The 282019-nt window shown below is 39.6% G+C and overlaps 2 protein-coding genes, 5 long non-coding RNA genes and 4 pseudogenes across 10 annotated transcripts, besides 7 other annotated features; 4 read left to right on the forward strand and 7 right to left on the reverse strand.

Moving 5' to 3' along the window:
• Positions 1-58885: 58885 nt before the first annotated feature.
• On the reverse strand, positions 58886-59942 carry LOC124903155 (uncharacterized). Its single transcript, XR_007063756.1, has 2 exons — positions 59815-59942; positions 58886-59679 (listed from the first exon to the last, which is right to left on the reverse strand). It is a non-coding gene; the product is annotated as an uncharacterized LOC124903155 (long non-coding RNA).
• Positions 59943-110723: 50781 nt separating this feature from the next.
• LOC124903157 (uncharacterized) lies at positions 110724-113144 on the reverse strand. Its single transcript, XR_007063759.1, has 2 exons — positions 111550-113144; positions 110724-111414 (listed from the first exon to the last, which is right to left on the reverse strand). It is a non-coding gene; the product is annotated as an uncharacterized LOC124903157 (long non-coding RNA).
• A 7011-nt stretch (positions 113145-120155) lies between these two features.
• On the forward strand, positions 120156-143975 carry SERTM1 (serine rich and transmembrane domain containing 1). The gene is made up of 2 exons (NM_203451.3): positions 120156-120320; positions 141042-143975. Exon 2 carries the CDS (start codon positions 141215-141217, stop codon positions 141536-141538), a length of 324 nt encoding a protein of 107 aa, NP_982276.2. The 5' UTR covers positions 120156-120320; positions 141042-141214; the 3' UTR covers positions 141539-143975.
• LOC102723490 (uncharacterized) lies at positions 121481-235358 on the reverse strand. Of its 4 annotated transcripts, XR_007063757.1 has the most exons (9): positions 235117-235358; positions 201292-201523; positions 199236-199355; positions 151367-152845; positions 148067-149166; positions 147596-147727; positions 146060-146156; positions 144423-144578; positions 128331-128422 (listed from the first exon to the last, which is right to left on the reverse strand). It is a non-coding gene; the product is annotated as an uncharacterized LOC102723490 (long non-coding RNA). The 4 variants fall into 4 exon arrangements; XR_001749824.2 differs by having other exon boundaries at positions 128341-128422; positions 147596-149166; XR_001749825.2 differs by lacking the exons at positions 128331-128422; positions 144423-144578 and adding an exon at positions 121481-121563 and having other exon boundaries at positions 147596-149166.
• Positions 173577-176259, reverse strand: LOC124903156 (uncharacterized). The gene is made up of 2 exons (XR_007063758.1): positions 175421-176259; positions 173577-173799 (listed from the first exon to the last, which is right to left on the reverse strand). It is a non-coding gene; the product is annotated as an uncharacterized LOC124903156 (long non-coding RNA).
• Positions 186177-187059, forward strand: GAPDHP34 (glyceraldehyde 3 phosphate dehydrogenase pseudogene 34; annotated as a pseudogene).
• Positions 188009-188562, reverse strand: TCEAL4P1 (transcription elongation factor A like 4 pseudogene 1; annotated as a pseudogene).
• Positions 207853-208358: an enhancer, noted in NCBI's record as "OCT4-NANOG-H3K27ac hESC enhancer chr13:37335854-37336359 (GRCh37/hg19 assembly coordinates)". NCBI's record gives its function as "activates a minimal SCP1, AML or CMV promoter by ChIP-STARR-seq in primed H9 embryonic stem cells {active_cell/tissue: H9 hESC(primed)}" and the evidence as "EXISTENCE:reporter gene assay evidence [ECO:0000049][PMID:30033119]".
• Positions 208359-208863: an enhancer, noted in NCBI's record as "OCT4-NANOG-H3K27ac hESC enhancer chr13:37336360-37336864 (GRCh37/hg19 assembly coordinates)". NCBI's record gives its function as "activates a minimal SCP1, AML or CMV promoter by ChIP-STARR-seq in primed H9 embryonic stem cells {active_cell/tissue: H9 hESC(primed)}" and the evidence as "EXISTENCE:reporter gene assay evidence [ECO:0000049][PMID:30033119]".
• Positions 235191-236390: an enhancer, noted in NCBI's record as "MED14-independent group 3 enhancer chr13:37363192-37364391 (GRCh37/hg19 assembly coordinates)". NCBI's record gives its function as "activates an origin of replication core promoter dependent on BRD2, BRD4, P300/CBP and CDK7 cofactors, and independent of MED14, by STARR-seq in HCT116 cells {active_cell/tissue: HCT116}" and the evidence as "EXISTENCE:reporter gene assay evidence [ECO:0000049][PMID:35650434]".
• On the forward strand, positions 240923-241384 carry ARL2BPP3 (ARF like GTPase 2 binding protein pseudogene 3; annotated as a pseudogene).
• On the reverse strand, positions 250334-251438 carry NDE1P2 (nudE neurodevelopment protein 1 pseudogene 2; annotated as a pseudogene).
• Positions 261807-265207, reverse strand: LOC124903158 (uncharacterized). Its single transcript, XR_007063760.1, has 2 exons — positions 264303-265207; positions 261807-262277 (listed from the first exon to the last, which is right to left on the reverse strand). It is a non-coding gene; the product is annotated as an uncharacterized LOC124903158 (long non-coding RNA).
• Positions 265276-265645: a silencer, noted in NCBI's record as "silent region_5267". NCBI's record gives its function as "represses an Ori minimal core promoter by ATAC-STARR-seq in GM12878 lymphoblastoid cells {active_cell/tissue: GM12878}" and the evidence as "EXISTENCE:reporter gene assay evidence [ECO:0000049][PMID:35858748]".
• On the forward strand, positions 265358-275240 carry RFXAP (regulatory factor X associated protein). The gene is made up of 3 exons (NM_000538.4): positions 265358-266093; positions 271564-271671; positions 273779-275240. The coding sequence occupies exons 1-3, from the start codon at positions 265494-265496 to the stop codon at positions 273887-273889; spliced, it is 819 nt and encodes a 272-aa protein (NP_000529.1). The 5' UTR covers positions 265358-265493; the 3' UTR covers positions 273890-275240.
• Positions 265876-265925: an enhancer, noted in NCBI's record as "active region_7589". NCBI's record gives its function as "activates an Ori minimal core promoter by ATAC-STARR-seq in GM12878 lymphoblastoid cells {active_cell/tissue: GM12878}" and the evidence as "EXISTENCE:reporter gene assay evidence [ECO:0000049][PMID:35858748]".
• Positions 265936-266165: an enhancer, noted in NCBI's record as "active region_7590". NCBI's record gives its function as "activates an Ori minimal core promoter by ATAC-STARR-seq in GM12878 lymphoblastoid cells {active_cell/tissue: GM12878}" and the evidence as "EXISTENCE:reporter gene assay evidence [ECO:0000049][PMID:35858748]".
• Positions 268222-268436: a silencer, noted in NCBI's record as "fragment chr13:37396223-37396437 (GRCh37/hg19 assembly coordinates)". NCBI's record gives its function as "represses an EF-1alpha promoter that drives an FKBP-Casp9 reporter gene in an ReSE screen in HepG2 liver carcinoma cells {active_cell/tissue: HepG2}" and the evidence as "EXISTENCE:reporter gene assay evidence [ECO:0000049][PMID:32094911]".

A 282019-nucleotide genomic window follows, 5' to 3' on the forward strand; every position in this document is an offset into this window, starting at 1 on the left:
ACAGCAACAAGAAGCCAGAGAATTAAGTGTCTCAAGGTCAAGGAAGCAGGGCCTTCTTGGATCAGCTATGGAGCATTACCTTAGCCTTGTTGGCTTGGGCCTAGGGAGAGCTATACATCACATCCTAATGAGCAAATATGAAAGGATCAGAGAATGATGAAATGACTTCTGCTCAGAAGGTCACAGAGTAATGGCTCTCCTGATGTTGTCTTGAGCCAAGTTACAACAGGACAGAATCTGCTAATCTTGAAAGAAAAGGCTTTGTCATATGTCAGTGTTCATCTTTTTTTCTCTCACATTCTCTTCCTCACCAAAATCAGGATCTCCTCTTCCTCCCCTTTCTCCTCCTCTGCCATTTCCTTCTTTATTTAATGTATAGACCTCTTTTCATTTAGGCTGTTCATCTTATACAATATAGTGTGATGGCTCTGGCCACAGGTTATAGATTTCTGAGATTTTTCATGCTGCCATGAATATATACTAATGTTTGGACATTGGGCATATTATTTTTTTAACTTCTATTTTAGATTCAGGAGGCACAAGTGCAAGTTTGTTACCTGGATATATTGCATGACGTTGAGGTTTGGGGTATGAATGATCCCATCATCCAAGTACTGAACATGGTACGCAATAGTTAGTTTGTCAACCCTGTCCCCTTCTCTTCATCCCTCCCCCATGTGGCAGTCCCCAATTTCTATTGTTGTCATCTTTATGTCCATGAGCACCCAATATTTAGCTCTCACTTATAAATTAGAGCATGTGGTATTTGGTTTTCTGTTATGGCATTAATTTGCTTAGGATATTGGCCTTCAGCTGCATCCATGTTGCTGCAAAGGACATGATTTTGTTCTTTTTTATGGCTGTGTAGTATCCCATGGTGTATATGTACCACATTTTAAAAAATCCAATCCACCATTGATGGGCACCTAGGTTGATTCCATGTCATTGCTATTGACAATAGTACTGCTATGAATACACACATGCATGTGTCCTTTTGGTAGCATGATTTGCTTTCTTTTGGATATATACCCAGTAATGGGATTGTTAGATCAAATGGTAATTATGTTTTAAGTTTTTTGAGAAATGTTCACACTGCTTTCCACAGTGCCTGAACTAATTTATATTCCCACCAACAGCGTATAAGCATTCCACTCCCTTTTTTTTTTTTGACATGAGGCCTTGCTCTATCACCAAGACTGGAGTGCAGTGGCACAATCATGGCTCACTGCAGCCTTAACCTCCCAGGCTTATGTCATCCTCCCACCTCAGCCTCCTGAGTAGCTGGGACCACAGGTGCAAACCACCACTCTTGGCTAATTTTTAATTTTTTAAAAATGGAGACAAGGTCTCATTACATTGCCTAGGCTGGCCTTGAACTCCTATGCTCAAGCAATCCTCCCTCAGCCTCCCAAAGCATTAGAATTACAGACATAAGTCACCACACTCGGCCCACTTTTCTCTGCAGCCTCACCAACATCTGCTGTTTTTTGACTTTTTAATAATAGCCATCTGACTGACGTGAGATGGTATCTCATTGTGGTTTTGATTTGCATTTCTGTGACGATTAGTGATGTAGACAATTTTTCGTGTTTCTTGGTCAAGTGTATGTCTTCTTTTGAGAATTGTCTGTTCATGCAACAATAGCATTCCCCTTTCTAGTGTTGTTGGAGGATTAAATTTTAAAAAATGCCTATAAAGCTCCGGAAGTGCTGACCACAGAATAAGCATGCAATTAATGTTATCTCTTATAATTATCTGTAAAATGTACAGAATATGCAGGGAATGGGTTTAGAGACTCATGCTAACAAGCATTTATAAACACATACAATTATCTTGGTGTTAAGGGAAGGTATCACAGAATGACATCTTTGTCATCTAGTGCCATTGGTTTTGGTCATTATTTAAGGTATGACTGAATCACCTGCCCCCTGAGAGTTCTTCCTGGGGAGTCCCTCCTGAAAGTCTTTCTTAGAGATTGTCCCCAGTTGTGAGACAATCTCTAGATGACTGTCTCCTTTTGCTTTACTATGTTAACCCCTAGTCAGAAACATAATTTCAATGAGACAGATTCCTAGTTTTAGTAGAAAATTAGGGCTTTTTGAAAACCACTTTAAATACCCAAAGTGAAAAATATCCAAGTGACCTGAAAAAGAAGTCAACATACTTTTCAAAAATCTCAGTTTTTCTCTGTTTACAGAAATGGGAAATCTGGCTGCAGAAGATACCTTTTTTCTAAAATGCATAAGCCTATCTTGTAGAATAATTGGATTCATAGCTTAGACCTAGCAGCATTGTTTCCCTTGGAACAGAAATGGGTGTACTTAAAAGGAAAGTTATATTTGCTAAAAAATAAAGGCTGCTCTAACTCTAGTGGCCCATGAGGACTGAAACACTAGAGCACATTTATCATGCTGGTTCTGTGAGGTTGTTCAAGGGCTGAGATGAAATACATTTGGAAAGTTTTGGTGTGTTAGGTGAGCCAGAGCAGGAACTGCATCCCTAATGCATGTTCTCATTAGGAGAATTGCTTTCTAATTTAAAAACTCACCAGACCATCGCTTCAGTTTCATCCTACAAATTCTACTAGGAGAGTGCATGTTGCACTAAAGAAGTAGTTTTTCTTTCACTGATTTGAAAACATAATATTTGTTCACTAATGCAAAATGAATCGAGACTTTACCTTTGAATGCTCAGGAGCATGTCCATCTTTGAATAAACTGATTTTAACTTTGTTTTAAAGCAAGATGATTTGGGCTCTCATAAAATCATTGGCGATGTGGGGCCGAAGAAATGCTTTCACTCCAAAGAAAGTACAACAGCTTCACTTCAGTGAAATTCCAGTAAAACGACCCTTCCAAATGATACAAACTTTAGACTTGTTCTTTGCTTTGAAAAATTTTTGCAAGAAAAGAAAACCAAGTGAAAAAATTAAGTAAACAGAACTTCAAACACTTTATCTTACATTTTGCTACATGGTTAAGGAGATGGTTGTGTTTGTAATGCACAGGGAAGAAAACAGGGCATTTTGATCAACCATGAAAATAATATTCAACAAACCATGTGTTCTTTTAGAGTTTAAAAATTCTGAGACATCTTTTAAAAGTGAGAATATTTTATTTTAATCATAGTATGCAAAAAGTTCCTAGGTTTTGTAAATTTGGTACTGTGTATTTTTATTTATATCAGAATTAATATAGCCTAAATTTTATAAGTTCTCTTAATTTTTGCTCTCTCTGGACAAGGATTAGCACTTCTCATCCTCCAAAAATGCACAGGCTTCCTAGACAAGTATCTCTTTGAGGAGTTGGGTTGCAAAAATACGAAGAATGTTCTAGAATTCGATAGTACACTAGGGAAAATATAGTTAACAATTTATTCTATATTTCAAAATAGCAAGAAAATAAAAATTAAGGTGTTCCCACCACAAAGAAAAGATGATGTATGAGGTGATGGATATTCTAATTACCCTAAGTTGGTCATTACACGTTGGATACAGGTATCAAAATATCACATGTTCCCTCAAAATATGTACAACTATTATATATCAATTAAAATGCCTTAAAATTATTTTTAGGCAGTAGCTCACACCTTTAATCCCAACATTTTGGAGGCCAAGGAGGGATGAACACTTGAGGCCAGGAGTTTGAGTCCAGCTTGGGCAACACAGTGAGACAGTGAGACCCTGTTTCTACAAAAAAATTAATAATTAAAAAATTACCTGTGTGTGGTGGTGCATGCCTGTAGTCACAGCTACTTGGGACTTTGAGGCAGGAGGATTGCTTGAGCCTAGGAGGTTAAGGCTGCAGTAAGCCCTGATTGCACCACTGCACTCCAGCCTGGGCAACAGAGTGAGACTCTGTCTCAAGAAAAAAAATTGGCTGGGCACAGTGATTTATGCCTGTCAGCCCAGCACTCTAGGAGGCCAAAGCAGGAGGATTGCTTGAGGCCAGAAGTTTGAGACCAGACTGGGCAACATTATGTAACCCTGTCACTACAAAAAAAAAAAAAAAAAAAGAATTTCAAAGTTTCATACAGTACCATTTACTCTTGTGGTTGGCATAGAGTTCTATGGGTTTTGAAAAATGAATGGAGTCATGTATCCAGCATAATACAAACCAGTTTCATCACCTCCAAAATTTCCTCTGCTGCCCCTTAGCAGTCAACTATGCCCTTCTCATACCCCCAAGTCTCTGGCAACAACTGATCTGTCCTCTGTTCGTATAGTTTTGCCTTTTCCAGAATCTCATAATAAAGGAATCATATAATACTACATAGCCCTTTGGGTCTGTACTCTTTCAACTGGCAAAATGCATTTGAGTCATCCATGTTGGTACATGTATCAGTATTTGGTATCTTATTATTGCCAAGTAGTATTCCATCATACGTATATACCACAGCTTGATGATGATCCTATCACCTGTTGATGGAAATTTGGGTTGTTTTTTAGTTTTTGACAACCATGAATAAGCTGATTATAAACATTCATGTACAGGCTATTATGGGAACATAAGCTTCCATTTTCTTTAGGTAAATTCCTAGGAGTGAGAATCGTTGGGTCCTTTGGTAAGGGTATGTTTAACTTTATAAGAGACTGCCCAACTATTTTCCAAGGTTGCTGTACCATTTTGCATTCCTTCTAGAAATTTACCAGAGTTTCAGTTGCTCTGTGTCCTCACCAGCACTTGGCATTGTGAGTTTCTTTTTATTTTAGCCATTCTAAGAGTACAGTGGCATCTCAACATGGTTTTACCTTGACTTACAATGTTGAACATCTTTCCATGTTCTTATTTTCCTTCTTTGTATTTTCTGTGGTGAAATATCTGTCCAAGTATTTTGCCCATTTTAATTGAATAATTTACTTCTTTCTGCTGAAGGAAAAGGTGGGGCATTCACAAAATGATTAAAGTCCTGGATTTACACATGGAAATGGGGGCTGAAACCAAGGAGGTTCTTTATATATTTTAGATACAAGTCCATTTTCAGTTATGTAATTAGAAAATATTTTTCTCTCAAGGTGTAGTTTACTTTTTTTCCATCCTATTAAAAGTGGCCTTTATAGGTAAAGAGGTTATTTATTTATTTATTTGAGACGCGGTCTTAGTCTATTGCCCATGCTGGAGTGCAGTGGTGCAATAACAGCTCATTGCAGCCTTGACCTCCCAGGCTCAAGCGATCCTCCCACCTCAGCCTCCTGAGTAGCTGGGACTACAGGTACCTGCCACCATGTCCAGCTAGTAGAATATCATATAACTACAGAACAGATAGGACTTTAGCTATTGTCTATGGGTATCTAATTTCTTTATGTTTCAGAAAGCAAAATTAAAACCCCGTCAGGTATAGTGACTCACTCAAAGTCACTTACAGTAATGATCCAAGGTCTGCTGTGGCCCCTGCAGAACTTTCCTCCTGTTTTCCAAGAAATTCCACAGTGGGCTATGCAGAACATTATTTCTGTGCATTAGCTGCAAAAACAGGGTCCTGTGGTTATGTATGTTGGGAAATGCTGTATACCCACTCTCCAGGGCATTTTAAGGAGGTTGCAGGTTTTAAGGAGTCCATGTAAAGGTATTTGTTGCGCTCTGTTTGACCCAGGTTTCCCATGTTTATTTGCCTTCTGGATTAGTTTGCCTGAAACCTACTGACATAAACATTACCTGCCTGATGGGCTGTGTCGCATGTCAGAATAGGCTGGGAGTCAATGAATCTGCAGACAAGAAACATGAGACCTGGGTGGTTACAGCTCCTGGGCAGGTTTGCAGGGAGAACAAAGCACTCGAAGGCTCACTTCACCAGGCTCTAAAAACCAGCAAAATTGTTTTCTCAAAATCCAAATAAATAAAAGATTAGTTTTTTTACTCTTATGAAACAGAGACAAAAGATAAGTTTTCTCTTAAGCTAATATTGAGTATATATGTACGAATTACTCAGGTCATAGCCTTATAATTTTGTTAGGTATAGGAAATTGGGGTTGAGTCTGTCCTAATTTCAGGCTATACTCCCTATATATATGTGCAGACATACATACAAACTTTATTCCCTCTCACTCCATGTCAGAGATGAGTATAAGCAAGATACAGTCCCAGACAGTAAGGAACTCAGAGTCCCATATGCCTTCTTCTTTTGGAGAAGGGGAGGTAAGAGGGAGTCATAGTTTTCTCGGTTCTAATTCCCACCTAAAAACCTGAGGAATCCAGCTTTTTGGAGAGCCCAGAGCTCTTCTTGCAAACTAGTCACTGAGTATGAAAGAAACATCTCATTATCAAGCAAGAAGCAATGACAGGATCTGACGCCTTTCTTTGAAGTTCCCAACTCCCCCCTGCTCTGGCTCAAATCCTGCTGCTGTCCTCCCTGGGTCTCTCATGTGGGTTCTGCTGCCCACTCCTCTGGCAGCAGCTTCTTTCAGGTGAGCCTCTGGATGGGTCTTCCTGCCAGCGTGCCTTCTGCCCCCTGCCTCCTTCACACTGTGCAGACAGCTGGAGCTCTTCCCAGGCATTGCCAGAAAGGACTGAAAGTCACCCCTGACTGACTGAAAGAGAGCCCCTGACAAGTTTGTCCTAGGAATAGACAGCTAGATCAATGGCCTTCTCTTCCTACATCTGTTTGGTTGAGTATCTGCCAGACACTGAGCTAGGTGACAGATACAAGGTAGCTATGAGGCTGTTCTTGTTTTTAAAAAGTTTATGACCTGTGAGGAAGCAGATCAGACTTACAGATAATTTAAGTGATCTGGCAAGTGCTACAACAGAGGTCTAAACCGAGTGCTACGGATGCTGGCCTTAGTCTAAGGGTTGTAGGAGGACACCTCCTGCCTCCTGTGCAGGTTACTCCGCTGGAACATGGCCCTGCACTGGGACACAGATGGTTTCCGGAAGGCAAGACTTGTTTCCTCAAAGAGAAATACATGTCTGATTTGGATTTCCTTTTTCCCTGACTGTCACAGACCCCATACCAATCAAGGATAACATTCTCCTCTCCTCAGGCCTAGTGTTCTTTCAAACCCTATAACAGGGCGAAATTCTGGCTTCAAAGGATCAATCCAGCTTGTGTCTGAGAGCGGGCAACACTCTGCAGGGGGTTAGCTGTTCCTTCCCTTGAGGCACTGGGACAAAAACAGCACTCACTTAGGTATTAACCCTTGCGTGCATTGGCTATTTTTCCTGGCGCACTTCCTTCCCCAGCACAACTCCCAAAAGACCCTAGTGTGGTTGTTCCCCTCCATCATTCACATTTCTTACTGATGCTGTCTTTGCTTTCTTCTTACTGACTCTAGAGAAGGATATAGTCTTGGATGACATTTTGAAAATAGAAGAGCCGAGGTTATTAAATGATCATTGCTATCATTCCCACCACCCCTGTCTTCAATATTTCTAAATGTAGAACATTTGAATACCTTGTTTTCTAACCCATGTGTCATCCATAACAAAAATATGTGTAAAACGGGCATAAACAGGAAGGCAATGGTGAGACTATAGTTTCTCAATGATCATTAAGGAAGATTTTCCTGCAGTCAAGTTTTAGAATTGTCCCTTTGTCTGACATCCTTTAAGTTTTTGAGTCTGCAGATTTGGGATGCGTGAGGGGTATGGCTTCCCACCACTTTTATAATTAAGGGGAAAGGCTGCTGTGAGCATAGGAGTGGGGAGGCTGAAGTGGCAAGTCAAGAACTGCATACATGTGGTAATTCAACATCTAGAGACTGATGCCTTTAAAACATCTGTATCCATGTATCCATCAACCCTTGGAAAGCCTTAGTTAGAACCTCTACTGAAGCCCATTCATAACATTCAGGGTGGACCAAACTCTCCTTCAATATCCTGTATCTCAGGGAACTCATCTTCTCCCTAAGAAGTTTGTTTCACTTTCAGGCTTTTTATTTTTCTTTAGGCTACTGTAATCAGTAGAAAATATCACAGGAGACCCTTGCCAAGTTAAAAATCAATCAACTGATAAGTCAAATTTGAGTGTTAAATTTTTTAAAAGTGTGGACTTTATATTTGCCATTAAATCTTAGCTTTGCTTCTTAAAAACAAAAACAAAAAACAGCACTCGCATTCTCAACCCCAGTCATTTATATTGCCAAGAAAGATTAAATATCATTCAGTGTAATTGCAAAGTAAAATTCAGTGCTTTTTTTTTTGTTTGTTTTTGTTTTTGTTTTTGAGATGGGGTCTCACTCTGTCGCCCAGGCCGGAGTGCAGTGATGCAATCTTGGCTCACTGCAACCTCCGCCTCCTGGGTTCACGCAATTCTCCTGCCTCAGCCTCCCAAGTAGCTGGGACTACAGGCGTGTGCCACCATGCCTGGCTAATTTTTTGTGCTTTTAGTAGAGACAGGATTTCACCGTGTTAGCCATGATGATCTCCATCTCCTGAACTTGTAATCCACCTGCTTTGGCCTCCCAAAGTGCTGGGATTACAGGCATGTGCCACCACACGTGCCCGGCCTCATCTGGCTAATATTAAATTTTTGTAGAAATGGGTCTTCCTATGTTGCCCAGGCTGGTCTCGAACTCCTGGGCTTATGTGATCCTCCCAACCTGGACTCCCAAAGTGCTAGAATTATAGGCATGAGTCACCTCCACATCCAGCTCCAGCTGTCTTTTGATTGTTTTTAAAAATAAAGTCTAATCTTAAGAGAGTGACATTAGGGCACCCTGGCTTACCATTGTTCTTCAAATAATGGTTACAATCCTCAGCCCTATATGGTAGATTGTACTATTGTTAGGAAATATCTGCTGTCCCACTCTACCCTGTTGACAGCAGGCTCAACTGCACAATTTACTTTGCCCACTGAAATGAGTGGAAGTTGCCATCAGCCAGCTCCTAACAGGTGATGTGAAAGCTGTGTGATGCTTCCAACAAGGCTCTTTTCTGTCTGCCTAGGCTGCCATACTCCAGTTAGCAGTTGCTTTTCAGCCCTTGGCCCTGAATGAAGATATGGGAGAAAGTCACAGTCATCCTCCTATGAACTTGTGACATGAGCGGATCATCCTTGGTTGGTGTGAAACACTGAGATTCAGGGGATTATTTGTTATCACAGAATAATATCACCTATGCCGATGGGGACAAAGGGCCTAAAAGGTTTTTCCTTCCTTCTTCCCAAGCATCTCTTCACCACTCCCCTGCTTTTCACCCCCTGCCCCACCCATTCTGATCTTCTCTCTACTTCTTGAAAACTTCAAACTCCTTCATACTTGAGGGCCCGTATACATGCTGTTCATTCCACCTGGAATCTGCTTTTACTTTATATTTTTGCTGTATTCTACCTCTCCTCCCACTCCCATCACATGGCAAATGCTTACTCATTCTTTAGGTCTCAAAGAAGAAGCTGGCTTTACTTTCTCCAAAGAAACCCCAAAAAGCAACAACAACAACCAAAAAAAGAAAACAGTTACTATAACTGAATTCCATATGTTCAAAGACAGAATTACAGACATAGAAAATATAGAAAAAAGGCCTACATAAAACTTTTAGAAATGTAAACAATTATGTCTGAAGTGAAAAATATACTGGACCAGGCGTGGTGGCTCAGCCTGTAATCCCGGCACTTTGGGAGGCCAAGGTAGGCAGATCACTTGAGGCCAGGAGTTCGAGACCAGCCTGGCCAACATAGTGAAACCCTGTCTCTACTAAAAATACAGAAGAATTAGCCAGGCCTGGTGGCACACACCTGTAATCCCAGCTACTCAGGAGGCTAGGGCAGGAGAATCACTTGAACCTAGGAGGCTGAAGTTGCAGTGAGCCGAGATCACGCCACTACACTCCAGCCTGAGCAACAGAGCCAGATTCTGTCTCAAAAAAGAAAAGTATACTACATAGCATTAACAAGAGATAACAAATTGCAGTGGAAGTGGTTATTGAACAAGAAAACAGCAAATTAGCAAGGATATAAAAGAATTAAACAATACTGTCAACAAATTTGGCCTAATTTTAGAACACTCTTTCCAATAACAGCAAAATACACATTTTTTTCCCAAGCACACACAGAGCATTTAGCAACATAAACCATATTCCAAGCCATAAAACAAGTCAATAAATTTAAAATAATTAAAGTCATAGAAAGTATGTTCTCTAACAATAATAGAATTAAGTTAGAAATCAAGAAAAATTCTGGGAAATTCCCAAATACTTGAAAACTAAAGGACACATCTCTAAATGTGTCAAAGAAGAAATCAAAATGGAAATGAAAAAGTATTTTGAACTGAATGAACATGAAAACACATTATATCAGATTTTTCTGGAGTGTCACTATAGCTGTAGAGTGGTACTATATAGCGTATATAGTATACTTAGAGTTTATGTATAGCAGTACTTAGGGGGAAATTTTAGTACTAAATACACATATTAAAAAAGAAAAAATGCCTCATATCGGCAATCTCATTTTTCACTTTAAGAAACAAGAAAAGTAAAAGCAAATGAAAACCAAAATAGAGAAAAGAAAGGGAATAATAAAGATAAGAAAGAAAATCAATGAAATAAAAAACAGAAAAACTACATAGAAAAGTAAACGGAACCTAATACAATTTTTACTGAGCAGACGAATAAAATTCATAAACCTCTAGCCAGCGTGATCAGGAAAAAGAGAGAGAAGACAGAAATTACAAGTATCAGAAATGAGAGCGATGATATCACCATAAATTTTGCAGATACTTATGCTGATGAATTTAACCACTTAAAAGAAATGAAAAAAATCATGGAAAGATAAAAACTAACAAAGCTCAATATTTCTTCAACAAGAAATATATAGCCTGAATAGCCCTATTATATATTGAAGACATTAAATTTTTAATTAAAAATCTACCTACAAAGAAAACTGCAGGTTCACAAAATAAATGATAAACTCTACCAAAACATTTAACAAAAAATAATATCGTCTATGCGACATCTTCAAAAAATTTAAGAAAATTGAATAATTTCCAACTGATTCTATGAGGCCAGCATTACTCTGATACAAAAACTATGTAAAGACATTACAAAAAAGAAAACAATAGACTAATATTCTTCGTGAACACAGACATAAAATTATTTAAAAGTTTTAAAAAGTCAAATTCAACAAAATATAAAAACAAACAACATAACCAAGTGGGGTATATGTCAGACACGCAAGGTTGACTTATCATCCAAAAACGATGTAATTCACCATATTAACACACTAAAAAAAAAAAAAAAAAACCTGCATGATCACCTAAATAAATACAGAGAAAGCATTTGATAAAATCCAACATCCATTTCTCTCAGCAAATTTGGAAGAGAAGTTAACTTCCTGGCCTGTAGAGAGGGGATCAACAGAAAATGTACAATAAACATCATATTTAAGGGTGACAGGTCAGGAACAATTAAAGAATGGCCACTCTTATCAGTTCTATTCAATATTGTACTGGCGGATCTGACAGTACAATAAGGCAAGAATTTTTAAAACGAAAAGCATCTCAATGGGAAAGGAGGAAGCAAAACTGTCTCTTTCCAGACAAAATGATTACCTGTATAAAAACAGCAATGGAATTAACAAAAAAGCTGCTAGAACTAGCAAATGAGTTTGGCAGTGTTTCAGGATATGAGATCAATAACATAAAAAAACCAACTGTGTTTTTACATGAGGAACCTCTATCCTATTTATCATAATGGCTGTACTAATTTACATTCCTACCAACAATGTCTAAGGGTTCTGTTTTCTCCACATCCTTGTCAACTCTTATCTTTTTTTCCTTTATGTAATAGCCATTCTAGCAGGAGAAAGTTAATATCTCATTGTGATTTTGACTTGCATTTCCCTGATGATTAGTGATGTTGAACCTTTTTTTTCATGTATCTGTAGATCATTTGTATATCTTCTTTTGATAAATATCTATTCAGAAGATCATTTGTCTATTTTTTAATAAGGTTTTTTTTTCTTGCTATTGAGTTGAGTTCTCTTTATATTTTGGATATTAACCCCTTATTGCAAATATTTTCCTTGATCCATCGATTGCCACTTCACTCATATTGTTTCCGTTGCTGTGCAGAAGCTTTTTAGTTTGCTGAAAACCCTTTGTTTGTTTGTTTGTTTGTTTTGTTTTTTGAGATGGAGTTTCACTCTTGTTGCCCAGGCTGGAGTGCAATGGCGTGACCTCGGCTCACTGCAATCTCGGCCTCCCGGGTTCAAATGATTCTCCTGCCTCAGCCTCCCTAGTAGCTGGGACTACAGGCAAGTGCCACCACAACCAGCTAATTTTTGTATTTTTAGTAGAGATGGGGTTTCTCCATGTTGGCAGGATGGTCTCGATCTCTTGACCTCATGATCTGCCCACCTCGGCCTCCCAAAGTGCTGGGATTACAGGCGTGAGCCACCGCGCCCAACCTCATTTCTTTATTTTTGCTTTTGTTGCCTGCACTTTTGGGGACACATCCAAAAACTGTGTGCCCACATCAATGTTGTGGACCTTTTCCCCTATGTTTTCTTATAGTAATTTTACAGTTTCAGATCTTACATTTAAGTCTTTAATCCATTTTGAATTTATTTTTGTATATAATGTCAGATAAGGGTACAATTTTTTCTTCTACATGTGGATATCCAGTTTTCCCAGCACCATTTATTAAAGAGACTGTGAGAAAGGACAGCTTTCAATAAATGGTACTAGAACAACTGGATTCATTCAGAAAAAAATAAAAATTTATACAAAAATAGTTCTATAGACAAAAATTAACCTAAAATGGATTATAAGCCTAAATGTCATAACCAAAACTTTAAAACTTACAGGTGAAAACTCGAGAGAAAAGGCCTTGTCATCTTAGATTAAGCAAGGATTTATCAGATATCATACCAAAAGCACAATATATAAAATTTTAAAAATCAAGAAGTTTGGCTTTACCAAAATTGAAATCCTCATTTATTAGTAGATATATTAAAAGAATGAAATTCCAAGTCACATAGTGGGATAAAAGATTTGTAAAGCATATACCTTAAATGGGTCTACCTTCAGAGTATATATCTTTTTTTGTTTGTTTGTTTTATTTGTTTAGACAGAGTCTCGCTCTGTCGCCAGGCTGGAGTGCTATGGTACGATCTCAGCTCACTGCAACCTCCGACTCCCTAGTTCAAGCGATTCTCCCTCCTCAGCCTCCCAAGTAGCTGGGATTATGGGATTACAGGCGAGTGCCACCACGACCAGCTAATTTTTCTATTTTTAGTAGAGACGGGCTTTCATCGTGTTGGCCAGGCTGGTCTCAAACTCCTGACCTCAGGCGATCCACCTGCCTCGGCCTACCAAAGTGCTGGGATTACAAGCATGAGCGACCGTGCCCAACCAAGAGTATATTTCTTAAAACTCTCAAAGCTTAGTAATTTGAAAACAGTCCAGTTTCTAAAATGAGCAAAAGTTTTGAACAAACACTTCACCAAAAGGACATACAGATGGTAAATAAGCACATGACAAGATACTTTTCATCTTCAAATCACTAATCATTAGGAAATGCAAATAAAAACCACAAGTTACTACTGCACACTTAGCAGAATGACTAAAAACAGAAAGACTGACCATAGCAAGTGGCGGCAAGAGTGTAGAGCAACTGGAACTCTCATATGCTGTTGATGGAAGTGCAAAATGGCACAGCAGCTTTTTATAACAGGTTGACAGCTTCTTATAAAATTAAATAAACACCTACCAAATGGCCCAGCTATCCTACTGGTAAGTATTATACAAACAAAATGAAAGCATACATTCACACGAAGACCTGTATACATGTTTCTAACAGTTTTATCGTAACCACCAAAAAACTGGAAATAATCCAAATGTCCTTCCACAGATGAATGGTAAACAAATTGTGATATACCCACAAAATAGACTACTAGTCAGCAAAAAGGAATTAGCCATTAATATATACAACGATATAAATAAATCTCAAAATAATTATCCCGAGTTAAAGAAGCCAAACAACAAACAAAACGTATATACTGTATAATTCCATTTATATAAAGCTTCAGAAAAATGCAAACTACTTTATAGTGACATAAAGCTGATGTGCAGTTTCTTGGAGAAGATGGGAACGGGGTCAGTGGGAGGGGAAAAATAGAGAGTCTATAAGCTCCATGAAGTGAGAATTCTGCTTATCTTTTTAATTTTTATATCAAAGTGCCCAGCATAGTGTCTGGCACAGAATAGACATAAAATAAATATTTGAGAGAATAAATGATGCATGTTGTAGACATTCACTGATTAGCATAATGAATAAAAGCATGGATTCTGGAGTCAGATGCATTATTCTGGCACACAAGCTGTGCAAAACTGGGAGAGTAACCTTAGCTGCAACATTAAAAGGGGGAAAATATTACTCACCTTTCACAAGTGGTTGTGAGGATTAAATGTGATAATTCACTCATAAGTGAATTACAGGGTGATTCAACATAAGAAACATAAGAAAATCATCCCTGTAATATATCACATTAATAGAACAAAGAAAGAAACCATAGGACCATCTCAATTGACATGGAAAAAGCATTTGACAAAATTCAACACATTTTTAAACAATAAAAACACTCAGAAAACTAGGAATGGAGAGGAGCTTTCTCAACATGGTAAAAACCTTATATGAAAAGCTAACAATTGGCCAGGTGCAGTGGCTCATGCCTGTAATCCCAGCACTTTGGGAGGCTGAGGTGGGTGGATCATCTGAGGTCAGGAGTTCGAGGCCAACCTGGCCAATGTGGTGAAACTCTGTCTCTACTAAAAATACAAAAGAAAAATAGCCAGGGATTGCAGCTACTCGGGAGGCTGAGGCAGGAGAATCACTTGAACCCGGGGGGCAGAGGTTGAGGTGAGCCGAGATCACGCCACTGCACTCCAGCCTGGGCAACAGAGCAAGAATCCATCTCCAAAAAAAAAAAAAAAGAAAAGAAAAGCTAATGGTTAACATCATATTCAATGGTGAAATCTTTTCCCCTAAGATGAGAAACAAGAAAAAAAATGCCTGGGTTCACCACTGATATTCAACATTGAACTGGAAATTCTAGTTAGAACAACTAGGCAAGAAAAAGAAATAACAGTCACCCAAATTAGAAAGGAAAAAGTAAAATTATCTCTATCACAGATGACATACCCCTATATATAGAAAATACCAAAAAAACCAGAGTTAAACAAGTTCTGAAATGCTACAAGGTATAAGATTAAAACACAATCAATTGCATTTCTATATATTGGCATGAATAATTTTAAAAGCTATTTAAAAAAAATCAATTTGCAATGGTATCCAAAAGAATGATGCCTAGGAATAAATTTAACCAAGGAGATAAAAGACTTGTAAAGTGAAAATTATAAAACATTGCTGAAAGAAAATAAAGGCCTTGGTAAATCAAGTCATCTCATATGCATGAATTGGAAGACAATATTATTAAGATGGCAACAAAAAATAAAAATGATCTACAGATTCGATGCAGTCTCTATCAAAATCCCAATTTTTTTTTGAAGAAATGAAAATGCTAGTCCTCAAATTTGCATAGATTTGAAAGGGGTCCTGAATAGCCAAAACAATTGTGAAAAAGAAGAATAAAGTTAGAAAACTTATATTTCCTGATTTCAAAACTTACTTCAAAGCTACAGTTATCCAAACAGGGTAGTACTAGCATAAGGATAGACACAGATTAATAGTACAGAATTGGGAGTCCAGAAATAACACATATATCTATGTCAAATTGATTTTTGACAAAGGTGCCAAGACCATTCAATGTAAAAACAATAGTCCCTTCAAAAACTGGTGGTGGGTATTCACATGCTAATGAATCCCTACCTCACACTATATACAAAAAAGTATTCAAAATGAATAAATAAACTAAATATAAGAACTGAACCATAAGATTTTTAGGAAAAACATAGGTGTAAATCTTCATGACTTTGAATTTGGCAATGGATACTTAGATATGCCACCAAATGTATAAGTGAACAATAAAGAAAAAATAGATTAATTAGACTTTGTCTAAATTGAACACTTTTGTGCATCAAAAGACATTGTGAAGAAAGTGAACAGATGATTTATAGAATTGAGATAATATTTGCAAATCATGTATCTGATAAGGGACTAGTATCCAGAATAAACAAATCATTCTTACAACTCAGTAATTAAAAAGATAAGTAACCCAATTTTAAAGTGTTCAGGGAACCTAAGTAGACATTTCTTCAAAGAAGATATGCACATGGCCAGTAAGCACATGAAAAAATATTCAATATCACTAGCTGTTTGGGTATGCAAATCAAGACCACAATGAGATACCACTTTACACCCACTATCATGGTGACAAAAAAAAAAAAAAAAGGAAAATAAGTAGTGTTAGCGAGGCTGTGGAGGAATTGAAACCCTAATACATTGCTGGTCAGAATGTAAAATGATTCCACTGCCGTGGAAAACACTTTGATAGTTCTTCAAAATGTCAAATGTAGAATTACCATATAATCCAGCAATTCTTCTCTTAGGTATACACCCAAAAGAATTAAAAACAGGTATTCGAACAAGTATATGTACATATACTTGTATATATACAAAAAAGTATATGTACATATGTTCATAGCAGTACTATTCACAATGGCCAATAGCTGGAAACAACCCCTATCCATCAATGAACCAATGGATAAACTAATTGTGGTGTATACACACAACAGAAAATTTTCAGCCATAAATAGGAATGAAGTACTGATACATGCTACAATATCAGTGAACTTTGAAACATTATACTGAGTGAAAGAAGCCAGACACAGAAGGCAGACAAAGAAGCCAGGGCTGTATTGTGTGATTTCATTTATACGAAAAATCCAGAATAGGTAAATCCATCAACAGAATGCAGATTAGTAGTTGCCAGGAGCGGGAGAGGGAGGAATGAGGAGCTTAATGGGCAAACAGCTTCCTTTGTGGGAGGATGAGAATGTTTAGGAATAGAGAGAGGTAGTGGGTGCATAACATTGTGAATGTACTAATGCCACTGAACTATTCACTTTACAAAGGTGAATTTTAAGTTATATAAATTTCACCTCATTTTTTTAAAAACAGCTTGATGCACTGCCTCATACCTTATAAGCACTTAAGAAAAATTAGCCATTAAAATTTTTATTGTAACTTTATTTATAATAGCTGGAAATTACAGCCAATCTAACCTAAACATGAAAAAAAAGGGAAACTAAACTTAAAAACTAAGGTGTATCCATGTGTTTAAATACTCTAGAATCTCATTCATAAACATGTAAAGGGGTATTTTGTGGTAGTGGAGAACAGTTAAGTTCAATGCTTGTAGTCAGAAAAACCACAATAAATAGTACGTTTAAAGCTCAATCACCATATTTTTCTTTCAAGTTTTATAACTCTCCAAAAGCCAAAATACTCAATTTCCCAAACAAGAACACTCCAAACTCACATCAATTCAGAATTACATGTATTTTCATATCTTAAATCGAATTCATGTCCAAAAGATGAGACTTGGAGTCTGATTCCCACAATTTGTACCTGACTATACCTCTCAAGCTTTATTTCCTGAGGTCTCTACTTCCCTTCTGTACTACAGTACGTCCTATACATGCTCAACTGCAACCCTTTACTCTTATTCTCCCTTACCAGAAATATCCTCACTTCTTACCCTTATAGCTTATCCACTGTTGGAGTCCTATGACTTCCTAGGGAAACCTCTTTAATTCCAGCCCCACGCTCTCCCTCTATGTCTACGGCTCTCTAGAGATCTCCCACACTTCTCATTCTGTCTGACACTGCAATTATTCCTGCATTGTCTTATTTCCCCTGTTGCCTCAGGGCTGTGACTTACTCATATTTCTAATCTCTAAGGCATCTGGCAAAGAACTCTGCTTTGATTGTAGTAGGTGTTCAATAAATGTTTATGAAAGTGAGTGGAATTTCTGAAACAGATGGGTAACCTATTCAGATGCCAGGACATAAATGCAAACTGTTTCCTGTAGCTTCTGTGTTTAAACAGACAGTACTCTGCTCTCTGCATTGTAGATATTGCCACATGCTTATTCAACGCAACATTCATCAAACTATAATGTCAGAGGGACACAAAATGGGCCAACTGGAGATGATTTACAATTTATGGACTAATCACCATTAGTATTTATGACTTTTCACTTCAAATCACCCTCAATATCCCCTTTTCTCTTTACACTTACACATTCAGAGAGCCCTTCTCATAGTCACATAATATGAGCATTAGATATTAAACACATTAATCAAGTTAACTTTCTATGTATGAAATATAAGGGTTATGACCCACAAATTTAAGATAAGAAAAGTTCCTTGGAAGATTGTCTTATTTTTCAGCTCCACAATTGAATAATGAGAGGTCCCATCAAGGATTAGAAAGCTGAATTTCTTCTCAGATATTACATTTTCATATAGCTGGATGCATACAGACAATATACATACATGACCAGTGGGTCAAGTTTGCTGGGATGCCAATTTAAAAGGGGTTCCAAAACATTGTATTTAAATGGTGCGGGTTAATTCATGTTTCTGGTGAGATATAAACCGTGTTATTCCCTTTAAACTAGATAGCATCTCATGGATGAAACAATAATAACAGAAATAACAGTAGTAGAAATAATAATACTCCTCGTTGGCTGACCTACTTCTGTGTAAGTTGCATTGTATAATACACTGATGATGTAAGCAACACCACCAGTCCTGAGACCAGCATGCTGAAATTGGCTCATGTATGTAGCTGCAATCAGCAAAATTCTGATACCAAATAGAACTTGTTACTGGAGATTAAGTATTTATTTTAACATCTAAAAGGAAAACTTTTAATATGCCTCTCAAGGTATTCTTTGATTTGGAAGCTAGCAAAAGAAAATGGAAGAGTTTTATTGGCAAAAGAGCCAGGACGAACTTGCAAACATAGTTTGAACAAGATTTTGTACCTATGGACATGTGATCTCCACACTCAGTGAACATGAGAGATTAGTGCTACAGAAGGGCATGGAGTTCTAGCGACGAAGGTCATGGGCTCTATAGTCAGACCTGCGGCATTCAAATCCCATTTCTACGGGTAGGAGCCATTTGTGTCCCTGGGCATGTTTATTAAACCTAAGTGTCAGTTTCATTATTTGGAAATTTGGGATAATAGTGGTGCTTACCACACAAGATTGTCATGAGCATGAGATTAGATAAGCAATATAAATAAATCAGTACCCAGCGTATAATAAGCACTCAAGAGATATTAGCCTTTTTTATTATTCAACTATGAGCAATAGGAAAATTATAAAATAAGAGATAACTTCAAATAAGTTAACATGTTATGTTCTGTGCATTTTATATATCTCTGTTTAGGAATGGAAAAGCAATTTCCCTCTGCCACCGTAAATAAGTGTTAACCAAATATTTAAAGGCTATAGGTTTTTAAAGGCACCCAATTGTTAGCCTTCTTAGGGTACACATTTGTCTCAGTCCAACCTTGCATGCACTAAATATGGTTCACTGAAAGAATAAATAAATATTAAAGAAAGCTTATCTACAAGGAAAATAACCTGCCAAGACAAAACATACTTCTGAACAACTTTGTACTTTAAATCAACTTGTCCTCTAGCCAGCAGGTCATGCCATTTTGTCCACCAGAAATAACTAAAACTCCCCCAAAACAGTTCCATGTTGTAGATAAATATTTTTTCACTTCGATTCTCACCTGTTTACGGTAAAGAATCTTTTTGGACCCAGGGTTCCCAGCCAAGGTAATCCAGAGACAGCTATTTATTTGTTCTGACCTCTTGAAAGATCAGTTGAGAGTTGAGGACAACGTTTATAAGACTCGAACAGAAAAAGAAACAAATTAGACCTGATTATTACATTTCCTGTAATATGATGCCCATGTCATCCTGGGGCTGATTCAAGGAAACCCAGGCTTGTTTTAAAAGACTGGAGGACCGGGATGGGTTAAAGCACACTTTGGCACCACTTGGCTGTGTGATCTTATACCAGTAACAAACTCTGAGTTTCAACAGTCCACCTGTCAATCCTGGATAGCAATTTTAACTTGCATGTTTAGTGTGAGGTTTAACTAAGATAATTATGCATGAAAGTGTTGCGGAAACTGTAAAGCTCTTGTAAGTGTCTGTTACTCTTGGAGAGAAAACAGTTCTCTGTTCCTTTTCTCTCATCTTCCAACTCCCATACTCACACATACACACAAACATACTTGCTCCAAACTTTGTCAAGGCCATAAACACCTTCATTACCACCCACTGGTGCACAAGTTGCATTGTATACCTATAGGCAACACCACCAGCCCTGAGACCTGCATGCCAACAATTGACTCATGCATGTAGTTATAGTCAGCAAAATTCTGATGGCAAATAGAACTTAATGCCGTTACTGAAGATAAGATATTTTAATTTCTAAAATGGAAAACTTTCAATATACCTCCCAGGGTTCTCTTTGATTCAGAAGCTAGCCAAGGAAATTGGAAGAGAGTTTTACTAGCAAAAGAACCAAAAATAACTTGTAAATATATTTTGAACAAGACTTTCAATCTATAATCATGTGATCTCTACACTTAGGGCTCCAGAAGACCTGATCTTCTGCCACCATTAGAGCAGCCAGAAGCCAAGACTGATACACACGAAGAAGGAACTGGGCCCAACCCCAGTTATCCTGATCAAAATTTCCAGTATAAAAAGAAATCTGGCTCTTGAATGTTTTGTTTTTGGTTTTGATTATTTTGAAAAGGATTGTGCCTGTCACCAGTCTTACTTCCAAGGCACTGCCCAATAATGTACAATCCAGAGAACTAATAATGGATTGGGTTCCAAAGTATCTATTTTATTAATCTGGGGAATATCCTCATAACCTCCAAAAGAAGACTTCTGAGAAAAACGTAGAAGACATGGCTTGAGACCTAGAGTTGCACTGGGGCTTCCTACTTTCTTCCATACCAAATGGAAAACCCCGATGCTCATAGGGCAGGCATGGTCTATCATCCAGGGACAATGGCTGCCAGCATAGTTGTATAAGGATCGCATGGACACACTGTGCTTTCCACATGGGGCAAGGCAACATGGGAGAACCCAACTTTCCCACCAGGAAGGTACATGCTTTGGGTTATTTTTCCAGAAAGGAATGAATATGAGTTATGGCTAATCCATCTCCACTCTCTTCCCTGACACCTCTATGGGCAAGGACATTGGCAGGATAAATGCTAGGACCATGGCTACAATCGATGATCATGGGACAAAAGCCCAGAGAAGCCCACTGCTTGATCACCTTGAATTACAGGAACAGCAATTACAGGTTTTGAGACTGTATTTAAGCCCCCTTTATTGCATGTAAATATTTGAAAACAAAATCTTTTCAGTTTTAAATTCAAATTTCCTCTTTTTGCTTGAAGGTGATGTATTGGTCAGGGTTTTCAGAGAAATAGAACCAATAGGATGTGACTGATTGATTATTTGTTATAAGGAATTGGTCCACAGGATGATTATAAATGTTGTTAAGTCTCAAGATCTGCAGAGTGAGTCAGCAAGCTGGAGATCTAGGAGAACTGATGGTTTAATTCCAATGTAAATCCAAAAGTCTAAGAGCTGCCAGCCAAGAGGAGTTCTCTCTTACTTGGGGGAGGGTCAGCCTTTTTGTTCTATTCAGGTCTTTAAATCATTGGATGAGACCCACCTCCATGAGGTAAGCCAATCTGCTTTACTGGCTCTACCAATTTAAACGTTAATCTCATCCAGAAACACCCTCACAGACACACCCTGAGTAGTGTTTGGCCAAATATCTGGGCACCCTCTGACCCAGTCAAGTTGACAAATAAAATTAACTCTCTCAGGTAATAATATTTACAAGTCAAATCTCTCATCTGAGAGTCATAAATACTATGGTTCCACTAGCCCTGCCAATTGCTTTCCATACCTCTTGAAAGGAGTTGCTTACTATTCATGTTTTCTTATTGCAAAATTGAGAAGAAACAACTTGATTACCTACCTCTTAAGTTATTAGATTATCAAAGTACTTTTTCCTATTTTAATTACAGAGGAAGTGTTACATTTACACTTTCTTACTTTTTCACTCTGCTAAGCCTCATTCTTTGAAAGAACACCTCTCGCAGGAACTGATGACTGAGTATTCAAGCTGTTCTTGTACTTGCAGCCCTGGATAATATTTTGATGAAAGAACCTGCAAGCACATCAAGTTACTTCCCAGAGCTTCATCAAAATTCTGGATATAATAATGCTATTTTCAATGGGCTCTCAAGAAGTGATAATTAGCTTTCATTAAACATAATAAATATTAATGCAAGTCAGAAACAAAGTACAGACAGAATTGGACTAAACACATTCATAATGCAAGCATTCAGTCTGTGGACTGTATGGAGCTTCCTGGGAATGATAAGTGCTCTAAGAAAACACCGAGACTCTCTGGTTTTCACAGCGAAGGTTGTGCTAGCACTAAAGACTGAAATAAAATTAATGTAAAAGTGCATTCTCAGATTTTCCCTGAGCTTTAAATTCAAAACGAATTGAGGTGTGACTGATGTAATTTTTAAAACTTCAACTTCTTTAGCACTATGCCCTATTTTTAAAATTGAATAAAAACAAATATTGTCTATAACATGGTATCAGAGATTCACATCAAAGAATACCAAATGTCTAGGGACTTAAATGGCATTTATTACACATTAGGATGGGGATAGGTGAATATTAGAATTAGATGACGGTTCAGCAAGACTCTCATTAAAGTTAAAAAGATTTTTTTTTTTTTTTTTTTTTTTTTGAGACGGAGTCTCGCTTTGTTGCCCAGGCTGGAGTGCAGTGGCACGATCTCGGCTCACGCAAGCTCCGCCTCCCGGGTTTACTTACGCCATTTTCCTGCTTCAGCGTCCCGAGTAGCTGGGACTACAGGTACCCGCCACCAAGCCCGGCTAATTTTTTGTATTTTTAGTAGAGACGGGGTTTCACTGTGTTAGCCAGGATGGTCTCCATCTCCTGACCTCGTGGTCCACCCTCCTTGGCCTCCTCTGGAATTAGAGGTGTGAGCCACGGCGCCCGGCCAAAAAGATTTTTTTTTTAAATTTAAACCGAAATTAGTTACAATTGCATACTAGAAAGGCTAAAATGAAAATAACTGACCACATCGAGTATTGGTGAGGAGTTCTGGGAGTGGAGCTCTCATATACTGCTCATTGGGATTTAAAATGTTATAACCACTTTTGAAAACAGCTTGGGGTTTCTTTAAAAAATTGAATACCTACCATATGACACTGTTTCAGCAATTTCACTCCTGGGTATTTACCTAAGAGGATTAAAAACATGTATATACAAAGAGATATCTACACAAATGCTCGTAACAGCTCTCTTTAGCTGTTATTCATAATGGCAAAAAATTGAAAACAACCTAAATATTTATCAACAGATGAATTGCTAAACGAATTGTGATACAGCCACACAATGGACTACTGCTCAGCAATAAAAAGGAATGAACTATTGATATGCCCAACAACGTAGATGAACCTCAAAACCGTTATGGTAAGTGACTGAATCCAGACACAGAAGAATGCATACTGTGTTATTATATTTATATAAAATTCTAGAATAAGCAAAACTAATCTATATTGCCAGAAAGAAGATCAGTGTTTGCTTGGAGCTATGGATATGGATGTTGGCTGCAAACAGAAGGGAATGTTTTAGGGTGATGGAAATGTTCTATATCTTTTGTGGTGGCAGTTACCTAAGTGTATATTTGTTAAAGCTTTGCACTTAAAATGAGTGGGTTTTATTATATGCAAATTATATCTCATTACTGTTGATTTGTTTTCTGTAAATGGGCTAATGACTTTAATAGCCACTTAACAAAAGGGAATATCCAAATGTCCAATACATATAAAAATATGTTCAATGCCATTATTCATCAGGGAAATGCAAACTAAAATTACAATGAGATGCCGCTATTCACCCACCAAAATGGCCAGAATTTAAGTGCCTGACAAGTTTTAGCAAGGATGTGGAACAACTGGTGGGACTCCTAAAATGGCACAACTACTTTGAAAATCTGTTTGAAATTTTCCATCAAGACTAAACATTGCCTGTCTTATAAACCAGCTATTTTACCACTAGGTATATACGCAGAGAAAAAAGGGTTGTGTTCACCAAAAGGCAGATACAAGAATGTTTACTGTAGTTTTATTTGTAATAACAAAAAACTGAAAATAATCCAACTGCAAGTCCACAGAAGAATGAATAAGTAAGTTGTGGTATATTCATACAATGAAATACTACATAGTAATACCAATGGGTAAAATGGATATGCATAGCAACAGGGATGAATCTCATAGATATTATGTTAAGCAGAAGAACCAGACACCAAAAATCCTGTATGATTCTCTTTAGTTTAAGAATTGGCAAAACTAACCAATAATAATAGAAATCAGAATAGTGGTTACCTTTGGAGGGCTATAGTCTGGAAAGAGACACAAAAAACCCTTCTGGGATGCTGGAAGAGTTCTGTATCTTTGCTCTGGGTACAGTTATATAACTGTATGCATATGTAAAAAATCATTGTACTGTACATTTAACATCAATGCATTTTACACACTACCATATGCATGTTATACATCAATTTTTAATAATCCACTGGGACATGTCTTCTGCTGAAACAAGAGTCAAGACACCATGGTGACTGCAGCAAAGATAAAACACCAGGTTTGTTAATACGGGACTCCTTTTTACTAAAAAAACACACAGTACACAAGAATGTACAAGTTCTTTCTTTTCTTTAATGAAACAAAAGTTTTATCTCAAATTTAGGTGGAAACATTCTGAAATAATATTTGGACTCCAGAAGTCCTTTGCAGTGACCAAAGTTGTTAGTGACTTTTTATTAAAACCATCTTGCCCCACTTATGTTCCTACAACATCCTTTCTTTCTCTGATTTCCTTGGTAGGTTGAAAATATTTTCTTCAAGGTGACTGGCACCTTGCCTTGAAATAACGGGCTTCTCTCAAGGGAGGTGAAAGATCATTTTGTAAGCAAAAGCTGACAGATGTGAATAGCAATTTTAACCTAGAAAAAGATCATGGATATCAGGGAATTCAATCTCCGGTCCTGCTAAAGAGCTGACAGAGCCTGGGGAAGGAATGCAGATTAAGAGAGAACAGATTTCTGCCCATCAAGAAACCAAAGCAAGGGAGCATGAATATTGATTCTGGCCCCACTTTCTCCCTACCGAGGGCAATGCAGACACAGTGCAACTCATAAAGCAGTGCTGGGATCCAGCCCAACCTCAAGCTGCTGCTGGATTATAAACAGCTCATCCAACCAAAATCTAGACATTTTCTTCACTTCCATATTTCATACTGTGTTTCCAAGGAGAGAACCCATTTCTCAAATTTGTTTATAGGCCCTATTCTAAGAACTCTTAAGTTGGAGCCCAAGCAAGTAAAGGTCTGCCACATACTAAGGGCTCAATAAAAGAAAAAAATGTAAACAGGGCAGAATCTGAGACACTCCGTTTTGTGAGTGGAGAATGGTGGGTGGAAGTGATCAGCGGAGAGATAAAGGGATAGGGGGCAGAGTAGAGTTGTGGGCTGCTGAGGAAATGCACTATGAGAACATTTTAAGAGCCTTTTGAGGAATATCTAATGTCCTTAAAGAAAATGGCAGATCTCATGAATTAGGATTTTGTTTTCTGCTTCTGAAGAAATGTACAATCTAATCACCTATTTGATTACCAATGACAGACATTCATTTTTAGAGATGCCTGCTGAATGAAAGCCGGGGCTCTAATAGCACATGGTGAGTGTTTCCAGTCATGATGATGAGTTATTAGCAAATTTTTTTTTTTTTAGGATGGCATCTTGCTCTGTTACCTAGGCTGGAGCACGGTGGCACAATCTCGGTTCATTGCAACCTCCACTTCCCGGGTTCAAGTGATTCTCCTGCCTCAGCCTCCCGAGTAGCTGGGATTAAAGGCACCTGCCACCACGCCCAGGTAATTTCTGTATTTTCAGTAGAGACGGGGTTTCACCATGTTGGCCAGGCTGGTCTTGAACTCCTGACCTCAGGTGATGCATCTACCTCTGCCTCCCAAAGTGCTGGAATTAGAGGTGTGAACCACCATATCAGGCCAGCAACTTGTGTTAAAAAATTCAATTGATTCTGCATCAAAAAGGAAGAAATCATAGTTGAAGATATTTACCATTAGAGAAATAAGTGGTCTCTTTGACTTCTTGCAAGAGATGAGCAAAAACTGCATTTGTTATTCCTCATATTTAAGCAGCCAGAGTTATTCAGAGAGTAAAAGGGCTATCTATGTGAGCAACCTGTTTCCTACCCTGGAGGAACTGATATTCACGAAGCAAGATTTGCTCTGTGCTAGTGATTTCAAGAGAAAAAAATATATATTTATCTAATACTTTTCATGACCATTTCTTTTAGCAGTCCTCACTCTTGGGAATAGTTTTAATTCTAAGAGTTTCTTTCTTTAATAAGAACATTATGAAGTGCAATACTTTGAATGAAGGGGGAACAGAATCTGGTTGTATTTATGTTAGATACAGGAATGAAATAGCCTTTTCCTCATGAAATAGATTTGTTTGTAGCTGAAAATAGGCAGCAAGAAGGAAGCTCTTGGTGGGTACAGAAATTACTGGTGGGCCAATGGGGAGGGCAAATGAGAACCACTGATGATTCTGCTCATTTGAAACCAGGTTCCTCTCTAGCCCAGAATCTGAGTGTAGAATAAAGTCTCCGAAGGGATATCTCGGGGATATTTCTGATTATCCTTGTTTTCTGTAAAGAAATCCCCTACCGGCAGTCATTTACACTAAAGTGAAAGCTTCAGAGCTTCCTCTGAAAGCCCATGATTTCCTTCCTTATAAGCTGAAATCTGCTTGCCCTTTGCTTTCTCTCTTTGGAACAGCACTGAGCAAATCTTGTCTTTTTTTGTATATCAATGATTACCCCTTAAACATTCAAAGACAGCTAATGTGTATCCCCTTCAAACTTCTACAGGCCAAAGTCCCCTGGTTCTTTAAATGGTCCCTTGAAATACAACTTCTTCCCTTCTTAGCCAACTTGCCTTGGAGGCTCTCAACTTGTTAGTCTCCGTCCTAACTAGGGTGTCCAAAGTTGCAAGCAGTATTTCAGGTGTGATCAGACCAGTGCAAAACTCAGTAAGATTATTATTTTCTGTGATTTGGACACCACCATCCTATTAATGCAATCAAGATTTTTTAATTTTAACAACTATATTAAATTGTTGGCTTAAGTTATGGCCAAGCAAAACCCTCATATCTTTTTTTGCATAAACTGCTGCCAAACCACATCTCCTCATTCTGTACTTAGGCTGTTGAGCTTTTAAAGGTAAATACAGAAAAGAATATTTGGTTTTTGCTTATCATTTCAACCTGTCAAGACTATTTTGAATCTTGATTTTATCATCAATCAGATTCACTTTTTCTTCCAGCTTTCTGTCATCTCCAAGCTTGCAAAACATGTTTTCTATGTCTTTATCAAGTCACTGAAAAAAATGTCTAATAGGACAGAGCTCTGTAGCTTGCCTCTAGAGATTGCCCTCCAACTTCATGAGCTTTTCCACCAAATGTTTCTAAGCAGCTACTATGTACCAGAACCATCTCAAGGAGGCCGGGCATGGAGGCACATGCCTATAATCCAGCACTTTGGGAGGCCAAGGCAGGAGGATTGCTTGAGCCCAGAATTTCAAGACCAGCCTGGGCAACATAGGGAGACCTCATCTCTACAAAAAATCAACAAATTAGCCAGGTGTGGTGGCACTTGCCTGTGGTCCCAGCTACTTGGGAGACTGAGGTGGGAGGATGGCTTGAGCCCAGGAGATTGAGGCTGCAGTGAGCCATGATTGCACCACTGCACTCCAGCCTGGGCGACAGAGTGAGACCCTCTCTCAAAAAACAAAACAAAGAAACAAAAACAAAAACAAAAAAAACAGAAAATGAAAAAATAAAGAAAAACCATGACAAGGAAAAAAGAAACAAACAAAAAATGTATAAAATATGGTCTCTGACTTTAGAGAACTTTTTTATTTAATAGATTCCACAGTGCTAGTAATATTTTTAGGGTGAAGATTTTTAAGCATAATTATATGAAACTTTGATGTCTTTCCATTACTTCATACATTAGAATATCCTGAGACTTGGTCAAACATCTAACCAATCCAGGGTGCACCAGGTCTCTCGCAGACTCCTATACTTAGAACATTACCAAAACAGAAAGTAAAGCTAGTTTGACCAAACTTATTATATCTTGGTAAAACTGCATCTACCATTGGTGATTGTGGAGACAAAAGTAACTCCATCTTGGATGCTAATCTACCATGTTGACTTCTGATTTACCCACTCCAGGAAATGCCTCCTAGTTCCTACTGTATTTACTGTCCTTAGTGTAAGAATATGTACTCACCATACATCCTGCCGTTAGACCAAAGCAACCCTGATGTTATTGTACAAATTACAGGGCTTGGCACACATAGCATTCTTTCCTTTTCTGGCAGGTTGTCTTTAATTGTCCTGCTGGAGCATGTGTACCCTTTCGCTATGGTATATAACCCTTGGGTCTGGGGTAGCAGTGCAGAGATCTACCTGTCTTGCAGCTGCCCAAAACCATGCTTCCATTGGTAAGTCCCCCCAGTGAGCCACTCTACACTTACAAACTAAATTTTTCTGACTTGTTCTTTGGTTTCTTGGCTCCTTTTGCATGTGAGGGTCTCTTTTCATGAAGGCCGTTTCACAGAACAGTGATGATTACATTCTTTTACGAATGGGGCAGCAAGTAAAGTCCAAGATTTAAATCCTGGTTCTAGCATCTATTAACTGTGTGACCTTGAACAAGTACTTATTTTTCTCTGACGCAGTTTTTGCATTGTGATAAGAAAAATGCATACATTACAGGATTATTATGAGGATCAAATTGGATAAATATGTAAATTATTATAAAATTAGTTTCCTTACTCCTGAAAGTCTATATGCCATTTGACCATCCCTTCAATAATTTTTCCAGACCTCAAGCTTGTTAGTCTGTATTCTGAATTCAACCTCTTCATCTTTTGCAAAGTAAGATAACATTTCTCCAGCTCCAGTGTCTAGGCCCTTGCCCATTCTCCTTGATTTCGCCATCAGGTCTTGGAATACTGACATCACATCTATGGTTCCTTCAGAGCCCTGGGATATTCTTTGTCTGACTATAGAAATGGGAAGGAATGCTTCTTTTAAGCAACCAAGTTCTTTTCTACAACCCTCACCCCTCCATTATGTTGAACTACAATTTTCTTATGGGATATGCTTCCAATCTGAATTCCCCTTTGCCCTCTGGAGACCATGAAGGTGAAAACAGGAAGTGAGTGTGTTTCTGCCTTCCTTTGGAAATTGACTAACTCAGATTAACCATGATAATTCTAAAAGCTTATGGATCCCTTTACCTTGTTTAATCTGAAAGCCAGTGGATCTATACTTGTGGATTTGATTTCCAGCTATTTGTCAGGGAGTAAAGCCCCACAGTTGGCCAAACCCAGTGCTTCTCAAAAGTATGGTTGAGAGAAACAGTATTTGTAATGGATTACCTGAATGGTATGCAATCCATCCATTCCTCTGTACTTCTTTCCATCTCCCTGCCCGTCTCCCAAATTTTGTTTCTATTGTATTTCACCTTGTTCAGGTTGATAATATTTACATTCTGCTTAGAAACATAATTCCCATAGTTGTTGAGTAATCATTCAATAATTAATCAAATTCAGTGCTCATCGCCAGCTCCTTCCCTCCATGGTCTCTCCATCCCTGAGTTCTTCATTTTGAGTCTTTTCATTGTGTGGATTTCTTAACAAGTTGTTTTTACAAGAAAAGCCTCTGTGTGCTAAGTTCTGAGCTCTTTGTCTCTGGGAAGGTATGCTTGGTTCTTTTATACTTAAATGACATATTCACTTGCTATCATACTCTTTGGTCACACCAGTTTCAACATGTCTTAATATAAACCATTTCACTGTCTTCCCTGTGACAAAGTCTAAGGCCAGCCTAAATAATCTCACCTTATAGGGTGATTTCTTCCTTCCCGAATCCAGATATTAAGAATCTTTTCTTTATCCTTGAAATTTAGTAGCTTGACTACAATATGTATCACTGTTGAACATTCTATATAAAAATTTTCCAGAACCTAGTAATCTTTCAGTCTGTAAATTTTTCATTTGGGAAAGTTATCTTGTATTTTATCTCTGAACACATTTTTGTTCCATTTTGGGTGCTCTCTAATTCAAGGTTACAACTGTCTTTATGTAAGATCCTTTTGTCTGTCTTCCATATCTACTAGCTTCTTTCTACTTATTTGACTCTGTATTTTTCATCTTAATTTACTGCGATAATCTCAAGCCTTCCTCTGTTGTTAGAATTTGACTTTAATGAAGTCTTTTCTCTTCTTTGCTGTTTTAATTTCATTTATTAGTCATTTTAATACTGTATATTTTTTCCTTAGTTTTACGATCTCTTCTTTTATCTCATTCAGTTGCTTTAACAATCTTATCTTTCAGAACAATCTTATCTTTCAGTTCTTATTTTATTAAATATGTTTTCATTAAGTTATTATACAGCATGAGGCAATTGGTTATATTTCCTTCTGTTTCTTGACTTAACATTTTCTTCTATAAGTCTTTTGGTTGTGTGTGTGTGTGTGTGTGTGTGTGTGTGTGTGTATACATACATTGTAGCAATTGACATGGCAATTTTGCATATTTGCTTTGCTGTTCCTTTTCATCCAGCTCCTTATAGAGTGATTCTGTCTAGGCATTTTATTGTTCTTGTCTCACTTTAAACTTAACCCAAGACTGGAATGTTTTCTATCTCCAGCCTAGTTGAGGGCTTAATACATTATGTTCTCATTATTTTCCTATAGCCTGAGGAGATGGTGGAAAGAGAAACTATGGTCTGTACTCTCCTTTGAAATTTATTTAGAAGTCCTATACCAGAGTTTGCTCCACCTGATCTGAGGATATATCTGATTTCCAAGGAGGATGTCCTCAGTCTTTTCATCCTCTGAGGCCCCAATGCCTTCCTTTCCATTAGAGTCAGCTTTATATACCTTTTTTCCTGTTTATCTTTAGCTAGTACTTCTATCATTCATCATTCAAGACACGGAAGAGAAAAGGATGTACCCTCATTTTGCATCTCTCCAGATTTGGGGGGATTCCTGTGTAATCTTAGAATTTTGTCAACCTTTCAACACAATCTGGAAAAAAGGGCAAGTTAGGAACTTAGCTGTGGTGGCTTTCCCCATTCTGCTCCAAAATCTTTTATATCTTTCCTAAGCTGCCAGATTTTAAAGTATATTACATTAGGTTTTCCCCTATTCCTTGGATATTGGAATTTTGTTGTTAGATTTTACTATATTTTGCTTATTTTGTTAGCTATTGGGGGAGTAAAAATTTGGGGTGTCATTTCAACCTTGTATTTACTTTGAAAGCTCTCAATGCTGTCTTTGTGAAGATGCACAGCAGAAATTTATCGCTAGTCTTAGGACACTGACAGTGGCACTTCCAAGCAAAGGGTCTGTCTTATCTCATGGGTTCTGAGAACCGAGTAATCGATTATGCTTGTCATTTAGAAACTAATTTGACGCCCATTTCTAGCAAAGTGAATAGGATCATAGCATAAGTATTTTGGTACTTTCTATATGCCTAGCTTCATCGTATATATCTTATCCTGATTTCCCTTTATTTTCTCACTTTTAAAAAGATCTTTCTTTACTATCTTCTTAAGTTATTTGAGATCTTTTATGGAAGAAGGTGAGGTACAAGTATATAAATAAACAGTTGCACCAACAATTCTTTCCCCTTCTCCCGCAAGGTGACAGATCCATTTCCCTGTTGTAGTTTTGACATGGCTTAAAAACAAATGCTTTGTTGCTAACATCAGCATCCTTTGAGAGCCAGGGCTGTGTTAGCTATCCTGACATTATTCTTAAGGTCGATGCCAAATTGTGTTTGTTCTTGGTTATGTGCCCTTCCTTCCATCTGCATTGAAATAGAATTTGCTTCTGCTTTTCTTGAAATATCTGGTTCTCTTTACATCCCAATATGGCTTAAAGATCCATGGCCAGCTCAGGCATAGAGTGGATAAGACACCTGGCTATTGATAAGCTATCTAAAACTAATCGGTAGCACAAAATTTTGAGACTTATAGTTATTGGGCTTGGAGAAGAAAAGCTGTTTGATATACCACTGAAACCTAATAAACAGGAGCAGGAAAAAAGTATTTTAAAATTATATTCCTTGCTTTGTCTTTTAAAAATAAAATAAAACATTGAATCAATAAGATCAAAGAGATTCTTCTTTTTAACCCCACCCCAATGCCAATCCTATCCTTGCTTCAGACTCCCATTATCATAAATTTTATGTATTTATTTGAGTCAATATTTAACAGTTTTATATAATTAAATGTGTCCCTAAATAATATCCAAACACATACTAGGCTTTCCCTTCGGTTACTATGGATGAATTACTGTGCTCTTATCTAAGGCCAGGCCTCATCTTGAGCACTGGATCCACCCATCTGTGCTGCATTAAGAATCCAGTAATGAATCCTTTGTCTTTCCTGTATCATCAAATTTTCCCTCTCTATTGGATTGTTCCCTATGGTATTCAAATGTGCTTACATTTCTATCTTAAAACACACTCCTCCACCCATCTCTCTTCCCTAGCTCTGACTACATTCCTCTGTTCTCATTTACAGCTCCTTAAGCTGGGTATACACGTTGGTCTCTGAGTCCTCTTCCACTTTCTCATGTACCCATTTTAGGTTTTCATCCTCACAATTCCACCAAACAGCTCTCATCAATGGCAGCTCTTTGTTGCCAGATCCAGTCATCAATTTCCAGTCTTCATTTTACTTACTTGATTTGAATAATTCACAATGTGAATCACTTTTTCCTTCCTGAATACCTTCTTCATTTGGCTTCCTAAATATCCCTCACTCTTGGTTCTGTTCTTGCTTAACTGTCTGCTCTTTCTGGGTCTCTCCAACCTCTAAAATTGGGATGCCTAGGGCTCATTTTCTTTTCTTCTTTCTCTACACTCATTCTCTAAGTGATCCCACAATTTCATGGCTTCACAGCCATTGGTATTAGTCCATTTTCATGCTGCTATGAAGAAATACCAAAGACTGGGCAATTTATAAAGAAAAAGAGATTTAATGGTCTCACAGTTCCACATGGCTGGGGAGGCCTCACAATTATGGCAGAAGGCAAAGGAGGAGAAAAGGCATGTCTTACATGGCAGCAGGCAAGTGAAAGTGTGCAGGGGAACTGCCCTTTATAAAACCATCAGATCTCCTGAGACTTATTCACTATCATGAGAAAAGCATAGGAAAAACCTGGCCCCATGATTCAATTACCTTTCACTGGGACCCTCCCATGATACGTAGGAATTATGGGAGCTACAGTTCAAGATGAGACTTGGGTGGAGACACAGCCAAACCGTCTATACCCAGACAACTCCCAAAATTTGTATGTAACTATCCATCTTCATTTTTTTTTCCTAGAAGCAAAAAAAAAAATCTCCTTTCGAAACATTGAAGCCCACCAGATATCTAACTAATTTCTTCTTCTGGAAGGTATTTATTTTTTCATTGTCTGTCTTTTTATTCTGATTGCATTTTTCCCTAAGTCAACCACATCTTTTCATCCCAAGATCTCCTTTCATCTCCCTCCTTGGTTGGATTTCTTGTTTCATAGGCCACAAAGATTTTACTTTCTTGTTTCATTCTCTCACTTCCACAGAGCATATTCCCCAAATGCATTCTTAGAAGCAGGCAAAGGAGATAAAGTGTTTGGTATTTCTGCATGTCTGAATATGCCTCCATTCTAACATTACCTTGTTTGAATGTTTGGCTTGGTATAGATTCTAATTTAAACATTGATTACCCCAGAATGTTTAAAAAATTTCTTATTTGTTAAAGTGTTCCAGTGTTGCTGTTTTCCTTTGTATATGACCTTTTTTTTTTCCTTTTGGAAGTTTCTCCTTAAGCCCAGGGCTGAAATTTTATGATGCTATGTCTTGGGGTGGATCTTCATTCTGCCATGCTGGGCTCTATCAGTCTGAGGACATCTAGATCTAGATCTTTTCTTTAATTATTTCTATAATAATTTCCTCCTCATCCATTTTTTCCTTCTATTTCTGGAATCACTGTTAAGCAGATGTTAGACTTTCTGGATTGGCCTTGACTTGTATTTTTCCATTTTTAAAATCTATTATTTATCTACTTTTGACCTTCTGTGAGATTTCCTCTTTTTTATCTTTCAAACCTTCTATTTAACTTCTCATTTCTGTTATCACAGTCTTAAGTTTTCAAGTGCTCTTTTTTGTTCCCCAAATATACTTTTATTAAAGCGTTTTGATTCTGCTTTGTGGTTTCAATAATTTTATTTAGTTGGTGATTTTTGTTTGTGGATTTCTTCTACAATCTTGCCTCTGTCTTCTTTAATTTCCTTTTCTAGTTTTTGTCAAGTACTGTGGTGAAGAGAGGAGAAAATAATTTCTGTTTTTCATGCTGGAAACTTTCTTTGGCTAGTGGTCATTGGCTCTCTGGTCATTTTTAAGATTGGGGTCTCAAAGCTGATTGGGACCTTTGAATAAATGGGTAAGTGTGCAGGTGATTTGGTGAGGCTATTTCACTCTGGGAAACACCAGAGTTGGTACCTTTAGATCTTTTTCTTAGCAAGTCAGAACCTCTAGGGAATAACTTTCCAGTTTCTGCTTTGAAGGTATAAACCTGGTTGCTAGAAGCAGAGGAGGGAAGGAACTGCTCACATTGCAGAGTGTCAACTTTTACTTATTCTCATTTCCAGTTTTGTATCTTTTCCTTCCATGTGTCTTGTGCCCCTTAGTTGGGAGACCTTTTGGTTCACCTTCTCTAGAGGGCTAAACCTCTAGTCTTCTGCCAGGATGAAGAAGAAACCTTCTCACGCTACTAACAGGAAATAAATTATGAGGATCTACTTGTTCCTGAAATAGAGTTTTAATCAGTACCATATTTTGGCTCTTAACTTTCCCTCTGCTTTTGGTATCTGGTACTACCAAATCCTGAGCCTTCCTGTGACATCAAAATATAGTTGCTGTGTTCTCTCCTTCTTTTTCTGAACTTGTGAGGTTTCTACATTTTTTTATTCTTAAAATGTTATTTTAGTGAGGTTTAGAGAGGTAGTGGAAGTAAACATGTACCTTTACTCTGTTGTCTTAGCTTATTGCTTAATTTTAATGATGGCCTCTCATATATAGGTGTCTGTAATTTTGATATTGAAAAAGGTTTAATATTTTTGTTTATGAATTGTCTTGCTGAAGAATTCCTCCCCATCTCAAATGTGTAAAGATTTTGCACACACACACACACACACACACGTGTGTGTTTTCTTTAATAGTTAAAATATTTTCACAGGTAGATTTTTTTTTAATCCTTCTTGAATTACTATTAATGTGGTATATTTAAGAGTATTTTTTCCTTATAGAATCTAGTTGTCCCGATACCATTAATTGAATGATTCGTCTTTCTGCAATTGAGTTTTTGCTTTGCTTTGTTTTGTTTTCTCGTGGAGTCTTGTTCTGTTGCCCAGGCTGGAGTGCAGTGGCATGATCATAGCTCACTGCAGCCTTGAACTCTTGGGCTCAAATGATCCACCTGCCTCGGCCTCCAAAGTAACTGGGACTACAGGCACATGCCACCATGCCCAGCTAATTAAAAAAAAAAAAAAAAAAAGAACTTTTTTAGAGATGGAGTTGTGCTATGCTGCCCAGGCTGGTCTTGAATTCCTGGCCTCAAGTGATCCTCCCACCTCAGCCTTCCAAATAGCTGGGATTACAGGTGCAAGCCACCACACCCAACGTTCTTTGAGGTTTAATGCCATCTCTATTACATTCAAAGTTTTCATACATAATTGAGTCTGTTTCTGACCTTTCTGATGGCTTATTTTGATCTGTTTGTTTCTGCATCTGTAGCACACTGTTTTAATTACTGTAGTTGTGCAATGAGTTTCATATCTGGCAGGGAAAATCCCGCTCCTCTTTTTCTTAATTTATCTTGTTTATTTTTGAATATTTAATAATATTTCACATGGATTTTAGAATCGGATATCAAATAATGTACCATACAATTTTCTGGAATGATATTGATTGGAATTAGCAAATCAATTTTTGGAGAGCTGACATCTTTATGATATTAAGTCTTTGTATCTATAAACAAATCATACTACCCCATTTATTTAGAATTTCTCTTATTTCCATCAATATGCTAGATTGAATCATATACAATTACCAATACTTGAAAATTTTTGATCTACAAAAGAGGAATTTCATATATTTCAATCTAATAGTTAAAAATATTTCAGAAAGTTCTTGTACATCTTTTAGTAGACACACTTCTGTTACTCTTTTTGTTATTGCAAATACAGCTTTTTATACTATGCATTCGAATCATGCACAATCATTTTCTTGCAGGCTTAACAAAATTCACACATAAAAATCACCTGACTTGAGTGTAATTTTATACAGGATATTTTCCAAATCAAAGAGTGTTTTATTTATTTAGGTTTTCTACTTCTTAAATAAATTTTAATTTATATTTTTATAATTTTTTAACGTTATTTAAGTTTACAAAGTCATTGGCATTCATTTATAATAATCTCTTATATTTTAAAGTCTATTGTATCTGTAATTCTGTTACTTTGTTGTCGTAAATTGTTTACATTAACTTTTCTCTGTCTTTCCTCATCAGTTTTGATAGAAGTTTGACTATTTTATATGTCTTTTCAAATAAATAGCTTTTCTTATGTTGAGTACTTTTATTTTCTTATTTCTTATTCTTTTTAATTAACTACATTTATGCTTCTAAATTTCTATTTCTTTTATTATAATTTACTTAAGTTTAATTCTTAATTTTCTTTAATTCCTTGAGTTGAAAGCGTAGCTCATTTCTTTTCAAGACTTCTTGTTTTCTAATAAATACATTTGTATACAGAGAAGATTTCCATTTAAGCACTGCATTGTCTGTATCCTGTGAATCATTAATACGCATTTTGGTTGTTTGTGCCTAAATATTTCATACCTAAGTCATGAATTAATAATTGGAGTTCTGAACATTCGCTTTAAAATTGATTTCTAATTTCACTGTATTGTTATCAGAGCATGTTGTCTGAATGATATTGTGTTTGTAATTTGTTGAATCTTCCTTTGGGACAGAGTTCTGGTCAATTTTTATAAATGTTTCATGTATTCTTGAGAAAAACGTACAAGCTCTATTTCTTGGGTAGAGAGTTCTATATATCTACTGTTAACAGTGCCATTCAAATCTAATCCATTCTGACTATATTTTTGTCTGCTTGGCCTTTCGTTTCCCAAAAAGTGTGTTAAAATATTCTACAATTATTATTGAATTATTCATTTCTCTGTGACTTTTTCAGTGTTTGCTTTACATATTTTGTGGCAAGGTTATTCAGAATTATAATGTGTTCTTGATGGATTCGTTATTTATTAGTACAAAATGTCTTTGATCCCATTTCCTTTCAGTTCTGTTTGGACAAGTATTAAGTTATTTACATGAGCTTCCTTTGATTAGTATTTCCCTGTTATATCTTTTTCTTCTTTTTATTTTCAGTTTGTTGAGAGGTTCGCTGTGGCTTGAACGTCTGTCCCTTGCCAAACTCATGTTGAAATGTAATTGCCATTGTAACAGTCTTAAGAGGTGAGACCTTTAAGAGGTGATGAGGCCATGAGGGTTCTACCCTCAAGGGTGGGATTGGTGTCATTAAAGAAGGATGAATCCAGCCCTCTCTTATTCTCTCTTGCCATCTAAGAAGGCCCTCGCCAGATGATGGAATCTTGATATTGGATTTCTCAGCCTCCAGAAAGTGAACCAATAAATTTCTCCTCACTGTACATTACATAGTCTCAGGTATTCTGTTACAGTAGCATAAAAATGACTAAGACAGTGTCTTTTTGCTTCATAAAGCTGGATTTTATTTATTTATCAATTTGAGAGTCTTTTAAGTTTAATGAGTTTGGCCCACTTGCATTCGCTATAATTACTAAAATGTTTGGACTCATTTTACCATTTTACCTTTACTTTCTTACTGACCATGATTTCTCCTTCTTTTTTTCTTATGTCCTGTAGTCAGTGACTCCTTATAATCTAACAACTTATATCCTTTTTCAATTATAGATAATCTTCAGCCTTTATCTCTTCAGATATTTCCTTTTGCCGTTTTCACTTTTATTGTTTTCCATTAAATATTAAACTTTTCAATCTCCCATTATATGTCTTAGTTTATATTCTATTTTTCTATCTCTTAACTTTTCGCTGCTATATTCTTCAATTCTGTTTTTTTGTTAGGTAGCTGTCTCTTCAATCCACTGTTCATGCTATATCTTCTCTTTTAAAAAAATTTATTAATATTTTTGGCCAGGCGCAGTAGTTTATGCTTGTAATCCCAGCACTTTGGGAGGCCAAGGATGGCGGATCACCTGAGGTCAGGAATTTGAGACCAGCCTGGCCAACATGGTGAAATCTCATCTCTACTAAAAATACAAAAATTAACCAGGTGTGGTGGCAGGTTCCTGTAATCCCAGCTACTTGGGAGGCTGAGGCAGGAGAATCACTTGGACCCAGGAGATGGAGGTTGCAGTGAGCCGAGATCACACCACTGCACTCTAGCCTGGGCGACAGAGCGAGTCTCTGTCAAAAACAAACAAACAAAAAATTTTAAGATTTCCAGTTTGTAAAAGTGTATCTGCTTGCTCTTGCTACATAACCTTTTCTTCTTATTGGAAGAATTCTATTAGCTTTTAAAAAATCTCTATGAGCAGTTTCAGCATATATTTTTATAAGCCTTATAGAATAAATGTTATTATTCTATCTCCTTTGGTATGAATTCTTCCATTTGTTATATGAGCTGGGTACCTCTCCTAATTAAGCATTTTCTCATGCATTTATCACTTTTGTCTGAAATCTTATCTTGCACTGGAGCTTTTCTCCCATGCAAACTCCTTATTTTGTATGGTTTTTCAGTTGCCTTACTAAGGCGCTCCGGGTTGAACAGAGACAAACCAAGCCTCTCAATTAGAGGCTTACAGGCTTTATCCATATGAGTGGAACTAGTTATAATGTCCTGCTCATATATCATCTCAGCTAAGGTATTCTCACAGCTGCCCTCTTTTCTTCCAAGATCACAGGAGAGTGGCACATTGTGGTTGTATCCTGAATTTTCAAATAAGGTTAATTCAGGTTTTTAACTGTTAGGAGAGCAATCTGGCACTCAGCTTTATTCTCATCTTTTGCAACAATAGTGTTATGTTCACCAGCCATTTCTGTGTGGGCCTTGGAACATCTGAATCCATTTTCTGCATCTACTCACTCTTTTCTGTGGGCCCCATGGCTTCAGCCTCCACTATGGCCTTTCCTATTATTCCTGAAACATGGAAATTCATCTAGTATCCCTTTTTAACAGAGCTATCTAAATACATTCCACATATTTAATATTTAATTTGTATATTAATGAAATATAAAGTATATTTTAAATATCTATTTCATTTAAATTCCCATTTTTTGAGAGCAAAAAAATAATAATTTTGCAGTTACTCACTTAGCCGTGTTAAATGATGTCCAAATTAACCTACCAAATATTTTTTTCTTTGAGGGTATAATCTATATTAAACAGTTCCTGTTTATGATGATAATAGGAAGCCAATATAGCAACTTTGCAATAAGAACCAAGCTCCTACAAAGCAAAAGCAAAACCGAAATAAAGATCTAAAGAATTATTATTATTATACTTTGTTTTATGAAATTTGAACTATCATGAGAATAAGGCCATTAGTGATTCATAAAAATAAAAATAATTTTTGTTACCTTGCCATGTTAGACAACTATTTTTGTGTTTTTTTCATGAATGTGTTGTAGACAACTATACCTATTAGACAACTGTTAGGTATAGATTTGTGTTTTTTCATGAATATTGTCATATGTCTTTCTTAACAGTACACTGACAGTATGTAGTATAGCACAAGTCAAAGCAATGGTTATAAGTCTAGTACTCTGTAATTTTTCTTCACTTAATAATAACCGCGTGCAGATTTATAGTATTATTTGATTGATTCTGTTTCCAGGATTTTTTCCCTTTGCATAAAACTTCACATTTATATATCTAGGAAAGTCTTGCTTGGAACATTATAACCCCTTCCTGCAATTAAGGTTTTGTTACAGAATGTGCTTAACGTGCACATGTACCACAGTTCTCCTGTGAACTCCCTTTTTTTTTTTTTTGAGATGGAGTCTCGCTCTGTCACCCAGGCTGGAATGCAGTGGCCCGATCTCGGCTCACTGCAAGCGCCACCTCCCAGGTTCATGCCATTCTCCTGCCTCAGCCTCCCGAGTAGCTGGGACTACAGGCACCCGCCACCACCCCCGGCTAATTTTTTTGTATTTTTAGTAGAGACAGGGTTTCACCGTGTTAGCCAGGATGGTCTCGATTTCCTGACCTTGTGATCTGCCCACCTCAGCCTCCCAAAGTGCTGTGAACTCCTTTTGAACTTTATAGTGAACCATAGTGCAGAAGGTAACCTATGTCTTAATGACTTTCCATGGACTACATAAGCTTAAAAGGAAGAAAAAGATTTTTATTTTCTTGCTTCATGATTTTCTCACCTAAAAGATAAAAAAGTAAAGATTTTTTTCTACTCTGGTAACCTCAATACTATGGTTCAAACATCTTTATAATTGAATTTCATGGCTTAAAGTTTAAGCGCATAGAATAATCACTTTGCTTGTGATTTAGCAAAAGATTTACAGAGTAATCCCTATTTGCTCTACTGAATATTACTAGATTTCTGTCTATTTATGAGTTCCCAAAGGCAAAATAAGATTTTGGGAACTGGTTTGGGGCCCTTCATTTATTATCTTATAATGTCTGTAGACTATGTAATGATAACTTGTTTTTTATTTCTGATATTGGTGATTAGGTGTTCTTTCTCTTTTCACTTGATCAGTCCAGCTAAGGGTTTACTGAAGTTAATCTTTTCAGAGAACTAGCACTTGCCTTTGTTAATTTTCTCTATTGTCTGTTTTCTACTTTTTTAAAATAAAGTTATGCTCCTATCTTTATTATTTCCTTCCTTTCATCTACAATTTATTTAACTTACTCTTCTTTCTGTAACTTCTCAAAGTGGAATGTAAGGTGACTGATTTTAGATTTTTTCTTTCTGAATATTGGCACTTAAAACTATGTTTCAGCCGAGCATGGTGGCTGACGCTGGTAATTCCACCACTTTGGAAGGCCAAGATGTGAGGATCACTTGAACCCGGGAGTTCCAGACCAGCCTGGACAGCATAGTGAGATTCTGTCTCTATGCAAAATAAAATAAAATAAAAAATTATCCAGGCACGGTGGCATGCGCCTGTAGTTCCAGCTACTTGGGAGGCTGAGGCAAGAGGATTGCTGGAACCCAGGAAGTTGAGGATGCAATAAGCTTGATCACGCCACCACACTCCAGTCTGGGCGACGGAGCGAGACCCTGCCTCAAGAGAACAAACAACAACAACAGAAACCTATGTTTCCCTCTATGCACTGCTTTAGCTCGTTCAATTTAAAATAGTCTCTAATTTCCCTCGTATGTCTTTTATGATCCATAAATAATTTATAAGGGTGCTGTTTAATTTCCAAATATTTGTGATTTCCTCTGAAATAGATTATTCCCACTGACTTATTTCTGATTTGTTTCACACAGTGTGCTTTGTATGATTTTAATACATTTAAATTCATTTAAAATTGTTTTATGGCCCAACATATGGTCAGTCTTGAAAAATGTACTTCTTTTCACTTGAAAAGAAGTGTGTTTTTCAGTTCTATAAATGGTGTCCTATGAATTTCAATTAGATCATGGGAGTTGATAATGTTAAAATCTTCTAAGTCTACTGATTTTTAAAAATCTAGCTGTTGTATTAATTGGTAAGAAGAGTCTTAAATATAATACTCTGACTGTAAAATAGTCTATTTTTTCTTTTCATTCTGTCGATTTTTGCCTGATGTATTTTGAAACTCTGTTCTTAGGTCTATACACATTTATAATTATGTCTACACACATTTATAATTATGTCTACCTGATCAATTGTTCTTTTTTCTCATAATAAAATATCCCTCATCTCTTCTAATATTCTGTGGCTTGAAGTTTATTTTATCTGGTATGAATATAACCACGCCAGCTTTCTTATGCTACTGTATGTATGGTATATCTTTTTTCATTTATCTATTTTCAATGTAGCAGTGTCTTTCTATTTAAAGTGCTTCTCTTGGGAGTAGCATATAATAGTCTTGCTTCTATGTTGATGATCTCTGCATTTTAATTATAGTGTTTTAGATCACTAATATTTAATGTAATTATTGACATGATTGTATTTCAGTCTATTACTTTATTATTTGTTTTCTGTTTGTCTCCTCTGTTTTGTTGTTGTTGTTGTTTTCACTTTTGTTTTTAGAGACAGGGTCTTGCTCTGTCACCCAGGCTAGAGCACGATGTTGTGATTATAGTTCACTGTAACCTTGAACTCCTGGGCCCAAGTGATTCCCCTGCTCCAGCCTCCTGAGTAGCTAGGGCTATAGAGCATACCACCAAACCTGGATAACTAAAAAACATTTTTTTTAGAGATGGAGTCTTGCTGTGTTGCTCAGGCTGGTCTCGAACTCCTGGCCTCAGGCAGTCCTCCCACCTCAACTTCCCAAAGTCCTGGGATTAGAGTTATGAGCCACTGCACCTGGCCAGTTGTATTTGTTGTTTTGTTGTTGTTCCCTATTCTCCTTTCCTTCTTTTTGATAATTTAAATGTTTTTTAGTATTTCATTTTATCTGTTGGATCTTTAACTGTACCTCTTTGACTAGTTTTTCTTTTAGTGGTTGCTCTAGGGGTTACAATTTTCATGCCTAGCCTTTCATAGTCTACTTAGAGTTAACATGGTTCAGCTTCTCATAATAGGTAGACTGAGAATAAAGAAAGAATACACATATATCCATACAAAGACTTGTACACACATGTTTATAGCAGCTTTATTTCTAATAACCAAAAACTGGAAATGACCCAGTTGTCATCAACAGGTGCATAGACAACATATTGTTGTATACATCTAATCTGTGGAATATTATTCAACAATGCACTTTAGTAACCAACTTTTATTTAGTCTTTCCAAAGCACTTAGTTCAGTTTTTAAAGAAAAAAAGTTGTCTTTTTATTCACCCTCATATTTAGTAGAGGTTTATATAATATTTAATTAAATCATGAGTCACCAATAACATCCTAATTAACAGATTTTTGGAATGAGAACAACCGACTCATGTAGGGTGCACAGTTCAACAGGTGGGAGTGAGAATGTTTAGACAGACGAGGGAATGGCCTCCTGGGTACTTTACAAGAAGTAGGCTTCTGTCAGTATATTCCCCAGTGGAGAGACAGAAGGTTGGCTAATCTGGCAAGTTGGTTAGTGGTAGTCAGTTAAGAGAGGCTTTGCTATATTATCAAATTGCCTTCAGAAGGTGGTATAGATTTATAGTTTCACACAGTAATTTTAAATGTCCCCATATCTTAAAAGCACTAACAAATTTTAAAATCTTTGCCTATTTTAAAATAGTTGTTTTGAGAGACCCCAGCATAATGGGTTATAGTACCACGGCAGGTAGCAACCCCAGTTTAATGGGAAATGAAGGGTAGCTGTAGCCCTCTTGGATGTTCACAGTGTGCCTTTCATGGGATACTTCATTTACCTGGCAGAGGGCCTAATGCCACATTGTCCAACTTGCAACCAGAGGGTCCCTTACATGAGAAACTTGTTTATACTGGCAGACACCCCTGTGGTTCTTATCTGACCTACGTCCAGTTTATGCCTACTTGACCAGTGCTCTGGGGCTGGAAGCTTGACTTTGTGTTCTCCTCAGGGCCAGGGGCCCAGGGAAAACCTGGCCTAGGGCAACCTCTACTTCTTCAGATGGAAGGTGCAAATTCAATATACCACCACAATAGGAAACACATTCAAAGGCTGCTCACTTATAGATCCTGGGCAGGGAGGACACAATGAGTTGGGAGGGCAGTCCTTCCTTCTCAGTCATGTGAGGCAGGAATGAAGAGTTAGGCAGAGAGAGAAAGAAAAAGAGGGAGGGAGATAGAGAGAGAGAGGTAACTACAAGTATATATAAGAGAATACAGGAGGGTCACTTTAAGTTCATGCATAAATGCCTGTATTAGCCAGTTTTCACACTGCTGATAAAGACATACCAAGACTGGGTAATTTATAAAGAAAACGAGATTTAATGGACTCACAGTTCCATGCGGCTGGGGTGGCCTCACAATCATGGCAGAAGGCGAAAGGCCTGTCTTACATGGTGGCAGACAAGAGAGAAAAGAGAACCAAGCAAAAGGGGTTTCCCCTTACAAAACCATCAGCTCTCGTGAGACTTATTGACTACAACGAGAACAGTATGGGGCAAACCGCCCCCATCGTTCAGTTATTTCCCATCAGGTCCCTCCCATAACATGTGGGAATTATGGGAGCTATAATTCAAGATGAGATTTGTGTGGGGGCACACCCGAACCATATCAATGCCTGAATGGTTCATTGAAAGGAAAGCAGCAAGCCCAGTGTGCTAGCCCAGAGAGATACCTCTAAGCTCTTATCTTTGGCCACTGGATTGAGCCATCTGGGTGGGTGCAGAACTGGAAACTGTGTCAAGGATACTGAGCCTTGCCTCTGGCACAAGAAAGCTAAGCCTGCCTTCAAAATAGATGCCTAGGCAACATAAAATTATAATAATTTGCTATAATTGCATCTCACTGTTCTTTCAATTTTTGTTGCCTAGACTCCTAGGGGTCAATTTTTGGTACATTTTTAGTACATTTAGTACAACATTTTTTAGACATTTTCTGTGCAATTGGCACACGTGATTGTTAACAACGAGGCAGCTGTACTAAAGAGAGATCCCCTCTTCTGCACCTCCTGGTGGGACTGGAGGCAGGAATGACCATAAGGAAGTAGGAATGGAAAGATGCCTCGGGGTCTTTGTGTCTGTAACTCAGGTAATGTAAAGCCTAGTAGTTGAACTCTGATCATAGTGGAATTGTATCATTTTCTTTCATTTCTAATTAAAGTGTTATCTCTATTTAGTACAGTTGATATAAAATTTATTGTTTTAAACTTAGAATATATTAATTTTTAAGTTCTGAAGTAAAAAATAAAACTTAGGCCCCTCTTATGTTCCAGTTTCTTATCCTGAAGCCTGTCATTATTCTATTATGAGTGTTTGCGGAGGAGAAAAGAAAAAAGTAGGTTAGAGTTATCTCACATTTTTTTTCCTTATAAACCTTAATTAGAAAGGTTTCATGGAAATACTTTCAGCTTACCCAATCCATTTCTTCCTTGTAAAGCTTTTAAACTTTGCACGGTCAGGAATGGCTTTTATCTTGTGCACAAATGAAATCAAAATAAAAATGCAGATTGAGCTATTAGGTACTTAATACCTGTAATTCTAGTATTGCTGAGCAGCAGGTGAATAATAATAAAAGCCCAAAACTGGCAGAAAAGAAGGAAAAAACAAGATATATTTGTTTTACTAAGCTTCCCTGGACTTTCACAATAAATCCATTCAATCAAATATTTTATTGTGGGCCCACTTTCTTCAAGTCATTGAAGGATTCAAGAAGTATACTGTTTATAAGTATATAAGTTAGACTTTTATATTATATATAAAGATTAATACAACAGAATCATCTAGCAGCATCTTAGAGGGACAATAACATGTTATCATCAAGTACATGGATAATCTGTGGGTGCTTGTAAATGTAGAGTATTAATTTAAAAATTCAAGGTATGATAAGGTCAACAGATCAGGAGATGATTGCCTTCGAAAAGATAGCTTGTTACTCATGGTTCCAAGAGGAGACAGCACACCATGCTACAGGGAGCCACCCAGGGAAGCACCAGGGTCAGTCAGGAATGAAGGGGAAAGAGAGGAACTGCGGGTTAGAGCCTTTATAGTGGTTTCCATGGGAAGGAACAGGATAGGCAGGTAAACAGGCTTAAGATTGGCTAGTTTGAATACTTTCAGTGGCTCTGGGCCATAGAGGCATTCCCCAGTTGTCTGGCATCCGGCTGGCCCTTAGGGGGATTGGGGCAGGTGGAATAATGGCCTGGAGTGTTAGATAAAGGAGGTAGTTGGGAGCGTGGCTTTGGATTGGTTGGTTGGCATTTCAAAGCACACTCTTGATCACCAAGGTGGTTCTCGCCTATAATCCCAACAGTTTGGGAGGCTGAGGAGGGAGGATTGCCTGAGCCCAGGAGTTCAAGACCAGCCTGGGCAACAGGTTGGGACCCCATGTCTATAAAAATTTTTAAAAATTAGCTGGGCATGGTAGCGTGTGCCTGTAGTCCCAGCTACTCAGAGGCGAGGCAGGTGGATCTCTTGAGCCCAAGAGTGCTGGACTGCAGTGGGCTATGATGGCGCCACTGCACTCCAGCATAGATGACAGAGCGAGATCCTGTCTCAAAAAAAAAAAAAAAAAAAAAAACACACCCTTGTGGGCACTTGTGCAGTTGTGTACTATTTCTAGGACTTTATTCACGTGGCAGGGGCAGTCTCTCCAGGGTCAGCAAGCCCCAGATGTCAAAGCATCAGAATGCAGAAAATAAAAGACACAGTTAAACAGTGGCTACTCAGTATTCATGATCTTACTCATCTCTGTGCCCATTTGGAATTCAGTCAGCTATTCCAAACACAAGCTGGGTTCCTACATTTTAGTGTGTACACAGTTTACTTAGCCTTCTGGGTCGTAGCGATGGCGATGCAAACAACAAAATCTTTCTGTTTACTTAAGGAATAGAATAAAACAATAGCAGCTCTGGAACACAAGTTAATTCTCCATATTTTAACGACAGCACATTTGCTTTTAAGAGTAGAAGATGCATAAAATAGAAATATTGCCATGAGCAACGTGAAAAGAATTCAGAAAACTAGTTACACACAGCAGAAAAAAGGGGAAATTTTCCACATTACCTATCATTTGTTTCCAATATCAAGATCAGCTACATCTTCTCACCACTCAAACCATGAGTATTTTGAGAATCACACAGAAATATTAACCTAACAATTTCTGTAGTAAACATACTAGACCAGAGAGAACCAGAACACCCAAGGGATAAATTTGACAGTTATCTTTCTCCTCAGACCCAAATACATCTCACTAAAGTCATAACCTAGCTTCAGGAGTGCTTGTCTGGAACGCGGACTTGTAAGGAAGGGAAAGAGAGTGGGCGTGGGGATGGGGTGGTCAGGGAGATCCTGCCCGGCCTGCAGGCCTGGAGACTCAACTCCATGATAAGCTCTGGTCTAAGGGCCAGGCTACAGGATTTGAAGTTTGTATCTTGCTATTTTGTTTTCTCTTTTACTTAACAAGAGGTAAAGAAGATGGGGAAAACCCTGGCCCAGAGGAATCAAGTACACTCTCTGACAGAGATGACAAGTGGCCAGTGGCTTTTGAAATCCATGACTCACAAGCTTATTAACACCAAACAGATCTAAACATGGCACCAGTAACTGTGGTTACACAACTGAGGAAAAAAAATGCCATGGCAAGACAAACTAGCCATCCTTACTCAAGTAAGAAAGCGAATTGTAAATTTCTTGTAAAGTGCAACATTTCAGTGGTGGGCTTTTCCCATACAACAAAAAGATAGAAAATCTGACATGTGGGGAGGCTGGGAATAAGGTTCTTCTCTAAGGATTCCCAGTGAAAACAAACAAACAAAAGTCTAATAAATAAAAAGCTGAGAGTTGCCTATTTCCCTCCTACATGCTAACTTAGCAAGGATCTGCAAAATGCTATCATCGCCATTGTGCAGTGGAGGAACAAAAGCTTATAGAGGATAATGACAGAATCAAAATCAGGTACCTAACAAGAAAGATAAACAGTTCCTATTTCATATTGTAGACTATTTTCTATTTTCTCTATACCTTCATTGTCTTCCTGGTCATCAATTAGCCTACTAAAAATGCCACTCAGCTAGAAAAACAAAGGAGTGTCAAGTGAGATCTTTAACACCAAACCAAGCATACTGAGAAAATATCTTAGAATTTATGGAATAATTTTTATACTGGTGAAGTGACAGGACTTAAGGAAGAAACATTTAACAAGTAATATGGAGGTTTGATAACCATTGTCAATAAAATACTTATGGAAGATTAAACCACGAAAGACTCTGAATAGCCAAAGTGATCTTTAGCAAACAGAACAAAGCAGAAAGCATTATACTTCCTGATTTGAAATACATTGCAAAGCTATAGAATCCAAACAGCATGATACTGGCATAAAAACAAACACATAGGCAAATGGAAGAGAATACAGAGCCCAGAAATAAATCCATGAATTTATGGTCAATTGACTTTTGACATAGGTGCCAACAATGCACAATGGGAGAAAGGACAATCTCTTCATAAATTTGTGCCGGGAAAACTGGATATTCACATGCAGAAGAATATAATTAGAACTTTATCTCTTACCATGCACAAAAATTACCTCAAAATGGATTAAATTCCTAACCATAAAACTTACCAATCTCTATGGCATTGGCTTGGGCAATATTTTTTTGATATGACCTCCCAAACATAGGTAACAAAAGTGAAAATAGACAAATGGGATTGTATTAAAGTAAGCTTTTGTACAGCAAAGAGAGTAATCAACAAAGTAAAGATACTGAATGAGATAAATATTTGTAAACCATACATCTAATAAGGGGTTAATATCCAAAATATATAAGGAACCCAAACAACTCAATAGCAAGAGAACAAATAACCTGATTTTAAAATGGGCAAAGGACTTAAAGAAACATTTATCAAAAGAAAGCATACAAATGGCCAACAGATATATGAAAAAATACTCAACATTACTAAATGCAAATTAAAACCACAATGAGATATTATCTCACAGCTTTTAGAATGACTACTATCAAAAAGACAAAAGATAGCAAGTTGTGGGGAGGATGTGGAGAAAGAAAACCCTTGAATACTCTTGGTAGGATAGCCATTATGGAAAACAGTATGGAGGTTCCTCAAAAAATTAACACTAGAACTCCCATATGCTCCCACAATCCCACTTCTGGGTATTTATCCAAAGGATATTTATTAGTCTATTCTCACACTACTATAAAGAGCTTCCTAAGACTGGGTAATCTGTAAAGGAAAGAGGTTTAGTTGACTCACTGTTCTGTATGGCTGAGGAGGCCTCAGGAAACTTACAATCACAGCAGAAGGCGAAGGGGAGGCAGGCACCTTCTTCACAAGGCGGCAGGAGAGAGAATAACTGAAGAAGGAACTTGCCAAACACTTATAAAGCTATCAGACCTCGTGAGAACCCACTCACTATCACGAGAACAGCATGGGGAAACCACCCCATGATTCAATTACCTCTACCTGGTCTCCCCCTTGACATGTGAGGATTATGGGGATTACAATTCAAGATGAGATTTTAGTGGGGACACAGCCAAACCATATCAGGATATGAAATCAACTTGTTGATGAGATACCTACATTCCCATGTTTATTTCGGCACTATTCACTATAGCCAACATATGGAAGCAAGTTAAATGTCCATCAATGGAGAAATGAATTTTTTTAATGTAGCGTACATATGCCATGGAATACTTTTTAGCCTTAAAAAAGGACATCCTTCTTTTTTGCAACAAACTTGATGGACCATTGTCCTAACTGAAATAAGCCAGGCACAAAAAGACAAATATTGCATGATCTCACTTACATGTGTAATCTAAAAAAGTCATATTCATAGAAGCAGAGAGTAGCATGATGTTTACCAGAATATTGGTCAAATGTCAGTTAGAGAGAAGAAATACATTTAAGAGATCTGTTGTACAACATAATGACTATAGTTAATAACAGTATATTATATTCTTGAAAATTACTATTTTAATTTTTCTCACAACAAAAAATGAAAAATATATGAGGTAATGCATATGTTAAAAAATAAGTCAAAATATTTATGGAGGATTAAAAATACATCAGGTAGAATGAAAACTCAGACAGCTATTTGAATAAAGGTTGTTTTATAATAATGTGACAATTATTTAGCTGTGTATTTTCACTGCAAGTCAATGTTCAATCCTCTTTACAGATTTTACAAAAAGCAAGAAAATTCCCAGTGAAGTCACTTATTGATCAGAACATTGATAGGCTCCTTATCTCTGGTCTTATGAAATAGTAAACAAAATGGCAAGATACACACTTCAGAATTAAGCCTGAGTTTACAAAATCTTTTTACATGTTTCCTTTCTTCTAATCTCTTCTTATATTTTAGCCATAGAGGTATTCTCTCCTGAGATACCTTCACTCTCCTTAAGAATCTATAAATTAAACTGTAGCTAAGGAAAATCCATGCAGTCCATTGTAATGGACACTAATGGAAGAGAGAGACAGTAGCCATTGGGTCAGAGAATAAATTCTAAACTATATGTTCCTTCGATACCTAGTTTGCTGAGGGTTTTCACCATGAAGGGATGTTGGATTTTATCAAAAGCCTTCTCTGCATCTATTGAGATGATCATATAGTCATTAAAACTCATGTCCTCACCCCACCCAGTCCCCTCCAGCCCCATCACAGGGAGGAGACAAGAGACACTGCTCTCTTAGGCCACAATTTGAGATCCTAATATAAAAAGTAAAATACAACTTCAAAATATTTTGTACATTTTCCCTTTTTCCCCACAATTTTTGAGGATTTAATTCTGACCAGGCAATATAATGAAAGAACTGACTGTGGTTGAACACATCCAAGAAATATCTTTTGCAGGATATAATCTCAGAGATTACACTGCTCAATTCTTTTTAGTCAATCATCTCATTTATTCTTTGAATTTTCTAAATTGGCATAGTTATTTGTCTTATTTTAACTCTAAAACTATTTTAAAATTTCTAAGTTTAAAACACTCATATTAACATTTCTGTTCTCATACTCAAAATACGAGATAGTTCTGGGATTTATTGGAGACAAAAACTGGTAAGAGCTAGACAGTAATAAACAAAGATACTAGCACAGAATGTAGACTCAAACCCAGAAAAAAATCTGTTATGATTCAAAAATACATTATTTAAGCTCCTTATTCTTAAAAAAATCTCTCGTTATTTGCATTCAGTCCTTAAGGGGTCCCGAAATCAAGAAAGAAAATTAGTTAATTAAGTCTATAAAAAAGAATCCTTCTGGAAGATGAGGTTAAAATTTGGAGGAGAAAGTACATACTCAATGTCAAGGAAAATGTCTCTTTAGATTATTATAGAGTCATTTAGGTGGATGGTTAGAAGCTTGTAGCTAGAATAGATCTCCAGAGAGTATATTGTAAGAAACCATATTCTTTTGGCAAATACAGGGACCAGATGCTCTGTGAAGTCTTTCCATCATTTACCTCCTCTAATACCATGATGTGCAGGTGTATGAAACCCTTATAAAAATTTCTGGGCATTGCAGGGTATTCTACAGGAAGAAAGAGAAGAGCTCTGTTGATCTTAAGGAAGCTCTTCATGTCTGCGCATATTTCAACACCAAAGCAATTCTAGCTTTATGCCAAAATGGATTAGGTTTTAGTTGCCTCTATAAATTCTCTTAAGAGGCTGGGGATTACAGTGGCTTAGATTCCTTTAAAATTACTGAGGGAAGATACAGATTGGAAAAAAAGGTAGAAGGCCCTGGAAAAAGGGTTCTTGGCCACCATGGTCCCTTGGGGTTCTGACTTGGTCCCTTTGGTCAGGCAGGTGATGAAAGTGGCCATAGTGGGTTGGCTGCAAATTAATTCTACATTATTCCATACGCGTCTTGGTCTCGTGTGCATTTGTTTTGCATCTATGAAAGAAAGATACCATTCCTGAAAAACTCTGTTTATAGCAAATCAAGAATATTCCAAATAGATTTTTTAATTACCATGAATAAAAGTAACCAGATTCACCCTGACACTTCAATTCACGTGGGGCTCTCTGAGACAACAAATGCCCTATCCATTTCAGGGCTGGACTTCAGCTTGCTCCCTTGTAAATCCTCCTGCAATCAAACATCCAGAAATCACTTTTGCATCTGAAAGCTCAGTACTTGGGTTTGTGCTTCTAAAGTCATCAGGCTGTTAGTAAATACTGCCTGGATTTTTAGCTTTGTGATTACATTGGGCCCACTGGGATATACTAAGATAATCCTTCCATCTGAACATCTTTAATGTAATCATATCCACAAAGTCTCTCTTCCTTATAAAATCACATAGTCACAGACTCTGGGGATTAGGATGTGGACTTCTTCAGGAAATCACTATTTAGCCTTCTATAGCTCTGAACTACCTACACTCCACTGCTCACCCCTGGGCTTGGGCTTGGGCTGGGGGATGGGATGGGGGGGGTCCTCCCTTGCCTGCCTGTGTTCCCATGGTGGCACTGCCTCTGGTCTACAGCATCTGAAGGCAATGGGGGTGGGGTACGTATCTTTTCCTCTCTTAGTCACTCTGAAGATAATAGCTCAGTCACCAACCTCCGCTCTCACTACTGCCATGAACTATGTGTATAGCTCTGATGCAGCAATATTGGGGCAACCCTGGGCTGATTCACCGAAGTAGGCTGTTTTGAAACCTACCAGACCTCCTCTCCTAAATACTAATTATAACAATTTATGATGGATTAAAGATCTATATGTGAAAAACAAAATTACAAAGCTTTTTAGAAGGGACTATAAGAAATGCCTTCATGACTTTGAAGGAAGAAAGGGGGAATTTCTTATATAAGATATAAAAATAACTCATCATAAAGGAAAAGGCTACTAACTTTCACAATACAACATTTCTTCATGGAAATATTATAAAAGGAGTGAAAAAGTAAACCAGAGTAGAAAATATTTGTAGCACACACGATAGACAAGGGATTTGTATCCAGAATATATAAAGAGCTCCTGTAATAAGAAAAAAAACAGACAACACAATTTTTTTTTTTTTTGAGACTGCGTCTTGCTCTGCCACCCAGGCTGGAATGCAGTGGCATGATCCCAGCTCACTGCAACCTCCATCTCCTGGGTTCAGGTGATTCTCCAGGATCCAAAGTAGCTGGACTACAGGCGCATGCCACTGTGCCTGGCTGATTTTTGTATTTTTAGTAGAGACAGGATTTCGCCATGTTGGCCAGGCTGGTCTTGAACTCCTGACCTCAAATGATCTGCCTGCCTCCGCCTCCCAAAGTGCTGGGATTACAAGCACCAGCCATCGCGACTGACCACAACACAAATTTTTAAGTATGCAAAATTCTTGAACTGGTTCTTCACATGGAAGGAAATCCAATAGCCATTATTTATGTGGGAGTAAACTCAACCTCATTAGTAATATGGGAAATGCAAATTAAAACGACAAGGAGATACAACAATATACTCATTAAAATTGGTATATATAAAAAATATGAAAATACTTGATGTTTGTGTTTGTGTGAATGTGAAACATCAGACACTCTTATACTCTGACACTGCTGGTGGGAAGGAAAATAGAAACTACCTCTTTGAAAAACAGAATAGTGTTATTTAGTAAATTGGAAGCTATATACACCATATCACCTAGTTATTCCACATTAGATTTCCTAGAGATTATGTGCTTTTATGTGTAAGCGAGTACATGTCTAAGTATGTCTATGGTTGTACAGCTTTTAGTTGCCCCAAACTGGAAACAACTTAAATGTCAAGAACAGACATATAATAGATATATAATAGTATACACAGTGGAATACTACACAACAATGAAAATTAATAAACTCAATGTTCAGTCACTCATTCTATTCAAACTTTATTGAACTCCTTTATTCTAAACACTAAGCTAGAAGTAAAAATAAATTAAAGCCAACCTTCTCCTAGAATAACTCCCAGGGGGAAAAAGCAGGTAAGCAAATAGTTATAATTAAGTGTGATAGGTTAATGAAAGACTATACTTACAAAGAGTGCTTTATGGATTTATCACACTGTACCTTCTCCCTCTCCTAGCTAAGGCAAAACAAAACATAACTTTTATCTCTTTCCTTCTCTCTTTGACATTAAAACAGAATTAAGCTGAGGCTATACATATAGTATTTTGGAAAAGAAAATCTTAAATTACAACCCCAAAAGCAAATTTTAACAGTTTAAATCCCATACGTTCTCAGAGTAATTTATATATTATGATGATCAGGCATAGCCATGCATCTCTGGAGCAATTCCTTTGCTTTTAATATTATGGGCACTGTGAATTGTGAAACTAATCAGGTCTCTTTTATGAACTGACTTCTACATGATTACAATCAAATTTGAGTCTACCCACAAGCATATATTATGCATTTTTCCTAAGTCGTATTCCTTGACCTCTGTTTTTCTCTTTCCCTTCTCATCTGCTTCTGATGTACCTTACTGTGTTTTATTACTTACATTCTATGTATTAAAGCCAGAATAAGTGCTTTCTGGGACAATCTAAGGAATGCATGAATAGAGTAGAATTATGGAATAGGATAAGATAGATATTGATTCATCCCCTTCAAGAACAGCAAGTGTTCTGAGGAAGGAGACAGTGTTACTCATCTTTGTCCCTGCAGTATAATGCCAGACGCAGAGTAGGTGTTATAGTCAGCTTTCCCTAGACTATGCTGCAAGGTAAACAAGCTCCAAATCTCAGTAGCTTACAACAATCAATATTTATTTCTTGGTCACATTACATGCGGTCTGCAGTTCAGCTGGACTCTGTTAGACTCGGCTCCATGTGTCTTCTCATTCTGGAATCTAGGTCAAAGGGGAAGCCACTATCTAAGATATGGTACTAGGGAACAGTGTCAGCCATACCATACAATACAATGGCATTTAAAGCTTCTGTTCAGTCACAGCAAAGGTCATGTCTGGTTACTCCCATTGGTTAAAGCAAGCGAAGGTGGGCAATTGTGAACTATCAGTATTTAATAAATGTTTGCTAAATAAGTGCTACAATAATTAGCATAGTAGTTGAGCTACAATACAAGGTAAGGTTCCTATGCCATGAGAGATTGCTCTCAGACAAGTAACCCACCTAGGTGTGCCTCATAGGAGACTGGATAATTAGAGCGAAATATTTCCTCTATTCCCTCATAATTCAATGAACAATACTAATAAAAAATGAGAGGAGAGTTCATAGGCTGATTCATTCTTCATCTCTTAGAACAAACTTTTGTGTGCCTAAGAATCACTTGGGGAGCCTGTTAAATATATATATATATATATATATATATATATATATATATATATATATATAAAATATGTATTTATATATATAAATAAATTGAATATATATTATGTATATATGTGTGTATATATATACACACATATATATACACACACATATGTATGTGTGTATATGTGTGTGTATGTATGTACGCGTGTGTATGTATGTACGTGTGTGTATTTACATGTATCCAGTGAAATAGTCTCTGGAACCAGCAGCTTATGTTTCTAAGCTCTCTCTGTGTTTCTGAAGACAGCTTGGTGTGGAACCTTGCTCTGCAATCAGGGGCAACTCTGGCCTTGGTAGAGGAAACTTCTTCTCAGTCCCTGCCACCCTAGAATCCCAAGAAGGGCAGCCTTCACTTTTTCAGCCTTCTCTTCCCTCCACCGCAAGGAGGTGTGTGGGCAAGAGCTGGCTCCTCTGGGCTTGCACCATACCTGAACATGCCTCATGTCACTGGTTGCATGATACTGTAATTATATATATTCCTGTCTGTGAGTACCCACCTGAGTGCTGGGAACTCATCTTGTTTGCCTTCACATCCTCAGTGCCAACCCATGACTCAGGTAGAATAAATGCTTATTGGATAAATTTAAATTAATTTATTGTGTTAGTAATCCCTATCTATCACAGCAGCAGTTCTCAAACCTTAGCATGCACAGGATCATTTGGAGGTCATATTAACAGACCGTTGGGCCTTTCCCCCAGAGTTTCTGATTCACTAGGACTGAGGAGGGGCTAAGAACTGGCACTTCTAACAAGCTCCCAGGTGACAGCCATACTGCCACTGCTGGTGCAGATCCACAGCTGGGGGACCCCTGCATGAGAGTACCTTATCTTAGCTTTTTTTTCTTGTCTATAGAATTCTGGGCAGGTTTTGTTTGTAAAAACTTGCCCAGAAAGATTAACAACAGCTTTCAAAATTGCAAATCAGTTTGCCACGGCTTTAAATGTCCAATCACATCAGTCCACAAACTTAGGTATGACAAAAATCTATCTTTGTGATGCCATTGCTGAATTCATTTTATCTCCAAAGGCTCCCAAGGGCTAGAATCCATAGTCCCTGTGGTATCCCAAGAACAGTTTTGACACGCAGTTAATTGCCATATAAATATTTGCTGAGTAGATGAACAAGTGATGCCAGAGTATCTTCTAGCCTTCACACTTCCTCTGCTTTCAGGGTCATTTTGTGCCCTGCTGTCACTGCTACCCATGACTCTAGCAGGTGTGATTTATGGTATATTCTTTCACCAAGGGTTGGGTGCTGGTTCTCCCTCTTCTCAGCCTGTGCATGACCTTCAGGGAAAGGATGCCAGCTCTGTGCTCTCAAGGATTGTGGTGGAAAATGTAATTCTCCAGCCTTTTCTCTTTGAAAAAAAACTGAAGTACAACTCTTATCAATCAAAAGACTTAGGCTTTTAAATTTACTGATTTGCTTTTGAATTTCATGCACCTTATTTGGAACTCAAAGCCAAAAATTTAACCCTTTATTCTGTCAACTGAAGAATGATAAAGTTCATAAATTTTGAAAGAGTGCTTTATTTCTCATAAAGCAGCCTGCAGAGTGGCCATTCTGACAGGCTGAAAAGTGTAGCCTCTGGTCAGAAGCTGAAAACAGACACTTCAAGGGAGGGGCAAATGGAATGGGAATTTAAGTTGAGTGAGGTGGCTGAATATAAGTATTCAATAAGCTATTTAAAAACTCCTCAAATATTTATGAGAGAAGAAACGTGCACATGTGCAAATGAGCTTCATACATGGGCCCCATGTACAAAAAATGGCAGTTTTAGCATGATCACAGGGTAGAGGTTTTGGCACATGACATCAAAGGGTAAAGCAGAGAACACACAAACCCTTACTGTTCATTCTCCATGGACTGGAACTCTCTTATCAGATTTCTGTGATTGATTGTCCCTTATCAGGCAAAAAGGAGGGATAGCATTAAGCAGTTGTTGATGTCAGTGGTGGGGTCTTTTGAAAAAGATGGCTTATGTTTAGCCCTTAGGGAAGGAATCTAATGGTGGTTAGCAAGGACAGGTATATAATGAAGTGTGTCTAACCTCCTATCCTGCCACGGCCGAGAACTCAGTTTTTTTCATGGTTACTCTGGGGTCCTGTTGGCCTAGAGGAGGTCTATTCAGTTGGTTGAAGGGCTTAGGATTTTATTTTTATTTCTCAGTTCATAGCAGATATTTTTCTGTTCTTGTAAAACAAGGAATCTCAGCCTCACTATCTAGTTTTAATGTTTCAAAGCAATAAAATAAAAGGAATAAAAAATACATGAATTAGTATTTCAAAATAATATCAATGCTTTATTTTTGTTTATATCATATTACATCATCCTCACCATCATGCTAACAAAACAAAATCCCATACAAAATGTTTGTTACAGAGTGCAAATGCCTTTTGAAGATATGGTAGCATCAAATGCCGTTTGAAGATATGAAGATGGGTAGCGCTGGAGGTGCCACCCACATTTTGTCCATCTTTAGTGATGGAGCCTGAGGCTTGGAAGGAATTCTTACAAACTCATTCATGGTGCAAGCAGTTCATTTCCACTCAAGGAATTTCTCAAAGGGATTCTGTCAAGATGCTCCCAAATCAGAGCCTGCTCTGTGGCAGCCTGTCACCAGCAACATCATCAGAAATGCAGATTTGCTCTGATGTCAAGAAGAATGAAAACAGGTGTCAGTAGCACTTGCAAAAGAACATACCTCCTGTGGCCATTTCAGTTAATTCAGCCAGGAGAAATTCAGGACACAGACCTGGAAAGTGTGAAGGAACCTGGCAGAATGAATGAGCGTGCTCTGAAATCTGGGCATACTGGTGCTCTTGGCTCCTACTCATTTTCAGGGTGCCCAAACTGCAGTTTTAAAGAGCAGCAGGCAGCTCTGCAAACACTGAGGTAAGATGTTGAAGGAAGGAAAAGAGTATTTATTGTCTAATCACATCCCAGGATTATTACTGAGTGCTCTGCAGACATTATCTAATCATTAAAACAGCTCAAATGCTAACCAGTAATGCAGGGATTCTGCATTTTACAGACAAGGAAACAGATTCTGTAACTTGCCTAAGATTATACAAAGCCGGATTGGAACCCTGGTCTATAACTTCAAGCCCATGCTCTTTCCATGACAACATGTGTTCTCTTTCAGTGGTCACAGTTTGGTTCAGAGCAAAGAGAGAAAAGTGGCCAAGACTGACAAAGTGGAACAAGGAGACTTGACCCTTTTCAAATGCCACAACTCTGCTGGTCTTGCATGATAATGTGTCTGCTTTACCCCTCCCCGATGCAACTCAATGCGGGACAGAGAGAAAAACAAGGACTGTGTTTCGTGGTGAGCTTCTCTAGGTCAGAGGTGTTGGAAAGGGCAGATTGTTAAAGGAGACACAGACAAAGGGAAGCAGGTGGGCCATCTCTTTTAGAGAGTTTCTAAGACTGGGCTTAGACCACTTCCCCGCCCCAAACCTATCCCCTTAGGATGCTTACATAGGGATTTTTAACTGAGCGCAAAATTTTTAATTCTCCAGGAATGGGAATGAGAGTACGGTAGGATGTTTGTTTATATGCAGTTGTAGAGGGGAGTATCCTTTGGCACTAATAAAAGCACACCCAAACAAAGCCCATTGGTTTATTTGGAGATACTTGTCCAAGTGAACAGGGACAGTTTAAAAATAAACACTTTTTAAATTTTATTTGGAAAAATGTCCTTCTTCCAGCTCTCTATAATGTGACCTCAGGTGACCTTTCTGATTTGGGTGAGTTTCACAAAAGATCCATTTGGGAATGGCAACAGCCTTGAAAGCTTGACCGGACTCCGAGAAGCCTGTCTGAGAGCTTCCCAAAACATTCTTCCCTGATGTTCACCAAACACCCCTAGGTCAACTTGGGAAGGAGAGCCGGGCCTCATTGGTGTGGGGCCACTGATGCTCCTTAGAGGTACTCATCCCCGACTGTGCCCATTTGAACACAACCTCTGCTCCCAGTGTCTTTACTGTTCCTTTGCTCTGCTTTATGTCAGCTTTTCTGCGGCCTTCCATGTTCCCACTTCATTGGATTCAACTCTGTTTAATCTAGTCTAGAGAATTCTCTTTCCAGACACTGCTCGGCACTGCCTCAACCTTACCTGAAGTTCATATTGCTTTGAATTGTTCCTTTTCTTTCCTTTAGGGAGCAGCCATCTTTCTTATCAAGTTTCTTAACAACAAACACAAGAAATCCTGCTACGGCTGTAAACTATCTGTTACCAGTCCGTCTCTTTCGAAATTAAACATGATGAGGATTATATTCTCTTCTGCAAGTTTTGGTAATTCAACGTGGTAGAAACAGAATGGCTTTTGAATCAAATACATTTATTAACCAGATGAGTTTGGGAAAATTCGATAATATTCCTGAGGCCCAACTTCCTCATCTGCAAAATAGGTATATGAATAATTACCTCATATTATTGTAGGAAAGATTAAATGAGATAAGACATCTATCACACTGCCGGGTTGTCAGGTATATAGGCAAAATAATAAATGATTAATAAGTGCTAGGTCCTTACCTCATCCTCTTCAAAACATTACATATCTTCCAGAAAATACCATGGTTCTTTGTCTAAAACCTGTCTTCACAAACCAACAACTTATACCACATTGCTCTCAAGTGGGATTTGCAAAGCTTGTCTTGCAGAAGAGATACATGCAGGCTCTAAGTTCAGAAAGCATAAATGCTTCCATTTATCCTTCCCTGGGCCTGCATGTCTGCGAAGGACAAGAAAAAGATTTCAATGGCCTGTTCTGTCAATAAGGCTTTTTCTATAGAATATTCTATTTTAAAATAACAGTTGCTTGTTTTTAAAATGAGTTTAATCAATGGTGTAAAACCAAAAACCACTTTCACTTTTGCAGTCTTGGATTTCCTTTCCCCACTCCCTGATGACAGCTTAAGTTAGAGCTCATAGTTTTCCTATCACTTCCAGCTATTTTTGAAAACAGTTTTAGTTAGTGCCTAACTGACTTGGGGGTATTAAAAGGTCTGATTCTATCTAGTATCAAAACTTGAACTTCACAGCCAGTTCATAGCTTCTCCCTCTATCCTTCCGCTCTCCACCAACTCACAGTTGGCTCAGAACCCTACAGTAGGGAAGGATTGATGTAAGGACTTTGACCTTTCTCCACTGAACTTTCTGGAGCTTCAGAATTAGGGGAAGGGAGAGAGATTAGAGGAAGGCAGGAAAAAGCCCAGTGTGACTGGTGCTATCCCTGCTAGTGCTGATGGGCTGTTCTGGTCTCCCTTCTGGCAGGCCTACATGTGCTGGTTTTGTCAAGGCATCATTTAGCGTTCTGTGGAGCCCTCCCCCATCCTCACTGCACACCTTCAGGATATTCTCATTCCCTGACATAGACAATGAACTCTTCAGCAGACTCGTAGAGGCCTCTCTCTCTGGTGACCATCTGCAACTGCTATTTCTCTCCATCCTTGAGGACCTCATGCGTCTTTCCACAGCAAATGAGGAAGCCCTAGCTCTCTCTCTGCCTTCCATCAGTGGGTTAAGGGGCTTCTTCAGCTGTCTACCTATCTTCACAATATTCCAGACAGAAATCAGGCATCAGTGTTTATATTCACAGGGACCCTGGTCTACAGAAAACCCATGCCAACTTCTTGCCATGCTCCATCTCCTCCACTTTAGTGCACCTGGTGGGCCCTGGAGTATCTGCAGCTCAGTGAACATGCAGCTGGAAGTGAGATGCCAAATATCTCCCCTTGAGACAACCCCAATTGTGGTTAGCATGCCTCTCAGATCCCCAGTACTTGTCTAGGAGGGTAGGAAATGCCATGCTGGCCCCACTAGGCCAACAGCTTTCCTTCCTTGGTGATCATCTTCTCTTATATAGGCTGACGGTGGCTGGAGGTGAGTGATAGTTTTGATGTCTATTATATCAGACAGGATCTAATGTCTTTCAGTAGATCTAGCTTAGACATGTCAGGCACTTCATTTTAGTATGTGGAGGCATCTTTTGCTTATTTTCTCTGCTTTAGGGCTTCAACTAAACTTCCAAGAAAACAGAAAAAAGCTCCATTCAGCATCCTCTTTTAAATTCAAATAATAAGTGACATCATAATTGTTACTGTTATGCAATATACAAAATATATTGTATTCATTCTTAGGATACAACTAACATCAGATTTTAAAACAGAACCCAGCTGTCTTTCTTGACTCAATCTTTAAAAATTACTACTTTATGAAAACTTGCCTTTAATTTCTACTTTAAAGAATTTAAAGCCTTCTGTATGTGATGCTGGAGAGAGTCAGACAGTTCACCAGCGGCTCCAAGGCAACAACGATAGTATTAGGTTGGTGCAAACGTTATCGTAGTTTCGGACCGTAAATTTTAAATCATTGTAACTAAGCTCAAACCCATTTTTATTAATCAAAATAGGAACCATTACAATCAATACTTTTTGCCAAAGAGAAATAAGTTTGCTTATTCCTGTAGCATAAAAATCCCTGCTTTGGGATTGGATGAACTCTTGGAAAGCATTTTCTGCATTCTGCTGGTTGTGGAAGTGTTTTCCCTGCAAAAAGTTGTCGAGATGCTTGAAGAAGTGGTAGTCGGTTGGTGAGAGGTCAGGTGAATATGATGGATGAGGCAAAACTTCGTAGCCCAATTTGTTCAACTTTTGAAGCATTGGTTGTGCAAAGCATGGTCAGGAGTTGTTGTGGAGAAGAATTGGGCCCCTTCTGTTGATCAATGCTGGCTGCAAGCGATGCAGTTTTTGGAGCATTTCATCAATTTGCTGAGCATACTTCTCAGATGTAATGGTTTAATAGGGATTCAAAAAACTGTAGTGGATCAGACCTGCAGCAGACCACCAAACAGTGAGCATGTCCTTTTTTTGGTGCAATTTTGGCTTTGGGAAGTGCTTTGGAGCTTCTTCTCAATCCAATCAATGAGCTGGTCGTTGCTGGCTGTCATATAAAATCCACTTTTCATGGCATGTCACAATGCAATAGAGAAATGGTTTGTTGTTGCATAGAATAAAAGAGGATGACACTTCAAAGCAACGATTGTTTTTTATTTTCACTCAGCTCATGAGGCACCCACTTATCAAGCTTTTTCACCTTTCCAATTTGCTTCAAATGCCAAAGGACCATAGAATGATCGACGTTGAGTTCTTTGGCAACTTATCTTGCAGTTGTAAGAGGATCAACTTTGATAATTGCTCTCAACTGGTTGTTAACTTCTGATGGCCAGCCACTGGGCTCCTCATCTTCAAGGCTCTTGTCTCTTTTGCAAAACATCTTGAACCACCTGCACTGTACATTCATTCCTGGGCCAAATGTGTCATTTATGTTGCGAGTTGTCTCCACTGCTTTATGACCCATTTTGAATTCGAATAAGAAAGCCACTTTAATTTGCTTTATGTCTAACATCATTTTCATAGGCTAAATTAAACAAAAAATAAACAGCAAGTTATAAGTCGTTAGCAAAAAAACGTAAAATGAGAAATACCCGTTAAAATGACATATAACACAACCACATTTTTTAAAGAATGCATTCCAATATTAAACGCAAATTCCAACAATACAAAAACCTCAATTACTTTTGTACCAACCTAATAACTCTTTTTATTCAGCACCATGGTCCTATCAAGCATACACTAGATACTTGACAGATATCTTTATTTTAAAAAAGCAAGTTGCAAAGTGGGTATTCTCATTCCATTCATTCCATTTCACAGATAAGGAAATGAGACATAGTAGTTAAACAACTGGATCAAGGTCACACAGCTGGTAAACACTGAGCATGGAATTCTACCTGCCTGGCTCTAGTAGTTACAGTTTTCCATGTCCATGATACAGCCCAAACATCTGCTTACAGCTTTGCCTACTTATAAAGTCACATCATAGTAGCTTTTTAAGAGAAGTTTTTCCAAACTGGAGTGCACCTCCACTATTCGAGGGGAAAATGGGCTACTGTGAAGAGAGAAGAGTATTGCAGGGCCAAATAATTCTGAGCAATGGTGAGTTATTAAAGTTAAATACTTTGACTTGGCCAGGCACAGTGGCTTACACCTGTAATCCTGGCACTTTGGGAGGCCGAGGCATGGGGATCACCTGAGGTTGGGAGTTCGAGACCAGCCTGGCCAACATGGTGAAACCCCATCTCTACAAAAAATAAAAACAAAAATAAAATTACCCAGGTGTTGTGGTGCATGCCTGTAATCCCAGCGACTCAGGAAGCTGAGGCATGAGAATTGCTTGAACCTGGGAGGTGGAGGTTGCAGTGAGCCGAGATCATGCCACTGCACTCCAGCCTGGGCGACAGAGTGAGACTCTGTCTCAAAATAAATAAATAGTTTATTTACTGTACCATTCCTTAGAGACTGTAATATGCAGATGGATATTTTGACAGATTAGGGGCCAGTAAATTACAGGGTATCTCAGTCTTATTGGCCACTGATATGGTTTGTCTGTGTCCCCACCCAAACCTCATCTTGAATTCCCAAGTGTTGTGGGAGGGACTGGGTGAGAGGCAATTGAATCATGGGGGCAAGTCTTTCCCGTGCTGTTCTCCTGTTAGTGATTAAGCCTCATGAGATCTGATGGTTTTAAAAAGAGGAGTTCCCCTGCACAAGCTCTCTCTCTTTGCCTGCTGCCATCCATGTAAGACCTGATTTGCTCTTTTTTGCTTTCCACCATGATTGTGAGGCTTCCCCAGCCACGTGGAATTGTAAGTCCAATTAAACCTCTTTCTTTTGTAAATTGCCCAGTCTTGGGTTTATCTCTATCAGCAGCATGAAAACGGACTAATACAGCCACATAATCTTTTTTAGGACATTCCTATTGACCTCTCCTGTCACAGAGCTTGTAGATCAATGGCCTCCTGGATCTGTGCAGAGGCTGGTGGGAGATGGACATTGACATTAGGCAGGCTCTGCTGCATGGCAGCTGCAGAAGGAGCTCACATTTCATCAATTGCTTTTTAATGACATCTCCTTCAACACCCCCTTCCCCTAAAATCTCTGTTCTTTAACTGCTTCTTCCAGATTACCAACAGAAAAGACAGAGGAGGACATATCTTTTCTTCCTTCCCAAAGCACCCTCCTTTGTTGCTCCTGACCTAAATGTAGTCACACAGGCAGCTAAATCACAGTCATGGTGAAGCCAGCCCTATTCATCCTTCTCAATGATACCATTCTTCTGGACTTTTCAAAATAAAGAATCTAATAATGCTCCATCTTTATAGAAAGCAATTTCTTTAATTTTAGGTGAATTTGATGATTTGGCTTTTATTCAGAGCTCTTTTAAGGGCCTTATTCTTCTCCTTTCTTTTTTTGTATATTTGGAGACATTTTATGACATGCAGAACAGAATAGCTCTAAAGCATAATTACATAACTGTGAAAGATTCTCCTGTCTTTCACAACATAATACTTTTCCTTGGCCATATCACTCACCTGCCATCTGCTCCCACTCCTGATATTCCTGTGGCCATATTCTTTTCTTTTTAGAGGCAGTAACTTGAACTGCATCAATTCCACTTATATTCTATAATGCTTAAACTTGTTTTTAAATATTTTTAAATTTTAGAATAGTTTTAGATTTACAGAGAAGTTATGAAGATAGTACAGAGAATTTTCATATACCCCATGCCCAGTTTATTGTATTATATTAGGATGATATATTTATCACAGTTAATGAGCCAGTATTGATACATTATTTATTAACTGAGTTCACATTTTATTCAAATTTCTTGTTTTCACTTCTCAAAAAACAAAATTCCATAGCTGATTTTCAGCACCTAAAAATTAAGTGTCCAGTGTTATATTTCAGAAGGGTAAAGGAAATTTTCCTGTCTCTTCTTCATGGGGGTTAGCAATAGGCAAGAAACCCCCTCCAAGGCTGAGGCCTCATCAACATTCAGCTTTCGCCTGATTTAAGAGCTCCATTTCTTGATCCTGCCACCTCCCCCATACAAGTTTCTTTATAAGATCTGGGAACTAGATCTTTATAAGGCCTGGGAACCCCAGGCCAGGTGCGGTGGTTCATGCCTGTAATCCTAGCACTTTGGAAGGCCGAGGTGGGCAGATCACGAGGTCAGGAGATCAAGACCATCCTGGCTAACATGGTGAAACCCTGTCTCTACTAAAAATACAAAAAAAATTAGTTGGGCATGTTGGCAGGCGCCTGTAGTCCCAGCTACTTGGGAGACTGAGGCAGGAGAATGGCATGAACCCGGCAGGCAGAGCTTGCAGTGAGCCAAGATCCCACCCTGCACTCCAGCCTAGGCAGCTCAACAAATTGAGTTCAAAGATCAAATTGACTTTTATTAGTGATTCATGAATCAGGCAGCATCCATCTATAAAATTGAAACCCATCTTTCAATGGGTTGTTTTGTCTCTTTTACATACCATTTCATTATGTGTGTGATATGGTTTGACTCTGTGTTCCCACCCAAATCTTATGTTGAATTGTAATTCTCCATGTTGGGGGAGGGACCTGGTAGAAGGTGATTAGATCATGGGGGCAGATTTCCCCCTTGCTGTTCTCGTGAAAGTGAGTGAGTTATTACAAGATCTTGCTGTTTGAAAGTGTGTAGCACTTCCCCATTCACTGTCTCTCTCCTGCTCCACATGTGAAGAAGGTGCTTGCTTCCCCTTCACTCTTCCGCCAGGATTGTAAGTTTCCTAAAGCTTCCCCAGCCATGCCTCCTGTACAGACGGTGGAACTATAAGTCAATTAAACCTCTTTTCTTCATATATTACCCAGTCTCAGGTAGTTCTTTACAGGAGTGTAAGAATGGACTAATACAGTGTGTTTTTTCCTCTCTTTCTTTCTTTCTTTTTTCTTTATTTTTTTCCTTGTTTGCTGGCACTGCAAGTTACTTCAGGCTTATCTTCTGCATTCCCTAACTTCATGCACCAATTTGCTCTGTCACTTTTTTCCATATTTTTGTCCCCCCACTCATAGTGCTTAAGTTGAAATCACAGATCCTGTGGTAATTAGTATGTTTTCAAATCAATACAATGATTTGACATGACAGACTGCTCCGGTAATTTTTAATGTTAATGAAACTGCATTTAGAGAAGATTTAGGCTTATTGTGAATTATTTAATTTATATAGCCAATTATGAACTGTATGCATGGATGGAGAGAAAAGAAGATAATGGAAAAACAGAGATAAGCCAAAATCATTTTTATTTGACTTGAAATATTAAGACACCTACAAGTGAATACCTTCCCCTCCCTCCCTGACAACTGCAACAGAGTGGTGGGGTCCATTTATCACTGTCCTGAGACTGGACTGGATGAGAATTGGGGAGAGCTTCAGTTTCCCCAGAAACCACATAAACTCAATATTCAAGACTTGCTGAGAAATGAAACATCAAAAAATAAGATGATTACAAAAACACAGCATAATTAATCTGTTTGCTTTTAAAACATCTGCATCAGGCCAGGGAATTTCTGGTTTAACACATACAGTTACAATGGATAATTTCTTACTGTCTCTCTTCCACAATCCAAAAGCATCCCACTTGAAGTCTAATTTTCATAAATGACTTATGATGATGGTGAGCAAAGGAATTCTCAGTATCAAAAAATCAGATTGTCAACATTTGACTGACAATTTGAAGGAGACTAGAATTCTTTTTGCGTGTGTGTGGGTATCATTTGTTAATTTTTATTGCTGAATAGTATTCCATTGTAGGGATATACCACAGTTTGTTTATTTGGTCACTTTTTGGTGGTTGACATCAATGAAATGTTGACATTTAAGCTGTTTCCCTTTTTGGCTATTACAAACAAAGCTGCTATGAACATTCACGTATAAGTCTATGTATGGACATATGCTTCCATTTCTCTTAGTAAATATCTTTGTGTAGAATAGCTGTCCTTTATGATAGGTGTACATTCAACTTTGTAAGAAACTTCCAAACTGCTATCCAAAGTCGTTGTAATTTTGTATTCCCAATAGTAATCTTTGAGAGTTCTATTTCCTCTCCATTCTCAACAACACTTGGTATAGTTGGTCTTTTTAATTATAAACATTCTAATAGGTGTGAAATATAAGTTCAGGAAGAGATATTCAACATCATTTTTATTTAGAGAAGGAGACTAGAATTCTTTTTGTGAATTAATATATATGGCAAATTAAGGAAGTGTTGTCAACATTACATTTTAAAAAATAAAATGTTTACTTAACAATATTTCCATTTCCTAAAAAAAATAGAATTGTGTGTAATATTGTGCCCCTACCAGACAGAAAGATCCAATAAAGTGATGATATGGAGTGGTCTCAAAGTACGAAAGGACTGGGCATAGTGGCTCATGCCTATAATCCTAGCACTTTTGGGATTGGGAGGATTGCTTGAGGCCAGGAGTTTGAGACCAGCCCCCTCTCTATTCAATTTTTAGAAAATTAAAATAAAATTTAAAAAATTGCTCACTAACTATGGTCTGAAAAAATGAATAATAACTGTTATATTTTATATATATATAAAACCATAGACATTATTGTAAGCAGATGTTCTCATACATTTAAGTAGTTTATAGAATTGTTAACCTAAACCTCATTAATATTTTAAATTTCTTGAGAATTCATTTTACAACTAATTGATCCTGTCTGGATCTCCGTGTAACCCTGTACTTCAGCAAGTATGTCTTAGTGGATATAATCACAAAGCAACTTAATTTTATTATCCCACTATAACTTTAATGTTATTTAGCTGAGGTGGTTCCTCCCTCTTTCTGGATCAAAAGGCTAGCAATCTCCTAACTCTCTGGTTAGTTTCAAAATTACGAAGTCCTATAATTCCGCTAAAGGCCAAGCAAAGTTTCAAATTAGAAATTAGAAAGGTCACCCTTACTTATTAATCAAACCTTCCAGCTTCATTCAAGTCACAACTGTTTCCCCTCCCACCAGATGGAACATATTCTGGGGAGAAAGGGGTTACAGTGTCTTCTCTCTTTCTAGCTCTTTCAGAGCCCTTGGAGGTTGGAGAGAAGGAAAAAGTTTTCTGTAAAGAGAGTTGTGGCATGAGTCTTAGTCCGCCGTCAGAGCTGGGAAGTGTTCATCTCTTTGTTGTGAACCAAGAGAAAGGAACTACAGAGGGATCATTTGCAGAGCGTGATATGTGTACCCTGAAATTAGAAGGACCCAGTACACTGGTGACTAACTCCCCTCTGAGAAATCTGGAGGATAAATAATGGGCTGACCAGCTGATACAAATGGTGCTGAGGGAAAGGTGGCTGCCAAAGGAATGAGCCTGGACTTCAAGTTTGTCAGGGAAAAAGAAGCATGAGTGTTTCTCATGATCCACTGGAGATAGTTTTAGATCCTGTATAATGGGGCCACTAGAGAAGGGATGGGACCTGCAGTAGCTACAGCAGAGGCTGGATGCCCAAGTGTAAGGGATGAGCTGGAGCAGTGTTATCACTGGCATTAGGGGCTGTGCAGGTGAAAAATCACTCATGGGGCTGGGATCCAATAACCCACAAAAGCACTCAGAAAACACACAACACCTCCAAACACCAGCCGGACTTAGAAAACAGAAGGCCAGCTCAATACACGAACAGTCGAAGAAGGAACTTTCCTTCCCTTCTAATCTTCTTTTTTCTGAAAGAAAAAAAAACCACCATGCAGATTCCAATGACAGTAATCTAGGGGTGAACCAGAGCAAAGGCATTTTTCAAAACATCTCCAATGATTCTAACATATATCTGGAGTTTGGTGCCAATGGTTTGGACTAATCTTCAATTATCCATGTCAAAGGACAAGTTGGGATAATTGCAGGTTCTGGGAAGAACACAGATAACTGAATTCTATAGACAACCCCAAATCTCATTTTTGTCAATGGCTTCAGACTTTTTATATTTTAACTAGGTGATAATACCAAAATTGACTGTCTTGATTTCCTATCTTTATTTCTGTCACTCATGATAAGATGGAGGTGCTAATTAACAGTGAAATGGCCTGAAGACAGACAAAAGGCAAGAGAAAAAGAGGGAAAGGAGTGTGTGGATCCAGAAATTAGTTCTTTGTCCTTGTAATTGCAGGGTTAACAGGCATATGGTGCTGTGTGCCAGAACCCAGTAAGAGAATTCTACAAATAACACATTTCTTCTCACAACCACTCTGTGAGGCAGGTTATTATCCCCATTTTACAGATGAGAAAACTGTGGCACGAAGATGATGTTAACCTGCCCAAAGTCATAAAGCTAGCCAGCAGTGAAGCCGGAATGGTACCCAGATTATCTGACTCCAGTCTGGTTTTTTTTTTTTTGAGATGAAGTCTCGCTCTTATCCCCCTGGCTGGAGTGCAATGGTGTGATCTCGGCTCACTGCAACCTCCGCCTCCCAGATTCAAGCGATTCTCCTGCTTCAGCCTCCCAAGTAGCTGAGATTACAGGAGACTGCCACCACGCCCGGGTAATTTTTGTATTTTTAGTAGAGATGGGGTTTCACCATATTGGCCAGGCTGGTCTCGAACTCCTGACCTCAGGTGATCCGCCCTCCTCAGCCTCCCAAAGTGCTGGGATTACAGGCTTGAGCCACTGCACCCAGCCTCAGAGTCCTTTTTTAACCAATACACACGTATGCTAATAAGCTCATGAGCAAAACGTGTGAGTATATTAAATAGAAAAAAAATCGGAAGAACTCTGTAGTAATCCTTCAGAAAGTCTAAGAAGCATATTTTTGAATGGATCCTGAATGCTTTTTTTTTTTTCCTGGTTATACTGCTGACTCACAGTGTGGAATTGAGAGAGCCAAGTGTAAAGGGGTCCCCACTGAAATTCCAACCACCTGCGCACTGGGAGGAATGTGCACTGGGGTGAAGCCACAGAAGTTCACGCTGTTTGCAGTGGGGAGGAGCCTGGCCCCTCCTCTTCCTGGGTGGAACCTGGGATTCAGTCTGGGAGGCAGGAAGCCCACTAGAGCAGGACTCTCACTCTGCTGAGGGTCCCTGTTTCCCTTTTTTCCTTTTTGCCCAATAAATCCCATTTTTCTCACCCTTCAAAGTGTCTGCGAGCCTAATATTTCATGGCCATGTGACAAGGACCCCATCTTTAGCTGAACTAAGGAGAAATCCCTTCAACAGAATCAGTTTCTGAGCTAACACTTTAAAGAAATGATTATTTGCAAATTCAAAGCTAGTTTATTATTAAATATTTTGGTACCTGAAAGGTAATACAATTTACCTTGAAACTAAATCCCTGAGTGAAGTGATTGATAGATTATTGCTACTATTCTAAGAATATCTGCTTAAATAAACAGATTCTACAGAACCTCTTTCCACACTCACCACTTGTACAGTTTTCCTGAATAACACAATTTCTATCTTGCTTCCCCATTTGTATTCATTTCACCTATCAGGTAAGAGAGCCTTGATTCAATCAGGGTTTTATTAAGCCCTCGTCATGTACTTAATTCTATATCTCTTTCAAAATGTCATAATCTATCGTCTCATCATGAGCTGCCTCTAGTCAGTTTATTAGTGTCCTACGTGTTCATGATGTGCTTTGCTTTCCACCATGCTAATTAAATTACTTGTTGGATAAATTATTGCAGAATGTTCCGGATGATGGCGATCAGACAAATGTCAGGGTGCTCGTTAATATTTCCTAAACACTTGCAGGAAGGAAAACATTGCTATTTTGCTCTGGTCCTCTCCCTCTGTCTCTGAAGACTGGCAGACATCAGTATTGCTACAAGATACCCTGAGCTGACTCTAGGCCAGTGGATCTCAACTTTGGCTGCGCATTGGAATCACCTGGAAAGCTTTAAAAAAATACTACTGCCAGGGTTCCAGCCCCCAGAGATTCTGATATCATTGTTCCAAGGGATTTGGGGGTGATTCTAGAGTGTAGCTTGGGTTAGGAATCCATTGCTCAAGAGCTAGCAAACCCATAGGGAAAAGCAACAAATGAGACTACGTATATTTTCCATAGTCACTCACAGTTTCTTTTTATTTCTTTTGAAATAGGTATTACATTAGTATTTTACTTGTATGTAGTTCCCTTGGGTAATTGTACTATGTGCTTGTAAAATGTCTCAGCTTTTCACCTGGGTCATGGAGATGTCATGTAAACCAATAATTCTTTGGAATTAGCCTGTGTATAAAGGAGCATTGATTTTTACTGGCAAATTTCCCTCACGGTCCACTGGCTCTAAAGTCAGAGAAGCACATGTAGAAGTAGACAGGTTATAGTGAGTGTTCTTACAGTGATGTAAAGTTACACACCTGTTTTTTTGTTTTGTTTTGTTTTGTTTTTTGACGGAATCTCGCTCTGTCACCAGGCTGGAGTGCAATGGCATGATCTCGGCTCACTGCAAACTTCGACTCCCTGGTTCAAGCGATTCTCCTGCCTCAGCCTCCCGAGTAGCTGAGACTACAGCCATTCACCACCACGCCCAGCTAATTTTTGTATTTTTAGTAGAGCTAGGGCTTCACCATGTTGGCCAGAATGGTCTCGATCTGACCTTGTGATCTGCCCCCCTCCAGCCTCCCAAAGTGCTGGGATTACAGGCTTAAGCCACTGCGCCCGGCCCATACCTGGATTTTTTAATAGCACATATCCATTTTCCAGTAAATAACCGATTCCACAGATTTTGAGGGGCAAAAACACAATGCCTTTCCTTAAAATAATGACTAAAAGACATGCCCATCTTTTTTCTGTGGTTTCCATAACCCATCTTGAAAGAACAAGAAACATATCCAGGGGAAATGGCAGGGTACCCAGGAAGGTGTTACTGTCATTGAGCAAAAAATTATTTCACATTCAAACACTGATTACCCACCCATTGATAGGGGGTGACCATAAGCTAAGAATATAGTCCACCTGTGCCTCCATTTTCTCATCTGCAGGATGGGGATAGTAGTAGACCCTGTCTAATGGGCTGATGTGAGGATTATCATGTAAAGTTCTTAAAACAGGCCTGGACACATGTTAAGCCCTCAATAAATATTAGTTGAAATACTATTTTTTTTCAAGGCCCTAGAATTGGAAATCATCAATTTCACCCAACAATTTAGCTGTCTCTTCTAAGAGTTTAAGAAGGGTGACATAATTGGCCCTTGGGGACACACAGGGCAGGAGACTCAAGGACCCCAGCAGCAGCCCTCGTTTCCTACTATTATTTGACGGTATCAAAGGGGCATCATCTCCACCTACTGGTCCCAGTCCATTGTCTAAAATTCATTTTCCTCATTAGTCAGAATGGTAAGCACCACAAAAGCAGAAATAATATATGTTTTATTCACAGATATGCACCCAGTTATCATCCCAGGTTCTGGCACCCAGGAAGTGAGCAATAAAGTGTCAATTAATCCAGAAGCCCGGGTGGGGTAATATATCAGCTATTAACATTTTAGTCTAATTAGACCACCCAATCTGACACCTCCTGGTGTCAGAGGCATTTGAACCAGAGCAACTCCATCTTGAATAGGAGCTGGGTAAAATGAGGCTGAGACCTACTGGGCTGCATTCCCAGATGGTCAAGGCATTCTAAGTCAAAGAATGAGATAAGAGGTCAGCACAAAATGCAGGTCATAAAGACCTTGCTGATAAAACAGGTGGCAGTTAAGAAGCCAGCTAAAACCCACCAAAACCAAGATGGCCACAAGAGTGACCTCTCATTGTCCTCACTGCTCTACTCCCACCAGCACCATGACGGTTTACAGATGCCATGGCAACATCAGGAAGTTACTCTATGTGGTCTAAAAAGGGGAGGCATGGATTATCCACCCCTCATTTAGCATACAATGAAGAAATAACCATAAAAATGGGCAACCAGCAGCCCTTGGGGCTGCTGTATGGAGTAAGCATTCTTTTATGCCTTTTTTTTCTTAATAAACTTGCTTTCACCTTACTCTATTGACTTGCCCTGAATTCTTTCTTGCACGAGACCTGAGAACCCTCTCATGGGGTCTGGATCTGGATCCCTTTCCTGTAACACTGTCACCTAGTAGTTCTCAGGTTTACACAGAGAATGAATAAATTGTGAGAGGAGACGGGAAAGCTTGAGGCAAGAATAGGCTTGGAGGTTATGTCCTGCCCATTGGGAAGGCAGCTTTCCAGAGAAGCCAAAGGGCAGCAGGAGGTTATGGGAAGCAGGGTACCAGGAAGCAGCCAAAGGAGCAGAGACCCAGTCATATGGCTGTACATGCACAGAAGAGGAAGGAAACCAAGGCAAGAGAGCTCAGGGAGAAGCACAGTGGAGAAGAATGGGGAGGAGATCAGAGTTCTCACCTGTGGAGAAGCTGAAAGTGATGACAGCAGAAAGCAAAAGTAGAGTACACCATCAATTAACCTCAAATTTTGCTAAGAGGGTCTACTGGGCCTTTCATATGTAGAGACGAGCTTTTGACCAGTGGTTCTCAAAGTGTGGTCCCCTGTCCAGCAGCATGAACATTACCTGGAAACTTGTTGAAAGGCTAATTCTTGGGCCCCATGCCACACCCAATGGATCAGAGATTCTGAGGATGGGGCCCAGCAAAATGTTTTAACAAACACTCCAGGTGATTCTGATACAGACTACAGTTAGATCTGAGAACCACAGATCTAGGTTAAATGATACTCAAAAGCACTGACAAAAGGAAATTAGTCCTGCATCCTAGTGAATGCGATGTGGTGAGAAAGGTTACTATTTAAATCTTTACAACAACCGTGGAAGGTAGGCCGAGAAGATACTACGAACAACTCTATTTTATGTATGAAGAAACAGGCACAGTTCCATAATGGAGTTATCCAAGGCCACGTATCATTGCATGGTAGAACAGTAGGGCTCATGTCTCCTGATTCAGTGCAAGACAGCATTTCCTACCAACCTCCTCTGACAAATCCATTTCTACAAATCACAAGTGGTAGTCTCTGAGGTGTCATTCTTTTTATAGTTTTGAGTGGATCAAACCCTTCATATATACCAATTATCGATCAATTCATTATTTTTTCAAATGAAAACTTCTATTTGGTCATGACTCCATGATCAAAACAGTAATTAATATTTAGAGCACAGGTTCATTAAAATTAATTTAGGACTTAATGTTTGGAGTTGAGAATCAGATGCAGAAAAATATGAATGCATCTTTAGAACACTGTGAACAAAATCAATGCACAAAAATTTAGCAAACCAAAAGTAGTATTGAAGCTCTGAAGTGAATTTTGAGAAAGAAGAGCGGGACAGCTTAAGATATTTAGCCAGCACATCAAGAAGATGCATGTAAGTTCATTCTTTCTCTACCATGAATATCCTTGGGTTTTTGTTTTCTGAGAAAATCTCTGCCTCCATCAGCCTACTCCAGGAAGTCTACGATATGCAAGAGATGACTGTGAACCCTGGGGAAATAAACATTTGAGGAAGCTAAACATTGTCTTGAAAACTGGGAAGAGTGAAGAAAAGTCTGGGTTAGCATAACAAGAAAGCAACTCCCTAACTGTCAGCAAAACCTTCCTAATCAACACCTCTATGGCATTTTGAGTCTGCTGGCTACATTCATTCAGACAACGCAATAAACTGTAAAGTGCTCAGAATTTTTGTTGAGGTTAAATGTGCAACCCCTAAATCTCTGCTGCTATTGTCTTACTGACTAGCTGATTTACTTAACATAGAATATGGCATCTATTTTTACATATGTCATTTATAATATACTTTAAGGAGTTGGTTCTCAACCTTCGCTGCTCATTTGAATCCACTGGGGAGCTTTTAACAACCCAATGCCCAGGCTGCACCCCAGGCTAGTTAAATCAGAGTTTCTGATGACAGTTCCCAGGCATTAGTATTTTATTTTTTCCCCACCCATCTTAGGTTCATTCTCTGGCTGAGGCCTTGTAAAATTAGACTAACAAAAGGCAGATAAACAAAAGAAAAGCATACAATTTTATTAGCATGTGCATCATGCAATCGTCTATGCACACGGGACACTCAGAGATGAGTAACTCAAAGGGATCATTAGAACTTGGGGTCTACATACCCAGCTTAGTAGGGGAAAGGGAAGAGAGAAAAGGGCACATGTGGAAAAGCAAATAGTTTTTGGAAAGATAAATGGCCCTTAGGAGAATAGATGGAACATATGATAGTCTTGTGATGACGTTTGTTTGAGTGTAGTGCCAAGAAGAGAAAATAAGAGTTACTCCCCGGGAAGGCACTTAGGAAAATTGAGCTCTTTTGGGAGGCTCTGCTTTTAGGTAGATAAGGAATTTCAGAAACCAGATCTCTTCAGCTCAAAAGAATCCTTATGCCAAAGTGACATATTTTGGGGTGGCATATCCTGATTCCCTTCAAGTCCAATGCACAGCCATAGAAAAGAGCCACTGCTCAAAAAAGACATTTATTTTATCTCTCACACAATTACAAAAGAGAAATAAGAAACGAATAGAATTTAATCTAGAAAAAAGAAATTAACAAGAGAAAAGCATAACAAATTTATTTAACCAAAGTTTTACATAACATGGGAGCCTCCAAAAATGAAGACCCTCAAACCAGGGAAATCCATATTTTAATGCTTAGGTTGGAAAAAGAATGGACAGTGATATAGAAGTATAATTTGATGCAAAGAATATGATCTAATGGTAATAAACTGTGGGGGAGCTTAGCAAAGCCTGTTTGTTCAGATTCTTCTTGTCCTCCAGACAATTCCTTTATCAACAGTTTTCACATAGAAAGGAGTGTAAGGTCAAAGCGACCGCTTCTGCAGTTTTCTCAGTTGCCAAGGTGCCATATTTGGGGGTATTGTGTTCTGAGTACTGACATATTTATTCAATTAACTTCCACTAAGTGTCTATTAAATGCCAAGTTCTGGGGAATAAAACACTGAGGGCTCTACCAGTTAAAGAAGTTAAATTTAACGAAGGCATTTACCGCTGTTTCCTCTTTAATTCCCATTAAAATCCCAGCTAAAATCATCAACCACAAGGGCAAAGAAACTGGTGCTAAGCAGCAGTCAACAAAATGTGAAGCTAAAAAGCCAATGGAGGAGGGGAGGCTGAGATTTTAGACCAGAGACAGCTGACATCTAAGCCAGCAGAAGGGGAAACCAAGAAACAATGTGATTTGCAACACAGAACCCCAGAAAGATTCAGGATCCACAGCAGCAGTGACTGCTAAAAGGAGGGATAAGCGCAAAGCTGAAAACAGAAAGCTGGGTTAAAAAGTGTTTAAGAAGCAGCCAGGAAAAGAATAGGGGTTTGCTCTCTGAGGAGGGTAAACCAGAAGTATTCTGGGCTGGGGAACACAGAGCACAGCTGATAGTGGTGGATAGGGTTACTACTGTGCGAAGACAAATTAGGGGAAAGTCTACTGAATGGTGAGACCTCCTCCCAGCTCCCATTTTCCCCAGGACTCCTATACTACTAGGAGTCAGGTCTGTGCTCCCCAAGAAGAAGAATGGAAGATATTAGCAGGGTGGGAATCAGATCAGCCCAAAGAAGAACTGGGGTGTCCCAATGAAACAGGCCAGCCAGACCTGGCCTGTTATTATTTGGCTGGGCTCTAGCTGCAAAGCCCAACAGGCAGCAAGCACTGACCTTGCATAAGGAACTTTCAATCAGCAACTGGATAGTTTTATTTTTAAATGTGACTAGACACCCCAGGATCACTGGATATCTGTTTAAAGTAAACCAATAGGGAGGGGAAGGGTACTCAGAAGAAATAGGGACAATGGAAGAAGGAAATGTAAAATGAAAACCTGTCATGGATATCCTCAGGGATATAATAGATTGCATCAATGAAATAAAAATAGAAAGGAACATTCAGACAACTAAAAATTAAAATTAAAAATAAAAAGAGAACTCTTAAAAATTAAAAAATTGATACTAGAGATGAAAAGATGACTAATAGAGATGTAAACAAAATTTAAAAACTCTCCAAGAAATACAACAAAATTAAGAAAAGAAAACTAGAAATGAAAAAATAAAAACAAAAACTAGAGCCTAGCCAAATAATAAAAATTCCAGAAGAGATGAACAGGAAGAATAAAGACAAATTCAAAAAAATTTCCCACAAGAAGAATATACATTTCTGAATTATTTAGCACCCATAATGGATTAAGATAAACCCAAACCAAGACACAGCATTGTGAAATTTCAGAATCCTGAAAAAAAAAACAAACAAACAAACACCAACACCTTCCAGAAAAGAAAAAGAACACAAAACATGCCAAGACTGGGAATCATACCCATATCAGACTTCTCAACAGCAACACTGGGAGCTAGAAGACAGTGGTGCATGCCTCCAAAAATTAAGGAGAAAATATTTACATCCAGAATTCTATACCCTACAAAATTTTAATCAAATGATGGTTTCAGGCTGGACGCAGTGGCTCACGCCTGTAATCCCAGCACTTTGAGAGGCCAAGACGGGTGGATCACGAGGTCAGGAGATCGAGACCATCCTGGCTTTTTTGTATTTTTGTAAAAATACAAAAAAATTAGCCAGGCGTGGTGGTGGGCGCCTGTAGTCCCAGCTACTCGGGAGGCTGAGGCAGGAGAATGGCGTGAACCTGGGAGGAGGAGCTTGCAGTGAGCCGAGATCATGCCACTGCACTCCAGCCTGGGTGACAGAGCGAGACTCCATCTCAAAAATAAATAAATAAATAAATAAATAAATAAATAAATAAATATAAATAAAATAAAATAAATGATGGTTTCAAATCTTTTTTTTTTTTTTTTTTGAGACAGGGTGTCACTGTGTCACCCAGGCTGGAGTGCAGTGGCATGATCATGGCTTACTGCAACCTCGAACTCCTAGGCTCAAGCCATCCTCCCACCTCAGCCTCCCAAGTAGCTGGGACTACAGGTGGACACCACCACCACATCCAGCTAATGTTTGTATTTTTTGTAGAGATGGCGTTTCACCTGGGCTCAAGCAATCCACCTGCCTTGGTCTCCCAAAGTGCTGGGATTACAGGTGTGAGCCACTGTGCCCGGCCTCTTTCACATCGTTTATTGTCATGTGTTCTTTTTCAGGAAACAATTGAAGAACACAGTCCTTCAAAATGATGGAATAGACCAACAAAAAGAAGGAGTCATGGAAAAGAACACAGTCTCCAGGAAATAGCATCCAACAGGCACAGATAATCTCCAGGATGGTTGTAAGGGGAGGGTCCTAGTAGGAAACCTGTACAGACTGGTGTAGAATGATAGAAGGCATGTCTTTAGGAAGACAAAACCAAAAAAAATATGACATAACTATTTGAGGAGGATGAAGGCAGTATAAGTAGGGAGAGGGTAGCTCAAAAAACTAAAGCCACATCTCCAAGAGAGAAAATCTAAAACCTAAAATCTAAAAATCAAGAAATAGAAATGTAGGCATATTATATAGAGATTTGAAAGTAACTACAAAATAGAAACAGTGAAAGGTTGAAGGTGGTTGGCTGCTGGGATGGAAGGAGATGGAAAGGATGGTGGGGGGAAGACAGTAATGAACAGGGAATAGAGGATAGGGGCCTGGGAACTTTTTTTTCATAATAAGCATTGAAGAAATATTTGACTTCGAAAGGTATGTACATGTAAAACTTTGATAAAACATGACATTAAATTTTTTAAATGATACAGTGAATGCCCTCAAATGAAATCCAGATAACTTGGAGAGAAACATATTGATGCAGTGTAATAAGTGATATGAGAGAGGCATGTACATGGACTTATGGATGGAAGCCCAGTGCAAAAGTCTAAACATGAGTCAGGAGTCCCAGAGATCAGTTCCTAAAGGAAATGATACTGAATTTTGAAGGATGAGTAGGAGTTTGCTTGATTCAAAGGTGGGAAAGACAATCTCCAGCAATGATATGTCAAGTGTGAAATCACGAAGAAAGAGAACCAGCAAGGCATGTTTGTGCAGCTTACAAAGATACAAGTGGAGAAATAGCAGATGAGGCTATAGAGAGGTCAGATCATTAAGGCCATGTGAGTTGAGCTAAGGCCTCATATTCAATGATGGATTGGTTCTAAGCAGAGGATGATGTGAGTAGAATGAATTGATGAGACCTGGAGAGAGAGAGAGAGAGTAAAGAAGCCAATCTGGAGACTATTGCAGTATGTCCTCCAAGAAGTAGGACTAATGTGTGGGAGTTGTAAGGCAGATAATGAATTGCAGTTATTGAAGGACAAGGTGGAGGGCTGAAAATAGAGAAGAGACAGTGACAGCTCCTGGGCAGCTTCTGATGAGGGTGACTGAGGGAAGAGGTGACATTCAAGACAAGGAATCTAGGAGGAGAAACAGATTGGGAGGGAATACAATCCAAACACATTGACTTTGAGTTGCCCATAGGATGTTCAAGTAGAGATGCTCAATAGGCAGTTTGGCACCTGTGTTTGTGGTTCAGTGGAGGGATGTGCTAAATTCACCATCACACAGGTGGCAGCCAAAAGTATCCACATGAGAGAAGTCACTCAGAGGAAGAGGACAGAGTAAGAAAAAAAGGAGGCCAATGATGGATTCATGGGCAATTGCTATGGTTTGAATGTTTTCATCCCCTTCATAATAATTCATATTGAATCTTCATTCCCAATGCAACAGTATTAAGAGGTGGGGCCTTTAAGAGGTGATTATGCCAGGAGGGGTCCTCCCTCATGAATGGAATTAAGACCCTTATAAAGAGGCTTCATGCTGCCTTCAGTCAGCTTGCCTTCTGCCCTGTGAAGACACACCATGTGTACTCTCAGCGAGGTGCAGCTTGTCTTGGATGGTGCCATCTTGGAAAACAGCAGCCCTCACCAGACAACCAAACCTGCTGGCATCTTGATCTTGGACTTCTCAGCTTCCAAAACTCCGAGAAAATACATTTCTGTTCTTTATAAGTTACCCAGTCCCTGGTGTTTTGTTACAGCAGCACAAAACGGATTAAGACAGGAATACTGTCTTCTAGTCAGTAGGTAAAGAAAAAGGAGTCACAGAAAGCTAATGCATGATTCATATTTATTCAAATCCACGAATCCCTCAAGAGATTGGGATTTCATTGCCCTAAATACCTTTCTTCTATTCTTCAGAATCCATAGTTTCCCTGAGCTCAAGCCATTTAGGAAAAGAAAATGAATGCAACCTCTTTTCCCTTTGGACTGTAAAATATATAGAATGAAAAAAAGCAAAAAATGACTCCTGTGTATATGGGCAACTGAATAGATTATGAGCACAGGAAGTCCAAGAAGACTTGCATGATGAGCACAGAAAGTTCAAGAAGAAGAGTGATTTGGTAAGAAGATTAAGTTCCATTTTTGGCAAAAACTGGCAGTGGTTAAGGTCAGGACTACAAAGAAAGCTTATTATCTTCATCATACCATGAACATGACCTATGCAGATCACAGCACATATTCTCCTATGGAATTATGCAGTATAGCATAGCAATCTTTGATTTTAGCATTTAAAAAGAAATCAACTTGAAGCTATCTTTTCTTACTTTAATGGCAAGTGCCCCATATGTGACAAGTGAACTCAGTCTTCCCATTTTGAGAAAACTTTAAATTCCCTGCTGACAGGTAGTGACGCAGTTAATCATACCAACACATACAAGTGGTCTAATTGGGCTTGTTGCCTTTTAAACCAATTCTAAAAGTTTTTACTAAAATATCAGGTTGAATAGCTGACCTAAGTCAAGTGGGCATTACTTGGCCTTTGATCCACCCATTGGACACTTCTCCCTTGGAGAGTATAATTAGACTGACAGACGTTTTAGCAAATCCGCTCCTACCTCAGACATCTCTTTCCCTTCCTTTGTAGCAGTGGTTTCATGAAGGTGCATGGGAGGAAAGAAAATAAGAGAAGAACTGAAGGGGGAAAAAAAAGATCATGAAACTATCCAATATTCCTTGGCATTTATCAGAATAATCAGAAACAATCAACAAACATAAACTAAATGTGATGGCTTGCGTTATCAGTAAGGAAAGACATCCAACATCCTCTACCCTAGTGTTAGATGGTATGTTACTTTTCCAGTGAGACATTAAACCAACAGCCTCAAGAAAAAGAATGAGGAACTCTGTATTTTAGACTAACTTTAGCCAGCATATAATATAACCCTAGGCAAATCATTTTTCCTCGCTCAGAAACCAGAGTTCTAAAATAAAGATTATAATAAAATTGACCCTGTTCATAGTAAGGTTGTTAGGATTAACTTAGAAATAATTACACAATTACTTGGCAAATATTGTATTAGATCAGAATATGTAACTCCAGGCAACATATCTTTGCAGTGGAAATAAAGTTTGATATCTCTAGGACTGTTCATCATTGTCATAAAGAGAATGGAATACAAATAAGATAGCAAATATGAAAGATATCCTTAATGAGTTCATTTGTATTAATGGATTACATTGTTCAAATCACCACACAAATCAACAAAACTTCAGTTGAATGTACCAGGTCACATGCCAAATTCAGACAGAATTTTTGAAAATATATTTTATGCTTTTCACCAAATAAATTAATGTCCATATTAGAAATTCAGGTATAGAATACTGTATCAGACAGAATACCAACAGAAAACAGAATCCAACTCAAGTGGTTCAAGGAATGTTCATAAAATGTGGACGGGGATAAGGAACTGATAAAAGATGTTAAAGTCCCTAGAAACTAACTACAAAAAAAAAGGAGTTACCACCCTTGGCCTGAAGGGGAGGTAATACATTTTAGAAACTCATTGAGAATGGAAGCCATGGAATAGAGCCTGCAGGAGGGAGTGTAGTTGAGGGATATGAATTTTGTCACATAACTCAGCTCAAAGCAGAGAAGACAAAGCCCCAAACCACAAAGCTCTCCCACCTTGTATTAGGCCGTTCTCGCATTGCAATAAATACCTGAGACTGAGTATTTATAAAGAAAAGAGGTTTAATCGGTTCATGGCTCTACAGGCTACACAGGAAGCATGATGCTGGCATCTGCTCAGCTTCTGGGAAGATCTCAGGAAACTTACAATCATGGCAGAAGGTGAAGGGGGAGCACACACAACACATGGTCAGAGTAGGAGCAAGAGAGAAGGGGGAGGTGCCATGCACTTTTAAACAAGTGGATCTCATGAGAACTCACTATAGCAGTGACAGCACCAAGGGGAGATGGTATTAAACCATAAAAAACCACTCCCATAATCCAATCACTTCCCACCAGGCCCCACCTCCAACACTGGGAATTACAATTCGACATGAGATTTGGTGGAGACACAGATCCAAACCATATCATTCTGCCCCTGGCCCTCCAAACCTCATGTTTCTCACATTGCAAAATACAATCATGCCTTCCCAATAGTCCCACAAAGTCTTAACTTATTCCAGTATTAACTCAAAAGTTCAAAGTCTTATCTGAAACAAGGCAAGTCCCTTCTACCTACGAGCCTGTAAAATCAAAAACAAATTAGTTACTCCCAAGATACAATGGAGGTATGGGTATTGAGTAAATACTGCCATTCCAAAAGGGAGAAATTGGCCAAAACAAAGGGGCTACAGGCCCCATGCAAGTCTAAAACCTAGCAGGACAATTATTAAAACTTAAAGCTTCAAAAATAACCTCCTTTAACTCCATGTCTCACATCCAGGACACACTGGTGCCAGGAGTGGGCTTCCAAAGCCTTGGGCAGTTCCACCTTGTGGCTTTGCAGAGTTTAGCCTCCATGGCTGCTGTCATGAGCTGGGGTTGAGAGCTTGGGGCTTTTCCAAGCACAGGGTGCAAGCTGTCAGTGGATCTACCATTCTGGGGTCTGGAGTACAGCAGCTCTCTTCTCACAGTTCCACTAGGCAATGCCCCAATGGGGCCTCTGTGTGGGGGCTCCAAACCCAGTTTTCCTTTCTGCACTGCCCTCATAGAAGTTCTCCATGAGGACTCCACCCCTGCAGCAGCTTCTGCCTGGACATCCAGGCTTTTCCATACATCTTCTGAAATCTAGGCAGAGGCTCTCAAGCCTCAACTCTTACATTTTGTGCACTTGCAGGCTTAACAACACGTGGAAGCCATCAAGGCTTATGGCTTGCACCCTCTGAAGCAGCGGCTCAAGCTGTACCTGAACCCCTTTGAGCCATGGCTGGAGCTGGAGCAGCTGGGATGCAGGGAACAATGTCCTGAGGCTGCACAGGGTAGTGAGGCCCTGGACCTAGCACACAAAATCATTCTGTCCTCCTAAGCCTTCAGACTTGTAATGGGAGGTGTTGCCATGAAGGTCTCTGAAATGCCTTCAGTCTATATGAGCATAGACTGTTAGAAGCAGCAAGGCTACATTTTGAATGCTTTGCTGCTTAGATATTTCTCCCACCAGATACCCTGAATCATCATTTTCAAGTTCAAAGTTCAACAGATCCCTAGAGAAGGGGCACAATGCAGCCAAGTTCTTTGCTAAGGTGTAACCAAAGTGACCTTTGCTCCAGTTCCCAATAAGTTCCTCATTTGCATCTGAGACCTCCTCAGCCTGGACTTTACTGTCCATATCACTATCATCATTTTAGTCATAGATATTCAATCAGTCTCTAGGAAGTTCCACACTTTCCCTCATCTTCCTTTCCTTCTGAGTTCCCCACACTCCTCCAACCTCTGTCTATTACCCAGTTTCAAAGTTACTTCCACATTTTCATGTATATTTATAGCAACATCCCACTCCTCAGTACCAATTTTCTGTATTAGTCCAATTTGCATTGCTAGAAATACCTACGGCTGTGTAATTCATAAAGAAAAGAGGTTTAGGCCAGGCACAGTAGCTCAAACCTGTAATCCAAGCACTTTGGGATGCCGAGGCAGGCGGATCACTGAGGTCAGGAGTTTGACCAGCCTAGCCAACATAGCGAAACCCCGTCTCTACTAAAAATACAAAAATTAACCAGGCATGGTGGCAGGAGCCTGTAATCTCAGCTACTCAGGAGGCTGAGGCAGGAGAATTTCTTGAACCCAGGAGGTGGAGGTTGCAGTGAGCCGAGATCGTGCCACTGCACTCAAGACTTGGCAACAGAGCAAGACTCCATTTCAAAAAAAAAAGAAAAAGAAAAATAATAAAGAAAAGAGGTTTAATTGGCTCGTGATTTCACAGTCTGTACAGGAAGCATGATACTGGCATCTGCTCAGCTTCTGGAGAGGCATCAGGATACTTACAGTCATGGTGGAAGGTGCAGGGGGAACACACACATCACATGGCCAAAGCAGGAGCTAGAAAGAGGGAGGGAGGTGCCACAGAGTTTTAAACAACCAGATCTCACAAGAACTCACTATTGATGACAGCACCAAGGAGGATGGTGGTAAGCCATGAGAAACCACCTCCATGATCCAATCAACTTCCACCTCAGCCCTACCTCTAACATTGTGAATTGCAATTTGACATGAGATTTGGTGGAGACACAGATCCAAACCATGTCACATCATTTATCTCTTTTTTTTTTGAGACCGAGTCCCATCTTGCATCATTTATTTATTTATTTATTTATTTATTTTTTATTTTTGAGACCGAGTCTCACTCTGTCGCCCAGGCTGGAGTGCAGTGGCACAGTCTCGGCTCACTGCAACCTCCGCCTCCTGAGTTCAAGCGATTCTCTTGCCTCGGCCTCCTGAGTAGGTGGGACTAATTGCCTCAACCTCCTGAGTAGGTGGGACTACAGGCGCATGCCACCATGCCCGGCTAATTTTTTGTATTTTTAGTACAGGCGAGGATTCACCGTGTTAGCCAGGATGGTCTCAATCTCCTGACCTCGTGATCCACCTGCCTCGGCCTCCCAAAGTGCTGAGATTACAGGCGTGAGCCACCATGCCTGGCCCCACATCATTTATCTTATTCACATTTTATTCAATATTTCTATTTTATTATAAAACCTCTGCTTATTCAGATCTCTAAATACTAGTGCCACTGCCTTTGCATGGCAATCAGTAGATTACAGTCTTACACAGTTGGTGCACAGTTCAGTATGTTCACGAACTAAATACAAATTCAAGATAACAGCATAATTGGGCTAATTTTGAGAAGCAAATATATTAGTATTAAACATCAGTACTAAGCCCTAGTCATTGCATTAAGGAATACAAAATCGCTATTTCTTAGGAAGACAAAGTCTTGGGTTCAGATATTAGCTATTACACTCCTTAACCTCCAGTTTTCTGCTGGTGCTTCCCATTGGTTTAGTTTAACCCAAACAGAAGCCAGGGGGTGATGAGATGCAGCTCATAGGGTCAGCCTTCTAAAACACAGAGAAGAATTCACAGATCAGATCTGAGGGGTGGAAAATGGAGAGTAACCAGCATAAATATAATCCCCAGAATTTTGAATACACCCTACCAACCCAGCTTTAAAAATAAAATGTATGTGCTCCTTTTAACTTATTCAGGAATCACTGAAATATCTTACTCTACATTATTCTTATGGTGATCCCAATGGGCAAGAAATTCAATATGAACCTGGGGTTTGATTATTATGCATTTGACTGCAAGTAACAGAAACCCTATTCCAGTTTAAATAAGTAGCGTTCACCCATGAGAATCTTGGACATAGTGGGTTGCTGGCATTGCCAGCAGCTCAAAGACATCAAGGCCAGAGTTTGCTATGCTCTGGGCTGTTACCTGATGCACTTCACCTCAAGGTCACAAGATAGCTGCTGCAGCTCCAGAAGAACATGCCTTTAGGGAAACAGGAAGCTAGAAAAGGGATAAACAGTGCCAGCTGCATCTGTCTCTTTTTATCAGGAAAGCCTCAAAACCTGGGACAAATTCCGTCTTTATTTCATTGGCTACAACTGCAACACACTCCTAACTGCAAAAAAGGCTTCATAAGCAAGTATTTAGGGGAATGTTCCTGCCCTTGATAAAAATCTGGCTTCTTACAGCAAGGAGGAAGTGGGGAGATATTTAACAGGCAGCTGCAAGTGTCCACCAGAGTTAAATATCATTTAAATATTTTATGGTTTGTTGCATTAGATAGTCAAAGGAAGCCTTTTATTACTCATTAAATATTAGATAAGAAAAAGCAATGTTCAGTCACTCTTTTGCTTCTGTAATGGATGAGGCAAAGAGATAGTGAGTCTGTGCTCTAAAAGTCCTTGCCCTGTCAACTACCATCAACCCATTTTTTTTTTTTTTTTTTTTTGAGACGGAGTTTTGCTCTTGTTGCCCAGGCTGGAGTACATGGCATGATCTCGGCTCACCGCAACCTCTGCCTCCCGGGTTCAAGTGATTCTTCTGCCTCAGCTTCCCAAGTAGCTGAGATTACAGGCATGTGCCACCATGCCCGGCTAATTTTTGTATTTTTACAAAATAATATTTTTACAAAGTAGAGATGGGGGTTTCTCCATGTTGGTTAGGCTGGTCTCGAACTCCCGACCTCAGGTGATCTGCCTGCCTTGGCCTCCCAAAGTGCTGGGATTACAGGCGTGAGCCACTGTGCCCAGCCAGCCCATTTCTTACAGCAGCTAGGAGAACCGACTCAAACAAAAACAGCTAATGTCTCAACTCGAACTAGGTTCTGTCTTTTTTGGAATAACTGTTTTATGTTCCTCAATCCTATTCATTACGAAGGCTTATATTTAGGATTAATGTCTAATACTAATGCATTTGCTTCTCAAAATTAGCCCAATTATGCTGTTAACTTGAATTTGCATTTAGTTCGTGAACATACCGAATTCTGCACCAACTGTGTAAGACTGTGATCTACTGATTGCCATGCAAAGGCAGTGGCACTAGGATTAGGAAATCTGAATCATCAGAGGTTTTATTATAATTAGAAATATTGAATAAGATGTCCCTAAATGAATCATTTTGATCAGTTACAAAAGATAACAAGCCACAGACCAAGAGATTACACTCCAATTATTGTCTTATATTCAGTGATCCTACTGCTTGTGTTAATGAGTAGCTGCCAAGCAATAGTCATTGAACAGGGACAGGAAGCATAGAAATCACATTCCAGATTTGGCTATGGCAGTAATTTATCCCACTTGTGCATACCCAGCATGGTGTGTGACCTTGAGTTGCTGTTATTTCGGTGGATTTTGTCATTGGTGGTTTTTTTTTTTTTTAACCTTTGTTTTATTCTGCATTACATTTCATCTATTATTCATGTGAATCTTGGAGTAAAGCTAATCTTCCTTCCACATCACCTTTTTCTGTCACACTCCCTTTCTGGCCACCTCTGCCCCAGAGCACTCCTGATGGAAGCGTTTGTTATACAACTAGGCTACAACATAAACCTTACCCTGGGTCACAAAGCGGAAGAAAAATCATATTTTGAAGTACAGAATTTAACATCTGAACAATTCTGGTATGTCTAAAACATTCAGACAATGTTTCAAAGGCACCTGATGTAAAACACTGAGTAATATTCAATTGTGTAAGACTATTTCATGTTTTAGTTAATCAGTATTGTAGAAATATAACAGAAAAAGATTTCATCGTCATAGTGAACCACGGTAGACTACAGGCAATAGCTCTTGTGATACCTTAAAAAATTAAGTTTGAATTGGGATTGGATGACCATGAAGGTCAGTCCTCAACACATTATGGACCAGAATGCCTCTGGCAGCTCCTGTGATTCTTCCTTAAAAAACAGCTGGTAGGACATGCCACTGTTTGCCCTTTTTAAACTTTTCATCCTTTCCTCCATCTTGCTATGGAGAACATGTCAGGAGTTCTTGGCACCATCTTGGATGGTGAGGATGAAAGTCACACCTTGGGAATGATGGGGAGGTTAACTGGAAGGAGCCTGCATCTCTGAGCTGGACTGGGCTTCTACTCAGGAACCTCTATGTGAAAGAGAAGCATGCTTCTATCTTGTTGAGCCACTCCTGCTGTGGATATTTTCTATACATGCCCCAACCCAATGCTAACAGATACAGCTCAGGTAATAACAATAATGACAGCTAAAATGTATTGACCTCTTACTTTGTCAGATATTGTGCTAAGGACTGTATTTGCAGTATTATCTTTAATCCTCATAATGACTCCAGGAGGCACATACTATTATTGTCCTTAGTTAGTTTACAGAGGAGAAAACTTGAAGTTTAGGAAGTTAACTAACTTACCAAGGGGGTGCAGCCAGTAAGTGGTTGAAATGGATTCAACCCCAGCATATGACTCCAGAACCCATGCTCTAAACATTAACCATGGTGGAAAATATCTTAGTAACTTTGACTCATGGTTCCTCTGTACAATCCATTCATCTCAATTCAAGCAATATTTTTGTCTCATTTTTTGGACCTTCCTGCCTTCTAAACATCCTACCTGCTAAACAAATGCTTACTTTAATAAGTTACAACACCCTGTGTTATCCAAGGTTAAGGAAGAGAGGGATGACATTTATTTTGATGAAGTATGTATATAATTGGCTGTGCTTTGCACCAAAAGGCATAATTTCATTTTCCTTACTGATGCACAATGGGAAAAACGAAGTAAAAGAGACAACATCTTGAGGAATGATTCAGTCAGGAGGGATGTGGCTAGAGGATAATCTGCAGCCAGTATTGTTCCAGTGCAATCCTCCACACTGTAATATTTAAAGTGCTTTATAGGTCAGCAGCTACAGAAAGAAAGAAAGAAGCTAAGAAATGCAGAATGAAGACAGCCTCGCCAAAATTAACCAGAACAAGTTTTGGTGGACTAGACCAGGATACTGTTGTTTCTCCATTAGGACAATATATTCATTATCATTTCCAGCCTAGCATAAATTTCTTTCAGGCTCTTCCTGGATTTTTGACAAAAGCATGAAAATGTCTTTGGTTTCCAACAACGATATGTTTTTCCTTTATCAATTCTTTTCAGTAAATATTTGTTGGAACCCTATTAAGTGCCAAGCATTGAGTTAGGCTAAAAGATGGGTACAAAGATAAAGAAGACATTGTCCCTGTCCTTGTCTAGTTGGAAGAGACAAAGAAGAGCGCATGTGGGTTAGGAGGCAGAGAGAAGGAAGATGTGCAGGAGATGAGGTGGGACCTGCAGAGGCTGGAACACAAAGGGCCTATTCTCACTGGCCAAGAGGCTTATACATCATCCAATGGCATGGAGAGCAACTGAAGGAAGTTGGGCAGAAGAGTAACGTCAGTTTTGTTTTAAAACTCTAGTTCCACATAGCAGCATGAAAGATGAATTAAATGAGATCAGAATGGAGGCAAGCATTTTAGTTAGGGAGCTAAATTACACTAATCCAGGAGAACGATGATGAGGGCCTACATCAAGGTAGTGGATCGGGATAAAAAAGAGACTGAATGCAGAAATATCTCCTAGAGAAAATCAACAGATTTAGTGTTGAAGAGATTGAGGAAGCGATTGGAGAGGAAGAGGAAAGAATCAATGAAGATTCTCAAAGGTACGGCTCACTGAGTTTACCTTGGCGTTTTAGAGGTAGCTGGTATTGAAGAAAAAAAGAGCACCTACAGGCTTTGACTGTGGACAATATTTGTTTCCCTTGACTCTACCTCTTAGCAGCAATGAACAAGTCATGTTGATTTCTTAAACTTCAGATTCTTCATCTGTAAAACAATGATTATTTTTTCTTAGGATTTTTAAATGAGAATTCATAAGATTATATAAGAAAAGAGCTTGCTATTGCCCCTGTAACAAAACTGGAGTTACATCAGTCAAGGTTCAGTGCAGAAAACAGAAACCACACAAAGTCTACCAAGCAAAAAGGTGTTAAGTTCAGGGAACTAGATGCCTCTAAAATAATTGGAAGGACTGGAAAACAAATGTCAGGGTTGTTAAGCTTTTAATCACACCACTGCAAGTATAATCCAGAGATCAGGAAACTGATTTGCTGCCACACAGGTGGAGAGGCTTCAGGAAACTACTGCCAATGTCACAGACATTCTGCAGCCCCAGAACTGTTGATCAGCAGTGAAACATGAAGCCCAGTCACCATAAAACTTATGTCTGCCAAGGGCCACGTGTTCACCACCACTTCTGCTGTCAGGAGAATGTCTCTGCTTCCCTTCCACCTCTCAAACACAAGCAAGCGTATTTCTTTGATACAGCATAATTGCATCCAGAACTCTACTACATGTAACTAATTCCCAGGTTTCTGGCTCCTGCAGTATTGGGCAGAGCATAGAATATGGTGGAAATGGATGATTACCAACAAATAATACCCAGCTCAGGCCTTAAGAAATATAATTTTAGTTATAGTGCTCATCTGAACAGGAAGAAAGCAGGTTTAGGAGTGGAGATGGTGAATTCAGTTTGGGACATTTTGACTTTGAAGTGCCTCTGGGACATCCAGACAGTTGTATATGGAAAAATAATTTAGAAGGTAGGTATATAAATAAAGATTTAGGAATTATCATCTCAGTAGTAGCTGAAATCATGCAATGCAAATGGCCCCCCACCCTCCCACCTCCCCTGGGAGAATTATAGATTGAGGAGACACTAATACCAAGCATAGGACCCCAACATAAAAGGGATGCAAAAGGGATAGAGGAGCTCACAAAGAAGTCAGAGAGAATTTTAAGAAGGAGGGTGTGGTCTCTAGAATGCCAACCAGAAGTCAAAGAACTAAAAACTTTCCACAGGGTATGTCAACTTGGATGTCATTGTTCACTTGGGTAGGTTCCATTTGAATAATAGTGGTAAAGTCAGATTTCAATGTCAGAAGGAGAGGAAGTCTTGATTGTGAAGGAAAGAGATGGAACAGGGAGATAGTGTGATTTTTATAAAAAAAGAAAACTTCTACATCATGAGAAGAACTACTAAAATGATAATAATGTTCTTTTGCCTTACAACTATCTTTAGTAGTTATGTTTCTGTGTTATGTATTCTAAAAATACTTCGTTAAGTCTGGGATGATGATCACCTAACATTGTAATGGCTATTCTGGGTAGTGTGATTTTTAAGTCATTGTTTTTCTTTCTTCTTTTCACATTTTTCATAGCTTGAAGCAAGCATAATCGTTTAAACCAAAAGCAATCATCATTATCCCTAAACCGAAAATAAATTTTCTCCATACTGAGTGTGGGTTGGGACTTTAGGTCATTTTATACAAATGGTGTGCTGTTGACAATGTCTAGGACAAGTAAGCCCAGTTTCTAGTGGAGGTAGCAAACCTTTTCCTGGACTCAGGGTTTTTAAAGGTAATTATGAAATTGGAATGTTTAAAGAAAAATGTACATAATAAATAGGATGAAGGGGATTGGAAATTAACTCTTTAACTTCATTTCACATGGCTGGAAACTTATGTAAAGTATTAGCTTCACAATTTAAGATTCAGAATTTTGAGATAGAAGGAAATAAAAAGACCATAGTCCAGTGCCTAAAATTACAGATGGAAACTGAGGCCTAGAAAGGACCTGGCCAAGGCCACAGAGTAGGAGGAATGAAAAGTAGAAGTCTGAATCCTGAACCCCTAAGAGAGTCTCTGCCACCCTTAGGCCACATGGCTCACAAGTGAGGCAGAGAACTTGGAGAGCATCAGAAAAGGCTGAGGGCTGGACAACAGGGTGTGGAGTGAAAGGTCAGAAGATTTGGGATTGTTTGACTTGGAAAAGAGAAGACTGAAGGGATCTTAATAATTTCCCAAGACAAAAGGGAAACTATGTCTCCTAATAAAATGGATAATAAAAGTTTCTCTACCCTCTTGCCTAGGTTGTTCTTTCCAGGCAAAAAGTTGCTTTCCTTTTCCCTCCACCTACCCAAATGTAATCCCCCTTCAGTGTCATTAGACACATCCCAGATCTTCCTAAACCTCCTCAGATGAGTCCCCCTTGAACATGGAACTTCATCTTCTCAGGTCTCTCCCTTTAGCACTTAAGGCTGGAACCACAGAGACGAACACACACGTTGTCACAATGCCTCATCGTTTCACTGTGGTGTGTCTTTCTTCTTCAGAGAGATCTATCTCAACGCTTCATTTGTAGCGCCCCTGACTTCTGTTATGGCCTAGCATAGGATTGACGTAAATAGCAGACACGCAATAAATACTTGTAGAATTTACTTAAACCATGGCATAAAGATTTACGTTAAATACGAAACAAATTTTTCTAATGGTGAATATTATAGTTGTTAAGTAGGATGCAAAATCTCCTCTAAACTTATTTAAAAATGGATATATTACCTATCTAGAAAATTTAAGGTGTGATATTGTCTGAAGATCCAAGGAAACAGGGATAAACACTAATTTATTTTTGAGTCTGAGCCTCTTGATTCTGTCATAATCTACATTTAATTAGAAAGTATGTATATCTCAAATACACTGCATTAAGAGGTCACTATGGAGGTTTCAGCTACATCTAATGTTGATTCAAGCCATTGCAGAGTCAAACTGGCTAGCTGATGAGATATTTGTAATGATCTTTCACTGCATCTAAATAAAATAAAGAACTGAATGGTTGCCTTGATAATCACATGACTGAAATCTCATAGTTCTATCCTTATAATGAGAAACACATGCTAAAAACCATCGTATTACTTCAATGTCAAAAAATCTGATGGATTATAGATGCATTCATTCTTTATGAATGGCTAATTTATCACCTCTAGCATTTACAAGATGTAATTTTTTCACAAATTTTTCTGTATGCCTTTTTCTAATCTTCTTATTTCTATTCATGAATTTCCTAATTTACTGAAACAAGTGATACACTAGAGATAAGAGTATATCACTAAATAACTTTGGCAGATGAATAGAAGAAAATCACTCAGCAGAAAGCTCATGACTTGCTGCGTATTTTAAAATACCATCCTTAAGGACCTTTACTATTGTTTTATTTAAAACCATTGTACTCTCAGACTCACAGGAGCTTTTCTTTCACTATAAAACATGTCTATGGACAGGGACTTGCTTTCTTATTAGCATGTAAGTTTCTAAATATAATAAATATGATATTGGGAATCATGAATTGCCTGCTACCCAGTAGAGCTCATTAAAATGTTGACTCTTGAGTCACCTTCTTGAGAGGCAGTCCTCTTTTAAAAAACTAATGTGAGCCATGACTTGAGTTTGTGAAATTTGTAGCTTCTCCTTTTAGTAATGACTGTAACTTGCTTACGGATAAAGATGAGACTTGTGCCCTCTGGGATATTTCCATGTCTAATAATGTTTAAATATAATATAATTTTAGAATAAGAAGGGCTGTTAAATGTCATTTTATAAGTTTTATGAAAGGAAAGAATCAAAGTGTCTGTCACTTCAACAAACATCAGGCTTCTATGTCACTTGAAAACAGTCATGCTCTCTGGCAGGCTTTGAGATATGGCCTTGTCTAGAACAGAGAGTTCTCCCAAGGCAGGGATAGAGTCACCGTGAAGGTAATGAAGGTGACTCTTCAGGGCCCCCCTCCGTTGCCCACTCACTGTGAGTGCTCTAAGCATTGGGTCATAGAGCGTCCCAAGAGGAGAGATGCTGGGTTCTCACCCGAAGCATTTCTATGTACTCGTCTCCACTGAGTTGCCTAAAGAGATCATTGAATTTTCAAGGCTTGCATAATTTGTTGTGATTTATTTTCTCATTTTAACTAAGATCATTGTGTAATTTTCTATCTTTTTTCATATAGAGCAGGAGTCCCCAATCTTTTTGGCACCAGGGACCTGTTTCTTGGAAGACATTTTTTCTGCAGACGGGGATGGGGTGGCGGTTGTTTGGGGGATGATTCAAGTGCATTGCATTTATTGTGCGCTTTATTTCTATTATTATTACATTGTAATATATAATGAAACAATTATACAACTTGCTATAATGTGGAATCAGTGGGAGCCCTGAGCTTGTTTTCCTGCAACTAGACAGTCCCATTCTGGGGGGATGGGAGACAGTGACAGATCATCAGGCATTAGATTCTCATAAGCAGCGAGCAACTTAGATCCCTCGCATGCACATTTCACAATAAGGTTTGTGCTCCTAAGAGAATCTAATGCTGCTGCTGATCTGACAGGAGGCAGAGCTCAGGCAGTCATGTGAGTGATGGGGAGCAGCTGTAAGTAGAGATGAAGCTTTGCTCGCTCACCTACTGCTGTGTGGCCCAGTTCCTGCTGTGTGGCCCAGTTCCTGGTCCATGGCCCAGGGGTTTGGGGCCCTTGATATCAAGGAATCTCAAAATCATATAAATTTCAGGCCCTACAAAACCTAGATCTGCCACTGCCCAACAGCAAGAAGGGTTCCTTTCCAAGGAAAATCTGTTTCAAAGAATCTTTTCAATTGAGAAGTTCTGAGTTTCATTAGCTTCACAAAAGCCCCTCGGTGTAATTTGTGTATTTGTGGGCAAACGATCTGCATAAATCGTCATTTGGATATTAGGGGTTAATGAAGCGAACACTAAGCTTTAGAGGCAAATGAGGGCCGGAATTTAGACGCAGCATCATGGACCCTCATAACGACAGGTGGATCATTGCAACAAAAATGGCCAAACAGATGTGAATTCCAGTTTCATTACTTGGCAGTCTCCTCCTACCAAGTCGGCATGAGGTTTTGAAGCATCAAGTAAAAGTCAGGGCAAAAGGCATGATCTACCCCCAAATCTCTCAGCAAAAGCTGTGTTCAGCATCTCTGAGAAAATTTGGCAGCCAGCGCACAGCATGATGAATAACATGGCACAAAGATTCAAACTAGTTTGAGAAAAAAAATGAAAGGATTGCAGGGACCTCTGAACATCAGGTCTCCTACTGACTCTATTCTGTTGAGTTAATGTTTCACAACTTTAACATAGACCTGGTTCTGATTCACTGAAACTTGTAAAACAAACAAACAAACAAAAACCTTGGAAGGGGGGGCAATTAGAACAAAAGCATTTCTTTCACTTTTAATTGCATGACTTATTAACATGCCCTGTACTGTAGAAAATTTACCAACTTTAATAACAAGGGCACAGCAGTACACCAATGTTGTTAAATTGGAGTATGTTGTTCTTAAAAATTATTTTAAAGTAAGTTCTATCATCTGCATGAATTATATTTAAATACTTTAAGTAAATCTTTTTATAAAGTTATCTACATAACTTAATAAGTCAGGAGACAATCTCTTCTTGAAAAAGAAGGAAACCCAGCTACATGCTACAAGATAGATGAACCTGGAGGACATTATGGCAAGTGAAATTAGCCAGTCCCAGGAGGACAAATACTACTCCATTATTCCACTTACATAAGGTTTCAAAAGTAGTCAAACTCATAGAAACAAAGAATAGAATCTTAGTTGCCAGGGACTCCAGGAAGGGAAATAGAAAGAGTTGCTCATAAGACATATAAAATTTCAGTTACACAAGATGATTACGTTCTAGAGACTAGCTGTCTCACATTGTACTTATAGCTAATGATACTGTAGGCTGGGCACAGTGGCTCATGCCTGTAATCCCAGCACTTTGGGAGGCCAAGGAGAGTGGATCACGAGGTCAGGAGATGGAGACCAGCCTGGCTAACACAGTGAAACCCCATCTCTACTAAAAATACAAAAAATTAGCTGGGCGTGGTGGCACGCACCTGTAGTCCCAGCTACTTGGGAGGCTGAGGCAGGAGAATCGCTTGAATCTGGGAGGCAGAAGTTGCAGTGAGCTGAGATTGTGCCACTGCACACCAGCCTGGGCAACATAGAGAGACTCCATCTCAAAAAAAAAAACAAAAAGATAACGATACTGTAGTGTACATTTAAAATCTGCTGGCCGGGCGTGGTGGCTCACGCCTGTAATCCCAGCACTTTGGGAGGCCAAGGCGGGTGGATCACAAGGTCAGGAGATCGAGATCATCCTGGCTAACACAGTGAAACCCCGTCTCTACTAAAAATACAAAAAATTAGTCAGGTGTGGTGGCAGCCAACTGTAGTCCCAGCTACTCCCTAGGCTGAGGCAGGAGAATGTCATGAACCCAGGAGGCGGAGTTTGCAGTGAGCCAAGATAGCACCACTGCACTCTGGCCTGGGCAACAGAGTGAGACTCCATCTCAAAAAAAAAAAAAAAATTATGCTAAGAGGGCAGATCTCATCCTAAATGTTCTTACCACAGTAAAGCAAAATAAAATAAAATAAAATAAAATAAAGTAAAATAAAATAAAATAAAATAAAGGAGCAGAAGAGGAGGAGAAGGAGGAGGAGGAGGGGTAGGAGGAGTTGGCAATGGCAATCTCTTCCAATAAAAAGAGTACAATTAATTGCTCAGCCTGATGAATAGAAGCATTGGTGGTTAGTGGAGGGCAGGTAGAGGCTGGAGGGTGATGAAGACAAAGATCAGTGTTAAAGCTCGTGAGAGACTAATTGACTTTCTCAGGAGAAATTGGCTATGAGCCAATACCTTAGGACAGTGGTGCTCCAAGTATGGGCCATGAATCTCTGCAGGTCCCTGAGACAATATCAGGTTATTCAAACTCAAAAGTATTTTCTTAATAATGCTAAGACATTATTTGCCTTTTTCATTGTGCTGACATTTGAATTGACAGGGCAAAAAAATGGTAGGGAAAACCCTTGGTGGTTCAGCACATTTCAAAGCAGAGGTCCCCAAATATACTAGTGACCAGCATCCTAGTACAATGAATATTGCACTTCACTGCCACTCACTTGCAGAGGGGGAAAAGCCAGAGAAGAGTTGCACTTTAGAATGTCCTTGATGAAGCAATATAAATGATTGATTTTGTAAACTATCAGCTCTTGCATATACATCTTTTTAATATTTTGTGTGGCAAAATTGGAACTATGCAAAAAAGCACTTCTACCTCAAACTCAAGTATGGTGGTTATCTCAAGGAAAAGCGCTTGTAAGATTGAGTTGTGAGCTGAACCAGCCATTTTATTCAGAGAATAACACTTTTCCTTGAATCAATGAAGAACCATCTTTATTTAGACTAGGGGATTTGGCAGACATTTTTTCCACAATGAACCAAGTGAGACTGACTATCACTTCAAGGAAAACAACTGACAGTACTTGCTGCCAATGATAAAATTCAAGCCTTCAAGTGAAAATTCAAATTTTAGAAAAATTGTATCTGCCCCTGTAAGCTTGATAGCTATCCAATACTCAAAAATTTTCTGATGAAATTAGTAGTAGCATTATTATTAACAAATATAATATTTTGTATTATATAATGAAATATGCCAACATTTAGAACATCTACACAATTCAGTAACTCAATATTCCAAGTGACCAATACATGATGTTGTGAAATCAGACATGGGTGAAACATCCATTCAAAGTACAAGACAGGCTAACAAATTTTAACGTAACTGAATTTGAAAAGTTCATTGATACGGTTTCAGATTTCACAATGCAACTCACCTTTTAAAAACCACCATTTGGTATAGTTCCTAAAAAATACCCACACTTTTCTGAAAAGGCTATTAAGATACTCCCCTTTCCAACAGTGTGAGGCTGGTATTTCTTAATATATGTCAATCAAAACAACATGTCACAGAAGATTGGTGGCTTTAAAATATGCCCACAGATTCTTTGATAGTCCTCAAAAGGTAGAACCCAATTTCTTGACTTTGAGTGCAGGCCAAAATTAATGACTCACGTCCAGTGAATAGAATGTGGTAGAAGTGACCATGTGTGACTTAAAAATAGGTCATAAAAGGCACTGTGACTTTCTTCTTGTACTCCCTCTCTTGGAGAGCTCTGGAGAAAACCAGCTGCCATGTTATGGGAGAGAGTTGAGAACCATAGCCTAAAGAGAAAGGTCAAAGGAGCAGGCCAAACGTCTGGATTCTGACAATGTGAGGTAAAGCTTCCCTTTTAGGTACCATCAAGATTCAACTACTGTCCAACCAACATCAGGCTTCTCAGGGGTCGTGGATGATGTATTACATCAGGAGTTGGCTAAATCTGGCCCACCATCTGCTTTTGTAAATAAAGTTTTATTGGAACAAAGCCAGGTCCATCTGCTTACATATTGTTTATGGCTGCTTTTGACTATAATAGCAGTGTTGAAGAATTGTCACAGAAATTATATGGCATATGACTTCCAAAGCCTGAAGTGTATACTATCTGGCCATTTACAGATGAAGTTTGCTTACCCCTGTATTACATCAATGGTCTTCAATTTGCACTGTTTCTATTCATTTTTCTCAATAAAATTCCAAGGGATGACTTTTTTGTAGGGAGAAGACACTTTCCTTTTACTCCCTCTTATTTTCCCCCAATCAACACCATGTATAGGTAATCAGTGCCAGAAAGGCAGCTGGATAATATTTCGAGATATTAATTTAAATGGTTTTCCTTCCATTTTACCTCTTTACTCTTCTCCTTCTAGCAGGCATAAGCTCACGGCCTTGAGAGAGAAGTAATAAGGAGTATTGCAGAGGTACTTACAGGATTCTGTGTGCTAAATGCCTACCTACTTAGAGAAGAAACTTTCATAACCACTTGGAGAGGGAGAGAGGGAAAGGGAGTCATTATCCAATCCTACACCTCTGCCTAGAGTAGAGTAATTATCTCATAACCTGTAGAGAGAGCTCTGTGCACAGAGCTGAACATAGTATCATAGACAAAGAGCAAATGTGCCCCAAGCACAGAAATGAAATAGCCCAAGAACCAGACCTGAAGGTGAGCAAGCAGAGATAATGGACATGTGGTGGGCATCCTATTAGGTTAAGTCATGAAGACCAGGTGGGCATTCTTAGCACTATGTAAGACGTAGAAATCGTGTACAATCTCCAAGAAGTGGTGAAGAAGAGGGAAGAGAATCCCTAGAAAGACTAAAGTCAATTGATTGAAAGAGGACTCAGAGTCAGAAACTAAGTAGAATTATAAAAAATAAGAAAATTATTTTCTGCTTATTCCAGTTTGCAGTCTGAGATGTTGTTCATTATACAAGCATCACTGGCCAGCTGAAGGCATTCATTCACTTCTTTATCCATTCAGTGAATAATTATTGAGCATCTACTACATGCCAGGCACTAGAGATATAGACATGCTCCCTGTTCTCATGAAGTTTATAGCTGATATAGATAAGACAGTTTAAACAAATACAATATGAAGATCTAATCATGGTAAGTACTATTCTAAAACATACCTGAATATGTGTGTACACACACACACACACACACACACACACACACACACACAACTAGAGAGCTAACCAAGTTCTGAAGCTAGAAATTGTCCCAGGAATAGTCCCTGACAGCTGCCAGTTTCACTCTATGCAGAGACAAAGCAGGCTTTGGGTCTGTTGGAAGTGAAGAATCACAACTGAAACTCTAGTCATAAAGCTACACACCCAGTGAAAGGGCAGATGAGTAAAATTCTACCTGTGGCAAAAGGGAGACTGCAAGGAAATGTGTCTGTTTCCACTATGTCTCTGGGTGGGGAAAAGAAGAATCCCCCTCCTGAAAACTCCTAATTACAAAATTGCCCTTGCAGGTTTGGGGTAGGGACCTACACAATCAGTTATAGTGCAGGAAACAATAATCTAAAAAGTCAGTTTAGACTGACCCTAATCTGGAAGAAATAAAATTAAGTCCTCTCTGGAGGAATGAACTCTCAACCAAATCCTTTAGATTTCCCTAAAAGGAAATAAGCCTCTATGAGTAAAATTCAGCATGAATGAGAAACAGTTAAATTAGACCCTCAAGTAATTTAAATATTGAAATTATCTCATAAATGTGGAAAATAAGTATGTTTACAATGCTTACAGATTGATATATGATGCAGCAATTCCATTTCTTGGCATATATCCAAAAGACTTGAAAGCTGAGACTTGAACAGGTATTTGTACACCCATGTTCATAGCAGCATTAACCACAACAGTCAAAACATGGAAGCAAACTGAGAGTCTACCAACAGACGAATGGATAAGCAAAACGTGTTATACACACACAGTGGAATATTATTCACCCTCAAAAAGAAAGGAAATTCTCACACATGCCATAACATGATGAACCTTGAGAACATTGCGCTAAGTGAAAGTAGGCAGTCACAAAAAGACAAATATTGTGTGATTCCATTTATATGAGGTAGTTAGAGTAGTCAAAATTACTCAGAAAATAGAATCATTGTGGCCAAAAGCCAAGGATGAGGGGGGAATGGAGCATTATTGTTTAATGTTTTCTGTTTGTAAAATTTAAAAAGTGGTAGACAGATGGTGGTGATGGTCGCACAACAATGTGAATATATTTATTTTTAAAATTATTTTATTTTTGACACAACATTGTACATATTTATGGGGTAAAATGTGATGTTTTGACACATGTATGCATCGTGTAATGATCATATCAGGGTAATTAGCATATCCATCACCTCAAACATTTATCGTTTCTTTGTAGTGGGAACATCCAATATTCTCTCTTCCAGCTATTTTGAGATATATAATACCTTACTGTTAACTATAGTTACCCTGCTGTGTAATTGAATACCAGAACTCATTCTTCCTTTCTAATTGTAACTTTGTACCCACAACAATGTGGAAGAACTTGAAGGACCTTATGTTAAGTGAAATAAGCCAGACACAGAAAGTACTGCAAGTTCTCACTCACATGTGGAATCAGAATGTATTTAATACCACTGAACTGTACATTTAAAAATGGTTTAGGTGGTAGATGTTATGTTATGTGTATTTTAACACTAAAAATAAGTTTTTTTATTATTATACTTTAAGTTCTGGGGTACATGTGCACAATGTGCAGGTTTGTTACATAGGTATACATGTGCCGTGTTGGTTTGCTGCCTCCATCAACTAGTCATTTACATTAGGTTTTTCTCCTAATGCTATCCCTCCCCAAGTCCCCCACACCCCAACAGGCCCCGGTATGTGATGTTCCCCTCCCTGTGTCCATGTGTTCTTGTTGTTCAACTCCCACTTATGAGTGAGAACATGCAGTGTTTGGTTTTCTCTTCTTGTTTTACTTTGCTGAGAATGATGGTTTCCAGTTTCACCCATGTCCCTGCAAAGGACATGAACTCATCCTTTTTATGGCTGCATAGTATTCCATGGTGTATACATGCCACATTTTCTTTATCCAGTCTATCATTGATGGGCATTTGGGTTGGTTCAAACACTTTGCTATTGTGAACAATGCTGTAATAAACATACGTGTGCAAGTGTCTTTATAGAATGATTTATAATCCTTTAGGTATATACCCAGTAATGCGATTGCTGGATCAAATGATATTTCTAGTTCTAGATCCTTGAGGAATCACCACACTGTCTTCTACAATGGTTGAACTTATTTACACTCCCACCAACCATGTAAAAGTGTTCCTATTTCTCCACATCCTCTCCAGCATCTGTTGTTTCCTGACTTTTTAATGATCGCCATTCTAACTGGTGTGAGATGGTATCTCATTGTGGTTTTGATTTGCATTTCTCTAATGACCCGTGATGATGAATATTTTTTCATAAGTTTGTTGGCTACATAAATTTCTTCTTTTGAGAAGTGTCTGTTCATATCCTTTGCCCACTTTTTGATGGGGTTGTTTTTTTCTTGTAAATTTGTTTAAGTTCTTGTTTAATATCCAGCAGAGTCTGGATATTAGCCTTTTGTCAGATGGATAGATTGCAAAAATTTTCTCCCAATCTGTAGGTTGCCTGGTCACTCTGATGATAGTTTCTTTTGCTGTGCAGAAGCTCTTTAGTTTAATTAGATCCCATTTGTCAATTTTGGCTTTTGTTGCCATTGCTTTTGGTGTTTTAGTCATGAAGTCTTTGCTCATGCCAATGTCCTGAATGGTATTCCCTAGGTTTTCTTCTAGGGTTTCTATGGTTTTATGTCTTACATTTAAGTCTTTAATCCATCTTGAGTTAATTTTAGTATAAGGTGTAAGGAAGGGATCCAGTTTCAGCTTTCTGCATATGGTTAGCCAGTTTTCCCAGCACCATTTATTAAATAGGGAATCCTTTCCCCATTGCTTGTTTTTCTCAAGTTTGTCAAAGATCAGATGGTTGTAGATGTGTGGTGTTAGTTCTGAGGCCTCTGCCCTGTTTCTTTGGTCTATATATCTGTTTTGGTACCAGTACCATGCTGTTTTGGTTACTGTAGCCTTGTAGTACAGTTTGAAGTCAGGCAGCATGATGCCTCCAGCTTTGTTCTTTTTGCTTAGGATTGTCTTAGCTATGCTGGCTCTTTTTTGGCTCCATATGAAATTTAAAGTAATTAAAAAATAAGTTTAAAAAATGTTTACAGATTGAAAAAGAGAACAGAAAATATTTGCAAGGAACTGAGATCATCAAAAATGACTAAGCAGATTTAAAGAAGAAAAAATAGAATTTCTGTAAATGAACAAAAGAATGTGTGAAAATAAAAACTCAGTGGACAAGTTCAACATAGTATTAGATACAGCTCAAGAGAGAATATGAACTGAAAGACAAATCTGAAGACATAATCCAGAATTATTTCTGAATAAGAAAGACTCAGAAATGTGCAAAACACCAAAAAAATAAAATAAAATAAAGACATTGAAAACATCCAAAGAAGAAAAGCAAAGTCATCTAAATGGCAATTAGATTCACAACGGCATTCTCAATAACCTCAATTAAAGGTATCAAACAGCAGAATAACATCTGCAAAATGCTGACAAAAGTAAGTGTCAACCTAGGATTATATGCCTGGCTACATACACACACACACACACACACACACACACACACCGGTGGAAAAAATAAAACATTTAGAAAACAGAAAATTAAAAGTCTACCACTAATTGATCCTCATCAAAGACACTTCTAAAAGTTGTGCTTTATTATATTAGTTTCCTAGGGCTGCAGTAACAAAGTACCACAAACCAAGGTGGCTTGAAACAACAGACATTTATTCTCTCACACTTCAGAGAATTTAAGTCCAAAATCAAGGTGTTGGCAGGGCCATGCTGTCTCTGAAGTCTTTGGGGAGAGTCTGTTCCATGCCTCAGCTTCTGGTGTTGCCAGCAATCCTTGGCATTCCTTGCCTCACAGGTATATCACTCCAACCTCTGCCTTCACCATTGCATGGCATTCCTCCTGTCTCTTTCTCTGTGTTTCTTCTTATAGGATACCAGTCATATTGGATTAAAGGCTCACCCTACTCCACATGACCTAGTCTTAACTAATTGAATCTGCAAGAACCCTTTTTCCACATAAGGTCACATTCTGAGATACTAGGGTTTGAACCTTCAATACATCTTTTTGGCAGATGCAATTCAACCCATAAAATTCATAAATTTATTTAAAAATGACTCTAAAAGGAAAAAGTGAAATGGAAGAAAAATATTGTAAGCAAAGAAATAGGTAAACATGTGAGTAAAACTAAACAAATATTGACTATATAGAACTATGAAGTAATGCCTAAATTGAGTGTAAAAAAATTAAATAGAAAAATAAAATATAAGATAGGGTAGAAATCAAAGCTCAAATTATCTAAAATATTATTCAGGAAAAGAGCAAAGATATTGAAGAATTTTAGACCTTTGGTCAAGTGCATAGTTTAAAAATTTAGGAGTAATCATTGAGATAACAGAAATTGAGAGTAATATCATATCTTTCAAATAGTATTAGAGAAAAAAAGTCATTTAAAAAACTCATTCCAAAAGAAATCAAGAAAGGAGAAAAAACAAGTAACATTAAGCATACACACGATAAAATAATAGAAATTATTCCAAATATACCAATAATCATGTTAAATGTAAATACATCAAACTCCCCAATTTAAAGGCAAAGACTGTCAACTAGACAAGGGGTGTTACAAGAGAAATACCTAAAACATAAGGATGCAAAGTAAAAGAATGGAAATAATTGTATTAAGCAAACAATAGTATAGATAAGAAAATAGACTTTAAGACAAAATCATTATTAGAAATAAAAGAGAACTATACAATGATTAAAAGCGAAAATTCACTAAGGTGATAGCCAATTCTAAATTTACATGTACCTAACAGCATGGTCACAAATATACAAAAGCTAAATTTCCCAGACTTACCACAAGAAATTGACAATATACAATTATCATAGAGGATGACTCCTTTCTCAAAAACTCAAAAACTGATCAAGACAGATATTAGGAAGGGTATAGAATATCTAATTTTAAAATACAATTAACAAGCTTGCTTAAACTCATGGACATCCTACCAATGAGAACACATATTCTTCTTATCTATGAAACATTTTCAAAAATTGGCCAGTTATTAAGCCACAAAGAAGCTTACAATACATTCAAAGAATCAGTATCAAAAAGGCCATTTCTTTCCCCATAGTTTGGAAATCAATAATAGCATAACTTTTTAAAAACTATTTATTTGGAAATTAAAAAAAAGGTCCTTCTAAAAAATAAAAGTTATCATATTGAATATTTTAATAGTTGGAGCTACACAATAGTAAGAATTAAAAGAGGACAATGTGGTAGAACCTCTTGACTTCTGCTTCCAGGAGGATGGTGTAGATGTGCTTTTCCCTACTTCTCCTGCTAAGTACAGCTAAAATTCCTCACCAGGGGGCCATGGCTCATGCCTGTAATCCCAGCACTTTGGGAGGCCAAGGCAGGTGGATCACCTGAGGTCACGAGTTCGAGACCAGCCTGACCAACATGGAGAAACCCTGTCTCTACTAAAAATACGAAATTAGCTGGGCATGGTCGCACATGCCTATAATCCCAGCTGTTTGGGAGGATGAGGCAGGAGAATCACTTGAACCTGGGAGGCTAAGGTTGTAGTGAGCCAAGATGGCACCATTGCACTCCAGCCTGGGCAACAAGAGTGAAACTCCAACTCAAAAAAAATATATATATATCCTGGACGATATGTATAAAACCACAGACATATGAAGAGACTGGGAGATAGAAAAAGGCGGACCAACTAGGGCATCTCAGAACTCAAGGAACGACATGCTCATGCACTCCCTGGATTTTCTTTTGCTTCATAAATCTCAAACTGTGTGCTGGAGAAGCCAACCACATGGAAATGCTGAGGGGCACATAAACAAACAAATAATTAAGACCTATTTTCTCTAGCCACAGGACTAGGAAAAGGGGCAATCCAGCAAGACAGAAACTTTTAGACAATAACCACTCTACCCCAACCAAACACCACAAGAACAACCTCTCTGTGTGATTTTTCAACTGATCAATCTATAGTTACTTTAAGATGAAAAGTTTTTTTTAAATGAGTGATGCGATAGTAAGTAGCTGAGTGGCTAGTTTATTTTAGAGGTCAGAGAAGCACTCTCTGAGAAGGTGACATTTTGGTTGAGACCTGAATATCAAAAATTGAAGCAGAGGAAACATCTAGAGAAAAGTCCCTAAGGTGGAAGTGAGTTTGGTGTGTTCTAGAAAAAGAAAAAGAAAAGTGAGTTTGGTGTGTTCTAGGTTGAAAAGTACAGGAAGAGTGGGGAAGTGATACAAGACAAGTAGAGGTGTGAGAAAGCCCAAGACATAGAGTGATTTTTATACCTAATTAAAAGCCATTTAAACAACTGAATTATATATTCTGATTTCAGTTATTAAGTTTTTAATAACTTAATTATGCAAATAACTTTAATCATGCAAATAACTTTAATATTTTTAATCTTTAATCATGCAAATTACTTTAATATTTTTAATCATGCAAATTTTTATTGGAAAAGAATTGTTGTCCAGCCAAGCTGCAAGCAGAGGAACTAAGGAGTCCCATGAGTTGGTGAGAGATGGTGATAGCTTAACATATGAGGTAACCATGGAAAAATTATGAATATGTTTTGAAGATACAATAGACAGATTTTTTAAAATGTATTAGATGTAAGAAATTTAAAAAAAAAGAGCAGACAGAAGGGAAACTTCTCAGTTATGGTTTAAGAACAGGGTAGATGGTCATGCATTAACTGAGACTGTGAATATAGGACAGAATACAGGCATGCGGTTGGGGGTGAGGAATAGAAATTCAGAGTTCTATGTTGACAAAGTTAGATTTAAGATTGGATATGTAAATGAAGGTGCTAGGTGGGCCCTTCTGGGAAGAAGTCCTATTTGATATATAGAGACTTATTAGCATAAAAATGGTATCTCAATCACAGGATGACACCTCCCAAAGCAGATGTCTGTTGATAGAAAAGAAAGAGGAATTAAGACTGAGCCAGGGAGAATTCCAAACTTAGAGGTCAAGATGAGCAGAAGAAAGGCGAAGGAGATTGAGAAAAAGTGGCTAGCAAAGTGGAATAAAAACCAGAATATTGTAGTGTCACCTCTTCTAGAAGGAAGAGGTGATCAATGGGTCTTAGACAAGAACAGAGAAGCGGTCACTGTATTTGGCAATATGGAAGCTATTATTGTCCTTTATGAAAGAAGTCTCCATGGAGTGGTACAAAGGAAGTCTATTTGGAGTGGACTGGGTCAACAATGTAAGGTAAAGAAATAGAACCATGACTATAGAAAACCCATTTTTGAAGTTGAGCTATGAAGGAAAGAGGAGAAATGGGGAGGGCAAGATATGGAAATGGGATGAAGAATTTTTTTGAGATAGAATATACAAAAGCAGTTTAATTAAGCTAATGAGAATGATACTATATAAAGAGATATTGACGATGATCCAGGTAAGAGAGGATTACTGCAAGGAAAATGTTCTTAAGAAGCTGAGAGAGAATGGGACCCAGAGCATAAAAGGAAGTGTTGGACTTCAACCATAGTAACAAGAAGGAAGGGAGACTACGGGTGCAAGTGGAGGCTGCTAAAGGAAAGATGAGACAGTTCTTATTTTATCTCAACCATTTTCTCAAGGAAGTATGAGGTAAGGTTGTAAGTTACAAGTTAAGATGTGGAAGAAGTGGCATAGGAGTTTTGAGGGGGAGAAAAGAAGGTGTGAAATAGTTGTTTAGAAGTGAGAACTTGAACATGCCAGAGAAGACCAGAGGATTGCTAGGCAGTGTGGTGTGCCCTTCCAAGAGCTGTGATCATGGACCCAACGTGAAACCAGCCAGCCTGGCCTCCTGTTCCTCTCTAGCAATACTGAGCTACTTGAGTGCAGGCATGTTGTTGGCAGGTATTTGGGTTTAAGTAGAGCTGGACGGATGAGTTGGTTGCCAGATGAGAGATGAGTGTGATGACAGAAGAGAAGAACGAAGGACTCAAAGGTGTTTGGAAGAGAGTGACTGCAGTGTTGCGTGGTCTTCAAACTCTTGCTTGCATAGCCCCTAAAAATAGTTTTGAAAAACTATGTACCCACACATTTTAAGATAACATCTAAATTTTTCATTGTAAGTCTAAATGTGATATATTTTTGACATACAGTACACTTTTATATCTCACTTTTTAAAAAATGTAACCAATGAATTTAAATACCATATAATTTTGGTACCTACCATCATCCATTTAAAAATACATTTAGAAGTGCTTCTTAAATTGAAATTGTACATCTTTTCTTTCTATTTGAACCTGTACTTTCAGTCTACTCCCTTCACACCCACCCCCACAACTAAATTCTACAATATATTTTTGTACTCATAAGATTTTTATTTATCATTCTCACACATTCCTCTGCAACAAAAATATGTATATAAACTAAAGTTCAATGTAATTTTTATATTTTCCATGAGTATAAGCCTCTAAGTGTTGAAAATTGTCTTCTAGACTAACTTACTATTGCAATTATGATTGATATACAAGTGACTAAAATAATTTTTATATATTCAGACTTTTATCAAAACAGAAATATGTTAACATTTTTGATAAGTAACTATTAAACATAAAATTAAACATTTTATTGTAAGTTCTTCTCTTAATACAAACTAGAACAGTTTAGATAAATGAGGATACCTTTTTCCAGTTAATTATTTCATCCATGGGAAAAAGTTACTTATTTCTAGATTAAGTCATAGAAAATATAGACCATCATTATATATTTTTATTGTTATATATGTGCTGAGAAACTTTTTTCTCATACCTATGTAGATAAGAATAGAAAAACATTTTATAGCAATGTCACTCAACCTTTTGAATTCCTTTTGATCTGAAAGCCAAAAAATATCATATAAGGATCTATCATCCTTATGTTATATGGAATATGTTAATAACCTATCAGCTGATAACTCAATTTATTGGCAGTAAAGAATTAGAAATCTCCTAACTTGCAAATGGACTTGTTATCCAGTTATTGGAATCATTTATTTTTCTGAAGGAACACATGCCAAAAAAGCTTTACTAAGGTTTATCTGAATGTAAATTATAACTTGCTACTCTTTCACTTAGAGGCACTTTGTTTAATTCAATATATTCAGATAGAAATTTGGAAAAGTAAATAATGTTAATTTGATTATGCCTTGGTCAATACAATATGTTTGATAAAATGCTTTAATTTAATCATATTTTGTTTTAATTAAACTTCTTTTCTTAATTTATAATTTTTGTGGGTACATAGTAGGTGTATATATTTATGGGATACATGAGATGTTTTGATACAGGCATGTAATGCATAATAAACACATTATGGAAAATGGCGTACGCACCGCTCAAGCATTTATCCTTTGTGTTACAGTCTAATTATATTCTTTTTGTTATTTTAAAGTGTACAATTAAATTATTATTGACTATAGTCACCCTGCTGTGCTAGTTCTTATTTATTTTTTCTGTTTTTTAATACCTGTTAAACTTCATATTTCGAGATAATTGTAGATTCACGTGCAGTTGTAAGAAACAATACGGGGAGAGCTTGTGTACTCTTTATTTGGTTTCCCCCTCTCATCACATGTTCTTTGTACATTTTCTTTTTTGAGACAGGGTCTCGCTTTGTCACCCAGGCTGGAGTGCAGTGGAAGCGATTCAAGCGATCTCAGCTCACTGGAACTTCCACTTCCCGGATTCAAGCAATTCTCAAGCCTCAGCCTCTCGGGTAGCTGGGATTACAGGCACTCGCCACCATGACTGGCTAATTTTTCTATTTTTAGTAGAGACAGAGTTTTGCCATGTTGGCCAACCTAATCTCGAACTCCCAACCTCAGGTGATCCACCTGCCTTGGCCTCCCAAAGTGCTCGGATTACAGGCATGAGCCACCACGCCCAGCCAATACATTTTCATCAATACTTCAAAGCTGTAGACTTGGCTCTTTCAATATAAGGAAAACGCCCTCCATGCAATCTAACTGGCAAAGCCAATATCAGTGCCAAATCAGCAGCAATATCAGACTTTATTGCATTCAGAAAGCGGCTGACTTTTTACAATTGTATCTTCACATGTATTTTATGGATATTATTAAAATACTGAGGTAGAAACTACCGAATATATTTTGCAAACTAGATTACTTGTTTCTGCAGCCAAGATTAAAATGATGTAGAATTCATATAATTATTTTGTATGTCTTTCAGCTATTATAAAAACAAGACCACAATAATACATTGTTTCTCAATAGTTATCTGGTATAATGCAATGTAATGTGCAATGAGATGGTAATTTTTTTATGAAATGAGAACTATTATGATAACATGAATGACCTTCCTCTGGTAAGTGAGTTGTATACATGAATCAAGTTTGTTTTTCATCCTTTTGGAATGAGTAAATAAGAATTAATATGAAATTAGAAATTTTCTTTTTTTTTTCTCCTTTTATAGCTATGTTGCCAGAAGAGGTGAATAGAACATTTTTTTTAATTTTTAAAATTTTTTTAACTTTTATTTTAAGTTCAGGAGTACATGTGCAGGTTTGCTACATAGGTAAACTTGTGCCATGGGGGTTTGTTGTACAAATTATTAAGCCTAGTACCCATTTTCTATTAATTTTCTTAGATACAGTAGTCTTCAATAATAAATTTAGACTTTTCCTCTGAATTAAGGAAAAAGGCACATATGCTAAAAACTCACTGGCCCAGCAGCCAACACATAGTATTATTTACTGTTAACAGGAGGCACAAATTATTAAACATTTTATAAGGTAAAATCTTAAATTTGTTAAAAATAAATTTTAGCTATCTTATTGAATAATGAACATGAACTTAAATTATTATTTTTTTACCTTATATATCTTGAAAAAATTGCTAATCTTGGAAAGCATTCCACTGATAGCTGCAAGAATCAGCATCATGAACCTATTCTACCAGGACAGTTCAAAGGTTCTTTTCATTTCACTTGATAAAATGTCCTGGGAATGGGGGAAAGAGTAACTCTATGGGAAAAAAATCTGCCAAACACTACCTCAGCCAGGTGATCAAGGCTAACATCAACAGTGATAAGTCATGTTGATAGTGTGTACCCTGGATATGATGTAAAGAAAATGGCACTTTACCTCTGAGATTTTTCTCCCAAAACCTAGAAGTCCAGTCTAATCATGAGAAAAACATCAGATGAATTCCAATTGAGGGATATTCTACAAAATACTTGGCCAGTATCCCTCAAAATTGTAAAGGTCATTGAAAGCAAGAAAGTATGAGAAAGTGTCACAGCTGAGAGTAGAATATAAGGAGATATGAGTGCAGTATTCTGAATAGGACACTGGCATAGAAAAAAGATATTAGGTAAAAAATAAGAGAAATAATATGGCCCTTAGTTAATAATAACATCATTATTGAAACATTAATTGCTTTATTAATTATGACAAATATACCATAATATTGTAAGATATTACTAATAGGGGGAGCTAAGTGTGCAGTAGATGGGAATTCTATCTTTGTCAATCTTTGTAATCTATCATTGTTCTAAAATTTTAAAATTTAATTTAAAAAATAGTCCTAAGGATAAGTATCTTGAATAAATAAAGTAAAACAAAAATTGTTCAGGTATGTTTTTTAACATGTTGTTTTTAATTCTCAGCATTTTCTGATGATATCTTCTTTGCTTTGCCTTCACAGGACTCTACTTTCAGAGCAGTAGTTTCCTTGGTAACAGACCAAAGATAAAAGAGTCAAAGTAATTAAACAAAAAAGATTATTATTCTTTCCATATCATTCTATCCCGTATCTGACTCCAGAACATTCCAACATGGGAAAGATACACACTGTTTATAGGACCAAATACATAGAAGACAGGAAAACCAGGAAAGTCCTAAGTGTTTCAATTAATTATTAAGAACATTTTCCTAAAACTAATACTTTGGCACATCACTTTATTTGGCACTCTGAAGGTTTTACGGCCCAGTTGCATACATGATAGTAAGATTCGGGATGGATGAGGTATGTGTCTTTCTCATGTAGAGTAGGTGAAGGGGCTCCATACATACCTGTGAGTTCTCAGGTGGACCTACTTAAGAAAAAGAATCTATATGATTGAGAGTTTCCTTAAAACTTTCTTTGCAAGGAAGTCCTCCCTTGGGAAGTCTTCCTGTACCTGATGGGCACCTAGTTTGCAGACCACTGGAGTGATGAATTATGGTGTCTAAGCTGGACAAGAAGGGAAGTGAGAACAGAGGGGGATGACCGACTGAGAAAAGCAGTGGGCACTGGTTTGGAGGGTCCCGTGAAGGTGGAGAAATACCTGGAGAAGTAGGAAAAGAAAAGAGAGAACAAGAGTAAGAAGAAGGGAAATGAGATTTCTTTAAAAAGAAATGGAAAAAAAAGCACAAGAAAAGGCAAGACTGGAGTGTGCGTGCTGTTGCGGGCAGGACAGTACCAGGACCAGCAGCATTTTCAGGCAGGCCTGTCTTCTCACACATCTTCATGGCAACCACCGCTGCCCGTGCTCAAGTCTGTCTTCTTCCCAACTGTGTCTCACAAACCCAGAACAGTTCCTGGCACAAGGGAGGTGCACAATAAATATTTGTCAAATACATGAAAGTATTTATGACATTTAAACTGCAAACACTGTTCAGGGAAAATTTTCTCTACTTACCTGCCTGCATATCAAAGCAAGAAGTAGAAATCCTATTGCTACTGGCTCTGTTTTTATGGCACCATTTCCCAAAACACTTTCATTACAGGTACTTTGCATGGAAATACCTCCTTGAGCTTTGAAAAACATTTTTAACATATGAAAAAAATAGTTCAATATGTAACAGTAAGTCTGTTGAGTCTGCTGTTCTTTCCTGTCTCCCTCCGGCAGTGTCTGTGGAAGTGTCATACTTTCTTATTCTACACACATAATACTCTGCTAATATTTACGGTACTGAAAGAATCAGGATCCATTTCTGTTTTCTTCTTTCATTGACTTGAGAGCACATTTGCTCAAGATGCACATTTTCCCAGGCTACCAATTGTTAATTCATTTTCACCTGAGTGTCCGGGGAGCAGCTGCCTGCACTCCAACTGTCCACTTGACAGTCAGTGCCATTCACATACCACACTTCTGATGAGGATCCCTTCGAGTAAAACCGCAAAATGAGGCAAAGAATATAGCAGATGAGTTTGGCTCAGAACTATCTCAATAACAATCTTCTATTTTCTTCAAGATCATCAATACTAGTATGGTTAAATAACATTGCTGGGTTTTTAACTCTTTTTCCACAAGAGAAAGCATATTTTAGTCATGCTGAAAGCTGTAAGCAGACTTTCCCCATATATTTGAGGGTTAAGCTGAGGAAAGGATGACAACGCTCTTGCCAGACAATGGAAGTTACCAGTGCCAGACATTTTGGGCTCCAATATCTCAAACCTATTTAGCTCTTCTCCACTCCACTCCACATTTCTTATTAATTCCTTCAAAGTTAGTTTTCTGTCCTAACACCCCAAGTTGCCCTTTTGCTGTTATTAAATTGTAAACCACGTCAAGGAAAACTGATCTTTGAGAAGTACCTAAGTGGCACATTATGAACTGCAAAGCTCCCACAGAGCAATTTAAAATGATGAATATCCTTTTCAAACATCCTCTTCAAAATTGCACATGGACCTGAGCCAGTCACAAGACAGAGCTGTGGAGGATGCATGAAGCTCCCCGTCTGCTCTTCACGTTGCTCATCATTGATTTATAACACGCAGTGCGTCATCTGGCCACACAGACATTGATGGGGCTCGTACCCCATGAAAAGATGCATCCATGGCATTAACGTTTTTCTCCTACCTGCACCCTGATGTGACTCACTGCTATTCCAAGAGCATTTCCACCCACTATTCTGAAAAGGAAAAATAAAAAAACAAAACAAGAAACCTGTGGTATATTTTAGACTTTGAAGGAATAAAGCTCTTTAGAGATAACTTGACTTCTGCTTTCTTTAAAGCAGCTTTGATATGTCTTCTCTCCCTTCAAACACAGCAGCATGAGTAAATCCACTCCTTCCTGCTTCAAGTCTCATAAACAGAATCACTTTTTTTTTTCCTGGAGTGTGTACCATTCACTGCCTGGGTGAGACATACAGATATTTCCTTTCAAACAAGCCGTGAGAGGGCACTGTATGTTGCAGGAGATAAAAATGAAGGCCACAGGCTGGACGCAGTGGCTCAGGCATGTAATCCCAGCAGTTTGGGAGGCCAAGTTGGGATGACTGCTTGAGCCCAGGAGTTTGAGACCAGCCTGGGCAACATAGTGAGACCCTCTCTTTACCAAAAATTAAAAAATTAGCCATGTATGGTGTGCATGCCTGTAGTCCCAACATCTAGGGAGGCTGAGGCAAGAGGATTGCCTGAGCCCAGGAGGTTGAGGCTGCAGTGACCTATGATCACGCCACTGCACTCCAGCCTAGGCCATAAAACAAGATCCTGTCTCAAAAAAAAAACAAAACAAAACAACAACAGGAAGGTTGCAGATTCCTATAAGTAACCTAAAGGCACAACTAATGCTGGTGTAACTTCTGAGCAGAACCTCCAATGGGGCAGGTATGATGCCTGTCTTCCTCGGCCCACTTTAGCCTGGTCCCATCTCCTGGAGGAGCAGAAGGGTAAAGAAAATCGTGCAAACTCTCACTCTGCAGCTGGCGCAAGGCAGGCTGGGAATGGGGCTGTTTGGTGCTGGTGTCTACCTCATTAGAACAGCCACTATGCTGGCCCCGCTGCTCTCCAGCCCTCTTCTCACAGGGCAGCCCGCCAGGACCTTCCTTCTTGGAAATGGTCCATAACACATTCCCTTAGAATGTCCCGGGACCTCTCGTTGCCATTTTCCATGATCTACTCTCCACTCTCCCCCTGCCCAATGCCCAATTCTTCTGCCCTCTAATTTGCTCATTCCCTGAGATCAGACTTCTGAGAGTTCGCTTTGAGGGTAAACTCATACAATCTGCTTGGGTGCTAATGGCTAGTGCACAGAGAAACACCCCTGGCTCTTCTTTCCCTTCAGGGAATAGAGCACGTCTTAAACAGAGGCCTCTTATAAAACATTAATTTTCCAGCCCAGAGGAGGAGGTCTCCTGCTTGGAATTTCAAGTAAGATAAGAAGAGAAAGGGACATCTTGGAAAAGGCGGATCAGTGACTTTTGAGTGACTCTATTTGACAGCTATTTACTGGGTCCTAGTCAAAACATCACTGCAATCCTTGGAATCTTTTGGTCACAAAAAAAAAATAGATTTTTGCCAGGTTACCTCAGATAATAGGGGAGCTATGGTAAGGATACACATCAAAATAAGAGCAACTGGAATTTCAGGGGAGCACATGAATAGCCAGGGTTATTCAACTTTATAGAAACTGAAATGTAGTTTAGAAATTGGAAAAGAGTTCAGGATTCAAGGCAGATCTAGTGAATATGTTAGCACGGAGTCCCCTGAAAAGAGGGGTTCATTCATTCCCTTGCCTTCATGTTCCTCTTGGCTTCAACTTGCCTGCCACTATCAGCCAACCACCACTCCCTCTCCTCTGCATGTATTTTGATTTCTGCTAGCTCATAACTTCTGCTTATTCATAACTTCTGCTTACTCATAATTTTAACCTACACATCTCTTCTCCTTTCTCTTAGTTTCTAGGTGTACGTTTTTTGCTTCTGTTATGGATTCTAATTGACCCATTCTAATATTCCAGTTCAAATGCCCTAGATGGAGAAGTTACCTGGATCAGTTAATTAGCATTCTTCTTGTTGAAGTACAGCCTTTATATCAGGCCTCAGCCAAAGTATTCTTAGTTGTGAGCAATAAAAACTGTTTTGGCTGGTTTAAACAACAACAAAAAAGGAATTTATTGAAAGGATTGAAGAGATGCTCAGAAAATGAACAGAGTTATTTTCTCAGAGTTCCTTTACAGAACACAGGTCTCTGATATTGTGGCTGATGGAATAAGAGGCTTGCTTGAAAGAAAAGAGAGTGAGCATGAGAGAGAAGATAAAGTTTGGAAAGGCAACATCAAAAGGAAGCTGAGATGAAGGAATAAAGGAAAGTGAGAGACAAGTTAGTCCATGCAGTAACCACGGTAGAACATTTAAAAAGTTTCCTGATAACCTAGAAGAAAATTAGTAAAAGTACTTCTGAATGTTGCTTTCAGAGCATGGCTGCAAGGAAGGAAAGATGGAGCTAGTATTTTTGAGCACTTACCAGATAGCAGACAACTGTTTGGAACTCTTGTGTGTGCATGTGTGTGTGTGTGTGCATGCACGCGTGTGCACACGTATTTAGCACTCAACAACCATTTAATAAAGCAGACACTATTTTCATTTTATAGATCAGGAAAATGAGGCTGAGAGGTTAAGTGTTTGGCTTAATTCACACAGAGAGTAAACGATAGCATCAGAATGTAATGACTCTCCATCTGATTCCAAATTCCACACCATTTTTTCACAACCCATTTCTCCCTGAATAAGACTGAAGGGGAGGAGAATAATCATTGTGTTCCCTAAAAGTTATGTCTCCAAACCTTGCCTGTAAATTCCCAGGCCTTTGAGTGGTACCTGTCCTACCTATGAAGACGTCCTATGTAAGTAAATTTGTCAAGTAAAATGTTCTAGATATCTTATATGTGAAATTTTTTAAGATAAAGAGAACAAAGGCTTTGTTTCCCATATCAAGCTAGCTTCCCAAATTCTTCACTGTACTTGGAGGCTGATATTGTTTGACTGTGTCCCCACCCAAATCTGATCTTGAATTGTAATAATCCCCATGTGTCAAGGCGAGGTGGAGATAATTCAGTCATGAAGGTGGTTTCCCCCACACTGTTCTCTGGTAGTGAATAAGTTTCATAAGATCTGATGGTTTTATAAATGGGAGTTCCCCTGCACAAGCTCTCTCTTGCTTGCCACCGTGTAAGACGTGACTTTTCACCTCCTTGCCTTCCACTATGATTGTGAGGTTTCCCCAGCCATGTGGAACTGTGAGTCAATTAAGCCTCTTTCCTTTATAAATTACCAAGTCTTGGGTGTGTCTTTATTAGCAGCATGAGAACAGACTAATACAGAGGCAATAAAGGAGTTTTGTACCAGATCAAACAGAGGATGTTATCAAGGCACCCTACCCTAAGCCAAAAAGATAAAGAGAAAGAAGAATTACAGAACCACTGAGTTTACAAAGTAAGACCACAAAACACATTTACATGTTTTCCCTGTGTCATTTTTAAATGGCCAGTATTTTTTTTTTTTTGAGAAGTGCAAAGTGGCCCTGTTGACTTTGGCAGCTACCCAAAAGCCTAAAATCACTAGAGTTTACCCAATGTCACCCTGAGGAGGTAGGACACCCTCACACAAAAGCAGAGGGGTTGGGCAATCACTGATACTAACTGTAGTGGGTTGAATGGTGCCTCCCCCAAAATATATGTACATCTAGAACCTGTCAATGTGACCTTATTTGGAAAAAACAGTCTTTGCAGACGTAATTTAATTGAGAGTCTCAAGATAAGATCATTCTGGATTATGGTGGGCCCTAAATCCAATGAAAGTGTCCTTAGAAAAGAAGGGAAGAAGAAACATATCAGGGAGATGATTTGAAGTCAGAAGCAGGGACTGCAGCAATGCATCTACCTACAAGCCAAGGAACACCAAACATTTCTGAATGCTGAGAAAAAGGCATGCCCAGTAGTCCCCCTTTTATCTGAGATTTCACTTTCCACGGTTTCAGGTAACAGGTCTGTGATCTGAAAATATTCAATGGAAAATCCCAGAAATAAACAATTCATAAGTTTTAAGTCGCTACCATTCTGAGTAGTGTAATGAAATCTCGCACTGTCCTGCTTCATCCCGCTCGAAATATGAATCATCTTTGTCCAGTATGGATACCTCCTGTGGATATAATGGTGTATGCACAGTGTCTAAGCTCCCCACCCATTAGCCACTTAGTAGTCATCTTGGTTATCAAATTGGCTGTCATGGAATCACACTGTTTGTCTTCAAGAAAAGTTTATTTGACTTTGTAATGGCCTCAAAATACAAGAGTAGTGATACTGGCAAGTCGGGTATGCCAAAGAAAAACTGTAAAGTGCTTCCTTTGAGTGAAAAGGTGAAAATTCTTAATAAGGAAAGAAAAAACACACAGGCTGAGGTTGCTTAGATCTACAGTAAGAAGGAATCTTCTATTCGTGAAATTGTGAAGAAGGGAAAAGAAAGTTGTGCAGTTTTGCTGTCACACTTCAAACTGCAAAAGTTACAGCCTCTCATATACAGCATGGGATAAGAGCTTAGTTAAGATGAAAAGGGCATTAAGCTTGCAGGTGGAAGACATGAACAGAAATGTGTTCTGATGAACAGAACTGGGCTCACTACTATCTGTGGTTCTAAGCATCTACTGGGGACCTTGGAACACATACCCCATGAACAATGCGGGGACTTCTGTATTGGATTCTCTTAGAGCTTCCAGAAGGAATCAACCAACAATTTCATTTCTGGACTCCAGATCTGAGATAGAATACATTTCCGTTATTTTAAGCCACCCAGTTTCCGGTCATTTGTTAACTCCAGGAAACTATGGGAACTAAGAAACTAGGAAACTTAGGAACTAAACTAGGAAACTAAGTTTAGGAAATGTCAAGAAAAGCTTTATAAAGCACTTAGTAAAATTTGCTAAGTGCATAATGGAGCAGACTGTAGATGGATGTAAGGTAACTCATGAGAGTGGCACATGAACAGGTGAAATTCAGGAAGCCAATCCAAGTGTGCCTGGAAGGAAGTAGTTCTCTGAATCCACCCTCTTATAAAATAGACACCGAGGGAAAGAAAGCTTACCTTACCTTGTCACCAAAGGTAAGACAAGGAAAAGAAAACTGCTATACCAGTCTAAATAAAAAGACTGCCCAGCAATCAACAGTTCTTTTCCCCTCTCTGACAACTGCAGGATGTTGGCAGGGTTTCTCAATAGACAAACTGTATTAGAATCATGTAGAGTATGAGCCGGGCACGGTGGCTCATGCCTATAATCCCAGCATTTTGGGAGGCCAAGGCATGCCAATCACCTTAGGTCAGGAGTTCAAGACCAGCCTGGCCAATATTGAGAAACCCCGTTTCTACTAAAAATACAAAAATTAGCTGGGCGTGATGGTGGGCACCTGTAATCCCAACTACTTGGGAGGCTGAAGCAGGATAATTGCTTGAACCAGGGAGGTGGAGATTACAGTGAGCCGAGATCATACCACTGCACTCCAGCCTGGGCGACAGAGCAAGACTCCTCACAGAAGGATCACATCAGGCACAGAAGGATCCACATAGAAAAGATTCACACCCACCCACAATTGCCCTGGAGAAGGAAGGGGAGAGACAAAACAAACAAACAAACATGTAGAGTATGAATGAACCAGACAATAGGGTTGGGGCCTAGGAATCTTATGCACAAAGAAATTTTGAGGACCACTGTTTTGAAGGTCAACAGTTCTAACTGCCCCCCCATACACCTTAGTGTTTCAAAAAGTGAGTTGTGAGAACAACCAGTGATATTCAGAATGATTTTAGCATGGAAGACTTATGCCTTCATTTCATTGTGCATTAAAATATTAAATACAACTGGTATCTCACAAACCAATAATTTCATAGATATTATTGCTTACGATGAAGCCAAGTAAAAATCTAAGGTAAAATTTACTAAGTGCATAATGGAGCAGACTGTAGATGGATGTAAGGTAACTCATGAGAATGGCACATGAACAGGTGAAATTCAGGAAGCCAATCCAAGTGTGCCCGGAGGGAAGTGGTTCTCTGAATCTGCCCTCTTGACAACACAGCTCATTCCATCCTCCTGCATTTTACATCAGGCACAGAAGGATCCACATAAGAGAGATTCACACCCACCCACAATTGCCCTAGAGAAGGAAGGGGAGAGACAGAGAGCCTTTACTTATGTACCACGGAGCTTCAGAGTTAAGCCAGGTGCCCCTGCCTATCTCTACGTGGAGAACAATTGAACATGGGTGGAAGTAGCAGGCTCCTAGGAGCCGGGCCCTGGTGGGTGGCAGTATACGTGCATGTGTTGGTGGTCACTGAGACTTGGGTGGCCTGATTCTGTATTGTGCATGATTTGCTTTTCTGGCCACTAATAGGTCTCACGGTGAAGACAGCAGAACCAGATGGAGTAGGGGCTCAAGGAACAGGTAGCCACACCAACACTTCCCAGGAGTTCAGCCCTTTACAGGCCACAGAGCAACAATATTGTTGAATGTCAGAGTGAAACAGACCGCAGCCACCAAGTGATCGAAGTCTCTCATTTTCCAGCTGAAAAACAGGAATACAGAGAGAGAGTCTTCTGGTCAAGGTAGCAGCACTGACTGGTAACTGAAGTTGGTCGGATCAGTTAAAGCCTCCTTTTCCGGAGTTCTGTTACGATATATGACTCTCTACGCCAGTTCCCTAGTAGGGACTCATGACTGACTGTCTCCCTGGCAATGACAGAAACTCCAATCCTATTCGACTCATTTAATGATTTGGTATAGGATTCAGAGGCGCACGCGGCGAAGGCTGAGCAAGGGCTGTCTGTGGTTAAGCTCATCACAGGATGAGGCCATGCCCCACGCAACTCAGTCAGAGCTGGGCTTGCGATGATGCACCCAGAGTAGTTGTTTTGGGTGGGGGCTGCGAGGAACTCATAAAAGATGTAAGAGGAGGAGAAAGTTGGCAAGAAGTGGATGCTTTCATCTGCAGAGAAAGGCCCCTGAGCCCTAAAAAAACTGCCCTCCTCCCCACTCCCCCCTCCTCCCCCCGACACACAAAAAAGTTCACCCACTACACCTGCCTTCCCCAGATGGGCTCCCTGCGCAACGCCTCCTCGTCCTCCGAGATTTTCCAATGGTGGCGCAAGCTCCTCCCTCGCCCGAGCTGGGCGCCGTCCTAGAGCCAAGCGCCCGCTAGAGCCGAGACTAGGGGGCGGTGAGGAGTGGGACCCGCTCGCGGCCATTGGTTGTGCGGCCAGGAGGGGCGGAGGGACGACGCGCGGGCTGTGCGGGGCCGGCAGCCCGGATCCACTCCCGCTGCGCCTGCTGTCCGCCGTGCGCCCAGACTGCGCGCCGCGCCGCTGCGCCCAACATTCCCGAGGACGGCTTCGCGGGCGCGTATCGTCCAGACCGGAGCACCGCCCCACCGCTAGCGCAGGAGACCTGCCGGGGAAGTCGCGTGTCCTGACCTGCAGGTCAGTGAGGGAAACTTGCAGGGTCCCGAGCTCTGGGGGTGAACTTGCCCTACGCGGAGAGCGCCCCACTCCTTGCCTGGGGCGGCCTCGGGTCCTGGAGGCGAGCCGCCTCCCAGACTCTCCCCCGAGATCTGGGCTCCCGGAGATGTGGCTCCTTTCTGAGAAACACCCCCAAATCTATCCCTTTTGAGGTGTCCTTACTGTCCCGAGAAGCAATCGCAGCCCGGCTCTCCGAGTCTTGGGGTGACTCCACGGGCTGCAGGAGGAGCCGCGAGGGGCCCTGAGTGCAATGTCCTTGGCCCCGTGTTGACCTGCCTCGGTCCCAGACACTGGGAACCGGGAAGGTCTACCCTCGCTCTGCAAGGTGGATTCCTCCATGCAAGTGTAGACAGTTCTACACTTTGCAGAGTGTGTCTAGGTGCCTTCTGTTTGCTTTTGCCTTTGTGGTGTGTGGAGGGTCATTCTTGGGTTTGTTTTGCTCCTGTCTGATTTTCTAGGGTCATTTGCGTCCCTTCTCGGGAACGGGGACTCGCCATGCGCACACTGACAGCTGGCTTTGCACCTGCTAAGGCGCTGGAGAGTCTTTTCGCCCGTCTTAGGGTGGCCCTAAATCCGGGGAAGTTTTATGTGGCGCTGAACACTTGCGTTTCCCAGGGGCGTTTTCCCTAGCTCCCGGAAACCCAGTAGGTAACTGCGCCAGCGACCCTTCCCCTCTTCCCGGGTCTGATGAGACACTGGAATCCTGCCTTTCCCTGTCGAGGTGTGCGAATGATGGGCAAATTGCTTCAGTTCTGATTTAGGAAAGGGATATGTAATGTGCCCTCCTCCAGGGAGCAGAGGGATTCATTCACAGAAATATCTTGTTGAGGACCAGGATTGGGGCTATGCCTGCCCGCTTTCCTCCACCAGATGCCCGGGCTCCATCGGACTTGGGTTTGATCTCAGACTCTAGAGATGGGGTCTGTTTGTTAGTGTCCTTCATTTCCTCTCCCTGTTAATTTTTCTTCGGAAAATGTTCTGCTAAAGTAAGTACTTCAGTGTTCTTTGTGGTAAATGATGGGCTCCGATGTCTAGAGGACGTCTCAAAGCCATCGCATTTGGTACCGTCTGCACTACAGGTGCAAAGGGCGGGGAAACTGACAGCGTTACTGTCCTGGGGCGGACCCGCGGGACTACTCCCTAAGACGTTTCTCCTAGGTGCCTTCTCCTAGGTGCTTCCAGGATTCATTGTTCAGACAACAGCCTGTCAACAGGAAAAGAGGCACAAGTGACAGTCTTTTCTTAAAGGGTTTGTCTCTTAATGCAGTCTTGCGGAGCCCCATGCACCCTCTGAAAAAAACAATATTTAATTTGCTGAATTATACAACTAGTCTGGGTGTCTCAGCTTATTTGTGATCATGCCCATAGAGGTTCTTAAATATCTTTTTTGTAACTAAATTCTCTTCATTTTACTAAGTAGAGTAGTGTCTTTTCCCCCGCCACCACCACACTCAGAACACCGTTTTTAGTTGATCTGTAAAGCAAATTGCCTTTTGGAGGGCTTGTGAGTGAGGCTGCCTGGTCTCAGAGCCTCCCTCAGCCCATGCCCTAGTCACCTTTAAATGCTGGACATCGTAGGGCCGCCGAAGCCTCTGCCAACCTCAGAAGTAATCTGGAAATATTGAGATCCAGCACGTGGGTGGGATATTCCATTTTTGTGTTTTGGCTTTGAGGGGCTTATTATTTTTGATTCCTCTATATAAGGCAAAGTGCTTTGAAGAGCTGAACGCACACATTTATTGTTCTCATTAAAGAAACCTGTTGTAAGGTAAGATTGAGTCCATTCTCCCTTGCTGTTAGTTCGTTCAGTTCAACAGATTTTACTAGATGTCTACGATTTGGACAAGCACATCAGGGGTTAAGATATAAATAACTGTGTGATTGCATGTGGCATCAAATCCACGAGAGAGTTTATTTGCAGGTTTCCTGGGTTTCTTTTTCTTTTTTCTTGTTCTTTTTTAGTGAGGGCAGATGAAGAATGACAGAGCTGATTTGTAAGAATGACCAACCATACTAACCTTTAAGCAAACTTGGAGTTATACGTTCATTATAAAAAAGAAAGACTAACTCATCACAGGCAAAATTCTGATTCAGCCTCTATACTAGATAAAGTCTGAGCTCATTTGATGATCGTTCTTCTCTGGCTTACTCTTCTCCCTATACTTATATTACAACATTTTTGGGGGGTCCTTTTTTTGTTTAAAGTTTGTACAGTTTGTACGAGCATTTTTATACTTAATTAGTTATAATGAAGAAGTGAAAAATAAAATTATGGCTGAATTTTTGTGTTTTGTTCATCTGAGTTTTTAAAGTAGTAATTTAAGAATCTGAAAAAATACATTTCTGAATGGCCCTGGATGCCAGGCACTGTGTAGGTCCCACTTGCCTGGCTCATGGTACCCATAAGCCATTCAGTAAATATTTGTTAAATGAAACTAAAAGCCAAAAAGTAGTGCCACAGAAGAATGTTGTTTTCTTCAAATATCTACTTGTGGAGGCTATTATATTATATTAGTATATTAATACAAAGTATTATAGACCTAATTTTTATAGATTTCATGATTGTTTATAATGAGAGCTAAAAATAATAATAATAAAGGCTTTAAATTAGTTAATGGAATAGGGAAGCCAACAAGGAAGAAGTTCAAGCTTTAAGCCCACGAGTTGGCAGGATTCCTTTTAGCCAACATGTGTGCCTAGAGGATTCAAGCCAGAGGCTTAGATGAAGATGCCCTTGGTATGCATATGTGGCCCAACCTTTGATTTAGAATTCAGGAAGTCCATCTGTGCATTCACGGGCCATTTCAGGAGCCGGGCAACAGTCTACTGGGCCAAATTCTGTGGTCCCTTCTGTTCTGATTCTGATTTGTGGCAGATGTATCCCTAGGATACAACGTCTTCATGCTCAGTCTCATGACATAAAATGCGTCCTTCACGAGTTCCTTATGGATATAGGAAATAGTCATTATTTAGCCTTTACTAACTTTGGAAATTTTTTTGGAAAAAGAAAAAAAAGATAAAAGATGTCTGAGCCGTCAAACAGCCGTACACACTTTAACATATCTCTAAGCATGAAGTAGCGTAATCCAGCCAAAACAGTGCCAATGACAAACCTCCACATTTCCATCAGAAATGGGGTACATCACTAATATTTTCTGAGTTCCTAACTTTTAAATTCCCAACTATTAAGCTATATTAAGACAGGAAATTAGTCAGTCTAGGTCTACAATTTGTACTTTGATTCTTGATGTTGATATTGTTAATCTGGAAGGGTCTGGAAAATGTAAGCCTCTAATAATTGTTAAAAGGGTCACTTAAGAAGGTAACAGACCTGAATCCAACTTCTGATGGGAAGCAGAAGGATAGGTGGCTATAAGAATCAGTTTCAAATTAAGAGAGACTGGAAGATGACTGAAACCACAGTTAAAACACTAATTAACTTCATTCAGGGAACATTCAACGTATAGATTCACTTCCCAGGGGAGGCCAATATAGCAGCTTTCCTGGTTAACTTGCTAGGGTAGTCTGGTGCTGATTAGAAGTACCTGGTAATCTATCAACTGTTGCCAGTTAAACTGGCTTGGTCCTTATTCACCTTCAATTTCCTTGTGACCAGGATTATATCAGAGGGATATACTATTCTCATTTCTTAAGCAGAACATTGACAACATCCTGTAAAATGCAATGCTACCTCCAAGTACATTTAACCCCTGTTAGGAAGATTGACTTTCTGGCATCAGCCTGAGAGTCAAACTTTGAAAAAAAAATGGTAGAAATGAACCATTTCAAAGGTTTGTGTTAAGTATAGACAGTACAGAAAAAGAGGGGAGAAGGAGGAGCAGGAAGAGAAAAAACAAGTCCTGGGCTTAAAAACCAGCAGTATTTTCATGGCATATGCTATAATCAAATTTTATTTCTATTTCTTAATGAAAATACCTTTATTATTTTTTCTGATGTCAATACACATTCTTTTTGTCAAAATATAGATACAGAAATGCACAAAATAGAATGTTAACATGCCCCCATAATACTACCCTCTAACAAAAACATATGTTAACAGCTTGGTATATAACCTCTTGTTTTGTTTTGTTGTTTTTGCATCTAAAATATATGTGTGTATAATAGTAGTAGCAGTAGTAGTTGTTGTTTTACAAAAAATGGAATCATAGTATACACTATCATGAAGGTTACTTTCTTGACTTAGTCATAGATGTTCAGCATCTTTTCATGTTAGAAAATACGGTCCTTTTTCACAGGGAGGGGAACAACACACACTGGGGCCTGTTGGGGTGGGGTGGTGGGAGGGAGCATCAGGAAAAATTAGCTAATGCATGCTGGGCTTAATACCTATGTGATGGGATGATAGGTGCAACCAACCACCATGGCACATGTTTACTTATGTAACAAACCTACACGTCCTGCACATGTATCCTGGAACTTAAAATAAAATAAAATTTATATATATATATATAAAATATAGTCCTTTTTAATATAAGAGGATCAAGAGACTCCACTGTGTGACTCTTCTGTCATTTATTTAACTAATCTTTGACTCATGGACATTTTAGTAGCTTCAATGTTTAGCTACAGAATACATCTTTGTGCATGTACTTTTAAACTTGTCTGATTTTTTTCTCCATTGGATAAATTCTTAAAATGTATCATTTACACTGTTATCCTATAATGCTACCTGGTTTGTGTGAAAAGAGAAGCATTCAAATAGTTCATGCAACAAGCAGTAGACCTTCCTCACTGTGACCCATTCTTCCCTATGCCTGGCACATAATACTCTTCTCCTCAAAAGAATTTTATTAGCAGTTAACATTCATATAGAAAAGTACACAGATCATAAAGACATAAGATATCATAAAGACATAATTTATGTGTTCAATTTGACACACCCATATAAATGGTGCCAGGCTCAAAAAAAAAATTTACTAATGCATGTTGAGCATCCCTAATCCAAAAATCCAAAGTCTGAAATGTCCCAAAATCTAAACTTTTTGAGCATTGGCATGATGCCACAGTGCACAGTACCCTTTTCATCAAAAGGCAGCACAGCAGGTTGAGACTGAAAGCCTGCTGTTTGTTGTTGGTGTTGTTGAACAGCTGATACAAGTATTCTTGAGATGCAACTGTACTGCTTAGTCAATTTTTTTGTTTGTTTGTTTTGTTTTGTTTTTGTTTGTTTTTTGTTTTTGAGATGGAGTCTTGCTCTGTCACCCAGGCTGGACAGTGCAGTGGCGCAATCTCGGCTCACTGCAACACCTGTCTCCCACGTTCAAGCGATTCTCCTGTCTCAGCCTCCTGAGTAGCTGGGATCACAGGTGCCTGCCACCACACCTGGCTAATTTTTGTATTTTTAGTAGAGATGGGGTTTCACCATGCTGGCCAGCTGGTCTTGAACTCCTGACTTCAAGTGGTCCACCCGCCTTGGCCTCCCAAAGTGCTGGGATTACAGGTGTGACCCACCGCACCTGACCTGCTTAGTTACCCTTGAACACATTTTTTTCTGTGTATTAATGATGTCATATCTTTTAGTGTTAAGTATTTGTGTGCGAATAAGTGTAAGAAAATAATTCCTATGAGTAGCATATAAATTCAGTCAGGAATTATGGTGATACCAAATAACCACAAATTGTTCACATGGGTGGCTAAGATAGTGACATTTTTGCTTTCTGATGGTTCAACGCACACAACTTTGTTTCATGCAAAAAAAAATATTAAACATATTGTATAAAATTACCTTCAGCCTATGTGTATAAGGTGTATATGAAACATAAATGAATTTTGTGTTTAGGCTTGAGTCCCATCCCCAAGATATCTCATGTATATTCAAATATTCCAAAATCCAAAAAAAAATTCAAAATCAGAAACACTGATTCCAGAGCATTTTGGATAAGGGATAAGGGATACTCAATCTGTACCCTCTGCCATTCTCCTCAAGGCAAAACTGTCGTTCTAACAACTACTCATGGGAAAGTCTTTGGTGAGCTTGGATGCTAGTCTCAGACCTTCAGAAAGACTCCTCGCCAACAAAATGGGTCTAGTTGAATGGAATGAGTTTCTAAGATCTTTCAGTCTGTTCAAGTGTCGCCTTATTATCCCTGTCGGTTTTGGCCTTACATTTTTCCACTGAACTCCCTGCTTGGCACATATTTTGATTCATATGATGAAAAGCCTCTGGATTAAAAAAAATTAACTTCTTTTTTGTCTGCCTTCCTCTTGTTAGCCACTCAGCTCAGCTCTGAGTATAGAGTGGATTTAGGGTTGGAAAGGGGGTGCTAGGCCCTCAATTTGTGGTCTCTTTCACTAGCTGGAGTTCCTACTACATATCCTTTTTCAAAAACAAGTGACATATAAACAATGACCTTCAAACTTCACTTAACTTTTGGGGGTGTCATTTTCCTGATTGCTAAAGACTTGTAGCTCTCTGATTCTATGAAAATTTTTTTCTTTTGTTGTTATTGCTGCTTGTGTGGTTTTTAGTTTTCAATGGTTTTACTTTGTTGTTGTTGTTGTCGTTTTGTTTGTTTGTTTCTGGTTTTGAGACGGAGTCTCGCTCTGTTGCCAGGCTGGAGTGCAGTGGTGCGATCTCTGCTCACTATAACCTCCGCCTCCCGGTTCAAGCGATTCTCCTGTTTTTTAATAGGGGAAAGTTAAGATTTAGAGGGACTATAAAGGAAAACAAAAGAATAAATCAGGTACCTAGTACCTGCTATATATTTGCAGTTAGTTGTACGATGAATGAAAAAAGAGAATATTTGCTTCTCTTGTGCTCATCTGTTTTCACTCCTCTTATTATTTTCCTAAGAAGCTGAGGTTTTTGGATTAGTTCCCTGGCATAGTGCTGGTAAGGAGATTGCTGCTCACATCACCATGGCTATGATCTGCGTCAAGTACTACTCGAAGCACAGTCCATGCACCAGCGCCCATTTGAATTATTACTTATTCGTCATGAGATACAGAACTCGTGCCAGAATATAAATCAAATAAGGTACTAGGCATACTTTTTAGTTTAACTATTTCCTTTCTTTCTTTTTCTTCTTTTGTAGCAAGACTTTCTTGATGAAGGAAGCACTGTATTTATTGCAGTTTCCTCATCTCACAGGGACCTGTAACCAACATGCCACTGAGGGAGCCAGGTGGCTACTTTGAGTAGCCCAGATCTCCAAAGTAGCACTTTGTAGTCAAATTGAACATTTGATAAAAATGTAAACATTTTCTTTTTCTGTGCTGATTTGCTATTGAATTTTTCAAGCTGTTTTTGTTTCATTTTGGTTTGGTTTGGTTTAGCATTGAGATGGAGTAGCTAACAATCCTATGGTATGTGATATTCCTGAATGTAGTGAATTATAATAAGCTTCCCCTACAATGATCATGAAGTGGGGATTTTCCTTGACCCTTTTTATTTCCACAGATGAGCACAGTGTCATAGGTTGTGATGATAAAGGATTTGTGATTTTCAAAGGATGGAATTATCATGGAGTTTAAGAAATTCTTTTAAAAATGCATTCTGGGTCATATTCAGCCAGAGCTTCATAGTCTCACTATGGTAAACTCTCTTGATTTTTATTGTGCCCTTCAGAATACATTTGTTACAACCCTCCAGCTTGTTCACAAGAATGTATTTCAGTATTTCCAGCACACTCCTCCATCCTTTCCTCAATTATCCTGGTGAACAGTTGACCAAATAAAATCTTAGCTTTCTTAGACATTGTTGAAAGACACAGTTGGTTGATTTTTAAAAGTATGGGCATAGTTTGCCCTGGAACCAGAAACTATTAATTTTATTGCCATAATTGAAACACTTCTAAAATTTAGAGAGCATTCATCATCATTATTCTTTACTGTTGATGCTTACCCCCTTTGAGTAATCTTTATGATTTTACACAAGATCATTTATTCATTTGTTAAATAAACATTCTTTTGCCTGTAAAGACAGAATAAACATGAGCTATCTCTCCAAGAAGCTTCAAGTTTCTTTATTCCCTTATTCTTTCATTCATGCAGCCATCTAACAAATGCTGATTGATCATCCTTATGCCACATTCTGTACTAGTCTGTGGATATAAGATAGGTGAATTGTTATTTCTTTATTCTAGGACTTCCCAGTTTGTTAAAGCAGATAGGTAAATAAATGTAGTAAGTATAATAAAATGTGAGAAATGCTAGTGTAGAAAGGTACAGAAAGTATGCTGAGAATGCAGAGGAGGGAGCCAGAAATTTGCATAGAGAAAGTAGGTAGGGATTTCTATTAGGTGAATAATAAGCAGATGAGACAGAGGATGGATGGCTTGAGTAGAGACCTGCAGTGAATAAATTGGATTTGGGTTCAAGTTAGGGAGAGGATATGTACACATATAAGGATTGAACATAAGTATTTTTTTAACTGGAGAATTGAAAACAGCATGTTATGCCTGGAACGCAAATCTTAGGTACAATGGTAAAAACGAGACTGGAAAAGTAGCCTGTGGCCAGATCATAAGGGACAGACCATATAAGAGAAGTCTTAGATTTCTCACTGTAGCTGGCAACTATACAAATTATAGATGCATTAGACTCATGCACATAATGATAATATTCTACCCCTTCCTGTACATTGTTAAGAAATATTTGTTCAATGTATGATTGAATGCAGCAAATACTATAGTTTTTCTTTTTCTTCTTTCTTTCTTTATTTATTTGTTGAGATGGAGTCTCACACTGTCTCCCAGGCTGGAGTGCAATGGCATGATCTCTGCTCACTGCAATCTCTGCCTCCTGGGTTCAAATGATTCTCCTGCCTCAGCCTCCCAAGTAGCTAGTTTTTCTTAACCAAAAACAATACCACTGACCCTTGTACGATGAGTTTTTTTTTCCACTAGGAGTCATGAGTTAGTCTTAATATTCTTATTGCCTCTCACCTGTTCCCATTTGAAACCATTTGGCCTGTTTAAGTGACAGCTGGTCAGGATTATCCTTATACAGTAGCAGCTCATCATATTTGAGCTTGTTAAGGAACATGTCTTTGGCACTACCAGTAGCTAAATCTCATGCCCTTAAACCTAACACTTCTATGAAATTAAAGCTAACCAAAACAGCCTTGAAAACCTTCTTTCTCACCAGTGCCAAAATAGAGTTTTAATATATTACATACACAATTCATACAACTCTCAATTATTCATAATTTGACTTATTTATGGTCAAATTCTTACAGACCCATAATAAACTCAGCCATCAAAGTATAGTGAGACCTTATGTTAGTTAGTAGAAGGAGAATGATGCTACAGTAACAAATAAGCCCCAAATCTCAGTGGCTTAAAACAACAAAAGTTTATTAATGTTGACATAAGTGTCAATGGGGCCAGCAAGGGGTGAAGATACTCACTGTGGTCACTCAAGGATGCAGACTGATAGACATTGGCAGGTACTTACACCATTACACAATAACTGCAGCAGAGGGAAGAGGTGTGGCAAGTCTCACACTAGGTCTTACATTTTCTATCCAGAAGGGACATGTCACCTTTCATACATTTCATTGGTCAAAATAAGTCATACAGTCACCCTAAATTCAGAGGGAGTGGGAACATGAAATCCTACGACAGGCCTACGAGAAGGGACATCAGAAATATTTCGTGAACAGCACTAGTGACTACAAGTCTCAAATACATTCCTCCTCAACCCACAGTCTCCCCAGAGAGAAGGAATGGAATGAACATACAATTTGGAGACGGAGAGATGTAGTTTGAATTCCAGCCCTGCCTCTAAGTGGTTGGGTGAGCTTGGACAAGCCTTTAAATTCTCTGAGCTTGTGGGGCGCAGTGGCTTACGCCTGTAATCCCAGCACTTTGGGAGGCTGAGGCAGACATATTTCCTGAGCTCAGGAGTTTGAGACCACCCTGGGCAACATGGTGAAACCCCGTCTCTACTAAAATACAAAAATTAGCCGGACGTGGTGGTGGGTGCCTCTACTCCCAGATACTGGGGAGGCTGAGGCATGAGAATCGCTTGAACCCAGGAGGCAGATGTTGCGGTGAGCTGAGATCGCACCACTGCACTCCAGCCTGGGCGACAGAGCGAGACTCTGTCAAAAAAAAAAATTCTCTGAGCTTTAATTTTCTCATTTGCTAAAAAAGATGATGGGAGATAATACTAACTGACTTAATGAGTTGTGGCGATTAAAGAAAACACACATACATATACAGACACACATCCAAAATTGGTACATGCTTTTATTTGATAAATACTAGCAGCCATCATTTATGTTACTCTGGTTCTTTTTTCTCAAACTGATTTGTCTGCACATTCTTTCTCCTCCACAAGCATCCTGGGTTTGCCTTCCTCTGCCAATCATGCTCTGAAGACAGACTGCTACTCCTCAATGACTTGGGGATGCCCTCACTACCTCTTTCCTCTCTCCTGTACCTCTCATCATTCTTCTGCCATGATGTGTCTCTGCATCCCAGCTCAAACCATTGAAACGAAAGAGAACTGATACTAGATGTAAAAATAGTGAATAATGGGTGAAAGTGTAGGCTATTTCTACAAATGAATTAAAAATGCAGAGCTCACATCATCTAAAAGTAAGGTGAAGAGCTCAGCCTTGATAAAGGACTGTCAAAGTCAGTTAAATCTTGTACTAAAGATTATCCATAATTTCCTTGAGTGAAAACATATTTATTTATATTTTTAAAAGAATGTGTAACTATCTTCTATAGGTCACTACTTTGGCAGTCTGTTTTCCACAAATAATTCCTAATTATTTTTCAGTTTCACCTTCTTACATTTTCAAATTGAAATACGCTCTGGGAGAATTTGAGCCTACACTTGTCTATTGCTTCCATATTGTCTTTGACAGGCTCTGGTCTTGAATCGTTATCTAAAATGACAACAGGCTGCTGAAGACTTGATTTCCACCCACACTTGATAGCCTGCCATATCATTTTGTTCCATGTTATGAGGAACATGTAGACATTTTCTTTATTAACCAGACTTTTGAGTTCGCTGTGCCGCCTGTGAGAGAAACAGAGAGCATTGGCAGGCTCGGCCGCTGTGTTCACACTGAGGATTAGCAGGACCACGGGAAACCCACATGGGAAGGTGCTTTCCTAATGAAGGACACAACGTCCTCTTTCTGTTTTCTCCCTTCCCAGGTGTCCTTGGAAATCCAGGTAGATGAGTAATTTTGCAGCCATGAGAGAGCACTTAGTCTCCTTGTATAGATCGTGTTTTATGTAACCTCTGTCTAATATCAGATTCATCTGGCACTGACAATTTCAGGTCCCTACCTGTATCCTCAGTCATATGATTGGTGATGACTGGGGAAAAGCACTATTCATATAAATGTTTCCTATTTTTTAAAATTGCAGCTGCATTTTGCCATGACTAGCTTCAATTTCTGAACTGTTCATTGGCCCCTATGACAAAAGACTCTGCCCTGGACTGTAAGTGAGTTCATGGGATCAAGTTTAGACTCTTGCTACACTAGAGAACTCACCCAAACCAAGGTGATTAAGGAGGTGATTAAGGCTAGTTATAAGAGTTGTAAGGAGTGTGAGCCTTTTTATCTGTGGAACTTGCTACTTGCAGCCTCTTTCACTTAGCTGCCCAAGTGAAGTCTCTGCTTCTGTTTAGTTTATCTGCTGCTTCTGTTTCCTGAAGTCCCTACTTTGAACCTGGACCACGCTGGCTCTTGTGGGTTCTCCCTGATCTTCTCACAGATCACCTACTCATTGGTCCTCATTAGAAAACTGCTAGTCCCAAGCTTTGACTGGGTGTTTAAACTGCAGGAGAGATATCCTTGGCTGCCTCTGAAGATGACTGATGATGTAAGATGCACATAACAGGATTACTTGCTCCTGGAGGCCCAGATGAGATTCAGTCCAGTGGGTGGTGGCAGGAGTAGAATTGTGAATAAGGCTTACTAGTGAGTCACCATTCTTGGTCTTCAGGCAGCCTCTCCCACGACCACAGGCACAGTTTCCTGGTCATATTCAGCTCCCTCTAGTTCATCCTCTGATGCTTCACTGCAAGTGTTTGTGGCTTACTGGGCATCATGAGCTGATGGTAGCAGCAAGTAGTTGAGCTTTTCTAATGCCCACAGAAGAATCTGGCTTCTATCATTGTATTTCCTTAGAAGTTTCTAACATTTTGGCTGACTTAGCGCATATTTTTCCAAGCATATTTTCTTAAGTTCCTTGGGACAAATTATTTTCTTCAACTTGCACGTTGCAAATTTCTAAAACTGTTGAAAACTTGCAAGAATAATAACAATAAATACCTATATATCTGTCAACTAGATTAACCAGTTAACATTTTGACACACTTGTTTTATGTATGTATGCATGTATATGCGTAAGTGTGCATACTTTTTTTTCTATTTTGGCTGAACCACTTGAGGGTTAGTTGCTGATAATATGAAGCTTTATGGCTAGATACTTCAATATGCATTTCCTAAGAGCAAGAACATTCTCCTATGTTACAACTAGGAAATTTAATATTGGTATAATTATCTAATGTACAGTCTATATTCAAATTTCCCCAGTGGTCCTAATAATGTGCTTTATAACAAAGCTGGTTTTTTTAATTGATCCAAGATCCACCAAGGATCTTACATTGAGGATCCTTATAAGGGAAGAAATCTTGAAGTCTGAATCCTACTTTTTTTCTCTGAGTATTCAGCTGACTACTAAAGAATATAATATGGCCAAAACTGGATGTATCCAAAACTTAGCCTGCCTAAGCTGCCAATTAATAGGCATTATTCTTTTTAAATAGCCATTTTACTCTTGAAAGCATTATCATACTTTGACTGTCAGCCACAGAGTACTGGAAGAATGAGATAATTTATTTGGCAAAATTCATATGTATATGTTATGCCAAACACTTGGCTAATATCTGGATGAGATGGGCAATTTACAGACTATGTAATCAACTAGGGTTCTATCTGTAGTTGTGTTATGAGAAACAATGGTTCATTAATTCACGGAAATGTGAATTAAAAATGTCATTAAGCGAAAGACTCTGTTAGCTTGAATTCCTATTGGGATATGCAAGACACATAACATTTATGCATATTTGTGATGTTCTAATCCATTTTTAGGGAATAGGATATTATATAAAGCACCCTAGTTTAAACAAATACATGATTACGGTTGTCAATAGAGATAGATATAAATAGTGACCTGTGTAATTATTTTGCTAATGCTGAAATTTTTTTTCAGACAAGTGGATCCAAAATCTACCAATGATCTTGCATTACATTAAGGGGAAAAGTATCTCCTTAATGGGGAATCTTTACTTTTTTTTTTCCAAATTGTGCCTATACACATGATCTTATGGATAGATAATGGTTGTTATTCCTTGTTGTATTCTTATGTGCAAAAATAGAGAACTTGATACATTGGTTAGTTTACATTGCTCTCTTTCTGTGCATCAAGCTTCAACTATCAAGATATTCTAAGTGGCAAAGAAGTTTGGGGTCTGTGTTATAGAGTGAATAAAATATTTACTGCACATCCATTCTTATAAATTAAAAATACACACACACACACACGCACACAACAACAACAACAACGTAATAAGACATTTACAGGAACAGAGACCAACAAAAAGGTTCTCATTAAACTCGTTAGCCTGGATGCCTGTGAGAGATGGAGTTTCAAGTTCTTCCCTGCTCTCTTAGGACAGTTTTAGAGGCCCACAAAGGCCCCAAGGCCTGAGGATACCTAGTAGTTTACATGCAAAGGATTAAAAACAAAAAAAAAAGCTCTGGCTGACTTATTCCCAGGGGTTTGTGACAATCACAAATTTATTTTACAAGCACAAAATCTTTCCAAATATCACTCTCTATATGGAGACTGTTATGAACATTTTCTGGTTGGACAAAAAATATATATTGGATACAAATTATTTTACTATAGAGACAAAATGAGACACAAAAGAAAAGGAACAGGCACCATTCCATTGTCCTAGCACGGCATGGTTTTATGAGAATTCTATTTTATTTCATGTATTTTTTTTTTTTTAGACAGGGTCTCACTCTGTCACCCTGGCTGGAATGCAGTGGCACGATCATGGCTCACTGTAGCCTTGACCTCCCAGGCTCAAGCAATGCTCCCACCTCAGCCTCCAAGTAACTGGGACTACAGGCACACGCCATCATGCCTGCATAATTTTTGTATTTTTTGTAGAGATAGGTTTTCTTCATGTTGCCCAGGCTGGTCTTGAACTCCTGGGCTCAAGCGATCCTCCTGCCTCAGCCTCCCAAAGTGCTGGGATTACAGGCATAAGTCACCATGCCCAGCCTGAGAATTTTCTGAAAGGTTGTCTAGTTTTGCTAAAAATAAGCAAGACTTTTTACTTTACTAATGCCATGATTTAACCAATTTTAGCTGATCTGAGATTAAAAGATGTTTCTCTTAATATACTTCTAAAATATTGGAAATGATCAGAGCAGGATGGGGGGAAAGAATTGATCCCAAAAGCTCTCATTTAAAATGCTGTAATATCTTGAAAAGCCAATCTTTTTTTTACCTTCTTTCTTCCCATTGATTCATTATGATCTTACTTATGATCTTCAAGTCATTATTTCTCTGGCTGTTGGCTTTTTCTGTCAATCAAGTGTATAGCCAATGACCTTTTCTCCTGCTCTCTAAAAGTGGCTTTCATCATTCTGCTGCTTCTTAACCAGTTAGTGTTTTCTTCAACCCGCAGGTTACTCCTTTTCTTGTTTTGATTTAGGCCAATTATGTTAGCCAAGATGGGTCCAGTCTCCCTGAAGTGCAGGAATTCTACTCCTTGGTCTTTTGTAAACACCATAAAAGAATCATGAAAATGCTATGCCTGGACCTGGTTTTGTACTTGACCGTTTTATCTAGAAAATTACCCATTTAGCTATACATTTTATTCTAAGAGAGTATCTTTTTAAATAGTTATTCTTGCTAAGGCAGTGATTTGGATATAAAATCCTCCCATGGATGTAAACATACTAAAAAATTTATTAAGAATAATAGTTACATCCAGGCGTGGTGGCTCATGCCTGTAATCCCAGCAGTTTGGGAGGCCAAGATGGGCAGATCACCTGAGGTCAGGAGTTCGAGACTAGCCTGGCCAACATGACGAAACCCCATCTCTACTAAAATACAAAAATTAGCGGGGCATGGTGGCAGGTGCCTGTAATCCCCGCTACTAGGGAGGCTGAGGCGGGAGCATTGCTTAAACCCGGGAGGCAGAGGTTGCAGTGAGCCGAGATCATGCCACTGCACTCCAGCCTGGGAGACAGAGTGAGACTCTGTCTCAAAATAATAATAATAATAATAATAATAATAATAATAATAATAGTTTTTTTCCCCCAGAAAAACAAAGCTAAATAAATGCAAGGGACTTATACCTATAATTACTTTTGAGACTGTATGAGGTAGATGCTCAAAACAATTAAGTTCATATCCTTTTTTGAAAGATTCTCCTGTGGTTTTTTTTTTAGTTTCCCTCAATCAACTCTGTTTTATATATCAAGAAAGATATATTGTGAATATTCTGAGAATTATACCTTACGTAGATAACTAATTTTTAAAGAATTAGTGCAAAATAAGTTCTCTAAAGTAAAAATATTCTGAGTATAATTTATATTTATTTTTATTTTTGCTGAGGAAATATTTTACAAAGCCTAGGAGTAATCCAGGTAGACAAAAACCATCACTAAGGGAGAGATGGAGAGACTGGGCCGAACCCAAAGCAACCTAATGGCCTGCGCTGGAATTGATTCTTAAAATAAAGCACTGATACCAAGCTATTAATTTGTCATTTCTATAATTTTTATCCACCAAAGTACTATGGAAAAACTCTGAGTGTATTTTCTGATCATTCATTTAGATTAAAAAGTAAATTAAAAAGATTGTTCATTTTTATCTTTTGTCTCACATCACCCAATGGACGATTCAGAATCTCCATCTCCCCACCTTTCTTCGCATAACATGGCCCTCTAATTCAATGTTCTCAATGTGCGATAGCAGATAGATGCAGTTTATTTCCTTAACGTGGCTTTGGTTTTTATCATGCCAATTGAAGGACTCATAATGAGAGTTCACACAAAACTCTACTCTCCCAAAGCATTGTACTGATAAGTAAAGGCGGTTCTCAAATAGGCAACTCTATGGATGGCTGAGTCAGCTTTGAGTAAGGGTAGCACGTAAGATAGTAAACTTTATTTCTATTACTGCAAGGCCCAGGGGTAAATGTTTGCCTTTGAATGCAAGTGAAGATTTACATTTAGAGAAGGGTGGTGGGAAGTGTGTATTGTCAGCAGTAATCTTCTCTCAGCTAGCATGACCTAAAAGGCCACTAAGGAGAGAGAAAGCATTAAAAGAGAAGATAATCATGCAAAGGGTAAAGGAATGGCTGCAAGGTCTTATATAAAACATGCATTTTCTAAATAGAATGAAAAACAGCTTTGCTCAGATATGATAAGTTCCCTTCTGGATTCTGGAAATATTCATTTTTAGGTGTTCTACAGAGGAAAAGATCTAATACATCATCTAAAACCATTAATTCCATTCAACTATCAAATCTTCCTTTTGTGTACTGGAAAAAGCTTTTTATTATGTTGTGTTAATACTTTGTGGCCACTTTCCTCATGGTTTTGAGAGGATCACCTTTTGGAGTATGACAGCAGAACCTGATAATGATGGAACATTGATATGGCATCTAACAGCCAGGCCACTCTTTAAATATAAAGTCCGCAAGGGAACAAAGCAGCTTGTCCCAGTTTTCCACAACAACAACAAAAACCTTTCAAATAGTCGTTATTCACATAGAAATGTATTTGAATAAAGGTCATGAAATTTAAAATTGCTGTGCCATATTTGAGGCTGACTGGTAGCCTGAGTTTTACAAACTATTGTGTCATAGAAGTCAAGGATGTGGCGCAGGCTGGGCCCATGCGCTGACTGCCATGGGTCCTGCAATGCTTATGTGAGAGCACTCAGAGATGAGAGCTGGTCAACTCTTCTTCATTTATGGAGAATGAAGGTACGTGCTAGAGAGTATGTTTTTCTTCTTCCCAAACATTATAGTCCTCATAATCCTTCCGTGGGAAGGAAGTTCTTTAAAAGGGGTCCCAGGGCTGTGGTGCTAAATGACTGGGAACCAGAGACCCCAGGTGTGCGCTGTCTTACGTTGTCTCTCTGTTTCCCCACCCCACTGGGCACATGGTGAGAGACTGCACATCCCTCCTTCCTCACTTCACTAGGGGACTGCTTTTTTGTAGATTTCTTCCCAGCCCAGGCTTTTATTACAAGAGACAAAGGGAAAGCTGGTTGACCATGAGCTAAAACATTTCCACAGGTCTTCCTTTATAATGTTGTGATCCAACTGTCTCATTTTCCTTTCTCAAAAATCACCTTCTGAGGACAGTGATTCTGAGCGGAAAAAAAGCATCAAAATCCCCATGTGGCTTTAGGTGTCACCTGAAATGAGAGTCTGCTGGCGCTGCCCCGAGACAGGTCAAGGCTATGCATTTAAGATGAAGTCTCTTTCTTCTTTTCCTCAAACCTTATCTGTTTGGGAGCAACAGCCCAAGAAGCATCATCTTGAAACACACTCATTTGATTTCATTTCCGCAGTGCAACCTCCAGCCTGTTTCCACACTGTCACAATGCCTAAACACATACAGGCTGGGTCACCCTGAGCATTATACAGCTACTGTTAAATAAAACCAAAGAGAAAGAAGATATTCCAGTTTTTAAAACTTCAATAAGGAAACGAGAATTAACATCCAAATTAAAATTCTTTCTAGCAGTGCACATACTCTGTTGTTTCAGAGTATGAAATGAAATTTGTGTAGCTGTGATTTTAAATTAAGAAGTACCCCGGAAATGGTATTAAATCAATAATATTTGGGGGGAATACTTAAGGAAGAAGATATTTAGTTGTGAAATGTCAAATAAGGACACAAGGTTTCATTTCCTTGTTTTCTCCTATTCTTCCAAGGCCACTTAAAAGATCAGATGCTTTGACCAAACCTTCTGAGCCTCATTTCCTATAAACTCTCCTGTCAACAGTTGAGGCTCATGGTGGGGTTTTGGTCTGAAAGAAGGCAATCTTCTGGAAGTAAAAACCTACTCTTAGAATATTTACCCTGTAAAATGATATTAACAAGAGGTCTGGTAGCCAGCTGTAAGCTTTACCAACTGAATTGCTGATACCAGAGTGACATTGCCTGTGCCTCCAGCACCATCCCTGAAAATGATACAGACTTGGGTAGCAGAGAAGGTAGCTTTAGAAAAATCAGCCAACTTCAGCTACACCTGTCGAAACTGTAGGACTAAGAGAGACCTTGAAAGTTCCTCTAGACTTTCTAGAAGGAACTTTCTATCTACTGGCACTTTACTTGGGATGGCCTTTTATGATTTTCTAAGTATGATTATGGAAAATGTTATCACATCTTAACTCAAGACCTTCTGGAGAAGTAGGAAAGGTAGGCATCACTGTTGTGCAAATGAGAAAAATAAAAGATCGGGACTAAACTGTGGGCTTGCCCAAAGTAAGTGGCAGATAGGAACTAATTATCCAAAGCATAATTTTTCTTTTCTTACCACAGTTGAGAAAACCAAGAACACAGTTCAGGCATGGATTCTAGTCACTTTTCTGTCACTGTCTAGCTATGTACCCTGAGTAAATCGCGATGTTTTTGCATGTCAGTTTTCTCATCTCCAAAATGGGAATAATTCCTGCTTTACCTGCCCTGCAAAGTAGTCATGAGGAACACACAAGATGCATAGTCTTTGCCTTATCTGCCCACGCAGAAAAGAAATTATGTTTACATTTGATCCTTCCCACCAAAACCTTAGAGAAATTGAGACCAGATGTTATAGGGGGTGAGGGTGGGGAGAAGCCAAAAGCCCTTGCTTGTCTTCTAATTAGACATGTGACTTTTGTCAAATCAATTAGCTTCTTTATTTCTCTATTTCCTCTGCTACACTTAGGAGGTTGTACTTGAACATTTTAAATAGTTTTTCCCATCCAATCTGTGAGGCTTCTATCCTAGTTTTCTTTTCTATGCTACCTCTGCAACTCTTTGCTATATTCCCCAAAGATGAACGGCTGGAACATTTATGTGCTATAAAAAAGCTAGGTATTGCCAAAACAGTGTAACACATTTGCAGTCCCACTGCGATTCTTCTTCTTCTTCTTTTTTTTTTTTTTCCTTAAGGTTGGTTAGGAACCTATAGCAGCCTAATGGAATTAAAATCACCAGGCAATGCAAAATGAGGAGTAGGAGTCAAATTATTTTAGGAACTACTAAGACACCATCCCTAGCCTACTCAAGAACTCACTAGGACTCATTAGACTGCCTGTCACCCAACAGGGACAGCCCTCTCTGAAGTGTCCCCACCTTAACAAGGATCATTAGTGCTGTTCAGCTCCAGCCACAGTGGCAAATGTCAACCCCTCCAAGAATCAGCTGCTTAATTAGATTTGGAGAACAGAAGGAAAAGGCAAGTTCTCCAGGTAAAATGAAGGGCAGAGTTTAGGAAGAGAAAGCTAGAGGCAGAGTGAATGTTTTCCTGTTAGTTTTGCACCACAATGGAAGCAAGATTTAGAAATGTACAGCAAAATTATCTAGAGCCATACAGAGCTAGGAAGAGCATCTTTTCTGGACTAGAAGAAAGACTTATCTATCAGGAGGGATCCTCTTGTCTCACAACCTGAACACAGTGAAGAGCTTTTCTTTGCACCTGGCTAAGAAGAAATGGTCCCCCCTCCACACTCCTTAAAACACAATACCCTACACCCACCCATCCACCAAGTCCCATTATCTCCCACCACACACTAAAGTCATTTTTTTCTCCAATGCTTTACAGTTCAGCATACTTCCATGTCTATTATGTTGGTCAGTGCATAACACCATGGGAAGATGAAGCAGGTGTTGGACCATTTTACAAATAAGAAAAGTGATGCTCAGAAAACGTAGGTAATTTGCCCAGTTTCCCAAAGATAATGGAGAACTCAGACCTCAAACCTAAGTCTCTTGACAGCCAACCTGATACTCTCTCTACCATTCGGAGAGAATCTAACCTTTGTTCTTCTTCTAAATGAATCTAAAGTTTTTAAATTAAATGCCTAAAGCATGTAAAACAAAGTACCTAGGTACATTTAAGGAAAAGAGTTACATAGAAATGGCACCTGATTTCAAGGAGATAGAATTTTCATAAACAAATCAGCATCTTACAAACATTCGATAAAAAGCAAACTCACATGTGCAGTGATTTTCCAAAGTGTGCTAGAGGGATTTACTGGTCAGGAATTATGCTAATGAGCTGGTGAATGTATGGAATTAATTTTCTGGGGGAGGGAGGTTTGGAACTAACTTTCTGTGTTCTCATCTCAGAGTGTATACTTGGAGCATCTATTGAAATCACAGCAGATGGAGCACATCATAAATGTATTTTCCCTTTTATTTTATCTTCAGCTCCTTGTAGAAACATAGCACCTAGGGTACTGTAGACAGAAAATAAACGTTCATTTTTATATCATCATTTGTAATATAAAGACATAAACATGACTGATTCCTAGGGGAGTTATATCATCTTGTTTCCTCCATGCTGAGTTTTCTAACTAATCCTTACTGAAATAAAACCTAAAAATGGAATTTAAATGTGATTTTTCTGAAGAATGCACTGACTTGCTTTTTTTTTTCAGTCTCAATGCACATCTGATACCTGCTGCCTTTGAGAAACAAGTTTTGTTGTGCTGATTTAACAGCCTGTGAATTCTGCAAACACGATCGTGAAAAAATGCCAATCTGTCCTGTGTAAGCCCTGTGTGAAGTTTTGACTTTAATCTACCAGATCACTCCTTCACCCTCCATAAAGATGTCTGAACCTGACACTTCCTCAGGATTTTCGGGAAGTGTGGAGAATGGAACTTTTCTTGAGCTGTTTCCCACATCCCTGTCCACGTCAGTGGACCCATCCTCAGGCCACCTGTCAAACGTCTACATCTATGTGTCCATATTCCTCAGCCTTTTAGCGTTTCTGCTTCTGCTTTTAATCATTGCCCTCCAGAGGCTCAAAAATATCATCTCCTCCAGTTCCTCCTACCCAGAGTATCCAAGCGACGCTGGAAGTTCTTTCACCAATTTGGAAGTCTGCAGCATTTCCTCTCAGAGGTCCACTTTTTCAAACCTTTCATCCTGAGGAAAATGGAAGAGTCCTTGAGTGTGGCAGCAGTTTTGACATCCCCTTACGGAAGTGTCCCGTGAGGCATTGCCTCATGAAAGAAATGATCCTTTTGGTGTAGACCTGCTTCTCCTTCTCCTTTTTCTCTGATTTCTTTTCTGTTCATGATGCTTTTCATTTGGGGATGGAGACACCGATGTTGGTGGAAATGTGTGCAAACCCCAAGGTGCAGAATTTCACACAAATGGCTTGATGAATCTAGACTGGGCTTCTTCAGGTAAGTCAGTTCATTCTACTTTGTTGGACGCCGTAGGCTCATCTGAGGTGGCCTCTCCGTGGATGCTGGACATGGACTCGCACTTCATTTCTTTTACAAAGCCGTGAAATCAACTGAGCCTGCAGAAACTGGCAAAATCAAGTCTGACCTATGTAGAAGTTATTTTCCATATTTAAAAGATAAAGTGGAGACACCAAACTTAAAAAGGAAGAGAGTCAATTTAGATTTAATGTATGACATTTCTAAAACTGAGGGTAAATATATGCTAAATATTTTCTTTAACTTCACTTTAACAAGTAAAAATCACACTTATTGATGAATGTAAGTCATTTGGGAAAGTTTTGGAAGAGTTTACATTTTAATAGCAAGACAAACATGTATTATGATGGAGCTTGTGATGTATTTCTGCCTCCTGGAGTTTTATTTTGTTTTTCTGCTTATGTTTTAGTCATAATGCCACAAAGTTGTGGAATTTTTGTGATTAATTGCTGTTACTAGTACTAAGAGAAGCACCAGAAGAGATGCCAAGAAGTTTTTATATGAATAATTTCTATCAGTGAGAATTAAGCATATGGAAAATATTCATTTAGTTGTATTTTATACAGTAATAACTCTTAGCTGTCGTGTAAGTTCCTTTATTCGGTTTCATAGTCTTTATAATTTTAGTGCAGAATTATATTAAGCCTCCAAGATGTCTGATATTTGTTCACTCACATTAGGTTGTAAAACTTAGAAACTAAATTGCAAATATATGTGTTATTATATACTCCACGAATGTTGCGTCTCTGATAATTAGTTGTTGTATGTTAACATAATACTCTACATTAGGATTTCAGGATGTGAGTTTGTATTAAAAATTGTAGGCACTCAAGTTGTGTAGCTGCTGGGAGCTTTAGGGATCCTAGGAGCTGCCGTGCTGCAGGCAGCAGAGTATGTCTGAACTCGGCGGGCGGGTGGCAGGGGCTGTCTGTGAAATTAGGCACACATGTGAGCTCAGACATGGAATGTGGAGGAACTCAAGCTGCCCCTAAAAACAAAACAATCAAACTGCAGCTCCTTAAGAGTAAGAATTTTAATTTAATTTTGAAAATAAATGGCCCACAGGGTAAACACTGAACTTATTCAACCTACAGGAGGCCACTGCATCAACACGCCACGGTCTTCCCATGGCAACTGAATCATTCCTTGTTCAAAACATTTAATCATCTTAAGCAGTGGGGCTTCAACACACCGTTTGGTTAGATTGTGCAGTCAGCACTCTCCAGTGATTAGAATGGGGGAAAGAATCCACTATTTGTACAGGGTTTATCTTTATCATACTAAAATGCTGAGTGAGTGGAGGTCTGGGAATGAAAATCAGAAGTCTTCTTCTTCTTTTAATTCATAAGCCTCACTTAAATCAGAACACATTTAACTATTTATATATCAAAAACGTCCCCAAACACCATAAGACCAGCACAGAGTTGCTGCCCTAAAATGTATAATTAGTGAAAAATTTACCTCTGCTTCCATTTAAAGCATGGCAGTGGGTTGGGTGTCATTATGTAGTATAAAAACTGGACTAGATAAACTGCTATTTTAGAGCATTATTAGCATTCTCTGAATATATGTATATATACATATATATACGCACACACACACACACACATAAATATATATATATATATATATATATAAACTCACATACTCCCAATTAAAAGTCGTGTGAAAGCTACACAGGATTACAGAGGCATCTATATTATCACTTTTGCTCTTTGACTAATCCTATGCTGTTTTTGTTATAGAGAGAAACAAGGACATGGATGAAGTGATTTTTTTTTAAATAAAAGGACAAATTTGCCACACAACAGAACAATCTGAGTATGATCTGTCCTCAGGGTATCTTTATATCCTTTCCATGTGAAAGAGATATAAAGAATTCTGACAGCAAAACTACTTTAAAAATCAAATCAAATCAAATCCACAAGCACACTCCCATTCCTCCCCTGCCGCAATGGTTCTTGCTCTCAATGTTTAGTAGAGAAATTAAGAGCCACATTCAAAGATGGAAAATAAGATTTGTCATTAGAAGCTTGCCAAGGTAACAGATTGTACAACTTGAGATGAATTCATGTTGTTTAAGAAGTTCAGAAAGGTTGGAAGATGGGTTTATAAATAAAGAAGTGGAGTCCATTGAAAGCCTGGTTCTTTGATTCTTTTCCAGTGAGGTGATTTATAATCTCTTCTAGAGAAGAAGCTTTTCCTAAGAGTTTTAAGCATACACCACACACACACAGAGACGTATAGACATATATTTACATATAAATATATCACTCCTTTTCTGTACGTTCTGTCTGAAGCAGGGTCAGTAATGTGTGACCCAAATGTCAGCCTCTCCCCAGCCCTGCAAGGATCACCTCCTTCTGCGACAGTGAGTCCCACATTTCCCAGATGAGAAGAACGATCTGGGTGCTTCGACAATATAGAGGATCCCACGCCACACCCCAGACCTTCAGGAGTGGAGCCAGAGTATTTCTGGATATTTTTAACAAGGACTTCAGGTGATGCTGATGATCAGCGGGGAAACTGGCAGAGGAAGGATCACATATATTGTGCTTACGTATTTGCAGAGGACAGGGGTCTTACCTCTCGGCCACTGCCCTTGTAACTGCAGTTGCTCCCAGCTGAGCATCCCCTGCACAGCTCAAAATCCCCACTGGGACCTACTTTCCTGCTCCAGTCTGAATCCAGCCACCCTTCTCCTCAATGGAAAGCTGCTGCTGCTGCTGCTATTGTAATAAACTTGGTGGAAGAGGGAAGTGCAAAAAGTCACATGTCTTTCTTGTCCTGTCTCTTAATTCCCCACAAGATGATATGCATATAACAGACTAGGTTAGAGGACTGGGGGTAGCTGACAGGATTTATAAGATGAGAGAAAATATTTTACATTGAGTACTAAGTAAGACTATTCCCACAGTCCAAAGGAAAACAACAGCATAACTAGGAAAACATTATCTAGGAGAAGCACCAGTTTCTATCCTTGCTCCCCTGTCTTGAAGTCAGCCTCCCACCCGTCTGAGAGAGGCTGCCACTTCAATCTAATGCCAGGTCCCACTCTCCGACTCTCTGTTAGAAAGTCCCCTGGGATACGTTCCTATCAGTCCAACACCCTGGACCTAAGACTTCAGAGAGTCTGAGTTATTCAAGAGAGAATACTCCCAGGCTGTGTGAGGATGGGTGTGGTATGGATGGAGTCCTGGAGGGAGGTCTGTAGCAGAGGAGTTCACGGTAGGCTCTGGATCTCCCAGGACCAGCTCTCTGCAGTATCTCTCCATCAGTGAGAGGACAACTGTGCTTCTCTTGCTTCCTGGTTATCCAGCCAGCCCAAGCATGCATTTGTGTGCATGAACACACATACACACACACACATTAACTCAGACATACGCTCTCCTTCACCCACACATACACCATCCAAGAACAAACCATCATCCCCAGTGTTCGAAGACAGCACCTCAGTTTTCAAAGTCCACTTACTTCAATTTCCCCCTGCCTTCAGTGATGAGCTGAGCACAGTAACTCCCTCTCACTCAACCTTCTCATTCAAAACCATGCCTAAACATCTACCACTTAGTAAGAAACATTTCCTACTAATACTGCTTTTCATAGCAACAGTGCTCACTAGCCCCTGTAGTCACTTCTGACTATGCAGAGACCTCATCAAACCATTGCAAGTATAGCTTTTCTTTATGTTGGATTGGGTCCACTCTGGGTTAGGGTGTTTGCCACCCTGGACACTGTAATAAGACATTATTATCAATGGGAATTTATTAAATAAATGAATAGAAGTGGTGTTTGGTTTTCTGTTCCTGTGTTAGTTTACTGAGGATAATGGCTTCCAGCTCCATCCATGTCCCGGCAAAGGACACGATCTCATTCCTTTTTATAGCTGCATAGTATTCCATGGTGTATACGTACCACATTTTCTTTATACAGTCTATTATTGATGGGCATTTGGGTTGATTCCTTACCTATCTAACAAACCTGCACATCCTGCACGTGTACCTCAGAATTTAAAATAAGAATTAAAATAATAAAATAAAATAAATGAATACATCCTTTGGCACTAGATAAAACAGACAGATATAGTTCCTGCCCTCACGGAGCTTATAATCTAGTAAGGAAGATATAAAAACAAATGAACAAACAATATGTATAATTGCAATTGCCATTAGCACTGTGAAGAGAATAAAACTGTGAAATAATAAGCAACAAGGGAAACTCACCAGGCATAGGTGGTCAGGGAGGGCCTTCCTGATGAGATCATAGTATTTGAAGGGTGTTGAGAGTCTTCTCCACAAAGGGATAGCGTCTACAAAGGCCCTGTGGCAGAGAAAGGCTAGGCTTGTGAACAGAAAAGTCAGAGTACTGGGATCCAGAGCATGAGTCTAGAGAGGTGGGCAGGACAGACTATGTAGGAACTGGTAGGTTAAAGTAGTAACTTGGATTTTATTCGGAGGGTGACAAGAATCCATTGAAGGATTTTAAACAGGTAAGTTATATAATTGAATTTTTGTTTCAGAAAGATGACTGTAGATGCTTTGTAGAAAATAAACCAGAGATGGACAAAAAGTCCTATTCAGATCCACCCTGGGTGGGGTATGGGAGTGGGTGGTGAGTTGTTCTCCCAGCTACAAATATCTGCTCATCTTCTAGCCATGGAAACGGCCTGAGCTGAGAATGAGTGTTGCCACACACACCCCTCCCTCCTCCTCCCGTTTCAACCACGCTCTCACCTCCCTCTCTCCCTCTCCTGGTCTCTCTGTCTCTGTCTGTCTGTCTCTCTTTCTCTCTCTCTCATACACACACGCACGCACACACACACACACACACACCTTCTCAGATTCTTCTCTCCTCACCTAATGTGTCCCCATTTGGCCCTTGTTTAAAGTATTTCAATCATGTTTCAGTCCATGTAACTATTATTCCAGTACTTTTAACATGATATGTGACTAATATTGTAATGAAACTCTAATACTGCAGCAAAGTTGAAGCATTTAAAATTGTTGCTCCTTTTAAAATTTTTTAAAATTCAATTCTCAAAACAGCTATTATTCTTGATGCACTATATGGCTCATTCCTATGATTCCAGGCTCTTGTGGAGAGTTAACATTTTTGGGTGGTTTCTCCTTGGTTATCTATCTGCCCTGTTTAGCTAACACTACATGCCATAAGACATAGAATTTGGATTCAGACCAAGACCTAAATGTTAACTCTACAACCTTAGGCAACCTTCTGAGACTCCAGATATTGGTAACTAGAAGAGAATAATAACCTCCTTACAATGTTGTGAGAATTAAGAAACTATTTGTGTTAACAGTGGAGGGTGTCCAGGTTCTTGGAGTCTTGAACAAAGAATTGGACAAAATGCACAAACAAAGCAAGGAAGAAATGGAGGGTTTTATTGTAAAGGAAAGTACACTCCATAGTGTGGGAGCGGGCCTGAGCATAGGGGCTCCAAGTCCACACTATTTAGAATTTTGGGAGTTTCAATATCCTCTAGAGGATTGGGACACATACTACATAAATGAAGAGGATGAAGTAAAGTTGCAAAGTCATTTACTTGGCCTATGCCCTATGGAGAGGATATTTCCTGTCATAGCTGAAGTGTGAATTGTCCTTATGTTTCCTGCCTCCAGACCGTATTTTCCTGCCTCATCTCCTCCCTGAGAGATGTGATCCCATAAATCTTTATGGGAGGCAGAGGGACCGATGATCTTTTTTGGTAACTGCTTCATGCTGGCTTGGGGCATAGTCCTTACCTATTGGGGATCACAGAACTCTCCCTGCTCTATCTAGTGGAGGCAGGGTAGCTTCTTGATGTCCAAGGGTGGTGTCTTCACCTGGAACTGGCTGAAACCTTTGTTGCATCATCATCTGAAGCTTGATGGTCTCTAGGTGAGAGGAAATGAATTTGGTTAAAAGATTTAATGGGAACTTCAGGGGGTGGATACCTATGTTGTCAGAAATGTTTGTTATAGAGATTTGCAGAAGAAAAAAACAAAAGCTAGTCTGTTGTGGAATCCAAGCGTTTCCTTAAAGTCTTAGCACAAATGACTCCATCTGTGTTTGCTTTAGTCTGTTGGGGCCCAGGGCATGAGTGCATGAGCTTAGTCCAAAACAATGGCCTCACAGAGTTTTGTTTTAAAAATCCCCCCTTTTTGGTCAGGTTCTCACTTAGGTGAGTGTGCAACCAAAACTTAGGGCCTTAGTGCCACTTCTCAGTTACCAACATTTTGGGTTTCCAGTCTCAGCACATCATTTATAGGTATGGTGTCCTCATGGTTGAACATTTCTTTCAGCTGTTGTCATTCCAGTCGAAGAGAGACCATTTGATGTTCTAGAGATGGCTGCATGCAAGCATTTAAAACCTTTGAGAGAATACAGTGCACCAAGGAGACTACTATTATCACTACTGGAAGGAAAATACCCAGAGTTCAGAGTATGCTCCTTAACCAGGGTCCCTAGAAACCAAACCACCTACACTTAAATAGTTTAAAGAATGAGCTAGATGAAGAGTCTACTCACTTGACTAAGTGGTCTTTTCATTAATCCCCTACACTGAATTTTTATAATCTGCATTTGACCTGTTTCTCCATAGGCCGCAAGTGTCAGCAGCTGCAGAAGAACTTCTTTGTTTAGCCAATTCTATTTAGCATAACTTTCAAAGAGAATTTAAAATCTGTTGTGTAACGATAGCCTTTAAAGTAGATTTGCTATAGAGCCTATCATGAGGGATACATTTCTAATCATTGCTTCCTTTACTTTAAGCCATGGAAAAAGGACTTAACAAATGATGCCCTTCTAGGAGAGTGAAGACCCCCTGGCAATGTTCTCTTTAACCCATGATGTGGGTTAAGAGGGATGAACCAATATTTTGTTTTTGAGTGATTATGGGGCAACATATGTACCACTAAAGTTTCTTACCTGCATTGGGCCTTCATCTCTATCAAAGTAGAAGGTTATCCATGTATAAGGCTGGCTGCAAACTTCTTCACAAATAAAAGTATACCCCATAAGTGCACATAACAGACCCTTTTTCCACTTCTATTGTTAGTAGAGATATAAGCAAGAAAAAATATTCAAAGATAAGAGTTTCATGATAGTAGAAGTCTTACTCTGTGAACTTGGGAAAAGCTGTTCACTTCAAGGATGCCATCTTCTTCTTCTTGGGAGAAATTTCTCTGGTTAGCTTTACCTCAAGGGTTCCAATGGGTGCACAATTCCAAAAGTGTGGAGGGAACCTTTTCAGTGGCGAGACCATGAACCCAAAGCCCAGGGTCCCGAAGTTTAGTTGCAGTGAGGATGGTAAGGAGAGTCTTTCTCTGGTGTTCTCAGAAGATTCAAACCATAAAAAGCTTTTTTACCTGGTGCAAATACACTGTAGCATAATAATCTACTGTGATAACATCAGCCCTCTCACGTGGGAAAGCTTTTATACAACCAGAAAGCATGCATTGGAAATAACAATTGAATGAAATCCCTTTATAAAATGTTTAAATGGCCCACAAGGTGACCAAATGTACATGAAGCTTTAATTGTCTTCCCAGGAATATGGGACCAAGCATTGGTTATAAACTATCTTAAAAATTTCAGTATCAGCTGGTTTAACATGAAAGTCTGACAAAGTATTTTATTGGTATTTAATTAATTTTTGTTCTACTTGGGTTAGTAGCTTTATACAAGGAAATTTGGTTATTTGTGTGGTTTACAATAACTTAACATAATACCCATAATTATAATTGATAGCATGTACTATTTTAGGAATCCCATACAATTTTGGAACATATATTAGTATTATTCACAAAAAAAACTTAAAGAACACGGAACATCATTTTGGCAATCCCATGTACCTAAACACATCAAATAATCCTGTTTACCTCCTTTCTGGATGTTTTCAGGGGCCCTCTGATCCATCCAGAAAGCCAGGCATTAGGAAAGACAATTTTGAAACTGAAGTTTGATTTTGGAATTCCAGATTATTTATTTTGCCAAAATAATGACTCAGAAATTTTAAAGAAGTAAAAACCTTTTACAAAACACACACAGAGACATACATTCTACTATTCTTACACACCGTGCATGTAAAACCGTTTCTAGTAGTCTTAATTGCATGTTACAATGGTGACTCTTAGCAATTTTAACTTTAATGTAAAACCTGGTAAGTTATGTTCTGAAAAGGTTTGACTGTTTGCAGCATAGCTAGGGGCATGGCCAACTCCACATGTTCCCAGGCCTTACCTAGCTGGAAAGCAGGCAAGTTAAACAATTTTCAAAAGCCAAATAAGCAGTTTATGACCTTAAAGCATTCAGCAAACCTAATATTGGAACATAATTTAGACCACATGTTTCCATTTTAAAGACATTGTATTTTACCAATAATCTTTAAAACCCTCTTTATTTCCCAAAAATTGCTAAAGTCACGTGAACTAAAAGGCATTACGCTTTCTACTTTCCTGATGAAATATTTGATTTAAGCTCTTATTATTATTAAACCAATTAATTTAAAACTTTACAATGGAGATTAGCCAGTTTGCACAGAGAGAAAGAGGCCAGAGACTGGCTAGTAAGAAATTCTTACCCTTTAGCTGGTATGCTAGGTTTCAGGATTCTCTCTCTCTGAGTGGCCCTAGCAACTATGCCCTATGGAGAAGATATTTTCTGTCATAGCTGAAGTGTGAATTGGCCTTATGTTCCCTGCCTCCAGACCCTATTTTCCTGCCTTATATGTAAACTGTCTAGTTCACATACTTGGGGAGTAGTATCATATATGCAAATGTTAAGCAAACATCATTAAATTTTGACTTCTGAAGATTCACATTTTCCCATTATTTCTGCCCACCACCTACTTTCTCTGCCTTCATGCATCCAATTCCTCTTCCATTCTCCCTTCTTCACACACCTGCCCTAGTCTCTCGTTTGCTGAGCCCTTACTGCTCTGCTGTCATCTTCCTGCTTTTGCCTACCCTCCATCTATGTCTCGCCACGACCTCAGCAAGGATGCGTGGGGGGAGACCTCATTGAAATTGTTTCTTTCAACAGCAATATCTACTTATTTCAGCCTATCCCCTTCCCAAGGCCTGAGGGTGTTGGGAACAGAGTCATGTGCCATAATACAAGTAACAGTGGTGGAGAAACAGATCAGAAACAAGGGCTGCCAGCAAGCGCCCTGTGGCTTATGAGTGATAATGAAGGTGCTGAGGGATTTGGGGTTATGATCAAACTTGAAGTGATCCTAGGAAAGTCGGACTGGGATGCAATAGTGCCTGGAGAAGTCAGACATCATGCCCTCTGTCTATATGTTCAAATTCTCCAGAGCTGGCCCAATTCACCAGCACCACTGTGCCTCCAGTTCAGCTGCATAGCACATTGCTGATTGTCAAACTGGCCTTATTGTCTTAATTTGGAGTAGTCATCACACTACTCATCCCTAGCATTCAACAGCACTTCTTGAAAGAAATTTGCACATTGTTACTTAAGGATTACCAAATTTAAAAAAAAAAAAAAGTTTCTTTGTAATAAAATTCACTCACCCCCAAAGATACAGTAACTGATGATTCAGAAGCTCATTCAAGATCTTTCAGTGCCTCAAACTTATTATTATATACATCATTTTTTGCTCCGTATGCATAGATGCCTGTCTAGAGGGAATTCTGCTTAATAAAATTCCAGATTAGTCTACTATAATACAAATTATAATAACATTAAAAGTATTTAAGCATGCTTATTGCTAGTAGTAAAAACAAAGTGATTTAGCTCAAAGTGATTATTCAAGCAGGAATAATAATAATAAATAATATTAACTGCTAGTACTTATATAGTCATTCCTGGGTGTCACACATTTTTTATATTTACTCTTGACATCCCATGAGGTAGGTACTATTATTATTTCCATTTTACAGATTGGGAAATTGAGGAAGATCACAAAACTAATGAATGGTAAAATCAAAGATCCAACCCAAAAAATTCAGGCTCTAAGTTCTGCAAATTAACTACCAGGCTTCACTCCTCCTCTTTCTTTCATTCAAACATTGTCACTTTTAAAATAGATATGTTTTAGAAAATGTTTATTCACAAAAGTAGCTGAGAAATAAATGTATAACCAAACATTAAACTTTATAGTAGATCCCAGGCCAGTGTAAACACACACTTGCTGAAAATGAAAGGGGCAGTAGGCTATATTGCTTTCTTACGTAAATATGGACACAGATCCCACACATCCTCCTTACTCACTGACATGCCCAAGGCCAAAGAAACACGAACAAGGGTCCTGCTTCCCAGGTGTGGGCACAAAGATGACTCAGCTCTACAGCAGCCTGGGGACATAGAGATGTCTACACACAAGATGCACCCGGGAGCCCCTTCTTGGGGAAGATTCATTTCTCATAAAATGAAGAGGTGTTCATCCATTTAGCAAATGTTTCTTGAACACTAACTCTATGCTAGGTATTCTTCTTTGCTTTTGGGATTCAACAGTGAGAAAAACAGACAAAAATCCTGCAAGAAGTTTATGTTTTAGTGGAGAAAACAGACAATAACAGACAAATATAAAATATATAGTAAATTGGATAATTATAGGTGCATAAGAAAAAATGTAAAGCAAGGAAAGGAAATAGAGTTGAACACAGTTGTAAGTTAAGACACAAGTGAAAATAGAGACCTTTCTCAGAAGATGCTATTTGAGTTACAAAAAGCATCTTCTTGCTCCTCCTTATCATGAAATTACAACCCAAAGGATGAACTTCTGAAGATTACACTGTGAAAATGGTTGTTGGACCTCCACTATTTCAACCATTTGGAATCAGCCAACATAAAACACAAAACATGTAAAACAAATAATTTAAAAAGAATCAAAATAGAGCTTTCACAGATTTACCTGTCTGAGGGTTGGGGCAGGGGAAAGAAAAGCTCCTTCATACATTGAACCGACATGTTATTTGCTCTGTCTTCCATTGCTGATGTGGTCTATGTGGGCAATTCCAAGTCCAAAGGTTTAGATGAGTTTTTTTCACCTAATTGGAATGAATAAATACTTTAATGTCCTGCCAACTCAGCCTCAGCTAAATGGCTAGAAGCAAAATAAACTGCTATTAGAATTTTCTAGTCGGAAAACTAGCTCTACTGGAAGTAAGTATGAGGTATGGCAGAGACAGAGGAAGAAGTTTGCTCCTAAGTTGGGGATGCTTGAGCCAGCTCTTGACCATATAGATGAGTGCCAAAGAAAGCATTCCAGTAGCAATAGCAAGTCCAAAGGCATGCAGGCTGAGAATGCTTAGGATGTGCAAGGAATCACTGGGCATTCCATATTCTCAGCACACAATGCAAAAGCAGGGAAACAGATCAGTGCAGAACCACCTTCAAAGTGCCCCACCTTTCACTCCTAGTGCAGCATCTTAATTCCCAGTGTTCTGGTGGTTGAACAGAATCTCAAAGCTTGTAGCTAGATACTGTATGCAGCACTTTAAGGGGGTGGGGAGGGGGAACTGAAAACCCAGGATGAAGGACAGCGGCCCTGCCTGAGAAGGCTGCACTTCCATCTCTGCAGATCTGAGGGTGTGTTTCCTGCTGATGATCCCAGGATGACAAAACACTCATTAGGGCGCTTCCAGGCAGTGGTGGCAGCCAGGGTGAGCCAGGACTCAGCCATCCAGGACTCCCTTTTAGGCCACGTTAGATTTGAGCATTATCGTGTGGCTGGGGGTTGCTGCTGAGCCCTCCTAAACAAGAGAATGACATGATCTTCTGCTTCACAAGTTTATTTATTTTTTATTATACTTTAAGTTTTAGGGTACATGTGCACAACGTGCAGGTTTGTTACATATGTATACGTGTGCCATGTTGGTGTGCTGCACCCATTAACTCGTCATTTAACATTAGGTGTATCTCCTAATGCTATCCCTCCCCACTCCCCCCACTCCACAACAGGCCCCAGTGTGTGATGTTCCCCTTCCTGTGTCCATGTGTTCTCATTGTTCATTCCCACCTATGAGTGAGAACACGCGGTGTTTGGTTTTTTGTCCTTGCAAAAGAAACTACCATCAGAGTGAACAGGCAACCTACAGAATGGGAGAAAATTTTTGCAATCTACTCATCTGACAAAGGGCTAGTATCCAGAATCTACAATGAACTCAAACAAATTTACAAGAAAAAAACAAACAACCCCATCAAAAAGTGGGCAAAGGATATGAACAGACACTTCTCAAAAGAAGACATTTATGCAGCCAAAAAACACATGAAAAAATGCTCATCATCACTGGCCATCAGAGAAATGCAAATCAAAACCACAATGAGATACCATCTCACACCAGTTAGAATGGCGATCATTAAAAAGTCAGGAAACAACAGGTGCTGGAGAGGATGTGGAGAAATAGGAACACTTTTACACAGTTGGTGGGACTGTAAACTAGTTCAACCATTGTGGAAGTCAGTGTGGCAATTCCTCAGGGATCTAGAAGTAGAAATACCATTTGACCCAGCCATCCCATTACTGGGTATATACCCAAAGGATTATAAATCATGCTGCTATAAAGACACATGCACACGTATGTTTATTGTGGCACTGTTCACAATAGCAAAGACTTGGAACCAACCCAAATGTCCAACAATGATAGACTGGATTAAGAAAATGTGGCACATATACACCATGGAATACTATGAAGCCATAAAAAATAATGAGTTCATGTCCTTTGTAGGGACACGGATGAAGCTGGAAACCATCATTCTCAACAAGTTTATTTTAAAGTAGAGGGCATAATATTTATTAGTATCATTATTATTATTATTTAAATCTCAACAGCTTTAGTGGTACAAGTGGCTTTTGTTTCCATGGATGAATTGTTTAGCAGTGAAGTCTGGGCTTTGGGTGTACCCTTTGCCCGAGTAGTGTACATTGTATCCAATAGGTGATGTTTCATCCCTCACCTCCCATCTTTCCCCCTTCTGAGTCTCCAGTGTGCATTACTGCTCTCTGTATGACTTTGCATACCCATATCTTAGCTCCCATTTGTAAGTGAAGACATGTGGTATTTGGTTTTCCATTCCTGAGTTACTTTACTTAGATTAATGGCCCCCAGTTCCAAGCAAGTTACTGCAGAAGACATTATTTTATTCTTCTTTATGGCTGAGAAGCATTATTACATGGTTTATATACACCACATTTTCTTTATCAGCTCATCAATTGATGGACATTTAGGTTGACTCCACATCTTTGCATTTGTAAATTGTGCTGCAATAAACATACAAGCACAGTTGTCTTTTTTGTATAATGATGTCTTTTCCTTTGGGTAGATACCCAGTAGTGGGATTGCTAGATGGAATGGTAGATCTACTTTTAGTTCTTTGAGAAATCTCCTTAGAGTTTTCCATAAAGGTTGTACTAAATTGCATTCCCACCAGCAGCATATAAGTGGTCCCTTTGAAGTACTGCTTTTCCAGTTTTTGAAACATATGATGGCTTTGTGATGTTTGTAGGATGAATGAGGGAGTACAAGACAGACCAAGCAGGAAGAAACAAATTCCTTCCACTCCCTGAGGAGGACAGCATTCGAATCCTTAAACTTGAGAGGAGAACTGACTCACAGTGATTTTACTGGCACCATCTGAAAAATCAATACAAGCAACTTGACTTTCTGAGGATCATCTGAGGAGTTTTCCATGTGTCTGTTGCATCATGCCAGCTATAGCAAATATTCTTTTGCTTAGAAAAGTCAGTGGAAAGAAGTGAGACTGCAAGACATGTAACAAATTGGGTCACTGAGTTTTTGAATTGAGTAGTTGTTTAGTAAAGCAGGGCATACTATATACTATATGCCATGAAAATATTCATGGGGACATGAGGAAAGTGGTAATAAGCCAAAGAACACACACACAAAAAATGCTGAACAGGAAAAAGGATCTTATTTGGTTCAGTGAACTCAGCCTCTTTGAAACTTTAAACCTCTCTCTGACTATGCTCTTGCAGCTCTCAATCAACTGTTCTATATAAATATGGAAGTATTTCAAGCTTGTTTGTACTCTCTGCTTCAGTGACCCTGCAGACAATTTATCCCACACTGTTTACAAGGCTGTATGAAATCCACAGTTCTGTCTGAATTCTTTTTTTCCCCTTTAAAGGTTTGGCTGCCTCCTGGTTTGGGCTCCCTTTGACTTATGAGAATAATTTGTTGCACTCTACCCCTTCCTTCTGATGTTATGCTTCATTAGCCCCAAAGTCCCAAAGTTCCTCTTCTCCAAAATTTCCCCTGGTGTCTTCAACTTTTCTTCCAGGAACAAGTTCTAGGCTGTGTTCAGAGTCAGCAATGCCTGCTGGCTTATTCTTCTGCACCCTGGCTACTTCAAACTGTCTTGACCAGTAATCCCAGCAAAGCTAAGGTCTTAGAGACATTCATACTCCAATCTATAAAAGTCTCTCCATAGGATTTGATTTTCAATTACATTGTCATGAGAAAGTGCTGAAGGAGGAAATTCATTTGTGAAATCAATATGCATGTTGAAATGATTTGTGACAGAGCTAACTATCAGATATAAATTTTTCAAAATCATTTAGAATGATCAGTTTTGCATTGGTGATGGAATAGCTTTTTCTTACTACCTCTGTTCCAAAATATAACTACAATATGTGGGATTATTTTACTGTAATCTTGACACTGTTCTTTTTTCCTATATGAATGCCACATTTAGTATCTCAAATTTGATGCAATAATTTAGATGGGTAATGTGGTCATTGTGTATGAAGAATAGCATTTTTATTTTGTTTTGAAACTGAGTCTTACTCTGTCGCTCAGGCTGAAGTGCAGTGATGTGATCACAGCTCGCTAAGCCGCAACCTTCTGGGCTCAAGCAATCCTCCTGCCTCAGCCTCCCAAGTAGCTGAGATCACAGGCATGTGTTACCACACACAGCTAATTTTGCATTTTTTGTAGAGATGGGATCTCATTATGTTGCCAGGCTGGTTTTGAACTCCTGGGCTCAAGCAATCCTCCCACCTTGGCCTCCCAAAGTGCTTTGATTACAGGCATGAGCCACTGCACCCGGCAAAGGATAGCATTTTTACAGGTGTTTATTTCCTTATAATACACTTTTTTCTCTACATAAACCTCCATGGTTCTAACTTGAGCTGGGGGAGAGAGAGCAAGTAGGGAGACTGTCAAGACCTTAGGAACAGGGTTCAGGAATTGGGGAGAGACCAAAGTCACCAAAAACAGCCAGAGCAGTTACAGGGGGAAATAGTCTGGTTTATAAAGGCGGGTCTTTAGGAAGGCACTTGAGTGAGCCAATGCCAATGTCCAAAGCAGCGGGGACCTCAGCCATCACTCTCTCCTTTCTTGTCATGTCGATTTTCTGAATAAGTTGCCTACACTTCCTCAGTCTGTGTTTGCTCCTTTACTTACTGCAGTCTGGTTTCTGCTATGCACACACACACACTGGCACACACAAACACATACTCACACACACACAACTGCGACTGAAATTGCTGTGTTCTTTGAAGGACGTCGCTTCTGTCCTTTCCTTGTCTGAACTCCCTGCAGCACTTAACACACTGTTGAATATTCCCTCATCAAAACGTGTTCTTCCCCTAGCTTTCAAAGACCCCATACTTCTCTGGTATTCCTCTGGCCATTCCTTTCCAATACCTTTCTCTGCATCTTTTTTCTCAACTCTTCTTTTATTTTTGTTATTATTTTTTTTGAGATGGAGTCTTTCTCTGTTGCCCAGGCTGGTGTGCAGAGGCATGAAATTGGCTCACTGCAATCTCCAACTCCCAGGTTCAAGCGATTCTCCTGTCTCAGCCTCCTGAGTAGCTTGGATTACAGGTGCCCGCCACCATGCCCAGCTAACTTTTTTTTTTTGTATTTTTGTAAAGACGGGGTTTCACCATGTTGGCCAGGCTGATCTTGAACTCCTGACCTCAGGTGATCCACCCACCTTGGGCTCCCAAAGTGCTGGGATTATAGGCCTAAGCCTCTGCTCCTGGCCTACAATTCTTCTTTTAAATGTCCATGTTCCCCAGATACTTGTCCTTGGCTATCTTTTTTTTCACTTCACATAATCATGTCCACTCCCATGGCCTCATTTCCATCCACATGCTGTTGACTCTCTGCCGACTTACAATCTAACTACCTTCTGCCCCAAACTCAGCACATCCGAAACTAAGTTCCTCATCTTCCTGCCATGATGCCCGCAACCTTCTCCTTCTCTTGCTGACTCTGCTCACACGTGCCTCCACCGACTGCCTCACCTCCATTCAAACAACCACAACATCCTCACCTTCAGGCCTCCCTAGAGTTCGTGAATTCACACACCTCTCCCTAATATCACTGCCCTGTTTCAGGCCACACAGCTAGGATCCTTAACTGGTTTTCTAGCTTCTAAGCTCATCTTCCTGCAATCCAATCTCCAATCTACAGCCAAAGACATTTCTCTAAAAAGAAAATCTGACCCATCATGTGCCATCATTCAGTGGCTTTCCATTGAGCTAAGAATAAAGATAAAATTTCTCCAGTGGGTCCAAGGCCTTGGGGCACCACCCCTCAATACTTCATATCTTACCACTCTCCTAACTTCCTTCAACACACCCACACCCATCTTTATATACACTGCTGTCTTTGTCTGGGACACCAATTCCTCCCTCATCCCTAATGCCTGGCTAGATCATACACATCCGTGCTTTTCACTGAGACATCAATTTCTCCAGGGAATCATCTGTGATATTTCCAGGCAGGGTATCTCCTACAGGTTTCCTATCACCTGCTGTTAATGGAAAATGCAGCACTCACCCCTGGAGTGATTCATCTGTCTCCCCTCCCGCATGGTACTCTGAGCTCCTGCAAGCAAGGCTGCAGGCTATCTCGCAGCCCAGTGTGAAGCACATGAAACCCCCTCAATAAAAAGTCCACACATGAATGAGTGATAACCTAAGAAAAATAGAAGTAAAATTTCCTCATGTGCATCAGTGTTTCCATAAGGAATCCATTTAAATTAACAAAAGAATTTTCACTTTTAAATGTTTGTCTATAAGCTACACAATGTCCCATAAAACAAATGAAAACAGAAAAAAAAAATCTTAGTTTAAATGTTTTTTCCAAGTCATGTACTGCGTAAAGCTCAGCACAGCCTCTTTCAGTGTTTGCAGGTCCCGATCTCTGGCTGCCCCAGGCTTTGGACCCGTTCCTTTCAGCTTCTTGTGAGGCAGGAGTGGGAGTACTGTGCTCTCCACCCCATGCCCTTACTGTGGACTGTGCAGCCCCCAGCTGTTACTAATTCTCTTCTGGAACCACTTTCTCCTTGTTGAAGGAGCCCCTATGACTCAGCAGCCTGTAAATGAGTTAGACCTTTTTGCTCAAAGCAGACTGAACACAATGAACCACCGCATACTACGTGGCAATTAAATTAGAGAAACATTGAACAGATCTCTGCATAGTCAGAAGGTACCTGCTTATAAACTGCAAGTAGCTAGAATCTTTTTTCTCAAGGCAAGATCACAATTCAACCATGCTCAGCCACGTTGTCATAGTGAATGCTAAACTACAAGTAATTTCTAGTGAAGGAAGCATGTTATTAGTCCTCGGTGCTCCAGTTTCCCCCCACAGAATAAAGATGTATTTTATCAAAAATAACTTATACCTTGGCATCCAGTGTAATGCAAATTTGATAAAAATATAAAACTCTGTTAAAATTAGAGACATGAGGACACCAAAACTTATTCTTCCTGTTTAACTGTAACTTTGTACCCATTGACCAAACTCTTCTGGTTCCCTCCCTCCACCCTCCCCAGCCTCTGTTAACCACTATAGCAAATAACAATGCAGTGAATATTTTAAGATAGCTAGAAGAAATGAGAAATGTTTAAAGTGGCGGATATGGTAATTACCCCAATTTGATCATTATATTATGCATACACACGTCAAAATATCACATTGTATCCTGTAAATATGTACAATTATTGTATCCATTATACATTTTTAAAATTAAGCAAAAGTAAAAGACCAAGAACATGAAATCCTTTAGCTCACACAATATGCAGACTGAGAACTTTGGTGAATTTTAGAAGTGCAGGTTTCAGATTGTGCCCTGAATGTGCTAATACAGGGTGTATACATGATCTGTTCCTAATGTGTATGAAGACGGACTTTTTGTAAATAGCTTAATGAATATTTATTGTAATCACAGTATAGAGTTTATCCTAAATTTTTACTTCTTTGCACCTCGTTAGAGACTGAATACAGAAACTGAAAGATTAGCAGCTTCAAAGAATTTTAAATACATATCTGGAATGTCTGCTATTATAGGTCCTGTAGTTCTATAGGTTCTGTGATTCACTAACAATTACTCAGCATTGAGTATTAGGAAAGCACAGACTCTGTCCTCAGGTTACTCACAGTCTGGTTGGGGGCAGAAGGAGAAGTAGAAAAGAAAAAGAAGAAGAAACAAACATGTGCAGGATGTCTGCTGTGTGTCAGGCACTATATGAGATGATATATACATTTCACTGAATCTCCACGAAAATCCCATGTGGTTTGGATTATTATCTCTCTCTTCCAGAGAAAGAAACAGAGGTTCAGAGGGATACATTCCCCAAGATCACACAGCTTGTAACTTGCTGCAGAGCAATGCGATAAGAGCTGCACTAGCCAGAGAAGGAGGTTGCCCATGTGATAAGTACAGTGAGAACAAATAGGAAAGTGAGAAGGGGCTTTGCTTTGTTGGACAGCATGAGTTTAAAGATTCTGGTTTTGACATCTAAGTTATTCCTGAGAAGATGTGCTTTAGACAGCTGGATAAATGGGTCTGGAGGTCAGAAGAGAGCCAAAGCTGAAGGCACGAATGAGATCCTTTGGGATTATGTACAAATCCAAAAGAAAAAAGGCTGAGGATTGAACTCTGTGGCTTTTAAGAAAACAGTACTTAAGCGGTACATAGGCTGGACATGATGGCTCACACCTGTAATCCCTGCATTTTGGAAGGCCAAGGCAGGGGGATCACTTCAGGCCAGGAATTGGATACCAGCCTGGGGGCAACATTGCAAGACGTCCTTACAGAAAAATACAAAAATTAGACACGCAGGGAGGTGTGTGCATGTAGTCCCAGCTACCTTGAGAGGAGGAGATGGAAGGATAGCTTGAGCCTAGGAAGTTGAGGCTGTAGGGAGCCAAGATCATGCCTCTGCACTCCAGCCTGTGTGACAGAATGAGACCCTGTCTCAAAAAAAAAAAAAAACATAAAGAAGAGGAATCCACCAAAAAGACTAATAAGAAGCAGGAGAACATAGCATCATGGAGTAAAAGCTACAAAAGAGGAGCAGGTGTCAGAGGAGGCTTGCATTGAATTATTGAATTTTGCTGTTAATATGGGAAGGCCTGGGTTGTGTTATGACCTAGGAGGTAGCCCATGGCATGCAGAGGCAAGAGATGAACAGGAAGGGGGCCATCTTCTCCCTCTAGACGGCAAGCTCCACCTAGCACATCAGGCCAGCCTTGTCTTCTAGATCTAGAATAGGGCTATCCATAGTCTCAGAAATGCTTGTTGAATGACTGAATTAATGACTTAATCAACTAATGCTTAAAGATGTGAGGTCCTAGAGAAGAGGGGAGGAAATAAAATCCAGAGCAAGGATGGTGACCTCAGCGCTGGACAAGAGGAGGTTCACCTCTTCCTTTGAAACTAGAGTCACCAACACCAAGCATTCTGCTCAGAATAGAGGAGACACTCATGTTTGTGAACCAAATCAATGAATTCTGCTCAGAGCATTATAACTCATCCATGTTCCTTAATTTCATGGTTAGAAGGTTTTATTGAAAAACTTAAGTCCAGTAAACTAAGTTGGACTTTGGTCACCAACAATGATTCAATGATTTTTAGTAGACATGCTAAAATGGCCTTCTCTTGATTTTTAATTATGAATGGCATAAGCCCTTTGCTGTTGATAGTTTAATATTACATTTGACAAAGGAAACTGGTTATTGAGCATTGTGGAAATTAGGTTATTTTCAAATCTGATGGAGATTCTCATGCTACTATAATATAGGATTTATCCATGAATATTTATGGATAAATAAAATATAAGATGCATACAAATAAGAATGAAGTCTAGAAATTTGCCTTTCTAACTTGGTACTAATCCAACGGATGAGCAAAGAGACCATAGGAGAAAAAGAGGTAAAATGTTAAGAAACTCTTTTAAAAAGATAATCAGACAAGCCTAGAATCTCATAGGCTATGTCAAAAGAAATGTAAATGTGTGGAGAATTGAGAAATGGCTCAGGAGGGTTTATCTTTTCCATTTGTGTTCTCCAAATGCCATCCGAGGCAGCACTGTGACCCTGGCTCCCAGATAAGAGCAGAGCCTGTGCCAGAGTCAGTGACCTCTGTCACAGAAATGCTGACTGTCTCAGTTCCCTCTGCATTTGCATTTTCTTCCCTGACTTGGAAAGTCTGCATTTCCACATGCAGGCTTCCATACTCCAGTTGAAAGATCATGTGGCTGCCTGTCTAGCCCTCCACTGACAGAAATACAAAGCCAGCCATTTTCAAATGATCTGACTGCCCCTATGGGTTATGGAACACTGGAGAATCATGGCAGCTTCTCCCATTGTTCAATGGGTAAACTTGTGTAGCTCTTGTCCTAGATTCCTAAGGGGACACCAATTTTCTCCAAACTCCTCCCAACCCCAATGTTTTCCTCAAGGAATGAAGTTTGGATAATAAAACATGATAAAGTAATTTCCTTTCCTCCCCATTCCCATTGTTGCCACATGGACAACTGGGATTGAATGACTGAAACAACTTGGAAAACTGCTACAATCTCCACATTGCTGTCTCCCATATGTGATCCATGCTGAGCCACGCTGGCAGATACAACTTCTGAGCACATAAGTGATTTTCCATTTTGAAGCCATGTTCAAGAACATGCAATGGCTCCTGTTGCCTTCCAGGTCAAGTCTCCCTTCAGGCAGCTTTGAAGACCTTCAGAATTTGGCTCCATTCCTACTTGTTCACACTCCTGCCCTCCAAGTCACCCTCCTCCTGGATAGAACCACCTCCTTTCTGCACAGGGCCATTCTCATCTCTGCCCCACTGCCTACCCTGGCCTGTCTCCATTCCTCCACCAGTGGGAGTGCCTCCCCACAACACCCCTTTCCCAACTCCTTGCCTGTCTCTCCAGGGCCAGGTTAAGCCCCACTCTCTGAGGAGTTCCCTGCTGGTGACACTGGCAGAAAGAGAGGAATCTTTCTGCCTGAGGCAGACAGTCCAAACAAGGATACACTTAATTGTATTTTGTTTGTGGGGGCTCCCTTGGAAATATATCTTAGACTTATTTCTACATTCCCTCTATAACTAGGGAAAGGCAAAGCCAATAGTAGGCATACATACTTACTGGGCCCTTGATTGTAGAGCCCCTACCTGTCTTCTTGCCCTGAGGCCACAGGGATCTATCTCTAGTTGAATGTCTGCAGCTGGGGAGCCAGGTATTAACATTCTTACTACAAACCCAATTCTCACATTACCTCTTTAGCAAATGCAGATCTTTACTGGTTGAGTCAGAGAGAAGCTTCTATAAATTCATTCAGTGTTAACCAAATTTTAATGTTAGCCTCTGGCGGGTTTTCGCTGCTTTCTCAGATATGTGCAGTTGGTTTCAAATCTGTGTCCTATTTGAAATGTGATAAGAAGCTAAAGAGAGTAATTGATGGGGGAGCTTATGGCTATGGAAACTAAGCTTCCTTTGGTCATCCTCAGCTCCTTTATGTCATCTGCTAGCCGGGACCAAGATCACATATTCACATTGCTTGAAAACCTTTTTATGATTTCAAATGGCACCATTTCAGGGCTACTTACATTTAGTGTCTGTTTCAATACTTTTGACTCATTGAGGAGCGACATGGTGGCTGATGTACACAGAAATGGAACTGGGAATTCTTGGTTTAACTCTTAAAACCCTGTTCCTCAGATGCTTACAGAAGATCCAGACCTTTCCTAGACCCTCAAAAATCCCTTTTGTCAATCATTTCAAATATTAGAATTAGCTTCCCCTGAGATTTTTTACTCTAAATGTTAATTATACATTAACAGAAGAACTAGAAATAAATAGCATTTATATTTTTGGTTTTCTGTGATTATTTATGTCTCTGCCTTCAGAATGAAATCATTTCCTTCCTGCCTAATCAGCCAGAATTTAGGTAACAGAATATAGCTGTGGACCTAAGCTAGATTTCAAGAAAGAAAAATAATTTCACAGCTGACTATGCATGTCTCTATTGCCATTACTAGTTCATCTTAATTGAATGCTGTCTGTGCACTTCCTGGCAAACCACATATTCATCCTTTAAGACCCAGTTCAAACTTCGCTCAGTGAAGCCTTCCCCAGCTCCCCTGGCAGAGTTTAACATCCCTTCTTTATATTCCAGCAGTTTGTGTTTAATTCTTTGTGAGTTCAAGGAATCAAACACTTTATTGAGCATCCACTTTCCATGACTCAGTGCCCTTGTCATAATGTGCTTTACAGACTTTATCAATGGAACTGTCTTCCTTTCTCACTCAAATTGCTCATGGTGAGTGCTACGTCTTACTCATGTTTGTATATTCTGCACAATGCCTAGCACACAGCAGAGGCTCAGTGGGATGATTTGTATAAAAGGCCACAGGAGGCTGGTGGTTCCTGAGCAGCTGCTTGAGTAATATCACCAAAGATAGGCAGATTGATTCATGTAGGCTGAGCTTTTGAAGTGGAAGAGTTTGTCTGGGATTCTAACCACAGGGAACGGAGAGAATGGAATGGATGAGGAAATGGGTTGCTGGCCAGAGAGTTTGAGCCATCAACAGGAACCACCTAAATAGCTCCTGAATGTGCTTCTATTACCTCTCTATTACCACTGCCCCCAACTTTTTCAGGTATTCCTCGTTTCTTGCCTGAATTTACTAATAACCTCAAATTGGTCTCTCTAGGTTCCTTATAGTATTCTTTTCCACCATAGTCTCCTCTTATCCATCTTCGATATGACCTCCAGCCTGAACTTTCTAAAAACAAATCCAGTATTTGTTTGCTTAAAATCCTTTCAGTGCTTAAAATCCTTTCAGTGGTCACACACACGCTTGCACACACACACACACACACACACACACACATAGGCAAATGCACATACACATTGCTTCATTCTGAAATCCAGAATCCTTGTTGTAATGTTCAAGGTCCATGCATGATTCAGCCCTTCCTTTTCGTCACTCCTCCACACACACCCTGCTCTCCGTTATGTTAAACTACTGGAAGCTCCCTGAATGGTCCTAACCATGAGACCTTTGTGCCTTGGTATATGATGCTCCTTGCTGTTACAAAATCCTTCATATATTTTGTCTTACTCAATTTGCTTACCTCTGCCTCAACTTCAGGTTATTGCTAAAGTGCCACCTCAATCTGAGATGGTTTCCTGAACCACTCTCCACTCCCTACTGGGGTGAGGTACCCAGTGCGTGCTCTCCCATACAATCCTATGCATTCCCCTGTCTTGGAACTTCTCATGTGGTGCACACTGTCTGACTCCTCCAGAACACTGAGTTTCTTGAGAGTAGGCATTTCTTATTTGTATCGGTCAATGTCTAAGTGAGTGTTTCCCTGACCATCTCACTTAAAATAACACACACATGTGTGGACACACACACACACACACCATGTTTCCTATTCTTATTCTCTACTTTATAGTTCTCTCCATAGCATTCATCACTTTCTAATAAACTATATAATTTACTTATTTTGTTTTTCTTCCGTCTCCTTCATTTCATGTAAACTGCATGAGGGCAAGAATTTGAAAGCCTGTATTTTTTTTTTTAACTGTCTTGAATTTCCCTGGTCTGATACTGATTTTTCTATTCTACTCAGCCCTAAGTTAAGATTGAGTTACTAAAAAATAACCACATGTACCTTTCTCAGAGAAACTGCAGGAATCCTTTTGTTATTGTTCACGCCCACCAATATCACCATGATCCTGTTTTTCCAGAATTTGTCTAGTAGAATGCTCAAAAGTTTGCTCTGGTTTCTGTTGTCAGAATTTCTGCTACCTGTTCTCAGACTGACTTCTTCTCCTAACCCTACAAAATACTCCCATGGTTTAGTCATTTCGAAGTAGCTGCTTTAGAGGCTGTCTTCCCTGCTGCCCACCAAGTTGGCTAATGGAAACTTTTGTTCCTCCTTGCTATAGTTTGAATGTGTCCTCCAAATTTCATGTGGTGGAAACTCAAATGCTCTTGTAACAGTATTAAGAGATGATTAGGCTTTTAAGAAATGATTAGAGGCTGAGTGCGGTGGCTCACGCCTGTAATCCAGCACTTTGGGAGGCCGAGGTGGGCGGATCACCAGGTCAGGAATTCGAGACCAGCCTGGCCAACATAGTGAAACCCTGTCTCTACTAAAAATACAAAAATTAGCCGGGTGTGGTGGCACACGCCTGTAGTCCCAGCTACTCGGGAGACTGAGGCAGGAGAATCGCTTGAACCCAGGAGAAGGAGGTTGCAGTGAGCCAAGACAGCGCCATTGCACTCCAGCCTGGGTGACAGAGTGAGCTTCCCTCTCAAAAAAAAAAGAAATGATTAGGCCATCACGGCTTCACCCTCACCAATGGATTACTAATGCTGTTATTAGGAGAGTGGGTTAGTTATCTCAGGAGCAGGCTCCTAATAAAAGGCTGAGTTCAGTCCTCATTTTTTCTCTGTTCCTGGAATACATTTTCTCACCATGTGATGCCTTTTGCCATCGAAGAACCCTCACCAGATGTCAGCACCGTGCTCTTGGGCTGCTTAGCCTCCAGAACCACAAGCCAAAAAAACTTGTATTGTTTTTAAATTACCCAGTCTGCAGTATTGTGTTACAGCAGCAAACAACACAGACCCTCCCTTTTTTGCTTGTTTCAATGGTTTTGTCTGTTTTATCCACTGTTATTTTCCCAGAGTCTAGAACAGTGCATGACATAAAGCACGTGCCCGTTAACTGTTTGCTGTGGCATTTGTCTCCTCAGCATTTAGTATGACACCTGGCACATAATAGACCCTCAATACATGTTAACTGTACAAATTAATAAAGGATTGAAAGAAATGGGGGTGCAGAATTACATCAAGGAATAAAGTGGGTGAAAATGCCATTCTAGACTCTTCCTTCTTTCTCACATCCCATGTCTAATCAATCTTCAAGTTGTTGGTTCATTTCTTTAAAACTTTCCTAATATTTTCTTTTCTACTACTTAGTTCAGGTCCCTATCATCTCTAACCTTTACTATTACAATATTCTTCTAGTTTCCATGCCTTTAGTCTTGCTCTCCTTCAATCATTTCTCCTCTTAGTGATGTTTCCAAAATGTGTCCAGGAGTATCACTCCCCTGACTGGTGAATCCCATGATCTGAGGGATAACGTTTAGATTCCTTTGTGAGAACAAAAAAGTCCTTCATGACTTGGACCCTTTCCATCCTCACCTTCTACTCCACTTCTACCAGGCTCTGCACTCTTGCCATTCCAAATTATTGCATTTCTTCAAGCATTTCTCTTTCGTGCTTCTGTGCCTCTGTTCTCTTTGCTTGGAATAGTTCTCATCAATTTTGTACACATGATTAACTTTTATGTATCCTCCAAAATTTAGCTTCACTGTCATGTCCTCCTTAGAGTCCCCTTTAATTCCCAACTAGAATTTGTCATTCCTTCTTACACCTCCCAAAGCACCCTTCACCTTATATATTGTCATCATTTGCTTATGCGTCTGTCTTTTTCCCAGAAATGTGAGTTCATTGAAGGCAGAGACTATGTCTTATGCACCTTTGTGTACCCAGAGCTTAGCCCCATATTTGCCATTCAGTGGGGACATGAAAAATACTTTTTTGCTATGAAGACTTGCACATTAACCTTAACATATGAAAGTCCTACTTTTTGGAAATTATTTAATTTTTCAGCCTTCATAAAGCCCATCTAGTATATTTCACATTCTAATGATAATTATGGATTCTTAGTTGAATCTTCCTCTGTGGGTTTCATGGCAGGGATCAGTACTTTATAAGGATTTTCTTAGGTTCAACCTTACGTTTCTATATTGAGAAGCCCGTTTTTAGGCAGATCTTTCTACCCAGATTTTCCTTCTTCTGTATTATGCACAGTTTATACAAATCACAGAAAGCCAGGTTGCTTCCTAGGTTCAACACCACACATCAGTGTTCCTCATTTAGTGCCTGACTCATTCTACACAGTAATATCAATGCCCCAGCAATTCTCCTGAGTTGTCACTGGGACAGAGCTCACCACTATCCTGAAGGGAAAGATGATAATTTGAGCATGGGCTTTTTCTAAGTTACAGTAGAGTAGGCTGGGGGCGGTGGCTCATGCCTGTAATCCCAGCACTTTGGGAGGCCAAAGTGGGTGAATCACCTGAGGTCAGGAGTTCAAGACCACCCTGGCCAACATGGCGAAACTGCATCTCTACTAAAAATACAAAAATTAGCTGGGCATGGTGGCTCGCACCTGTAATCCCAGCTACACAGGAGCCTGAGGCACGAGAATTGATTGAACCTGGGAGGCAGAGGTTGCAGTGAGCCGAGATCGTGCCACTGCACTCCAGCCTGGGCAAGAATGAGTGAGACTCCATCCAAAAAAAAAAAAAAATTACATGAGTAGGTTTAGGGAATTTTTTAAGCCTCTCAATCTTTCCTCATAAGCTTATATTAGAATGAAGAGTATCTCTTTCCATTAATTCTAAAGTTTATGACATCAATTATACTTTTAGCTACCCCTGCAACCGTTACCACTTCTTCCTGCTTAAAAAGTAAAATGGAAAATAAAGTAATGAAATATACAATTAGCTTAAAGATAATTTACTAAAAGGGAATTGATAATATGCGGCAAATGAGGTAGAATTAGATTGAGTGTTATCCCAAGAGCTATCTTGAATGCAGAGGCAAGAAAAAAGACAAAATTATATTCAGGAAGGAAACAGCTCAAATGCAGAAGAGACAGGATGGGGCATTAGGGTGAAAGGGCAAGATGAGGCCACTGATGGGCAGTGAGGATGGTGACTTGAAGCATCAAGCAAACAAAGCACAGAGTGGAGCAGGTGAGACTGGGAAGTTCAGGATATTAAGTCATGAATACGCCTTGTTCCGGGTTGCCAGCTATACACATTTCTTAAAGGCACCGCACTCCATTTATCACCATCTACATACTTAGAGTAACATTCTAGTCAGAGCAAGGTCAAGGTTTCTTTAGGTTTCCTTGGCAGAACTTTGTGAACTTTTGTGGGTGTGCTAGAGATGGGCCACACACTTTTCTGCCACAGACCTCCACGCCACAGCTGAGGTTCGGGCAGATCTCTGTAAACCTGGACATTCATGCTCCAGCTGGGCTACCACAGCTCCAGTTCCTTGGCCCTTGCTCCACTCCCATGGGATCTCATGGTCCGGGGAGAGTTTCAGCTGTTCCAGGCCTAGCAAGGCAAAATCAAGTACCAAATGGATAGATTTTCACAGAGTGGAAAAACAAGAAATGGCATCCCTGGGATAAGCCCAGGAGCCAAATCTCCAGTTTTCAGCAGGGCCCGATGGCATAAATGAGAGAGTGGAAATCCCCTTAGGCTCTGTACCAGACCTTATGCATCAAGAGTTATCTTGCAGGTATCCTCCAAGTATCATCTGGTCTATGGTAAGCAAGAGTGTGACTCATTAAAGGCACTACAGCAGATTTAATATACATGAAGTCAAAGCTGTCGAATCCTCTGTGCACCTGAAATGTTGGGGCTGGGGCCCATTACAGAGAGAACTTAAGAACAGCTTTGCTGGTGGGAGACCTCATGCTTGAGGTATACAGTGGAGTGTCCTCAAGTAGAGTGCCAAAGACTGAAGTCCTTGATATCTAACTCTTCATCCAGGCTCACCCTGGCCCTCCACAAAATTAATATCTTTGAGTAAACATATTCTAATCAGGCTTTAAATAACTTCAGTTAGTTACAAGTGTGCAAGTTCATCATGCCAAATCCTTGTTAGAGTTTTCCCTTCCTGAGTCCCCCTACCTTTCCACTTCTAACTCCTTTAGTTTGGTTCTTATGAGATTATTTCTTCTTGGATTCCTGAGATGAAAAGCAATAGAAGAGGGCAGGTTTATCTAGAAATAGAATAGGTTAGCACTGATAAAAGTGGCTGAGGTCAATGAATATTTAAAAGAAGCCAAAAAGTAATTGATGAGGACTCTTGCTTTTGAAACCTCATTTTCCAATCCAAAGCACAAAACCTACAAACTGAGGTGAAAATTCCCTTTGCACCATCTTCTTTGACATTGCCAGTCATTGAGAGAGGACTGTGGAGGATAGTTAGGCTAAGGGTAAGGCTTAGAATGTGTTGGTTCTTCGTCTTCCCAGAAGAAATTGCCTCAGGGTTCCCTGACCTTGGGAATCCTCTCTGCAGAAGCAGATTGAAGCTAAAGCCAATTCAAATTATCAAGGCGAACTTCCTAGTCACATTCTGATCACAGATGAGTGGATTCATGAATAGGACTGTTCCAAAGGCAAAATGTGCATCTGGAGAAGTTTGGGCTCCCTTTTTGGTATCTTAATCCCTACCAAACTCTCTCTGGGCCGAAGTCTCATGCCACCCTGGCCCTGAAGTCCTGTTCTTCTGCCCCCTCTCATGGATCTTCCCTGTCCTGCAGGTACATTCTTGGCCTACATGCCCTGGGTTTTCCAAGGGGAGGAGCTAGCTAACTCACCAAATTATCTTCACCTGCACTAATAAATAAATAGAAGAAGCTAATGGAACTCCCATAAGATCATGACTCTTTGGAGATTATTTTGCTTTCTAACAGTGACCTTCCAGAAGCAATGCCTTAGAAAAGAAGTAATTCTGATGGAGAAGTATTCCCAGTGATGTAAAAGGGATAGCAGAACCCTAATAGATGTGAAGGGATAGATACCTTTAGGTAGGGAAGTCCTTGCACGGTTTCTCAGAGGTAAGTATCTGATGTCCTGCTTACATATGGAAAACCTGTAGCAGTGAAGAATTCTGCATCATTTGTTTAATTTTTCAGAGTCATTTAACAAACATTAATGAGAGGCCTATTATATGAGGCCCTGTGCTAGGTGCTAGAAATATAAAGTAAATAACAGGCTGGGCACCGTGGCTCACACCTATAATCCCAGCACTGTGGAAGGCCAAGGTGGGCAGATCACTTGAGCCCAGGAGTTTGAAACCAGCCTGGGCAACATGGTGAAACTCCATCTCTACAAAAAATACAAAAATTATCCAGGCATGGTGACCTGTGCCTGTAGTCCCAGCTACTCAGGAAGCTGAGGTGGGAGGATCGCTTGAGCCCGGGAGGCAGAGGTTGCAGTGAGCCGAGATCACACCACTGCACTCCAGCCTGAGCAACACAGTGAGGCCCTGTCTCAAAAAAAAAAAAAAAAAGATAAAGAAAAACAACATAGATATGTTGCTGCCCTCATGGAACTTACATTCTAATGGGGAGGCAAACCAAAAATAAATGTGAACAGACAAACAAAATCTGTAAAGCAGGTTGGAGTTGTATTAAAGACAGTGTCAGGAAAGCCTTCTGTAAGGTGCAAACATTTAAGCTAAGATTCAAAAATGAAAGCTGTCAGCCATGCAAAGAGGTGGGAAACAGTGTTCCAGGCAGAGGGAACAGCCTGTGCCGAAGTGCTGGAAGAGTGTAGCACATTCAAGGAAGGGAAAGAAGAACAACGAGGCTAGAGCTTGCTGACAATGGGGAGAGGGACACAAAATAAGCTTAAAGAGAGAGGTAGGGAACAGAGCATGTCGATAGTAAATCATGGCCTTGGAGTTTATTCAAAATGAAATGAAAAATCCTCCCAGGTATGAAGTCAGGGATTACACTCCAGCATGCATTTAGGAAGCGCTTGCTACCCTGGAAAATGGGCTGTAGGTGGACAAGAGTGGCCATAAAGAGACAAAAGCTGATATACAGTCCAGGCAAGAGATGATGGTGGCCCAAATTAGGCGGAAGAGTGGATAGAGGTGAGACAAGTTTTTACAGATAGAATCAACAGGACTTGCTAATGCACTGGATATATTGGTTAAGGGCAGGGGAAGAATCAAAAAAGGACCAAAGGGAAAGAGGGCTTCACAGCCCACTCACTATCGCCCTCCCAGGGTTGTGACTCCTGATGCCTTCTTGAGCTTCTGAGAACTCCCAGGCCTTGAGAGAAAGATATTGCTTGGATCCATTAGAGGCATCCCTCTCCATGAGTAAAATCATCTATGAGACCCACTTAAAGTTTTCCACTTGAATTAGAAATTCTTTCTGAGAAGGCACAAAGAAATCAAAAAGACTTCGTGCATTGAACTGCACTGACGTTGGCATGAGAAAATGATGACTTGCTTTGAGATAGTGAAAGATTCTTACTGAACTGCCCAGAGCAGTTATCAAAAGGTTTAAGAAAGATGTCAGGAAGTCCAGTGCAATATGAGTGACTAAGTGAGAATTCTGATTGTAAAGCTGGGCATGATTTATTTTTCTGCACTAACTCAATGTAGAAGCCTCCAAGTGATCTCTTCCAAACACAAACAAACTCTTATGACAGTAAGCCTGCAGTAAGTAATACTTTGGTACCTCATGGTTTTCTGTCTTGAATGCTACCTATTCCTACAGATGGCCTTGGGAAATATTCACAGATAAACATGGATTCTCTTCTCTTCTCTTTTCTTTTCTTTTTTTTTTTTTTTTTTTTTTTTTGAGATGGTTTCTCACTCTGTTACCCAGGCTGGTGTGCAGTGGCATGATCTCAGCTCACTGCAGCCTCCGCCCTCCTGGGTTCAAGTGATTCTCCTGCCTCAGCCTCCCAAGTACCTGGGACTACAGGTGCCTGCCACCATGCCTGGCTAATTTTTTTTGTATTTTTAGTAGAGACGGGGTTTCACTATGTTGGCCAGGCTGGTCTCGAACTCCTGACTTTGTGATCCACCCACCTCGGCCTCCCAAAGTGCTGGGATTACAGGCGTGAGGCACTGTGTCTGGCCATGGATTCTCTTTTCTAATAACTAGCATAATCACTATCAGTAGAAAATCTGGTACAAACCAGGATGAGCTAGGGCTCTGGGGGCCCCCCTGTACACTCCAGAGAGCCAGGAGCCCTGGCCCCTTTCCGCACGGGAGATCTGGGATGCCTGACTGCTGGAATATAGGTGTTCATGTGTCTATGATGGTGACTCCCCAACTTTCCCCAGTTCTCAACACATGTGCCCAACTCAAGGCTAGGAAACAGCAAGATGGTGAAATACTGTCCTGCTGCCTTCCCACCCAGGACCTTCCTGGTCTTCCCTGTCTCAGGGAACAGGTCACAGGTCATCATGGAGAATTCTACCCCCCATTGGGCAGATGGATCTTCCAAAATGATGCCGGTTATTTTGGTGGCTGTGGCTTTTGGTTGTGTGTGTGTGTGTGTGTGTGTGTGTGTGTGTGTGTGTGTGCATGTGTGTGTTTTCTGTGACCACCCAGTCTTCCTGGTGCATCACACCTTGTCCTCATATCCCCTGTTCCCTCCACAATAACAGAAACATTCCCAGGGACTCTGAGGAGAGATACTGTTGTCACTCCAGAGGAGAGATACTGCTGTCACTCCAGAGGACATTTTTTTAGCAATAAAATTGAGTGTCAAGTGTTTTGTTGAAAGTAATGAAAGTAATCACAGAAATATTTTTTCCCATTGTCTTCTAAAGCAATGCTGTTACGGTTTAGTGAATAAAAAATGGAAATAACTTACTTGGCAACCATTTTCAATGTTGTACCTTTTCTTTCATAGCTGTTAAATAAAATCTATATACTACAGTTAGGATTTCACACAATAAGTCAATTACTTTGGGTGTGGCTTCTTGTGAAATTCTATTGCTATGCTTTAAACTGAACACAGGCTGGTCAAGAGATGAAAGGATGAGTTTAGAAAAGTTGTCACATGTCTTCTTATTCCCAGGGTTGAAAAAATAGCTGAAATAGAAAATTATATACTAATTCTCAGGTCAAGAAATGCTGTGTAATTTACCAACATTACTATGTTAATGGTAACCACGTTCCCATTAGGACGTAGTGAGGTACAAAGAGATCTAAGGCATGGTCTATGCTGTCAAGGAGTTTACAACCCTCTTCCTAATACTGCAATCAGCGTGGCTCCTGCCTGCCTTAGGGCCTTTGGCCACACCATTCTTTTTCACTTTCCATAGCTTTCCCAGCCCTCTGATTTGGCAAACTCCAATCTATCATTGATTCTTGGCTTAAATACCACTTTACCAGAACCTGGGAGCAGAGGGGACATGTCCTGTCTCTCTGAGGCTGAATCCCTCATTAGACTTTCTTCTAGAGCCCTGTGCACTCCTTCAATGAATCTATAAAAATTGTTATCATACAGATATTTGTGAGATGGGAGGCATGTAGGGAGGAGAGCTGATGTTACGTAATGATAATCTCCTCAACTAGGCTGCAAATTCCACAAGGGCAAATGATTTTGTTTACCACTCTATCTCCAGCCCTGACACAGTGCCTGGTACAGAGTGGGGGTCTCCATAAATATCTGTGGAGTGAGTAACTTAATTAGTGATATAAATACCAATTGCCTAAAAGCACTTCAAAGTGGCATAGCTGAGGGCCAGACGATAGCTGCCATGTGAAATGAAAGGACGGAAACACTAGCCTGGAGTGGAAATTGTTACAATTAGCATCTTGAGGGAAAGGGCTGAGATGAAAATGAACCTAGAAGGAAGAATAAGATGTGTTCCAGAGAACACAGGGAGGATAGCACTGGCTGAAGGAATAGAATAGTGGGCACAGCAAACTTGAGTACATCAGAACACTGGTATAGTTGAATGGGGATATCTATAGGGAAGTAGTGGGATTAATATTTATGTTGATATTAATCCCACTACTTTTATTTATAATATTAATATTAATATATTGCCATTACTTCTAATGGCAAAAACTGCAATTACTTTTGCACCAACCTAATAAATAGGTCAAATTTAGACAAAGGAGCTTAACTTTTAGCTTTAGGTCCATTAAAGGCCTTTGAACAAAGTGATTATGTATACTAACCTGATACTTTGGCATCCAAACTACAAAACAGATGAAATAAAGGGTTTCATTCCTGTTACAAAGATGTCTTGGCTTTACCAAAAGGTTATGAAAGGGTTATTTTAAATAACATCACTTTGGATAGATTAAAATGTTTGTTTATAACTAAAATAGTTTGGATGCCGCTTAGCTAAAAAGATTTATTCAGCAAAAGAAAATAAAAGGCAAATAATTAAAGAGCAGAAAAACATTAAGATAAAATAACACTGCAATCCTCATGCATGAAATTGATGTCTGTGATTTGGTTTACAAGATTTTAATCTGCATAAAATTTTTCAGGACCACTTCTACTGCTTTTGGTAAAATGTCTTTTGGATTCTAAAATGTCTCTAAAGAAGAATATTCCAGAATATCTTTAATTTAAAAAGTACAGTCAATCAGCAGCTCAGATGCCAGCTATCTTGCCCTTCAAATAAAATTGATAGTGAGATATCCAGCTTCCTCCCACTTTCCCTGGGGATGGCAGGGGATGGCTTTCACCTACTGATTCCTCTCTTGAGTGTCTTTTGCAGTCTTGCAGAGCTGTCCATTCTTTAAAACACTGCACTTCCCCAAATGTAGACCATGCAGAAACTTTATTTAACATAAACAAAAATGTGTGAAAGAAAGGAATTATTAACACTCACCAAACCTGACGTTCCCATTGCCTAAGGAAAAGTCATTCCACTATTAAACTCTCAACTGAGTTCCCTATATGGCACACCAACTCCTGCATTCTTGATTCTCAGACCAATGTCCCCTGGAGAGCAGTTCTTCTTTCCAGCCTCACACAGCATGGCTCCACACCACTTCAGAGAAACCTTTTCCCTTGCACAGAGCTTAGACCCACCTGCACTCACTCCCAGCAGCAAATTTCCTCAAGTTTAGGTTATTCGGGTTAGATCAAAAAAAGAACAGTCAGAGCTCATCTTTCATGGTACGGAAACAATCATGAAGTAATTCACTAATGAACCTACTACTTACAATATTAGTCCCTATTCAAATAGTCTTTCTTGCATTATACGTTTGTAGATTAGCCTCTTGCAGATGATCAGATATTGTAAATATCTGGAAATACAAGGCCAAGTCATTGCAAATTGAAATTTTAAATATCTGGAAAAATGCAGAATTTCATCAAGTCCATGAAAATGTGTTGAGGACTTTGCTAGAATCATAGACTCTGACAAATGAGGGTGAGGTGAGTTGTACTGTTAGCCGTGGAAAATGGACCAGAAGTGGTGGCACAAGAGGTACATCCTTAGCCATTTACATGCAAAAACTTAGGAAGGCCTGGGAGACAGCTGAATAAGTTTTGCAAAAATGATCTTCATTATAATTGTGCTTTCAAAGTCAAACTAGAAGTGAAGAAAATTATATTTACTATCATACTACTTTGTTAGAATATTTACACCTTAAAAAATCAACACTAGATTCCTTCTTTATTATTCTAAAAATTAGCATATAGTTCTAGTTTTAATTCAATTGTGTTTAAAAATAGAAATCAACTTATTTTTACATGTTTTAGCTTCACTTTTCAGAATAAAATTCCAATAAAATCTTTTCTCCACTACTTCCTATGAAACTTTGGCCTATTTTCAGTGAATTCACTTTCTGGTATCATAGTTTTCTGCTATAGAAGATGTTCTGTACCTCATGGGAACATCAGTGCCATTGCTGTAAAATGTCCTCCTGAAATATTGATGTTATTTGTTGGGTATGGATCTCTTTGTGGCCCTCAAAAATTCATATGTTAAATCCCTAACTCCCAGTGTACAATATTTGGAGACAGGGCCTTTAGGGAGACAATTAAGGTTAAATGATGTCATGAGAGTGAGGCCCTGATCCTATAGGACTGGTGTCCTTACAAGAAGAGGAAGAGACACAAGGGGTGGGCACAGAGAAAAGACCATGTGAGAGCACAGCAAAAAGCACCAGCTGCAAGCCAGGAAGACCAGACTCACCAGAAACCCATCTGCCAGCACCTTGACCTTGGACTTCGAGCCTCCAAGACTGTGAGGAAATAAATTCCTATTGTTTTTTTAAGCCACCTGCCTGTGGTATTTTGTGTGGAATCCAAGCTGACTAATAGAGGGTTCAATTACATTATTTAACAAGGGGGCTGTTCTTAGCATCTATGAGTTACATTTTATTGAGGGTTTCTTGTATCCTAGACCCTACTGAATATTTAAGAAATGTGATCTCATTTCGTCCTCACAGAGCCTCAGAAAGTAACATCACTGTCTACATTTACAAGTGAGGAAACAGAGGCAACGAAAGATGACTGTCAGTCACTTGTGTAGGGTCATCTAGCTGGGAAATGGTGAACAAAGCCAAAATTCAAACCAGTCTGTCTCCCCAGCAGTGGTACTTAGCTCTGTCTGTGAATCAGAATCACTGACGAACTATATAAACAATGATGCCTGGGTCCTAGCCCCAGAGATTCTGATGCCATTGGTCTCGTATATCCCGATTTGCTAAAGCTCCCCAGCTGTATCAGTAATCTGTTGCTGCAAAATGAATTACCACAGACTTAATGGATTAAAATAATGGCAGATCTACTATCCAACAGTTTTTGTGGGCTAGGAATCTGAGCACAGCCTAATAGAGTCCTCTGCACAAGGCTGTGATTCAATTGTCAGCCAGGGCTGTGGTCTCATCAGAGATTTCGTAGTGAAACGATCTTTGTTTAAGCTCCCTCAGGGACTAAGTTCTCCATTTCCTTCATGGCCATCAGCACTCTTTACTCCTGGAAGCTGCCCACAGTTCCCTTAAGAAGGAGTCTTATACAACACAATGTAATCATAGAAGTGATTCATGTCAACTTCACCATAAAATGTAACCTAACTAAGGGAGTGACATCTCAATGCCTTTTCCATATTCCACTGGGCATGACTCATTAGGGGTCACCTTAGAGTGTATTTGTCGCACAGGTGATTTTAATGCACCATCAAGATTGAGAATCACAGCTCTAAAGCATTTTGCTCTATTTCTTTTCCACTAGAAATAGTGCAAATTTGAAATTCATAGCTTTTACATTTTTTTCTTACCACTCAATTTTAAATGGCATGGAAAATGAACAGAAAAGAAAAATGCTGTCCTCTCTAGTTATGATTACATACATGAAATTGTCACTATTCAACAATTTTTGACCTACAAAAACAGTAGTCTTATATGGTTCAATAGGATAATAATATTACTTTTCCCTGATAAACTATGTGCCTGAAAAATGCCTAGATGTGGTTACAGGTTCAGGTAGAAAAAATTAGAGGCAACTTATTCTCAACTACTGGCATAATTTTAGCAATTCCACAGCAAATCTAAAACATCTGACATTCTGTCTATAAAATATAGTCACATTTTCCAAATGGATTTCAGTAATACTGGAAAGCTTAGAAAATACAACTATTCTTTTATGAATCGCCAACACTTTTCCGTAGAAACAAAATTTAAATGATTTTCAGTTTGAGATATTTACAAAGGTAATATTATGGGTTAAGAACTGCTTTCGCAGAAATGAGAAAAAATGGCAAAAATAAGTCTCAGTGTTGTCTAAGAAGAAAACGTAAATTTAGACTGAGCATTTTCATTATGAAGTACTCAACCACATCTGCTGTGAAAATTCTCTGGGGTGGGTAGGCTCTAACTTCCTGGGGGTAAGCACTGGCTATTGCTGTCTGGGGGAAGCTGAATTCGAAGACAGTGACTCTAATTTACCTACGTGGCAATTTGCCTATTCAAAATGGTCTCCCAGAATTTCTCCCAGGAAGAATTAAAAGCAGTGAATTCACCACTCCTGGACCCAACTGAAATATCAGAATCAGTGGGTATGTTATGAGTTCAATTTCAAAGCAGAAAAGCCTTATTTTGGAAATGTGACTATTTTAGGGGCATTAAAAGAGAAATCTAAGAATGTTTTCTTTGCCTAGTGAAATGTGCAACTTCCTATAAAAATATCCCAGGCCCAGGCCTTCAGTTTTCTCACGCAAGGACACCTGGCCTTTGGAGAGGTTATGGTACTCTGGTGACAGAAGAGTCTATAACATAAAGAACCCAGTACTCTCTGGGGAGTTTTTTACTCTGAGAATACACAGCAGTTTTCTCCCACTTACAAATACTCTAAGACTGTGCCACCCAGCCTGGTAGCCACGAACCACATATGACTCTTAATCACCTGAAATGGGGCTAGTCTGAATGAAGATGCGCTAGAAAGGTAAAATACATACCAGAACATACCAGATTTCTAAGACTGTTCAAAAAAAGAAAAATATTTTATTAATAATGTCCATATCGTTAATATGTTAATATGATAATATCCTATCATTGATGATATATTAGGTTAAATAAAATATGTAACTAAAATTCATTTTACTAGTCTTTTTTTAACGTGGCCTCTAGAAAATTTAGAATTACATGTGCCATGCAGTGTATTTCTATTAGACATTGAAAACCCACTCTGTTCTTTACCAGTGAGGTCAGACTGAACCCAGCAGTCTTGCTGGCTCAGAAGGTCTGAGCTGGAACTTCAGATGTTGGATACTGAAATGAAGGGTTGCACCACAGAGCAACAGAAGGATTTATCCAGGTATCAGGCAAAGAAACAGACAAATAAATCACGAGGGCCAGGTTTCCATGAGTGTTTCAGGAGGAAAGTTGTGGTTCTGAAAGTGTGGTCTTTAGACCAGCAGCGTTGCTCATGGACTCACTGAGCATCACCATGGAACTGGTCGGACATGCCAATCCTCAGGCTTCATCCTCCACCGAGTCAGAAATTCTGGGGGTGGGAGCCAGTAGTGTGGGGTTTAACAAGCCCTCTAGGTGATTCTGATGCACCCTCAAATTTTAGAACCCCTGTTATAGCTCATTGAAAATCCCACCTGCCCTGTAGGTTGGAATTAGTTAACACTCCATTTCACAGGTGATATAGTTTGGATGTTTGTCCCCACTCAAGTCTCATGTTGAAATGTAGACCCTCATGTTGGAGGTGGGGCCTGGTGGGAAGTGTTTGGATCATGGGGGTGGATCCCTGATGAGTGGCTTAGGCCATCCCTTGGTGATAAGTGAGTTCACATGAGATCTGGTTGCTTAAAGGTGTGTGGCACCTCCCCCTACCTTTCTCTTGCTCCTGCTCTCACCATGTGACGTGCCTGCTCCCCCTTCACCTTCTGTCATGAGTACAAGCTCCCTGAGGCCTAATCAGAAGCAGATGGCAGTTCTATACTATCTGTACAGCCTGTGAACTGTGAGCCAATTAAACCTCTTTTCTTTATAAATTACCCAGTCTCGGATATTTCTTTTTTTTTTTTTTTTTTTTTCTGAGACAGAGTCTTGCTCTGTCGCCCAGGCTGGAGTGCAGTGGCGCCATCTCGGCTCACTGCAAGCTCCGCCTCCTGGGTTCACACCATTCTCCTGCCTCAGCCTCCCGAGTAGCTGGGACTACAGGTGCCCACCACCATGCCCGTCTAATTTTTTGTATTTTTAATAGAGACGGGGTTTCACCGTGTTAGCCAGGATGGTCTCTATCTCCTGACCTCGTGATCCACCTGCCTCGGCCTCCCAAAGTGCTGGGATTACAGGCGTGAGCCACCACACCCGGCCCAGGTATTTCTTTATAGCAATGCAAGAACAGCCAATACAACATGTGAGGAAACTGCGTGATAAAGAAAGAAATAAAGAAACTTGCCCTTATTACACAGCTATTAAGTGGCAAAGAAATCAAGCTTTCAACCCCAATGTTTATAATCCTAGAGTTGATACTCTTTATCAGATGTCAGCTCAATGAGAAAAACAAAAAGTCAGAGGAGAAACAAATCTAGATAAGTGGCTGTTAAACTTCATAGGGACTCTAACCAGAAAATTTGAGGACGCTCTAGTTGCCTCCCTGCAAAAATGCACTTTTATACAACACTGATACAATTTCAGGCTGCCCCTTGACCCATTGGAGGTTCTGCCTGCAGCCAATTTTATCATGCCTAATTGAGAGCTCCAGATTGGATGATGAGTCACTCTTCATAGTGAAGTAGTACTCCTTACACGAATAGGGTTTCATGTGTCTAATGCTTCCTACTAAACATATACTGAAGGAAAAAAGTTGATCTGAGATATTACAGATATTATTGTCTTAGCTGCCTTAACCAAATGCCGTAGACTGGGTGGCTTAACAACAGACACTTAGTCCTCACGGTTCTGGAGGCTGGAAGTCTGAGATCCTGGAGCCATCATGGTCAGGTTCTGGTGAAGGCTACCTGCCTGGTGGCAGATGGTACACTTCTTGCTGTGTCCTCACATGGCAGAGAGCAAGCTCTGAGGCCTCTTCCTCTTCTCATGAGGACATAATCCATCAGGAGGCCCACTTTTATGACCTCATCTAAACCTAAAGATCACCCAGAGCCCCCATCTCCAAATGCATTGGGGGTTAGAGCTTTGACATATGAATTTAGGGAGGTAAAATTCAGTCCATAGCAGATGGATGAGAACTATGTTTCTTCTGTTTGCTTAAGAAGGAACAAAATACTCATTAGTGGCTTATAACCCAACTGGCTCTAAGTGGAGGGAGGTACCAGACTGATTTTGAAATCTGCAAAGGGCAGGGTCTCCATGGGAAGGGAGGGCCACAGACATTGGTCACACTGAGCAGTAATGTCAAAGCACTGCTACAAAACAGGTAAAGGACCTTGCTAATACCGTCTGTCTTTCCTGTTTGAAGATGATACTAATAACAGTAATTTCTACCTGTGATAGCTTTGGGAGCAAATTAGGCTGAAAAAATTGACATATAATGAATGTCCCTTTGTGTTTGTAGTACAGAGGGTATTGGCAGAGCCTGAAGCTGTTTGATAAGCACAGCACAGCTCACTATTAACTTTAGCTGGAACATTTATAATTTAGTCTCAGACAATGGCGATCAAGTGCTTGGGGATGGGGATGAAGGCGAGGAGGCTAGTCTCTTTTTATCAAGCTGCAAAAAGAAAGCTAAACACTTATTCCTTCATAAAAGGAAAAAATAGGTTATCTTGAAATGTATTGGCAATTCTTTATTGTTTCTTTAATAAGTAATTCTACATTTAAGAAGATAGGAAAATATTTAAGGGTGACTACATACCCGCTGTTCATTTGGCATTTATTTAATGCCTTGAAAGAATAGGCATTCTCATATAAATGCGTTGAGTTCTGAAAGTTTGTACTTAGGCAAATAAAATTTTCCATAAAATTATAAATAATTTTATGTTATACATAATTATCTATATTCATATAAATACATTCATATATGTGTGTATATGTGGCTTTTTAAAAGTATTAAAATATATTTTAATTTTTTGCTTTTGGAATCATCCTGCAAACCTAACCATTATTTATGACATTTTTATGGGGGAAATGCAATTAATGTTAGAAACCTATATAAACCTACCCCTGGCAAAAGAGGAGACCTTCACTATCTTCTATGACTCTGTAAAGCAGAGAAGGGATTTTTGTTCTCCACCAGCTCTGGTGGAAGCAGTTTTCCTTTCCTCTGGCAGCTATTTTTGCAAGTGGAAAGGAATTCGCCCCCTGGTGGTGACCACATATTAACATGAAATATTTATAAATCGAGTTTTTATGTGTTACAAACTGCTTATGCATGCCTTCATTTGCCCACCCTGAGATTTTCTTGTAAATATTTATATGTCCCAAAGCTTTTAGGGCATCAGCTCGCATCCGAAAGAGGCTCTGCAAGTTTTCTGTGTAATTATTAGGGACATCAACTCTTTACTAACTATTGAACAAGAATAGATGACTTATTCTTGCAAGCTCCCAGGATATAATCATAAGCAAAAGTGTTTTTCTTCCAATATGAGTGCACCATCATAACTGTGCTCTAAGGTGGGTCCCAATAGTATTACTAAATTTCTAACAAACTAGTCCCTAAGTTGGAATTTCTGTAACACACACACACACACACACACACACACACACACACACGTTCTATCTATCAAATTTGATGGACAAGGTAAACTGATCTTGTCATTCCCCAGATACAATTTTCACTGCCCACAATTTTCACATTGCCTTTTTTATGGTCTTCCTTTAGCCGTGCTCTCTAGAAGAAATTCCCTTTTTCTTTCTATATTGCCTTAAATTTCATGGTCCAACATCCCCTTTCTCTAGCAACATGAAGTATTTATTCTTTCTCTTTCCTGAGATATATTGTGAACCTAGAAAATGCAAAGCTGAATAATGTGATCTCTCCTGTATTAAAAAAGGAAAAAGAACTTTTCTGCCTGAATTACCCTGCCTGGACTATATAATTAGCACCTTCTTATACATTATCTTGTCTCTAATTTTTAATTCCACACATTTCAAAACTTTATTATATAATGTCATATTAAGGTATTTCTAAATTAGAGTATATGCTCCTTCTGAGCAGAAAAATTTCTTACGCATCTTATACGGGTTGTGCATGCCTAATCTGAAGACCCAAATTCTGAAACGCTCCAAAATCTGAATGTTCTTGGGCACTGACTTGACACCACAAGCAGAAAGTTCCACACATAAGTACTTAGCACAAGCTTTGTTTTATGCACAAAATATTAAACATATCATATAAAATTACCTTCAGGCTATGCATATAAGGTGTATATGAAATGTAAATAAATTTTGTGTTTAGATTTAAGTCCGATCTCCAAGATATTACGTATATGCAAATACTCAAAATCTGAAAATACTGAAATCTGAAACACAGTCACAAGCATTTTAGATAAGGGATACTCAACTTGCACTTAATTTTTCATTCATTACTTCACTTCAGGGATTGTTTACCACATTTGTTCATTCATTTATCTAATTCACTCATTCAGTTAGCATCTATGAAACGTGAATGAGACACTGTTGATATCATTGGGTCCATGGGGCCTAAGGGCTATTTCCATAATGTGTGCTCAACAAATACCCGTGGAGTAAATAACCCACTCTCTTACCCAGTCCTGATTTTCATTATCTGTGAGCTGGAAAGCTAGTTGCTATGAAACAGAACAAAGGTAGCTGCAAAAAGATGTTTTCCGACATCCTGATATAATGACCCTGACTCTGCCTCAGTTAAATACAAATCCCTTCTGTCTAGCTGAGATCTCAGTATATGTGTCCACCAAGTGGCCTCACGGGAAAAGCAGGAACCCTGAGGAATAGAAGTGGTGATATTTGTGCCTGAAAGCGTCTGCCTTTCACTGTGAATGAAGCATGAGGCAGTGTCATCTGCCGAGAGAAAGGAAATGTCATCAGGGAGGTTGGGGCTTAAGGAAGAGGGAAGAATCCCTGGGAAGAAAGCAAGAGGCTGTTCCCTGGAGAATCGCCAAAGGATAGCTTTGAGCATTTCACTGAGATTGGAGACCAAAAGTATGTGGTGACAACGACCTGTGATTTCCTCCAACAACATTCAGTACCTGCTTCAAGGGACAGAAAAGGCCAGTTTTACATTAACCATGGTCAGAACACAGCAGGGTGATACCACTGGCAGAAATGAAGGCCCAGGCAGGAGAACAGTTTGAGAGATGCTCCCTCGTTTCTAGCCAGGGATGGAATAGAAGGAAGCGAAGCAATGAGGGGAATGGGAGCTTGGGAACCAAAGGACTCGCTGGGCATGGTGGGTAAAAGCTGGAGAACCAAAAGGCTGTGGTCACAGGTTATTTTCATATTGACCTTTGCAACTTCAGAAATGAAGTTGTTCTTGGTGAGAATGAAGTTGAGGATGGATAGCTCATGTAGAATAGAAGTAAAAGTGAAACGTTAAGGAGACCAAGTTAAAGTCTGGATGGATTCTTCACCAGAATATTAATACTATCTATAATTATGGCAGGAGTTCTGGAAGCCAGGCCTTCTGTGAATTAGATGGCAAAATCTTCAATAAATGAAGGTTGATAGGATGGGGAGAGTGGGATAGTCACACAGCCATGAAACTCAAAAACATAGAAAAATGCAGGGAATTTTGCCCCTTAGTAAAGTTTAATTGGTTTATAGTTTGGTTCATTCTGTAAAGCAGCTTATCTATTTAATAACTCAGGAAGCATAAGCATGGTTGGTAAATATATCAAAACTATGTAAATTCAGAAATAAATACTTAGAAAAAGCTTACAGTTTTATTCTGTGGTTTTCTAATGAAAGGCAATTTACCAGCCATTATGCATTTCCTATCTCATTTGAAAATAACACAGACTGACATTTTACTAATTCATTATGACTGATCAAAATCATATTTTGTTTTATCTAAGGTTTGGATAGCATTTAAGTGTTGTACTGGGATGCTTGTTTAGAAGGATTATGCCCAAGATTAATTTTTTAAATGACTGGATGTGAACATGTTCTCTTTCTGCACCACTTCTCATTCAACTTAGAATGCAAAGTACAAATCTTATTGCAACCTAACAAAATTCCTTGAGAGTTAAGAGTCTGGTTTCAAAACTGAGAAAATGTCATACAGAGTGTTTTAAACTTAAAGCAAAAGGATAGTGTGTGAATTCAAAGCGATAACGGTAAATGCTAGACATTAGCAAGTCTTTACTTCCTCGTCAAATACATGAGGAAGTGTAATCTATAGAACCTCATTATCTCTAGTTTGTGAGAAAGGCCATGGAGGAAACTACCACCTCCATCATTTATACCCCTTTAAATTCTCAAAAGTATCTCTTGACTTACCTACATAATAATTAGGTTGCTATTGAGACATGTTTGTTCTCAACCAGGCGATGACCAGGGAGGATCAAGGCCGACAGCTATATTCCCAAGGTATAAAGCGCAGGAGGGATGCAGCAAAGAAAGCCCCTTGAATTTAAGTCAGGGCATTTCGGTTGGGGGTGGGCAGCTTTGGGGAGTAATGGGACCAGGAAGAAGGAAGGGTTGTAGGACAGAAGGGTTGGATGGTGACCTGGTTCTGGCTGGTGCTCTCAGGGTTTCCACAGGCCTATCCTAAAGTCAAGGATAGGCCCTTGACCATACCAGTCTTCCCAGGTGATAACATTATACTCCCATGCTTCAGCCACAAGCCCAACCCCACTCCTGCCCTTCTAGGCAAGTTTCCTTCTCATCCATTACATGCCAGGGATGTCACTCTCATGAATAATTTCACAGAATATATTAGTTGTGTCCTATGTATACTAAATGTAAAATGTCTCTTAGGCCTCAACCCCTTTCTATAAATTGGGACAATAACTCCCCACTGCACTTTCTGCTACTCTCCACTGGACAGACAGTTGCAGCTTTTTGTGCAGTGCCAGCCGCATTCATGTAACACCATTGTAAAGGTTGAAGTCAATAGATTTGGCAGTATTAGGTGTCTGGTTACAGGGCTCCTTTCAACACTGGCAAAATGAACATTATTGCCACCAATGATCCCTTCATTGTTTTCAACTACATGGTCCTCATGTTCCAAGTTGATTCCACTATGTCAAGTTCAATGGAATCTTTAAGGATAGGAATGGGACGCTCATCATCAGTGGGAAGCCCATTTCTATCTTCCAGGAAACAGGTCCCACCAACCTCCAATGGGGTGATGTTGGTATGGGGGCCCCTGGTGTCATCACTATCTTCAAGAAGATTGGGGTTCACTTAAAGGTGAAGTCACAAAAGTCCTCATCGCTGCTTCTTCTGCTGATTCCCCCATGTGTGCAAGGAGAGTGAACCATGAGAAACATAAGCATTCCCTCAAGACTATCAGCAACAACACCTGAACCACCAACTGTGCAGCCCTCCTCCCCAAGAACATCCATGGAACTCTCCCAGCAGGGAGGACCTCACTGTTATAAACAATGCCATCAGTGCCACTCACAGACTGTGGATGGTCCTTCTGGCAAACCATGGTGCAGTGGTCATCGTGCTGCCCAGAGCAGCATCCTCACCATCACTGGCACGGCCAAGACTGTCATGAATCTGACTTGCCACCTTGAGAACATTGCCAAGTACAATGACATCAAGAATGTGGTGAAGCAGGTGATGGGGGCTTCCGAAGAGCCTCCTGAGCAACATTGAAGACTAGATTGTCTCCCATGACTCTAATAGTGTAACGCTGTGGATGCAGGGCCTGGCTTCACCCTCAATGACCACTTTGTTAAGCTTTTTAGTATGAATTTGATTATAGTAATCAGGTCTCCCGAGGAGTAAGATAGCCTTGTTTCAAGGCTATTGAAACAAGTCCAATAGCCTTGAGGTACAAAGAGAGAGAGATTCCATCACTGGGAAGTCTTTGCCTTGCCTCCACCCCCCAATACACTGAGAAACTCCCATCCTCAACACAGTTTCCACTCCAAGCCCCTGAAAAACCCTACCTTGTCGTGTACCATCAGGACCATTAATACCATACTCTACACTCAGATGAGGGAAATCTACATGAGCTCCCCACTGAGAATCACTTCTGAGCTCTCTAGTATGGCCTATCCCTTCCTAGTTAATCTCAGGTCTTCTGTCCTCACCACTAACCACTTATCCAACCCAGCACCATATATATCAGCCATACTGGGCTATTTGCTGTATTTTATCAACTCTGCGTTGGTGACTACTGTTGCCCTTGTTCTAATGTTCTTTCTCTCATACTGGCAAGCCTGATAAATGATAGATAATCTTGAAAATGGGGTAGTGGAGAAAGGCCTTGATAATAAGAAGTTAGTAGCATGTAATTACCCACGGATAAGTAAATCACTGATGATTGTTGGTTGTGAAATAGCTAAACACATGATGCTACCTGAGAGACATGACCCAAATGTCACTTTTTCTCCAGTGTTTTCTCGGCCCTATTTCTCCACCTCCCCCAAAAATATCTTCCTGCCAAAATTAATTATTTCTTCCTCTACTTTCGTGAGAAAACCAAGGCCATCATTTATGAGTTCTTTCATTTTCCATTCTCATTTCTTTTTTTAATGGTTCTTCAAATTGTGTTTCTTAATTTTACAATGCACCATTTCTTCCATGCAATGGACGAAAATCTGATACTGAACCACAGAGCATTGCAGTTGTGCCCAACCATAGAGCATTGCAGTTGTGCCCAAAGGCTGTGGTAACAGAAGGGTGACTTAAAGCAAAGTATTGGCAGAAGGTTAAGCACAGGGCCTGGTAAATGCCTGTCAGGGGCAGATGCGTAAGAAGTGTCCTCAATTCCCCTTTGTAGGACCTCACAGCCATGCTGAGTTCTCTTGGGTTTTTCAGGTGGAAGGGGTTCTATAAACTTCTTTACACCGACATAAGGCCTACCCCCAATATTTGTCTGATTTTTTTCACCTCATCCTCCACCCTAGCCATCTCATCAAATTCTCTGATCATCTTCCCATTGCTCAAATGCATATCATGTATGGCCTTCTTATATTCCTTGAGGCATGAGCCAGCCCCCGGTTGGCTTTCTTTTGGCTTTCCTGGGTACAATGTCCTCAGTGGGGGGCTTCCCTGCAGCCTTTGTTTCCCCCTCTGACTCTCCTCCTTTTGGCTTTCCTTTGCTCTCTGGCTTCTCCTTATTCTTTAGCATTTTCCTCATCTTCCGCCTTTCTCTTGTTTTCTATCTTTCCATCATTTTCTAATTTTTCCTGGTTTTCCAGGGTACAAGCTGCTTCCAGGTTTCCTTCCTCCTGTGCTTGTTCTTCATTTTCCCTTTCCTTGGTTCACAGGCTTTCCTTCATTGTCATGGTAGAGTTTTTCCATGTTGAGGCTTCCTCTCTCTTTCCTTATCTGTGGGGATTGGGGACAGGTTCTGCCTTTCTGTCTAGCCTACCCATGTGTGGGAACAATAGATATATGGACCAGAAAGCACCTGGAGCCACCATTAGTGATATGGTTTGGATTTGTGTCCCCATCCAAATCTCACATCCAAATGTATTCCCCAACGTTGAAGGAGGGACCTAGTGGGAGGTGATTGGATCATGGGGGCAGATTCCCCCTTGTTGTTTTTGTGATAGTGAGTTCTCACAACACCTGTTTGTTTTAAAAAGTATGTAGCACCTCCCCCTTCACTCTCTTCCTTTTGACCCAGCAATGTAAGACACGCCCCCTTCCTCTTCACCTTACACCATGATTGTAAGTTTCCTAAGGCCTCCCCAGCCATGCTTCCCACACAGCCTATAGAACCATGAGCCAATTGAACTTCTTTTCTTTATAAATTACCCAGTCGCAGGCAGTCCTTTACAGCAATGCAAGAATGGACTGATACAATTAGGAACCCAAGGACCAGAGTAGATTGAGGCCGACCTGGGGGAGGAAGGGTAGAAGACACCTGGATTCACATTCTCATTTCTAACGTTTGCTCCTGCGTACAAATTTGATCCCATCCCTTCCAGCCTGTTCTGGGACTTTGTTTCTTGGGTTCTTCTTGTAACAGTACCTTCATCCTTTCCCTCTGTTCTGAAGTCTGCCAGTCTGCCCACAGATTTGCATAGATGTCCCTACCCTAAATCACTGATCTCAGTGCCCTTTTAGCTAGTATCCTATTTCTAGCCTTTATCATCCAGCAGTTCCAGGGAGCACCATACCTATCTTGCCTCCATGTTGTTACTAAGGCATTTATTTGTCCACAGCGCCTTTTAGCTTCCTTCTTTTTTTTTTTCTTTTGAGATGGAGTCTCTCTCTGTTGCCCAGACTGGAGTACAGTGGCACGATCTTGGCTCACTGGAACCTCCACCTCCCAGGTTCAAGCAATTCTCCTGCCTTAGCCTCCCGAGTAGCTGGGATTATAGGCATCTGCCACCATGCCCGCCTAATTTTTGTATTTTAGTAGAGACGAGGTTTCACCATGTTGGCCAGGCTGGTCTCAAAGTCCTGACCTCAGGTGATCCACCAGCCTTGGCCTTCCAAATTCCTGGGATTACAGGCGTGAGCCACCATGCCCAGCTGGCTTCCTTCTTTCTTGACTATTCTTTTACTGCAGTTCTTTCAAGGTTATCTAACTATAAGAAATTATCATCATCATAGATGAGATGCCAAATACAGTGGCATTATTTTCAGTTTCCATTTAACATAGCTGACCTGTCTTAGCTTTTGAAATGTTCCCCTCCTGCGATGCCACAATTTCTTTAGTTTTCCTCCAGCCTTTCCAAGTGCACCCCTCCAGACTCCCACATGGATTCTTCCTTTTCTTCTCCTCCCTCATCATAGGTATGTCTTTGTTCCTCTTCTCTTTTATTGAATGTCACTCTTTCACAACTTTCACCAGCATTCCTGCATGGATGAGTCTCATGAAAGTCTTCACCTCTCTGCCAAGCCCTGGTTCTGATTTCCATCTGCCTAGGCCTCCACCTACAGGTACCATCAAGCCTTGGGACAACATGTCTACAACTAATTTGCATCAGCTCTTTTCCAGAGGTAACATTGGGTCTATCAATTATTTTTTCCTTCAAGTAGAACCACATTAATTCATGAACAAAAGTAAAGATCTGTTCTGCAATGAGCAGGCCTATGCAAACCTACACCCAAAATCCAAAGAAGCTGAGTGGAAGAAAGAGGCTGACAAATTCAGTTTCTCAGAAAGAAAGATTTAATAGAGACTTAAAAACAGAAGCCTTTATGTCCTGGACCCAGGCAAGACAAGATGGTGGATTCCCACACCCATACCCACTAGATCCAGGGCTTATGTACCACAGGGAAGGAACAGAACTTACAGGGAAAGGAAAGAGTACTACGTGAATCTGCATAAGTACAAGCTCTTATACAAGGAACAGTAGATAAAATGGAAATCTTAGAGGCTTTCCCAGAACTGGGGTTAATCTGAAGTCAACTTGATGGATTAGCATCCAAGATGGAGTTGCTTTAGCCTCCGTAAGATCTCTCCTACTTTAAAAGGCTTCCAGAAATAATAATTTCCTAAGGTCCTTTGGCAAATAAACTTTATAAAACAGGCTACAGAGAACTAAAGGGAAAATGATGATGCTTTTACACCTTAAGATAGACATAGTTGTGTAATTTAAAGCTATAGATCAAAAAAGGCTCATTTTACAACGAAAATCATTTCTAGGGAAGCACATAGAGAGTGTTAGATGGATTCTTAAAAGACAAGTTAGGCTTAAGAGTATTTTTGAGGGATCATTTATTTAAGATAGAAAGCAAAACAAGATCTTGGAAAAATAGATGTTGTATGAGTACAAAGATTATTTCTATTCTAATTATGTTAATTTAATTCATTTCCTCCATGGGGATCATGCTACTAAAGATTTTGAAAGATTTAGTCATTTTCTTCTGTTATAGATTTACTTTAATTCCATATTTTTAAAGCTTTTTACCTTTTGGACTACTGCCTTTTTGTACAAAATATTCCCATTGGAAGAAATATTTCTGACTAACCCTTTAAAATATGAACAAAACAACATCTATTCTGGAATGCTGGCTGCTCTTTGAATAATAAATCTTCCTACAGTTAAAAATGAATAATTAAAGTCTGTTTTAGAGACTTGATTTCAGAGAAAGGAAGCTCAGTAATTAAAGAAAAAACGAAAATGGAAACTGGTCAGAAATGAATAACAATTGTTCATTTCCATTTAAAAGAATCTCTCAAGCACTAAGTTTTATTCAAATTACCTAGGAGGCTACTCTATTTATTTTTTTCCAAGTAGTCTCAGAGTTTGAGTAAAGGAAATGTAAGCTATGTAATTTTGGTTCTATAAGATAAAAATGAAAAGCAATTCAAAAGTTCATGTTTCAGTAGGAGTTGTGAAAGAGGGAAATATTGGTAAGGATGGGTTAATCTGAGGCCACTGGCCAAGCCCCTCTGCTCACTCCTCACAGTGGCCTCTTCCTGGGGAATCCTAGCCAGGGAAGGTCACTACACGATGGAGGTTTATGATTGCTATGCCTTCAAAGCTTATCTATCCCTCAACCTCTCCAAGCCAACAAGGAACTGCTGGTCATTAAAGAGCTGCTGCAACTCTCCAGGATAGGTCAAGGACCTCAGATAAAACTAACCTCAACCAAGGCCCGCTAGCCACTCTCACCATGTGGCAGACAGATGCATTCAATATCATGGTGGCTTTTAGCTCAGCCCCATCAGCAAGAGAGATGCATAGGACACCACGGGTCCAGGAGAGAACCCAAAAGACCCCAGCCCTCCTCTCCAACAACATCTCAGCATCTCATGGAATCCCACAGGAGAGGATCACAAGAGGAAAATAAATTTCACTTCTCTTTTTCTAGACTAATAATCTTTACTTTCCAATTACAATTTATGGCATTCAAAATGATTTATTATCTTATTTGTCACCTTCATAAAATTTTAAGTTGTACTCCAGATGACTGAAAAATAGCTTAGCAAAGATCAAACAAACCAAAACCAAAACCGCTAATTGCCTATTATTGGTTGCAAGAGCTTCATTTTTAATGTAGCCTCTATCGCCAAAACTCTGTTTAATGAAGAAACTAAAGTAGTAAAGACTGATCCTCATAGGCAAGGCTTCAAATCTCATGAAAAGTTTAGCCATCATCAAGAAGTCTTACTATTCAAGGTTATATGTGGGGCAGTAATGCGGGTTTTGTTGGTGGTGTGCATTCCAGTGGGTTCCAAATGGCATTTGATGAGATATCTTTGAAAGTGTTTATTCTGTTTGCTGGTCTTGGATGCTCTATCTATATTAACCACTGTATTTATATTAACTTTCTTGTTTTTTTTCAAATAGCTTTGTGTCATGTGCTGAAGTATGGCTATCTTTCCAAATTATTTATGTGTAATGTAATAGAAAGCTTGTACCCAAAATGTTAGATAGCTTACTTTTGTTCCACTATTTTCACCAAATATGCACAAACCCAATTGGATTAACATACTTGAAACTTTTCAAAGTAATAATTCATTCAAGGTGTACTTTTTAATGTTTTAGTATTGCATATTATTAAATAGGATAGTGTGATGAGTAGAAGGCACAATTTCTGACTTGGAGAAAGTTTCATTTGGATAGACAACCAATCTTAAGCAAAGCAAACAACTAAGCATTATATGTCTTTTTTTTTTCCTTTTTTTTGAGATGGACACTTGCTCTGTTGCCCAGGCTGGAGTGCAGTGGTGTGATCTTGGGTCACTGCAACCTCTGCCTGCCGAGTTTGAGCAATTCTCATGCCTCAGCCTCTTAGGTAGCTGGGATTACAGGCATGCACCACCACGCCTGGTTAATTTTTGTATTTTTAATAGAGACAGAGTTTCACCATGTGGGCTAGGCTGGCCTCAAGTGATCCACCCACCAAGGCCTCCTAAAATGCTGGGATTACAGGCATGAGCCACCGCACCCAGCTGGGAATTAGGTAAGTCTTAATACAAGCAAGTACACTATGACTTAGTATGAATTAAGTCATGGCCATGTTTTGTTTGATTTTTTTCTAATTCTTATTTTGTTGCTCTTTTAACATGTTTAACATTTTCTACATATTTGTTGTGTACATAATGTGATTGATTTTTTTATATTAAATACGTGTTCATTGTATATATGTATCTAGTGCATTTGCTAACGTCTTTTTAAAATTATAATAATGCCCCTTTTTTTTAAACTTTTATTTTAGGTTCAAGAATACATGTGCAAGTTTTTTGTGTAGTTAAACTCATGTCATGGGGGTTTGTTGTACAGATTATTTCGTCACCCAGGTACTACACCTAGTACCAAATAGTTATTTTTTCTGCTCCTCCCCCTCCACCCACCCTCCACCCTCAGGTAGGCCCCAGCGTCTGTTTTTCCCCTTTGTGTCCGTGTGTTCTCATCATTTCACTCCCACTTATAAGTGAGAACCTGCCGTATTTGGTTTTCTGTTCCTGCATTAGTTTGCTAGGGATAATGGCCTCCAGCTTCCTCCATGTTTCTGCAAAGGACATGATCTTGTTCTCTTTTTATGGCTACATAGTATTCCATGGTGTATATATACCATATTTTCTTTATCCAGTCTATCATTGATGGGCATTTAGGTTGATTCCATGTCTTGGTTATTGTGAATAGTGCTGCAATGAACATACACGTGCATGTGTCTTTATGATAGAACAATTTATATTACTTTGAATATACACTCAGTAATGGGATTGTTGGGTGGAATGGTAGTTCTGCTTTTAGCTCTTTGAGGAATTGCCACACTGCTTTCCACAATGGTTGAACTAATTCATACTCCTACCAACAGTGTATAAGCAGTCCCTTTCCTCTGCAACCTTGCCAGCATCTGTTATTTTTTGACTTTTTAATAACAGTCATTCTGACTGGTGTGAGATGGTATTGTGGTTTTGATTTGCATTTCCCTAATGATCAGTGATATTGAGCTTTTTTTCATAGACTTGTTGACCACATGTATGTCTTCTTTTGAAAAGTGTCTGTTCATGTCCTTTGCCCCCTTTTCAATAGGGTTGTTTGGTTTTCTTACAAATTTAAGTTCCTTATAGATGCTGGATATTAGACCATTGTCAGATGCATAATTTGCGAAAATTTTCTCCCATTTTGTAGGTTGTCTGTTTACTCTCTTGATAGTTTCCTCCTGACAGTTTCCTTTGCTATGCAGAAGTCTTAAGTTTAATTACATCTCATTTGAAAAATTTTGCTTTTGTTGCAATTGTTTTTGGCATCTTCATCATGAAATCTTTGCCAGTTCCTATGTCCAGAATGGTATTGCCTAGGTTATCTTCAGAGTTTTTGCAGTTTTTGGTTTTACATTTGTCTTTGATCCATCTTGAGTTGATTTTTACATATGGTATAAGGAAGAGGTCCAGTTTTAATATTTTGCATGTGGCTAACTAGTTATCCCAGCACCATTTATTGAATAGGGTGTCCTTTCCTCATTCCTTGTTTTTGTCCACTTTGTCAAAGGTCATATGGTTGTAGGTGTGCAGCCTTATTTCTGGGCTCTCTATTATGTTCCATTGGTCTGTGTCTGTTTTTGTACCAGTACCATGCTGTTTTTGTTACTGTAGCCCTGTAGTACAGTTTGAAGTCAGGTAGCATGATGCCTCCAGCTTTGTTCATTTTGTTTAGGATTTCCTTGGCTGTTCAGGCTCTTTCATTGTTCCATACAAATTTTAAAATAGTTTTTTCTAGTTCTGTGAAGAATGTCATTGGTAGTTTAATAGGAATAGCTTTGAATCTATAAATTACTTTGGGTCATAAGATCATTTTAACAATATTTATTCTTCCTATCCATGAACATGGAATGGTCTTCCATATGTTTGTGTCATCTCTGATTTCTTTAAGCAGTATTTTGTAATTCTTATTGTAGAGATTTTCACCTCCCTGGTTAGCTGTATTCCTAGGTATTTTATTCTTTTTGTGATGATTGTGTATTTTCTTTTTTAATGTAAATAATTGTTATCTATGAGTAATACATCTTTATTCTTCCTTTCTTATCTTTGTATCTTTTATACAATTTTCTTATTTTTTACTTACTGACTGTGACCTCCAATTCAATGTTGAAAAGATGTGTTATAAAGGCATCCTTGTCTCATCTTGATTTTAAAGTGGATGTTTCTAGTAGTTTACCAATAAGGATGATATTTGCTGCAGGTTTTTGGTATTAATAGATACATTTGATCAGGTTAATGATGGTTTTTTCTATTCCCAGTTTGCTAAGAGATTTATCTTGAAAATATATTGAACTTGAATGCATTTTTAAAATCTTTTGAGATGACCATAGATTTTCTTATTCAATCTTAAAATGGAGAATTATAGTAACATACTTTTCTTATGTAGAACCATCTTTGCATTCCTGGCATAAACTTAGTTACTAAGTATTACTAATTGCATGATTCTCTTTGATAATATTTTATTTAGTATTTTCACATTTATGTTCTTAAGATTGGCAAGTAATTTTTCTCAAAAGTTCTGGATTGAGTATCAAAGTTATACAAGCTCCATAAAGTATTTGGAGGAATTTCTCCTCTTTTGCTATTCTATGGAGGAGATCTATTTCCTAAATTACCTATTCCTTAAATGTGGTAAAAGAATTCACTTATAAAATTCTCTTAGCCTGATATTTATTGGGTGTCAAAGTCATAATTATTTCTTTAATGGTTATAGGTATAGTCAAGGTTTTCAATTCTTAATTCATTTCTATAAATAAATATCAAGAGTTATATAAATGTATCTATTTCACTTAAATTTTCACATATTTTGACTGTGTGGTTAATATTTATACCTATTATATATGTGTTTAAGAAAAAATGTATATTCTTTAACTGTTGGGTTCAAGAGTTTGACTGTTTCTTAAATCTAGTTTTGTTAATTATATCATTCAAATCATTTTTATAGTTACACTTTGCTTTAGCTACAAATTACCATGAGAAGTATGTTAAGATCACCTACTCTAATGGTGAATGGATTTTCCGTTAGTAATTCTGTCATGTTTTGTTTTATGTATTATAAAGATATGTTCTTAGGTGAATTCAAGTATGTTGATGGGGCGAATGTGTGGATGGAAAATCTTTTGCTGAAGAGATCAGGCAGGTGACTTATGGATTCAGTCAGTCCTCGAAGGAGAAGCCAGGATTAGAAATGTGGTTAGACAGGAAAGATACGTAGCGGATCTTCTTATCTAATGGTATGAATCCCCATGACACACACCACAGGCCCACAAGGTTTCTGAGAATGTTATACAAGTAGAAACATTATCGTCTTGAAGTGAAAGGGAAGAGACTGGATAAAATAGAAGAAAGTCATCAGCCTCCCAGGATTCTACAGGCAGGAAAGAGCTGATAGAGTTAACTCTGAGCCTCTGTGGACCCAGAAGTGGTGCCTTCAGACAAAGGGGATATTGTCACAGCTTGAAACTTAATGGAGTTTACTCTCCTGGGTTTCGAACCTGCTTGGGACCAGGGACCCTTTTATTTCTTCCAATTTCTGCATTTTTGAATGGGAATGTCTAACCTATGCCTGTCTTGCTGCTGTGTTTTGAAAGCAGATAACGTGTTGTCTAGTTCACAAGTCCACAGACGGAGAGGAATTTTACCCAGGATGAATCATACCCAGAATCTCCCCATCCTGCAGATCAGTGACTTACATGACAAGGTTAGGAACTTTTGGAGTGGACAATATTTAGAAAATATTTTGAATTTAGAGTTGATGCTGGAATTAGTGAAGACTTTGGGTAATCTTGGACTGGAATTCATGTATTTTTATGTGGAACAGACATGAATTTTAGGGGACCAGAGGACAACTATAGTTATTCCTCATCCTATTTCCTGGTACTTGTGACTGTGACCTTATTTAGAATAGAGTCTTCAACAACATAATTAAGTTAATGATCTAAGGATGAGATCATCCTGGATTTCAGGTGGGCCCTAAATCCAATGACTGGTGTCCTCATAAGAGGAGGGAGAGGGAGATTTGACAGAGACATTTGGAGGAAGACAATGTTAAGATGGAGGTAAAGATTAGAGTGATGTGTCTACAAGCCAAGAACACCAAGAACTGCTAGCAGCCATTAGATGATGGGAGAGAGAGTCATGGCATGAATTCCCCCCTAGAGCCTCCAGGAGGAACCAACACTTACAATGCTTGAATTTGAACTTCTGACCTCAGAACTGTGAGAGAATACATTTCTGATCATAAGCCACTCAGTTTGGGGTAATTTGTTATAGCTGAGAGACCTAGGAAATTAATGCAATGGTATCTATCTTTCCATTCTTTTATAGATTCTGCATTCCTATATTTCAATCGTGTCAGATAAAGAGAATAAACTGGGTATCTTTTTATCTAATTTAACACTCTTTCTTTGAGAGTCGCAAGTTCGGTTCATTTAAATCTATTTTTATTGCTGATATACTTTAAAATATTTCTATTGTCCCATTTTGTGTTTTCTATTTGTCCTACTCTTTTATGCTTTTCTCTTCCTTTCTTTTTGTCTTTTGATTGATTCTATTTTTTAACCTTTTAATTTCAAAATTTTGAAAGTTATTCATTCTATTCTTACTCCTTTAGGAATAAACTTTAATAAGCTAATATTCATATATAACTAAAAATTAATCAATATCTCTAAGAAATAAAAGCTCTACCTAAGAAATAAAATATCTCTAAGAAACAAAGGCTCTTAGAAAGCTTTACCTAAAATCACCTAGCTCACCAGATATTTTTACCACATTTCTAATACTAATTTCATTTTTTCACCTGCAAAAGTAAATATTAAATAGGCTCAACATTTTAGATGTACCCACACATTAACCCTTTGCTCATCAATCGTTGTTGAATCTCAGACACATTCTTTGTTTATTTCTTCTTCTTCCTAAAGTAAGTCCTTTAGAAGTTCCTTTCTGAGGATCTGTTTGTAATAAACCCTTAATACTTAGTTGTCCAAAAATATCTCATTTTACTCTCCTTCTTAAATGCAATTTTAGCCAAGTGTATTTTACCAATTAGATAATTATTTTCTTTCAGCATTTTGAAAATATTATTTTCCATCTTAGGGCCTCTACTGCTGATGTTGAGAAGTCTGCTCTTACACTCATTGAGTGCCGCCCAAAAGTGTGGCCTATGGAGTTGGTTAGCAATGTAGCTCTTAGACTTCACCCTAGATCAACTGAATCTGAATCTTAAAGTGGTAGGGCCCAGGAATCTACATGTTTGTTTACTTGCTTTCTGGATAGGTCATTAGAAGTTGAGAACCTTAGAGTATGTGCAGGCAACTTGCTTTTATCTCTTCCTTCAGATCTTGAAGACACTATGATGTGTGTAGATATAGATTTGTTTTATTTATCTTGCTTTGGGATTATTATTCTTCTTAAATCTGAGGATACATACTTTTCAGTAATTCTGGGAAGTCACCAGGCATTATTTCATCAAATATTGCCGTTCTCACATTTTCTCTGCCTTAATTCCAATAACATGAACTCAAAACATTTTCATTTTTCCTTTCCTGTGTTTTTAAATGTAGATCCCTGTACACTAAGGTCCCTAATGCTGTTTTTAATGGGAAGAAAAATTTTGAATAGGAATATCTGTAAGGGACTACACCTGCAGAAATTTAACTCAATTTAAGAATGTATCCAACAAATACTCAGTGACCCACACACATTACTAATCCCAGAAATGGGACAGAACTTCTTACAAAAATAGTACAACATTTTTACTGTTACTATAATGCTCTTAAGCCTTACTATAAGAGTATCACCAAAGATATGCTCTAACATGGAATGACTCAGACTCTTCAGTAATTTGTTAAGTAAAATTTCTTGGACAATGTTCAAGACAAGTTTATATTCTCTAGATTTTCAGATTGCAATGTGTTCTTCTACAGAAAGGTCCACATGTGTCATGTTTTCTGTCGATGTACAATGCTTTATTGTTTTTAAATCCTTGTCAGTGAAGAAATAGTCCACGCTGGAAAACAATCCAAAAATTTTCTCCTTGACTTTAAAGTGTATCCATAGACCCCCACAGAAAATCTGTTACCTGATATTTGGGGAACATTTCATCAAATTTGGTGATTCAATTATCTTCATAGAAAAGAATGTCAGAAGTTTTAGAATGCTGACAGAGTAGCTTCATGTGAGTCCCTCAGTGCCTCCTTTCCTGGAAAATATGAAATGGACAAAGGGCTTGAGTAGAAATAAAGTTAGACCCAGAACATAATGAGGGGAGGGGACATATTTCTTAACATGCTGATGGATGAATGGGAAATTTAAAACTTGAGTGTTGTAAAAGCTAATGCTTTTAAGGCTAATTATCTGTAATGATAATATGTCTGTGTGCTATGTAAATAAGAACTCAAAATAAGACACATCTGTCATAATGAAATGTGACACAGGGGAGATTAAACTAATGCCTTTCTTACAGTGAGTTTTTGGATAAACTTTTTCTCTGATTAATGAAATGTTCAATTGTTTGAAATGTTTGCACTGAGACTTGGATGGAAATAAGACCAGACTGTTGCAGAGATTTTTTTTTTATTATTATACTTTAAGTTCTAGGGTACATGTGCACAACGTGTGGGCTTATTACATAGGTGTACATGTACCATGCTGGCCCGCTGCACCCATCAACCCGTCATTTACATTAGGTGTTTCTCCCAGTGCTATCCCTCCCTGCAACCCCCGACCCATGACAGGCCCTGGTGTGTGATGTTCCTCACCCTGCAGAGATTTTTTATGGATGAGTTATGCAGATTCAACCTGATTAGTTCACTGATGCTTAGCAGAGGTTACAGATGCTCCATGGAGTCAGCCATTGCCATGATTTGCATAGAGGCACAAGATCATCTGGGAGCTGAAGACTGGTATCTGACAATCATGCACTGGTTTATTTACATCAAGAAGGCAATTTAGAAGAGATTCTTTTTTTTTTCCTCTCTCCCTCTCTCTCTCTCTTTCTCTCCATCTAAAAACCCTCAAAAAAAAGACAGAAACTATCTTGACCCAAGCCTTACCTTCGCATCACTCTCTTCTCTCTCCTGTAACTTCAACCTCTCCCTTTTTGCTCGCTCTTTTCTATTAGCCTATAACATGTACATGTCTCTGCCATCTTAAAAAAGTAATTAACAGAAAACAAAGAAAACCCTTTTCAAATTCTGCCTATCCATTTGGCGGCAAGTTTCTCAGTTTCTCACCCTCTTCCTTCACGTTCAACTCACTGAAAAAGTAGTGCCTTCCCACGGCTGTCTTCACTTTTATACTTTGTTTTCATTCTCCAACCTATTATAATCTGGCTTCTGCTCCAATTCAGCTCTGATATTCCTCATGCTAAGATCACTAACAGCTACATAGGGGCTTTACTTAAGCTTTTACCTAGTTTGACCTCTTTGGTGCACCTGACGCCATTGATAACTCCCTCTCTTCTTGAAGTTCTTTATTCCCTTGGTCTCTACACTCCATTTCTCCCGCTGCAACTCAGAATCAGTCTCTTCCTCTGTCACCTCTTGGTCTGTTCTCCCCTTAAACATTGGTGAGCCCCAGGCTTCCAGCATGAGGCAGCTGCGCTGCATGCCTTGCCTGGGCGATTTTATCCTTGATCACAGCTTCCCCTTATGGCTGAGAATTCAAAATCTATATCAGCTCTTTAAACTTTCTCCTCAGCTTTAGAACGGCACCTCCTACACCTCACATGGAAGTTCCAATGATACCTCAAACTCAATGTGACCAAAAAGGTTTTACTTCAAAGTAGAAAAGTTTTTCCTTCTGTGTCCTTTATCCTCTCAGTTTTTCCAAACAGTAATCAACGAATCAGCTTTGTCTCCTTCTCCCCAGTGACTGACCTTGATATCACTAAGTCCTGTAAATTTACAGGACTACCCTACCCCTACCATACGTGTCCCTTTCTCTCTATTTTCATTGTCACTGCTGCAGTTCATATGCTTATTGTCTCTTGCCTGATATTTATTTCCTAACTAGGCTCCCTGTCATATTTGCTCTCTGCCAGTTCATTTATCTTACTTCAGCCAGAGTGATCTGACTGAAGTTGCAAGTGTCAATCTGTCATTGAAACCTCTCCATATTGGGCATTTCATATGTACCTCCTCAGACTCTTTCAGCCTCCGTCTCCTAGGCCTCTGCCACTTGCTCTGTCTCAGCCATTAGCACTTCAAACATCTCCATGCACACCTGTAGAGATCTCCAAGCCAAGGCCTGGAGCTTCTGGCCCCTCTCCACTGCTTCCAGACTCAAACGAAGCCCCATGTCCAGACCCTCGGAGAAGCAAGTGCCAAGGTGAAATTGGACATGCAAGCCCGTGATGCAGATCTGCCCCTGATTGAAAGAGAAAGAGAAAAAGAAAGAAGGGAGGGTGAGTGCAAGCATCTTAGGCTGCGGTGCAATTCTAAGGGAAGTTTGGCAGGGTCATTGGAAAGTTCCCAAGCTAAAGTCTCCTGTCTCTTAGGAACAGACCTGCTTTAGTATCTCTGCTCTGTTCAGTCACTGAGAGCAGGCAGAAGGAAGCATGGTCTCTACGGTGTTGCATATTTTCAGATCATCAAGTCAGACTGTTAGCCAGACATGGCGGCAACCCACCAGATGACAGAACTGGCACACATAAAAGGGGGCTGGACCAGGTCCAAAATTATGAGTAAATTACCATTAACTGCTGATCAGACTGCATACGAACTACTTCTACTGCACCAGCGCCTCACCTTCAACCCATGGGTTTCTGCTGACCAACTCACAGAGGAAGAAAAGGCAAGCCTGGCTCACAGGTACAGAGTACTATGCTGGTGTGCTAAAAATTGACAGTTGTTGTATTATATCCTCAGTTGTAAGAGACCCTGAAAGATGTTCTGGTGAGATGACCCTGAATGGTCTCCTCATCTAGCCCATTGCTTGTGCAATGGGTCCATGAACAGAGTGGCCAAGATGGAAGGAATGAAGACCAGCCTGGGCCTAATAACCAGGGCTTCTTGGCATTATGGCCACTTAGCAGTGGCCAGTGTGCCAACTGAAGGGACTGAAGCTGTGCCCTCAACCCCACACCATTCTTTGAGGTATCTGCCAACTACCTACCTAGTGGCAAGTCAATTATATCAGGCCACTTACACACTGGAGCGGACAGTGAGCATTAATTCATTCTGAAATTGATACATACTCTGAATGTTGGATTGCCTTTCCTAGCTGCAGTGTCTCTATTAGCACCCCCGCCAAAGCACTTATAGAATGCTTTATCATTCAACATGTTTTCCACACAGTGTTCCCTTCAGCGGTGCAATTTTCTACAGCAAAGGTGCTGCAAAAATGGACTTCAGACCAGGAAACTCCCTAATAATACCATGTATGCCATCATCTGGAAACAGTCAGCCCATAAAATGATGAACAGCCTGTTGAAGGCTCAGCTGTGGGTCTGACGTCTTGCAGCGTCTGACACCTTTGTTGTCTTTGAGGAGTGACATATGGACTAAATCAACAGCTGATAATATAGTACTTTACCTCCAATACTAAGAATATTAGGTCCAGGAAGCGAGGGAAGTAGAAGTGACCCCACCTCACCATCAAACACAAGGGCCCATTTACAGCAATTGTGTTTCTCCTCCCTACAATCTAAGATCCTGCCCAATTAGAGGTCCTGGTTCTCAGGGAAAGAACACGTCTGCCAGTGTATCTAAGAGTTGCATTGAACTTGAACTTGTGACTACCACCTGTTCACTTTGGGCTTTCATGATAGTAGTTCAACTGGCAAGGAAATGATTTGCTGTTTTATTGAAATAATTAAGGAGTTGGTGTTACCACCACAGAATGGAGTCACAGAGGATGACGACTGAAACCACCTAGGGGAATCACCGGGTCTCTCTCAGTACTTCCATGCCCCCTGATAATGGTGAATGGAAAAATGCAGCAATCACAGCCTAAAATATACAGGACAAATAAAGCATCAGACCACTTGAAGTTCTGAATCACTGCACCAGGAAAGCAAATTAGACCACCTGAGAGTTGTCTAATGCAGGAAATACAGAATGGGTAATAGAGGAGAGAAGGTATAAATGCCAATTAGAGTCTCAGGACCAGTCCCAATGCAGAAATTGTAGCTTATTTCACTATCTTGCCTTAAGTATTTTAGGAAATCACAACTAGTAACTATCTTGAGGAGACTCTGTGACTGACTGACTGACTTGTACCTCCCCTCTTTGAGAAGCAATGAGACTGATGTGATCTTTACAAATTACATGAATGCATTAAATAATCACAAGTACCCCAAAACTATGTACTCTACTATACATCAGTTTAAAATATATGGTAGGCTCTTTTTTTATTTATTTATTTATTTAGATGGACTCTGGCTCTGTTGCCCAGGCTGGAGTGCAGTGGCAGTATCTCTGCTCACTGTGACCTCCTCCTCCCGGGTTCAAGTGATTGTTCTGCCTCAGCCTCCTGAGTAGCTGGGATTACAGGCACACACTACCACACTCAGCTAATTTTTGGATTTTTAGTAGAAATGGGGTTTCACCATGTTGACCAGGCTGGTCTCGACCACCTGACCTCAAGGGATTTGCCCATCTCAGCCTCCCAAAGTGCTGGGATTACAGGTGGGAGCCACCACACCCAGCCAAAAAAATATAGTAGACTCTTTTACAATACTTTGCAACAGAATAGAGAATAATCTTTTGAATGACACAGGTCTTTTTGGCTATTTGTGGCAATGTATGCTGAATATTTGCTTAGTATAAAGGCATTATATATATTTATTATACAATACATCATGCTCCAAATGTGCTGTCTTTGTCTGTGATGACAAGTGTTTGGAAGATGTTTTCAAATATAGAAACACCCTTAATCACTTCCTTCAGGGTAAAGCCACCATTTTAATAATGAATGAGAAAATAACTGCTTGTTGGAAGAATCAAACTATGGGGAGAATATTTTGAAAAATGGATGTGTGGAATTATTTCCATCATTGTATGATCATACAACTGAAAATAATGTATGCCACCTGTAACAACTCTCCTATATGATTGCTTCTTAAAAGTTGAAAATAAATGTTTCAAACCAGTTTTTAAATCTTCCACATATGGAATTTCAGTGAGTCTGGACCCATCTGTAAAAATATATCAAATGCTGGTCCTTTTGATGACTTTGTACAAACAACTGATGGATATCAGGGAAGATGGACACCAACCAGATATTCTGCTAGAACCTGGAGATTTTTCTTAACATCTATCCTGTTCTTCTCAAGCTTTCCTAATTCTGTCCTAATTCTGTCTTCTCTGTAGAAAAGACAGCAATATAATGGACAGTCTATACTCTGCTCTTATAAGCTCAAGTAATTTTAGTACAAATTCCAAGGACAGAAATAAAGAGATTAGTCTAAGTTTAAACTCTGCTACTAATTAGCCATGTGCCAAGCAAGTCATTCTGGTGAGAGGGGGTTCAAGTTCTGTCACTAAACAATCATGACATTGTATGACTTCACAGCAGCTGCCAAATTTGCAAATGCAAGATGGGACTGCTGCCAACTGATAAGCCCACTTCAGAGAAGGCAGCAGGAAAACCCATGCCACCTTTCCAAAGAACGCAAAAGGAGCTACATTCATATGACCCTCCCTTGACATTTGGGGGTAGAAGAGAAGGAGGGTCTGTCCCTGTGTGTCACACCACTCAGGAGTGATGGTCAGGCTCAAGGAAGTGTCTTTGGATTTGCTGAGCCACAATCCAAAGCCTAATTATGATGCATTACAATAATCAAACTCTTTTTTGCCTGTTTGGTTTTCTTCCCCAAGTCTCTATGTTTAGGATCTTATTTGAATTGAAATCTTTGGAATTAAATGTTATAGACAGTGATACATACAATATGGGATAGTTCTTGTAAAATATAATGAACTGTAAAACCTTGTCATGATTTCAGCTTAAAATATTATTCTATGCCAGGGCAAATGTCAAAGACAATCATCTCCTTTTATTAAGCATTACCTAGAAGATGGATAATATTTAATATGTGTGATGACAAATCTACAAAGAAAAAGAAACACCAAAAGACTGTTCTCAGACTCTGTGATGTTCCACTGTTTAAACACACAGATATCTGTGATATCACAATGTTTAAACAAAATAAAATACCATTTCATATGTAAAGCAAGAATGCTAATCTCCAGATATAGAAGTTATAGGAATTCTTCCTTAAAAAAAAGAAGGTATTCCAAAAGTAAATTCTTATATTAATATTAATTCATTTACTTTTAAAAAGTCAATGTCAGCAGCTGTGCTTGCTAAGATACAAAATTTAAAACCACAGCGAGGAGATAAAATGTAATGGGAATGAATGGGAAAACCCTTGTTTGCCAATATTTTAAAGTCTCCTCTCTAGAAAGTAACTTCCTGGAGGCAGAACTATATTGCTTTTACTCATTTTTGCATCCCCAGAACTTTTCAACCACGCCTGGGACATAATAGTTATTTTATAAGTACTTGTTCAATGGATAAATAAATGAATGAAGTTAGGCAGCCATTAAATTTATTTCAAAGGGGAATTACCAAAAGCAGGCCACACAATTGTTTAGTGACAGAGATAAACTCGCTTTCAATGGAATGATTTGCTTGGCATATGGCTAGTTAGTAGCAGAGTTTAAGTTTATACTAATCTCTTCATTTCTGTCCTCTGGAATTTGTACTAAAATTACCTGGGCTGGCTGGGTGCCGTGACTCATGCCTGCAATCTCAGTACTTTGGGAGGCCAAGGTGGGTGGATCACTTGAGGTCAGGAGTTCAAGACCAGCCTGGCCAACATGGCAAAACCCTGTCTCTACTAAAAATAAAAATTAAAAAATTAGCTGGGCCTGGTGGTACACACCTGTAATCCCACCTACTTGGGAGGCTGAGGCATGAGAATCGCTTGAAACTGGGAAGCAGAGGTTGCAGTGAGCCAAGATCACACCACTGCATTCCAGCCTGGGCAACAGAGCGAGGTTATCTCAAAACAAAAACAAACAAACAAAATTACCTGAGCGTACAAGAGCAGAGATTGTCCTTATACTGCTGTGATGAGCTCTTCTCTAGCTACCTTCCAACAGCTGCAATAGGAAATAGGAAAGCCAAGGTTGAACACCTCAAGCTTCTTAAGCCCACCAGGAAGAAAAGAAGAGGGCAAAGCTTAAATGGAAGAGGGAGCAGATATTGGAAGAGGAAGGAAGAGGAGGAGAGGGGTCCAAGATCATTCTAATGTGACGAGAGGATTGGACACAAGTTTCACAATTTGCTTCATTTCCTTTGAATTAATGTTCTCTGGGACCCTTCTCAGTACTAACTTTCAATACCAAAGAACTAAATAAAATCCTAAATGTCAAAAAAAACCTAATTGTTTTCTACAGACAATGTCTATCATATGATTGAGCCTAAAGGAGATGCACAGCTTAAACACCAAGCTGAAAATAACATCCCATATGAATTAGGTGTTTTTCTTTTTCCCAACTACATACTTCTTGACTAACAGATATAGTACATTCCACATCTTACTGAAAAGACTAGATGATTTTTACTTTACTGGAAAAAAATTAAACGAAAGTTTCAATTTTTATTCAAAGGCATGTGAGGGGGGAAGGAAACCAATTGTAAAACACAGATAATATTTAAACCTTAAAGAAAATTGGAATATTTTATTTGTTTTTCAATAAATTATAAAAAGAGATGATTTAATGAGAAAGCAGTTGTTAGTACACATGGTAGAAAAGCAATACGCTCTTTAGCTTTAGTAGAGCTAATGATGTAATTGTCATCAGCAGATTACCCAAACCCAGAGCTGTAGGATTTCCTAGTTCAGTCATGAAAATAAGCAGGGTTCAGGCATCAGGGAAGAATGTAGGAGCATTGCCCTTTTATGTCATGGTTTTTTTATTCTTCATAGTAATTTTTATGGGCTGGGGGAGGTGGAAAGGCTGTAAGTTGTTGACACAAAAGCCAAACTCTGTAAAATATTTAGAGAGATCTATTCTGAGCCAAATGTGAGCACCATGACCCATGACACAGCCTCAGGAGGTCCTGAAAATATGTGCCCCCAAGGTGGTTGGCTTACAGCTTGGTTTTATGTATTTTAGGGAGACATAAGGCATCCGTCAATACATGTAAGATATAGATTGGTTTGGTCCAGAAAGGCAAGACAACTCGCAGTGGGGGCTTCCAGGTCATAGGTGGTTTCAAAGTTTTTCTAATTAGCAATTGGTTGAACAAGTTAAGTTATTGTCTAAAGACCTGTAATCAATAGAAAGAAGTGTCTGGGTTAAGATAAGGGGCTGTGGAGACCAAAGGTCTTATTATGTAGATGAAATCTGATAGGTGGCCACCCTTAGAGGCAATAGATGACAAATGTTTCCTATTCAGACCCTTAAAAGGTATTAGACTGCCAGCTAATCTCTTCAGGATCAGAAAAAGACCTATAGAGAAAAATGGATTCTCTACAGAATGTAAGTTTTCCCCACAAGAGACAGCTTTGCAGGGCCATTTCAAAATATGACAAAGGATTATATTTGGGACAAAATACTTTGATTTCTTTCAGAGCCTGCTATCTGTCCTGTGATGCTCTACTAGAGTCAGATTGGAATTTGGTATCTATTTGGTATCTTATTGCTACAAAGAGTCTGTTTGTCAGTCTTAAGATCTTTTTTTTTTTTTTTTTTTTTTTTGAGACAGAGTCTCGCTCTGTTGCCCAGGCTGGAGTGCAGTGGCACTATCTCGGCTCACTGCAACCTCTGCCTTCTAGGTTCAAGTGATTCTCCCGCCTCAGTCTCCTGAGTAGCTAGGATTACAGGCACGCGCCACCACACCCCGCTAATTTTTTGTATTTTTAGTAGAAACGGGGTTTCACCATGATGGCCAGGCTGATCTCGAACTCCTGACCTCAAGTGATCCACCCGCCTTAGCCTCCCAAAGTGCTGGTATAACAGGTGTGAGCCACTGTGCCCTGCCAAGATCTCTATTTTTATGTTAATGCTGGTCAGTTGTGCCTGAATTCCAAAGGGAGGAGGGCATAGTGAGGCAAGTCCACCTCCTCTTCCTGTCATGTCTTGAACTAGATTTTCAGGTTTCTTTGGAATCTCCTTGGCCATAGTGAAGCAGCTTTGTTGTCTGGGGTAAATACCAGGGGTTCATAGCTTCACGACAAGAAAATTTAGGGCACAGACACACACACAAGGGATTTAGGAGCAGAGGTTTAATAGGCAGAAGAAAGAGAAGGAAAACAGCTCTCTCTCTAGTGAGAGACAGGGTTCCCAGAGGAAAAGGCCACCAGCCAAGGAGTTCACCAGATTTTATAGGCAGGCTTGAGGAGGCAGTGTCTGATTTACATAGGGCCCACAGATTGGTTCAATCAGGTGTGACATTTACATAGCACATGGGAAAGACTGGCCACTCCACCCTAATCTTATTATGCAAATGGACTTCCCCCAGCCAGTGCCACCTTGTCTGCTCCTTATTATACACGTGGCTGACAAAGAAAAGGGAAGATGGAGCCGCCATTTTGAACATGATTGGCACAACTGCCAGCATCTATGTCTGCAGCTCGATTTTACAGGCTGCTCTTAGTTAAAAAGGAAAATGTTTTTGGGCTGCTTTTCATTAAAAGGAAAACCTTACCGAGGACTTCCATAGCGTCACTATCTGCCTAAGTAATTTCTTTTTAACTCCCATATCAATAGGAGGGGTTCATTCAGTTGGTTGGAGGGCTTAGAATTTATTTTTGGTACAAAGTGAAAATGAGAGTTACTTCCAGGGAAATGGCTTGTTGCACGCTCAATAGAAAATCCAGTGCCCCTCTCTCAAAATCTATGCAATAATGTTTATTGGTGTTTTCTCCACCTGGGGTAGATGGCTCTTAACTCTCTCTCTGTTTTTTGGAGACGGAGTCTTACTCTATCACCCAGGCTGGAGTGCAGTGGTGTGATCTTGACTCACTGCAACCTCCACCTCCTGAGTTCAAGCAATTCTCCTGCCTTAGTCTCCCGCCTGAGTAGCTGGGACTACAGTGTGCACCACCACACCTGGCTAATTTTTGTAGTTTTAGTAGAGATGGGGTTTCACCATGTTGGCCAGGCTGGTATCGAACTCCTGACCTCCAGTGATCTGCCTGCGTCAGCCTCCCAAAGTGCTGGGATTACAGGAGTGATCTTACTCTCTTTTTACAGCAAAGACTATTACACTGTCCAATCATTTCCAAGTTATATCCCTTGAGAATTACAAAGAATGTTAATAGATGCTACTAGAAAAACAAAACTTGTTATTAAAAAGCTTGAGAGTCTTAAAGAAAAATGTAAAACACTTTAGGATATTTCAGGGTTATGACACGAAATCCTGATTTGGGTTTATAATCTGGCTGCTGCCTGAATCTGTAGCCTGTCCCTGAATTCCTCCCATTTAAACTTCCAGAACCCATCAGCTCTCAGCACCTTCAAGTTGGCGCCTCCCTGCACACTGGCCTGGCTGCTGTCACTCTGCCAAGTCCCACCCAGGTTCTGCATGTCTGTGCTTCCACCATAGCTCAGTTCTCCTGACTCTTCACTTCTGTCCCTCACATGCCTCACGCTACTACTATAGAAATGTTTGTTGAAGAAATGGATGAATGAATGAAGCCTTTCACCTAACAGAAGGATGGGGATGAGGAAGGCAGGGTCTTAATATCAATGGAATATTAAAGAAAAACTCTTAACTATGCTCTTCAGCTCTTGGTTTTTCATGTGATACATTATGCATCCTGATTAAATCACTAAGGAACAGGCCAAAACCCTACCTGCTTATGGTAAAGAGAAAATTTTACTTTTATTTTTAACTCTATTAGACATGTAAATATCCTACAGCATAAAATCTATACAAATATATTCTTCCTCCCACCTGTGACTCGTTCTTCTATGAATCAACTTTTCTATTACTACTAGATTCTCTTTCTTGACACATGAGCACTCTAATTAATGAGAAGCTGATTTTTTTTCAGTACCACAGAAATTTTTTTTAAGGGTAAGGGGAAAAATCTATTCCAACAAAATGTCAGCCCATGGTAGAGTGGAAGGTGTATGCCTACGAAGCAGGACATACAAGTCCAAATGGGTATTCTGCATTCAGGATTTAGGAACTGGAAAATTGCTCTATGCAAATGAACCCATATCACCAATAATCTGTGTCTCCATGCCTACATGAAACTTCCAAATCCTCACAGGCTCCGTCACTTCACTTTATCCTGTACTGCAATCCCACAGGGCTGCCATCACCAGTACTGAACTGCTAATGAATTTTTCCTGCCCCTCTGCTCAAGTACAGCTGAAAGATTGTGTGCTGAAACTTCTAATTAGTAAGAGGCAATAAACAAGGACTGCAATAATTGTCTGAAATCACACACCAGGAGGTCTGCTTTTCACTTGCTCATCCAATCGTTTTTGTGTCCCCCTTGAGTTTAATATAATCCCAACTTCAAAGTTAAGACATGTCCTAACTTACTATTTATATGAATTATGTTCATGAGAATCAGGGCTGTATGTATGCACGGAGAAGGTAACCATCTATCTTGTATGACCACCTATATGTTGTGCTTTCCTTCTCAAAAAGATTACCACTCTCATCTAACCTGAAAAATTGAGAAATAGAATCTAAGATAAGACTTGTCTTCCTGGAAAGTTCTATTGGGTTTGGCCTTGTGCAATGTAAAGCATTCATATTAAAATTACATTGACATAACTCCCCTATGTATACACTGAGTCACACTTGCATGAAGGTGCTAGGTACCTAAACAGTCGAATTATTTTGTAAAAAGAAGACCGTGCCCCACTCAAAACTTCATAATTTGGTTAGTGATAGAACTGCTTTGAATAATACAGCCATAAAACTTAGCCTTGAAATTATCTTGACTTTATGAAGTTGCAATCAATAAATACTAAAGAAATGTCTAAAGGCATCTATATTCACTTCTTGTGGCTGCTGTAACAAATTTCCACAAACTTGGTGGCTAAAAACAACACAAATTTATTCTCTCACCATTCTGGAGGCCAGAGGTCTGAAATCAAAATATTGGTAGGGCCATGCTCCCTCTGCAGGCTCTTAGGGAAGAATTCTCGCTTGCCTCCTCTAGCTTCTAGTGGCAGTTGGCATTCCTTGGCTCATGGCTGCATTCCTCCAATCTCTGCCTCCATCTTCACATCATTATCTCCTCCTGTGTCAGTCTTTAATCTCCCTCTGCCTCTCTTTTACTAAGATACATGTGATTGCATTTAGGGCCCAACTGGTTAATCCAGGATAACCTCCTCATCTTCAGATCCTTAAATTAATCACACCTACAAAGACCCTTTCTCCAAATAAGGTAACATTCACAGGTTCTGGAGATTAGCACATGAATATTTTGGGGAGAAGGGAACATTTTTCAGCCTACTGTAATATCTGAGTGTTTCCTTAAGAATCATGAGTGATGTTTTCAGTGAGGAATACTTTGGTTTGCCTCAGGTTTGGCAATATAGAAAGAGAGGATTAGGGTTTAATCAATGCATACAAGGCAAATATTATTCCTAATTCAATATTCAGTTCAGTATCTAGTATGGAGATATGGTGTCTGACAAACCAGTCCCAAGCACTGTCTTTATGTTCAAAGCAAAATCAAACCCAATTTGCTTCTTTCAGTGCAGTTTGTCTGCATTATCCCAGGATCAGGAATTGCTCACTTTATTACCCTGGGGCCATGTTTCTAAGACACAATCAACATTTTTCACACATTCAATTCCAATTAATTCTACCTATTTTGCAGAAGAATATTTGATATAATATTAAGAAAATATAGAGTTGTTTTTCACAAAACCTGTCACATAATCACCCCCAAATTTGCTCCAGTTTACCTTCAGTGCCATATTATTATGTTTCCTGTGTGTGCCATGATATTTTTTTAAAAGATTGAGTAGCCCTGATACAGAGAAATAAGTAGGCTAAAAACAGGTCCTTATGGAATATCTACCTTGCAAGAGAGGGGTTGATGAAGAAGAGAGCAAGAGCAGCTATCCGGCATTTGGGAAACAGACTCCTCCTCATAAGGTAGAAAATTCCCTGAATTACATTTACAGCTGGGCTGCCAAAACAGATGACAGCTGTCCACAATAGATCAATAATGTCAAATGCCACTGAGAGATGAAGTAAAGGATGAAAAACATCCACTGAATTTGGTAATTAGGAAGCACTACAGACCAAGTATGGTGGCACATGTCTATAAACCCAGCACTTTGAGAGGCCAGAGCAAGAGGATTGCTTGAGCCCAGGAGTTCAAGACCAGCCTGGGCAACATAGGGAGATCCTAGCTCTACAATAAATTTTTTTTAATTAGCTGGACATGGTGATGCATGCCTGTGGTCCCAGGTACTCAGGAGGCTGAAGTGGAAGGATCACTTGAGTCCAGGAGGTCAGGAATGTAGTGAGTCATGATTACAACACTACACTCCAGCCTGGGAAATGGAGAGACTCTGACAAAAAAAAAAAAAAAAAACAGCCAGCAACCAGCAAGATCAGTACCAGTGGACTGACAGGAAAAGGCCACAAAGCAGGGAGCTGAGGCATGCATGGGGGGAGGGGAGGTGTACACAGAAAGAAGATTCTTTCATTAAGAAGAAAGAAGATTCTGTTCTTTCAGAAGATTATTGTTGACAGGGATGAGAGGAAATAATGGAAGGTGGAGGGAGGCTTTTGTGAGGTGTCAGACTTGTGTTTCTACCTTGAAGGTAAATAGTAAGCCCAGAAGGAGAGTTTAAAGGTACAGATATTGCTAATGGCAGACAAAGGCATACACTAAATAAAGTTTTTAAAGAACCTAGAAGGAGTGAGATTGTTCTTAGGGAAAAGGATTGGTCTTGGACAGATGTCCACTGGCTAAAGAGAAAGCAGTAAGGATGTGACAAATAATTTTACCAATCAGAATTCAAGAAGTTGAATGTGGCTCTGCCTGGGATACCTTTCTTTGTTTCCCAGGAATATAAACTGAGGAATATTAGAAATGAGAAAAGGTTATCGGATTTGGCAATTGGAAGGTCATTTGTGATCTTTGCAAGGGCAGGTTTAATGCTTCCTTCAGCCAACAAATATTTATAATCCTGGTGAATGGAGCACTAGACAGGACCTTGTTACAGGACCAACAGGTTCATATGCCTCCTGCACAGTAACAGACCAATATACCAAGACAGCAGGATTTGCAGCAGAGAAAGAGATTAATGATTGAAGGGCAGCTGAATGAGGAGATGCGAGGAGACCTCCCCCCCACAATCATCTCCTGAGGAGTTCTGGGTTGGAGTTTTTAAGGAGATTGTAGGGGACAAGAGGCCGAAAAAAATTGAGTCATTGATCGGTCAGGGTAAGAGGGATGAAATCCTCAGGATGTGGAAACTACATTCTTTACTCAGTCAGTTTCTTACTTCAGACCAGTCTCCTTCAGACCAGCTGATGTCGGTAGTTTCACTGGTATGCAGGACCTGAAAGGATATCTCAAAGGGAAAACTTAAGATTTTATGATGTTCAAGTTACATAGAGTCTTGTAACAGGATCTACTGATTCTGGGGCAATAAGTAAACAACTATAAGGAAGCAGATCAGAGAGCAAGCTCACCTAATGATTAATGCTGAATGCTTGCAGCTTGATTTATTTTCATTTCTGCCTCTCCCTTCTTCCTTGATTAATTTTATAATTTATAGGGATGGTTTCAACCTCCCAAGACAGGAGACTTGGAGTCCAGATTTAACTCTTTACCAAATTAGCTCTTCATAATGAAGGCACCATTTGGGACACTTATTCCCCCAAAATGAAGAAGTTGGATGAAACGACAGCTAAGGTAGTGTCCAACATTTACATTGTGTATCTGTTCTAATACTATGTTGAAGGCACAAGGCTGGTCATGGTATGAAATTTAAAGATCCAATGAGAGGCAGGGATTTGGACTTTCAAGGACATCAGAGTCTCTAAAAACAAATAATTCCTAATAAAAAGTCATCCTGCAGTGTTCCTTCCTGAGTCAAGGTCTGCTGTCAGGGAGAAAGCATTGAAATTTCTATTTCAAAAGAAAAAAATGTGACCAATTTCTAACATGATTTAAAAAAATTCCTTAGTGCCGACCGGGCACGGTGGCTCACGCCTGTAATCCCAGCACTTTGGGAGGCCAAGGTGGGTGGATCACGAGGTCAGGAGATCGAGACCATCCTGGCTAATACGGTGAAACCCGGTCTCTACTAAAAATACAAAAAATTAGCCGGGCATGGTGGCAGGCGCCTGTAGTCCCAGCTACCACGGAGGCTGAGGCAGGAGAATGGCATGAACCCGGGAGGCAGAGCTTGCAGTGAGCTGAGATCGCACCATTGCACTCCAGCCTGGGCGACAGAGCGAGACTCCGTCTCAAAATAATAATAATAATAATAATAATAATAATAATAATAATAATAATAATAATTCCTCAGTGCCAAACAGCCTGAAAATGTCAAGACCTTTCACTACCTGATAAAGTTAGTTCTCAATATGAGAAATGTGAGAAAAGAATGAGCCATAAATTTAGGGGTTTTACCCAGTGGGCAAATTGGGTATTAATTTGACTATATTGCTTGGGCCCCTCAGGATGTTTAGCACAATGCACTAGATGGAAAGTTGTGATTGCACATTATATATTTTGAGACAAAATAACTTCTGCCAATTCTTGAGCTAAAGGAACAGAAAATATAAGCACACATAATGGAGACTGTAGAAATTTGATATTAAAAGATGTATTATGTTGTCTGATACATCTTCCTGTCAACATGTTCATTATAATGTGTTCTTTTATTCTGTCCTATTCAGAATTTCTAGTTGTCTGTACATTGATTTTACACCTCCCACCACAAAGCTCAGAAACATTGACAAGCATCCTCATATACTCTAAAACGATGCAGTATGAGGAGGAGGACATTTCTATTGCTTTGATCTTCATAAAAATGCTCACATGGTTAATTTGTTCAGCTCCAAGTCTTTAGTATCTTGTCACTCCTTTTGAATACTCCAAAAGATGCTTAGATCTGATTAGACTGAAAGTGCTCCTAAAACAACAGGGGTTTGTTAGAATATGGATTATTCCAGAGGTGTGTCAATGCCATTCCAATCCATTGTTTTCAAAACCAAACCACCCACCATCAGTAACTAGTTGTCCACTGTGGTAAATTTGTAGGTAGCCGCTTGTTTCCTTTCCTCCTAAAAGCCCCTGCTTCTCCTCTAAAACTCTGAGCTGCCCTCTAAGAGGATGGAGTCACTTCCTTCTTTCACTTCCCACATGAGATTGTGTTGTAGGAGAGGCAATTGGGCAGCCAATGAACTGTGGGATTTAGGGTTCAGGAGACTGGCTGCAAGTCCTTCTCTTTCCATTTATTGCTGTGTAATGTTTAGCTATCGCCTCATCAGAAGCCAAATGTATTCCTCTGTAAAAGTTAATAAAACCTGAGTGATCAATGTGTGATGTTGGGTTGCTGTGAAGAAGGAAAAGAAATAGTCGACAGAAGAGCACTTTGCAAACCACTCTATGACCTACGACTTGTTGTGAGAGAGAAGATGAAGCTGAGCAACCTCAGTGCTGTCCTCTCAAAACATGCAAAACTTTTCCTCTGACCCAGTTCCTCACCTGCCATGGAGCTGTCACCACTGCTGCTCTGCTGGGTCTGTGAAAGAGCACAGGTGCATGGAGGCAGGTGCCAGCCCCATTACCTGCAAGCCTGTCCTGACATTCCGGTATCTCCAGACGAGGCTTGCTGGCACTTGGGCTAGCTTGCTGGGGTAGTTTCAAGTGACTATTCTGGAGCCTTATTTTTCAGAATTACCAAAATTGCAACAGTGGTAATTTTAAGCATATTTTGATCCTGTATATAACAAAGCAGATACTATTTAACAAGGAATCATTGGATGATTCCTGTTCGACAAAAGAAATAATCAAGTCAAACAAAAATATGACATTTTACTATCTCCCTAAATGATCAAAGGACTCCTACTTTTGTCTAATGTACTTATTAAATCAGTGCACACTTCCATCCCATTATGGGACCTGATATGATGCCAATCCCAGTTTAAGAGTAGAGGAGTAGTACAGAGTATGTTCTGGAATTTTTTTCTCCCTAAAGATCACGCTGTTACCCCTATTTGAGAGAACTTCAAAAAGTTCATGGAAAAATTAGATTAAAACATGAAAGAAAAATATACAAATTGTATTTTTCAACATAAGCTCCATCAAGTTCAAAATGCTTTTGTAATTAATGATACCAGCCATTTAGTTCAACCATAAAGAATCAAGGGGCCTGGGGATTTAACCATGTCAATGAAGTCTTTTTTTATATATTAACTGAATAAATGGATGCCCCTCACAGGTTTTTTAAGGTTTGGAAAGAAAAAATCAGAAGAAGCCAAATCGGGACTGTAAGGTGGATGCCTACTGATTTTCCATCAAAACTCTAGCAAAAGTGTCCTTGTTTGATGAGAGGAATGAGCAGGACATTGTCATGGTGGAGAAGGATTCTGTGGTAAAGCTTTTCCAGGCATTTTTCTGCTAAAGCTTTGGCTTTCTCAAAACACTCTTATCATAGGCACATGTTACCATTTTTTGGCCCTCCAGAAAGTCAACAAACAAAATGCCTTGAGCATCTCAAAAAACTGTTGCCATGACCTCTGCTGTTGATGGATTGATGCACTTTTGCTTTAACTGAACCACTTCCATCTTTTGGTAGCCATGGCTCTGACTGTGCTTTGTCTTGAGGATTACACTGGTGAAGCCATGTTCCATTTCCTCTTACAATTCTTTGGAAAAAAAAAAAGTGCTTCAGGATCATGATCTCACTTGTTGAAAATTTTCATTGAAAGCTCTACCCTTGTCTGCAGCTGATCTGGATACATCAGTTTTGGCACCCATCGAGTGGAAAGTTTGCTCAACTTTAAATTTTCAGGCAAAATGTTGTAAGCTGAATCAATTGAGATGTCTATAGTGTTGACTATTTTTTGTGCTATTAATCCTGAGTCCTTTTCAGTTAGAGCACAAATGAGATGAATTTTTTCCTCACACATTGATGTAAATGGCCTGCCGCTGTGGGTTTCATCTTCAACATCATCTCACCCCTTCTTTTTTATTTATTTATTTATTTGTTTGTTTTTATTATACTTTAAGTTTCGGGATACATGTGCAGAATGTGCAGGTTTGTTACACAGGTATACACATGCCATGGTGGTGTGCTGCACCCATCAACCCATCACCTATATTAGGTATTTCTCCTAATGCTATCCCTCCCCTAGTCCCCAACCCCCCGACAGGCTCCGGTGTGTGGTGTTCCCCTCCCTATGTCCATGTGTTCTCATTGTTCAACTCCCACTTATGAGTGAGAACATGCAGTGTTTGGTTTTCTGTTCCTGTGTTAGTTTGCTGAGAATGATGGTTTCCAACCTCATCCATGTCCCTGCAAAGGACATGAATTTATCCTTTTTTGAGACAGAGTTGCCCTCTTGTAGCCCAGGCTCAAGTGCAATGGCGCGACCTCCACTCACTGCAACCTCCGCCTCCTGGGTTCAAGCGATTCTCCTGCCTCAGCCTCCCAAGTAGCTAGGATTACTGGCTTCCATCACCATGCTCAGCTAATTTTTATATTTTTAGTAGAGACAGAGTTTCACCATGTTGGCCAGGATGGTTTCAAGCTCCTGACCTCAGGTGATCCACCCTCCTCAGCCTCCCAAAGTGCTGAGATTACAGGTATGAGATACCGCGCCCAGCCATCTCACCCCTTCTTAAAGTGAGTTATCCATTTTTATCTTTTGAGGCATTGTCCCATAAACTTTTCATAAAGCATCAATGATTTCACCATTCTTCCACCCAAGCTTTACCATAAATTTGATGCTTGTTCTTAAATTTTAGCAGAATTCATGTTGCTCTGATAGAGGATCTTTTCAAACTGATGTCTTATCCTTCTTAGTGCCTTAAACTAGATCCTGCTCAGATATGTCATAACAAATTGGTATAAGTTTGTTTTGGTGCAAAAAAATTTTGAAATCCATGCATAGTTTTTTCACAATATGCAATATTCATGAATCTTTGAAGACCCCTTGTAAAACCAAATAAGCTTCAATTGAAACCCCTGAATTAAGTTTTCAAATATTCTGGGATTACATAGTTATCCTTTTAAGTCAAATGATGATTCCAATAATAGATATACATTTTTCATGTTATCCAAGATTGGCTCTGATTGTATATCTATCACTGGAGTAAAAAAGCTGAATTAACGTAACTTCAAAAAACGGTATCCAGGATCACCAAAGTGAATTGCGCTGCTATAAATATGTCAAATATGTGCAACCTCTAAAGAAGGTATTATCATCTCAGAAAGCAACGTTTTAAAAAATGTATTCTATTAATATTTTCTTATAAATAAAATGACATCATTTGATGACACTACATTACAATAGTCCATTTTTATTGAAAGTATTTTGACTCAATTTCATTTTCACTGTATGACTCAAAATAAATGGTATTCAATAGAGTTGTCACATTTATTATGTCATTTGTTTGTCAGATTACTGTCCCTTATTAGAGATGAGAAATCAGGCTTATAGCACAGTGCTGATGCAAACTGGATATGTATAACTGAATGAATCAATGAATCAATCACAATTTTAAGGGATTGCTCACGCTTGAATTGCTAGAAGGACCTGACTTGAACCTATCACTTTGGTCCACTGTTCCCTTTCACAGCATCACACTCCCTCCTCTTCTCTTAGTAACACAAGAGAAGTTTAAGCTAATTGTCACATCTAATATAAATTTATAAGTAATCACACCTCCTCTCATGCACATGTGGAAATGTTAGTTCCAGATTCCAAGGAAATGTACTGAAATGATGTTCATTAGGATTAATTCCTAGAAATTCTCTTGTCTCTCTCTCTGTCTCCCTTGGGTCTTCTCCAGCAAAGGTTTAAATTTTACATTTCAAAACAGACTGTTCCATTGTTTCATTCCTGGAACCTACTCCTTGTTGAGAATCTCAACAAATCACATGTAGCTGTGCAGCTGTGGGCCTGGAATGAGTAGGGGGGAATGTAATTTGGCAAAAATTGCTTCAGAGATCTATGAGATATGTCATACAGATTGTGTGTCCTTTCCTCAGTAAGATCTAATGTAGGAGGAAAAATACAGCAATCAGAATAAAGAAGCTTCATTCTCCTTACCACAGAGGAAATTTTTATCAAAGATCTGAAGGTTCCAAATGAGCACACTGCTTAATCAAGCTATTTCTAGACCTCAGACTTTAATATTATAATGCTGGACAGAGAGAGGATAGAGTACAAAGCATGCTGAGAAATAGAATGGCCACTCAAGAGGCCCAGAAAGTTCACGTTTTAGCCCTTTTCATAAAATTTTATGTATAATGGCATAGCAAGCTCTAGGCAAACACCGAAGTGGAAATATAGCCTTATTCCCCATTACATTTCTTTCACAAAATGATGGCCCACTTTCTCCTGCACAAAGATGAGAAGAAGCCCAATAGCATTGCATTATCTGTTGAGATTTCACCCTGAAGAACTTAAGTTTAAGCATATCCCATTGATTGCCTGGCATTAAAAAGCAGATATAATTTTACCCTTTGAAAGGAAAGACAATCAACAACCCAGCTGTGCATATTCATTTACGAAATCAATAGGATGCTGAGATCAGTTCTCAAGCTTCTATTTCACACATTTGTAGACTCAGGTGAGGGTCAGGCCAAGTCCCAAAACGTTTAGCTGTATCACCTGGGAATGAAGGATTCCTCGTGAGAGTGAGGGGCAGGAAACATCATGGGTCAAATTAATAAAATGGTTAAAAGAAACCACTTGGGTGATGAATTGTTTTGGTTTTTATACTTTCTGGCTAAATGAAGATTTAGCAGAAAAGCATCTGTTTAAATACTTGTTGTTTTACACATTTCTACACTGTTTTAGTCGTTTTCCTACGTTAATGAGTATGGCATATTAAAGCTACTCTGTGACAAGTTTGCATGGTTTACAGGAAGAATAGGGTGATAGTATCCGTGTGAGTATTTTACAGGCAGTTATGGGAGTACAGACTAGAAGCAGAGGATGCCTTCAAACTCAAAGGCTCTAAGGTATGGGAAGAAGGAGAAAGGGAGCGACCTTTTCATGGCCATAAAGTCTTTAAGTGATCTGATAAAACACGAATCCTATTCCTGCCAAATCATATACCCAGATAAAGTTTTGGCATACAATTCTACCTGGGTCATGTATTCTTAACTCTTGAAGTTCCTTTAATCACCAATTGTATAAAAACTAATTTATTTGCTTGTTTTCCCATTTCTCCAAAGGTGGCATACAGAAAACAAATCTTCCTATCTATGTTTCTAATTAATAAGTCATTACTTTTAGCCTTATATTTACCTAGATTTTTTTTGTAAAGTGCTTGTACAAATATGATTTTAAATTCCTGCAATACCCTATGATGCAGATGGGGAAAGCAGTGTTATGTACACTTCATAGGTCAGGCAGTGGGATAACGCGGAGTTAAGCTGCAGAGATAAGACTAAAAGTCTTGCCTTCTGCCTTAGCACTCTTTTCACCAGGTCAGCTATCAAACTGCCCTCTGAGAACCCCGTTGGGGGTCCATGAAGATGAGGCAATAGTATTTGTACTTCACCCAAAATAGTCATCTGTTTCTTGGTTTTTTGACATGGTTGGGTTTCTATTTAATTTTGTGTTTAAAGAAAGGACCAAATTTCTTTGGTCATATTAAATATTTATTACTGCATTTATTTTTTTCTTATTGTACATAGTATTTATTATTTCCTGTATAATATATAAGTATTATAATGTAAACAAATATCTACAAGCATCTGGGCTAATATCAAACCTATGATCTAAAAAAAACTACATAAAGTTTCATCATAGAAACCCAGATTAAAGGAAACTAGGCCCCTTCCTAGGTAAGATTCCTGAACTTAGTAGGAATGAACAAGCTATGATGAAACAAATCCAAGGCTTCAGGGTAGATCCTGGTCTCTGGGGATAGTGAATGCTGAAGTAATTAAGAGCAAGAGCTCGGCTTTTCCTCTTTGACTTAGCCTGCTGTTCAGTTTTGTTCAGCGGCCGTCTTCTATCTGTTTGGTCAGCTGGAGCCGACCAAAACATGCAGTTGTTGCACAGAAGACAGCAACAAAGTAAAACTGAACAGCCTGCTATGTAAAAGAGGAAAAGCACAGGAAACACTTAGGTTGGAGTTGGGGGCACAGGGCAGTAAAGAGATCGGTGTAGAGAATCGATAAGAAGGAAAAGAAGAGACGAAGAAATAATAGAGAAATATATAAGTAAAACATTATGGCTTTTATGATTTCTTGTTTATAAGAGTGGGAAGAAGGAGAAAGAAAGAGAAACAGTGATTTCTAGGTCTTAAGTCCTATGGTCTGAGCATTTGCCAACAAATGAGACAAGGGATGTAGGGGAGAAGTGAGCTTGTGGGGGAACATGATAAATGTAGTTCAGGATATACTTAGCTTGAGGGGCTGTGAAACATCCCTGGAGAGATGGCGACCTGGCAGTAGAGCGAGTGAGTCTGATGTCCACAGGAAAGCTCTATTTGAGTTAAAGATACTCGTGAGTCACCATGGTCTCTTTCTCATCAGTGTCCACGTGTATATTAGAACCATGGGAGCAGCCAGAGATGGTGTGGTGTGAGAAGAGAGGAAGGTGTCGGGTGGAATTCTGAGGAATACCAAGGGAAGGCCATGTATTAGTCTGTTTTCACATTGCTATAAAGAATACCCGAGACTGGATTATTTATGAAGGAAAGAAGTTTAATTGGCTCACATTTCTACATGGCTGCAGAGGCCTCAGGAAACTTACAATCATGGCAGAAGGGGAAGCAGGCAAATTTTACATGGTGGCAGGCGAGAGAGAGAGCATATGAAGGAGGAACTGTCAAACACTTATAAAACCATCAGATCTCGTGAGAACTCACTCACTACCATGAGAACAGCATGGGGGAATCTGCCTCCATGATCCAATCACCTCCCACCAGGTCCCTCCCTCAACACGTGGAGATGATGAGGATTACAATCTGAGATGAGATTTGGGTGAGAACACAGAGCCAAACCATATCAGGCCACAACAGAAATGGTAGGGGAAGGCCCAAGAGAAAGAAGAAAAGCCACTTCTGTGGTATAAAGGAAAAGAAATTCACATTCAGCAGAGGTAACCAGTAAGCAAATGACTGAAAGGTATCCTTTGAAATTTAGAGGCTGATGGGAACCTTACTGAGGGCAGCTTGATAGAGTGTGTGGAGTGTTGGAGCTTATGAAATTTGAAGTAGAAAATTCAGATGATGATGCAATCCAGTGGAAAGAGGGGTATGCCTAAGGATTAAAATACTGAAATGGAAAGAAAGTAAAGATCAATAGAGCTGAGATCAAAGAACATAAAACTAGATGAGTTGTTAAAGTATCCCAGGATGGTTGTTTGTGTGAGAAGGAGTGGATCAATGAGGTGCAGATGTCTGCGGTGGATTGTGTAAGTAACTGCCCACCCGCACCCGCCCCCAGCCCCAAAAACACAGCAAGGAAACAGCGATGGAGAATAGTGTGGTCACATTGCAATGAAGAACCTAGTTAATCCTAAGCAACCTCACCCTCCACCACTACCAGCAGGCCTGAAATGTTGTGGGTGTGGGCGAATAAGCCCTCCCCACAGAAGAGAGCTGAAAGAGAAATGATATTAGCTGAAAGAGAAATGATATTATATAGGAAGGGTGAAAAGAATGTTCTATGGAGATACTGAAGAAACACAGGCGCTCCTTAAAATAGAACATGATTCCAAAAGACCTGGTCAAAGGTGTGTGGGTCATTCAAGTGGGAGAGTCAGAGATAAAACGCTGAGCTGAAGAGTAGAGGGTATGTCTAGAAGAGACAATGGATGATGGAGATGGGACATGGAGGAGCTTGACAAGAAGCAGGGATGGAACTTATTGGCTGCAAATATACCAATGCAGGCACAGGTTGTGTGGGTGTCAGAATGGACCTGGTATCCCATGTGGTATTGGACCTGGATGGGGTATGGAGGGAGGGGCTGTACCTCCTAGTTTCCTGGCTGAATTTCATTGCTTCCTCATATAAAATGGTGAGAAGTAGAAGAGAGAGTTAGTGATAGTTTATCCTCAGGATGGTTAATCCAGGAATGGTATGAATAGAGACTAACAGTCCTAAGCCTTTGCACATTCTTTCTGTGCCCTTAGGGTTACTTTTTCCCTCTTCAATCACTATTGTGGCATGTTTTTATAAAACTGATTTTGTCTACCACATTGGCTTCTTTGAAACCTATGGAAGGTATATCAGGTATCCCATCTGGATGCCCAGAAGACAATTAACAGTAATTGGCGAGAGTAGAGAAAGAGAGGCGGTGGTCAGTGGATAGCTGAGAAGACATGGGAGATATCATCAATAGAGGCGGCACATGCTTTGTTCCTTCATTCCAAAATTTATTTCAGTATGACAAAGATCAATAAAGAGTTCTCACCACTCTCAAGGTTCCCTGTGCTCTTTCTCATTAAGCCTATTTCTTCCAGAATCCTCAGCAGTCTCCACCACTGTCTTTCTTCCTGAACACACACCTCCATATTAATTGGGTATTAGTTTGATGCTGCAGGGACTATATAAAACTGTCCTTAATGTAAAGAGGGAAGGACAGCTGAAAGGCAGTAGGTAAACAGAGCCCTGGAGTCAGAGTAAGAAGGCTGAGGGTGATCTCTAGCCATTCTATTTACTAATTCTGTGGTTTTGGATAAGGTACATAACCTCTTTACCTCAGTTTCCTCATCTATCCAAAGGAGATAATAATTTCTATTCAGAGATAGGCCAAGGTGGCCAATTAGAAGCAGCTGCGGTCCACAACACTCACAGAGGAATAAAAGGGGTGAGTGAATACAGCACCTTCAACCAAAATAATCAGGTACTAGCACTGGAACTGATCAGGGAAACAACTTGAACCCATGGAGAAGGAAGAAAAGCAGGGTGGGCTGACGGCCCATCCAGGAACAGCATGGAGCCAAGCAACCCCCACCTCCAGCCAAGGGAAGCGGTGAGTGAATGTGTGACCCTGGGAAACCATGCTTCTCCCACGGGTATTTTCAACCCTTAGATCAGGAGATCCCCTTGTGAGCCCATGCCACCACAGCTTTGGGTCTGACACACAGAGCTATGTGGAGGGTAGGCGGAGCAGCTGCTCAGGCATGCACACAGACCCAGGAGCTTACAGATTCCAGCTGTAACCCAGGAGCTTACAGACTCCAGCTGGGATCTCTGACAAAGGGAACTGCAACTCAGGCAAGGCAGGAGGTCCGTACATACCCCTAGCAAGGGGGCTGAATCCAGGGGACTGAGCAGCATCAGTTTGCAAATCCCACTTCCACAGCACCTCACAAGAAAATACCCACTGGCTTGGAATTCCAGCCAGCCACCAGCAACAGGGTGGAGCCACCCTGAAACAGGACGGAGCCCCCAAGGGGGAGGGGCAAGCCACCAACTCTATCATTTGGTTGACTCAGACATTCCAGCCTGCAGACTTTAGAGAATTCAAACGGTCCGGACAAGGAAGAACCCCCCACCCCTCCCCAACATCCCTCATCCCCAACCCCACCCCCCATCCTCCCTCCGCCCCCTTCCCTCTACCTCCCACCCCCCACCCCACTCCCTGCACAGCACAGTTGCTTTGCCAGAAGTGGCCAGACTGCTTCTTTAAACAGGACCCCAATCCACTCCTCCTGATGGGGCAGGTCTTCCCAGCCGGGACCTCCGGCTACCCCTGCCCCTATTCTATGGACAGAGTTTTGATTTCTCCCTCTGACATAGTGCCCATAGAGAGGTGCAGACCGCCATCTTTGCAGTTTGGGCAAATCAGCCACTCCAGCCTGCAGGCTTTGGAGAGTCCAAGCCGAGTGGGGCAGAGGTGGTTCCCCAGCACAGCTCGGCTGTTTTGTCCCCAGCACAGCATGGCCAGATTGCTCCTTTAAACAGGACCCAGATCCATTCCTCCTGGCTGGGTGGATCCTCCCAGCTGAGGCCACCGACCACGCCCTCCCATGTTCTACGGCCGACAGAGTTCTAATTTCTCCCTGGCACGGAGTGCCAGTGTGGGGTTGTGGGGGAGCAGGCCACCATCTTCACCGTTTGGGCATCTCGGCCGGTCCAGCCTGTAGGTCTTGGAGATGCCAAACTGGGGACTGAAGAGATCCCCAACACAGCACACTTGCTCTACCAAAAAGCAGCCAGATTGCTTCCCTAAGTGGGTCCCTGATCCCATTCCTCCTGACAAGGCGAGACCTACCAACCAGGGTCTCCAGCCCCATCCTACTGACACATTCAGGCAGGCAACAGGTCATTACCATCCCGGGATAGAGCTTTCAGAGGAAGGGGCAAGCTGTCATCTTTGCTGTTTCACAGCCTTCACTGGTGATACCTCCGGGTATGAGAAAAACCAAGGTGACTAGGGGTCTGAAGCGCACCCTCAGCAAACTGCAGCAGCCCTATGCAAGAGTGGCCAGACAGTTAAAAGAAAAACAAACCAAAAGCAACAACAATAAAAACCACACACACAAAAAACCCATCCAAAGGTCAGCAACCTCAAAGATTAAAGGTAGATAAGCCCACAAAGGTGAGAAAGAATCAGTGCAAAAACGCTGAAAACTCAAAAAGCCAGGGTGCCACCTTTCCTTCAAATGACCGCAACACCTCTCCAGCAAGGGTTCAGAGCTGGGCAGAGGCTGAGATAGCTGAAATGACAGAAGTAGGCTTCAGAATGTGGAGAAAAGCGAACTTCACTGAGCCAAAGGATGATGTTGTAGCCCAATGCAAAGAAGCTAAGAATCATAATAAAACAATGCATGTTCTCACTTGTAAGTGGGAGCCGAATAATGAAAATACATGGACACATTGAGGGGAACAACACACACTGGGGCCTGTCAGAGGGTGGGGGTTGGGAGGAGGGAGAGGATCAGAAAGAATAGCTAATGGATGCTGGGCTCAATACCTGGGTGATGGGATGATCTGTGCAGCAAACCACCATGGCACACATTTGCCTATGTAACAAAGCTACACATACTGCACATGTGTCCCTGAATCTAAAATAAAAGTTGGAAATAAAAATAATAATTATTGTTATTCAAAAGGATTTTATCAGAACTAAATGAGGTGTATTGAAGTGCTTTAGAAATTATAAAACCTCATACTATATTGAAGATATTATCGAATATGGTGAGCAAGAAAGGTTTGAGTAGAACAGTTTGGGTATTCTTGGAAGACAATGCACTCTCTGCTACGTGGTACAGCAGATACTTTCCCCATGATTGTAACTATGTATGCAGATGTAGAAAGACATAAAATCACAACTCCATGCAAACTGTCCCAGAATGTTTTCTCAGGTAAACTAGGTCAACAGTCTGTTCATTAGTATTTTGTAAGCTAAAATTGCAAGTCACAAATGCTTATTCTTTATTCCTTCTTTATTTCCCATAAAGCATTTAAATCAGGCAAGAATCTAATAAACAATTGTACTTATTGAATCATTGAATAGGTAGAAAAACCTTATATAGAGATAGGAATATCTTATATATCTTTAGCTTTAAAGAACTTTAGAACTCAAAGAACAAAGAAGACAATGACAATATATATATATGTATGAGTGAGAGTTGCCCTTTCTTCATTTATGACTATCCTAAAACCCCTTTAAGCATTGTATAAAGTCCTTTCCAACTCTAAAAAGTATTTATACATGAATAATTTCTCAATTGCAGCAAGTTTTTCACACTTGTAACTAAGAATCAACTCCATTATTATTTTATAATGTGAACAAAATTGCAAAGGAATGCTGATTCCAGTCCAAAAAAGCCATTTTATGTGGATTCTTATGGCACTCCTCACCCATACTTGTGAGTCACAGGTGCAAAAACACAAACACAAAAATGGTCACAAAATGTAAATATATTTAAAAACACCTTCTGTGTTTGTCCTTTTCCATTGCCATAAAGAAATACCTAAGACTGGGTAATTTATAAAGAAAAGACTCATTTGACTCCATGTCCTGCATTCTGGGCACACTGGTATGGGGTTTGGGCTCCCAAGGCCTCAGGTAGCTCTACCCCTTTGGCTTTACAGGGTGCAGCCCCCCGTGGCTACTCTCACAGGTTGGAATTGAGTGCCTGCATCTTTTCCAAGTTCAGGGTGCAAGCTGCCAGTGGCTCTACCATTCTTGGTTGTAGAGGGTGGTGGCCCCCTTCCCACAGCTCTACTAGGCAGTATCCCAGTGGGAAGTCTGTGTGGGGCCTCCAACCCCAAATTTCCCCTCCACACTGCCCTAGTAGAGGTGCTCTGTGAGGGCTCCACTCCTGCAACAGGCTTCTATCTGGGCATCCAGGCTTTCTCATGGATCCTCTGAAATCTAGGTGGAGGCAGCCAAGCCGCCTTCACTCTTGCACTCTGAATGTCTGCAGGCTCAACAGGATGTAGAAGCTGCCAAGGTTTATGGCTTGTGCCCTCCAGAGTGGTAGCCCAAACTACACCTGGGTCCTTTTGACCCAGGGCTGGGGCTGGAGCTGGAGCTGCTGAGGTGAAGGGAGCAGTGTCCCAAGGCTGTGCAAGACAGCAGGACCCTGGGTCTGGCCACTGAAACCATTCTTTAAACCTAGGCCTCTGGGCCTGTGATGGGAGGGGCTTCCTCAAAGACCTCTGAAAGGCCTGCAAGGCCTTTTTTCCATTGTCTTGACTATTAGCACTTGGCTCCCATTTAGTCATTAAATCTCTCTAGCAACTAGTTGCTCCACAGCCTGCTTTGATTCCTCTCCTGAAAATATTTCAGGGGACTGGCATCTGTTTCTGGTGAGGGCCTCAGGAATCTTCCACTCATGGCAGAAGGCAAAAGGGGGAGCCAGTGTGTCACATGGCAAGAGAGGGAGCAAAAGAGAGAGGAAGCAAGAGAGAGAGAGGAGATACCAGGTTCTTTTAAACAACTAGACTTCATATGAACTAACTACCTTAGGGAGAGCACACCAAGCCATTCATGAGGGATCCGTCCCCATGACCCAAACACCTCCCACTAGGCCCACCTCAAAATTAGAGGTCACATTTCAACGTAAGATTTGGAAAGGACAAAACATCCAAACTATATCATCTTCTATATGAGAAGTCATTAACATGAAATTGTGAGGCATGAAGTAAAAATGACTTGCATAGATAATACATAAACAGGTATCACTTTTGAAGCAATGTACCTACAATTTGCATTTATTTGAATAAGAGAAATCATTGCTGACATACACTGAATATTTGTTTTGTAGTAGGTATAGTCATAACCATTATACCTTTATGAATTTATGTAATCCTCACAACAACTCTATGTATCGAGATGATCTCCACTTTACAGAGGCACAGTAAGATGATTTTGCCTGTTTCCCACTTAGAAAGTGAAGCCGGGATTTATAGCTGGGAACTCTGGCTTGAGAGCCCCCATGTCCTTAACCACTAACCATACTACCTCCAGAGACCCTCTCTAAATGGGAAGAGTAGGATTTATCAAAGCTGTGGCACTCAAGGTACTCTAAGAAAGGAGTGGATGGGGTCTCTGAAGACAGTGTGTCTCATTCTAAGACATTTGTTAAATAATCCCTTCTTTATTTCCCATAAGCTTAAATATGACCATGGAGAATTTCCGCATTTGATTAGTTAAAACCTGAGAGAAAGAAGGGAAAGTAAGAGATAATTTTCACTCCACAGGTAGTTAAATTCTGGAATGAATTTAAACTCAGATATCAAGACCCTTTATTGTATATAGGCAAAAAGAGATAGAGAAGAAATAATGTAATTGTTTTTATAAGTAATTTGGTTGTTTTAAAAAACCTAAAGTGGTCTTTCAGGCAGAACAGAAGTAATCAAGTCCTGTACTGATGCAGAATCCTGTGTTAATTCTGTTCCGGTTACAATAAGTAAATGGCTAAAAAGGCGAAGAATACATTATTAAAATAAAGACCTGCCTACTACAAAGGAGCAAATTAACAAAGAAAGGGAGGGAGGGAAGGAGGAAAAAGGAAGAAAGGAGGGAAGAAAAGAAGGAGAGAAGGGAGAGAGGGAGGGAGGAAGGAAAAGAAAATCGCAATAGTATGACATTGGGCAAAGGAGACATTATTCAGGGAAAAGAAAGAATAATTGAAAGAGGTATGCTTTTTGAAGAGTTATTAAGGTAAAAAGTTATTAACTGAACAGACATTATGTGAGATAGGTATTTATTTGAATGAGTAATGACTAAGACTTTCAAAGTTGATGAAAAATAGAAATCCTTAGGTTCAGAAAGCACAATAATTCTTAGCTGAGACAAATTGAAGAAATATCTATGCAGACATTTCATAGGAGAACTGCAGAACACCAAAGAAGACTCTGAATACTTAAATGTTCAGAGAGAAAAAAAACAAGTTACTTACAAAAAAAAACAACAGATAGTTTGACAACTGACTTCTCAACAGTAATTTTAAGAATCCAAAACACAATAGAATAATATCCTCAAAGTTCTGAAAGAAAATAATTGCTAATCTAAAACATATAACCAGCTAGATCATCTTTTAAGAATGGGAACAAAACAAAGACATCCTCAGATAACCCAGAAAGTTTTCAGCTTACTCTTACTAAAAACTTCCAAAAGGTATACTTTTAAAAAGAGAATATGAGGTGCCAGAAGGGATGATATGAGCAATATTTGAATTTTTAAATTTACTTGTGCATCTTTTCCAACATGTGTATGCATATATGAATTAATATAGTATTTGCTATCATTGTTTCATAGTTGGCAGTGTACTGTGCATACTTATCTTCACCTTGTTCATTTACTGTTGCTTAACATTATAGTCTGGGAATATTTTCATAACAGTATAAAAAGCTAATTCACAAGCACTTTTCAAATCTAATTGTGTTACGTTTGCTCTTGTCCCACTGGGCATAGCTGTTATGTGCCCAAGGTCAGAGTCCATGAAGGAGGAGACTATCCCAGTGTGTGGATAAAGGAAGGCATGAACTATTTAAAAGTCATTGCTGTAACATTCCATTACCTCGTGCAACTCAGATCCCAAGATCCCATGATCTTTGCTTAGATACCTGGGGTTCTGCAGGATTTGGACCAAGAATCTTGGCACACAGCTGCCTCTATTGTTTTTTTCTTCGTTCTGTAAGCATAGAAGCAGCCTAGCCATATTGAAAACATTTCATTCTCTTAACACATAAGGCCCTCACATGGTCATGTTAGAGCCACTGAGGAGATGGACTGTGTCTTACGCTCTTTGAAGCCCTTGAAGAACTGCAGACTGGGTCAGACCTATTGGTAGCAATTTATAATTTTTGGTGAGGATGGCAGAAGGATAAATCACTTAACAATGATGCTAATTAAATAAAAGTGCTTCACCCTTTAAGGATATGAAATCCTTAAAGTGGTGGATAGATAAGCTAGAACTAGATTCCCTTCCCTTCCTAATTTCATGTTAGCATGGGCAAGAAGAGACAGTTTGCTACAGATTTCCAAGGCAGAAGTGAATTTGCAGCCATCTTTTTATGCTCAAAAGGTTGTGTCAGGGAACAAGGTGCTGTGGCAGCTCAGGCACATTGTCTCACCTAGTTGGTGGGGGCAGCAGCTGGGCCACCAGCATCCAGCTCCTACTGGATCCTTCTTCAGCTTCTGCAACCTCTGAGCCAGGTGTATGGTTAGCTCCCTGGCAAAGGGCACTGATACCTCCTTTGGGACACCCTCATCACCAAGGTTGCAGGTTTGGAAGAGGTGAGAGACCAGTGCATGCTCAACTCCTTCCCTGTGGGCTACAGGTTTCAATTCGCATCCATCTTCCCTTTCCAATTACCTGCCCTGTAGATTTCAGGCTCCAGCACCAGATACAGAAACAATACAGACTCACATAGACTGCCTAACCAGCTCCCAAAATTATATAAGGTCAACGTATTTGCTATCTATGGTTGCACAACAAATTACTTCAAAACAACATAAACATTTATTATTTCACACAGTTTCTGTAGGTCAGCAATTTGACAGTGGATTAACTAAATGATTCTAACTCATGGCCTTTCATGAGGTTGCAATCAAAATGCTAGCAGGGGCCAGGAGCGGTGGCTCAAGCCTGTAATCCCAGCACTTTGGGAGGCCGAGGCAGGTGGATCACCTGAGGTCAGGAGTTTGAGACCAGCCTGACCAACATGGCAAAACCCCATCTCTACTAAAAATACAAAAATTAGCCAGGCATGATGGCACGTGCCTGTAATCCCAGCTACTCAGGAGGCTGAAGCAGGAGAATCTCTTCAACCCAGGAGGCAGAGGTTGCAGTGAGCCAAGATCGCACCAATGCACTCCAGCCTGGGCGACAGAGCAAGACTCCATCTCAAGAAAAAAAAAAAAAAAAGATGCTAACAGGGGGTCTGCAAACTTTCTATATAAAGGTCAGATAGCAAATATTTCAGGCTTTGTGGGCCATACAGTCTCTGTTGCAATCATTCAACTCCCTTTATAGTTTGAGAGCAGCCACAGGCAATATGTAAAGAAATGGTCTTGTCCATGCTCCAACAAGCTTTCTTTACAAAAACAGTAGACTGACTGGCCAAGAGAGGGTCATAGTTTGCTGATTCCTGATCTAAAAGTTTAATAGCGGCTGGAGTTAATGTTACTAAAATTTAGTGCAGGCAATTGGCAGAGGTCTACAGTTACTCATCTCTCTTGCTTGAGTGTCCCCACAGCATTGTGGCTGGCTCCTCCTGGAGTGAGTATATTATCCCTTTGATTACTTCTATTGGTCACACAGACCAAGAGCGCTACATTGTGGTAGGGGTTCACACAGGGTGTAGATACACGGAGGTAGGGATCATTGGGTGAGCTGTCTTGAAGACTGGCTTCCATATTTAATTCCCTAAAATAAATGATATTCCTACTGGTTTTACGTCTCTGATCATATCCTGACTGGTACTGGAGCTATAATAGTAGACATTTTAACATGCCAAAAAAACAGTGAATTTGGAAAAATGTTTTATTATATTCCAAGCAAATTCTAAATTAATCTAAATAATATTCATACTAGACATACCTTGTCAAAAGTTAAAATTTCAAGAATATTTATACATTTCTGAAAATATCCAAATAGGGAGGAGGAAAAACAACTTTCTTAAAAAGGGGTAAAATCTCTTTTTTTTTTTAGAGACAGGGTCTTGCCCTGTCACCCAGGCTGGAGTGCAGTGGTGCAATCACAGCTCACTCCAGCCTTGACTTCCTGTGTTCAAGCAATCCTCCCACCTCAGCTTCCTGAGTAACTTGGACTACACGCGTGCATCATCACACCCGGCTAATTTTTTTCATTTTTTTTTTTTGTAGAGACAGGGTCTTGCTATGTTGCCCAGGCTGGCCTCGAACTCCTGAGCTCAAGCAATCCTCCTGCCTCAGCCTCCCAATGTGCTCCAATTATAGGCAGGAGCCACCACACTTGGCCTGCTTCCTCAGACTTCTTTACAACACTGAGTTCCTAAAGATAATGAAAAATATGTAAAGACTTTCAGAGGGGAAGCATAATCAAGAATTTCATTCCCAGCCAAAGTGGTGTTCACGTGTGAAGGCAAAGACTGAGAAAGGAAACTACTCATGGATACGTGGCTGACTGAAGGAATTCAAAATAAAGAACTAAAAAGTAGGAAAGCCAAAATAAATTAAGTATAGAAGCTTACATATAAATAACTCCTGTAAATATAATCACAAAACTCAATGTAAAAACAAAACCATTGAACATAAGGGAACACAGGGTAAAGAAAATGAATAATTACGTGTAAGTAACATGGGTACGCTCCTCTGTTTAACCACAGGAAGCCTGGGAAGTCAGGGAAGAAAGTAATAGAAGTCAAGGCAGAAATCTGCCTCCTGCACAAGGCAGCATAAAAATTATATGTAAGCTAAGGCCTGAAAGAACAGTCGGAGTTGGCCAGGAGAATGGGGGATATTCTGGTGACAACAGCAGAAGCCCACTCTGGCTGAGAAAAATAGAAATCAGTTTATGGGAAAAATGTCAGAAGTTCACGGATGCAGTTAAAGGGCAGGAAGGTTAGATTCAGAACGAGACAGACACAGTGACACAGGAGATGTAATAAGCTTGTCAGGCACTGCCTCCGAGATAATGAGCCCTAACCATGTTTCTGCCTGTGTGTTATTCCTTCTGAGACCCAAAGTCCCTGAAGAGAGAGCCAGATTGAACAAGCTCAGGCCTGTTGCTGGCCAGAGGAAGGCAAGACTGTCCCTGATGGCCCCACAGAGACAGCTCACAGTCCATAGGAGCCACAGGAAGGAAACTGAAATGCTGTTACCCATAGGAGAAGAACGGCTGCTAGGCAACTCCAAAATAGTGAATGCTCACTCCAGGGGGACTGAGGCTGGGGAGGGCAGCAGAAACCTATCACAAAGAGCCTTTAAGTCATGCTAAGAAATGTGGACATTTTTCCAAATGAAAATGGGGCATAAATGAAAGGTTTGGAGCAGGAAAGTAATAGATTTGATTTCCATTTTAGAAAGATGGCTCTGGCAGCAATGTGAAGAGGAAACAGGAGGGGGACTAACTGGAGACTGTTGCAGTAATCCAGGTAGAACAGGATGTGGCCCAACTTATTAACTATGGACTGCAGAAAAACACGTGCAGTCTGTCTAGAGAGAATAAAGCAACATAGAACCAACAGATTTTGGTAACTGAGTTACCAATCTTATTATGATTAGATTATTCATCATCATCATCATCATAAGCAATAATAACGTAATAACAGTAAACAACAAATAAGAAACAATTTGATAATGGAAAACTGTGTTCCCCCTTCTCCAAATAATTGATGTGCTATGTGCGATCCATTAATGAGAACTATGTAACCCATCATTTGGCTCACAACCAAATTTGCATCTGATTCACATCAGCAGTGTGGACTCTTGTCTTCTGTGATCTTTTTTTCCTTGATCCTGACTTTTTCCATCTGTATTTATTTTACTGTTACGCTGTGTACGTATCCTTTTTTGGTAAAGTGTCCTAAAAAAACTCAGAACTACAAAATAAACAAACAAAAACTCATCATGCCCATATCCTCAATCAAAACCATTTCCCTGTCTTCATAATTTGCTAATGGCTCCACCATTTCCCTTGTACCTGGAGCTTGGAAACCTCAAGTATCAGAACCACTCCCTCTTGCCTGTCCTCCGTTGCCCACATTCAGATCTTCTGTACATGAAAAAGTTTTTGAATCAGTGCCCTACTTTTCATCTTTCCTTGCTTTGAGTGAAATCTCCCTTTTCCTCTTGCTTAAACCTTCCACCAGCTTCCTAACAGTCTCTCCTTGCCCTCTGACTACGCACCACTGCCAAGTTAAATTCCAATTATATTACTTTTCTGCTTTAAAACTCCGATGATTCACCAATGCTAATAAATTAGGCATTGGCCAGTGGCATATGCCTGTAATCCCAGCACTTTGGGAGGCCAAGGTGGGTGGATCACCTGAGGTCAGGAGTTTGAGACCAGCCTGGCCAACATGGCAAAACCCCGTCTCTACTAAAAATACAAAACTTAGCCAGGCGTGGTGGCACACTCCTGTAATCCCAGCTACTCGGGAGGCCGAGGCAGGAGAATCGCTTGAACCCAGGAGGCAGAGGTTGCAGTGAGCCGAGATCGTGCCACTGCACTGCAGCTGGGGTGAAAAGAGTGAAACTCCATCTCAACATAAATAAATAAATAAATAAATAAGGCATAAACCCTCCCTTCTGTATTAAAGATTTTCTCTCAGAAGATTATAATATGAAAAAGCTAGGAACACTTTTAGAATCCCCTAAATTGAGTACACATATCAGGTCTACTTTTCTTCACTTCATACCTTTTTCCAGGTTCCAGGTACATCCCTGGGTGTCTTAGTCCATTTTCTGCTGCTGTAACAGGATATCACAGACTGGGGAAGTTATGAACAAAAGAAGTTTGTTTGGCTCACAGTTCTGGGGGCTGAAAAGTCCACAATCCAGGAGCCACATCTGGCAAGGGCCTTCTTGCTGCATCATAACATGGAAACTAGGTGGAAGGGCAAGAGAGTGCATGCGACAGAGAAAGCAAGAGAGTGAATGTGGCTTTATGACTAACCTACTGCTGTGACAATGGCATTAATCCACCCAACAGGGTGGAGCCCCCATGACCTAATCACTTTTTAAAGGCCCCACCCCCTCGACACTGCTGCAGTGGGGATGAAGTTTCCAGCACGTACCTTTGGAGGACTTATTCAACCATGACCCTTGCTTCTCATTCATGGAGGAAGAGGAGTGAAGAATCCAAGTGGCAGACTTGGGAGCTCTAGCCCATCCTTTTCCCGTCCTCTTATTTTTGGGGGTCGGCCTGCCTGCTTAGCACTGTGAGCCTCTCTTAGCCTTGGTGTAGGCTTAGTGAAAAAGCTCTGCTTCTGGTAGGAAAGAGGGCCAGGGGAATGCTGGGCTTATACCTGATGGGAAAACCTATCTAGTTCTGGGGTTTAGTGTCAGGAATTCCATTGTTGCCACATACCTGAGTGAATTTAGGAACCAAAACTAGAACACATAGAGATTAAGGCTTCTGGAGGCTAGAGGAATTGATTGGTGTGATATAACCTTTGGGGAAACTATACCAAGCTTGAGCCGTGCAGGAATCTTAAACATTGAGTTTTCTGCAGCCAATATTGCACCTTATGCCTGATTTTTATGAAGACGGCTTTTAGCTGCTTCAGCCTGGACAAGTGAGTTTAAGTCTCAAGCTTCTGAAAGATTCTGACCTAGTGGTTGAATACACAACCAAGAGGCTCTTTCTATATTGCCTGGGCTGCAGGCACTGATCACTTCAGTGATTTCGGTGGCATTAGCAAAACTAGCCACAAAGGCTTTAGCAAGCAAACTTGGGTTTAAATTGAAAAATAACTTAGTCTGTGGGCAGCTGCAGATGGCCTTGAATAACACAAGTACAAATAGGCCTGTGATTGCGGCCAGGACTGATAGAGGGAATAAATAAATCCGGAAAGAGTCTTTAGAGTCCCACTGAGGTTTTGCCTTGAAAGAGGCAGAGTTTCAGCATTACTGTTTGGCTTTTACCAGGATTTTCATCCAGGTCTATAAAGAAGTTAGGTTCCACATGGGTCACAGAGCAATAGCCTGTGAGATTCTAGCTTTAACTTATTAGTGTTAGGTTCAAATAGGTAGTACACGATCTCACTTTGAGTAGACCCAAATTCTATTCCACATTTAGAGCCAAGGAGGAAACTTTAGAGGAATTCATCTTCAATTCATGTGACTGATAAACTGTTGAGTCACCACCAATCATGTAAACTCAAGTTGGCCCTGAATTTGTTAATTTCATGAATTCAAACCAAGGCTTTGGATTTCAGACTAAAATTATGCATTCAACCTAAAAGGGAAGTACATTTTATTAATAAAACAATAAGAATAAATGGGCACCCTCATTGAAAAAATGCTGTCTTCTTAGATAACGCTAGAGAAATAACTGAAAGAAACTATCACTGTCCCAATAAAAAGACAGATAATTTTTCAAATACGGTCTCTGAGGAACATGATTGCTTAAAATGTCACAGAAAAACTGGAGTTGTATGAAAAACATGTTGGTCTTAATATCCGAACATAAGCAGAGGAAAATTGAAAATAAAGAGACAGATTAAGCTAGAGGAAAATTTCCTTAGGAGTAAGGTTGAAATATTAGAGAACATATTAAAGAGAAATTAAACTAAAATGAGATCTCAAAAGCCAACATGTATAAAAGGGAAAGGAAGGCGGCCGGGCACAGTGGCTCACACCTGTAATCCTAGCACTTTGAGAGGCCGAGGCGGGTGGATTGCCTGAGCTCAGGGGTTCGAGACCAGCCTGGGCAACACGGTGAAACCCCATCTCTATTAAAATACAAAATTAGCCGGACATGGTGGCAGGTGCCTGTAATCCCAGCTACTCGGGAGGCTGAGGCAGAGAATTGCTCCGCCTCCCGGGAGGTGGAGGTTGCAGTGAGCTGAGATTGCACCATTGCACTCCAGCCTGGGTGACAGAGCAAGACTCCGTCTCAAAAAAATAAAAATAAATAAATAAAAGGGAAAGGAAAATGCAATAAGGTCTAACTTGTATAAGGGAGGGTGTTAGATGCAGGGAAAGTGTGTAGTTATTACTAGAACAGAAACAGTGATTCCAAAAGTTTCAGAGTTTCTTTTTTAAAAGGAGAATAAAAACAAGAGTACACTAAAATGACATTCAAGAGGGCTAAGATCCAGGAAACTATTAAATGGTAGATTCTTAAAATTATTACTGGAAAGTCTATAGTAAAAGCAACTGATTTTCTTGCCTTCCTTCCTGCACCCTGGTAATCCATTCATTTCTGAGAAGCACACCTGATTATGTCAGTCCCTTGCCATAAACTACATATGCACACACACACACACACACAAACACACACATGAACACACACACAGCCCATGCACCTTTGCACCTTAGCATGGAAGACAGTCTTTCTGTGACCTGGATTCTATGTACCTCCCTGAATTGTTTCCTGATAAACTCCACCTCTGCATCCTAGATTTCAGTTGTACCAAACTATTTGCAAGTCTTGAGTATTTATAAACTTTATGACATATTCATTCTGCCTACCATGTCCTTTTATCCTAGTCCACACGGATTTTACAAGACTCAGCTTACATATCCCTTCTCCTAGGAGCCTTTCTACATTAGAATTACCAGTGAATACAGAGCACTTACAATGTTTTATTTTTCTTATATATTTATTGACTCTTTTTCAACTCTAAGCCAGTGGTTCTCAAAAGAGGTGATATAGCTCCAAGGAGACATTTTAAAAATGTAAGGGGCATTTTTAGTTGTAATGAGTTTAGGGGTTGGGAGAACACAACAGATATTCAATGGACAAGCCAGGAAGCTAGACACCTTGCAATATCCATACAGTTCACTACAAAAAAGAACTATATGCATCATGTTCAACTTTGGAAGTTCCACAGGCCTTTCTGTAGGTGAAAAACTTGTTTATAATTATCTGAGTTAAGACTCAAGCTCTGGGCCAGGTGCAGTGGCTCACACCTGTAATCCCAGCACTTTGGGAGGCTGAGGTGGGCAGATCACCTGAGGTCAGGAGTTCAAGACCAGCCTGGCCAACATGATGAGACCCCATCTCTACTAAAAATACAAAAAAAATTAGCCAGGCGTGGTGGCGCATGCCTGTAATCCCAGTTACTCAGGAGGCTGAGGCAGGAGAATTTCTTAAACCCAGGAGGCAGAGGTTGCAGTGAGCCGAGATCACACCACCGCACTCCAGCCTGGGCAAAAAGAACGAAAACTCTGCCTCAAAAAAAAAAAAAAGATTCATACTCTGTTTTATATAAAATCAAAAGTATTTTTGCATGGTGTTACATATTGAATTTCACAGGAATATAACTACCATAAACTGAGGAAAGAATGTACTTGGTTTATGTTCAGAACTTTATCAAGAGTTGTTTCCCATTTCAGAAATCACATCACTATGGGCACCACTGAGGGTGGTATTTGAGTCACCAACACAACACTCCTGTATCCATCTGCATTTGTCGATGAGGCATTCATGGTGACTGTAAGTAGATGTACAAATTTCCTCATTTAGCTCTTATGGTCAAAATGTCAAATATAAATTTTAAATGTGGGCAAATATTCAGTCAAATATATTAAATTGGGTTTTACAGCTTTTATGCACAAATGAACAGTCACCAATATGTCTATTCTGCCAACACATTTTTTTCTAATTAAGCCAACGAACTCATCTAGAGTAAGCGAACATTTTACAAAGGAACATGTTGATCACATTGGCAAAGATATGTATATATATATATATATATACTTCTGATATTTAAGGAAAACTGAAAATTGCTATACTGTCACTGGAATGTTCAAGAATGTTCTCTGCAAAAGGAGGTGAGTCTCATTGGTTCTTACAGAACAACATAAAAGATCATGCAATATGGTACATCATACGGTATTCTAAGAAAATTAGTTTTATAAGCTATATAAGAGATTAGTACAAAGAGGATAAAAATAAATCCAAACCAAATAATTTCTCTATCCCATTTAATACTGCTTTAAGAAGACGGTAAAAGATATTGAAATCAATTGCATAGTGCAAATAACTTTGATTATGAGTGGGCAAAAGTAACCTGAATAATCATAAGACTTTAATATTTGCATCTATAAAGTGTTCAAGGACAGAAAAATTATGTAGAAAAGATTATTTTCAAAATTGCTAACAATGAATACAAAAAATTTGTCAATATTTGAAACCCTAAAATTAATTAAAGAGAAAAAAATTTCCTTTTCCAACATCATTGCTTATTTAACAGATGGAGCACCAATAATGTAAGTTTAGAGCCAACTTTAAAAAGAGGTACCGGGTGTTTTAACAAGTCATTTTATTATTCATCAACAACCTAATTACCAAGTCTCAGAGAACAAGATAATCATCAATGAATGTTTAAAAATAATCCCTTCACTGACAGATTATTCATAATCTTTCAAATGTCATTTAAGTGTTTGAATGTCATGTCCAAATAAGATGGTTCACCAAGCAAATATTTTTAAAAGGTTTGGCTCACATTATGGACCTTTATGGATCTTTGACATGATCAATAAAAATATATATATAATTGGAAATACTGCAAATTGATGAGATATAGCCTTCAAGCATATTTGAAAAGGTCTTCCTTATTCAAATTATAATTTTTAATTTATATTTTGTATATTAATATATTTATTTTTAAATATACAGAAAAGTTGAAAGACTAGGACATGCTTGTCCAACTCACAGCCCATGGGTCACATGTGGACCAGGACAGCTTTGAATGAAGCCCAACCCAAATTCATAAACTTTCTTAAAGTATTATGAGTTTTTTTGTGATTCTCTTTTTAACTCATCTGCTATAGTTAGTGTTAGTGTATTTTACATGTGGCCCGAGACAGTTCTTCTTCCAGTGTGGCCCAGGGAAGCCAAAAGATTGGACACTCTTGGATTAGAGCAAGGAACACCCATATGCCTGCCACCTACATTCAGCAATTGCAAGTATTTTGCTGTAATTGCTTCCTATATGTTTGTATATTTGACTAAAACATTTCAAAGTAAAATACAGTGACCATGCTATTTCACCTCTGAGTTCTTAATCATGAATCTCCTAAATATAAGGATATTCTCTTGCATAACCACAATGTTATTGCTATACCTTTAAAAATTTAGGAGTGGGCTGCAGCCTGGGCGACAAGGCTTCCCCCAGCTGACCTCTGTGCCCTAGAAACCGTAGGGACCCAATGGGTCAGCTCACTTGGGTGGGTGCGGTGGCACCAACCATGGGTGCTTTAGAAGAAGGCTTCATTGTGCCCTTCTCCTCTGACTCTGATGCACATTTTGATGCTGCGGTTGGATATTTAGAGGACATTATCATGGATGAAGATTTCCAGTTATTACAGAGAAATTTCATCAACAACTACTACCAGGAGTTTGAGGACACCAAAGAGAATAAACTCACCTACACACCTATTTTTAATGAATATATTTCTTTGGCAGGAAAGTATATAGAAGAACAGTATATAGAAGAAAGTATATAGAAGAACACACCTATTTTTAATGAATATATTTCTTTGGCAGGAAAGTATATAGAAGAACAGTTGCTGGAGCAAATTCTTGGCTTTACCATGGCAACTTTCACAACGTTACAGCACCACAAAGATGAAGTGGTTGGTGACATACTCCAAATGCTGCTCAAATTTACAGATTTTCTGGCTTTTAAAGAAATGTTTCTGGACTGCAGAGCAGAAAAAGAAGGCCAGAGACTGGACTTAAGCCGTGGTTTAGTGGAGACTTCATTGTGCAAATCATCTTCTATGACAGCTTCTCAGAACAATCTGCAGCAGTAGGACCTACCTCCAGACAATGAATGGTATCATTCTCAATTTCACGGGCTCAGTAGTTCAATAGGCTCGGCTCATGATGACAGGAGAACGTATCCTGGAAAAACTGATTCTGTTCTGCAACTCTTCATTCGCATTAAATATTGATGGGGTAAAAGCCAAAATGATCTAATCCTCCTGGACCTATTTATCCTGAAACATCTTGTTGGGTTTTTGTTTTTGTTTTTGTTTTGAGACAGGGTCTCGCTCTGTCGCCCAGGCTGTACTGCAGTGGCCCAATCTCGGCTCACTGCAGCTTCCACCTGCCTGGTTCAAATGATTCTCCTGTCTCAGCCTCCCAAGTAGCTAGAATTACAGGCACCCACCACCACGCCCAGCTAATTTTTTTGTATTTTTAGTAGAGACGGGGCTTCACCATGTTGGCCAGGCTGGTTTTGAACTCGTGACCTCAAGTGATCCGCCTGCCTCAGCCTCCCAAAGTGCTAGGATTACAGGTGTGAGCCAACACACCCACCCCTCCCCCGGCCGAATCACCTTCTTGTATTCATTAACCCTAATACTCCTCCCCTCCCCAAGTAGGTACCTCTCTCAGGTGCTTCTGACTCAGGCAGCTTGTGAGCAAGCCCATGTCAAGCATTCCACTCTGTGGGGGGCCTTTCCTCACCCCAGCATTCACGTTTGCGTATCAAAACCCACCATCATGAACCCTCTTTATCCCAGCAGGGTTTGCATAAATTTTTTGTGCACTTGCATCTCATTTTTGACATGGGTTAGAGTTTCAGTTCTTCAGCCCCAGTGAGGTTTTTTATATTTATCTGGGGTGTTACTCCAGCCAGCTGTCCATCTTGAGATTTTTGAATCTCCTGTGATCACAGCTTGTCCTGGCTGGAGGAATCAACTGAAAGAGATGTCCCTTATCTAAAAGCTATGTGTGAAAATTCCTGGTCTTAACATTTGAAATCCTTGTGTGACTATGTCTTCTGCTGGCCCTGATGTAGTCCCACTATTTTCAGAAGTCTCTTTGAAGTGTTATTTTTGGAAAATATTTGTATAGATGAATTCTCAGGCTAACCTAGTTGTCTGAGTAGCCTTGCAGTAAGGGAAATCAAAACTTAAGCAGGGAAGGGGGTGGGTATGACCTTATAAGGGGATAATGCAACTTAGGCAATATCCAGAAAGATTGTAACCCCATAGTACTCGACCAATGAGGAACTTGGGGAGGGACTTGCATGCTAGGAGATAAATTACCTGCTATGACTGCCCTGGGTGTGCCTGCCTATCAGACACCCGATCTTGCAAGACCGCCATTAAAAGTATCATTTCCACTGGATATGATTTTGGAACTTCCATGATTACCCACTTAAAGATCAAAGTATTATATACCATGTGCTTTTTAGTGAATGTTGCGAAGGCAAAAATGCTTTCTACGTTGGCATTCATTCTTATTTTACTGGGCACCTATAAATGCATGCTGTGTGCCTGAAATACACTAAAAGGTATCCGTTCTTACAGCATGTTTGTGTGTTTGCATGTTTGCTGAAAATCCTTTCTGTATAAACAAGTTTGCTGGGTTCTCAGGGTTAGGTAGGGACTCTGCCATTTCTTACTGTCAAAATCTCTCCTGTGGAGATGGTGTTCCACTGCCAGTCTAGCTCAGCATGAGTAGGAAATAGTAAACACCCTTACCAGTCATCTGTCTGCTTTGGTTTAGTGTAATGTGTGGTAGAATATTACTTATCAGAAAGCATGTATGTCATCTCTGGAAAGAAGAAAAATCACAGCAGTTCAAGTCTCAATGTGTACCTTTGATTTTTTAAAATTAGAAATAAGAATCTGTACTGACTTTTCACTTGGCTATCTTACTTTTAAAGGACAAGCTACAAGTGATGTGTTTTTCTATACTGATGCATCACTTATTAAATGCTTTTGTACCATGAGTAAAAAAAAATTCAGAATCATTATTTAATGTCATCTAATACTCAGTTCATTTTCAAATGTCTCCAACTATCCCCAAAATACCTTTTGACAATAGCAAAAATCAATTGCATTTGTGCATCATGACTCTATTTTAAGCTAGAAAATTTCTTGGCCCTATTTTTTAATATAATTTTTATAAAATTGACCTTTTTTTACTAAGCCAGTTGTCCTTTCGAATTTCCGCATTCTGAATTTTTCTGACTGACTCTTCATGGTGCCATTTAACTTATTCCTCCCTCTCATCCCTATAAATACGAAATGAGCTCTATAGACTTCATTAGATTCACATCAAACATTTTTGGCAAGAATCATATGTAATGCTTATACTTCATATTTCCTCACATCAGGAGGTAGCAGATATCAGGTTTCCTCCTATAACTAATGCTAAGGAGGGCACAGTCCTATCTCTCCACTGCAAAGGTAGAGCTACAGCGCAAATGAGGTCCTTCTTACATTTTAAGGAAAGAAGCTCAATCTCATCATAGTATAGGGAATTATCATGACTTAATCAATAAACATAATATTTTTTAAATAAGCTGGACAGATTAGTCTTTACAGGCTACTAACAGAATACCACAGACTGGGTGACTCATAAAAACAACAAATATTTATTTCTCACCATTCTAGAGAGTGGGAAGTCCAAGATCAAGGTGCCAGTAGATTCTGTGTCTGGTGAGGGCCCTATTCCGGATTCACAGATAGTTGCCTTTTTGCTGTGTCCTCTCATGGCAGAAAGGGTGAAGAATCTCCCTGGAGTCTCTTTTATAAGGGCACTAATCACATTCATGAGGGCTCTGCCCTCATAGTCTAATCACCCCCAAAGGACCCACCTCCTAATACCATCACCAGGGGTGTTAAGATTTTAACATTTAAATTTTAAGGGCACATAAACATTCAATCCATTGCACCTGCTCAATGTTAATTTTTATAGTTTTCAGCTTTGCCGCATAATCTAACATAAGGGTAGGTTAAAAGATACTGACTCAGAAATATATTGCTCTCATTTGGATGCTGTGATGATTAGGTTTAAAGATCCATTAACATTTTACAATACCAGATTGGGTGGTTTCAAACAGATGTGGAATATCTTTGCCAGCATTTTCAAGAAAAGTTAATTGATTTCAGTATGGTGCCTCTCATATAAAAAAAAAAACTTAATTGGACTTTGAGGACAACATATGATTTAATCTGTCATAATAAAAAGATCTCGGATCCAGCTAAGACTTTCTCACCCACTTGTTCAAAAATAATCTAAATTATGGCAGCATTCTTCCCATCCAAGTACTAACTAGGCCTGACCCTGCTTAGTTTCTGAGATCAGATGAGATCAGGTGGATTCAGGGTGGTATGGCCAAATGGCATCATTCCTACTACACATATAGCTGAGGATGGTTTCAAAATGCTTACTGTGAATGTCATGAAAATCAACTGCAAACCGGTGACAGGAGATTTTAAGCTAACTTTCATAGACTCTGTACAAAATATTGAACCATAGACCTAGGAAACAGACATGTCATTGAATTTTAATACAAGATATTGTTTCCAAATATTTCATATCATTAGCATATATTTGTTTAAGTTGAAAGTACTATGATAAGATATATATGTTCTGATAATTACATTTTGAAACTGTTGTTATTAGTCTGTTCTCATGCTACTAATAAAGACATACCCGAGACTGGGTAATTTATAAAGAAAGAGGTTTAATGGACTCACAATTCCACGTGGCTGGGGAGGCCTCACAATCACGGCCGAAGGCGAAAGCCACGTCTTACATGGCGGCAGGCAAGAGAGAATGAGAGCCAAATGAAAGGGGAAACCCCTTATAAAATCATCAGATCTCATGAGACTTATTCACAACCAAGAGAACAAGGGGGAAACCATCCCTGTAATTCAATTATCTCCCACTGTGTCCCTCCCACAACACGTGGGAATTATGGGAGCTACAATTCAAGATAAGATTTGAGTTGGGACACAGCCAAACCATATCATCTGTATATTTATTTTTTGACTACTTGTTTTTTTCTCTACCATTTGGAGTCCCCAGAGCACAATCTCTTAGAGCCTCTTGTCTGATGGTTTCTTTTTCCAGTCTACTCTATTCACCATTGCTTATCAGAGAATGGTCACCCATGTATTTTTAAGCTTTAGAGACTGGTTGTATAACTAAATAAATTGTGGGATTTTAAGACATTATGTGAGATACTGTTATCCACACCATGTGTCACAATAGAATTATTTTATCCTTCATTTTTAAATAATGCCCAACTCATTTTCTCCCTTCAATGCCCATAATTTGTCTTGGATGTTTTCCCTACTTCAATTAAAGGTTTTCATCTTGTTCTCTTATCATATACAAACTAGTGTGGTTTTAGTTTCTCCTAAACTATTTCTATTCAGGTGTTTACATATGCCTCTGTTCTTTCCTTTTCTTATACCTCTTATTTTAAAATGACCTCTATTTCTTATTTATTTTATCAGATGAGCGCATTTGACTACATCATTATAGTTCTGCCTAATTGTGCCGGGAAATTAACACGTTAGATACACATATTATTAGATTATAAATTACTTTCTTCTTTGTGTCTCCTTTATATTACATTTAGGACAATGTGGAATATTTTAAATTGTGATAAAAATAAACATTCCCAAATCTACCATATTGACCATTTTAAAATATACAGCTCAATAGTGCTAAGTATATTTACATTGTTGTGCAACCAATCTCCAGAACTTTTCATCTAGTTAAACTGCAACTCTATACCCCTTAAACAACTCTCTATTTTCCCCTCCTTCCAGCTCCTGAGGATAATGTTGATTTTTAAATTCTCTGCATAAGCATGTCATTTTAAATGCGAATTTTATTTTGAGATTGTGAAAGAAATTTTACAAAATATTTGTTTAAAAAAATGAGGGACCTTTGGGTCTAACAGAGTCAAGAACCACCACTCTAAGCTCCTTGAAGGAAGAGTGTTTTATTTACCTTGGTATTTCCAGGGCCTCCCACGGCGTAAATAATAGAAGCTCAATGAATATATATTGAAAGAATGAGTGATTGGAAAACTAAGCGAAGCCAAGCATAGTGACTCATACCTACAATCCCAGTTCTTTGGGAGGCCGAGGTAAGAGGATTACTTGAGGCCAGGAGTTCAAGACTGGCCTGGGCAAAATGGCAAAACCCCATCTCTACAAAATAAATAAATTAATTAACTAATTAATTAATTTAATTAGCTGGGTGTGGTGGTACTGACATGTAGTCCTGGCTACAAGGGAAGCTGAGGCAGGAAGATCACTTGAGGCCAGGAGTTTAAACTGCAGTGAGCTATGATTGTACCACTGCATCCAGCCTGGGTGACAGAGCAAGACCCTGTCAAAAAAAAACAAGAAAGAAAAGAAAAAGAAGAAAGAAAGTAAGAAAGTAAGAAAGAAAGAAAGAAAGAAAGAAAGAAAGAAAGAAAGGAGAAAAAAAGAAAAGAAAAGAAAAGAAAAAGGGAAAGAGAGAGGAAGGAAGGAAGGGAAGAAAAGGAAAGAAAGGAGAAAAAGAAAAGTTAAGCAAGAGAAACCACTATCACTCACAAAAGATCACATGTTGTATGATATCAGTTAATGAAATGCCCAGGATAAGCAAATCTATCAAGACAGAGACAGAAAGCAGATTCGTGGTTGCCTAGGGGTGGGAAAGGAAAAGACTCGGGAGGAAGAATGGGAATGACTGCTGATAGGTACAGGGTTTCTTTCTGAGTGGAAGAAAATCCAAAGTTAGGTTAAGGTTACACAACTCTGGAAATATACTAAAAAAAAATTGAATTGTACACTTAAAATGGGTAACCTTTACGGTACATAAATTATATCTCAATAAATTCTTTTAAAGAATTGATTGAATACATCCTAAAAACCTATAGTCACCATCCTTAACAAGTCCTTTAGGACTTCACCAAAAGTTCAACCAATTATGATTTTATGCTTTCATTTGAAATGCTAAGTATTCTCAGAATATCAGATGTACAATTACATCTTCTGTCCAAAGTAAAATACAAATTATTATTTCATTTTATTAAATCATTCAGAACAAACTGTATTCAACCAACTCAGCAGTATAGTGTAAACTCAAGGGACGGGAACTATGGAATTGCTTCCTTCTGTATTGGTAACAGATTAAACAAAATTAAACAAGCAAATGACACTGAAGAAGTAAGCTTACTCATCCATGGTGGATCCCCTGTGGGCAGAGTGCCATGGAAACCTCTTACAGCCAAGTGTATGAAGAATAAATCCTGCTCATGAGGATTAGACCCTTGATCTCACCTGAGGAGAAGTGGGTGCTTCCCCACCCACGGTGCTGAGCTGGCAGAATGAGGCTGGAGTCAAGGTTCTGTCGAGGTAATCTTTATTTTTTTTTTTTTTTTTTTTTGAGATAGAGTCTCACTCTGTCACCCAGGCTGGAGTGCACTGGTGCAATCTTGGCTCACTGCAACCTACACCTCCTGGGTTCAAGCGATTCTCCTCCCTCAGCCTCCCGAGTAGCTGGGACTACAGGCATGTGCCACCACGCCTGGCTAATTTTTGTATTTTTAGGAAAGACAGGGTTTCACTATGTTGGCCAGGCTGGTCTCGAACTCCTGACCTCAGGTGATTCGCCCACCTTGGCATCCCAAAGTGCTGCAATTGCAGGTGTGAGCCACCATGGAGTTAACATTTGAATCTTAGATTATGATCCTTCCTGTGCCAGGGAGGGGCTGATTCTTTCCTGTGCTTGCACATTAAAGCCCCCCTGCACCAGGGCCTAGATTAGGTGTCTCCCCAATATTTACTGTTAAATATGGCCATGGAGTGTTTACCTAACTGCCAACTAAAAACTACTTGATCATTGCTTTTCTTTTCTTTCCTTTTAGAAAACTTCAGTACTCCCATAACTGATACTTGATTAACATACCTGGCACTCTGGCTTAATTCTTCTGAGGAATTTCAGTAGCATTTAAATTTATTTTCTCAACTCAAAAGCATTTTTGTTGTTCTTCCAGAGGATATAGCCCTGATGTTAACATATTCTTTTTCTCTTGTCCGACAATGTGAGACAATGCAGTTGACCCCTTGAACAACACAGGGGTTAGGGGCACTGACCCCTGTGCAATTGAAAATCCTCATATAACTTTTGACTCCCAAAAAACTTCAATATTAATAGTCTACTCTTAACTGGAAGCCTTACTGAGAACATAAACAGTATATTTTGTATGTTATACATATCACATACTGTGTTCTTACAATAAAGTAAGCTAGAGAAAAGAAAATTGTATTAAGAGAATCATAAGGAATACAAAATATATTTACTATTCATTAAGTGGATCATTATAAAGATTTTCATCCTTGTTGTCTCCACATTCAGTAGGGTGAGGAGAACAAAGAGAAGAGGTTGGTCTTGCTGTCTTAGGAGTGGCAGAGTCAGAAGAAAATCCACATATAAGTGGACATGCATAGTTCAAACCACTGTTTTTCAAGGATCAACTATAGTTCATAACAAAACAATGATAAGTATACGTAATAGAGAGGGTATGAAAGCTCTGTTTTTAACCTTGTTTGAAAAATCATTTCCAGGCCAGGCATGTTGGCTCATGCCTGTAATCCTAGCACTTTGGGAGGCTGAGGCGAGCGAATCACCTAAGGTCAGGAGTTCAAGACCAGCCTGGTCAAAATGGCAAAACCCCATCTCTACTAAAAATACAAAAATTAGCTGGGTGTGATGGCACATGCCTGTAATCCCAGCTACTTGGGAGGCTGAGGCAGGAGAATTGCTTGAACCTGGGAGGTGGAGGTTGCAGTGAGCCAAATTTGGGCCACTGCACTCGAGCCTGGGCAACAAGAGCAAGACATGGTCTCAAAAAAAAAAAAAAATCAGTTCCAATAACAATTCTTGCTTTTCAACTTTATTTTCATGACTCCTTGATTGATTCAACATGATTTTAAGAAAAGTCCTGTTCCCTGGGACTGCATTACAAGCTGTCTAGATAGCTCCCATGAAATGGAAATTAACCCCACACCAGGGGAGGCAAATTGTCCTATAGATTATTCTATATTATGTAGACTTTCAATTATGTAGACTTCCACAGACTTTGATCAAAACAAAATCTTCCCTAAGAGTCCACCAGGCTCATATAGCAAATCTAAAATAACTTCTTGTCAAGGCAGGTAAAAACTGGCCACAATTATGGCCACAATTTTGTAAAAAGTAGCATTTGGAAGTTGTAACTATAGTTCTAAAAATGAAGTAAGCATCCTGATCCATAAGGTGTCAATAAAGTTCTAGACGTTTTTGTTATAGAAAAAAAAAATGACAAACTGTCATCTGTCTGTTGTATTCTGAACACTTGATTTTTTTTAATTTTTTTATTTTTATTTTTATTTTTTTTGAGATAGGGTCTCACTCTGTCACCCAGGCTAGAGTGCAGTGGCATAATAACAGCTCACTGTAGCCTCGATCTCCTGGGCTCAAGTGATCCTCCTGCCTCAGCCTCCTAAGTAGTTGGAACACAGGCACGTGCCACACCTGGCCAATTTTTTTATTATTATTTTTTTGTAGAGATGGGATTTCACCATGCTGCCTAGGCTGGCCTCAAACTCCTGGGCTCAAGTGATCCTCCCGCCTCAGCCTCCCAAAGTGTTGGGATTACGAGTGTGAGCCACCATGGCTAGCACACATTCTGAGCACTTTAAAGGACACAGTAAGCCAATAAAATAGGCTGACACATATTTAAGGAGTCACTAGACATCCAGGAGCCCTTCACACTCATCAGAACTCTTGGGATGACCCAGACTCTGGCCACATGATTGATTACATTCAAACTTTAGAGCCATCCCCACCCAAAATACATGGCTTGTCTTGGTGCACACATCATAGCAGGTACCAAAATACTCTTCAAGAGGATAAACACCAAAGGCCATGGAGGATAGCCACCAAAAATTGGCTTGGCCCACAAATCATAGAACTAATGATGGTGACATCTTACTGTTATTTTGCTCACATTAATTGAAAAAGACTAGTGTGAGAAGAGGAAATAAGTAATGATGCAAAACAAGCAGCATCTATACTCTACCCTCCGATGACCACAATAATGGTGAACAAATATTTAAATGTAGTTTCCTTAATTTTAGCCATCTACTAGCCCTTTGTCATCTAAAAGTACACTAGTGCTGCTTAGCTCTGTGTCTCTGTCCTCTCTGTCCTTGCCACCCCCCAGGGAGTCTGTGGCATTTGCTTAGCTCAGGAACTGAGCCTACACAAATATTCAAAAGGATGTCAGCTTGTTTCCCACTGCCCTACTTTTTGCAGCAAGTTCCCTTTAATTTTGAAGGCAGACTATTTGGTTCACAGAATGAAAAGATTTCCAATACCTCACAAGATCATGTGAGTTGTATTTGTGTTTTTGTTATTTATTTATTTATTTATTTGGAGACAGGGTCTGGCTCTCTCACCCAGTCTGGAATGCAGTGGCATAATCTCAGTTCACCACAGCCTTGACCTCCTTGGGCTCAAATGATCTTCCCACCTCAGCCTGGGACTACAGGTGTGTGCTACCACACCCAGCTTATTTTTTGTTGATTTTTTTGTAGGGATGAGGTTGCCCAGGCTGGTCTTGAACTCCTGAGCTCAAGTGATCTGACCGCCTTGGCCTCCCAAAGTGTTGAGATTACAGGCATGAGCCACCACACCCAGCACGAGGTGTGTTTGGATTGGAACCGGATCCATGGATGGCGTGAAGTCAGTGTCCATCCTCCTGGCTTGGATATTGCAGGACCAGTTCTTTTCTGACGCTGGACAGATTCCAGGAGCCTCGCCTTATGTTTAATTAAGTTTGCTCTCCAGGAAGACATTTCTTTTGATGGCTTGATTCAGTGCTTCTCTGTCTCCCAAAGTAATGATCATGGCATTTATGCTCTTTCCAAAGCATAACTTGTTTGTACTCTGTTCCCTGACAGATTTCTGTAATTGATCTTTAATCACTTTAGCCTATGCTAGACCATCCTCTAATGCTCAGATCTCTGGGGAGCCTTTAGAATGTTGCATTGTGAATTTTCTTTGGCCATGTATACCTCCATATAGAGTCTGGTACTTTTAGTCAGAAGGTTCCTGTTCCCAGTTGAATTTGTTCTAGCTGTTTTTCTAATCCAACTTTGTATTCCTATCTTTCCCCCTATTCACTGCATTCTGCTTATATGTTATAGCAGATCTCTCTAAAAGGTAGAGTCTTCTTCTGAGATGAAGTCCGTCTTCCTGAATTCCTCCAACACGTAAACTAGTGAGGAAATTAGTCTTCTTGTGGTATGGTTTCCAGGCTCAGCAGGTGAGGACTCTCATTGACAGCAATAAGGAACCTAAAACATTTTTTTGTATACTGCTATTACATGGAAATTCAGTATTATCCCAAACTATTACCTTCCTGCTTTAGTGCATATCATGAACAATTGACTGCATAGATACCATGATAATAGTGATAGTAACATAAACTGAAGAGATTGGGAACATGGTTGTGGGGGTACACATTGATATACCACCTCGACTGATGGTAGGGTAACTTAGCAATCGAGGTACCTTAGCATTAGAGCTCTTCTGCAAGAAAAATGGCAAGGATGAATGAGAAAACAACAGTATATTATGAAAAAAGTTGAAGATCTAAGTGGCCCAAACCATGACTACACAAATTATAACAATAACTACTTTTCTTCCTGTTGTCTCATAGTTCTGAGTAAGTCCCCAAGGAAGAGAACACCAGCTCCCAGGGCACCAGTGTGGTCCCAAACTGGTTCTGTACTCTGAAACTCATTCCCCCTCTTCAGCCCACATCTTCATCTAAGAGAAGCTGAGAGTGGCAAAACCAAATAAAATGCAAAGAGAGGATTTCTTCTAGGAGAGTGGCAAGTGAACTGTGTGTTTCCTTTGTCAAAAAACAAAATCTCAACAAATTCAATTTAAAATTTAATTGGATTTTATTAGCAATTCATGAATCAAGCAGCACCCCATCTTGGACAAGATTTGGACAGGCGTTCTGCTGGACATGGAAAAACAGTCCGTTTTTTAAAGGTAGCTTGAGCAGGAACAAGGAAATAGTATAATACAAAAAAGCAGATTGGTTAGTGTCAGATTACTTTTGTTGTAAGGGTTAGAGCAGAGGGGACTTCCTTATTATATGGGCTAAAACTGGGCTGATCAGAGATTTGGCTATCATCTCTTTCCTGATTTCTCAGAAGGTCAGATTAAACAACCTATTTTCAGTTTGGGGATGTGAAACTTGAGCATGAGTGACTGCATTCTGGTTTGGTCTGCAGGAACCTGGTGCAGGAGCTCAGTCTAAATCAATGGACTCTCATAAATTTAACACCCTTCTTCCTTTCAAGATAAATGAGTAGGACTTAGAAAAAATATTATAGAGAAATCGCACACACATACCGTATAGTTTGCAGGGTAACAAGGAATGTTGCCTGAATCTTTCTAAAATACATCTAAAAGCAAGGGACTAGCTAAAGCTGTCTTGATAAAAAATGTAAAAGGCTAGGGACACCAGTAGCTATAGGAGCCAGCTTCTCTTTTATCTCTGGTAGGGCAAGATGGTTGGGTTTAGTTATCCCAAAAGGACTTTGTCCAGGAGGACCACATGTGGCAGTATGGCGATCCACCAGCAGAAAGATGCTAAGTAATGGGTATCACTTAAATCAGGGGAACAGAAGTCATAGAAGCCCCCAGAAAGGAAGCCATCATTAGGACATCTGTCACATGAAAATCCCCAACTGCAGATTCCAGTAACACCCACCATCTACGATTCGCTCTTCAACTTTAGCTCTCCCCATCCCTGTGCCTTAATTGAAGGAGTCAAAAATAGCAACATAGCCAGGTGTGGTGGTGGCATGCACCTGTAATCCCAGCTACTCAGGAGGCTGAGGCAGGAGAATCACTTGAACCTGGGAGGTGGAGTTTGCAGTGAGCCGAGATCGTGCCATTGCACTCTGGCCTGGACAACAAGAGCAAAACTCTGTCTCAAAAAGAAAAAAAAAATCACAAAAGTAAATAGGGGAGAAAGCGGAGGACAGGAGAATGAAGAAACTGGGCATGCTGTCTGCCTACCACCCCATTAGTTAATTTTCAGACTTGAATTATAAAGGAGAGAAGCTCCAAAGTACATGAAAAAAAAATGAAGTTTGATATTATTGTTTTCCAAGGCTTTTTGTAGCCTGAAAATGAGATTGCTTATTAATTCATGAAATTGAATAGAGAAACTAAGGGATCGTCCCAAAACATACTGCAGAGTTGGGAAAGAAAAAGCAGACACATCAGGTCTGAAGAAAGTGGTAGAAGAAAATAGTTATTTCCTAAATCCTACCAATTCAGCTCATTCAATAAACTGATTGCCCTGCCATTACCCTTAATTGAGCCCTTTTTAAGTGCTGGCATATTGTCTCATTTAATACTGTAGAGGGGAAAAGTAACTTCTTTTCCTCATCCATCACAAGCGTCCTGGCTAATACTCCTACAACAAAAGACAGATTAATGAGAGAAAAGCTTAACAAATTTATTTAACAAAAGTTTTACTTGAAACGAGAGCCTTCAGAAATAAACACTCAAAGAAATAGAGAAAACTGTTTTCATGCCTAGGTTTGATAAAGAGTGGATAGTCATATGAAAGTATAATTGGACAAAGGGGATATGATCTAGCAGTAATAAACTGGGGGAACTTAGCAAGGCCTGTTTGTTCAGACTCTTCTCAGCATCACTATGTCTTCATTCCTTTCCTCTGAGTTTAGGGCAGGACACCTGTCACATGAGGTTCTTATGACCTACTTTCAGGAGAGGTATGTCAAAGAATTCTTTTACAGCCAGCTCTCACACATGAAGATAGGAGAAGGTCAGACAGTGGCCTCCAAGTTTCCATATTTGGGGTAGCGTGTCCTGGACCCCATCAATAATAACGGCAAATCTATAAGGTAGGCCAGTTCTCACAGTCTCTTGCTAATTTAGGGATAAGATTCCCTTGGGGCTTATTAAAAATAAACGCTGAGGCCGGGCATGGTGGCTCATGCCTGTAATCCCAGAACTTTGGGAGACCAAGGCAGGCAGATTGCCTGAGCTCAAGAGTTCGAGACCAGCCTGGGCAACCTGGTGAAACCCCATCTCCACTAAAAATACAAAAACTAGCTGGGCATGGTGGCCTGCGCCTGTAATCCCAGCTACTCGGGAGGCTGAGCCAGGAGAATCACTTGAACCTGGAAGACAGAGGTTGCAGTGAGCTGAGATTGTGCTATTGCACTCCAGCCTTGGAGTGCAATAAAAAAAAAGTTAGCTGGGGATGATAGCGTGTGCCTGTGGTCCCAGGTACTTCGGAGGCTGAGGTACAGGATCACTTGAGCCCTAGAGGTCAAGGCTGCATTGAGCTGAGATTGCGCCACTGCACTCCAGCCTGGGCAACAGAGATAGACCCTGTCTCAAAAAAAAAAAAAGAAAGAAAGACAGAAAAAAGAAAAAAAGAAAATTATTCTAGTCATCGAATGTGTAAAATTATAAGGAGAAGATTTGTTTCTCATCAATGCTTACTCAAAAAGAAGTCTTCTTCTGTTAGGAATATAGCACATACAATAAAAATATGTAAATACACAATGTACCATGTATTTCTTTCCTTTTTTGATGGAAATTGTGCCAAATAGAATTTACCAGAATGTTTGTGCTTTTAAACACAAATGTAGCAGTACACAAGCCGGAAGTACATCTGTAGGTGAATTGCTGTTTTATGTATTATATAATTAGGCATCTTTCCCTGTCTCCCTGTTCTATATCTCTGCCCTTTGAGATCTTCTCAGAGTCCCTTGATGAAGGTATAAAGGCAAGAGTGGTCTAAAATATAGTTAGGGCACTGGTCTTCCCAGATTGCAATGGCCCAGAACAAATACTACTTCATATATTGGGCTACGAAAGTCATCATCTTTACTCTGTCATTAGAAGCCTTTTTTGCCTAATTAGAAATGGACCTTTGATAAAGTAACCTACTCACATTTCTGTAAATCTCCCATCGTTGGAAAAATTAATGTTGCTATAAACTGATGGGGTTTAATGCCTCATTACAGTTCATCTTAGTCAAAACAAGAGCATCTTAATAAATAAGCAACTTAGTTAAACCAACAATTTAACAAGTTTTTTTTTAAATACCACCCCTGGCCGGGCACAGTGGCTTATGCCTGTAATCCTAGCACTTTGGGAGGCTGAGGCAGGTGGACCACGAGGTCAGTAGTTCGAGACCAGCCTGGCCAGCATGGCGAAACCCCATCTCTACTAATAATACAAAAATTAGCTGGGTGTGGTGGCGGGCACCTGTAATTCAGCTACTTGGGAGGCTGAGGCAGAAGAATCGCTTGAATCCAGGAGGCAGAGTTTGTAGTGAGCCGAGATTGCACCATTGCACTCAAGCCTGGGCAACAAGAGTGCCCATCTCAAAAAAAAAAAAAAAGCTACCCCCCGCCCACCATATCTACATATAGCAAGAAGGATGAGAGCATCACCTATTTCTCATCCAGACTCAGACTTTTGCTGCCATGGCAAATGGATCCAGTTGCCAGCTCTATGTTTATATGTGAATCAGGGACTGCTTCTTATTGCCCTTCCAGTCACACTATTTGTCTGGGACCAGACTTATGTAGATTACTGAAAAATAATTTTTAAAATAAATTTCCCTACTAATGTTCAAATCAGGAGTCAGCTTGGTGTGTGAGTATCTGATAACATCACAATGATTATGAATATATGTCATGTTGCTATGGCTCGGACGTGGTTTGTCCCCACCAAAACTCATGGAAATTTGAGCCCCATTGTGGCAATATTGGATGATGCGGATTAGTGGGAGGTGTTTGGGTCATGGGGGCAGATCCTTCATGAATGGCTTGGTGCCATTCTCAAGGCAGTAAGTTTTTGCTCTGTCGAGACTGGAATAGTTCTCTCAGGAATGGATTAGTTCCCATGAAAGCTGGCTGTTGTAACGTGAGGCTCCTCCTCCTGTTTTGTCCCCTCTTCACACGTGACCACTTTCCCTGTGACCTTCTCCACTATGTTTTGACCTCCACCATGTCTGGCCCTCACCTGAAGCCAAGCAGATGCTGGTGCCATGCTTCTTGTGAGCTAAATAAATCTCTTTCCTTTATAAATTAGCCAGCATCAGGTATTCTATTACAGCATCACAAAACAGACTAACGCACATGTGTTGATAAAAGAACTGTTCTTGTAAAGGAACCACAGAAGGTCATGCTTGGGGATATTTCTGTGCTATCCTGCATTGTATTAACATATGAGCAATACATCTTGTGACATTTGTGTTAGGCCAGATTCAAGAATGATTTGGGATGTAAAAGATAAAAAACATAGGCACTCAGCCTCTGACTGAAGTGAACATAATGAGGCATGACTATCTAAGAATATGTAAGCCCTAAAACTGCTTCACCTTTCACGATGAGATAAATATAAAAGTGTTATGTATCCAACAATTCTTTAGAATCTTCTTTCAAAGGAGGTCATCTCCTGGCTGTTCTAAACAAAATCAGAACAGTATTTCTGAAATTCTGAGCACAGTCTCTTTTTTGTTCATGCATTATCTACAAACTGAGGAATGCAAGAAACATAAATAGAGGCTTAAAAATGAACTCTATGTTCATTTTTATTTTCCTAATATTCTTCCCACTTTCCTGGAAGCAAAAGATGAGTTTTTTTAAAATAAATTTTAATTAAATAAAATAGTGATACATGATATAATGTGTAATACAGATTGTCATAAACAAATTTCTCATATCAGAATTCTTCAATGTGATTCCTATGCTATAATAACAATGGTAAAGTTCTGTTTTGGTGAGAATTGGTACTCTGTGGACACCAAGCTTCATAGGTGATTGGAAAAGGATTGAAGAAAAGGTGATTGGCAAAAGAAAATTAGAATGGTTCTTTTCCTCAGCCCCCAACTCACAGCATAAATTACTTCTCAGGAAAACATGACGCTGTTTTATGGAAATAAGAAAAAAAGAAAAATAAGCTAGAAAAGGGGAAATGGAGTATAGAGTTGGAAATAGAGGAGAAAAGGCATAGCCCTTTGGTTCTAGAAAATAATTCTTAACTTTCATTAAAGTTAAATAAAAATTAACCATATATCATTTTCTTTACTAAAGGCAGAAGGCCAAGTCAGGGTTAAATTACTCGAATGTTGAGAAAGTGGAATTAAAGCAGTAGATTGAAATTGATTGGTCCCTACCAGCCTGCATCCCCCTTTAAGGGAAACTGCAGTGCCACAGCCCCTGTTCTATGTGAAAGGATTCCTCCTCCAATCAATGACTGACTGGATCAAGAATGGGCACCTTACCCAGGTGTAGACCATCCATGGCTTTTCCATGAGCTCCAACCAACCCAGCAATAGGAAGACAAATTAGGCAAAACAAAGTCTTACCATCTGGAGTCTGAAATGGAAACCCTGGAGAAATGGCACCAGTGAGCAGTGAGAATTAAGATGGAAAGGTCCTAAGGAACTGAAGGACATGAATCCCATTCATGGCCACTATATCTTAAAGTCCCAGCAAGAAACAGAAGATATAGATGGTTCAAAGAAAGAGACTTTAACCAAGACTGTTTGCAGAAATGTAAGCAGGGTTAAGAGAACACACAAAGGACGGTAAAGCCATCCAGAACGTAGCAGCAGCAGGAAGCCATTACTACCCGGGTATGAAGGAGCAGGGGGCAGAAATAGGGTTACTGGTGCTCAGCAAGACCTAGTAATGTGGAAGAGTGCCCCTCAGCAGGAGCTGTAGCCTCAGAGGGATATAGAGACTGCCAGAGAGGCAAAGTGGAGGAGAGAAGCAGAGTGCAGGCAGTATCCTCATCTCTCACTTTCCCCTTGCTCTGGTGGCCCACTTAATGAGTTAGTCAAACCCAGTCGGAATCCAGAGACCATGGGAATTCTGGTATGGTTCAGTCCAGCCTGCCTCCACCCCTAGCACAGAAAAGAACAGGGGACAGCAAGCAAAGTACATCTACAGGTCAAACAGAGACCAACCAGAAAGCCATGTGCAAGCCCAAGTTATGAAGGATCTGAAGAAAGCTGGTAGACAAAGGAAAACTGTCCAGAAAAAAGTAGGTGACCTGAGAGAAAGAGAGCTGGGGAGAGCAGCTGGTCCCTAGACCTGCCTCAATTCTGATGCCATTCTGTTCTAGTTCTGTCCACTCACTGCAATGCCCCACCCTGACCCCCAGAGCTTGAGGCCCCTTTAATAGGCCTTGCTTCCTTGTCATGAAAAATAAGCCAGATTATCAAAAAAGAATAAGCACTTTTTCATCTCACTGTTTCCCACTTAAAGAGACTACTCCTGGCAGGGCGCTGTGGCTCACGCCTGTAATCACTCCAGGACTTTGGGAGGCTGAGGTGAGTGGATCATGAGGTCAAGAGATCGAGCCCATCCTGGCCAACACAGTGAAACTCCGTGTCTACTAAAAATACAAAGATTAGTTGGGCATGGTGGCGTGCACCAGCTACTCAGGAGGCTGAAGCAGGAGAATCGCTTGAACCCAGGAGGCAGAGGTTGCAGTGAGCCGAGATCGCGCCACTGCACTCCAGCCTGGTGAGAGAGTGATATTCCGTCTCAAAAAAAAAGAGAGAGAGAGAGAAAGACTACTCCTTTGGTAATTGATAAGCACCATTTTCAAAAACACAAAAGAAGGAATGTGCATGGCTATAGGGAAATAGGAGGATTAGTAAGGAAATAAATAGAGGAGATGAGGAAGCCCATGCAGAATTTACACAATGCCTTGTCTTTCCAGTAAGTCTTTAAAGAGTAAACGGATGGAATCTAAATGAAATAATGGCAATAGTAATAATGCTAAAATTTTGCTTTGACAATAATCTGAGTTCCTACCACTTAAAAAATACCATATGTGCAAAATCTTACTGGTTGATGACAAATACACTATGTTTACGAATTCCTGAGCTAGGATATCTGTTTGTACATCTAAGTATACTAGATTACTTCTTAGTATGTTATAGATAATTCAGTGATTCTCAACCCTGATTGCATATTAGAATTACCTGGAGAGCTTTTTAATAATATGGATGCCTTGGCCCCTCGCCAGACCAATTGAATCAAAATCCCAAGTGACAGGCGCATAAAAGGTCATTACAGTATATTACATTCTAAACTTAGGAAAGAGCTTACAGATCATTTAGACCAACTTCATCATTAAGGAGGTTCAGGAAAGGCCACCCCAAGTTACCTTGTTATACTGACTACTTTGAAGTGAGAGCACTTGGGAGGCATTGGGTGCAGACAGAGGCATTCTCAGAACATCTCTTATCTCCCTAAAGACAGATCCTCCAGAAGGAACTCCAATCCCATCACTGGGGGATTTATCAACTAGGAAGATTAACTCTTATCACAGGAGAGGAAGACTAGAAGTCAGTACCATACCCAGACAACATTTGTAACAAACTGTCATCTATTCTTCTAAGAGCCCATTCATTTTTCCCAGAAATTATTTACTCTCCCCTGAGTTACCTACATCCCCACTTCGCTCTGCCCTGTGAAGAAGGTATATAAGCTTCTAGATCTCACTGGATTTGGGGGTATTCACTTTTCTGTTATGCGCCTGTGCAAGTAACAAATGTGTATACCTTTTCTCCTGTTTATCTGCCTGCGGTCAGCTTATTTCCTAGACTGTTTATCAAACCCTCAGAGGGTATAGGGGAAGTCTTAAGCTCAGAGATTCCTGGCCCCTGCCTGATCAGTTTCACTGACACTTAGGAACAAAGCCAGGCTTAGAACCCGAAAGTCCTGCATTCACTCAAGCTCCTTCCCTTAACCTGACTCTTTTGTTAATAGTCATTCAGAAAATACTTTTGAGACCTATTGTGTGCTAAGCACTAGATAATAAAATCTATTGCCATTATTTGTGATAGCCAAAACCATAAAACAATCCAAATGTCCATGGTCTGGTAGATGGATAAACAATACAATGAAATAATATTCAGCAATAAAAAGGAACAAACTACTGATATAAGAAACAAAGTAAATGAATTTCAAAAACATTATGCTAAATAAAAGAAGCCAGGTGCAAAAGACCATATATTACATGATTACACTGATATGAAACTGTTACAGTAGGTACTTAGTCAGACGTGAACAAGGCAGGAGAGTGTCCCCCTTAGGAGGGCAACCATCAGAAGATCATGGTCAGGCAGTGGTTAAACTGCTTCTCTAAAGTAATAATTTGTCGCAGCCCGCGCCAGGGAAAGGCAGTCTCCCTATAGATAGAAACACCTAAAATTGGTGATCAGCAGCTTCCCAATAAGATCTCAGGAGTTGGCCAAGTGGCTCAAGCATGCACACTAAGAGACAAAATGGCAGAGTTTAAGTGGTATATGACCTTCCTCTAGAAACACTCAACTGGTAAGGGAAGAATGCCTCAAGTGAACATGTGCACAGTTTTGGTAAACACACTGCACATGCGGCCCCTACCAAGCGCTGGCAGGCCACTGTGCATGCGGACAGCCCACCCCAAGGGAAGAATCAGGGGAGAAGGGACACAACTCCCTGGAAGCATGCCAACAGATAAAACCCCAAGTCAAAGTCAAACCACGCACTAGATCTCTCAAGTCACCCGCTTGGCCTTCTTCCAAGTGTACTTCACTTCCTTTCTTTCCTGCTCTAAGGCATTTAAATGAACTTTCACTCCCGCTCAAAAACTTGGCTCAGTCTCTCACTCTGCCTTAGGCCCCTCGGTCAAATTCTTTCTTGTAAGGAGGTAAGAATTGAGGTCACTGCAGACCGGTACGGATTCATTGCTCCTAACAAAATGTCTAGAAAAGGCAAATCTATGGAGACAAAGATTAGTGGATTCCTGGGGCTGGAAGTAGGAGCAGGGATTGACTGAGAATGGATAATAAGGGTCTTTTGTGGAGAGATGGAAATGTTCTAAAACCTTTTTGTAAAAATGATTGCAACTCTACAAATTTACTAAAAATCTTTAAATTGTATACTTACAATAAGTGGACTTTATGGTGTGTAAATTTGTCTTAGTTCATCTTCTGTCACTGTAATAGAATACCACACACTGGGTAATTTACAAAGAACAGAAGTTTATGTGGCTCACAGTTCAAGTGGCTGAAAAGTCCAAGAGCACAGCTCTGGCATCTGATCAGGGTAATACCAAAGTTGAAGGGCAGAGGGCAGAAGCAAGCATAGACAGAGTATATGACACTGAATTTATCTGTTTATCAGGAGCCCACTCCTGTGATAACTAAGCCATAACGGCATTAATCCATTCATGAGGGCTAACCACCTCTTAAAGGCCCCACTTACTAATACTGTTAACAATGGCAATTGTTTCCAACACATTAACTTTTGAGGGACATGTTCAAACCGCAGCAAAATCATACCTCAAAAAAAAGTAGGTTTATTTTTTAAGCTTACTGCCACTTATTGAACACCATAACAGGTATTTGTACTAAGATTTAAATAATACTGCTCCGAGTAATATGCTGGTAAAAAAAATTTTTAACCAGTTAACTGATGGCTGGAAATGAAACAAAACTTTTCTCCCACCTGCTTAGGTTTCTTGCCTGGGAGCTTGTAAATTAAACTCACAAAAGATAGATTAGTAAAAGAAAAGGGTTTATTTACAAGAACTACATGTACATAGGAGGGCTCAGAGATGAGTTACTGAAATGGATGGTTAGAATTTGAGGCTTATATACCTAAATTAGTAAGGAAAGGGAAGACGGAGTAAATGTTCCTATGGGATGAACAAATAGGTTCCTTTAGGAAAAACAAATGTGGTTTTAGGAGAACAAATGAGCAATAAGGCATTTTGTGATAATATATGTTTATGTAGGTTTTCTGAACTCATGGTCATGGGGTATTTATGGTAGATTTACTCTTGGTCTCTCTCCTGGTAGTAGCTTTCCTCAAGAGGGAATTTATGATGGTCTTCATTTATCAGAAGTTTCAGCTTCTAGTCAGATAAAGGAAGCTCTGAGAAGGCTTCTTTCTGTATCAATTGAATCTCAAGTGTCTTCAGCTTAAAATAATCTTTATGCCAATTCTGGGGTTCTGGGTGTGTCACTACCTGAGATAAAGAATATTAGCACGTGATTCACAAACATTGATAAAATATACAATACTCAATACTGTAAATTCTATACATCCATAACTTCAAGGTGACTTGACTTCTTATGAAAATCACTATCAGTTTTTATGAATTCACCAACAACAGTGTCCCAAATTCAAAATAAGAATAAATGCAGCCAGACGAGGTGGCTCACGCCTGTAATCCCAGCACTTTGGGAGGCTGAAGTGGGCAGATCGCTTGAGGTCAGGAGTTCGAGACCAGCCTGGCCAACACGGTGAAACCCCGTCTCTACTAAAAATTCAAAAATTAGCCGGGCGTGGTGGCGGGTGCCTGTAATCCCAGCTACTCAGGAGGCTGAGGCAGGAGAATCACTTGAACCCAGGAGGCAGAGGTTGCAGTCAGCCAAGACCATGTCACTGCATTCCAGCCTGGGCAACAAGAGTGAAACTCTGTCTCCAAAAAAAAAAAAAAAAAGAATAAATGCTTGACTATTCACAATAGCAAAGACATGGAAGCAACCTAAATGCCCATCAATGGTAGACTAAATAAAGAAAATATGATACATATACACCATGAAATACTATGCAGCCACAAAAAGGAATGATACCATGTCCTTCACAGCGACATGGATGGAGTTGGAAGCCATTAACCTCAGCAAACTAACACAGAAACAGAAAACCAAACGCCACATCTTCTCACTGATAAGTGAGAGCTGAACGATAAAAACACATGGACACAATGGGGAACAACACACACTGGGGCCTGTTAAAGGTGGGTGTGGGGGAGGGAGAGCATCAGGAAGAATAGCTGATGAATGCTGGGCTTAATACCTAGGTGATGGGATGATCTGTGCAGTGAACTACTATGGCACGTGTTTATCTATCTACCAAACCTGCACATCCTGCACATGTATCCCTGAGCTTAAAATAAAAGTCGAAGAAAAAAAGTAACATTATTTATGAATAAAGTTATATTTTTTCATTTAAAAAAAGGAATAAATGCTTGGTTTCTGTCCAATTCAGTAAAGAAGTAAAGTGTACTTTTTGTTCTTTTTCTTTTTTTTGATGATGGCAAGGACATAAAGTTTTGACATGAATGTTGATAGACATTTTTGTTTATATTGAGAAAAAACAAAAGTGAAACAATGAAGATGTATATAAGGTCTTCACTTGTTCAATGATGTGATGTAAGCAGTTTCTTTGCTGAATTGCATGATAGTTTTCAAATACTGAAAGAATATTTTCTCAGTTGGGGGGGTTGGATATTCACAATGTGAGAGCTGCAGATAGAATACATTTTCAGTTTAATCTTTTTCTTTTTCTTTTTTTCTTTTTTGATGGAGTCTCACTCTGTTGCCCAGGCTGGAGTGCAGTGGCACAGTCTTGGCTTACTGCAATCTCTTCCTCCTGGGTTCGAGCGATTCTCATGCCTCAGCCTCCTGAGTAGCTGGGATTATAGGTGTGGACCACCACACCTGGCTGATTTTTGTATTTTTAGTAGAGACGGGGTTTCATCATGTTGGTCAGGCTGGTCTCGAACTCGTGACCTCGTGATCCACCTGCCTGAGCCTCCCAAAGCGCTGGGATTACAGGTGGGAGCCACTGAGCCTGGCCTTAAATTTAATCTTCATTAACATTTTCACTGTCACTTTCTTAAGTGCAGAGACAATCAGCAATAAGTGTAAACCTGCTTCGTAGCATTTGATCATTTCCCTGGTGTAAATACTCCAAAAGTGGCTGATTTCAAGCAATCAACATGACATACTGAAGGCAGAGTTGGGAAAATGTGCAGTAACACACCACTAAATAATATTTCCGCATACAGATACAATAGACATAAATAACCTTAAAAGCACAGATAATGATAAAACATAATAAAATAATTAGAAAATGAAGAGTTTTGAGATTTGTACCCTTTGTTTTTAATATAATCTTATTGTAAGTTTATGTAGTAAGACTTTTAATAATAGCAGTGTTTAATTTTTCTGCTAATTATATTCCTGAAATTTTAGCAACCAGTTACCATCAGTTGGCGCTAGCACACCACCGACTGCAGGCTTTACTGATGAGGAAACTGAGGCTCGGAGAGGCTGTCACGAACTTGCTGTAGTCACACAGGAAGTACTACCTAGGTTGCTCTAATTCCAAACCTTCTCCCTTCCATATGCCTCTCTTTAAAACATAACTGATCTACCTATATGTCAGCACCCAAACATCTTAGTGTGAATGGATTTATAGTTTGTTGAATAAAGTCATTGCTTTCCGGTAGGTGGGATGGGAAATCTGACTAGGCGAAAGAATAGGATGAAGGGAAAAAGAACATCTACTTAACAGTTCAGGATACGGCAGGATATTTTCTCTCCTGGGATTTGGGCAAGCCAAGATTTAACAACCAGCAATTGCCCAGCAACTGATAGAACTGGTAGAACATTCATTGTTTTTTTAAACGTTTGCCATTCAGTATTCCTTTTCACACATTTTCACTGTGTTAAACGAAAACGTTAAGACTTATCTCAGCAGCCACAGCAAAGAGCAAGTACTAACAATCAAGTGAGTTTCCAGGAGAAAAAAAACAAAGTTATCCCTCAATGCAAATACAACTCGGCCAAAGGTGTGGCCCATCCCTCTCCGCTCCACTATTTTCAAATAAGCCACCTCTGCCTTCATGGACTGCGAGCTAGTGACTCTAGGCTGTGACACCACTGCATCCCAGCTTCAAATCTCCCCTTGCAGGCAGTTTGTGGGGGAAATAATAAAATTAGCATCCTAACACTACAAGTCGTGAGACCGCTCAGGAACAATCCTAATTTGCATACTGGAACTCCTGTAGAAGATACTTTGAACCGCTTTAGATACAATAGGATCAGGTAAAACGGCGCTGCCTTGCCAGCCACTGCAGGTTTTCACCTGACACAGCCCCCAGACCCTGTCTACGAATCCCCCAGCTGGCCGAAGGGGCCGCGGCCGCACATGCGCAGTCAGTCCCGTTGGTTGTGCGCTCAGCCCCGCCCCCAGAGGCGCCGCGCTCCCTGACAGCCCGCGGGCGTACACACGCTGACGCGCAGGCTGCGGTCGCGCAGGCGCAGTCGGGGCGCCTTCCCGGTATAGGCGCCTTTTACCCCAGCGTGTCCTGAGTCTTTGGTTCGCGAAGTGCCGTTAGGCCAAGCAGGTGCTAAAAGCCCGGGGTCGTGGACCCCGGCCAGGTCTTAGCAGCATGGAGGCGCAGGGTGTAGCGGAGGGCGCGGGGCCGGGCGCCGCCAGCGGCGTGCCCCACCCCGCGGCCCTAGCCCCGGCTGCGGCTCCCACCTTGGCGCCAGCCTCGGTGGCGGCCGCGGCCTCTCAATTCACCCTGCTAGTGATGCAACCCTGTGCTGGGCAGGACGAGGCTGCGGCCCCCGGGGGCAGCGTTGGGGCGGGCAAGCCCGTTAGGTACCTGTGCGAAGGGGCCGGGGATGGCGAAGAGGAGGCTGGGGAGGACGAGGCGGACCTGTTAGACACTTCGGACCCTCCGGGGGGAGGCGAGAGCGCGGCTAGTTTGGAGGATCTAGAGGACGAGGAGACTCACTCGGGGGGCGAGGGCAGCAGCGGGGGCGCCCGGAGGCGGGGCAGCGGTGGGGGCAGCATGAGCAAGACCTGCACCTACGAAGGCTGCAGCGAGACCACGAGCCAGGTGGCCAAGCAGCGCAAACCGTGGATGTGCAAGAAACACCGCAACAAGATGTACAAGGACAAGTATAAAAAGAAGAAGAGCGACCAGGCCCTGAACTGCGGTGGGACTGCCTCGACTGGCAGCGCGGGAAACGTCAAACTCGAGGTATCAGACTTAGCTGAGGCCTGGGGATGGGAGGTGGAAGAAGAAACCCGATCTTAACGCAAACCGCATCTGCAGGGCCTGCCTCCCCACTTCCAAATGGGCCGGTTTGCAGTGACTGGGTTAGTGGTTGAGAATTAGAGTGTTTGCCCTAAATTAAAGTTTATACCAACATGTGCAAAGCAATAACAGTTCTGTTGAACTCATGATAGGTGCAGAAATTTCAGTAAAAATAATGTGACATCGGCAGAGCTGTCATAGATCTGGGATATGGCTGGAAGGACATAGAGTAAATGATCGGTCTGGTTCATCGCTAAAGGAGACTTAGGAACCTAGATGAAGTTGGTACTTCTGAGAAAGTCATCTCTTTCTGTTTTCACTACTCTATTCTCAGTATCCAGTTCTCAGTACCCAGTTCTCAGTACCTCTATTTGTAATACTCCTGTATTTAGTACTTTGTTTTTAGTGTCCTGTTCTGTTAACCCTCTTCCTAGTACCGTATTTTTAGTACTGCTATACTCAGTTGCCTGTCTGTAGTACCCCTGTACGTAGTACTCTTTTCTTACAACTCTGTTCCCAGTACCCCTATGTTTAGTCCCTTGTTCTCATGTTCTCACTACCCCAATACTTAATATACTTTGTTCTCAGTATCCTTGTTGTTAGTACCCTGTTCTCACTACCCCTTTTCTTAGTACCCCTGAGGGGGGAAAAAAAGGATGATAATGGGGTATAAGTCTCAAAAAACTTTTGGATTGTTTGATTTGAACTGAGTCAAAGGTAAAACCAGTGTTCTGGAGTTCGACTTCTGGGTGCAAATCCCTGTTGCATCATTTACTGGCCTTGTGGCTTGAATAGGTTATTAAACTCTGTAAAATGGGCATTAAAATCGTGTGTCATTCATAGTGTTGCTGTGAATATGTGAGCCATTCCATATTGAGGGTTCACACAGTGTCCAGCAACTGGCTAAAGTTTGCAAACCTTACCCATTATTATTGTCATTGTTAGTGGTATACTTTGAGGCTGTCACAAATAAGCAGATATTTCTTCTTGTGAGAGCTATATAATCCCTTAGTGTAGAGAAAAATTTAATTTTGTTACAAGTGATCCAAGCCAGGTATGGTGGCAAGTGCCTGTATACCCAGCTGTACTTGGGAGGGTGAAGTGGGAAGATTGCTTGAGACCAGGGGTTCGAGGCTGCCGTGAGCCTTGTTTGCATCACTGCATTCCAGCCTGGATGACATAGCAAGACCCTGTCTCCTTAAAAAAAAAAAAAAAAAAAAAAAAAAAATTTTTTTTAACTGCAAGCTGTCTTAGGGTCCTAGGATGTATTCTAAGTCTTTAAATTTCTTAGTTTCAGGCTGAACTTGAAGTGCTCCATCACTAAAATATTAGACCTTGTAATTGTTTACAAATGTAATGTTCTAGGCCAGGCTCAGTGGCTAATACCTGTAAGCCCAGAACTTGGGGAGGCCTAGGAGGGAGGATCGCTTGAGCCCGGAAGTTTGAGACCAGCCTGGGTAACATAGGGAGACCCCATCTCAACAAAAAAATTTTAAAAATTAGCCAGGTATGTTGGCACATGCCTGTGGTCCTAGCTACTCGGGAGGCTGAGGTGGAAGGATCATTGAGCCCAGGAGATTGAGGCTGCAGTGAGCCATGGTTGTGCTACTTCACTCCAGCCTGGGTGACAGAGCAAGACTTTGTCTCAAAAACAAAAAGTATAATATTCTAAATATTTCTAAAATTTGCAGTTGCCAGTGTGTCATACTTAATTCACACTGGTTAGGACTGAGTGACTTCTCTTTCCCTTAAGTTTTACTCTTTTGGAGTAAGAGGACTTCTTTGAGGGTCTGGTGACTTAATGAAGACTCTTCCTAGAAAAATCCACTATGTAACTTTAATTTTGCATACTAATTAATGGGCTCAGGACTTCTGTAATCTTAGTTTAAAAACCCCCTCAATCCATATTCTTATAGTATGTTTTACCAAATCTCTGATTACGGGGATTTAGGGAAATAAGCATCTGGAAAAGAATGAAAGTTAGTAAAGGTGATCAAGTTTCTTCCTCAGTATGTTCCACAGGTGCCCATTCACTTCAGAATTCTTTAGAGAGGGAGAAAAATAATACTTTTTTTCTTTCTTTTTTTTTTTTGAGACAGAGTCTTACTCTGTGTCGCTCAGGCTGGAGTGCAGTGGTGCGATCTCGGCCCACTACAACCTCCACCTCCTGGGTTCAAGCAGTTCTTGTGCCTCAGCCTCCTGAGTAGCTGGGATTACAGGCATGCACCACCACGCCCGGCTAATTTTTGTATTTTTAGTAGAGACGCGGTTTTGCCATGTTGGCCAGTCTGGTCTCGAACTCCTGATCCTCCCACCTCAGCCTCCTGAAGTGCTGGGATTACGGGTGAGACCCACCACGCCGGCCTAATAATACTTATTTTCAAGAAAGAAGTAGTTAACCTATGGCTGCTTACTTTTTTTTTTTTAAACTACCTAACATTTACATCTACAGTGAGGAAAATGTATAAAAGGCAGATAGATACTGAATTAGCGTCTCCCTCTGCACCTCCCACAAAAAGAACCTTATTACTATTTTGTTATTTATTTACTTATCTAATTTTTTAGAGATGGGTCTCACAGTGTTGCCCAGGCTGGCCTCGAATTCCTGGGCTCAAGTGATCCTCCTGCCTCAGCCTTCAGAGTAACTGGGATTATTTCACCACTGCACCTAGCTTCACTATTTTAAAATAATTTGCATGACTTTTTATGGAAGGGAATTAATTGCTATAAGCAACAAATAATACTAATAGTTTACTATCCAGTTTGTCTTATATTTTGGGATACTTTATCAGTTCTGAGGAGGTAACAAGATCTGTAAATCTTTATCTTTGTTAAACTGAGTGTAAAGAAAATAACAGTGCCAGCCAGGATATAATAAGAGCCAACTGTATAGTCCGGTTTTAGTAGTTCAGAGGAGGATAGATCATTGTAGGCTGAGATACTCCAGAAAGGCTTTGCAGAGGAAACGTGACTCAGTATAAACCAGAAAGGATGGGCAATAGTTTACGCTTAATGAGCTGAGTTTCTTATGTGTCAAGCACTGTGTTAAGCTATAAATGGAGTCTCACAACCCTTCAGCAATGGGATAGATACTATATTTTACATACATGGAAACTGAGGCACAGAGAGGCTAAAGAATTTGGCCTAGGTCATACAGCCAGCAAGTATTGTACTCAAACGCAAGCAGTCTTATTCTAGAGCTTTCACTTTTACCTCCTTACTATACTGCTTCCCTAGAATTCTGGTAGATAAAAGGAAAGAGAAGCACATTTTAGTAAAGAAAGAGAAGTAGGAATACAGAAAACACTTTTGTGAAGATAGCAAGTGGACTATTCTAGCTAAAATAGTTGAGTGGAAAATTCATGAGAGAGAAATTTGGAAAGATAGGTTGAAGCCAGTTTTTTATAGTATTGAATGCCAGGCTATGGGATTTGGATTTGGAGTCTTTAAATGAAATGATCTAATTAGGAAGTAGCAGAGGATCCTACCCTGATGGAGTGGGTTAAAGTTGAGAGCCTATAGATTTTGAGACTCTTTCGAAGATTATTATAGTAGGACTGACAGGTGATGATGGTGTCTTCTGCTATGTTGTGAGCAGCAAGATTAGAAATTAAGTTCTCTATTCCAATGAAGAATTTATTAAGGTAAAAAAATTAAAGAAATTAAGGTATCTAAAATTAATATTTCTTACACAAGTCAAGGTTAAATGAGGAACAAATGTGTATAATGTCTACTCCACCAATCTAAGAACTATGCTATATGAGAGACACATAAAGGGACTAGGGATAAATGAATTGACCTCTGCTGGTGGGATTGTTCTTATTAAATATCTAAAAAGCTATCATTTAAGAGAAGCAGTAGACTTATATGGCATGATTCTGAGGTAACTAGGACTCTTAGGCATAAATCACAAGGAGTATGTATTTCAGCTCAGCTTAAGTAAAGCTACCTAACATTCTACCGAAATGTTAGAGCTATTCAAAACCAAATGAAATGTGGCAAAAGTTGGTAAACTCTGTAGGACAAAAAGCATTGCAGGTTTTTGAAAAAGAATTCCAACATCTGTACAAGTTTGGACTAGATGACTAAAGGTTATTTTCACTACAAGCTTCTTTATCTAATTCAGTATCTAATATTTTGTGAATTAACCTTTTGAATTTCCATAGTGGGGTTGTGAGGGCAGAGGGTACTGTACCATCAAGTCAATTTCAGCATTCCATTATCTTGCACATAAAAATGAAAGAATCTCATAAATAAAATCAACTTGGGGGTTGCTGGAGGAGGAAGAAATTATTTTTGTTTCCTCTGGGTATTAGAATTTTCTTTTTACAGTTTTTATATGTTGAGGCCTAAAATGTTTAGGGGTGAAATATTTTTGTAATATCAGGTTGGTAAACTTCTCATAATGAAAGAAATTAAGGGGATATTCTCATAGATAACTCAGAGGCCAGTAGAAAGAAGCCCAAGAGAAAAAACAGCATAGATAATATTCTAAGTAAAGAACAAAGAGGTTAAATTCATGTAAGGTATGGCTTTCCGGTAAAACATTTATAATTTTATATTTGCTACTTTAGTAAGAATTTTGGATGTGGTATTGTGGCATAGTTTTGTAAGAGTCAGAATATTTCAGTCAACTAAACAATATTTTGTTATGCCAGCAAAATTACAAGTATTTAAGATGCTGTCAGGTAACTGGGGGTACATATTTGGTAATAAGTGCTGCTGATTTTGTTTTTGGGCAGTGAAATCTCAGGGTAATGGTATCATTTTAGGACTTACCTGTTTTGTTCATACAGTTGGCAGGAGACTATTTATACTAGTGCTTTTTCAAGCAAGTTTATCTAAATTTTGAAAGCTTTGGTTATCAGTTGCTTCTTTAAACAATATTTTACTACTCCCCCATTTGTTTTGGTTGCCAACTGGGTAAAAAGCTATCAGATATCTTATTGAGCAGTATATAATTTGCCTCTGAGTTCATATATTTCATCCAAAGGCAAGCAGATTATGTTTCGGCCTGGATAGCATTATATAAAGAGAATGGTCAATTCCACTTGGCATTTTTTGTAATATTGAAAATAGCTCACAAGTAACTCTGCCTCAATCTTAGTGGCCCACCTCTCACAGTATTACTATATCACACTCTATCACACACACTATTAATTTTGAGACCTGCCAAGAGACTAAAGAACCCAGGTTGAAAATCTGGGGGGAGAGGGAGCGAGGAGGAATGTTACATTAAATTAACTGCCAATACTTTGCCTATGATAATGAAGAACTTTCCCAGAGTTGCCCAGAGACTGGGCAAGAAGAAGGAAGAAATGCAAAGACCTGTTCATTACATCTTTGAAATACCTGTAATCATGACTTATTACGTTAACTGTTTATCTATTTGCATTTTTATCATTTATCCCAGGAAAGTGCAGATAACATACTCTCCATTGTTAAACAAAGAACAGGATCTTTTGGGGATCGTCCTGCAAGACCTACTCTTTTAGAACAAGTGTTAAATCAAAAAAGACTGGTAAATATCTGTTTGTAAATCAGTTATAAATGTGTTAACAAACGTTTGTTATAAATGGAACAATTGAGATTTTTGAGATTTTTAGCTCATGACATCACACTATACATCAAAATAAATTCCTAATAAGTCAAAATTTTAAAAAAAGAATCGGAACTTTACCTCAAAAATGTAATGAGATTTTTTTTAGCTTATATAGACAAAATCACAGAGAAAAGATTATAAACTTGACTACATAAAAATGAATGCTATAGTCAAAAATGGTGGCAAATTGCACAATGACCTAGAGCAAAAATATGTACAACAAATATAAAAGACTATGGTTAACGTGTCTGGTATTTTATCACATAAAATATTCCTGGTTGGGCATTGTGGTTCATGCCTGTAATCCTAGCACTTTGGGAGGCCAGGTGGGAGGATCACTTGAGGCTGGGAATTTGAGACCATTCTGGGCAACGTAGCGAGACCCCATCTACAAAAAAATTTAAAAATTAGCCGAGTGTGATGGTATGTAGCTGTAGTCCTGGCTACTCAAGAGGCTGAAACAGGAGGATTGCTTGAGTCCAGGAATTCGAGGCTGCAATGAGCTATGATCATACCACTGTACTCCAGCCTAGGCAACAGAGCACCCTATAAATCATTAAACATGATCAGTTTCCTTACATATATATAAAATATGTTTGCCTCTTTGACAGCTTCAGTCTTAACTGCAAAGAAAGTTTATTACAAAAATTCCTGTAATTTGATGAGGAAAACCTTTGGCTTCAATACATTGCAAAAGATAGAAACAGAAAAAAAAGGCAGAATACCATTAAATGATATGGAAAGGTATTCAATATCAGTAAAAATAAACAAAAAGTGAAAATTATTTAAACGATTACGCACAATGATGCAGTGATGTGGAGACTTTCATGAAATGGACATTCTCAAGTAGTTAATGGCATTATATATTGGTATGGCACTTTCAGAAAGCAGTTGGGCAATATGTACCAGGAGTCATCCCTTTCAACTCAGACATCACATTTAATATGAAGACATTTACAGAATGTAAATCCTAAATATGGATAGAGTTAAACATAAAGGTATTGCCAGGAATATATTTCTCATAAATAGTAAAAAAGGTAGTTGAAACAGCCTAAATGTCCAACAGTGTCATAACAGCTAAGATGATTTTTAAATAAAACTGTTTAATAAATAGAAAATGTACTAAGATATAATACATATAATCTGAAAGTCAGTATTTAATGATAGTATGTTCACTTTATTCAGTTTATCTTTTTGCAGCTTATTGGGGCCAAAGATTTTTTTCTCTATAAATTTATGTAAGTATTTTATTATAAAAACCTATTACAGGAGACTGTGGCAGGATGATTGCTTGAGCCGAGGAGTTCAAGACTGCAGTGAGCTATGCTCACGCCACTGCACTCCAGCGTGGGGAACAGAGTGAGACCCTGTCTCTAATAATAATATGTTAATCATAGTCTGTTATATTTGTTATATTATTACAACTATATTTTAAAGTGATGAGTGTACAAAAAGGTATTGGATGTTTTAGAGCAGTTATATTTTTTCCTGAAATTTTGGTATATACCGATATATATGTACATATATATATATACACACCTATACACACAATTTTTAATTTCTTTATGAAGACTTAGTTGCCTAATGAGAAACTTGACTTCTAGCACTAGTTTGTATGTATGTACAAACTGGCATTTAGCTGCTATTTTCACATGTGGCCCCCTTTCATCTCCATTTTTTTTCTTGCTATAATCCTGGGTCAGTGCTACTTTTAGCTCTTTGTTCTTACATATTTCAAGAGAGTATATTTGCTGGCATATTAGAGAAGGTGTTTCCTTTTTACACAAAGTCACCAATAACAGACTTCACCCGTTATTTTTAGGTTTTAGTATTTTGATGTGTGACATCACATTATTTTTAGTTTGCAGCTTAGTTGCAGTGCATCCGATGTAAAAGTGCTTTTGATTCAGGCATATTCTTGTGAACATATTGTATCATATGTAGGGACACATCAGAGTAATTAGCATGAAAACAGTCTAATGACATAGATTAATGCTATTAATAATTTTTTTCTTTTCTTTCTAAGTCGTTACTAAGAAGTCCAGAAGTAGTGCAATTTTTACAGAAACAGCAACAGCTATTAAATCAGCAAGTTTTGGAGCAAAGACAACAGCAGTTTCCAGGAACATCAATGTGAGGGAACTTACCAAGAACATCTACATGGTTTTTTATCTTATTGTAATAGATGAGCATATTTTTTTACCAGACATAAATGGGGTAATAATCTATGCCTGTAGAACATAAACATTTTCCTGTAAATGTATGTGTGCATTTGGGGATAAGTAAGTATTGCACTTTGTGCATCTAATCTTTCAGATTACTGTGAGTTTGAAGAAGTCAGCTTATCTTTCCAAATAACATTTAATTATAATGTTTTTTAAAAAATATATTCCTCTTCAGTCATTGTTACTGAAGGTAATGAAGCAGTTACTTTCTGTGGAAGTCATAAAGTTAATAGATATTAATCTTGACTCATCTAGCTCAGTGGTTCTCATCAAGGGTCAATTTGATTGTCATAGTGACCTTGAAAACCACTGGCTTTTAGTGAGTGGCCAGGAATGCTAAATGTTCTGCAGTGTCAGGGGTAGTCCCACATACTAAAGATTGTCTCACCCGCAGTGCCAATAACACTCCTAAGAAATGTTGATGGCTATTTTGTGGTGCTAACATGTAGTTGGGGCACCTATAATTGGGTTCTCTTAATAACCTTTCTTTGCAGTTAAGACTGAAGCTGTCAAAGAGGTAAGCACATTTTATATAGACGTAAGGAAAGTGATTATTGTTTAATATCTGTGAATTTAGGATGTGCATCTCTTTTCAGAGGTGTGTTAGTAAAACCTGACGGATTAACTAAGCACACTGGGATGTGTCTCCTACAGTTGGCTTCTCTCTTTGATGTTACCTGTTAGTGCTGATCTCTTAAAGCAGACATTTCTTGTTTGTTGAATTTGTGAACAGTATAGATCTCAGCCCACCAATGCCAAGACAAAATTATTTTTCTTATACTTATTTTTTATTAAACAAAATGAAAAAGATCCTTTTCAAAAAGGTGATCCTGAAAATAAAACTAACACTCCAGTATTTTGTCATTGTTTTTCGCAATTGAGCTATCTGAAAACTGTTATTCCTAAGTAATGTTCAAAAATGATAAGTAATCTGGATACCTTTTTCTTATACTTTCTCCTAGGAAAACTTTAAAACTTTAAAAAGGCAAACCTACCAATAGGAATAACAAATTAAATGTCAAGAGAGTATATCCAATATTAGGATATAAATGTATGTGTCTCAAGTTTAACTCTACAAAAATTTGTTACTTGTTTTTTAAACTCTATATATAAAGTTCGACTTAATCATGGCTGTTCTAAGAAGTACTTATGGAGAGCAAGAACGTTTTTGTTCATTTCTTAATGTGTGTGTTTTTACTTGCATATCTGTTCAAAACACTTTTAACAAAATTAATTCATTAAAGTCCAGTTGTTGACCTTTGAGTTAGCTGATTTCTTTATTCTGTTCTTTAGTTTATTCTTACTAGATGCAGAGGAATTCATCTACTGTCTGTTATTAACTGTTAGTTTATTCTCATACTTACGATGTTGAGAGTTTTTTTGAAGCTTAAGTTACCCTTTATGGTGGAAAACATTAGCTTATGCTTCTTTAGATGGAATAATGGGAAAGGAGGGAAATGGGAAATGGATGGAAATGGGAAAGGAGGGAAAATAATAGCCCAGTGAGAGCTGAATGAAAAGGGACTGAATTTAAATATTTGTAAGAACTTTGTGATGATGAGTAATTGTCAGACGTGGGATAGATAACTGAGAGGCTCAGAATCTTTACCAAGGATATTTTTTAGGATAAGGTAGCTGCCTGTTCATGAATTTGGATAAGAATAGTAGGACAATATTCAACACAATTTAATTTTTGTCTGCCACATTAGACATTTTTTTACCTTATAAAATGATCAATAAAGCAATAAGGTTTATTTTGGGTAGATGTATTGCAGTGTGTCTCCAGTTTTTTATCCTTGTGTTTACTCATGCCATTTGCCGTGTGACTTTGCTGCTCATCCTACCCATTGAGCTTGAGTTTATTTACCTACCCCTTAAATCTAGAGGACTGGCCTTGTGACTTGTTTTTGCCAGTAAAATGCAGAGGACATAACAAGATGCCATCTCTGAATAGACTTCTGAGAGTTTTGAACATTTCCACTTGTTTTTTTAGAGTCCTACCCTGCTGCCATGGTAAGAAGCCCAGCCTAGCTTCCTGGATAATGAGACACATAGTCCAGTCACCTGTATTGTACCAGCTAATAGCTCTCAACCAGCCACACATGTGAATGAGGCTATGCTAGATAAGCTGTCCAGCCAGCCTGCCAGCTGACCGCAGATACACTTGATAACCAACTGAGATCAGCCAAGCCTGGCCCAAATTTGCAGAGCCACCAAATTGACCTGTAGATTTGTGAGCAATTATAAATTATGATTGTAAGCCACAGAGTTTTGGGGTAGTGTGTTAGATGCAGCATTTTTGTGACAGTAGGTAGCTGATACACCTAGCTGCTATTTATTGTTGCAAAACAAATCACCTGAAAATTTGATGGCTTGAAGCCATTATTATTTCTCACAGTTCTGTATATGATTACTGTGATTTAAAATAGCTGTGCAAATGCTTTCAAGCTAGGTGTGGCAGACCATATTTTTCAAAGATGTCTGCACAGTATCTCTCACCCCACATGCTCTTATGCATTGTTGTCCATTAAGATATAAATTTTCTTTTCTATCCTTTTGAATCTGGGCAGGCTTATGACTGCTCTAACAAAATATGGCACAAGTGATTCTGTGCCAGTTCATTTGAGGAGATATGATAAATATACATGTCTATTTGTAGTAATAAGAACATAAAGGAATTCACAGCTTCCATTTTCCAGCAAAGCTGGAAAATCAGTCATATGATAATGTGGGGTGCAGGAAGTAGTAAGGGGCTTTAGAAAGAAAATATTAGGAAGATACATTAAAGTCAGTGAAAGAGACGGCTGGTAGCGGCTGGGACGATTGCTCACCAAAGTTGTCCCAGCACTTTGAGAGGCCTAGACAGGCAGATCGCTTGAGGTCAGGAGTTTGAGACCAGCCTGGTTAACGTGGTGAAACCCTGTCTCTACTGAAAATACAAAAATTAGCCAGGCATGGTGGCGCATGCCTGTAATCTCAGCTACTTGGGTGGCTGAGGCAGGAGAATTGCTTGAACCCAGGAGGCAGAGGCTGCAGTGAGCTGCGATTGCACTACTGTACTCCAGTCTGGACAACAGAGTGAGACACTGCCTCAAAAAAATAAAAAAGAGAGATGCCTAGTAGCTAGTAGCCTACTAGTAGTCCTCTGAGAGCATTTTTCCCCTTCTTTCATAGTAGAATTTTGGGTTGGGAACATAGCCATATATAACCATATAGCTGATTCTCACATACCATGCCAAGGAATCCAGATACAAATGACGTGTGTACGATTCTATTTACATAAAGTAGAAAAGCAGGTGAAACTATGCTGTCAGAACAGAGAAGCAGGATAAAACACCCGTGGGAGCAGGATACAGTCTAGAGGCTTGAGGAGGTTTCTGGTGTTCCAGAGATGCTTGCTTTTCCAGTTGCTGGTTAGGCATGTGTGTTCTATTAGTGAAAGTTCAACACGCTATGCATTTATGATTTTTGTACTTTTCAGTATATATTTTACACTTCAATTTTTTTAATAGTTGATTTTATTTTTTTAAGACTTTCTCACCTACCCCTGCAGTTGAGTGTGGCCATATGAGTAAATTCTGGCCAGTGGGATGTAAGCACAGGTGATAAGTGCAACTTCCAGATGGCAGCCCGGGGCAAGCAGCCCATTTCCTCTCTTCCTCCATCCTGCTGCCTGGAATGTGGACAAAGCAATGGAGCATCTATGGGCCAAATGAGGGTCATTCACTGGGGAAGGCGGAGTAACAAAATAGAAGGAATCTGTGTCCCTGGATGTCCTCAAGGAACTGAGCCACCACACTAGCATGGGATGCCCTTTCAACTACTATGGGAAAAAGAAATGGAGTGTATTGTTTCTACCAGTTATGATGATGGTATAACCACGGTTGTTGTTATTGTGACAGCCAGCCAAATCTGTTTTCTAAATAATACTATAGGGAAAAGGATTGACAAGTGGCATTAAGGACTTGGCCTACTGGAAACCAGGAATTTGTAATGGCAATCTGCAGTTATGTGATGCTGTTTCACTGGGCTCAGCCATCTGTATTAGTAGGAAACATAGATGATAGGCTTGATGTAGGGTTCATTTGGTGCAATAAGTAAGGGATGAGGACGTTAGGATGCTTCTGAAAGGACTTTTAGGAATAGGTTTGAGCTGAGCAGAGAAGAAATGAGGCTAATGGAGACTGGAGGTTCCTATGACATTGCAGTGTAAGTGTCGGAAGAATGAGAGCACAAGGTATTTCAGCTAGGAATCTATGGACTCAGGAAGTGAGCAGTACTCATTACACTCAATTAGTGACAGCCCCAATTTTTATTCTATAATATTTATCAATACACTTGGCCCTTAGAAATGCTCAGCAGCTAGACCATTAGGCTTCTGCTTGAAGAGTTGATTTGGAGCAATTAAATAAGCCTTTAGGATTTAATGGCAGGAAAGTCACTCAGGGAGGACCTACCTCAAGGAGAAGCTCAAAGCATTTTGCTTCAGCTCATCAAACAGAGCTCTGGAGCATTGCGAAAACGATTTTAAAAATGGCAAGACAAAAAAAGTAGAAAACTATGGAATAATGTTTTGCTTCAGGTGTAGCTAATCCAAACTGCCACAAAGGAAAATTGGGGCACTGGTGGTGTGGGATGAGAGGGTTCAGTAGTCAGGAGACAATCTTTTGTTGAAATGATCTTTTATATTGCTTGAATTCTTACCATGCATATATGACCTTTTCAGAAATGTTGTTCTTACTACAAACTAAAACAAAATCTTGTTAGAAATTGATGTCTAGGCATGGTGGCTCATGCCTGTAATCCCAGCATTTTGGGAAGCTGAGGAGGTGGATCACCTGAGGTCAGGAATTTGAGACCAGCCTGGCCAACATGGTGAAACCCCTTCTCTACTAATAATACAAAAAAAAAAAAAAAAAAGTAGCCGAGCATGGTGGCACGTGCCTGTAATCCCAGCTACTCAGGAGGCTGAGGCACAAGAATCACTTGAACCCAGGAGGCGGAGGTTGCAGTGAGCTGAGATTGCACCACTGCACTTCAGCCTGGGCAACAAAGTGAAACTGTGTCTCAAAAAAAAAAAAGGAAAGAAATTGAGATGTATAGACAACTTGTGCTTACAGTAATTGCTCCTTTGCTTTCTATTTTTCTAAAAAATTTCAAAAAGTGTTTTACTTGTGAATCTTTATTTACATATATGTAACACTTATGTGTAGTGAGATTTACAGGCCTTGGAGTTTACAGGCCATCCTGGGGTCCAAAATATATACTTCCCTGCTGGAGATACACCAAGAAAGTATAATCTAAAAACAATATGACAAAATCTGCCAATTTTCTAGCACTTTATAGTTTTCAAAACAATTATGCATATTTGCTTGCTCTCCACAACAATCCCGTAATGCATGCACAATTATTAGTTTATAAACACAGAAGCAGACTTTTCAAGGTTAAATTACTTGCTCAAGACTGCACAGCTATTGGACTTAAATCCAGGCCCTCTGATTCCAAATGACTTACTGCACAATGTTGGAAGCTTTCGTCACGGGCCAGTGCAATCTGGACACGCCCCTTGCATTTCGGCAGTGGATGCACCATCATGGGGCCATAAGAATAAAGCCTTTGCACAAATTAAGCCTTGATTTTTGGAATGTGTTAAAAGACAGATTTTATGTTAACCTTAATTATATTATTTTAGGAAGTATTTTCATTTGTGCTAATTTATTTGAACCTCAAAACATTGCAGGGCAAGTAGTATTGTCCTTGTTTTGACATGAGGAAAGCAACTCAGAGAAGTTAAAGTGACGTATAAACAGGTCATATTGTTAGAGCCAGAGCCAAGATTTGAACCTAAAATTGTCTCCAGAAATGATGCTTTTTCCAGATTAGTATGTTGTCGCTAAAGTAAAAACTAACACTTTCAAGTGCTTAGTTTATTTTTTCTTGAGATGGAGTTTCACTGTCGCCCAGGCTGGAGTGCAGTGGCACGATCTCAGCTCACTGCAACCTCTGCCTCCCGGGTTCAAGCGATTCTCCTGCCTCCACCTCCCGCGTAGCTGGAATTACAGGCATGCACCACCACGCCTGGCTAATTTTGTATTTTTAGCCAAGACAGAGTTTCACCATGTTGGCCAGGCTGGTCTTGAACTCCTGACCTCAAATGATCTGACTACTTTGGCCTCCTAAGGTGCTGGGATTACAGGTGTGAGCCACTGCGCCCGACTGCAAGTGCCTATTCTAACACAGTAGGCCCTTCAATAAATGCTAAGTAATTAAATTTTTTTAAATGAAACTTTCTGTATGCATACACATACAATTTTATATAAATACATTAATAATCGTATTGTATATACTGAGAGGTTTTTGTTTAACTTTTTACCCCCTTCTGTTCCTTTTTAAAATTTTCTTACCCTCTGTCTTCCATGCACCACCCGACTTCCAGGTAACCTTTGTCAACTACCCAGTATGTAGTCTGTTTTTTTCATGTTTGTATAATTATATATGAACACATATATACATTTAGAATTGTCATTGTTACATAAAAGTGTGGGCATATTATACACGCTGTCAGTATATTGCTTTTTTATGCAGTACTGTGTAGAAGTCCCTCTGAGTCACTTGTATAGCTCTAAGTCATTCCTTTAGATGACTGCAGAGTATCTCATGATATGAATGCATCATCATTTATTCAACTATTCCATTGTTGATAGGCATTCACTTGGTGTCATTTTCTACCACTATGAACAGTGCTGCAGCAGACATCCTTGTAATGTGTCCTTATATAGCGGTATATATTGGTGGTTTTATGGCCTCGGGATTGACTTCCAGAAGTGGGATTGCTGAGTATAGGGCTACATGTTTCCTTTAAATAGATGTTGTTATATTCCTTTCCCCAGGAAATCTGTAACACTTAACATGTTTACCAGCAAATGAAAAAGAATTAATTTCCCTCCCATCTTTGCCAGTATTATTACGTTTATTAGCGTTTCCTGGAATACTGGTAAATTAAAGCATCTTTTCTTTTCTTGTTCTTTTTTTTTTTTTGAGATGGGGTCTCACTCTGTTGCCCAGGCTACAGCGCAGTAGTGCAGTCTCAGCTCGCTGCAACCTCAACCTCCTGGGCTCGAGAGATTCTCCTACCTCAGCCTCCTGAGTACCTGGGACCACAGGTGCATACCACCACTCCTGGGTAATTTTTATATTTTGTGTAGAGATGAGTTTTTGCCATGTTGCCCAGGTTGGTCCCAAACTCCTGGGCTCAAGCAATTTGCCCAACTCAGCTTCCCAAAATGCTGGTACTACAGGTGTGAGCCACTGTGCCCAGCCTAAAGTATCTTTTCATATGCTTGCTGTTTATTTTGATTTGCTGTTCTGTGAATTGCTTAGTCATATCTTTTGCTTATTTTCTGTTAGGCTTCCTTTTTCTAGCTCAGGGTGTAAAAAGTCTGATTAATATCATGAAATTTAACCCTTTGTCACTTCTATCCTGTTTTTTTCCAAATCTAAAATGTGTTTGTTTACTTTTTTATGGTATCGTTTGCCATAGAAGCTTTTACTTCATGTGTATTTCAATATGTCTGACATTTCTTTTATGGCTTCTTGGTTTCTAGTCTTGGTTTAAAAAGTCTCAAGTTGGAATCTTTCAAACGATTACTGATTTATAATGTCCCATTTCTTTTTCTAGAATTAGAAAATATAATTAATATGAATATTGTCAAATAGCTCTAATTGCTTTTGTGTAACTCATTGAAATGGAAATTTTAGAATTTTTTGAAAATCATTATTACACCCTCAGTTTCTAACTGTCTTTAGTTTCTCACTTCCTTAGCTAGAAAAATGAATATTATACTCATGACCACAGATACTGTTGAAGGTACATAGATTAGGACCTGTGTGCAGATAGCAGTTTATTTGAAAATGGGCTGAACTACCGTTTATCTAGCAGACTTGCCTCACTATAGAAAAAAAAAAATCTGATTTAAATACTGCTTTTATTGAGTTTGAAGTTAACAGTTGTTTTTAAAACATTTTAATGAAAATAATTGACA

Source organism: Homo sapiens, chromosome 13 (assembly GCF_000001405.40).
Source record: "Homo sapiens chromosome 13, GRCh38.p14 Primary Assembly".
NCBI classification, from domain to species: Eukaryota; Metazoa; Chordata; class Mammalia; order Primates; family Hominidae; genus Homo; species Homo sapiens.

Bases quoted from the DNA above. Each gene is read 5' to 3' on its own strand.
- SERTM1 (NM_203451.3), top strand. From the start codon at position 141,215: ATGTCTGAACCTGACACTTCCTCAGGATTTTCGGGAAGTGTGGAGAAT.
- RFXAP (NM_000538.4), top strand. From the start codon at position 265,494: ATGGAGGCGCAGGGTGTAGCGGAGGGCGCGGGGCCGGGCGCCGCCAGC. The intron at 266,094-271,563 runs GTATCAGACTTA...CATTTATCCCAG, and splicing joins CGGGAAACGTCAAACTCGAG to GAAAGTGCAGATAACATACT. The intron at 271,672-273,778 runs GTAAATATCTGT...TTTCTTTCTAAG, and splicing joins TGTTAAATCAAAAAAGACTG to TCGTTACTAAGAAGTCCAGA.